The 275,903-nt window shown below is 45.5% G+C and overlaps 6 protein-coding genes and 1 pseudogene across 21 annotated transcripts in view; 3 read left to right on the forward strand and 4 right to left on the reverse strand.

The window, feature by feature from the left end:
- Positions 1-32,026: 32,026 nt before the first annotated feature.
- On the reverse strand, positions 32,027-32,531 carry LOC110303630 (large ribosomal subunit protein uL14 pseudogene; annotated as a pseudogene).
- A 27,966-nt stretch (positions 32,532-60,497) lies between these two features.
- Positions 60,498-149,862, forward strand: Akap12 (A-kinase anchoring protein 12). 4 transcript variants are annotated; one of them, XM_029482721.2, is made up of 4 exons: positions 60,498-60,839; positions 105,847-105,961; positions 143,993-148,811; positions 149,518-149,862. In XM_029482721.2, the coding sequence occupies exons 1-3, from the start codon at positions 60,690-60,692 to the stop codon at positions 148,801-148,803; spliced, it is 5,076 nt and encodes a 1,691-aa protein (XP_029338581.1). In that variant the 5' UTR covers positions 60,498-60,689; the 3' UTR covers positions 148,804-148,811; positions 149,518-149,862. The 4 variants fall into 4 exon arrangements, with proteins under 4 accessions (XP_029338581.1, XP_021029775.1, XP_021029774.1 ...); XM_021174116.3 differs by lacking the exons at positions 60,498-60,839; positions 105,847-105,961 and adding an exon at positions 126,683-126,853; XM_021174115.2 differs by lacking the exons at positions 60,498-60,839; positions 105,847-105,961 and adding an exon at positions 137,459-137,557.
- An 8,430-nt stretch (positions 149,863-158,292) lies between these two features.
- On the reverse strand, positions 158,293-178,190 carry Zbtb2 (zinc finger and BTB domain containing 2). 2 transcript variants are annotated; one of them, XM_021174608.3, is made up of 3 exons: positions 178,031-178,190; positions 165,680-165,864; positions 158,293-161,073 (listed from the first exon to the last, which is right to left on the reverse strand). In XM_021174608.3, exons 2-3 carry the CDS (start codon positions 165,850-165,852, stop codon positions 159,702-159,704), a joined length of 1,545 nt encoding a protein of 514 aa, XP_021030267.1. In that variant the 5' UTR covers positions 165,853-165,864; positions 178,031-178,190; the 3' UTR covers positions 158,293-159,701. The 2 variants fall into 2 exon arrangements, with proteins under 2 accessions (XP_021030267.1, XP_021030266.1); XM_021174607.3 differs by lacking the exon at positions 178,031-178,190 and adding an exon at positions 177,538-177,622.
- Positions 178,191-188,834: 10,644 nt separating this feature from the next.
- LOC147002557 (uncharacterized) lies at positions 188,835-192,456 on the reverse strand. The gene is made up of 3 exons (XM_085843315.1): positions 192,008-192,456; positions 189,990-190,047; positions 188,835-189,687 (listed from the first exon to the last, which is right to left on the reverse strand). Exons 1-3 carry the CDS (start codon positions 192,454-192,456, stop codon positions 189,553-189,555), a joined length of 642 nt encoding a protein of 213 aa, XP_085699441.1. The 3' UTR covers positions 188,835-189,552.
- Positions 192,457-192,998: 542 nt separating this feature from the next.
- On the reverse strand, positions 192,999-223,561 carry Rmnd1 (required for meiotic nuclear division 1 homolog). 8 transcript variants are annotated; one of them, XM_085842595.1, is made up of 14 exons: positions 222,333-222,433; positions 219,242-219,323; positions 218,521-218,606; positions 217,280-217,800; positions 212,412-212,520; positions 208,854-208,929; positions 207,406-207,445; positions 204,731-204,831; positions 203,495-203,601; positions 202,212-202,276; positions 200,849-200,925; positions 197,437-197,557; positions 193,701-193,817; positions 192,999-193,331 (listed from the first exon to the last, which is right to left on the reverse strand). In XM_085842595.1, the coding sequence occupies exons 4-14, from the start codon at positions 217,784-217,786 to the stop codon at positions 193,299-193,301; spliced, it is 1,353 nt and encodes a 450-aa protein (XP_085698721.1). In that variant the 5' UTR covers positions 217,787-217,800; positions 218,521-218,606; positions 219,242-219,323; positions 222,333-222,433; the 3' UTR covers positions 192,999-193,298. The 8 variants fall into 8 exon arrangements, with proteins under 8 accessions (XP_085698721.1, XP_085698720.1, XP_029338335.1 ...); XM_085842594.1 differs by having other exon boundaries at positions 218,521-218,641; XM_029482475.2 differs by lacking the exon at positions 218,521-218,606.
- Dcph1 (damage control phosphatase 1) lies at positions 219,452-243,504 on the forward strand. 2 transcript variants are annotated; one of them, XM_085842598.1, is made up of 5 exons: positions 219,452-219,510; positions 225,330-225,435; positions 228,348-228,592; positions 239,068-239,230; positions 241,842-243,504. In XM_085842598.1, the coding sequence occupies exons 3-5, from the start codon at positions 228,558-228,560 to the stop codon at positions 242,604-242,606; spliced, it is 963 nt and encodes a 320-aa protein (XP_085698724.1). In that variant the 5' UTR covers positions 219,452-219,510; positions 225,330-225,435; positions 228,348-228,557; the 3' UTR covers positions 242,607-243,504. The 2 variants fall into 2 exon arrangements, with proteins under 2 accessions (XP_085698724.1, XP_021029434.1); XM_021173775.3 differs by lacking the exon at positions 219,452-219,510 and adding an exon at positions 222,645-222,768.
- A 28,752-nt stretch (positions 243,505-272,256) lies between these two features.
- The window catches only part of Ccdc170 (coiled-coil domain containing 170), an 82,571-nt gene continuing 78,924 nt past the window's right edge, over positions 272,257-275,903 (forward strand). For all 4 annotated transcript variants that reach the window (XM_029482616.2, XM_085842599.1, XM_085842601.1 and 1 more), the window contains exon 1: positions 272,257-272,400. In XM_029482616.2, the coding sequence (XP_029338476.1) occupies positions 272,335-272,400 (66 nt within the window). In that variant the 5' untranslated portion in view covers positions 272,257-272,334. The remainder of the gene's footprint in view (positions 272,401-275,903) is intronic.

Below are 275,903 nucleotides of genomic sequence, written 5' to 3' on the forward strand. Positions count from 1 at the left end.
CTTCTCCGGGGTGTGGGTGCCTGAGTGCAACTTAATTTCTTCTCATTCTCTTCTTCCTGTCGACCAAAATTAATCATAAAGTTGTTATTCACGTTAGTGTATATACTAAAAATAAAACGTATAAAGTCACAGGTATAATGAAATCAAAACTCCTGTACCACAATTACTGTACAGATGCGCTGCTAAATCCATGATTTGGATCCGACCTTTTAGTTGGGCCAATAAAAACAGACTTCAGGCTCTGGGGAAAGGAAAGGACAATGGTATATTTTGAATGACAGCTCTGGGTCCAGCCTATTGTTCCAAGGTTCATTTCTTGGCGCACTGTGGAGTGTGTGTCCAGGTTGCCACACAGGACAGTGAACACTAGAACTTCCTGGACTCCTCGGGACTCTGGCTATGCTTGGGGATTGTGAATGGGCATGTGCTAGGAGCCCCTTGCATTTCTGTGGCAGAGCACTCTTGCTTCTTTGGGGGCTGGCACCAAAAGATGACCTGGGAAGGTCTTACTACTCCCACTAAAGAAAGAGAGGTGGACCCTATAGGTGGAACAACAATATGAAGTAACCAGTACCCCCAGAGCTCGTGTCTCTAGCTGCATATGTAGCAGAAGATGGCCTAGTCGACCATCACTGGGAAGAGAGGCCCCTTGGTATTGCAAACTTTATATGCTCCAGTACAGGGGAACGCCAGGGCCAAGAATTGGGAGTGGGTAGATAGGGGAGTGGAGGGGGGGGGACTTTTGGGATAGCATTGGAAATGTAAATGAAGAAAATACCTAATTTAAAAAAAAAAAGGAAAAAGAAAAAAAGAGAGGTGGACTCCTTCCCTAGAAGGCCCAGAATAAAAAAAAAAAAAAAAGAAAGAAAGAAAGAAAGAAAGAGAAAAAGTACTTTTCATCTTGGCACCTGTACTTCTGAAATCCACTCCTTGGAGTCATCTCCACAGGCCAATGGGACAGTTCAGTGTGAAGCCTAGCCAAGCAACTGCTTGGCGGCAAAGCCACTTCTCCAAGGTAGAACACCTACTTTACAGACCGAGGGGCTTTATTCAGTTTGGGCAGAGGGGTTGAGGGTATATCTCAGTTATAGAGCATTTGTTTAGCATGCTTAAAGTCCTAGGTTCAATCCACAGTACTGGAAAAAAAAAAATCTTGTAAGGTTCAGGGCATAGTGGTGCATCCATGAAACCCAGCATTTGTGGGGGAAGAGACAGGAAAATCAGGAGTTCGAGGATAGCATCAACAATGTATTTTGAAGCTGGGTGGTATTGGCTCTTATCTTTAATTCCAGCACTTAGGAGCAAGGGGTAGGCAGATCTCTGTGAGTTCAAAGCCAGCCTGATCTACAGTGTAAGTTCCAGGGCAGTCAAGGCAACACAGAGTAAAATAAAACAGCTGGGCGGTGGTGGTGCACTCCTTTGATCCCAGCACTCAGAGGGTAGAGGCAGGCGAATCTTTATTAATTTGAGGCCAGCTTGGTCTACAGAGAGAGTTCCAGAACAGCCAGAGGTGCTACACAGAGAAACTGAATCTCGAAAAACTAAAATAAATAAAATGTAAACATTTTAGCTTACAAAGAGCTAAGCATGGTGGCATACTCCTGTAAACCCTTGGGAGACGAAGATAAGTGGGCTATATTATAAGACCCTATCTCAAAAGAAATGAAAACAGGCAGAAAAGAATGTACAAGATGTACAAAGAGTACTGCCAGGCGTTGTGCCTCAGAGCTCTTATCCCAGCACTAGGTAGGCTGAGGTTAAATGACTGCCAGGAATTCCCAGCCAGCTTGAGCTGCAAAGTGAGACCCTCACCTCAAAACCCCAAAGAAGAAGAAAAAAAAGGAAAAGAAAGCGACGGGGTCAGGGAGCCCTGTGCAACTTTTTCTTGCTTTCAGGACCAGTCTGCTCTGGCGTGGCCAGGACACATGGTTTCTGCCCTGAGCGCTCACTTGTAAGGAGTTCTTGTTCCGAGTAACTTTAGACGCGGTTTCAAAACAGAATCCGCCCAACACTGCCAGGTCGGCAGCAGGAGGTGGGCTGTCTTCTAAGTAGATGGAAGGAAGGATAGGGTTCCCAAGTTCCTACCGTCAAACAAAAGGGCAAGATGTCACCCCGGGACCACCCAGGGAAAATTAAATACAGATCAACCCTTGATGGCTTATGTTAACGGAGGGAGATGAGAGTTTTGATCTCTGCAAAAACAAACAGCAAACTTTCCCCCATAAACCACTGTTTCTCACACCCTACCCGAGGGTAGCAGGGTAGAGGGAGTTGCTAAGGAACTTCTGTTCTTCCCATCCCTTAGTCTGTCTTCCTGGACTGGAGAGCAGCACGCACTGCCAAGAGAGCAGCCTCAGGGTTCCCAGCCATTGAGCATAGATGAGGACGGAGGTGGGGGGTGGGGGGAGGGGTGTCTTCCATGGGTCAGCTCTCTTTCCCAACTCCGGAGCCCAGATCAGAGGCCACCCTGGCTGAGCCAGGATTGGGAGGCAGCCCACCCACCTCCACCACCCACACTGTGGCAGAGAGGTCACTAACAAGCTCTTACCCACCTGAGGATTACAGGTGGAGTGGGATTTCCTAACTTTAGCATCAGCTGTTAACTTTCTAAACATTTTTATGAGAAAAACGTCACGCATACTCACAAGTAGAGAATGTATTGGAGTGGACCCCACAGGCAACAATAGTTCTCCATCTCTCTTATTTCCTCTTTTTCTCTACCTAGTTTCTGACACAGTGTAACTTTATCCCTTCATCCTGCAGAATGTTTCTCTAAAACCACAGGTTTCTTCCAAAGACATGAGGCCACCAGTCTGTTTAAAACACTGGTAGCTGTTTTCAGATATTGTCTAAATCACAATCCACATCAGAGTTCCTCTCACCTAAATTGTTTTCAGTTGGTTTCTGTGAGTCAGTGAGTCTTAACAGTCTGTTAAGACTTTTAAGATATACAAGTTTCCTCGGGTGGTTAAGCCTCTTACAGAACTTAACACATAGCAGTTAGAGGCAAGGGGAAAAGTTCAGCTGGTAAGCTGCTTGCTCTCTTTGAAAGCAGGGGGATTTAGATTCGATTCCTAGAACTCAAGAGAAGCCCAGGGTGGTAACAGGTTTGTAATTTCCAGAACACACGTATGTAAATGTAACTTTTAATCACCTGTTGTAACTGGCATCTCTGAGGCTTACTGCCTCTGTCTGCTAACCTAGCCCTAGTCCTGGAAGCTTCTAGTCTTACCTCGGCCTAGAATGCTGTCAGCTTCTGAGACTTATGCTGAATAAGTCACCCTTTCTTATTTCTTCTGGTCTCTGGCTGGCTGATTCAACTCAGCTGTTCTAACCCAAATTTCTCTCCTAACTGACTGATTCAATCTGGCTTCTCTCGGCTTCTTACTGAATTGCTCTGCTTGGCCTCATACTAACTTTGGCAATATGTTCTACTGGCTTCTCCTTACTCTGGCTTGTTCTGTCTTTGCCTATGTTTAGCTTGTTCTCTCTGCAACCTGTCTCTGTAGAACTGCCTCCTCCCCTCTTTCTCTGCACTGCTCTCTCTTAAGTCACCTCTCTTCCCTCGCTGTTCTCTGGAGAGCTGGGCAGATCCTGTTCTGTCTAATCTTTCTCTGATTCATCACTTTGTCTGCCTCTCAATTACACATCTGTTTGCAGGTGCTTCCTTCTACAAACAAACTTTACCTTCCACTATGTGGGTCCTTGTTTGGGATTAGCGGTGTGTGCTAAGGGCTGAGCCACCACACAACTAGGAACAGGTTTTTTCTTTCAGTATGTAACACAATCTTGGGGTTCACAGTGTGATCAAATATCCTGCAACACGTGTAACCTATTTGGGGAGTTCCAGGCTACTGAGAGGCCCTGTTTCAAAAACAAACAAACAACAAACCAACAACAACAACAACAAAAAAAAAAAAAAAAATCCAAGGTGGGCCTCACCTGAGGAAAGGCAGCCAACATTGTCCTTTTGCTTTCACACCCAGAAACATGTTATCAGGTCATTCTTCACTGTTAAAAATTGCATTATTACATTATTATTTATTTTGTGCATGTATGTGTGTGAGTGTGAGAGAAAGTGTGTTTGTGTGTGTGTGTGTGTGTGTGTGTGTGTGTAAGCACCACCTGTGGTCATCAGAGGATAAGTTCTCTCCTTCTACTGAATGAAAGGACAGTCTCCTTCAGCCTTTGTCTTTTCCTCTACCTCAGAGATCCCCAGCTTTACCTCCTATACTCTGACAGGAATGGACTTGACCAAGAAGGCATCAACTGTGAAAACCCCTAATCCAGGAGAGAGAAACTTACCACCATGTTGTCCCAGTTTGCCCTTTCTCAAATAGGACCCACAATAATCCACCCAAAGGCTTCCACTTAAGGCTAACCTGGAACTCACTATGTAGACCAGGCTGGACTCCAGCTCTGAAAGATCTCCCTGCCTCTGTCTCAAGTGCTGGGGCTAAGGGTGTATATCACCACACCTGGCCTTAACATAGGTCTTCAGCACAGAGGAGACTATAAAGAGATGAGACATTCATGGGAGAAATAAGATTTACTTTGTGGGTAAGGGAGAGCCACACCTTAACTGTCTCCACAATGGCTCAATCTATGATCTTGTGCATTCTAAGTTTTTGTTTTGTTTTATTTTGTTTTGTTTTTTCATTCAGAGAGTATAATTTACAAGGCTTATAGGTTAAAGAATGTTCTTTTGTAAACAAAGTTGTAAGATGGATTTATGAGGGGTCTTGTCCAGATTTAGGAGTTAGAGGGAGGTGTAAGAAACTCGAGGTTATAGGTCTAATTTTGAGCCCAAGGTAAACACAGTTGATTTATTATCTTTGACGTCTTTGTTTGAAGTGTCTTTAGAAAACCATGTGTTGTGTCTATGAGGCAGTTTCGGCCTTTTCAGTAATGTCTAAAGCTCCCTGCCTCTGTGAGACCCCCAACTTAAAGCGTTTCTCCCTGAAAAGTAAAGCCCCTGGACGTTCCCCAAGCTTGTTTTCCCTGATCTCTAAAAATACAGCCAGAAAGAAGCTCTTTGTTCTCTATAGCCAGCAAAAAGCCCCCTACTGTTACCGCTCAGGGTCGAACTCCCCTGCCCTGCACTGCAAAAGGAATTCGTCCTCAGCTAGCTGACAATAAAGCCTCTTGCAGTTTGTATCAGGTGTGGTTTTCTCTCGAGTTATTGGGGTGCTGGCCAGCTCATCCCGGGACTTCAGCGGAGGTCTCCCCAGTTTCGGGGGTCTTACACCTCTAACAGCAGCAACATAGACCAGATCCTGGGATGTGGTTTCTTTCCTATGCTTCCTTCCCACAGCATCTTAACTTTCCCTGTCTCTTTGTCTTGCCTCATCTCCAGTTGTCAGTAATGCTTGTCTTCAAAGCCAGGCGTGATGGTGTAAGCCAGTAATATCAGCACTCAGGAAGGGGAAGGCTGAAAAGTGGCAAGTTCAAAGCTGGCCTAAGCCACATGTGGATTCAAATCTCAAAACCACAAGAGCTTGAGGATGGAACTCAGTGGCAAATGCTTGTGTGTGAAAAGTTTGAGTTCCATTGCCACTACTGGAATGAAAAATAATCTGGGGTAATTAAGGTGCCAACAATCAAATTATATAGACAAACACTCAAACCACAGAACTCCCTTCTGTAAGTGCCGAAGGTGATTTAGATCACTTAAGAGGAAGCCAGGCATAGTGGCACATGCCGGTAATCCCAACAGTCAGGAGGTAGAGGCAGGAGCATGAGTTCAAGGCCAGTTTTGTTACATAGTAAATTAAGGGCAAACAATAAGCTACATTTTTAGGCTGGGAGCCCTGCTCGCCCCTGCACAAGCTGGGAAACCCTGTCTGCTCTTCTTCTTCCCTCAACTCTGCCCACAAGGGAGAAAACTCTCCTGCCCACAGAAAAACTCCAGCTAACGCAGCATCCTCCACTCCAGCTAACGCAGCATCACTCCTCGCCTCTGCATTTCCGGCAACCCACCCGAGAGTGCCTGCCAAGGGGCTCAGTTTTTGATGATATATTGACACAATCCCAGCTCCTAGCTAAGGGGTTATCACTCCTCACCTAAGCTATATAAGACCCCCTTGCTTTATCCTGTGTATGTAACTCCATTGACCTTCTCCTCCTCCTGTGAGATTAGTGAACCCAACAAGAGCTGGCTTCTAATAAACCCGCCTTTGTATTCTTGATTCAGTTTGAATTGGCTTATTTGGTGGAGAAAACCTATTATCTATGAGACCCTGTCTCAAAACAAACAAACAAACAAAACAAGCAACAGGGGTTGGAGAGATAACACAGCATTTAAGAGTTCTGTCTGAGAATTCTCACCTGAGGAATACCGAATGGCTGAGAAGCACCTGAAAAAATGTTCAGCATCCTTAATCATCAGGGAAATGCAAATCAAAACAACCCTGAGATTCCACCTCATACGACTTGTACTGGCTAGTTTTGTGTCAACTTGACACAGCTGGAGTTATCACAGAGAAAGGAGCTTCATTTGAGGAAATGCCTCCATGAGCTCCAACTGTAAGGCATTTTCTCAATTAGTGATCAAGGGGGAAAGGCCCCTTGTGGTTGGGATCATCCCTGGGCTGGTAGTCTTGGTTCTATAAGAGAGAAGGCTGAGCAAGCCAGGGGAAGCAAGTCAGTAAAGAACATCCCTCCATGGCCTCTGCATCAGCTCCTGCTTCCTGACCTGCTTGAGTTCCAGTCCTGACTTCCTTGATGATGAACAGCAGTATGGAATTGTAAGCCGAATAAACCCTTTCCTCCCCAACTTGCTTCTTGGTCATGATGTTTGTGCAGGAATAGAAACCCTGACTAAGACACCAGTCAGAATGGCTAAGATCATTGCCACAAGTTGCAAAACACATGAAACTCAAGAAGAATGAAGACCAAAGTATGGACACTTTGCCCCTTCTTAGAATTGGGAACAAAACACCCATGGAAGTTGTTGCAGAGACAAAGTTTGGAGCTGAGACAAAAGGATGGACCATCTAGAGACTGCCACACCCGGGAATCCACCCCATAATCACCCTCCAAATGCAGACACCATTGCATACACTAGCAAGAGTTTGCTGAAAGGACCCTGATATAGCTGTCTCTTGTGAGACTATGCCAGGGCCTAGCAAACACAGAAGTGGATGCTCACAGTCAGCTATTGGATGGACCACAGGGATCCCAATGGAGGAGCTAAAGAAAGTACCCAAGGAGCTAAAGGGGTCTGCAACCCTATAGGTGGAACAACAATATGAACTAACCAGTACCCCCAGAGCTCATGTCTCTAGCTGCATGTGTAGCAGAAGATGGCCTAGTCGGCCATCATTGGGAAGAGAGGCCCCTTGGTCTTGCAAACTTTATATGCTTCAGTACAGGGGAACACCAGGGCCAAGAAGTGGGAGTGGGTGGGTAGGGGCGTGGGGTAGGGAGGGTATGGGGGACTTTTGGGATAGCATTTGAAATGTAAATGAAGAAAATACTTAATTTTTAAAAAAAAAAAAAAATAGGAAAAAAAAAAGAGTTCTGTCTGCTCTCCCAGAGAATTTGGATTTGATTCTCAGCTTGTGTATGGTGGCTCATGACAGTAACTCTAGTTTAAGCGAATCTGACACCTCTTCTAGTTTCCTTGGGCACTGTACATACATGATGCATAGACATATCAACAGACAAAAATATCCATATATGTAAAATAAAAGCTACAATAATACCACAAACAACAAAAACCAAACAGAAAGTACAGAAAAGAATGTAGTAGTTAGATGCTAATATAGCCCCTTCCCCATATAAGACTTGAGCATCTACAGATATTAGCATCCGACATGGTCCAGGACCAAAGACTCAGAAAGGTACCAAGAGCAACTGAATTAAGATGGATAAAATAGACCCAGGTGGCTGGAAAGATGGCTCAGCAGTGATAAGCCCTTGCTACTCCTTCAGAGGATTCATGCACCCATGCAGTTCCCAGTACCCACAGTGGTTAGCTTATAACTGCCTGAACTCCAGCTTCAGGGAATCTAACACCCTCCTCTGGCCTCTGAGTGCATCTATGGACATGTGGCATACACTCATAAAAAATGTTCTAAAAAAAAAATGTTTTTAACAGAGCCAAACATGGTAGCTCATATGAAGCTACACAATGAGTTTCAGGCCAGCCTGGACCCAGCATGAGACACTGACTCAAAAAAGAAAACACAAAGAAAGATGGGTCCAGTATAGTAAGAGCATGTTTGGGATGGGAATGGCTGAGGCTGGATAGAACTTTTATGTTAGACTTAAGTTTGAAGAACCCATCCAACAGCCTTGGCAATGTCTATCAATGTGTCTGGAAAGTTCTCGGTCAGTCTTCAAATGGCATTCACAGCCAAAGACAGCTTCTTGAGATCACTAGGCAGAGCTATAGAGGAGAAACAGAACTCAGGCTGTAAATACAGGGAGGAACTAGCCAGGACCCTGAGAAGAACAACTGAAAGCCAAAAGAAAGACACGCCAAAAGAGCCAAGACTGACCAGTCGATGGTGGCACAGGCCTTTAATCCCAGTACTCTTGAGGCAGAGGCAGGCAGATTTCTGAGTTCAAGGCCAGCTTGGTTCAAGATAACTAGAGCTACATAGAGAAACCTTGCCTGGGGGATGAGGGGAGGTGGGAGCCAAGACCTGGCTGCAGAGGGCTCTTTTTTTTTTTTTCTCTTCTCTTCTTTCCTTTTCTTTTCTCTTCTTTTCTTTTCTCTTCTAAGATTTATTTTATGTGAGTACAAGGTCGCTGTTTTCAGACACACCAGAAGAGGGCACTGGATCCCATTGCAGATGGTTGTGAGTCACCATGTGGTTCCTGGGAATTGAACTCAGGATCTCTGGAAGAGCAGTGCTCTTAACCTCTGAGCCACCCACCCCTCCATCCCCCAGAGGGTTCTTTTGTACAAAGAGACCACTCAGCCGACTGACCTCAGGTTTGGGCAAACAAGGAACTTTGACGATGCCTGAAAAGTGCTAGATTGCTCGAATATGCCATATTTTACTTACCCATTAATTTGGGGGGAGGCTATGTTTGTGTGAGACAGGTCACAGGTAGCCCAGGATGACCTCAAATTCTCACTCTGAAGTTACTGAGGATAACCTTAAACCCTTGACTCCCGACCCCAGTGCTGAGGTTACAGGCATGCACAGCAGCATGGCCTTGGCCTTCACCTTTTATTTATTTGTTTGTTTGTTTGTTTATTATATGTGTGTACACTGTAGCTGTCTTCAGACACTCCAGAAGAGACCATCAGATTTTTGTTAGGGATGGTTGTGAGCTACCATGTGGTTGCTGGGATTTGAACTCAGGACCTTTGGAAGAGCAGTCGGTGCTCTTAAGCGCTGAGCCATCTCACCAGCCCCGGCCTTCACCTTTTAATGAACATTTGGATTGTCTCTGTTTTGGGCTCTTATGAATACCTGTCTGAATTACTATTTCAGAAAATGTGATACATTTGTCTAAAAGTGATAGCGTTGAGAGCCTGATTAGTTGGTTGACTGACTACTTGATTGGTCCTGAGTTCAAGGCCAGCCTGATCTTTTAGACAGGGTCTTACTATGAAGCCTAAGCTGGCTCTAAATGGCCATGAACTCAGGATCCCCCTGCCTCTGCCTCCTGTATGCTGAAATTACAGGCAGGAGCTACCCTGCCCAGCAGAAAGCCTCTAGTTTTTCTCTTTTTCTTTTTCTTTCTTTCTTTTTTCTTTTCTTTTCTTTTTTTTTTCTTTTTTTTTTGGTTTTTCAAGACAGGGTTTCTCTGTATAGCCCTGGCTGTCCTGGAACTCACTCTGTAGACCAGGCTGGCCTCAAACTCAGAAATCCGCCTGCCTCTGCCTCCCAAGTGATGGGATTAAAGGTGTGCACCACCCCCAGCCAGCTAATTTTTCTTTAATACCATGCCCCACAGACACACAGTCTTCAGGCTGGCCCTTGTTCCCTTCCCTTTTCCCTCTGTGTAAATTTGTATGCTCTCAGCTTTAAGACAGTCCTCCAGCCTGACAGCTTTTGCTGTCATTAGGGTTGGTCTTCTACATTAGTGCCTCAGTGTCAGGTTCCAGGCCTTCTCTACTATGATTTCTATAGAAGAAAATCCCTGGCAGGTGCCTTTGGAGACGGCTGACTTCAGTGTAGCACTCCATGTACATGCCCCTATGGAAACTTTCTCTTTTTAAAGACAGGGTCCTATGTCACTCAGACTTGATTTGGAAACAAATCTAGTCTTCAGGTTTTTGTTACTGTTGTCCTCTGCTTGTTTGTTTTTTGAGACAGGGTTTCAATATGTAATCTTCCCTGGCTGGTCTGGAAGCTCTCTTTGTAAACCAGGGTGGTCTCAAACTCAGAGATCCACCGGCCTCTGACCCTGAGTTCTGGGATTAAAGGTGGGTGCAACTATTGCCTGGCTAACAAAGATGGTCTTGAACTCAAAAGCTATCCTCCTGCCTCAGCCTCCCAAATGGTATGATGACTCGGAACCTACATTTGTCTCCTGAAGTTGTGCGGTGTCGGGAGAGAGATAACCCCAGATGTTTCCAGATCAAACCCTGGCAGCAGTGCAGACCGTGTGGACCTTAGGCTACTTTGAACTCACCAAAACGTAACACTTTAAGGGAGACTGTTGGGATATCTTTTTTTTTTTTTTTTTTTTTTTTTTTTTTTCTGAGACAGGGTTTCTCTATGTAGTCCTGGCTGTCCTGGAACTCACTCTGTAGACCAGGCTGGCCTCGAACTCAGAAATCCGCCTGCCTCTGCCTCCAGGAGTGCTGGGATTAAAGGCGTGTGCCACCACGCCCCGAGAAAACAATGTTTTAGTGAGTCAAATTTCCTGCCTGCCATTCTGGTCCCAGGACAGCCCCTTTAAGATAGAAAACTATCTCCCAAGTCCCAAAATAGCTGATCTGAGCATTGTTTCCATAATGTTTGCCTTAAAATAGAATCTCACTGTCCTTGTACGATGTGCTCTGCGTGCTTCTTCAGGCTTTACTTCTATTGACTGTTCCTCTCTGGAACGAGGAATGACTAATGACCCTAACGGGGCGGGGGGGGGGGTGGGGGGGTGGGTTAAAATAAAATAAAATAAAATAAAGGCTCAGTGGGTAAGAGCCCTTACTGCTCTTCCAGGGGACCTGAGTTTGTTCCCAGGACCCACATTAGGTGGCTCACAAATCCCTGTAACTCTAGCCCCAGGGGAGCTGACACTTTCTTTTGACCTCTTTGGATACTTGCACTGAATGCATACACTCACACAGGCAAGCACATATACATACACATACACATACACATATACATATACCCTACACATACACACACACATACACACATCCATACACATACACATACACACATCCATACACCTACACATACACCTACACCTACACATACACATATACATACACATATACATATACATATACCTACACATACACACATCTATACAACTTTTTAAAAGTAATTAAAATAAAAACTAAATTATTTTGGTTTTGTTTTTTTGTTTTGTTGTTTTTGTATTTTTGTTTGGTTTGGTTTGTTTTATTTGAGACAAGTCTCACTCTGTATCTTTGGCTGTCTTCCTTCCACCTTGTATGTCCCATGTCATCAGCCTTGATTATCAGCCTTGGGGACCAGTACCTGTACCTGCTAAGCCACCCAGCTGGGCTCAACCTTACTTTTGACAGGGTTTCCCATTGGCCATGAACTCTCTGAGTAGCCTCCCTGGCTGGCTGGAGAGCCCCAGGGACACGCCTGTCCCCACTCCTCCTCCCAGTATTGGCATTCTAAGTAGATGCTCACCAACCTGGCCTGTCGATCAAACTCCACTCCTCAGATTACAATGCAAACATTGTAGCGACTATACCTTCTCCCCACTCCTTCTTCGTTTCTTCTCTGAGCCTTGTTGGCTTTTACTTCATTGCTGGGGATTAAGCCCCGGGCCTTGCACATACAAGGCATGTGCTCTACTCCTGAGCTATGTGCCCTGGGCCCCTCCCATTCCTCTGAGATAAATATCATCATTTTAGTTTTCAGGTTATATTTTCTTGAACTTTCTCTATAAAACTCAGTCTTCAAAAATCTAGTCAAATAGAGGATGAACCATTGTTGGGTTTCCAAACACTTGCATTGGCTTTGTGTTTCCATTCTCAGTTCTCTGGCTTCCAGTCGGTCAGTGGCAAATATTGCAGGTGGCATACCTTCCTTCTACTACATGCTTGCACTGAAAGACTCTTCAGTTACCCCAGCGAAGGACCCTCTATGGTATTGTATCAGTTATTTTCTCATCACTGTGACAAAATACTGACAAAAGGTTTTGTTTTGTTTTTTTTTAATTTACTTGTTTATTTTATGTATATGAGTACATTGTAGCTGTCTTCAGACACACCGGAAGAGAGCATCAGATCCCATTACAGATGGTTGTGAGCCATCATGTGGTTTCTGGGAAATGAACTCAGGACCTCTGGAAGAGCAGTCAGTGCTCTTAACTGCTGAGCCATCTCTCTAGCCCTGACAAAAGTATTTTTAAATTAAGTTTTAAGTTATAAAAGTAACTTAAGAAAGGAGGTGTCTTCAGGTTTCATTGCTGTGAAGAGACACTGTGACCACAGCCACTCTTATAAAGGTGAACATTTAAACGGGGCTGGCTTACAATGTCGGGGGTGGGGGCGTTAATCTTTTCTTGTCATGGTGGGAAGCATAGCAGCTTGCAGGCAGACATGGTGCTAGAGGAGCCTAGAATTCTACACTGTGATCTGGAGGCAGCCAGGAGGAGACTGTTCCCCTCTGGGAGGAGCTTGAGTACTAGGAGACCTCAAAGCCCACCTACACAGTGACACACTTCCTCCAACAAGGCCACACCCCCTAATTAGTGCCACTCCCTATGGGCTAAACGTTCAAACACATGAAGTCTATGGGGGTCATGCCTATTCAAACCACCACAGGAAGGGTTTATTTCAGCTCAAAGGTTGAGGGTACAGACCAGCATAGTAGGGATGTCACTGTGGCAAGTGGTCATATGGCCTCTATAGTCAGGAAGCAGAGAGCCGGATGCTGGTGCTCACTTTCTCTCCAATGTTTGGTCCAAAGGCTGAGGTGGTTTGACAGGGATGTATCCCATAATTCAGGCATTGAATCCTTGGTTCCTAGTTGGTGATTTGTGAGAATACAGTCTAAGATCAGAGTCATGGTCCAAGAATGGCATTATGAGAGGAGAATTCTGAATGCTTGTGAGAAAATGTCAAGAAAACAAGGCAAGAGTCTTGGGAACCCCGTTTCTTCAGATCACAAAGTCATTCTTAGAGTGTGCTTCCATGCCCCTCTCAGGTATAGCTGATAGGAGGGAGTTCACTTCATATATTTATTATAACTGGCTATTGTTATTTGTTTATAAACCTCTACAGAAAACATGTTTTCCCTGTTTGTGGCTCTCGCCTGTCACATGCTGCTTACCCTTGTGATTGTATACTTTATTCATATGACTCTCTCTTAACCATCAGAGTATAAATTATCATATGCTCTGAATAAAAGTGGGTTATTGCATGAGACCTTTGTTGGCCTCGTTTTTAGGCTCAATTCTCTCGGGTCTTAGTTTGGGTTTACTGCTGTGAACAGACACCATGACCAAGGCAACTCTTATAAATGACAACATTTAATAGGGATTGGCTTACAGGTTCAGAGGTTGAGTCCATTATCATCAAGGCAGGAGCATGGCAGCATCCAGGCAGGCATTGTGCAGGCAGAGCTGAGAATTCTACATCTTCATCTGAAGGCTGCTAGTGGAAGACTCGCTTCTAGGCAGCTAGGATGAGGGTCTTAAACCCATGCCCACAGTGACACACCTACTCCAACAGGGCCACACCTAATAGTGCCACTCCCTGGGCCAAACATATTCAAACCATCACACTCAGGTTCCACCATCTTTAAACTGGTAAACAGTGGTAATTGGGAAGGCCTCGAAAGTGTGGCCTTCCTGGAGGAAGTATGTTATTGCCCGCGCTTTTGTTCCCCTGGTAAGAACACGCTCAGGGCAACCGGAATCTTCTGCAGCACAAACTTTATTGCTTACCCCATCAGGAGCCAGTGGAGAAAGGAGCCAGAGAGAGTCAGAGAGAGAGCCAGAGAGAGAGAGAGATGGCGGAGCCCCCTCCCTTTTATGGAGGACTGTCCTCTGCCTCGGACGTGTCACTCCCTGATTGGCTGCAGCCCATCAGCCGGAGTTGTCGTCACGGGAAAGGCAGAGCACATGGGGTGGAAAGCTACCCCGGCACATGCGCAGCTTGCTTGTTTACTACTTAGAACACGGGTGTCAGTGCCGGGTGTCAGTGCCATCAGCACCATCTTGTAATGGCAAATGTGAAGGCGGCTCCTTACAGTATGTCACTCTGAGGTAGGCTTTGAGATTTCAAAAAACTCTCATTATTGAGTTCTCTTTCTGTTTCTGGCCAGCTTGAGGTTTGAAATGTGAGCCCCCATGTGTCCATGTGGCCATGCCTGGTGCCTGCTGTCATGCTTCCCCCAGTGATGGTGATAGGTTACTATCCCCCTGGAGCTAACACACACACACACACACACACATGCACACAACCTTCCTCTTATAACTTGAGTTGGCCATGGGGTTTTATCATAGCAATGGAAAAGTAAGACTGGACTTCACGCCATGGAATGTGGCTATCCACATTTAGGGTGGATTTTCCCACTTCAGTTAACAAAATCTAGGACCCTACCACACACACACACACACACGTCATCCCCAGAGTTTTGTTTCCATGGTGACTTTAAGTTCTACTGAGTTGACAATATTAGCCACCATAGGTTTAAATTATAATTATGGAAGCCTTTAAAATAACACTTGTTTAGCTGGGAAGGTGGAGCAGGCTACTTGGGAAGATGAGGCAGGAGGATTGTGAGTTCAAAAATAACCTGGGCCAGGCGTTGTGTCGCAGGCCTTTAATCCCAGCACTCGGGAGGCAGAGGCAGGCGGATTTCTGAGTTTGAGGCCAGCCTGGTCTACAAAGTGAGTTCCAGGACAGCCAGGGCTATACAAAGAAACCCTGTCTCGAAAAACCAAAAAAAAAAAAAAAAAAAAAAAAAAAAAAAAAAGCCTGGACTACATGAGTCAGCTCCAGGCTAGCCTTGGCAACTGAGAAAGATTGCTTCTAAATACAATGTGTCTAGAGTTCTTAGTGGTAAGATGTTTGCCTAATATGGAGCAAGCCCTGGTTTTAATTCTCAATACTGAGAAATAACAACAACAACAACAATGCTTATAAGTTATGAATGCTTCTATAATGTGCTCTTTTCTGCTGAAGTCGGGAATAAGGTAAGAATGGACCTGTACCAAGCAACACACGGCTGCCAATTATGGGGAGGGGAGGGGAGGGGAGGGGAGGGGAGGGGAGGGGAGGGGAGGGGAGGGGAGGGGAGGGGAGAGGAGGGGAGGGGAGGAGAGGAGAGGAGAGGGGAGGGGAGGGGAGGGGAGGAGAGGCAGATAGCATCATGCGGGGTTGTACCACCCTGGCAATATGTGCATAGTATACACAGACCTTGGGCTCCATACCTGGCAACAAGCAACTAGTCCATCAATAAGGATAAGTTTGGTCTGATGTGGCACCTTTAATCCAGCACTGGAAAGATAGAGGCAGTAGATCACTGGGAGTCTGAGGCTAGCCTGGTCTACATATTGAATTCCAGGCTACAGGGGCTACAGACTGAGGACCCCAACCCAACCCCCACTAATCCCAGATAATTCAGGAGAAGGACTTTATTGAGAGAGAGGGAGAAGGAGAGGGACAGGGAGAGGGACAGGGAGAGGGAGAGGGGAAGAGGGGGAGGGAGAGGGGGAGGGGAGGGGAAGCGAGAGGGGGAGGGGAAGGGGAGGGAGAGGGAGAGGGGAAGAGGAGGAGGGGAAGGGGAAGGGGGAGAGGGAGAGCAGTTAAGAAGGTCAAGTGTGGTGGTACACAGCTTGAAGGCCAGCACTCAGGAGGCAGAGGCAGATGGATCTCCATGAGTTCAAGACCAGCCTAGTCTACATAGTGAAGTGCAGGACAACTAGACCTACAAAAAGTGATACTATCTAAGGAAAAATAAATGAGCCGGGCGTGGTGGCACATGCCTGTAATCCCAGCACTCAGGAGGCAGAAGCAGGCAGATTTCTGAGTTCAAGGCCAGCCTGGTCTACAGAGTGAGTTCCAGGATAGCCAGGTCTACACAGAGAAACTATATCTTGAAAAACCAAAAAAAAAAAAAAAAAAGTGTACTTCTCAAGTACAGGACCCAAACTGTCCCAGCACCCACACTGGACAGCTCAGTCATTGCTAACCCCAGCTCCAGGGGCCAAACACCTCTGGCCACTGAGAGCCCAGCATATGCATGCAGAAAGATACCCACACATATAGACACATGATTTTTTTAATTTTTTTTAAAGATTTATTTATTTGTTTATTTATTATATGTAAGTACACTGTAGCTGTCTTCAAATGCACCAGAAGAGGGCATCAGATCTCATTACAGATGGTTGTGAGCCACCATGTGGTTGCTGGGATTTGAACTCTGGACCTTCGAAAGAGCAGTCGGGTGCTCTTACCCACTGAGCCATCTCACCAGCCCTTTTTTAATTTTTTAAGTGCAGATACAAATAACAAAGAACATGAAATTTTTCTCTAGCCAGGGGCCAGTGGTTACAATGGGTCATTGGACTTATTGTCACAGTTTTCTACATAGGTGTTTATTTTACATACACGATCTATGTTTCCCCGGGACCTCATATCTTTCTGTGCTGCCATTGAACTTCAGATGAACTTATGCAGAGGCTGAATCTGCCCTGTGGCCTCATCTGCAAAGGGGTTCTCTTAAGACAAGGATAATTAGACACGCTGTCCCTTTTGTGTTATTATGCGTCCTCCCTGACACTCTGGTTTTTGGAACCATCCTTCCAAACAGAACTTGTTTATCTCATTACGCTGGGCTGTTTTTCAATGGCCACGATTCAGGTCATTTTCATACAAGCATATACTGGTTTTGAGCATATTTTTCCCACCCCACTCCTCACTCTTCACAACCCTCTCTTCTCTTGTTAGCCTCATTTGTTCCCCTAGACAATTTTACTTTAATTCATACGCATCTGTACCTCAGTGATCTTGTGCACCTATATAAAATGTTTCAAATAAGGGAAAACACGATATTTGTTTTCCTCTGACTTAATTCACTTAATATGATTATGTTCAGTTGTATCCATTTTCAGGTAATTTCATTATTTATGGTTAAGGAAAGGTTTTTGTTGTTGTTTGTTTGTTTGTTTGTTTGTTTTTGAGACAGGGTTTCTCTGTGTAGCCCTGGCTATCCTGGAACTCACTCTGTAGACCAGGCTGGCCTCGAACTCAGAAATATGCCTGCCTCTGCCTCCCAAATGCTGGGATTAAAGGCGTGCACCACCACGCCCAGCCAGCTAAGGAAAGTTTTATCACCACAGAGAGAGTATGGTGAGGAAAAGGTATTTTTCTCTGAAGCAGAGAGAGGACAGAGACACCAAACCTGACTATAATTCTAAGGCCCAAAAATCCACAGTGATGTTTAAGACTCACATGGTAGGTACTCCTTGATCTAAAAGACTACAAGGAAGCTTGTCTACCTTTAATTCCCTACCGTATGAGTGTTTCTACTGTCCTAGCGATAAACACGATAACTGTCTTAGTCAGGGGTTCTATTCCTGCACAAACATCATGGCCAAGAAGCAAGTTGAGGAGGAAAGGGTTTATTCGACTTACACTTCCATACGGCTGTTCATCACCAAAGGAAGTCAGGACTGGAACTCAAGCAGGTCAGGGAGCAGGAGCTGATGCAGAGGCCATGGAGGGATGTTCCTTACTGGCTTGCTCAGCTTTCTTTCTTTCTTTTTTCTTTTCTTTTTTTTTTTTTTTTTTTTTTTTTTTGGTTTTTCGAGAGAGGGTTTCTCTGTGTAGCCCTGGCTGTCCTGGCACTCACTTTGTAGACCAGGCTGGCCTCGAACTCAGAAATCCACCTGCCTCTGCCTCCCAAATCATGGGATTAAAGGCCTGCGCCACCACGCCAGGCTCAGCTTGCTTTCTTATAGAACTCAAGACTACCAGCCCAGGGATGGTACCACCCACAAGGGGCCCTCCCCTCTTGATCACTAATTGAGAAAATGCCTTTCAACTGGATCTCATGGAGGCATTTCCTTAAGGGAGGTTCCTTTGTGATAATTCCAGCTTGTGTCAAGTTGACACACAAAAGCAGCCAGTACAATGACTAACAGTAATGTTAGGAGAAAAGGGTTTACTTGGCTAACACACTCCTATCACAGTCATGAAGAGAAGTCAGGGCAGGAACATGGAGGCAGGAACTGAAGCAGACACTGCAGAGGAATGCTGCTTCCTGGCCTGTTCCTCCTGACTTGCTCATTTGGCTTTATTATACAACGCAGCACCTCCTTCATAAGGGTGGCACCACCTACAGTGGGCTGGGCTTACCCACATCTATCCTGAATCAAGAAAATTTCCTACAGACTTGCCTACAGGCCAGTATAATGGATAACCCTCTTCCCAGATAACTCTAGTTGTATCAAGTGGACAAAAAAGAACCAACAAGGTAAAGATCATAAGAAAATAACACACCAGTTTTACCACAGAAAACCTCCAGTGGCCTTCCTGCTTCCTCTGTTTGTGGCTTTCTGGATGGTGCTGGGTGGAAGCCTGGGTGCTAGGCAAACTCTACAACACTAAGTTGTGCCACAGCCCTCTACTGGGGGGATTTATGGTCTGTGCTGCCTTTCTAAAAAAAATCTCACATACTCTGAATCCTGAAACACAAAAGGTCCCAGGATTTTGACATTTGGCTTTGGAATTATGTATCTGTAACACACACACACACACACACACACACACGGAGGACGGAGGGACAAAAGGTAGGAATACGAACTCTACAACACTTGAGCCCCCAGCCCAAATGAAGCTGACAAGGGATGTGCAAGAAACACTTGAAAGCTTTCAATTTAGCCTTTAAGCAAACATATCGTCTCGGTTTGCATTGGCAGGAACAGATACACAGTGTCAGCTCCCAGATCCTACAGGGTTCTGTGAGAGAGAGAGTCTGACCTAAGACACAGAAGATATGTGAGTGACAAGGAGGAGGGAAGATTCTTTCTGATCTGTTTATTAGACTCTCAATTGTATGAATCAGCAACTGCACACTTAGAAGGAGCCTCTTGGCCCCTAAGAAAAGGGCAGACATGGCAAACCCCCCAGTGCTGGGCTTCCAACCCTCCCAGTCCAGATTCTGCCTGGGTTTCTCTCTCAGACAGGTTCTTTCTGCAGAAAGCCATCGGGAATGCCCAGTTTAATCCCTGGGTGCTGCCATCCCATGTTGGAAGAGAACATCAGCCATGCATCCATTTTCATCTCAGGCTCTGGGTGTGACCCAGTCTGCCCATGCTGAAATGGTGGCCCTGAGCTGCAAGGATGCATGAGCAGGTCTTGAGGGAGACTCACTCACACAGCTCACATGTTAATGATGAGGATACAAGGTTTCATCATTGACAGTCAACGTCACAGTCACATGGGATAGAAGAGGAATTCTAAAATCAGACTGCATTAGGGCAGGTTGATTTTAACAGGGGGCAGATGTTCCTAATGTCTCTCTAACACTTTCCTCTTAAAGGGGACGGACCCTCTTTCTAGACATGGTCACAGGACAAAATCAGAGGCTGTAGGAAATCTGAAGAAATTATCACTCTGTATTTACAGTGATGAATTTTCTGAATATGAAATGGATATGTGATCCACAGGTAGACACAAAAGAAAAGGCATTGGGTGTGGATCGCTCTGCAAGCACCTTTCCTAAATGAGACTGGTCTTAAAATACTGAAAGATGCTGGATGGTGGTGGCGGCTGCATATTCCTTCAGTCCCAACCATCATGAGGAATAGGCAGGTGGATCTCTGTGAGTTTGAGGTATGTCTGGTCTACAGAGTAAGTTCCAGGACAGCCAGACCTATACACAGAGAAATGCTGTCTTAAAAAAAAAAAAAAAGCCGGGCGTGGTGGCGCACGCCTTTAATCCCAGCACTCGGGAGGCAGAGGCAGGCGGATTTCTGAGTTCAAGGCCAGCCTGGTCTACAAAGTGAGCTCCAGGACAGCCAGGGCTATACAGAGAAACCCTGTCTCGAAAAACCAAAAAAAAAAAAAAAAAAAAAAAGACAAAGGTACTGAAAGGCTGCCTGAGGATGTGGCTTGGTGGTAAGAGGTTTGCTTAGCACACAGAAGGCACTGGCTCAACCTCCAGTGAGACAAAGGAAGAAATAAAGAAGGAGAGGGGAGGGGCAGGGATTGTAGGCAACAGATGTTTAAGCAAGTCCACACTTGACCACATCAGTTGCAAAAACCTTAGGTGTAGCTCCTTGTTCTAAGAAACTTCTGACTCTATTGTGAATGGTAACAAAGCTGTCACAGATAGACATAGCCCTGACTGACCTAAACTATAGAAAGGACTCTTTGGCAAGGGAAAAAAAAAATCACAGGATCATTTATACTCCACATGTGTTAGATGCTTCTCGATGCTCCAATAATAGTTAAGAATATCTAAGGAAAAAAATCAACTATTGTCCACCAGGGTTTTTTGTTGTTGTTGTTTGTTTGTTTTAAAGATTTATTTATTTGTTTTATGTAAGTACACTGTCACTGTCTTCATCTTCACACACCAGAGCAGGGCATCAAATTTCATTAAAGATGATTGTGAGCCACCATGTGGTTGCTGGGACTTGAACTCAGGATCTCTGAAGGAGCAGTCAGTGCTCTTAACCACTGAGCCATTTCTCCAGCCCCCTGTCTGCCAGGTTTTGTGGTGAATGTCTATTCTCTTGCACTTGAGCAGCAGAAGATGGGAGTTTCAATATTCAAGGTCATCTTCAGCCACACAGTGACTCTGAGGCCGGCCTAAGATACACAGGCCTTGACTCAAAATAACTGTAACAGGGATAGAGAGATGGCTTAGAGTTAAGAGCATTTGAAGCAGAAGACCAGGTTCAGTTCTTAGAACCCGCGTGGCGGCTCACAACCAGCTATAACTTGAGTTCCAGGAGATCTGAGGCCCTTCTTACGACTTCCAAGCGCACAGTGTGTACAAGGTACACGGACATATATGAAAGCAAAATGCTAAGTACGCAAAATAAAAATCTGAAAAGATAACCTATTGTCTCAAAGAAACAGTAAAAGAGGCAGTTAGAATTCCCGGTTTCTCCCATTACAATTGTGATGTCTTGGTTACAGCTTTCCATATTCACATGGTAATAACTCTTGAAAAAACTTCTTGAAAGTCTCCGAGAAAATGATCTGTGATGCTTCAGAAAAGGGAGGTGCACAGGCACAGAGACAGTTCCTGGAATGTGCCTGAATAGTGAAGCTATTGCTGCTGTTTGTAAGCCACCGTGCAGGGAAAGGGTCCAAGAGATACAGCTTCCCAGTCCCCTGCGTGAAGCAAACTGCTTCTTGCTTAATGTTGTGACTCTATTTGGAACCATGCTTTGTTTTCCTCCTAAAGGACAAAGACTGAGTCTTAAAGGCCAACGTTATAGCAAGCAAGACACGGAGTAACCTCCATCTGCTGAGCTGGACACACAAGGAGTCTGGCATGGGAGAGATGGAGAAATGGCTCAGAAGTCAAAAGCACTAATCACTCTGCCAGGGACCCAGGTTCAAGTTCTACCACCCACATGGTGGCTCACATTCATCTATAACTCCCATTCCAGGGAATCTGATATCCTCTTCTGACCTCTGTAGGCTCCAGAAACGCATATAATACACATACATATATGTTGGGCAAAATACACATACTCCAGGACTGGAGACCTGGCTTCCTGAGAACTTGGGTTCAATTCTCAGCATCTGTATAGAGGCTTACAACTGTGTGTACCTCCAGTTCCAAAGGAGCTGCGCTCTCTTCTGGTCTCTGGGGGCACTGTACACACATGGTATATATGCACACATGAAGACAAAACATTCATACACATAAAATACTCTGGGTTTCTTTCCTCTCCTCTCCTCTCCTCTCCTCTCCTCTTCTTTCCGTTCCTTTTCTCTTCTTTTAAAGAAAATAGACTCCAAAAGCTGAGACTTGGTTTTCTATATCCATCAATTTCTGAAAGGCAAATTTAGGATTCTAGAACTGAACTAACTTCCGAGCCTTCTATCTGCCTCAGAACATGACCAAGCAGCTGAAAGTACAGCTCAGGGGCATTGAGTTATAACATGTACACATTGAGTTATAACATGTACACATTGAGTTATAACATGTACACATTGAGTTATAACATGTACACATTGAGTTATAACATGTACACATTGAGTTGTAACATGTACACATTGAGTTATAACATGTACACATTGAGTTGTAACATGTACACATTGAGTTGTAACATGTACACATTGAGTTGTAACATGTACACATTGAGTTGTAACATGTACACATTGAGTTATAACATGTACACATTGAGTTATAACATGTACACATTGAGTTATAACATGTACACATTGAGTTATAACATGTACACATTGAGTTGTAACATGTACACATTGAGTTGTAACATGTACACATTGAGTTATAACATGTACACATTGAGTTGTAACATGTACACATTGAGTTATAACATGTACACATTGAGTTATAACATGTACACATTGAGTTATAACATGTACACATTGAGTTATAACATGTACACATTGAGTTGTAATGTGTATTGAACTATAACATGTACAAGGTCTTGGATTTGATCCCCAACACCAAAATATAAAGTAAAATAAAGTAGTTGGATAGAAAAACAGACCGGGGGTTAAGAGCACATACTGCTCTTACAAAAGGCCCAAGTTTGGTTCCCAGCACCCATGTCAGGCAGCTCAGAACTGTAACTCCTGTAACTCCAGCTTCAGGAGAATGACCCTGGCCTCTGAGAGCACTGACACACACACACACACACACACACACACACACAAAACACACATGCACACGCACACACACATAATTAAAAATAAAGTAAACCTTTAAAATGAAATGGCAGGCAGCAGAGGCCATCACAGAGTGAGACAGCCAGCAGGCTAGCTCAGATTTCTCTTCTTATGAAGCCACGAACGCCATCACCGGAGTCCCATTTTGATGACCTCATCTAATCCTGATGAGAAAGGAGGAACGATGGTGACCAACAAATGAAATCTGCAGCCGGCTTTGAAAGAAGTCAGCCTCAGACAGGGACTCCAATGGGGAAAGAACAGTTTCTTTCTTCCCTCTCTCTTGCCTGCTAGCACTCACTCGCTCTGCATGAGATATGTTTGGAAGCGAGTCACCCTCTGTGTGGCATTCTAAGAAGGAAGAAGCCCTGGGGGCATCTATGTCCCCAGGTCACACCTTTGCCATCTGGCTGCCACCTTCTATTCTGGGTGAAGGAAAGGTAAACGACTCCCTAGCTGAGGCCACTGTGCTTTGGGAGGTACCCCCATGGGTTTGCTTTTTATTCCTGTGTCTGTGTGTGAGAGAGCAGGAGACAACCCTTGGGAGTTGAGTTTTGCCCCCCACCTTACTGAGGTGGGCCTCTTGTTTCTGCCATTGCATGGCTTGTACCCCAGGTTCTGGAGATTGAACTCAGGTTGTCAGGATTTTCGTGCCCAGTGCTTTCTCAGACACTGAGCTGCCCCCCAGTCAAGGCTCAGTTCTATGGGCTATTTTCCCTCCCAATCCAGCCATGTGACTGTCAATAAGTGACTTACTGTTTCCCAGACTGGCAGATAGAACCTTGTGAGATAAGAAGAGAGGCCTGGAGAAAACACGTGAACCTTTGGGCCATAATGCCAAGCACCGCTGGGAGTGATGAACTTAGAGTCTCTGTGGGTCTTACAGTGTAGCATTTATGGGACAACTAAAACTCTGTGTCCCAGATAATCAGTTCTCTGACAACTCAGAGGCCAGAAAGCCTTGTGCTCAAACAAACGGTAAAGGGTACAGATACGTGATGCACAATGGAGACCTTGAGGAGTAAACTCAATCAAGTATTAAGTCGACATCTTTCACCTGCAGGTTATGGCTTAAGGTAAAATGAGCTTAACCCTGCTCCAGAAAGGAAGAAGAGGTGAAGAAAGGAGAGGGCAGGGAGAGGGTTGGTGGTTGTATTGTGTGGCTAAAAGAACTAAAGGTAAAATCGGGAAAAGCTGGCCAGCACCATATGCCGTGCCACGAGGGTATAGCTTTGGCTCTGCTTTCCCGAGCTCCATGCATTTCATAAGCTGAGAATAACAGCTAGTGCTGTGGATGCGAATCCCATCAGCTTGGTTAGCAGCCCAGCAGAGAAGGCCCCCTCCACAGGGATAGAGCATGCATTAGCCCCTGAGCCTGCGTGCACTCCTTCTGCTCAGATAAATGGAGTAGTATCGGGAAGGATCATCTTTAAAGGTTTTCTGCATTCTCTGCAGTGCTAAGAGTATCATGAGCTCCTAAGTGCTGTACAAAGCTTTCGGCGAGTATATCCAGTAACTATGGCTTTACTTCGTCTGTTCTGAGGCTTTGATACAGAGAGGAGTCTTGCTCACCCGCTGCTTCTCCCAGGGTTAGGCAACTCCTAGAAATAATGACTCATCAGTGAGACAATGAAACAACCTAGGGTCGACATTCTACCCCCCAACACACACACATTAAAACATACACCACACAGACACAAAGACACACACACACGCACACACCATGCACACAGACACACACATACTCCAGCCATTATTCATGTGCTCAGGTACAGACAACAGGTAACAGTTCCTGGTTCCCCAAAACTGCTGAAGCTACTCAGAGCAGCTAATTCTAAACTGCTAATGTGGCCTCATGTGGGTCTTTTTCCCCCCTCAGAAACCACGTAAGAAACCACAGCTCCAGCCCGGCAGTGGTGGCGCACACCTTTAATCCCAGCACTTGGGAGGCAGAGGCAGGCAGATTTCTGAGTTCAAGGCCAGCTTGGTCTACAGAGTGAGTTCTAGGACCACAAGGGCTACACAGAGAAACCCTGTCTCAGAAAGAAAGAAAGAAAGAAAGAAAGAAAGAAAGAAAGAAAGAAAGAAAGAAAGAAAGAAAGAAAGAAAGAAAGAAAGAAAAGAAACCACAGCTCTACCTCAGCCTCCAACAGCTCAGGTGCATCTTCACACTCACCCTCCCACCACATGGCATGATATAACCTGCCACTTGGATCTGTGAGGACCATTTTAATAACACCCACATTATAATCTTTTCACCTTCATGTAGCTCAAACATTCCAGCAAAACACTGCACACACAAGCACACACATACACACACACACAAACACACACGGAGACACACAGAGACACACACACAGAGAAACACAGACACAGAGACATATACACACACTCACACACACACACATACACACACACACACAAACACACACGGAGACACACAGAGACACACACACAGAGAAACACAGACACAGAGACATATACACACACTCACACACACACACACACACACACACACACACACACACTTGCACAAAATCATAGGGCTCTTGTACACTTGATGTTTTCTTCCTAACCTACACGGCAACTTCCAGAAGGCTATGTGCCTTTCCCTATCAGGAGAGAGTTTGTTGGACATACCACAAGCATGTATTATATTTATCTCCAGACTGGAGGCAATTATGAAGACAGGAGAAAAACTGTCAAGCTCACAACGAATGCTGCTTAGCCCAAGCACAATCGTCTTTTCATAAACAGATTTTACATGGAGCTCTGTGTCTGTTGGAGATGACACGTGCTAAGGCAACAGGGCCAGCCAGCAACAGTTTGTCCTTCCTTCTCACAAAGGCAAATGAAGCTGGGTGTGCTAGATATCTGTGACCCCAGCTCTTGGGAGGTGACCAAGGGTTCAAGTCTTAGCCTTGTTTACATAGCAAGTTTGAGGTTTTCCCAAGTGTGTTTGTGTGCATGTCTTAACACAGAATCTCACTGTGTAGCCAGGTTGGTCTTGAACTCCTGGGTTCAAATGATTCTCTGCAGGTGTGTATTACTAGACCCAGTTATATACTTAATATATCTATCAAGAAACATCGCATTGTTTAAATAACAGAAAACCTAATTCCCATCACCTCCACCAAAAAGGAGGCAGGTTGTGAGCTGAGAGTCAGGGCAGGGCTGGTAAAATCCTGATGACCCAGTGTCTCCATCTCTCCTCCTCTGTGACTTAGCACTCACTCCCAAGACCCAAGCTTCCTCCATCCAAGCATAGAGAAAGAGACCATGCACGGCTCAACCCGAGGCTGTAAAGAGGAATTGGCAGCCTTACCCCAGGAGCTCAAGCAGGCCTCTTTGCACGTGGCCACCCTTGATTAAGAAATATGTTATGTCAGTGAATCTGGACGTGAGCCAAATGACTTCTCTGGATTCACCAGGCAGCCGGCTTCCAAGATAGCACGTGGGCAGGGAGGAGCAGGTGTGGGTGCCTGAGTGGATCTCTGTGAACACAGCAAGAAGGAAGGGGTGGAACGTGTGTGTTGAAGAGCAAGGTAATTCCACTGTCCTCACAGAACAGCAAGGACTTAGGAGAAATAAAGACACAGAAGGAGGCAGGACCGAGTGGAAGTAAATGGTGGTCATGATTTCAAAAGAGAGGAAGCTGGAGAGATGGCTGAATCCAGAGATCTTGGATTTTATTCTCAGCATCCACATGAAGGCTCACAACTGTCTGTCCCAGGAAACCCCTCAGTCTCTTCCGGTTCAAACACAGACACAGTGCACGGAAAAATGCAGGCAAAATGCTCATACGCATAAAATAAAAAGTAAGAATTGTTAGAAAAGGGAGAAGCACAAAGAAACAGAGACAGGAGAAATACCACAAACCCAGGCCAGGCTGAGCTGCAGTAAAATCTTGTCAACAACAATAAACAATGAAAGGAGAGAGGTGACCAATCTGAATTGCCGGCAAAAGATTCCCTATTTGCAAGTAAAATCACCTGGCTTTCATGGGTTTAACTATAAAACTTGAATTTTGAGGTGGCCATATAAAGGAAGGTCACCACGTTTATTCTTTTCCATTTCTGTCTTACATTTCACTGTCTTGTCTTTGACGATTGGAAAATTGATGAGCAAAGAGGTTATGTGTTTTTATAGCATAATGGTATTTAAAATGTCAGGAAGAAAAAGGGGGGCACGTAGCCTGACATTCAGATCCCATGGTTTGTCTTCAGCAGCTCCTTGTACTGCACACACGCATACAGATACTTCTTCACACACGTGTGCACGGTTCAGCCCAGCATCAAACCAGAAGCACTGGATGCGGGAAAGGCTAATTTAATTGCTGTCTAGTCTGGCAGTAATGACAAAACAGACGGAAGTTATTTATAGTCTGTGTTTTGAACAGAAAAACCCTCTTTTCCTCTTCCTTCCTTCTTCCTTCTTCCTCCTCGTTCTTCTTCTTCCTGGAACTCATTCTGTAATCCAGGCTGGCCTAGAACTGAGAGCACCTAGTCCTGGCACTAAAGACCTGCTCTGCCCCACTACCCAGCTCAGAAGAACCCTCTTGATTTGCATCTCCCCATGTTCTATGAGACAGAGATTACCCTCCCTTGTGGAGCTACACGCAGTCACTGGGCTCTTGTACACACCACACTCCCTTCCTGATCTACACAGCAACTCCCGGAAGGCTGTGTGCCTTTCAACGTCAGGAGAGAGTTTCTTGAACATTCCACAAGCATGGAAATAAATGTGATTATTTCTTTCCAAACTAGAGATAATCGTAAACACAGAAGGGAATTTATCAAATTCATAAAATATGTTGAATAGCCCAAGCACAGTCATCTTTAATATATGGATTTGCCTGTAATTTTTCTTTTGTTTGTTGGGGCTAACTTCCCATGACAACAGAGCTAGCAAACAATATCTCATCATTACTGCTCAGAGAAAGAATGAAGTTGGGTGTGGTACATATCTGTGAACCTAGCTCTTAGGAGCTGGAGACAGAAAGATTGGGAGTGGGATGAGGTTCCAGATCTAGCCTTGGCTACATAGCAAGTTTGAGTGGGATGAGGTTCCAGATCTAGCCTTGGCTACATAGCAAGTTTGAGCCCTGCTTGAGCTCCATGAGATCCTGACTCAGAACAAAACAAGAGAACATGAATCTAACAGCACATTCAAAATCCTAGCACAGTATATAGATGTGTTTCGTTCTCTTTTTTAAAAGATTTATTTATTATTATATGTAAGTACACTGTAGCTGTCTTCACATACACCAGAAAAGGGTGTCAGATCTCATTACAGATGGTTGTGAGCCACAGCGTGGTTGCTGGGATTTGAACTCAGGACCTTTGTAAGAGCAGGCAGTGCTCTTAAGCGCTGAACCATCTCTCCAGTCTGATGTGCTTCTTTCTGACATCATTGTTTGCACGTTGTTTAAAAGGTAAAAAGGATCTGAGCCCAGTGGGGCACACCTGTAATCCCAGCATTTGTGGGCAGAAGCAATTGGACCAGAAGATAAAGGCTGTTCCTAGCTACATTCTGTATTCAAGGCCATGCTAGGCTACATGAACCCTGATTCAAAATTCAAGCAGAAAGAAAGAAGAAGAAAAGAAAAAAGAAAATAAAATAACCTCATTTAAAAATGAGGCTCAGAGCTAAACAAAGAATTCTCACCTGAGGAATACCAAATGGCTGAGAAGCACCTGAAAAAATGTTCAGCATCCTTAATCATCAGGGAAATGCAAATCAAAACAACCCTGAGATTCCACCTCAAGATATAAGATACAATTTGCAAAACACATGAAGCTTAGGAAGAACAAAGACCAAGATGTGGATACTTTGCCCCTTCTTGGAATTGGGAGCAAGGCACCCATAGAAGGAGTTACAGAGACAAAGTTTGGAGCTGAGACAAAAGGATGGACCATCTAGAGACTGCCATACCCCGGGGATCCATCCCATAATCAGCCTCCAAACGCAGACACCATTCCATACACTAGCAAGATTTTGCTGAAAGGACCCTGATATAGCTGTCTCTTCTGAGACTATGACGGGGCCTAGCAAACACAGAAGTGGATGCTCACAGTCAGCTATTGGATGGATCACAGGGCCCCCAATGGAGGAGCTAGAGAAAGTACCCAGGGAGCTGGGGGGATCTGCAACCCTATAGGTGGAACAACAGTATGAACTAACCAGTACCCCCAGAGCTCGTGTCTCTAGCTGCACATGTATCAGAAGATGGCCTAGTCGGCCATCAGTGGAAAGAGAGGCCCATTGGTCGTGCAGACCGTATATGCCTCAGTACAGGGGAACGCCAAGGCCAAGAGGTGGGACTGGGTAAGGAGGGTGTGGGAGACTTTTAGGATAGCATTGGAAATGTAAATGAAATAAATACCTAATAATTTAAAAAAAATGTCCAAAAACAAGTGTTATGACATCATAAAGTATTGGAAAGGTCTCTTTGTTTCTAGGTATTCTAACACATTCAGGAGGAAAAAAATCTCACCTTCATGAGTGTTTCCACTGTCCAAAAGTCAGTCTACTTTCAATTCAATTTTTAAATACAATTTAATTAGTGTGTGTGTGTGTGTGTGTGTGTGTGTGTGTGTACATGCACATGTGAACTTGCCCTTGGAAGCAGAGAGACTTCTAGTCTGACCTGGGCTTCACAGGGAATCTTTTAATCTTAGATTAAATCTTAAATCTTTTTCAATTTGGCTATGTGAGTGAACCTTGCATCTCTGGGTTAAAACCAATGTGGTCATTTGTATGTTCTTAAACTCAGCTTGCTAATATCTGTTTTGTTTTGTTTTTGAGACAGGGTCTCTCTACATAGCCCTAGATATCATGTAACTCACTCTGTATACCAGGCTAGACTCACACTCTGAGATCTAGCCTGTGCTTCCAGCATACCCTATTACAGGTGTGCACTACCATACCTGGCTCTGACTAGTATCCTGTTGAGTGTATATGCATCTATGTTCATCAGCAAGATTGGCTTGTGCTTTTGTTTTATTGTAACGTCCTATCTGATGTCAGCATAATGTTAACAATGGTCATAGAATAAGTTTAGTTTTGTTCAATCCCTTTCTATTTCGTGAAACAATTTGATCTGTAGTAGTGTGTGATCATACTTTTGGTAGAATTCAGCAGTGAATCCATCTGACCTAGACTTTTCAAGAGGGAGACTTTCAATTCCACATTAATCTCATTGCCTGCCGTGGATCTCTATAAATTGTCTAATTTCCTAGGTTTAAATTTGAAAAGTCTTGTGTGAAAGACTAAGCAGTTCTTTTAGCTTTTCCAGCTTGTTGGAATATAAGTATCCAAATATTCTCTAATGGTTCATTGGTTTCTGTTGTAACAATTCCCTTCCGTCTCTATCTTTATTAATATTCTTCTCTCTCTTTCTTTTGGCCAGTTGGCTAGAGACTGATTTTTTAGTCCTTCCAAAGAGATTGCTATTTGCTTCTCTGTACTGTTTCCCCAGCCTCCAGTTCATTCATCTCCGTCCTGAGCTTTATTATCTCTTGTCGTCTGGTATTCAAGATTCTTGATGAGCGGTGTTTGCTTCTCCATATCATTGAGGAGGCAACTGCTTGAACTGGTTGAATTCTTAGCAGTTCTGTTCATCCTCCCTTGCCCATATTAGGAGTTTGCTGGTTTACTGTGTTGGATGTGATTAATATCTTCCCAGTTCTTATGTTCATTGGCTCCTCTCATGAGCAGTATTCTTTCCTGTGATGTCATAGATAAGCCTATCTCTCTTCTTTTCTTCTTCTTCTTCTTCTTCTTCTTCTTCTTCTTCTTTTTCTCCTCTTCCTCCTCCTCCTCCTCTTTCTCTTTCTCCTTCTCCTCCTCCTCCTCCTACTTCTCTTTCTCCTTCTCCTTCTCCTCCTCCTCCTTCTCTTTCTCCTTCTCCTCCTCCTTCTTCTGTGTAGAATACACCTTCAGTGCTGACATGGTTATTGTAATTTGCCTTGATTTGGGCTACACGCACACACATACACACTACACACACTCACATGTACACACACATAGTAAGACAAGGTATCTTAGTCACTGTTCCATTGCTGTGTAGAGACACCATGACCAAGGCAACTTACAGACGAAACATTTAACTGGAGACTTGCTCACAGTTTCAGAGGGTGAATCCATTATCATCACAACAGCTTTGTGGTTAACAGCACTTGTAGGAAATCTTGCACAGGACCCAGGTTCAGTTCCCAGCACCCATATATAACTCTAGTTCCAGGGATCCAATGCCTACTTCTGGTCTCTGTCGGCACTGCACACACACACACACACAGAGACAGAGACAGAGAGAGAGAGATTGATACACATACATACATTCAGGCAAATATTTAAATAAATAAATAAAATTCTATTAAAACCCACTCTTTTTTTTTTTTTTTTTTTTGGTTTTTTCGAGACAGGGTTTCTCTGTATAGCCCTGGCTGTACTGGAATTCACTTTGTAGACCAGGCTGGCCTTGAACTCAGAAATCTGCCTGCCTCTGCCTCCGGAGTGCTGGGATTAAAGGCGTGCGCCACCACGCCCGGCTCTAAAACTCACTCTTAAAAAAAAAAAAAAAAAGCAAAAACTGATTTCAAGGGCTGGTGAGATGGCTCAGTGGTTAAGAGCACTGGCTAATCTTCCAGAGGTCCTGAGCTCAATTCCCAGCAACCACATGACATAGCACAACCATCTATCCCTATAGATCTCCCTAGATCTGATGCCCTCTTCTGACATTCAGACATATAGGCAGCAGAGCATTCATACATTTAAAAAATTTAAAAATTTAAAAAAAGTTTTTTAAATCTATTTTCATTCTTTTTTTTTTTTTCAGAGCAAAGACTTTTTTTTTTTTTTTTTTTTTTTTTTTTGGTTTTTTGAGACAGGTTTCTCTGTATAGCCCTGGCTGTCCTGGAACTCACTTTGTAGACCAGGCTGGCCTCGAACTCAGAAATCCGCCTGCCTCTGCCTCCCGAGTGCTGGGATTAAAGGCATGCGCCACCATGCCCGGCTGAGCAAAGACTTTTTAATGAACATTATTTTACAAACACACTGGAGAATCATGCAATGCTGCCTGCGTTGGATGCAATCCTGGGCCACAAGTCTGCACACTCCTTTGCCACTGGACCTGTGATAGCAGAACCTTTCATCTCTCCTTTATTGTTTACTATGACCCCTGCATTATCTTCAAAGTAAAGAAACAACCCATCTTTTCTTCGATATGACTTTCGTTGTCGAATTACCACTGCTGGATGTACCTTTTTCCTTAGTTCTGGTTTGCCTTTCTTAACTGTGGCCATCACCATGTCCCCCACACCAGCAGCAGGAAGTCTGTTCAGCCGTCCCTTGATTCCCTTCACAGAGATGATATACAAGTTTTTGGCTCCTGTGTTGTCCGCACAGTTGATCACAGCTCCGACCGGAAGACCCAGGGAAATCCGGAATTTCACTCCGGAGGACCCACCGCGTCCTCGATTCGACATCTTGAGCGCCCGGAAAGAGTCAGAAAGGAAGTTGGTACAGGGGACACTGGGATATGAACCCTATTTTCATTCTTAAAATGTCATAATAAAGCCGGGCAGTGGTGGTACACGCCTTTAATCCCAGCACCTGGGAGGCAGAGGCAGGTGGATTTCTCAGTTCGAGGCCAGCCTGGTCTACAGAGTGAGTTCCAGGACAGCCAGGGCTATACAGAGAAACCCTGAAGTCATAATAAAACAAAACTTTTTTTAAAAAAAAACAGATCAAATTGAATAGAATCTATAAACTAAATATGTACATTTACTTTTAGTAGCCTTTGTAACATTTTTAAAGGTTAAATTTTTTAAATGATGTAGTAAGCATCCGCTGCTGACTAAGAACACTTGCTGAAGCTGTCCAATGCCCTTGAGCCACAGTTACAGGTGATTGTGAGTTAGCTGATGTGATTACTGGGAGCTGAACTCATATCCTCTGAAAGAACAGGAACCATCTAACTGCTGAGCCACCTCTCCAGGCCAAGAGATAAGAATTCTAAAGCCAGTACATGCAGAAACTTAGATAATAACTTAGACACCCATCAAGGGTGGCATTTTTATGGCAGATCATGGTGGTAGAGAGCCTTCATGTGCAGTAGAGGTGGCTTGGGCAGACAGAGCAAGACATAGCTTATCACTTTTGTGCAACTGGGAAAAGTCATTTAGCTTCTCTCAGACAGTTCTCCTCTGGAGACATTAATCCTTCTAAGGGTGTTCTGAGTAGACAGATAAACAGGTAGATAGGTTAGATAGGTAGGTAGTTAGGTAGGTAGATACATAGATGCATAGATAGATACATAGCTGCATAGGTAGATAGATAGATAGATAGATAGATAGATAGATAGATACATACATACATACATACATACATACATGCATAGATAGATAGATACATACATACATACATACATACATACATACATACATAGACAGAACCAACAGGTCTATATGGATTTGCAGTGTGAGGTAGACTAGTGTAATGGCTTGAGTCTCAGATGTCCTCTACTGGCTCACATTTTGAATGCACTGTCACTGATAAGACTGACACTCTTAAGGTCAATGTGAAAGGTCACTGTGAGCAGTGTTGTTCCTAGGCAGGTGGTCCAGGTGTGTTTAAGAAAGCAAACTGAGCAAGCCATGGGAGAAAACTAATAAATGGCACAGACATACACACACACTCACTCCCCACACAGACACAGGATTCAAAATAACAAATCTATGTACAAGTTAAAAGAGTTGGCAAGCTGGGCAGTGGTGTCGCACGCTTGTAATCCCAGCACTTGGGAGGCAGAGGCAGGTGGATTTCTGAGTTTGAGGCCAGCCTGGTCTACAGAGTGAGTTCCAGGACAGCCAGGGCTACACAGAGAAACCCTGTCTCAGAAAACCAAAAAAAAAAAAAAAGAGTAGGTGTTATCTAGATACGATGATATGCCCAGTAGAGGAGCATTTGGAGAACCAGGGAAGGAGGATTATCATGAGCTAGAGGCCAGTTTGTTCTACTTATGCGTTCTAACCAAGCCTGAGCTACAGAGAGATGCTGTCTCAAAAAACAAGGAACAACCAACTAAAACTCTTGTCTTCTCATCACACATACACACACACAACTATGTGAGACTATTAGCTGTATCATGATGGTCAGTTCACCATGTATAGCAAACATGTAGCTGTGTGTGTGTGTGTATATATATATATATTGAGATAGGGTCTTGTATATATATATATTGAGATAGGGTCTTACTGTGTAGCCAAGGCTGGCTTCGAACACACAGAGATCTACCTATCTCCATCTCCTGAGTGTGAGATTAAAGGCATGCACCACCACATCCAGCTACATATAGGACTTCCATAAATTAACTATAGGAAGAGGAGACAACAAAGACGCTCACTGTTTTGATGCTGGCTCAGTCAGGACTCTGTAGAGGGAGGAGGGGGTGGGGGTGGGGGCAACATCTGAACTTGAACTAACTAAGGCCAAACATGGAATTTGTTTGCTCCCAGATGGCAAAGTGGGGTTGAGCAACAAAGCTATAGAGGAGAAGGCACACAGCTGGCCCGCTGTGAAGGGAGCAAGTTTCAACATCTCAGGAGGCTCCTTCCATCCTGCGGCTGTCCGGTCATCTCAGTCCTGGTCACCGCAATGGGTTGTTTTTTTAATTTTGCAAGAATAAAACAGAATCTTTTCATGTTACCCTGCCCAAAGTCTGCTTCTGAAGACGAAGGGGGTCCCAAAATGTCTAGTCCCAAATAAGGGTGCAGTGCTGACTGGTGGGTGAGAGGCTCCTTGCTTTTGTGGCTACTGAATCTTTTCCTGGAAGGAGGCTCCTTTGAACGAAGCTCTTGGCACTATGTTCCATAAATCGACCACACACACAGGAGGCCAAGTCATTTGGGTGAGGGACAGCAAGGCAGCCCTCCAGGGTGGTCAGCTTAAAGTGCCGGGAGAGGCTCCTGACAAGAGATTGGTGCATGCCCCAAGTGCCTACTCTGACCGTATTAAGGATTTTGATTTCCAAAGTTTTAAATATTGCTAGTCATTGATAATTAATGCCTAATTAATGTCAGTACTTGGGAGCTGGAGTAGGGGGGTTGCTTGGAGTTCAAGGCCAGCCTGAGCGGCATAAAAGACACTGTGTCAAAAGAGGTTTTTAAAAATTGTAAGGGCTGGAAAGATGGCTCAGTGGTTAGGGACACTTACTGCTCCTGCAGAGGACCTGGGTTGCCCAGCACCCATATATGGTGGCTCACAGTCTTTGTTACTCCAATTCCACAGGATCCAATCAAAAAATTTCTGGCCCCTGAGGGCACCAGGCATGCATGTGATGTATGCACATACATGCAGGCCAAAAACGCAAACACATAATATAAAACTAAAAAAAAAAAAATTGAGAATATAATTTTTAAAAAGAGTTCTTTCCTGCTATTAAAAAAGAATCGCCCCACCCACACCACCAGTTCTACTTATACTCTTCCAGAGAATGCAGCATTTCTGTCTATGTTGAGGCTGTAAGTTCAAGGCTAACCTGGGCTACATAGTGGATTCCAGGCCAACCCAAGCTCCAGTGTGAGACCCTATCTCAAAAGATTAAAAAAATAATAAAATAGGAAGCCAAGCAGCTCACATCTGCCTGAAGTCTCAGGGCTAGGAGCTTCTGACACCTCTGGCCTCTAAAGGCACACACAAATGCCCACACATTGATGCGCAGACATAAAATTAAGAATAATAATAAATCTTAGAAAACAGACGAACAAAAAACAGGCTCATGGGGGAGATAGCTCAGTGGCTTAATGCTTTCTGAGCAAGTCTAAGGACCTGAGTTCAAGCATCCATTTAAAACTCTGTGCCTGTGGTCCAGGAGTGAGCCCAGTCTATGAAGGTGGGTCCCCGGGGCTTCTGTGGCCAGCCAGTCTAGCCTAATTGGTGAGTTCCAGACCAGTGAGAGATAAACAAGGTGGACAACTCCTGAAGAACACACACACACACACACACACACGCGCGCGCGAGAACAAGGCTCCTGATTTTACCTTCAGCCCAGGCTGTTTGTGCAACAAAATTATTCATTCATTTCTTCTGAGAACAGGTTTTTTTTCTTTGTGTTTTATATATCCAATTTTTTCAGCATTTAATTCCAAAGTTCCTTTAGGGACTAACCAGAAAGAGAGAAAGAAAAATCTTTTTCTTTTTTTTTTTTTTCCTCTATTTTGCTGTATAGTCTCACTTAGAATCCTCATCTTTTCCCTCTGTGACTGTGGAGAATTTTTTTTAAGCCATTTGCATAGAAATGCAAATAGTCTTCCTCCAGGTTTCTCTTGCAGCTGTAGAAAAGATCTTGGGAATGTCTTTTGTAATGTAAACCCAGAGGCACCCACCTGCAATCCTTCCACTCGGAGACACAGGCAAGCAAGACAGCCAGCAGGTCCAAGTCATCCCTGGCTGCACAGCGTCGGAGGCCATCGTGGGGTTCCTGAAACTGTCTCCCACAAAATCCAATTCTCCGGCCAGAAGGACAGTTCCGTTGGGAAGGTAGCTGCCTGACATACATGTGCCCTGGATCCCATCCTCTGAGGGCAGAGACTTACAGGCTTGTGCTGCCAACACTCCTGGTTTTATATGGTGCAGAGGATTGTCCCAAATTCAAGGTCAGCTTGGACTACAGAATATGACGATGTCAAACGAACCAGCAAACAAACCAAAATCTCATCGTTGTTGTTTTTTAGTATATTTAGTTTGTGAGTATATGTGTGAGCATGAGTGTGTGTGTGTGTGTGTGAATGTGTGTGTGGGGTGTGTGTGACTCTGTGTATGTGTATGTGTGTCTTCAAGCACATTTTTGCTACCGTGTTCCTGTGGATGGAGATCAGTTCTCTCCTTTTACTATGTGAGAGCCTAGGACTGGATTCAGGTGGTCAGGCTTTGTAGCAACCACCTTTACCTACTGAGCCATCTTGCCAGCCCAGTGGTGTTCGGATTTCACATGGGTTTGGTTTTGAAACAGGGTCTCACTATTTAACCAACCTAACCCAAACCTCAAACCCGAGAACCCCCTGCTTCCTTATCTCCAGCCCTAGGATTAAGGTTCTGCCCACCATACTCAGAATTTTTCTAGTGTTAAATAATAGCTGCTTTAACAAACAATCAAGCTAAGAATCAAAACTTACAGGGGAGTGGGGTGGGGGAAGGCTTGGGGGACTTTTGGGATAGCATTTGAAATGTAAATGAAGAAAATACCTAATTTTTAAAAATGTGAAAAAAAAAGCATCAAAACTTACAAATCAGGAGACTGGAGGGATAGCCCAGTGGTTAAGAGCACTTAGTGCTCTGAAGGAGCACCTGTGTTGTGGCTCACGACCCGTGTAACTCCAACTCTAGGGGATTGTTTTCTTCTGGCCACCGTGAATGCCTAGCACACACATGGTACACATACATGCATCTAAGCAGCACACTTTAAAAAAAAATTTTTGGGGGGGCTCGAAGTGGGAAAGGTTGTCGAGACTGGGTCTATTAGTGTAGTTCTCGCACTCTCTATGTAGACCAGGCTGGGCTTGAACTCACAGAGATCCTCCGGCCTCTGCCTCTTGAGTGTAGGAACTAAAAGTGCACACCACCACCACACCCAGCTTCTTTTGAATTTAGAAACCATATATAGCCAAGAAGCTCTGTGGGTGGAGCGCTCTTCCTGCTCGCCCGAGGCAGGACTCTAGGTTAGGATTGTTTTGAAGTGTTAGTTTTCCTTCTAGGCTCCGCCCAGCAGTTACCTGGCAACAGTCAGGTAGACCTGGCTTTCTAGAAAAGGGACTGTTTGGCCCTTCCTTGCTCTCTCTGCCCCTTTTCTTTCTCTGACCCCTTTCTCCCTCTCTCCCATCGCTCACCCCCACCCCCACCCCCCATCTCCACACACACAAGCCTGCTGGCATGGTGATGAGCAGCTCAAGCCAGAAAAATAAAAACAAAACATTTCTAGCCCAGCTGCAGATCAAGAAGCAAAAGGAACAGCTGGGGAGGCCTGGCCTCTTGGCCTCCCTTTTAGCTGGCAAAACAAATTCCCTTTCCGAAATGGTTCCCACCCAGCTTAAGTTCCTTTACATTTATTCCCCTCCCTTTCTCTGTCCCCGTTCTTCCATTTTTAAAGGTTGTTCCTCTCTCTTCACAGGGTATGTCGTTCTTTTCATCAATGTAACAAATATTCGCTCTATACATGGATCAGGTGGGAAGTACTTTGGTAGGCAGTGTGGGGCTGTGTTTAAATAAATAAATTAAATAATAAACAACCCCACCATCACTTAGGAGGCTGAGGCAGGAGGAATGCATGAGTTCTAGGCCAGTCTGTGATGCAGGGTGGGATCCTATCTCAGAAATCCAAGTCGAGTTGGGGGGTGGGGCACGGTTGGACGGGGGCGGGGCGGGCAGGCTAAGAGGATGGCCTGGCAGTGAGGAGCACGGGCTACTCTAACAAAGAACCCAGGTTCGGTCCCCAGCACCACATGTTGACTCACAACCCATAACTCCAGTGCCAGGGGATCTTATGACTTCTTTTGTCTTTCTTGGGCACCAGGGATGCACATGATACAGACACATACAAGAAAGCAAAACACTCATACCTATAAAAATAGGTAAATCTGTCTTCAGTATTACTTGTTAAAAAAAAAAAAAATCCAAAAAAGAGAAGCCAGTTAAGATCCTGTGCCTTGTAGTCTTCAGTTGCCCTGGGATCCTGAACAGCTCAATCTGTGGCTCACTCTGAAGAAGCAGGAGAGCAGAGAGAACCACCCTCCTTCCAAGCTCACAGGCAGGAGGGAAGAAGGCCCCTTTAACCCCTGCACTCAGGAGGCAGAGGCAAGTAGATCTCTGAGTTCCAGTCCAGCCTAGTCTAGGGTGTTTTTTGAGATAGTCAGGGCTACAAAGAGAATCCCTGTCTTGAAAAACCCAAAAGGAAGAGAGAAAGGAGGAGGAAGAGGAGGAGGAGGAGGAGGAGGGGGAAGAAGAGGAGGGTCAGATTCTGGGCACAGCAGGTAGCCCACATGATGGGAGGTAAGCTTGGGAAGGTTTCTGGAGGGAGACCACAGAGTTCCAGAGGGGATGAGGCCGGCAGCCTAGGGCTGGATAGCTGCCCCCCCCCCCTTCCTCTGCCTGTCTTCTTTGCTGCTGGATTCATCTTGTGATATCCAGATGGACTGGTGGACTCCAGCCAGTTCAAGGCTCCTGGAGTAGGGAGTGGGGCTGGATTCCTGCCGGTAAGGATTTACTCTGTCCCTTCCAGGCAAATAAACAGAAATTAAAGAAGAATACTGACATTAAAAACCTTTCTTGTCCTAGCTGGGCATAGGCATGGTGGTATATGTCTTCTATCCTAAAGTAGAGGATCCTGAAGTCCTGAGTTCAAGGGTATCCTGGCAACTCCTGAGACTCCATCTCGATGGTTTTTTACATTTACTGTTGGAGTATGAGACTCTGTGTGTGTGTGTGTGTGTGTGTGCAGAGGCACAAGCTCTTGTGTGTGCACCTGCATGGGTGTCACAGAGCTTATGTGGAGATCAGAAGGCATCTTACAAGCGCTCCTTTTCTTCTTACACACGTGTGAGTTCTTCTCCAGGATGTACACTGAGTCTCTGGGGACAGAACTCCGACCTCATATCTTCATGGTTGGCAGCCACTATCTCTTCCTGCTGAGTCATCTTGCCAGCCCTCAATTTCTTTTCAAGGTTTTTCTTTATTTTTGCGCATGAGTGTGCATATTTCTACTCCTGTTGGTGCCCAAGGGGTCTAAAAGAGGGTGGCAAATCCTGTGGAGCTGGAGCTGCTGACAGTGGTGTGCTGCTCTATGTGGGTGCTGGGAACCAAGCTTGGGTCCTTGGCCACAGCAATATGAACTCTTATCAAACATCTCTCCAGCTCTAGCTGCTGAGATTTGGTCTGTTGGTATGTATTATAATGCTTAATACCAGCCCCCAAGGTCTGGTAACCTCCAGGGACCAGGAAATCCTCACATACCCCAAATGATGCTCTGTAATCGTGTCCCCAAGTTATCTCTGATTGGTCAATAAAGATGCCTATAGCCTGTAGCTAGGCAGAAGAGAAGTAGGCAGGTCTTCATTTTCCTTGATTGGGGTCTGAGGAGAGATCACATGGGGAGAGGAGAGAGGAGAAGATGCCAGGGGATAGGTAGGTGAATCATAAAATCATGGCCACGAGGGCTGATTGGAGTAAGAGCAGCCCAGATGGAACACGGGAAGTTATAACTCTGGGTTATTCACAGGGAAGCAGGCAAAATAACATAAAATGTTGATATCTACTGATCTCTACAAAAGGAGAGAGAGAAAGAGAGAGAGAGAGAGAGAAGGCTGAACTAAAACCAGCCCAGTGGGGACACAGAGAACCCCTTTCTCGGAAAAATAAAATAAAATAAAAAATGAAATACTTTTGTGTCTGTGAATGTATGTATATGTGTGTGTGTGTGAGTGAGTGAGTGAGTGTGTGTGTTGTGAGTGTGTGTGTGAATACAGGTGCTCACTGACCCCAGAAGGGGATGTCAGATCTCCAGGAGCTGGTGATACAGTTGTTACAGGTGCTTGTGACAATCCCAGTTGGTCTGGGCTCTTAACTACTGAGTCATCTTTCCAACCTCTGGCTATTATCATCATCATCATCATTACTGTGGGAGTGCAGTCACTTCTGTATGGCCACACCCTTTGTATAGTGTGTGCACATACAGAGGTCCGAGGACAATCTTTGGGACTCTCTCCTCCTACCATGCCAGGCTCTGCTGTAAGCACTTCTATACACTGAACCACCTCAGCAACCTGCAAATTGACTCTTTACTCCTGATATACAAGTGTAACCAGTAAATGAAGCCTTGGAGACATGAAGTGATTCAGCCAAGGTCACAGTGCTGGAGCCTGCCTGAGAGTGGAGGCTGGCTTTCTTTGTAACAATGGGACTCCTACTCAACTCTCCCTGAAAAACTGGTCCATAAACTTCCCTGATATTGTCCTGACAGAACAGGTCTCTCTATCTACTTCAACCCATGAAACAAGGATAACCTGACAAGGGGATCTAAAAAATCTCACTAAATCGCAGTATATGTGTGTATGAGGGCCGAGGAGGCTGCTTGGACCTGCATAACCCAGCCAATGTGTGTGTTAGGGGCAGGGCTTGTACCATAATCCAGTCAGGGTGTGTGTGTGTGTGTGTGTGTGTGTGTGAGAGAGAGAGAGAGAGAGAGAGAGTGTGTGTGAGGGGGGACGACTTGTATCTGCATAAGCTTCTGGGAAAGAAAGTGTCTCTTCCACAAGCAAGAGCACAAGCCAGCCTGCGGAAGCTGTCATTGTTTTATAGAAGAATGAACATTCCTATGGGTTTCTATAATTTTGATTTAGAAAAGTCACTGATATAACAGGAGCCCTTATACTCACTCAGTTAAAGAGCACACTAGGAAGAAACAATGCTTCACCCAGCTTTTACTCCAGCAAAAAAAAAAAAAAAAAAAAAAAAAAAGCTTAGTTAGGATAATTGCCTTTAAGCAATGACACTAAGGTATTCTGGAACCAGAAAAGGCGATTTCAACCTCCTGTCCCCCTCCACTTGTAGCCTTGTTAATCAGGATGGTTCCAAGCTCCACTACAAGCTTGTGAATTAATTGGCCATATTTTATGACATCCACAGAGGCTGGGAGACAAAAGAGAAAATTTGAGAAACAAAGGCCAAAGGTATGCAGCTGAGCAAGGTGGCTCTCGCCTGAGACACACACACACACACACACACACACACACACACACACACACACGAGGGGGGAGAGAGGGGGGTGAGGAGGAGAGAGAGAGAGAGAGAGAGAAGAATAATCGCAAGTTTAAGGCCAGCCTGAAGCCTGAAAAGAAAAAGGAAAAAATTTGGGAGAGGGGCAGAGTGGCCTCTGACCCTTGAGGATTCAATGCTCTGAAGGTTGAGCAGGAGAATGAAAGTCTGAGGCTAGCCTATGTTACATAGTAAGACAGAGAATTTTCTAAATGGACATAGAGGAAGGAGGAGAATTAGGAAGGAAGGAAGGAAAGAAAGAAGGAAGGAAGGAAGGAAGGAAGGCAGGCAAGCAAGCAGGCAGGCTAGTTCACTCTGTCCTAGGGTCTGTATAGGAGCAGCAAGTGTTCTTAACCACTGGGCCATCTCTCTTGCCCTCTGGAAGATGTTTTTTTTTTTTTTTTTTTTTAAAGATTTATTTATTTATTATATATAAGTACACTGTAGCTGTCTTCAGACACTCCAGAAGAGGGCGCCAGATCTCGTTACGGATGGTTGTGAGCCACCATGTGGTTGCTGGGATTTGAACTCCGGACCTTCGGAAGAGCAGTCGGGTGCTCTTACCCACTGAGCCATCTCACCAGCCCTGGAAGATGTTTTTAACAATGCCTTTCAACTATCAAAATCTTGTCTTGATGGCCACTTGAGCAAGGCACAAGTCAAATTACCTAATTTGACTTTAAGATGCTAGGTTGTGGGCTGGTGAGATGGCTCAGTGGGTAAGAGCACCTGATTGCTCTTCTGAAGGTCCAGAGTTCAAATCCCAGCAACCACATGGTGGCTCACAACCATCTGTAATGAGATCTGACTCCCTCTTCTGGAGTGTCTGAAGACAGCTACAGTGTACTTACATATAATAAATCAATCTTTTAAAAAAAAAAAAAAAAAAAAAGATGCTAGGTTGCTAAAAACCAGTTCTTCCAAAAGTAGAGGGATCAGATCAGGTTGCCCCAAGACCCGCTGGGAAGAGCTTGAGGTAAAAGTCAATCATAGCTCTGGCTTCCATTGTACCACCATCCATTGTCCTAATGACCTGGGACTGGCCTCAGCTCTGGTACAGAGATTCTACAAATCTGCCAGCCAGGTCAAGACTCAACAGGAAGGCTTTCCAGCCAGTCCCAGCAAGAGGCCCCTTCAAGCTTCTTAGAAGGAAAGGGAGCCCGGTGTGAGGCTATTTGAGGAACAAAAGCCACTGCCCTCTGGTTTCTTTTTCTCTCTCTCTGGGAGCAGCCTGTCTCCATTCCTTTCCCTTGTGTCTTAAGTGTCTTTCTTTTTTTGTCAAATGGATGCTTTCATCGATGCTGAAAGGAGAGTGATGCTGAAAGGAGAGGGTACCAGAAGACCAAATTCCAGGCCCAGGTGCTCTCCTGGTAGGGGAGGACCTGGCATCCTGCCCCCTGAGCAGAAGTCTGTGAGTCAGAGGAGGAAGAGTCAGAGACAGGACTGACTGCATGTGCAGATGAGGAGGTGGGAAAACCGTGCATAGGTCCACGGGTTGTCCTTCCTTCCCTTTCCTTCCTTCCTTCCTTCCTTCCTTCCTTCCTTCCTTTCTTTTTCTTTTCTTTTTTCTTTTTCCTTTTTTTTTTTTTTTTCGAGACAGGGTTTCTCTGTGTAGCCCTGGCTGTCCTGGAACTTACTCTGTAGACCAGGCTGGCCTCGAACTCAGAAATCCTCGATCCTCAGAAAGCCTGCCTCTGCCTCCCAAGTGCTGAGATTAAAGGCATGTGCCACCACTGCCCGGCAAGGGTTGTCCTATTGGCTCTGACGTTTGATCCTCTAGCCTCCAGGGATAAGGTGAGACAGAGACCAGAGAGAGGACAGAAGAAGCCTAGTGCAGATGCCAAAAGGCTTGGCTGCGTGGCTAAGGGTTAGGACTGTTCTCTGAAAGGAAAGTGCACTAAAGAATTCCAGTTGAGCCGGGCGTGGTGGCTCATGCCTTTAATCCCAGCACTCGGGAGGCAGAGGCAGGCGGATTTCTGAGTTCGAGGCCAGCCTGGTCTACAAAGTGAGTGCCAGGACAGCCAGGGCTACACAGAGAAACCCTGTCTCGAAAAACCAAAAAAAAAAAACCAAAAAAAAAAAAAAAAGAATTCCAGTTGAGCCGGGCAGTGGTGGCACACGCCTTTAATCCCAGCATTTAGGAGGCAGAGGCAGGTGGATTTCTGAGTTTGAGGCCAGCCTGGTCTACAGAGTGAGTTCCAGGACAGGAAGGGCTACACAGAGAAACCCTGTCTCAAAAACAGAACAAAACAAAACAAAACAAAACAAAACAACAAATTCCAGTTGAGAAACTGGCAGGACCTAATTTGTGTTGCAGGTATATAGCTGTCCAGGAATAAGGGCACCAAAAACATTAGGTCTTCCCTTCCTGCCTGCCTGCCTTCCTTCCTTCCTTCCTTCCTTCCTTCCTTCCTTCCTTCCTTCCTTCCTTCCTTCCTTTTTCTTTGTTTTCTGAGACAGAGTTTTTCTGTGTAGCCCTGGCTGTCCTGGAACTCTGTAGACCAGGCTAGCCTCAAACTTAGAGACCTGCCTGCTTCTGCCTCCTGAGTGCTGGGATTAAACGCATGCACCTCAACACTTGGCTGAGCATTAGATCTTATCAGGCTGGCTTCCTGAGAGCCATGGCCAGGTCCCCAGCCAGGTACAAAGCCACACTCAGCCAAGCAGTTGCTGTATCTGCTCCTAAAAAGATCACAGTGATTCTGCCTCAGGGCCCTTGGCAGGGCTGGGCAGGGCTAGGCTGGGCTGGGGTGTTGTAGCAGTCTTAGTGACTACTACCACTTGAAGGAAGCCATTTTTTTTCTGAGGTCTTAATTCAGCCTTCTCAGGGGAAAGCCGCAGAGCTCCCCCCCCCCGCCCCCCTTCCTGGAAGAGCCTTCCCCAAACTGTAACCCTGGGAACAGCCATAGTCCTGAAACCACCGGCTTTCACAACTTGCTGAAAATCACCAAGTTCTTTTTGTTTGATTTTGTTTCTTTTTTTGTTTGTTTGTTTGTTTGTTTTGAGACATGGTTTCATGTATCCCTAAGTGACCTCAGTGTTTCTAAGTAGCCAAGGCTGACCTTGAACCTCTGATCCTCCAGCCCACACTTCTCAAACGCTAGGATTATAGGCAAGCAGAACTCTGTCTACAAGGTCCACTTTTTTAAGCACCAGAAACTCACCTTGAAGATGTTAGGTCTCAAATCCAAGACAAAAGGCCTCTTTAACACATCAAAGCAGACTTTACCTCCAGGTTCTCCCAGCAAACCCTCAGTTTCTATCTGTTATTGTGTGATGGCTCCCATATTCTACTCCCTACTCTAAAGCCTAAACTTCTCCAGCCCAGAGACTAGGCTGTCCTTCCCTACATCATCAAGCCATTTTGGTTATCTGGCCTTCGGACCTATCCCATACTCTCTTGGTCCTTACTTTTGGCCCGTGGCTCCTCTTCCCCTTCTTTTCCCTATCTCCTCACATGGCCCAGCTCAGCTGGTTCATGGCCACTCTAAATTTTCCCAGGCCTCCCTGCCTCAGACAATGCTCGCCCTCAAATCTACAATTAACTCTGTCTTCCACCGTACCCAGGGAAAGTCATGTCCTTTACTTTAAAAAAAAAAAAATTCTTTTTCATTCTGAATTATTTGTTCTGGACACACAAGCACACAGCATTTAAAAAGAAACAACAAGAAGAGAATTTCTGAGGACCAGGAACCAGGAAATGGCTTGTTTGAGCTGTCCCTGTTTTGGGTCCCTGGAGGTTGCATTTAAGCTGTGAGCCAGGCTGTGAGTTTTTAGAAACACTGGGAATATCTCAGTCTTAGGATGCTAGTGTTAGTGGGAAGTTAGGACAGGCCCAGAGCTCGGCAAGCAGTAATCACATGTAAAGATAGCTCTTGAGATAAGTAGCTTTCCTGGGGGTAGTGGCTCATACCTCTACTTTTGGAACTTGGGAAGCAGAGGCAGGCTGCTCTTACATAGTAAGGCCCTGACTCAGAAGAGGAGGAAGAGGAGGAGGAAGAGGAGGAGGAAACAGAGGGAGGGGGAGGCTCTCAGGCCTAGGGTTGAGTCCAGCACAAAAGAAAGGGAAGAAAAGAAAACACCATCGCACATAATCTCTTAATTTTCTAGATTGTAAAAATAAATTAAATAAGTGTGATTTCTGGGGTTTGGGTTTTGGTTTTTGGTTTCACCTTTAGCAATGCTTTCTCTAAAAACAAACAAACAAACAAAAATAAAACAAACAAAAAACAAAAACAACAAAACAAAACAGAAAAAACATACCCAGATACCCAGAGGGCATGGTGGAGGGTGACCTTACTCTCAACACTCTAGAGACAGAGATAGAAGTATTTCTGTAAATTTGAGGCAAGCCTGGGCTATATCATTCTGGTCTAGCTTGAGCTCTATACCTAGTGAGTTCCAGGACAGCCAGGGCTACACAGAGAAACCCTGTCTAAAAAACAAAACAAAAAACCAAAAACTTCACCTTCAATGATAAAAGGTTTTTTTTAGACAAGTTTTTGTTTTGTTTTGTTTTGTTTTTCCTTTCTTTCTTGTGTAGCCCTGGCTGTCTTGGAACTCATTCTGTAGACCAGGTTGGCCTTGAACTCAGAAGTTGGCCTGCCTCTGTCTCCTGAGAGTTTTGATTAAGGGTGCCACCAAGGCGTTGTCTTTAAGTGCACTTTTACTTATTTATTCTGAAGGGACCATGAGCATGGTGTGGCAAGGTGTTCCACAGAGGTCAGAGGATAATCTCTGTAAGTTGATGTTCACTTCTTTTTTTTTTTTTAATTTATTTATTATATGTAAGTACAATGTAGCTGTCTTCAGACACTCCAGAATAGGGCATCAGATTTCGTTATGGATGGTTGTGAGCCACCATGTGGTTGCTGGGATTTGAACTCTCAACCTTTGGAAGAGCAGTCAGCGCTCTTAACCACTGAGCCATCTCGCCAGCCCCTGTTCTCAGCCTTCTTAATGCAGCAACCTTCTAATACAGTTCCTGTTGTGGTGACACAACCGTAAAAGTTATTTCATTTCTAGTTCATAGCTGTAATTTTGCCACTGTTATGAATCATATTGTAAAATTATCTGAAAGTCAACCTCCAAAGGGGTCGTGACCCACAGGTTGAGAACCATTGGTAACCTGTGCCGCTCTAACTGGGGACCTCTGGCTTCACACAGCGCCTTCCTTCACTTGCTGAGTTTTATGGCTAGCCCTAAGACACGTACGTAGGTATATACATACATACAATATACATACACATGTATATCATGTGTGTGAGTATATATATATATATATATATATATATATATATTTGAGACAGGGTCTCACTATGTAGCCCTGCCTTAATACCTTTTTTTTTTTTATTATTATTCCAGTTGCCAGTGAAATCATAGTGTTTAGTTTCCCTATTATGTAGCTATAACAAATTTTTTTTTTTTTTTTTTTTTTTTTTTTTTTTTTTTTTTGGTTTTTCGAGACAGGGTTTCTCTGTGTAGCCCTGGCTGTCCTGGAACTCACTTTGTAGACCAGGCTGGCCTCGAACTCAGAAATCCGCCTGCCTCTGCCTCCCGAGCGCTGGGATTAAAGGCGTGCGCCACCACGCCCGGCTCACTTTTTTTCTTTCTTTCTTTTTTTTTTTTTTTTGGACAAATTTTTTTAAAAAGCAAAAGATTTGAGTCACTCCAACACGTGGTCTGGATGTGGCTCAGGCTCTGGCGAGCACTCATCTCACTGCTGCTTTTGTGGACTTAGCATACACTAAGGGTTGTCCGGGAGGAGGGCATGCCTATGGGGCATTTTCTAACTTGCTAATTGATGTGGGAGGGCCCAGTCCAGTGCAGGCGGTGTCATAGGAGGGCCCAGCCCACCGAAAGTGGTGCCATCCCCAGGCAGGTGGGCTTGGGCTGAATAAGGTAGCTGAGCAAGCCAGAGGTGAGATGGAGTGGGGTGGGGATTGGGGGTGCAGCTGGGGGTGGGAGTGGAGGCAGGGGTGGTGTAAACCAATAACCAATATTCTTCCATGGTCTCTGCTTTTCCTGCCTCAGCTTCTGTCAGTGATGGAGTAGTGTACAAGCACCAAACCAGATAAACCTTTCCTTTTCCCAAGCTGAACTGGGTCTCTGTGTGTGTGTGTTTTAATATTATTTATTATATGTATATACACACACTGTAGCTGTCTTCAGACACACCAGAAGAGAGCATCAGATCCCATTACAGATGGTTGTGAGCCACTATGTGGTTGCTGGGAATTGAACTCAGGTCCTCTGAAAGAGCAGTCAGCACTCTTAATCCCTGAGCCATCTCTCCAGCCTGGGTCTGTGTTTTATCATAGCAAAAGGAAGTAGCCTTGACCAGCTGGCATGTGCTAGGTCCTGGGTTTAGTTCTCTGTACCATGCGTGGGGGAGGTGTGAGTCCAGGACCCTCTGCTCAAGCTACCAGGGACCCAGAGAGTTCAAGAAAGGCCTGAGTTTCTGAAAAGGGTCTGCTTTTTCAGGTCAGCCCCCAGGGTAGATCTGGTGTTTGCCCTGGAGTCTCTCAGGTCCCAGAGGAATGGTACAAAACCAAGAGGGAAAGGAAGCCCAAAACGGTATAGAGTTGGGGTGGATGGCTTAAACAGCTTCCAACTGGAGCATCAGTTCTCCCAGTGAACCTGGAATGAGGTGGGGGTAGGGTGGGAACATGCAAACTGAAATGTTACAACTTCAGAAAGAACCGAGGTGCCACCTTAGCACAGTAGATAGGGAGTTAGTCTTATAGAAAGAACTAAAAGAAACTGTTCTGGGCATGGAATGTCAGCTGATTTCAAAGAGGCGGCCCATGGTTTCTTGACTTCCAGATTTTTTTTTTTTTTTAAAGACAGGCTCTCAGAATGTAGCCCAGGCTGTCCTGAAACTCTCTACCTAAACCAGGCTGCCCTCCAACTAGTAGTGATCCTCCTGCCTCAGATGCCTCTAAGTTGACTACAGGCACTTGCATGGCCACAGCTGCCTTCGCTTTTGATTTTGTCTCATCCCTTTGAGGCCTTTCCGGGCAGGAGAATGTGGAAATAGTGACCAGGGAAATTGCAGGTGTGTGACTTGGTGGCTATTGTAACTCCAAGCCTGGGAGTAACAACGGGCAGGAAAACCATTGTTTTTGTGTTGGATGGAATCTGTTTGTTTCAGAGATAACAGTTTATAAGCAAAACAAACACCAACCTATTAATACTCTGCTGACACCCATCTTGGTTCACATCCCAGCTCAGGGTTGGGTATGGAGAGCAATACTCTGTAACCCTGACCTACAACCCCAGTCAGTGTATTTGCAGGAATTCACACACACACACACACACACACACACACACACGCACACGCATGAGTACGCACATGCTCACACAGGGCAATGTACATATAGATAAAATACATATGGGCAGTTTTTCCATCTTGTGTTCATTGCAACTGGGGGAAACAGCTCTGAGAGCTCTAACTCACCCTTTCCTTCTATCAATGGCAACATTTTACAAAAACCCGGCAACACTGCAGCCAGCGCCTTTACTTTGATACAATCATGGAACTAAATGTTCCCAACCCAAGGAGACCATCCTGCTGTTATCATAGAGCCACACCTACATCCCCTAGCCCTACCCTCTCAGACACCACCAATCTTGTAGTTTCTATAATTTGTCATTTTAAGGTTGTCATAGAACAAATAGAACTTTGGAGTATTGGTGGGTTTATTTTAGCAAATTCTCTGGTTATTGCATATAAAAAACACTTGTTTCCTCTTGTTGTTGACTATACAGAATACGGTCCCCCACCTCCTTCTATAGACCAGATTGCATTTGTGATATTCCTTACGCCTCTGCTTCATAAATGCTAGAATTATAATCCCGAGCAACCAAGCTCCAATGTGGCCCCTGCAATGTGTTAAAAGGTAGCATTTCTTCCTCAACGGAATTGATATTTCTCTGTAAAAAAGCATATTTTAGCCGGGCGTGGTGTCGCACGCCTTTAATCCCAGCGCTCGGGAGGCAGAGGCAGGCGGATTTCTGAGTTCAAGGCCAGCCTGGTCTACAAAGTGAGTTCCAGGACAGCCAGAGCTATACAGAGAAACCCTGTCTCGAAAAACAAAAAAAAAAAAAAAAGCATATTTTAATGGTTTGCTGTCCCTCCGCCAAAGTGTTTTATATTTACTTTTTAAGTGTTTACAAATCAATTTAAAGACATACCCAAGAAATGGGTCTTTGGGACTTGGTGACATGTGACTGTCCTCCTAGTATTTGGGAGGTAGACTCAAAAGGGTCAAAGTTCAGGGACATATTTAACTATACAATGAGATCCAGTCAAACTTGAGACCCAAAACAACACTGCTCACCACCGGATGTGGAGACACAGACCTTTGATCCTACCACTGGTGAGGCATAGACAGATGGATCTGAGTTTGAGACACAATCTCAAAAGAAAAAAAAGTTGGTCAAGTCATAGACTAATTACAAATGATTAAAGGCAAATGGACTTTAATTAATCACATTTCCCTTTTCTTTTAAAAAAAAAATTTCTGGGGGCTGGAGAGATGGCTCAGTGGTTAAGAGCACTGGCTGCTTTTCCAGAGGTCCTGAGTTCAATTCCCAGCAACCACATGGTGCTCACAACCATCTGTGATGAGATTTGGTGCCCTTTTCTGGTGTGTCCAAAGACAGCTACAGTGTACTTATATACAATAAATAAATCTTTAAAAAAATTTTCTATTAGATTTTACTCATGAAGATCAGAGGACATGTGGGCGTAGGTCCTTTTCCATTATGTGGCTGTCAGGGAGAGCACTCAGCCGGACAGTCTTGATGGCAATTCCTTTTTTGGAAGCTATTTTTTAAAGATTTATTTTGCCAGGCAGTGGGGACACACGTCTTTAATCCCAGCACTCGGGAGGCAGAGACAGGTGGATTTCTGAGTTTGAGGCCAGCCTGGTCTACAGAGTGAGTTCCAGGACAGCCGGGGTTACACAGAAAAACCCTGTCTCAAAAAAATTATTTATTTTATGTATATGAGTAATCTGTCTTCATGCACATCAGAAGAGGGCATAAGATCCCATTACAGATGGTGTGAGCCACATGTGAGTACTGGGAATTGAACTGAGGACATCTGAAAGAGCAATCAGTGTTCTTAACAGCCAAACCATTTCTTCGGCCCTAATAGAAATATTTATTTATTTAAAAATTTCCACCAAACCATTTTACTGTCTCTGCATATGTTTCTGATAATTTTTCCTCACTGAAGAACAGATATTCAGCTGGGCACTTGGGAGGCAGAGGCAGGTGGATCTCTGTGAGTTAGAGGTCAGCGTGGTCTACAAAGAGAGTATTTCACAGTTACATTTTCTTCAGTACTGGGAATTGATCCTGGAGCAAGCTACGCAAGCACTCTACCAGTGAGGGTGAGCGATGTAGCACCTTAATCTAGGCCCAAAGCAAGTCATCAGCTACTTGACAGGAAGTGAGATTTCAGGGAGCAAAGACCTGGGCTTCAAGGCACACAGTGATTGGAGGGCAGAGAGATCAATGGTAAGGGTCACCATTCTCTGTTTCTAGATAAGGTCTTGCTGGTTATCCCAGACTGGCCCCAAACTTGAACTCAAGATACTCCTGGATACTGGAATTACAGGTGAGAACCACCACACCTTTGTATAATTTGGGAGTTTTGTTGTTATTGGTTTTGTTCTGTTTTGAGATAGGGTGTTAACATGTAGCCCTAGCTGGCTTGGACTTTATGTGTGGACCAGGGTGGCCTTGAACTCACAGAGATCTACCTCAGCCTCTTGAGTGCCAGAATAGCAAGAGTGCACCATTCCAGCCGAGTGCAGTTCCTACTATGTTAATTCTGCATTTACAGTGTAGCACTAACACAGTAGTGAGGCACTGCCAGCCACCAAACGTGTCCAGTACTGTGGTTATTGTAACCATGCTAGGTACTACTGTCAGCAATGAGCTGTTTGCTCTTGGAAAGAAGCCCATTAAGTTCCCAGGATAAAATAATTGGCGTTTCAAGTTCTGCTACAGAAAGTAAAATTCAAACTGGGCCCAGAGGTTCTCACCTACAATTCTAATGAAAGGCTGAAAAGCTGAGGCAGGAGGATCACTGGGAGTTTGAGGTCAGCCTTCCCCTGAGCGAGATCTCGTTTCACAAACAAACACCTGAATAACAGGGCCAGCAACGTGGTGGCTCTCTGGGTAGAGGTTGGAGTTTGCTCCTCAAGTCTGACAGCACAAGTTAAAGTCCTAGAACCCATAAAAAGGGAAGGAGAGAATGGAGCCCACAGCGTTGTCCTCTGAGCTCCACCCTGAACATGATGGCACGCCAACTAATAAACTCAAAATTTAAAATGACACAGCAAAGGAGAAGCAGGAGAAGCAGGAGAAGGAGAAGAAGGAGAAGGAGAAGGAGAAGGAGAAGGAGAAGGAGAAGAAGAAGAAGAAGAAGAAGAAGAAGAAGAAGAAGAAGAAGAAGAAGAAGAAGGAGAAGAAAGAAAGAAGAAGAAAAGGAGGAAGGGGGAGGGGAAGGGGAGGAAGAGGAGGAGGAGGAGGAGGAGGAGGAGGAGGAAGAAGAAGAAGAAGAAGAAGAAGAAGAAGAAGAAGAAGAAGAAGAAGAAGAAGAAGAAGAAGAAGAAGTCGTCTGCGGGTTTCGTTCTCAGGGATAGAGTTCTTACCTAGTATTTGTGAAGTCCTGAATTCATTCCCCCTGCGCATAAAATTAAATAAAATAAAATGAAAGTGAAATTCAAATACTTTCTTTCACACAACTCTCACGAACACAGTAGCATTGAAAAGATGCGTATTTTGGAGGGTTTTTTTTGGGGGGGGGTCATGTAACTGGGCTCCCAGGGATATTGTGAAGAAGTCCAAAATGGGGAGAAAGGAGGCCAGGGGAGAATCTAGTTTTATTACTGATTTTGTTTTGTTTTGTTTTGCTTTTTTTTTGAGACATTCTCACTGTGCAGTCTTGGCTAGCTTGGAACTTAGTATGTAGATCAGGCTGGCCTTGAACTCACAAAGTTCTGCCTATCTTTGCCTCCCACTGGGATTAATGGTATGTGCTACCATAAAAACCTGATTGTTTTGTTTTGTTTTGTATTTTGTTTTTTGTTTTTTTGGTTTTTCGAGACAGGGTTTCTCTGTATAGCACTGGCTGTCCTGGAACTCACTCTGTAGACCAGGCTGGCCTCGAACTCAGAAATCCGCCTGCCTCTGCCTCCCAAGTGCTGGGATTACAGGCGTGCGCCACCACCGCCCGGCTAAAAACCTGATTTTTTAAAAGAATATTTTATTTATTTTTAGAGTCTGGGTGTCTTGTCATACTAGTTGACTTTGAACTTGGCTTGTAGCTGATGGTTTCTCAATTCTTTTCTTTTTTTTTTTTAAGATTTACTTATTTATTTATTATATGTGTGTACACTGTGACTGTCTTCAGACACTCCAGAAGAGGGCATCAGATTTTTGTTACGGATGGTTGTGAGCCACCATGTTGTTTCTGGGATTTGAACTCAGGACCTTTGGAAGAGCTGAGCCATCTCACCAGCCTGGTTTCTCAATTCTGATCCTCCTGCCTCTCCGTCTCCGGTGCTAGGATAAGAGGTGAGCAATCCCACACCGGGGGATGTGGTGTTCAGGATGAAACCCCAGTTTGAATATGCTAAGCACGACCCATCACACCCAATTATTTAATTTTTTTTTTTTTACTTTAGTGTAGTTTATAGTTACATTAAAAAAAATTATTAGCCGGGAGGTAGTGGCATACGCCTGTAATCCCAGCACTTGGGAGGCAGAGGCAGGCAGATTTCTGAGTTCGAGGCCAGCCTGATCTACAAAAGTGAGTTCCAGGACAGCCAGGGCTACACAGAGAAACCCTGTCTCAAAAAAAATATATATATCAGCTGAATGTAATGATGTGTCCCTTAAATCAGAGCACTTGGTGGTAAGTGGATCTCTGTAAATTCTAGGCCAGGCTGGTCGACACATGAGTTCTAGGCCAGCCAGAGTAATGTAATGAAACCTGTCTGGAAAGAATATTAACTATGTGTACATGTCTGTGGGTGTATATGCATGGAAAGCGCAGGAGCCGGGTTCTGGGTGGGTGGCTTTGAGGTGCTCTTGGTGAACTGAACTCAGGACTTGTGGAAGGACAGGGAGTGCTCTTAAGCAGCCAAGCCACTTCTCCAGTCCTAGTTCAGTGTTTTGAGACAAAGATCTTGCTTTTTGGTCCTTGCTGGCCCGGAAGCCATGATCCTCCTGCCTCATTCTCTCCAGGGCTAGGGTTTCTGGCTGTGGTACACACCCTGATCTCTTTTACTCTTGTGAGAGTGATAAGAAGTCATTGAAGAAAAACAACAAAGACCACAGCAACAACAAAAGCAGAATTAAAACTAGTTGGTAAAAATGAGATCAGCCCACAGGAATGCATCTTTATCAGGGCACAGATTGGATGGGAAAGCAAACAGGGAGGACAAAAGAGTCACATGAGCTGTTATAGGTAAAAGTAATTCTCCCTTACTGTGAATAGCTACTGGGTTTGTTTTGCTTTTAAATTTCTTAAAGCATTCTATTTTGAATCACCTATCACTTACTATGTGTGCACCCACTTGTGCGCATGCCTACATGTGTGTTACAGACAGCAGAGTCCCGGCTTGGATTCTGGGAACTCAACCCAGGTTCTCCACAAGAGCCAGAAGCGTTTGTTCTTAACCGGCTGAGACATCTCTCCGGTTCCTTGTTTCTTTCTTGAGATGGTCGGTCTCTCATATATTCACTCAGATTAGCTTTACAGCTCTGGGTATCTTCCTGCCTTAGCAGTCTAAGTGCTGAGGTGCCAGGCATGAGCCCCTACACCGCATTTATTTAATTTATTTCAGTTTAAACTCTCCTTGGACAAAGTAGTGGCAGTTAGATTGAATTAGTTCTCTGTAAATAATTGATCCTATGAAAGGTTGGAAACCATCTTGGGTTGGAAAAGGTGTGAAAAATATGTCTGTTTTCATATATACATATATATATATACTCATATTTACATACAATTTATTTTATATATTTGTGAAGTCGAATGTGATATTTTGATTTGTGAATACCTGTTCAAGTAACCAACTCAGGATAATTTGTATACACCTCACCTTAAACTTTCATCAGTTCTGGGCTGGAGAATGCTTATCTACACTATAGGAAAATCCTGGGCTTGACCGAGGCCCTGCATAAAACCAGGTATGATACAGCACACCTGTGTCACCAGCATTTGGGAGGTAGAAGCAGGAAGGTGAGACAGGGCCAGCCTTAGATATGGCGAGTTGGAGACCAGTGTAGGCTACAAGAGGCAATGCTCACTTCCTCCCTCCCTCTCTCTCCTTCCCCTCCCCCTCTGCTCCTTCAGCAGTCCTAAGAATTGAATTGTACAAGGTAAGTGCTGTTCTTCGGAGCTACAGCCCCAGTCTTGAGACCATGTTTAAAACTAAAATTTAAGTCTTATCATTTCTTTTTTTTTTTTTTTTTTTTTTTGGTTTTTCGAGACAGGGTTTCTCTGTGTAGCCTTGGCTGTCCTGGCACTCACTTTGTAGACCAGGCTGGCCTCGAACTCAGAAATCCGCCTGCCTCTGCCTCCCAAGTGCTGGGATTAAAGGCGTGCGCCGCCACGCCCGGCTTATCATTTCTTTATAGTGAGTGCATTCACATTTTCCTCTATTTTAAGCTATGTAATGTATTCTTGTTTACTGCGCTCAGCCTGCCACCCTATTGAATAGCGCCTCGGTGCTGAGTGCCTCAAGCTTCTTTGGCCTGTACCTCCTTTAAAATTGTGAGTGCACACACAAGGTGTTCAGGCAGCATTCAACATTGTCTTTTAAATGTCATGTGACCAGAATTTCTGAAGAAGTAAATTTAAGGACAAGTTCAGCCTGCTCTTCCTGCAACGTGCATTTGTTTTTGAGTGATCTCAAACTGTTTTTGATGAGAGAATTAACCCTCTCGGGGAAACATCTTAGTCTCTGACTGTCCCATGGGAGGGTGTCGGGGAGGACACCTGCGCTTTGTACCCTGTGCTGCCTGGGCCTGCTAGACAGAATCTGTGTAACTGACGCCTCTGAGGGAGGGGTGGAAAGCAGGGCCAGCTGCCTTACGGTTCCACCAGAGAGGACAAGACAGCAAATCTGTCCAAATATTAACAAAACCCAATACAAGAAGACCTTGTGGACCTGCATCTTCGTGTTGGGTGGGCAGCAGCATAGTAGTACCTCTGTTTTGCATAGGATAGGCACGTGATAAATGTGTATTGGGGGGACAGGGATGCTGCACACTTGTTAAGGGCCTGCCTAGCATGCATGAAGCCCTAAGATACGAGAGTATTCTACCTGCTGGGTGGTGGTGGCACAGGACTTTTACCCTTGCACCTAGGAGGTAGAGGCAGCCTGGTCTCCAGAGTTCCAGGAGAGACAGTGTGACACAAAGAAACTCTGTCTCGAAAAACAAAACAAAACAAAACAAAGAGTATTCTACTAGCACTGAATAAAAACCAAAAAACCAAACTGAGCATAGTGATTCATGCATGCCCTAAATAGGCAAGACCAACAGAAATTCTAGGTCGTGCCCCATAAAGGTCCCAGGCTAGCCTGAGCTACCTGGAAAAAAAACCAAAGCAACCAGTGAAGCCAAACTCTCTAACTGGGTAGTGGGGCTGTGTACCTTTAATCCCTGCACTCTGGGGACAGAGGCAGACAGACCCCTTTGAGTTCAAGGCCAGTCTGGTCTACAAGAGGGAGAGTTCCAGGACTACACAGAGAAACCCTGCCTTAAAACTAACAAACAAACAAAACCCCCCTAACTCTGAGGTTTTGTTATGTAACTCAAGCTAACCCCACACTTACTATGTGGCCCAGGCTAGCTAACCTTGGGTTTCTGGGAATCCTCCTGCTTCAGGCTGCCTGGTGCTAAAATTATAGGTATGTGCCACCAAGCCTGGCTGAGCCTGTTTACTGTACCAGTATCCTTGAAGGTATTTGGGAAGGGAGAGGAGAGGGAGTAAGAGAGAGAAATAAAAGTGTGGACTGGCCAGGCAGTGGTGGCACATGCCTTTAATACCAGCACTTGGGAGGCAGAGGCAGGCGGATTTCTGAGTTTGAGGCCAGCCTGGTCTACAAAGTGAGTTCCAGGATAACCAGGGCTACACAGAAAAACCCTGTCTCGAAAAACCAAAACCAAAAAGAACAACAACAAAAAAAAAACCCAAAGGAAAGAAAACAAAAAAAACAAAACAAAAATAGTGTGGACTGACTCAGGTGAGGGTAGAAGGGGGCATGAGAAGGGGAACTTTGGGAACAAAATGCCTGAATAATGTAGGGAGGAGCCTCTGGGGGAAGGGCAATCCAGCCCCTGGGCTGGAAAGTTCAGAGTTGGGGGCAGGGTATGCCAGGTAGGGATGCTGAGGGATGCTGGCAGAACCTGGAGGCCAGCTCTGCTTTGATAGGTAAAACATGCACCTCAGCCCCTGGTCCTGGGATCAGAAACCAAACACCTGGTCCTTTTTTTTTTTTTTTTAACATTTATTTTTATATGTAAGTACACTGTAGCTGTTTTCCAATGCATTAGAAGAGGGCATCAGATCTCGTTATGGGTGGTTGCTGGGATTTGAACTCAGGACCTTCGGAAGAGGAGTCAGTGCTCATACCCGCTGAGCCATCTCACCAGCCCACCTGGTCCCTTAAAATACAATTTTCCTTTTTAAGTTTTGTCTTGTTGGGTTGTTTTGTTTTGTTTTTTTCTTTAAACCAGGGATTCCCTATGTAGTTTATGCTGGCTTTGAACTCACAATCTGTCTCAGTCTCACAAGTGCTTGGATTATAGGGGTGTGCCACCTAATCTAGCTGTTTTGTGTTTTCCTTATTTTATTGAGTGTTGGGTGTGGTGTGTGTGTGTGTTCCAGGGTGAGAGTGCACATGCACATGGGGCCATGTGTGGCCATGTAGGGCCAGAGGTCTATGCAGGCGCCTTCCTCATTTGTCCACTGGTGTCTTGGATGCTTTTTCTTTCTTTCTTTCTTTTTGTTTTTGTTTGTTTGTTTTTTGTTTTTTTTTGTTTTTTGAGACAGGGTTTCTCTGTATAGCCCTGGCTATCGTGGAACTCACTCTGTAGACCAGGCTGGCCTGGAACTCAGAAATCCGAGAGTGCTGGGATTAAAGACGTGCGCCACCACACCTGGCTGTTTTTGTTTTAAACATGGTCTCTCACTGATTTGTCCAGGCTGGCCAAGGTGCTCCAAGGATCTTCCAGTTTCTCCATTCTCCTTGCTGGGACTGCGGGTCACAAGCCCACCTCACTAGATGTTATGATCTGGGCATCTGAATTCCTGTCCTCTGGACTCCTGCACCACCTGACTGGCCCATTTCTTCATCCCCTCGACTTTAATTTTCAAAAGTAAGAAAGCACACATTTTTATAGCCTGGACAATAAGCATAAGGGAAACAGCTTGTGCTCCAAGCGGGCCCAGGCAAGGTCTTCCTCAGCCCTAGACTGGATACTGCTAGCTGGAAATCTTTGACCTTGCAATCTTTCTGAACATTTCAAGGCTAGTGGATGTGAAAAGCTTTGTGGAGAATTTCCCAGGAACTTGAATAATACAATCTCACAAAATGGGGGAAGGTTGATACTATTTGTATCAAATCGGTGGGACAAACAGTGCCTCTCCTCCATTTTCAAATGTGCTGACTTTATTGTTCTCCCCTGCTTTTGCTGTGGGGATAGAACCCAATGCCCTTAATCCTAGGCTCTGCATCAAAGCCACACCCAGGCTGTTTCAGCAGCATTTTTAAGTTCCTACCATCCTGAGGAAGGATGAGGGTGGACCTTAAAGTCACATGCTCACTGGATCCCTCCCTCATATCCATCTACCGACTATGAATCGTTGGATACACAAAAATTTACCTTCTTTGGTTAATCCCTTTCCCTTTCTCTATTGGTAATCTGTATGCTGTTGGGTTGTTATAAGGATTACATACGATGATATACGCAATGTTTTTTTGTTTGTTTTTGTTTTTTGAATAGTACCTGATACAAAAATGAGAACGTTCAAGTTTGGGCCAGAGACATGGTTCAAAGCTAGAGTGTTTGTCTCAGAGTGCACAAGGCCTTGGGTTCCATCCCCCACCCCTCAGCACTGTAAGGGGTGGGAGAGGGGAGATGCTAATGTTCTCTAAACATTCAAACATTAAATTGAAGTAGGGTGTGGTCTCAGTCTCACAAGTCTGTACTGTCTTCCCTCCAGAGACAAGGCTATAACACTTATGGCTAGCCTGAACTAGATTGTGAGAAATTCTTTCTCAACAAACAAAACAAATTGAGATAGGTGACACACTTACAAATAACTAAAAGCAACTTGAAAGTCTGTTTCTAAATGAATGAACCCCAAAGAAACTGGCCTTCGGAAATAAGTGGAGAAACCAAATTTTATCTTGAAAAACCTGTGGTTCCCAATAAACACTTAAATGACCATGAATAAGGACCAAGTGTTATTAGCTAAATTAATGTTTTCATTGATACTCAAGTAACCTGTGTCAAATCTGGGGACAAGATATTTATCTGGCATCTAGGTTCAATGCTCTTACTGATTTTAAATCACTAATTCCTTCTCTCATCCACAGAGCCCCGTTGTGGCTCTCAGACTTGGCTGAAACTCACTACCTACCCCATGCAGGCCTCAGGCTCAAGCTGACCCTCCGGACTTCAGCCACTGAAGCATCCGGATTTCAGACACGAATCACAGCACCGGGCTCACCTGACATCATTTCATCTTTCCCCCTAGCATTTTCATGCTTAGTGATGGGTAACCTAACACAATTTCAATTTAAGACTTATTGGCTGCCATGTTAATACAATGAGTATTTAATCAAGTGGAGGAAGAAAACAGACAGGCCCTTTCTTTGCTAGTACGAGAAATCTTCGTGTTTTGATCATGCTGATGGCGACCAAGCAGACCTAAGCCAATGCGGTGTTTAAGCGTCGGGAGAGAGACGAATGGCCAGGATGTGTAACCTTCAGCATCAGACGCTCAAAGGACAGGCACATTTCCAGTAACAGCTTCATTCCCCCGCGTTCCCCGGGGAAAGAGGGCGGCGAGTTCTGTTGATGGCATCAGCTGACATCACTGGCTGGGATCATGGGGACGCTGGGCCCACCTCAGCGGTGGCCTGACTGCATCAACCTCTGGGTTTCCCAGCTCCTGCCACGTGAGCCGCCCTAATATGGCCAGGCTCAGGAGCAGCCCAGGAGTGCTTCCTTTCTCCTGCTGAAGGAGAGAAAGCTAGAAACAAATGCTTCAAGTCAAACCCAACCTGAAGAAAAGCAAATGGGGATTTGGGTTCCCGCCTGGTCAAATGTAAATCCTTAGTCTGCACAAGATCCAACCTTGGGTTATCAATCATTACATTAAAAAACAAAGCTTTTGCCCCCGCCCCCTTCTTTGCTGCTTCTGAACCTTCTGCAGCCCTGGGACAGACCCCAAACCCCTTGTCCCCCTTTAACGACCTGAGAAGCCCTGGAGGCGGAGTGGGCTGCTGGGGGCCTGTTGGCGGAGCCTCTGGTCCTAGCAGCCTAGGGGGAGATGCTGCAAGGCGTGTCTGGGCTGTGCTCATGTGATGAAGGGAGGGAAAAACAAGGAGGGGGGAGGAGGCTACGAGGTGGCTTTTTTTTTTTTCTTTTAAGGAGTTTGCCACGAGCGCGTCCCCTTCATTCTCAGTCGGGGTGCGTTCTCAGCAGGATCGTGGAGAGTGGGTGCTCCTCACCCTTAGTCCCTGTGGTCCTGGGCGCACATCTCCTCGCCCCTCTGCTTCTCCGCGGTCCCAGGAAGGCGGCTAGCCGGCGGGAGTAGGAAAGCCACTGAGCCATGGGCGCAGGCAGTTCCACCGAGCAGCGGAGCCCCGAGCAGCCGGCGGGGAGCGACACGCCGAGCGAGCTGGAGCTCAGTGGCCATGGGCCCGCAGCGGAAGCGTCGGGAGCAGCTGGAGACTCCGCTGACGCGGACCCCGCCACCAAGGTAAGCTGCAGCCACCTGCCCGGGTGGGGCGGGATGGAGATGGGGCGTCCCGGTGGTTTCCGCCTGCCACAAGTTCCCGCCGGTACAGCCCATCTGCAAACTCGAGCGCAGCCCTGTGCAGTCTCTAGGGTCTTTTGCACCGGGGCGGGGCTGGCATCTTTGTGGAGGGTCTCTAAGGGCGGCGACCTAGCCAGCCCTTCTGCAACCATCATATCTGCCCCTGACCGCCGTTCTCTAGTCTTTCTTCTCTCTTCCGGTGGGCTGGCAGCCTGGGGGATGGCCGGTGGGGTACCCGTAAGAATTGACCACGGCCAGGCTTCTTAAGCCACTTTACACACCCCTAGATGCCAGGTCCCAGAGTGGGAAAGTCGGGACCTGCTTTGAAGCAGGGCAAACCTAGGTTCTAGGTTCCCCGCCCAGTGTTGGCCTTGATACCAGCTTCCACCCGGGCCACCAGGTCTGGTACCCAGAGTCCTGCGGCAGCGCCTGGGACACCGCCTAGCTAATGCAGAGAGCCATGCGTGTAGCTCTCTTCTAGACAGAGAGAACCGGAGCAGAAGCACCAATGGAGGGATAGGCAAAGCTCCTGGAGTCCTGTCTCCCTTTCTCACAGTTTATTGCCTGTGGACTCAGTTGGATAAACAAACATTGGAGTTAGAAGTTCTGCACGGATGTAGGAAAAGGCTTAAGTAAGCGTTCCTTGCACTCTTTCTGTCGAGTCCACTGTAAAGCTCTAGATATACTGCATTTTATAGGGATGCTTAGTTTGAGACTGGAATATTTGATCCTGCCCATCACAGCCTTTACCTTTGTGTCTTGCTCTCATTATTGTATTTTACTTCTGTTCCTTTTATGTTGTTATTGTTTAGGGCTGTTAATTCATTAATTTGCTTACTTTTTTAAAGACTGGGTCTCACTCTGTAGCCCAGGGCTGGTTTGGAACTCACAAGCTAGCCCAACTAGTGGCAGTCCTCCTGCCTCAGCCTCTCAAATGACTTCGTAGCCACGCCCGCCCGGATGGTAACATTGCCTGTTGGCTGTTTTCCAGCACGTGTTTGTGAGCAAGAGTTCGCTCGGGTGGATTTAAGATATTCTTAGGGAAACATGTTGAACAACCAAACAACTTAAAGGAAAAGCCAACCAATTGCTGAATTTGGTGATAGAGAGCAGTGAGGACCTTTAGAAATGGGTCAGGAAGTGGAAACCTCTTTGTGTGAGAATAAAACACTGAGTTCCAGGTAAATCTTACAGAGGTGGGACCTGATGGCTTTGACCTCTTTATGTTGCCTAGTATAATGTAGGCTGGGTGGCCTTTCTTTAACAGTTCCTGCCTTACGGTTTTAAATCATCACCACTTATAAAATCCAAAGTCCTCACTGCCTCAGATGGGCAGGTTTTCTGAGAGACTTCTGCCATGCAGTCTCCATCTTTTGGATGCCTCATTTACATTTTAGTACTCGAATAACACTCTTTGGAGCCTTCTTTGAGTACACCTGCCCTTAGTGCTTAGTTTGTGGGTACAGTGGGCAGGTGGTGGTCAGGGCAACTGTGCCTTGGCGCGCATGCGTGGGGGTCAGAGGACAGCTCTGTGGGGTTAGTTTTCTCCCTCCGCCTTTATGTGGGTTGTGGGGCTGGCTTTGCACAGCAAGCACCTGTATCTGCTGACTCATCACCTCACTGACCCTCACCTTGCTTTGCTGGCAATCACCATCAACATAGCTCCAGTTTGTAAATATAGTCATTTTAAGATATAATTGCTAAAAATCTGCAGTCAGGAGACTTTTTTAAAAGATTTATTTATTTATTTATTTATTTATTTATTTATTTATTTATTATAAGTAGTACACTGTAGCTGTCTTCAGACACACCAGAAGAGGGCGTCAGATCTCATTACGGATGGTTGTGAGCCACCATGTGGTTGCTGGGATTTGAACTCTGGACCTTCGGAAGAGCAGTCGGGTGCTCTTACCCACTGAGCCATCTCACCAGCCCAGGAGACTTTTTTTTTTTAACTTTGGTTTTTATATGACGTCAAGGTTTATTATCTGTTTACAGTAAATTATGAACCTTTCTTTTCTTCCTTCCATGCCATCCCGTAGCCTGCATCCCCCCACCCCCCTCGCCATCAACCGCCATCTTGAAACATCCAAGCAGTCTCTTTTAAAAGATGACTTAGGTGATACCATTAATTTGTTGGCCCGCTTCCCAGTTATCAATTTGAAGATGGATCGATACACATGCACGTGCTTGCTGGAACACATACATGTACGTTACTTCCTTCCACCCACAGGTTACCTAGGCTTGAAGACCTAAGACTTTTTCAGTAGGATCTCAGAATTAAGAATGATTCGGCACCTCTAAGTCTTCCCTTGCTCTTTCCTATCTTAAGTTCCAATGCCTGACCTTCAAGGCTTCCATCACTCTCATCTCCTTAGCCCCTTGTCCCCTTCCCCGCAGTTTCTACCTTTGTGGGCTTAGGGGCCTTTTAACTACCATGCTCCACAAGGCAAAGGGCTTACCCGATTTCCTGACAAACTGTCCCCTGTGTGAGGCAAGGTGCCTGGCGCGAAGCATCAGGAACTTGGCAAGAGCTGATGGAAGGAAGTGGTGGTTCTGGCCCTTGGGATCTCATTGGTGAACGCAAGCTGTCCGCTTCTCCGGCTTCACTTTAAGCTTCTGAGGATTCGTTTGTGTATCAGACAGTGACTGAGACCAGTCTCTCAGTACTCAGTAGATGGAGCAAATGATTTAGGAAGAAAATCAGATCTGAAGACCTGTTTGCTCTTTAGAAAGGGAGAGGTCTGCCTGGGTGTGTAGACTTGCATTTGCAATCCCAGCATTCAGGAGTCTGAGGACCGCTGTGATTTTGAAGCCAGTCCAATCTAGGCTACATGAACACACGCCCCCTATTTGGGGGGCGGGGTCAGATGAAACATTCACAGAGTTACTTATGGATTACATCATGAATATATAATCTGGATGGATCTGTAGACATTTTGGGGAGGTTTGACATATAGTATATAGTTTTTCCCTTCTTTTTATATTTTTTTATTTTTTATTTTTGTTTTTTTCTTGAGACAGGGTTTCTTTGTGTAGCCCTGGCTGTCCTGGAACTCACTTTGTAGACCAGACTGGCCTCGAGCTCAGAAATTCGCCTGCCTCTGCTTCCCAAGTGCTGGGATTAAAGGCGTGTGCCACCATCGTCTGACAGTTTTTCCATCTTTAGATAGAATGATCTCCTTTTTTCCTTCTTATTATAGAATTGATCATTAAAGACTTTTATCCTTTTCTTGTTTTTTTTTTTTTTTTTTTTTTTTTTTTTTTTTTTGCTTTTTCGAGACAGGGTTTCTCTGTATAGCCCTGGCTGTCCTGGAACTCACTTTGTAGACCAGGCTGGCTTCGAACTCAGAAATCCACCTGCCTCTCTGCCTCCTGAGTGCTAGGATCCTTTTTTTTTTTTTTTTTTTTAATATAATGTCAAATATTTATATCAGATGCTACATATTTGGTACATCAGTTGGCTTGGGGTTTTTGCTGTTTTGGTTTTTTAGACAAGGAATCAACTCATTAGCCCAGGCTGGCCTTAAACTCACTATGAAGCCTAGGGTGGCCTCGAACACTTGGTGATATTCTGAAGACTGAAATTACAGTTAGGACCCACCATTCTATTCAGTTTAATTTTCTTTTTCTGAGATACATGTTATATGTATTAACATCATGGCATCTCTATACTGTCCAAATTTTTATTTACTTATTTTTTTGGATGCTAGAAAGTGAACCCAGAGTTTTGGGCAGGATGCTGGGCTACAGTCCCGAGCCCCTCGTTCTGCTGACTTTAGTTAGCAGGTATTTCTAAGAGTGCCCAAAAGCAACTCTTCAATTGAACTCTGCCATGAGGTCAAATAAGAGGTAAGCTTTTTTGTTTGTTTGTTTTTTTTTTTTTTTTTTTGGTTTTTCGAGACAGGGTTTCTCTGTGTAGCCCTGGCTGTCCTGGCACTCACTTTGTAGACCAGGCTGGCCTCGAACTCAGAAATCCGCCTGCCTCTGCCTCCCGAGTGCTGGGATTTTTTGTTTGTTTTAAATTAAAATTGTGTGTTCACCCTCCAGCATTCATGCCCATGGAAGCTAGAAGTGGGTTCCCTGCGCTGGGTTCTGGGATCCCTCTGGTCCTCTGCCAGTAAGTGCTCTTGCCACTGAGTCATCTGTCCAGCCTCTGGGAATTAAACCTGATCTTCTTTTTCTTCTTCTTCCTCCTCCTCTTCCTCTTGCCTAGGATTGGACCCAGGGCCTTGCCAGAGCAAGGCGAACTTGTGCAGACCCAGCCCAAGAGTTATAACATTTAAATGCCCCAGCCTAGGTTTTATCTATGTTGTACTTCAGTAAAACTAGAAGTCCTATAGTTATTCTTCATATGCAAATTGTAAAGGGAAATGGCTTCCTGTGTTATTTCCCTGGTTCCTGGTTTAAGACTTTTTGACTGCTCCTGGGGACAGTAAGATTGGCTTCTCTTTTTCTCAATTGTGTGTCTATAATCTCTGGTCTCTGCAGGTTTATTTTCATTCAGTTGCTGACAGACCATGGGTGACCAGTGACTAATAGAGTTCTGTTGCTCTGCTAAATCTTGGTTTCTGGAGCCAACATGCTGGCCAAGTTTAGCAATCAGAATGCCTCTGAATTAATTAATTAATTAATTATGCGTGCAGTGCTCTACCTGCATGTATGCCTGCATGCCAGAAGAAGGCATCAGATCTCATTACAGATGGGCCACCACATGGGTGCTGAGAATTGAACTCAGAACCTGGAGGAGCAACCAGCACTCTTAACTGCTGAGCCATCATCTCTCTAGTCCCCCAACCTTTATTTTTAAATAAATGATTACATATTTGTATGTGTGTATGTGTGTGTGTGTGTGCATGCGCACACATGCATATACATACATGGAGGTCAGAGAACAAGTATAGGAGTTGTCTCCTCTTACCATGTGAGGCCTGAACATTGAACTCATGTCATCAGGTTAGGCCACAAGCACCTTACATTCTGTGCCTTCTTGGCAGCCCTGAATTAACCTTTCTATGTTTTCTCCTCCTCAGTGAGTCCAAAGCTGAAAACAACAGGGCTAGTGAAAGCTGGGTGAGGCTAGTGTCCCCAGGAGGTAGGGAGCTGGAGACCCTTGTCAAGTCTTTCAGGCCGTGGTTCCATTTGACTGCAGGAGTTATGAGTCACTAACATATTATTCTAATGTACATATGGGCAAGCAGTTTGCCCATATATATGTCTATATATACCACATTCATATCTGGTGTCGCCAGAGGACAGAAGAGGGCATCAGATCTCTTGGCACTGGAATTACAAATGGCTGTGAACCACCAGATGGGTGTTGGGAACTGAACCCAGGTCCTCTGCAAGAGCAACACGTGCTCTTAGTCACTGAGCCATCTCTCCAGCTCCATGAGCCGGTGTTTTAAAGGATGTGTCTGTGGTGAGACAGATATTGTGGGTTCCATTATTCTAAAATGACTACCCGGAGCTACTGTGTCTGAGAAATTGAAGTAGAATAATAAAACAGGCTTTTAAGGCTCAAGCCATATACTTTACCCTGAATGGTCTAGAATTTAAAGTAATGAAAGTCATCTTTATTAATGACATGGTTTTGTTGTTGTTGTTGTTTGGTTGGTTGGTTTTGGTAAATGTGTGTCTCATGTAGTCCAGGCTGGCCCCAAACTCAATGTATAGAGGATACTGTCCTTGAACGTCAGATTCAACCTTCCTCTACTCCTGAGGAGTTTTGCCTGCGTGGTAACCTATATGCCAATAGATTGTCCCTATTATAGAAGGTGCTGTTCTTTTACTACATCAGAGACAAAACCCAACACCTCCCCTTGGGCTGCTAGGGCTGAGAGGCTACTCTAGGTCCCCAGCACCCGGCCCCCAGGGCTTCATTCCAGCAGTTGGAAGACTGAGTCTCCAGAATCCAGGACCTCTATAAAACAGAAAGGCTGAGCCTTGGGGACTATAAGTTGTTGTACTCTATGTTCCAGGCTGGTCTTGAACTTTTTCTCTTCTGGCTTTGCGCAGATCCACTTTTGAAATATACAAATGTATATTTATCTAGTTTAAGAGTTTAATCAGAGCTGGGCATGGTGGCACACGTCTTTAATCCCAGCACTTGGGAGGCAGAGGCAGGCGGATTTCCGAGTTCGAGGCCAGCCTGGTCTACAGAGTGAGTTCCAGGACAGCCAGGGATACACAGAGAAACCCTGTCTCGAAAAACCATCAGTCTTCCAGTGTCTGTGAAGCACAGTTCTCACTCTTGCCTGGACTGGAGTCACTCTCCTGTCTCAGCTCTCAGCAACTGGGGTTCCAGGCATGCAGGGCTGTGCTCTGCTCTCACAGGCCTCTACCTAGAACCAGGGACCCTTTTATAAAATGGAATAGCTGTCTGGATGAGATGACTTGAGGTTGACTTTGTAGCAAAGAGACGGCTAAGGAAACCAGAGACAAAAGTTACTCATCTCCTAAAGATTAATGCATAGGGAACTCACATATACAGCCCAAATTTATTCATTTGTTTGGTTTTTAGGCAGGGTCTCTTAATGTAACCCAGGCTCAAAACAGGCAATCCTCTTACCTCAGCCTCTTGCGTGATGACTCCAGTCACACATAGCTGGGCTTGGCCATTACCTAACTCTTCATCTTTTGATATCTGAAAGGTCAGATAAACAATTTGGTTCCAGCTTGGTGGCCTGGAACTTTAGCAAGAGTCACCCCACTTTGTTCTGATCCTTTGGGCCTGGTGGAGGAGCTCTGTAGAAACTCTTTCAATCCTGTGAATTTTTAGGACAATCAACACAAAGGAAGTAGTAGATTTTGTGTTGGGCCTGGGGTAGCTGAGGATGATAGGCCATTCTTTGTTTGTTTTTCGAGACAGGGTTTCTCTGTATAGCCCTGGCTGTCCTGGAACTCACTTTGTAGACCAGGCAGGCCTCGAACTCAGAAATCTGCCTGCCTTTGCCTCCCAAGTGCTGGGATTAAAGGTGTGTGCCACCCAGCTGATAGGCTGTTCTTAACAACTGGAGGGAAGACCTGGGTTTTATTTCCACCCACACAGCACACTCAAAGGTGTTTTGTTTTCAACACTATGGAACTGACTGTTTTCCTTGTCTTCTGTGAGTTTTAAAATATATTCAGGGCTTGGGGAGCAGAACACCTACCCGAGGAACCGGTCCTCAGGGCTTGTGCACCTCCATCCTTGACCTGTGCACCTCTATGCAGGTCATCCTGCTGATCAGAACCTGCTGGAGGACGCAAAGATAGGGCTTTGGGCTTCTTTATACATTGGTGCTTTGTTTGTCTTTGTATTTTTTAGAGATAGGATTTATCTTAATGACCAAGATTGTCCTTGAAATCATTGTATGCAAATTTGCTCTTGGTCTCCTGACCCTTCTCTGGTTCCCAAGTGCTGGAATGGTAGGTATGCATTAGCATGATATGAGGGAGGGGTGTGTGGCGTGCAGGCATGCATATGTGTTTGAGACTGAGTCACACTGTAGCCTAGAATGCCAGCACCACAGTCTGGATTCTTGAAAGGCCATTGTGTATTCTAATTGTTCAGTGTGTGCACTGTGCCTCAGAGGAAAGGAACTGGCACACAAGCCCCTCCTCCCCCTGGTGTTTAAGGCTTAGGTGACAACTTAAGAATCACTAAGGTTGGAGCTCGTGTGGGTGGAAGGGAAGGTGTAAGATGATAAAGGCATTTATTCCCTCTCACTGGTCTGGAGAAGAAAATAAAGGAACTATTCTCCTATGTAGCATGCTGTGGGGGTGGAAGCTGCTCTGCCTGGCCCGTGCTGGGGGAGGCTGGTGCACACAGGCCAGGTCAGGTGTTGGTGTGTACACATTATACACCCTGGTGGGGGAGGTTCTGGGGTAGAAGAAGTGTGCCTACCACACACAAAGTCCCAGGGGGGCAATTTGTTGTTGTTTATTTTATTGATTGATTGGTTGGTTGGTTTTTTGAGGCAGGGTTTCTCTGTGTAGATCTGGCTGTCCTGGAACTCACTTTGTAGAACAGGCTAGACTCGAACTCAAATCCGCCTGCTTCTGCCTCCCAAGTGCTGTACAGCACTTTAGGCTCAGTGCTAGGGACGCTTCCAGAGACTGAAGCCAGCTTGGGCTAACATGGAGAGGCCCTGTTTTCTAACAGCAAAGTGCATGCGTATTTTGTAAGCTAAGCTTGGATTAGAGCCCAGCAACAGTGCTTGTCTAGCTGTGCACCAGGCCCTGGGTTGGATACCCAGTATCACGAGTACATCAAACAGGTAATTCTTTTTTTTTTTTTTTTGGTTTTTTTTTTTGGTTTTTTCGAGACAGGGTTTCTCTGTGTAGCCCTGGCTGTCCTGGCACTCACTTTGTAGACCAGGCTGGCCTCGAACTCAGAAATCCGCCTGCCTCTGCCTCCCGAGTGCTGGGATTAAAGGCGTGTAAACAGGTAATTCTTAAGCATGGAGTGTTCACCGGTGAGGGTGTGATGGGAAAGTGCACAGCATTGCTCATCAACCTAGGAAGCCCTCCGCAGACCAGACGCAGTGTTCAATGCCAGACTCAGGTAAGTGAGAGAGAGGGTCGAAGACCTACCATCAGTTGGTCCAGATCCACGAAGACGATTTTCTAGATAAGTTCTTTGAAAAGCAAAGAATATTTTTGGAAAAGGATTCTAGTCACATCCAAGCCATTCATGGGGAGGCCGGAAGAGATGAGGCTTGTTAGGGAGATGGATGTTTAAGGGGATAATGGAAAAGGATGGTCAAGTCTCAGTTCACCCAATGGCGTAAGAGCCACACGGGAGGTGGAGCGGCTTTAAAGGTGCGCGGAAAGCTTCTGACACAGAACAAAGCCCAGACGTAGAAGATCTCTGCCTTCCATCCCGAGAAGGCCATCTCGATGGACACCCTAGATCTGTCCATCTAGGGGACAGTGTGGGCTGGAGACAGGTGGGTAGGGAGGCTGCCAGCGAGCATTTTCAAAGGACACTTTTGGCTCAGATCTCTGCTAGGTCAGTGAAATTTGAGCAGGATACAGGCTTGGCACGGGGCAGACAGGACCAGCGAGGGGACAGCAGGAAGGCTCAGCAGGTAACGGCACTTGCTTGATGCCACCCCAAGCTTAATGACTTAAGTTTGATCACAACAGAAGGAGAGAATAGACTCAAACTCATCCTCTGACTTCTATACACACGCCGTGGTATCTGTGTGCCCAGACTTAACACAGAAACAGCACATATCCCCTTACCCATTAATAATAAAGACCTGAAAGCTAGGACAACAAGAGAAAGCAACCAACTCTCCAAATTTAAAAATTACAGTTACAGCACATGCCTGTAATCCCAGCCCTGGAGAAGATCGACAGAGGAGAATAATGATTTGCTAGTCAGATTAGGTTACAAACCAAGTGAAGACAAACCCTCTCCCAACAGCCTGAGCTCCAGGACAGCCGGGGCTATACAGAGAAACCCTGCCTCGAAAAACCAACCAAAAAAAAGAAAAAACCCCCCAAAACCAAAAAACACACACACACAAAAACAAAAACAACAACAAAACCAAACCCTCTCCCCAAACCAGAACAGAACACTGCCTGTGTTTTCCAGGCTACCGAGGTTCAAGTGATGGTTCTGGCTCCGCCTCCCAGGCATTCAAGTGGAAGGAGTGGCTTCACCTGAAAGGAGAGTCACTTAGATGGGAGACTTTTTTGCTTATTTGTTTTTCTAGGCAGCTTTGGCTACACAGAACTCCTTCTGTAGACCAGACTGGTCTTGAACTCACAAGAGACCTGCGTGCCTTTGCCTCCCGAGTGCTGGGATTAGAAGCAAGCACTACCACTGCCCCACTGAAGGGAGACACTTGTAACTGTTGAGTTGATAGAACCTAAAATCAGCCGGAAAGAGTGTCCGTGAGGGGCTATCTAGAGCAGGCTGGTTTATGGGCATATCTGGGAGATTGTCTTGATTGATGGGGAGAGACCCAGCCTGAAGATGAGTGGTCCCATTCCCTGGATTGAAGCCCCAAACTCTAAGAACTAGCTGAGCTGTAATTATGCACGCAGTGATATCTCTTTATTCTTGACTGTGGATGTGGCTACTTCAAGCTCCCGCTGCCTTAACTTGCCCTCAGTGATGGACCTGGAACGGATCAAATAATCCATTCTCCGCTCAGCTCCTTTCTGTCGGGGTATTGTATCACAGCAACAGAAATGAAGCTAGGACATTACTTGTAAGTAATAATTTGGGGCTCGAGGGTTTACGGGAAGGTGCACCCTCGAGGATTTGAGTTTGAGGTCATCTATGTGGCCAGCGCCTGTCACAGGTATATAAATATGTAAGTGGGGGCTTCAGTAATGGCCCAGGCATCTTATACTTAGCTATATATCTCCAATAGTGCTTTTCCCTGAGAATACAGACTGGGTGTGGTGTGTCACTGAGGTCATCAATAGAAGTGGGTAATGCTGAGGAACCTGAAGGGAGGGGCAGAGCTCGGAAGTAGAAGATAAAATGGAAAGGCAGTGAGCTGGGCAGCTGCCAGAACAGCACTTACTCCAGCCAGCCAGACTTCTCCATCCGAGACAAGGTCCCGAGGGTTGACCACACCCCTTCTGTTTGCAGGCCGAAGACATGTCTTATGGATGAGTCGCTTTGGGGGAATGTTGTTGCCAGTCTTTGCTATTTTGTGGGTTCTTTTTCCCACCTTTTTCCCCCCCACCCACCACTAGATAGGAGAGAAATGACAGAGGGGGAGATAGGGGTCCGAGAGTCTAATTTCTTTCTTCTTGTTTCTTCTTTGCTTGTACTGGTCTTTGATACTTTGTGAGTTCTTCTTTTTCCCTCACTAGATAGGAAAGAAAGAAAGAAGGGGGGCAATCCTTAAATCTAATTTCTTTTGTCTTGTTTCTTCTCTGAGCATGACTGCTAACAAACTACAACCAACCCCCTTGAAGCAACACCACCTATCAGGGCTCTAGCATTTATAGACCCTCTGAAAAGTTCTCAGAATTCCAAACGTCACACAATCACAGAAAAAAAATCTGCTAGAGCATACGGCAACTCATAGTCAGCCGCTGCAGACAACCTAAGCAGCCCGTATCCCACACCTGGGATTAAAACAAAAAATAGTTTTCTTATAATATGTCTGTGTTTTTAAAGAAACCCAAATTCCAAAAATGTCTATAGTGTAATGTCCTGTCCCGTGTCTGCTTTTGGGCTTGTGCTGAGGACAAGGCCTTCAGTGGTTTGCTCTCTTTGTTGCGTGTCAGAGTCTGTGTTTGCTTATCAGTGGATCCAGTGCAAGCTTTTTCAAATGTCCTGATGAGCCAGGGGTGCTGGCACATGCCTTTAATCCCAGAGGCGGCCGGTCTCTGTGAGTTGGAGGCCAGCCTGGTCTGCAGAGTGAGTTTCAGAGACAGTCAGGGCTACACAGAGAGACCCTGTCTTTTTTTTTTTTCTTTTGGTTGGTTTTTCGAGACAGGGTTTCTCTGTGTGGCCCTGGCTGTCCTGGAACACACTTTGTAGACCAGGCTGGCCTTGAACTCAGAAATCCACCTGCCTCTGCCTCCCCAGGCTTGTGCCGCCACGCCCGGTGAGACCCTGTCTTAAAAAACAAAAACAAAACAAAACAAAGAACGTCCCAATTATTATTATTACTACTATTACTATTATTATTATTATCATTAGTGTGTGTGTGTGTGTATGTGTGTGTGTGTGTGTGTTAAGAGAGTCTGTCTTGTCTCTGTTGTGCTGCCCTCCAGGCCAGCTGCCACTGGAGCTTCCAAGCACTCCCTCTCCTCTCCTGTTTCTGCCTTCCAGCTCACAGGTTGTGTCGGGGTCCCAGATGTAATTAAAGTCTTTTTTAATTTAGGTTGCAGAGACCTAACCCAGGCTTGCTTTTCGTTAAAGCCATCTTGCAGCTCAGGTCACTTTTTCCTTCTCTTGTTTTTTAATTTTAAGCACAGTTTCATTCTGTAGATAAAGCTGTCCTGGAATTTACTATGTAGCCCAGGCTGCCTTTAGCATGTGATAATCTTCCTTGTTCAGCCTCGTAAGTATTAGGATTGGAGGTATGTGCCATCATACTGGCTAAATTCTCCTTGATACTGGCGATCCTCACTTAAAGTGTACTTTGACCCACACAGGATGGCACACACCTATAAATCCCAGCAGGAGAGCAACTCCAAGGCTAGCCTCGGCTACATAGTAAACCTGTCTCCTAAGGAGAGGGATGAGGGAAAAAGGAGGGCCAGGGAGATGGCTTAGTCAGCAGTGTGTTTCTCATATAAGCATGATGATCCGAGCCATGTCCTCAGCATCCAAGTGAGAAAGCCTGGCATGTACATTCGTCACTGGGGTTGAATGAACAGGATCGATCCTTAGGGCTTGCTAGCTAGCCGGTCCAGCCAGATTGGTAAGTTGCAGGTTTTATAAAAACTTAAATTGGGGCTGAACATGGTGGCACATGCCCTTAATCTCAGCAGAAGCCAAGATCTCTGAGTTAGCCTAGTCTACATAGCCAGTTCCAGGCCAGTCAGGGCTACTTAGTGAGACCCTGTCACAACAAACAAATAACAACAACAACAATAGATATAAGTTCAGGGCAGCAGGATTGCTTGATGTGTTAAGGCACTTGCACCCGGCCTGAGTTTGATCCCCAAAGCTCGCAGGGTAGCAGGAGATCACTTGCCCCTTGAAGTTGTCCTCTGACCTCGACACGTGCCCCATGCCATGGGTGGATGAGTGCACGCGATCTCGTACACACAAGAAATACACGTAATACAATTTGTAAAAGATGAGCAATTGGAGAAGACCTAGCTTCCATTCACACACTTGCACCTGCACCACCAGTTCACACACATACATGCACACACACATACAGGTGCTTCATTGTGACTTGGTAGTTTTCCTTCATGAAGGGTATGTTGTTGTGCGGTATGCCCTGGTGGTGTTTGTTTTGTAGTTCTTAACTTTTTAAAATGTAGTCATTTTTTCTCTCTCTCTTTCCTTCCCTCTTTCTTTTCTTTCTTCCTTCCTTCCTTCCTCTTTCTTTCTTTCTTTCTTTCTTTCTTTCTTTCTTTCTTTCTTTCTTTCTTTCTTTCTTTCTTTCTTTCTTTCTTTCTCCCTCTCTCCCTCCCTCTCTCTCTCTCTCTCTTTTTCTTTCTTTCAAGACAAGGTCTTACTATATCGTTCTGGCTCTCCTAGAACTCACTATGTAGACCAGGCTGACTTTGAACTCACAGAGAAATCTTCCTGCCTCTACCTCCCAAGTGCTGGGATTAGAGGCATGGGCCGCCATTCCTGGCTTAATTAATTTATTTAGATAGATTCTTGATCTCCCACCTTAGCTTCCTGATCCCGGGGTTCACAGGTACGTACCCTTATCCTTTGCTTTAATGATTGTTAGATTTTATACATTTGGTTCTTAGCAATCATTTAAGCTAAGTCCTAACAGACTTTTTGGAGAATGCCTTTTTGGAAGCTTTTGTTTGGAATTATTCTTCACTGGGGTGTGTGTGTGTGTGTGTGTGTGTGTGTGTGTGTGTGTGTGTGTGTGAGAGAGCACTAAATTCTGTAGACAGTTCCATGCTGTGCCATCTCTATCCTGGTTTGACAAATGACAGGTGAGGTGGAACAAGATGGTCTCTAGATCACTAACAATTGGCCACTTTGGTTTGTTTCAATTTTTGAAGCGAAGTCTCACTGTATATCCCAGGCAGGCCCTGAACTCAAGGCAGTTTTCCTGCTTCGGTCTCCCAAATGATGGGGATACAGGTGGGTACCGTTACACCAGATTATAATCATCCACTCTCCATGATCAATTTTTGGTTGGTTGGTTTGCTTATTTTGGTTTTTTTTTTTTTTTGAAACAGGGTTTCTCAGTGCAGCCCTGGCTTTCTGGAACTTGCTTTGTAGACCAGGATGGCCTCAAATTCAGAGATCTTCCTGACTTTGCCTCCTGGGTGCTGGGACTAAAAGTGTGTACCACCGCCTGGGTTATGAGAATTTTTTAATTGCTTCAGAAATGGCATATACAAGCAAATCAGTATTTAGAGTTGAGCTCCAAATTCTGTATTGTAACTGTGGACATTTAAATGGAAATTTGAAATCTCTCTGCTCTGTTTTGTATAAAATAAGTCACTCACACGGTAGGGAATGTTATAAATGTTGTCAAATTCTTCGTTATTATCACAGTTTCTCCCAGTCTTGGCACAAAATGGTAAATAAAAGCGAGCAGAGAATACTGGGCTGTAATGGAAGCAAAACCCAGGTTGGTTGAGTTTTATACACACATACTCTTGATTGCAAAGCCTCCAGGGCTAAAATTTCCTTGAAAGAAATTCAAGTAAGTAAGTCTTAAGTAATTCCCTTTTGTTTTGTTTATAATAAACTAAACTTGTTTGCTTTGATCCACATGAAAACCAGTACTTCTTTTAGTAGAAGCTGGAGTCTTTAGAATGTTTAAAAGATTTTTTTTTTTTTTAATTGCTGTTCTATGTGGAGATTTTTGTGGTGACAGACTGAGACCCAACAGTGCTATCTAGATTCTTGAAAACAGTGAGATTTCAAGTCAAGTCCCTTATGACATGGAGGAATGCGAGGAATGTGAGGAATCAGGGAAGTAGGTCACTGGCCAGAGAAAGCTTCTCCAGCAGTCTCTCTGAGCTCTAGAACCCAGCTGATTCCTCTCCCAGGATGCTGCCATCTTTTTTTTTTTTTTAAGATTTATTTATTATTACATCTAAGTACACTGTAGCTGTCTTCAGATGCACTAGAAGAGGGCGTCAGATCTCATTACGGATGGTTGTGAGCCACTATGTGGTTGGTGGGATTTGAACTCAGGACCTTGGAAAGAGCAGTCGGTGCTCTTAACCACTGAGCCATCTCTCCAGCCCGAATGCTGCCATCTTAAGCAAATTAGGCGGCAGGCAGGATGAAGTCTCCGCCTCTGGAGAGCTGGATTCAAAGTTCCAGATTCATTGTTAAAGCCTGTGTCTCCAAGAAAAGGAAAGTCATATGTGGAATTGATATATATTATATTCTTGTGGCTGTGTGAACCTGAAATAGATTTTATTTTAAAGACCGATAAGTAGGAGCTTCCCGCTCTTTCAGAGGTCCTGAGTTTGGTTCCCAGAACCCACGTCTGAGACTCAGAACTGCGTATAACTCCAGCTCCAGGAGATCTGATGGTCCCTTCTGGCCTCTTTGGGAGCCCACACACAGGTGACATACACTCTCATAGATGAGAAATACACATATTAAAATAAAGTAGTAATAGTTATAGGCAAGAGAAGAGGAGTAGGGGGAGAAAACAGGAGTTAAGAACCCTTAGCAAGAAAAGGAAGGAGAGTCCTTTAAAAAGAACTGGGGATCTGGGCTGCTGGGAATACAGTTCAGTTGGTACAACACTGGGGCATCACACATGGCCCTGGGTTTCATCTGTAGCAAACTCCTGTTGTCTCAGCACTTGGGCCAACTTACTCTGTACAGAATAAGAAGAGGCTATCCTGGGCTACAGGAGATCCTATATGCAAACATACACATAAACAAAGCGAACTGGGGCTCCTCTCTGGTGATGCTCGGCACTTCAGGGGGACTGAACTTGAGTCCCGGTAGAATTACAGATGACCACGGCACCTGCAGTCTATGGAGAACTTGTGCTTAGGGAAACTGTACTTTGCCTAGAATTGTAAATTAGTGCTACACCCTAAAGGCTAAACCGGCGAGTACAGCCAGTGAGAGAGGCCTGCAGTGAGGACGGACCACATGCAGGAAAGCGGACAGAGTGCTGTATTGGAAGAATGGTGGCCCCTGAGAGAAACAGCTGGGTCAAGAGGTCAAAAAGAGCCTGCCCGTGGGAACCTTGAGTGAGCAGTAGCCCAGGGAAAGTTGGGTTAGGGATGAAGGATATAGCTGAATGAATAGAATACCTCCCTAATACTCATAAAGCCCTGCCTATTCAAATTCAAAGATAAAGTCAATCTTTAAGGCCAAGTGTGGTGGTACACGCCTGTAATGACAGTGCCCAGAGGTACAGTCAGAATCAAAGCATCTTCAATCACATCTCCAGTTCCTGGGCCAGCACGTGACGGTGGATAAAAGTGAGTGTGTGTGTGTGTGTATGTGTGTAATGGGATAAAGCCCAGGACGGTTGATTTCCCCCCCTACCCCTCTACTGAAAAACCTCGAGGTTTTCAAAGGGGAAAGGCTCAGCCTGGTGACATGATTTTGGTCTTAAGGTCGCACATGGTGGAAGGGAAGAAGTAACAGCTACGATTTGTCTCCTGGCCCCTAAAGGAATTCTGCGGCATATGCATGCATGCCCACACACAAATGTAATAATGTGTGTTTAATTTGGGAGACAAGGTCTCTGAGGGTAGCTCACACTGACTCAAATTCATTTAATCTTGCTTCAGTCCTCCAGGCTCTCCCACCATGCTCACTCACAGCTAGAACTGAAATAATTTTGAAACGTTAAAGGAAAATCTCCCCGGGTGTGGTGGCGCAGGCCTTTAATCCCAGCACTTGAGAGGCAGAGGCAGGCGGATTTCTGAGTTCGAGGCCAGCCTGGTCTACAAAGTGAGTTCCAGGACAGCCAGGACTACACAGAGAAACCCTGTCTCGAAAAACAAAAAAACAAAAAACAAAAGAGAGAATCTCTTTGAGTAGAGGAAGGGAGGGCTGGTTTCATGTCATGTAAAAGTAAGTTTTCTGCAGGACTCATGGGGTAGCACACACCTGTAATTTGAACACTAAGGTCTCTGAGGCAGGGGAATTGAAAGAGGCTGGGGCTTGAGCAATGGCTCAGTGGTTAAGGGTGCCGACTGTTCTTCCAAAAGTCCTAAGTTCAAATCCCAGCAATGACATGGTAGCTCACAACCATCCTTAATGAGACCTGACTCCCTCTTCTGGTGTGTCTGAAGACAGCTACAGTGTACTCACAACAATAAACAAATCTTATAAAAAGAAAAGAAAGGCTAGCATGGGTGGCACTGTGAGACTTTACCCCCATATATTACTACGTTTAAATTCTTGTTTATTGCCAGGCATTGTGTAAACCTTTAATCCCAACACTTGGGGAGGAAGAGGTGGGAAGATCTTCAAGGCCAACCTGGTCTAGAAAGCAGGTCTACAAAGTCAGAGCTGTACAGTGAGACCCTATTTAAGTGGGAGGTGCTCTATTGTACAGAAGATGGGAGAAAAGGAAGAGGAAGCCCAGTCCCCAGGAGGGAGAACTTTAGGGTAAGGAGCCACAAGCACAAAGTGTTATTGGGAGAAGTGGGAGGAGCCACAAGCACTGGGTTTTGGGGGAACTGGCTGAGATCTGCTCTGATGTTAATAGGAACCTTGCAGTTCCTCCCAGGTTTCTTTGAGACCTAACAAAGTCTGTTCTTTCCTTTTGACTTCCCATGGCCTCTAGGGACTGAATTCAGACTTTCAAGCTTGCATGGCAAGCCCTTTAATGATTCAGCCACCTCGCCCCTCCACCATGATTTGATTTTTGGTTTTTCGAGACAGGGTTTCTCTGTGTAGCCCTGGCTGTCCTGGAATTCACTTTGTAGACCAGGCTGGCCTCGAACTCAGAAATTCGCCTGCCTCTGCCTCCCAAGTGCTGGGATTAAAGGTGTGCGCCACCACACCCGGCTTTTAAGTTTATTTTTTATGGCACTGGGGAATCAAACCTATGTCCTGTGCCTCTTTTGAGACAGGCTATCCCTGCTGGGTAGGAGTTCTTGATCCTCCTGCTTCAGCCTCCCAAGGGCTGAGGTTAGGAGCCCAGAGCCACCCTACCTACCTATCCCTTTAAAAAAATCTTATCTTCTTATTTAATTGCAGCCAGATGTGGAGATAGTCAACATGGTGAGGCGCATAGGAGATGAAGCAGAAAATGGGGCAACAATAGGGATGGTTTAGAAAATTTAGTTTCCAGAACTCTTAGAGTTGACCTTATTGTTCAAAGAATCCAGATAACCTGCTTCGGATTTTGTTCGACTTTCTGACTGCAATAATAACTGTTTACAGGTTTAATTTCAAGCCCCGCATTGAGCCTTGGCACTCTCCCTCACCCCGTTTTCTAGGCCTGGAGACAATTGGACTACTGTGGAGTTTAAAGCTATAAATTACTATGTTCCCCAAGCCCTTGCCCGATCCTGCAGAGTGAATACTAGATCTGTGCCTGTGTGTGAACTTGAAGGAAGAGCAGGGGAGGGTCAGACAGCCTGCTTGAATGGGGTTGCAAATTCCTCTGCTGGCAAACTCCAGTGCAGGGAAATGTCACCCGCTTGTTGCTTTTTATGGTCATGAAGAAGGAAAACCTCCAAGGCTTTCGATCCCTTTGCTGGGAGTTGACCAGCTGCTTTATTTCAGCCTCAGATAAGAAGTCAGAGCTTCAGAAGGCCCTGATTTATTTTTGCCTTGAGTCTGATCCCCCTAAAGCTTTATAGTTTGATTACTAGAGAAGAAAAATAACCGTACCTCGGGAATTATAACAACCCCAACTTTTTGGTTTCTTGAGACTGGGTTTCTCTGTATAGCCTTAGCCGTCCTGGAACATGCCCTGTAGACCAGGCTGGACTCAAAGATCTGTCTTTGCCTCCCAAGTGCTAGAATTAAAGGCATGTACCACCACCATCAAGAACTCTTTTATAACTTGTATCCAGGTTCTTTGAAGAGGTGCAGCCTCATTAAGGAATGGAGAGCGTCTGAGGAGGCTATCTAACATCCACCTCTAGCTTCGACATGTATGTGCATGTGTGAATATGCAAACATATACACAAGGAAAAGAAAATCTCTAACCTGCTGAAACACTTGGGCGTTGGCCAGAGGGTTCAGCAAACCTTATCCCAACCTTCCTCCTCTCCCTGAGACCTACTACCCAGTGGAAAGAGAGAAGCAATTCCACTTCTACAAGTCATCCTCAGAACTTTGCATGTACACCCCCCCCACACACACACAGAAATTAAAATTATAAGGTTTTTTTTTTTAATCAGAATATTTTTTATATATTATATTGACTTGGGAACATTAAATTTGAGAAATATTTTTGTTTGTTTTGTTTTTTCAAGACAGGGTTTCTCTGTGTAGACCTGGCTGTCCTGGAACTCACTCTGTAGACCAGGCTGGCCTTGAACTCAGAAATTCGCCTGCCTCTGCCTCCCGAGTGGTGGGATTAAAGGCGTGCACCACCATGCCTGGCAAATCTGAGAAATCTTATTTATGGCATGCTGGCAAGGCAGACTTCCAGGGTTATTTTCTTTTCATCTGTTCTGGGCTGGGACCACCTGCACACACATCATTTCTTGCTGAAGATGGATAAGTGCAGGCTGTGTATATTCCTCTCCAGTGAGGGGTGCAGAGAGGGTGGTTTTAATTTTTTTTAAATGTCTTTATATAGATGAAATCAACAGAATTCCTTGTTGTCCTGAAAAATTATTTGTTATTTTCTGCTCATTTTGACTGGTTTTAATTGTTTAGCATTTGTGTGTGAAGGGAGTCTGCTGCTTTAAGTAAACATTACTGTGAGTAAAAATTACTTGGTGACACCACTAAGTATTTGCCTGATCCCAATAGTTCTTGATTAATAAATTGGCTAGAGTGAAATTTTATATGTAAGTATGATTTTGGTAATGTTCAGCATAGAGAACTTGAAATGTAATTTTCAATGTACAACAATAAATGTTATTTTTTTTTACAAATCTTTTTTTTTTTTTTTTTTTTGAGTGATGGGGCTGGAAAGATGGCTCAGTGATTAAGAGTACTGGCTGCTCTTTCAGAGGACCTGGCTTACATTCTCAGCACCCATTATGTCCATGGCTCATACATAACTGCCTGTAATTCCAGCTTCCTGCGCTCTGATGTCTCTTGCCTTCTCTAGAAGCCTGCACATAGGTACAGTACAGCTCATTCACGCACATACAAGTAAAAAATAGATAACAAAAAACAAACCGAAACAAAAGCTTTTAATCCCAGCATTTAGGAGGCAGAAGCAGGAAGATCTTGAGTTTGAGGCCAGCCTGAGTTCCAGGGAATCTCTTCTCTTCTCTTCTCTTCTCTTCTCTTCTCTTCTCTTCTCTTCTCTTCTCTTCTCTTCTCTTCTCTTCTCTTCTCTTCTCTTCCTTCCTCTCTCTCTCTCTTTCTCTTTCTTTTTTCTTTTAAGGATTTATTTATTTATTATATGTAAGTACACTGTAGCTGTCTTCAGACACTCCAGAAGAGGGAGTCAGGTCTCATAATGGATGGTTGTGAGGCACCATGTGGTTGCTGGGATTTAAACTCAGGACCTTTGGAAGAGCATCGGTAGCCCCTCTTTTTCTTTTTCTGTTCCTTTTCTTTTCTTTTTTTAAAGATTTGTTTATTTATTATATATAAGTGCACTGTAGCTGTCTTCAGACACACCAGAAGAGGGCATTAGATCTCATTACATGGTTGTGAGTCACCATGTGGTTGCTGGGATTTGAACTCATGATCTCTGGAAAAGTAGTCAGTGCTCTTAACGGCTGAGCCATCTGTCCAGCCTCAGGGCATCATTTTAAACATCAACCTTTAGCCTCTACATGCATGTGCCTGTGCCTGTATGCAAACATACACATATACACACCGTGCACATGGAAAAGGAAAACACGGGAATAGACCTGCTGAAAACTGAACTTTGAAAACCAAAACTGGTGATACAGAGCTATAGAGAGAAACCCTGTCTTAGAAGGGAAAAAAAGGCAAACAAAACCAAAACTTGTTGAATGAAAGTTAGATGTAATACAAAAAACTATAGGAATTAGTTTTTGTGTGTGTGTGTGACAGAGGGTGGTGCTTGCATGTGCGTGGGCGTGGTTATCCATGCATGTGCGTGTCTGCTGATATTGGGTGTCCTTGGTCTCTCTTGTCCTTGATTGGGTTTTGATTTTTTTCAAATGTTTTTTACCTTTATCTTTTTATTGTATGTGTTTCACGGTGCTTATGTGGAGGGCAGAAGAAAACCTGTAGGAGCTGCTTCTCTCTGCCATGTGGATTTAGGGTCGGTCTTTAGGTTGTCAGTCTTGACCGCAAGCCCCTCTACCTGCTGAGCCATGTTGTTGGCCGCTCCATTTTAGTTTTGAGAGTCTCACAGGTCAGCTACACTGACTGGCTAGCAATCAGCTGGGATCTTCCAGCCTCCATCCCTCCCAGGGTTGGACTTACCAATACTCACCACTCAGCTTTTCTGTGGTGTTCCAGTCTTTGTAGTTAAAAATTAATAAATCCTGGCGTGGGGCTACTGCCCACCGAATGAAAGACACACACAGCCTTTATATTTTAATATGCCTTAAGTAGCTCAATAGCTGGGCAACTGCCTCCCCTCCATGCTGTTAAGAGTCCACTTTCCCATCAATAACTCCAAGTGACTACTTACTAATTTCTATGTTTCATCCTGGCTGCTCTTAACTCCAATTAGTCAGCTCTCTGGGCCATATTCTCTTGGCCCAGAGCCCAGGGAGCTCTCCTTGCTTCTCTACTCCACGGTGGCCCATCTCTCTCCTGCCTGTTGGAAGCTGACCTGTGGCTCACAAGAAACTGGGTACACCTGGGAGGCAAGCAGGGGCTGGAAAGAGAGGGGAACTAGGCGGTCGAGAGAAAAATGGAGCTAAGTCAAGATTCCTGATCAAATGTTTAATGGCAAATGCGCTTATAAGGGGGGGGGGGAGGCCCATTCCCACCAATTCATTCTTGGAGCCTGGAACCAGCTGCAGGTGACAACATGCAGGATAGGGTGTAGTCTCCGGAATAGAGGCCTCCCAGCAGGTAGGAGTATATTAAAGGGTTACAGAGGCAGTGGCTGAACAATAGAGTGATCTATGGAGGAAGGCTCCACCCTAGGTAATCTCCTTAGTGGCAGCAAGGTCAAGGTCTGGCTCAGCCTGCTTCAGGCTAGGGGAGGTTACACCTGCACACTCTTCTAAGACAGTGTCTCCCCCCTTCTGCTTCTTTCCTCCGAAGTCCAGGAAAACTAAACCCCGCCTATGTCTCTTCTCCCATTTACCATTCAGAATTAGCTGGGGGCTGGTCCCTCAGTTTCTCAAGTGTGGACACTCTCCTGCAAACAGTTTTGGGGGGCCCAAATTAACATTAAAATACAAGCAGAATTAACTCAAACCCACTACAGGTCTTTATGATTACAGAGCAAGCACAGTACCTCTGGAGTCTTCGCAGCCTCTGAGGGAATTCTATAGCTCACAGTGCTGCTGCGAAGTATCATTGTTGCTATGTCTTGTTGGATCCAGGAATAAGTTAAGATTTTGCAATTCTTTCTCTAAGAATTTGCCTCATACTTGTAAGCAATTAAGTTGTTGCTAATATTTGAGTGCACGCTTACAGTTGTGCTTAGGGCTTTAGTGGACCAGGAAAGCAGGGCTCAGTAAACCTCCTGCCGAGTCAGCCAGCCCCACCCAGTGGAAGGGAGGCATTTACTCTAGTTCTGGAGGGGTGCAGCTCCCCTAGTTTTGGGTGCATCTCTCAGTGACTGCAGCATCACTTTAAAGGTATTTGGGGCCCTGTGAGACAACTCAGCTAGAAAAGGTACCCATCACCAAACTTGACACTGACCTGAATTCAGTTCCCCAACCCCACAGGGTGGGAGGAGGGGACCTGTGTTTGCTAATTGTTCTCTGACCTTGCCACCTTGACCCATGCGCTCGAATAAGCACACACACACACACACGCACACGCACACGCACACACACACCCACGCACAAATTAAGATAGGTCCATTGCTACTGATCTCCAGATACAACAGAGGGAGATATGGAGCCCTTGATGGATGGAACTGAAAGAAATGGTTGTCACTTACAAATGAGGCTCAGGCTGGACTGTTTAGTAAGCAATACGTTCGTTTCTCATCTCACATAAAGCCTGCATGGCACTGACCAGAATCCCAGAACTTAGCAGATGAAAGGGGGAGGCGTGGGAGCCTGAAGCCCACCTGGAGTTGATGAGCTTTTTGTCAAAAAATTGACCGAGTATGTGTGTATGTGTGTGTGTGTGTGTATGTGTGTGTGTGTGTGTGTATGTGTGTGTGTTTTATATACACACACATACACACACACAAAACTGCCTCTTATTTAACCTTTTTTTTGTCATGGCATGCTATATTTTTAATGGGACTTTACATTCTTCTGGGGTTCTTTTTTGTTGTTGTTGTTTGTGGGTGTTTGTTTGTTTGTTTGTTTTTGGTTTGTATCTTTTTTAAAGGTTTATTTATATATACAGTGAAGACACTGTAGCTCTCTTCAGACACACCAGAAGAGGACATCAGATCTCATTACAGATGGTTGTGAGCCACCAGATGGTTGCTGGGATTTGAACTCTGGACCTTTGGAAGAGCAGTCAGTGCTCTTAATCGCTGAGCCATCTCTCCAGCCCCTTATTTGTCTTTATGTTTGTCTTAGAGTTTCACTGCTGTGAACAATGACCAAGTCAAATCTTTTTTTTTTTTAAGATTTATTTATTTATTTTATATGTAAATACATCATACCTGTCTTCAGACATTCCAGAAGAGGGTGTCTAATCTCATTACAGATGGTTGTGAGCCACCATGTGGTTGTTGGGATTTGAACTCAGGACCTTCGGAAGAGCTCTTAACCGCTGAGCCATCTCTCCAGCCCCCCAAGTCAACTCTTATAAGGACAACATTTAATTGGGGCTGGTTTACAGGCTCAGAGGTTCAGTCCATTATCATCAAGGCAGAAGCATGGCAGCATCCAGGCAGGCATGGGGCAGGGGGAGCTGAGAGTTCTACATCTTCATCTGAAGGCTGCTGGCAGAATACTGGCTTCCAGGCAGCTAGCATGAGGGTCTTAAAGCCCACACCCACAGTGACACATCTACTCCAAGGCCACCCCTACTCCAACAGGGCCACTCCTAATAGTGCTACTCCCTAAACTGAGCATATGGAAACCATCACAATGTGTATGAGTGTTTTGCTTGTGTGTACCATATGCATGCATGGTGCCCACAGGCCAGAAGAGGACCCCAGACATCCCGAGACAAGAGTTACTCGTGGTTGTAAGCTGGGAATCAAACGCAGCTCTTCTGGAAGAGCAGCCACCAATATAAACAGTGAGGCATCTCCAGCCCCTTTTTATTTTTTGAGACAAGGTCTTTATGTAGGTCAGGCTGCCCTCAAACTCAGTCAGACTCCTTCCACTTTAACCTTTTTTTTTTTTTTTAAAGATGTATTTACTTATTATATGTAAGCATATTGTAGCTATCTTCTGACACTCCAGAAGAGGGCATCAGAATGGCTGTGAGCCACCATGTGGTGGCTGGGATTTGAACTCAAGACCTTCGGAAGAGCAGTCAATGCTCTTAACTGCTGAGCCATCTCTCCAGCCCTCTACTTTCATCCTTTATGATAAGATTAACATCCTCCTGGCTTGTTGTTTAGTGAGATAAAGTGTAATAGTATAGCCTAGTCTTAATTGGAACCCAAGACCTTCCTACCTCAGCCTCTGAAGGCTGGAGTCATAGGTGATAATAAACAACAATAAAATGATTAATCATATTCATATTAGCCACTCAGGCATGTGTGTGGGTACATGCTGGAAAGAAAGAGACATTATTTCTCTTTGGTAGATGAACACAATTGAATTTGTCTTCATCTTCTTTGTGGTGTATTAAAGTATTCAGAGAGGAAAATGTATTACCAAATAGTTCTTCCATTTTTCCTGGCTTAGGTGGGTGGTGGTAGCACACACCTTTAATCCCAGCACTGGGGAGGTAGAGTCAGGTAGATCTCTGAGTTTGAGGCTAGCAGAGTGAGTTCCAGGACAACCAGGGCTACCCAGAGAAGCTATCTCCAGAAAACAAAATTTTAAAAGAAGCTTAAAGTTTCATGGCTTTATTTCACATTCTGCTTTTGAGCTCCTTGTAGCTATGTGGAAACTTTCAATGAAAGAGAAGCCAAGAGTAGCTTACTGTTATCAAAGAGTCAGCACATCTGAATATGAGCAGAGAATGGCTTCTGGGAAGCCTGGGGTTTGAATGTCCACCATGTGCTGGGTTATGCTCTCTACAGTGATGGCACTATTGTTAGCAGGAGTAAGTGATTGGTGGCTAAGATAGGAATGACCAGCTCAAAAACATCCTCCAGGCTAGGCACATGCCTGGGATCCCAGCACTCAGAGGTAGAGGCATCTACCTCTACCTCTTGGATTTTAGATCAGCCTGTGCTACCTAGTGAATTCTAGATTAGCCTGAGCACAGGGTACAAAATCAAAGCAAAAGCATTCTTTGTTAGGATGTACTTCATCTTGGAGCTGAACTGATGGAGAGCTTGACTGGCATTGGTGAAGTGCTGACTTTCATCCTTTGTATCTCACATCCATAAGGGAGTTCAAGGTCACCCGCAGCTACACTATGAGTTCTGGGCCAGCCTGGGCTACAAGAGGCCCTGTCTCAAAAATAAACAACAGAAAAACTTACCTTACCCCTCTGGATCATTTGCATAAAGATTTCAGTAGTTAGCTGCAGACCTGCGCATGCACAAATGTCTCACCAATGCTGCCTTGGTGGCTTCCCAAGTCCTACCCTGACCCTCCTGTTGGGCAGACAGTCTTGTTTTAGGTAGGGTTTCCATTGTTGAGAAGTGACACGATGACCAAAGTCAAACTCTTATAAGTGACAACATTTAATTGGAGCTGCCTACAGTTCATTATCATCCTAGCAGGAAGCATGGCAGTAGCTGGGCAGACAAAGTGCTAGAAAAGGAGCCAAGAGTTCTACATCTTTATCCGAAGGCAGCCATGAGAGGCTGCCTCTTCCACAATGGGAGAGCTTGAGCATATAGGCCCCCAAAGCCCACCCCCACAGTGACACACTTTCTCCAACAAGGACAGACTTTTTCCAACAAGGTTACACCTTATTCGAACACATGAGTCTATGAGGGCCAAACCTATTCAGACCACCATCTCCTATTCCCCTTCTCTTTCCTATTTCTGTCAAGTGTGTGTGTGTATATATAAACAAACATCCAGCTCAAAGCTTTAATGGCTACTTGTTTAGTGATATAAATATCCTTTATTACTATATGTGCTGATTGACATTTAGGGCAATGCCCTTGTTTTGCTATTACAAATGCTAAAATGGGCATATAGGCACCCGTGCAATAGGAAAACAACTTTTGTATACAAAATTCGAGTTGCACCATCCCAGTTTTTCATACAGTAAATCTCTTCCAAATTTACTTGTTAAACAAGGAACAAGTCAGGTCTCTGAATACACTCAACCCCTTCAGCTTCCAGTATCTCTTTAGCATAGACTCTATCTAGAAATGTGGAACGCTTTGCAAATTTCTGTGTCCTTCCTGCATAGGACCCATGCTAATCTCAGCATCATTCTGTCCTTAGCAGTTTGCTGCCAGAAAAATAAATATGGTTAACAGCCATGCTTTCTTTATTAGATAATAGCCAGCCCCACCCATGCTGGCGTCCATTAATGAGCATGAGGTTTCTCTAGGCTGTAGTCAGCTTGGAAAAGTCTCACTTTGCTTGCATCTGTAGAACACTCATTCCTTATATTTCTGTGTACTGTAACAAGCACTTTACAGCTAAGCAGGCTGTCGTTTGTATTTGCGAGCGAGCACATTGACAGTAGAGTGAGCACACTGACAGCAGCTTGCCATTCTGCAGGAAATGGCTTTGTCTCTGTTCCTTCCTCCTGAGGGTTCCTTCACCTAAGCTGCTGGGCCTCGCTGCTCAGTGGGAAGGGTCTATATACTGGGGAAATGAAGGTGTGGACTGAGTCTTTAATGCTGCCATTTCCTAGGGTGTGTGGCTGAACTTGTGTGTGCCTCGCTGCAGGCTGGATGGAAGGTTTTCAGGGTACGTCCTGGGTTCCGTCCTGATGCATGACTACGCATTCAGCATGAACTCCAGTGTCACACGTGTTTTGATTGCCTTGATAGGTGAAGGGTGATGCCTTTGCATTGGCTTGGTTTCAGCATTTCCTTAGGCTATGGAACATATATAAAAATAATTCCATATGCCAGCCAGTAATTTTAGGCTATGAGCCATATTTATTGGCCACTTGGCTCTTGCTATGTAATTATCTACTTTGAAATTGGTGGTTCAAGATGCGCATGGTGTTGTTGCACACTTATTATCCCAGCATTTGGGAAATAAAGTCAGGAGAATCCAGAGTTCAAGGTTATTTCAGTTATATAACAAGTTCAAGGCCAGCATGAGAGATACAGAACCCTGTCCAAATGAAACAAGAAACCTCTCATGCTTTTGTTTTTAGTATAGAATAGAGTTTATTCAGAGCATGGGGAGGGGGTTAAGAGGGTAGCAGAGGCAGAGAGAAAGGCAGAGAAGAAAGAGTAGATCTGTGGAGGCCGGCCATGACCATGTGGAGGTGGGGGAAGGGAATGGGGAGGGGGAGCAAGGGGGCAAGAGAGGTCAGAGCATAAACTAAAAAAAATTATTATTATTAACTGCTGGAAAGTGGTGGCACACACCTTTATTCCCAGCTCAGAAGGCAGAGAGATAAATGGATCTGTGAGTTTGAGGCCAGGCTGATCTCCAAAGAGAGTTCCAGGTCAGCCAGGGCTACACACCAAAACCCTGTCTTGAAAAACCCAAACAAAGAAAACAAAACAACCTTGTGTATGTGTGTGTAAGTATGTGTGCCTGTGTAGGTATGTGCACATAAATTCAAATGCCCTTGGGGGCCAAAAATATCAGATCTCTGTGGAGCTAGAACTATAAATGGGATTGTGAGCTGCTTGATATGGGTGCTGGGGCCAGCAATTGGGTCCTCTGAAAATGCCAAGTCTTCCAGTTCCTTTCTCCCTCCCAGGAAGTCTTGCCATCCATTTCCTGCCCAGCTAATTGACTATCAGATTTATTAAACCAATCAGAGAATGCCTTAGGGCGGTGAGGAGGTACAACCTCAGACAGTATACCCTGTTTGTAAGTCGGCTCTTTGTATTGGTCACTTTTCTGTTGCTGGGGTAAAATCCCATGGTCCCAGGTAACTTATGAATATTTGGGCTTACAGTTTCAGAGTGGAAGGCCACAAAGTCAAGGTAGGCACAGCAGCCAGTGGCTGGACAAGGAGCTGAGAGATCACATCCTCCGCACAAGCGCTTAGTGCGAGAACAAACTGGACATGGGGCAAGACTAAGCTTCCAAAGTGATGTATTGAGTGATGGACACCTTCCAGCAAGGCTACCCCTTCCCACGACCTCCCCAGACAGCACTACCCACGGGACAGCACTACCCACTGGACACAAAATGTCCAAGTGCATGAACCTATGGTGGACATTTCTCATTAATCCAGCACAACATGGGCTAGCAGGTTTGTTTGTTGTTTTGTTTGTTCCCAAAATTTGCTCCCAGTTTGTTGAGGATCTGAAAACATCTTCCCATAGACATTCTCTGTGTGTGAGGATTAGCTTGCTACGCTCAGCCCCAAGTCTTAACTCAACCCACTGTTACCCTTTGTTGTCCGTGGTGCTGGGGGGAGGAATTCTGAGCCTTGCATATAGGATCAGAGGCTCTCTACTGAGGACTTGTGTGTGGTCCATTGTGTCTAGATCAGGGGTTCTCAACCTGTGGGTCTCGACCCCCGTGAAAGAGTTAGAGTCCGTCAGGAAACACAGATGTTTACAAAATTACAGTTATGAAGTAGCAACAAAATAATTATGGTTGAGGAGGGGGGTCACCACAACATGAGGACATGTATTAAATAGTCGCAGCTTTAGGAGGGTTGAGAACCACTGCTGAAGTTGATATTGAAGGAGTGTAAGCCTTGCCTTGGGGGCCATCTATGAAGTTGAGACCCAGTGTGATGGTTTGTATATATGCTCAGCACAGAGAATGGCACCATTAGAAGGTGTGGCCCTGTTGGAGTAGGTGTGGCCTTACTGGAGTAGGTGTGTCACTGGGTGTGAGCTTTAAGACCCTCACCCTAGCTGCCTGGAAGCCAGTATTCTGCCAGCAGCCTTCAGATGAAGATGTAGAACTCTCAGCTTCTCCTGTACCATGCCTACCTGGATGCTGACAGGCTCCTGCTTTGATGATAATGGACTGAACCTCTGAACCTGTAAGCCAGCCCCAGTTAAATGTTGTCCTTATGAGAGTTGCCTTGGTCATGGTGTCTGTTCGCAGCAATGGAGACCCGAAGGCACTCAGTGTCTCTGATTTTCATTTGTTTTTTACACTCCTTCCGCCCCACCTTTGTTGTTTGTTTGTTTGTTCTCCAGGATTTGCTTCCCTTTCTTTCCCTCACTATGCCATGCATTCCTCTAACAAACTTTTTGTTGTCTGGACACATTTATTCCCATTTTACAGCAAGGAGGCTGAGGTACAGCCTGGCTAGGGAAGTGGCTTGTGCAAGGTTGTAAGGTCTAGATTTGAACCCAGCCTGCCCAGTGCCTCTTCCCCTCTGGGCTTAGTGCTTGACAGTGAAGAACAGGAAGTCTCTCAGCTCCATTCTGCTAGCCCAGGCTCCTCCCTCATGCCTCCTTACTTGTGAACCTCCTGCAGGCCCTCTGGGCTCCCTGCAGTTCCCTCCATCTCGATTTGGCCAGGCGGGTCTGTAGACTTTTAGAGTGTGTTGATTGTTGGATGTTACCTAGGAAAGCTGTAATAGTTCCTGCATCTCCGTATCCTCAGGCAGGCTGTAGGCCACAAATATCTCCCTTCTGCTTCTTCTCTTTGCACCTCCCAAGCTGACTTCTGCCTGAGCAGCTTGGCTCCTTAGGTCAGCTTTGTGTGGCTGTGGGGACCGAGCAAAGCAGTAAATCATGTGTCTAATAATAGCCAGAGACTTGAAGAGTTGGAGGCTTGGGGAAAATGATGGTTTGAGTTGCAAAGTTAGTCCTGAGACTTTAGTCTGCCTGCTGTTACTGTAACAAAATGCCCAGTGGCACTCTCGTTACTGCCCTGCCCAGTGTCCTTTGCAGCACATGCAATAAACCCGATCTCTTTCTAAAAACTACGAGGGGTAGGGATAAAGGTGATTACAGGGTTCATAATTCTGGTTGCTAGAGAACCCCAGCAACATGGAGATGACTTCTTCAGCTCAGGCTACTTTGCAATGTGTTGGAGAAACAAAGGCAGAGTGGGGTCAAGCATAAGGGAGGGTCTTGCTCTGCTCATTCAAGGAAGCACGCATGAATCACTTCCTGAGGTGTAACTCCTAAAACCTGACTACCTCCTTCTAGTCTCGACTTCTCCAAAGTTCCATCTACGGAACATGGCTACACCGGGTACCAAGTTTCTAGAATGTACTCAAGTCTTATCTGTACCATAGCGAGAATAGTTCAGAAGAGATCATGGTCCAGGAATCAACAGAGTGGGGGATGTTATCAAATTCATGGTCCATCCTAAAACCTTGCCTGTCCATGCAAGCTTGCCTGCTTTCTAACAGCAGAACTCCTCTCTTTATGACGCAGACGGATACTGTGATGGGCAGCTTTAGTTGTCCACACAGCCTAGGGCCCCCTTGCAAGTGTCTCAAAGAGTGTCGTCTATGGTGGGTGGTGCTGTGGGCAAGTCTGTTGGGATCTTTTTTTTTTTTTTTTTTTTGTGGTTTTTCGAGACAGGGTTTCTCTGTGTAGCTCTGGCTGTCCTGGAACTCACTTTGTAGACCAAGCTGGCCTCGAACTCAGAAATCCGCCTGCCTCTGCCTCCCGAGTGCTGGGATTAAAGGCGTGCGCCACCACGGATCTTAACTAATGTGGGAAGACCCAACTCACTGGGAGTGGAAACATTCCCTGAGTACAGTTCCTGAGCTATAAAAGAGCAAAATTGAGAGCATGCAATACAGGCTCTCACTATGTAGCCCTCGTGTCGTTGGAACTCACAGAGATCCACCTGCCTCTGCCTCCCATGTGCTGGGATTAGCATGCCTCAATCTTGCTCATAACTGTATGTGGTGTGATTTACTCTTTGTAGTTTCTGCCTTGACTTCCCCACAGTGGTGGCTTTAACTGAAATAAACCCTTCCTCCCCTAGGCTGCTTTTTGCCAGGGTCTTTTATCATGGCAACAAAAGTGAAACTCAGACAGGCGACAGTGATTCCTATCAAATGGTTTGTCATTTTGGCCTTGCCTGGGGGCACACGCGGAGAACTGTGTTTGATCTCATGTATCTTTCACAAAACACTACTTATCAAACCTAGAATTCGCAAGGGAAAGAGGAGTTTGTCTTAGGAGAGTGACAGGCAAGCTCAAGATGAGAAAAATGCATCTTGTATTTGTTTTATTGCACCTGCTTCTTCAGATGTCTCAGGGAAAATTGCTCTCACCGAGTGTGGTACTCAGGCTCTTTCTGAGTTCAAGACCAGCCTGGTATATATGGTGAGACCATGAAGTCAAAGATTTTCCAACAATGAAAGAGTGAAGGATTATGTAAGAACAAGAGTATTGCCCAAGTATGCTAGTCTGTCATTTGGATGAGCTGTCTGGAGAAAAAGGAGTTTGCATGAACTGTGGGATGAGGAAAACCAAAAGTTTCCCAGTTTCTATTATATGCTGTAGATTCAGAGCAAGTTACTTTCTGTAATCCAGTATTTGTCTAGAAAAAGCAAAGGCTCCACGACTCCCATCTACAGTACGACCATCTTCTGAAGCTGTGTGTGTGTGTGTGTGTGTGTGTGTGTGTGCGTGTGTGTGTATATGTGTGTGTGTGTGTGTTTTGTTTCAAGACAGGGTTCCTCTGTGTATCTCTAGTTGTCCTGGAATCCAGACCAGGCTGGCCTTAAACTCAGATATCCACCTGCCTCTGCCTCCTGAGTGGTTCGGATTAAAGATGTGGACCACCCCTGCCTGTCCTGAGAATATGTATATTTTTAAAGTAAAGAGAGCAACACTTTTTAAAACTCTGTATATGTGTATTTGCATGTTTGTAAGATACAGGTGCCCTGGTACCTATGGAAGCCAGGAGAAAGGGTATAGGATGTAGGATGCCCGGGAGCTGGAGTTACAGGTGGTTGTTAGCACCACAGGGTGAATGCTGAGAGCCAAACTCAGGTCCTCTGAAAGAGCAGCAAGCACTCTTAACCATTGAGTGATCTCTCCAGACCCTATATGCTTCTTTAATGGTGCCTTCAGCAAGGCATGGTGTAGCAGGCCTACAATCTCAGCACCCTGGTTTGTATAGCAAAACCAAACAATGGCTGGCAGGATGGCTTAGTGGCTCCTGGTAGAAGGAGTGAACAGACTCCAGATGTTGACTTTCTGTGTTCATGGCCCATCCCCTCTCCAACTCACTCTGTCTCTCTCTGACTCCTTCTCTGTCTCTCTCTCTCTGTCTCTCTCTCTCTCTGTCTCTCTGTCTCTGTCTCTCTCTCTCTCTCTCTCTCTCTCTCTCACACACACACACACACACACACACACACACACAAAACTTAAAAGATTAACAAAACCACCAAGTCAAATGTTATTTTGGCCTCCTGTTCTGTGCAGTGCTGATCTCCAACTTTCTAGATTTGTGTGGGTCTGTTTTGTAACCTGCCTCCAACCCTCCCCCATCTCTGCCCCCACAATCCAGCAGGTAAGCCTCCTGCTTCTCTTCTCAGATACTTTAGGCCCCTCCTATAAACTTGGGGGTACCTGCATTCTGATTTTCCTGACCAAGAAAATCTGGGAGCAGTGTTAACAGAGAACAGTGTTAGATGATTTATGGAAGGAACCACTGTCAACATCTCTAAGAGCCAGTGGGTTGACGTATAAAAGCCTTCTCTCCCACTGCCCAGTCTAGTAAATCTTGATGGTGCCGAAGGCTGCAAGATAGGGTGCTGGCCACTTTTATTTTGATTTGCAGTGGCCTGGATTCTATGAAGTACAAACCTAAGAATATATGTCAGCGGATCCAATTCCAATTTATCATTTTAATTTTGCTAATAACCATTGAAGTGTATTCACCAAGATGGCATCCCTCTGGTCCATTATCAGACCTAAATATATAATGACTTCATTAAAGAATCTGTGTGATGGTGTGTGGGGCACTTTGCTTCTTCTTTTCCCGCAAAAGGAACCTTTTTTTGATGTTCTTGGGCCACCTGGCCACCTGGCCATCTTGCTCCACAGCATTCTTCCCTGTGCCTTCTAACTTACCTTCAGGGAGCCGTCTGCCCATGGGCCTCCTCCTTAGCAGACTTTGGAAGGAATAAAAGTCAGAGATGCTTAAATCAGTTGCGAAGTGGTTTAGAACCCAGCATGGATGCTTTTGGCAATCCTTGCACAGCTCTTGGTGAGTTAGCAATTTGTTGTTTTCTTTGTGCCAGACCGGTTCTGTGCATTGGATGATGGCATAGCTCTTGTTGGCTCCTGGGAAAATCACATTTTCCTGGACTGCTGGAATGCTTTTGCATTAGATGCAGTCTGCAGAAAACAAGACAAGCAGCTTCGCTTGTTATTTCCTTCTCAACAGAAACGTGGCACACGGAAGAGAATTGAAAAGCGCAAAGGGACGGTCAATACATTCTGAGTGGGTTAAAAAGAAAAGACAGCAATCCCTCTATGAGGATGTCTCAGAGCCACTGAATTTTCTTAGGGTGGATGGCTTTTATGTTTTTTACATGTTGCCTGTATTGAGCTAAATTAGGAGTAAACGTCTGTCCCCCTTTCTGTATATCCCAACCACCGGCATGACGAAGAACTGCCAAGAAATGCTGCTACCTGCTGCCTTTTGCAGAGTAGGGAAAACTTTAGTATGGAGACCTCAGTGTGTTCCTCCTGGCCAGCTCCGCCTTCTGCCCTAGATATTAACGGGGATCCTGCAAAGTTGGAACTCTGTGTATTCCACACTCTCCATCTCTCCATGGGGTCGTTTTTATCTTTTAAGAGCTATAAACATTTTTAGTAATTCTTTGAAAATTCCATCCATACATACAATGTTGTTTGATCATGTTCACATGGTGAAGTTACTGGTACCTATGTTAGGGATGTCTACCTCTTTCAGACAGGATCTTGTGTAATACCTCATCAGTTCTCAATCCATGGGTCTCCACCCCTGGTAGGTGTTGAACAACCTTTGCATAGGGGTATCCTAAGACCATTGGAAATACCAGGTATTTAAATTATGATTCATAACAGTAGGAAAATTAAAGGCAGGGATCACCACTGACTTGATGGTGCACAACTTTAATCCCAGCATTTGAGAGACAGAGGTAGGTAGATCTTTGTGAGTTCAAAGCCAGCCTGGGGTTACATAGTGAGACCCTGTCTCAAAAACTTTTTGGTTTTTTTTTTTCAAACTTTAAAATTTAAACTTCAGGTTCTGGAGAGATGGCTCAACAGTTAAGAGCACTGACTGTTCTTCAGAAGGTCATGAGTTCAATTCCTAGCAACCACATGGTGGCTCACAACCATCTGTAGTTAGATCTGATGCCTTCTTCTGGTGTCAAGGACAGCGTGCTCACACACATAAAATAAATAAATAAATCTTTTTAAAAAAAAAAACCTTCACTGGGGATGCCACTGGCTTTTGGGTGTGTGTGGGGTTTGTTTGTTTGCTTTCTGGTTGAAATTTTATGTCATCCCATGGCTGTAGGTTTTCCATGGCACACAGTGAATTTCAAAACAATTTCTTTGTTTTGTTTTGTTTTTTTTCCAAGGCACCACGCCCAGCTCAAAACAAATTTTATAATCAAATTTACTAGGCAGCAACATAATGTAATTATTTTACTCTGAAATGGCAGATTCCTCTGGGAGAAGCCATCGCTGAAGTCCTTGGATATGTGGTGCATGTAGCAGTTAAGTGAGGATTTACGTCCTTAAACTGACGTCTGCTCCAAATACATCCTGTTAGGAACTCCTGGGTACAGAGCTTAAAAGAAACCCAGGATGCATGTTACCAGAATTGTGTGAAATGTTTCTGCATCCAAATTTGTGTCTTGGGACTATTTGATGCTTACATTTTACCTACTTTGTGTGTGTTTGGAGTCGAGCACAGATGTCACAACATACATTGTTGAAATCAGAGGACAACTTTTTGGCATTGGTTTTCTCCTCTCACATTGTTGATCTTGGCAACCGAACTTATCAGTTTTCAGGCTTGGTGTGAGCTAAACCACTTTGCCACCCGATTTTATATTATTGGTAGAGTCTCATCATGTATATCCATACTAGCCACGAATTCACATATAGTTTGTTTGCTTTGATCTCAACAATCTACCTGCCTCGGCGTCCGGTGCTAGGATTACAGGTGCATACCCCTGTATCAGCTCACAGCCGCCATTTTCATTTTTCTGTCACTTCGGAGTACGACTTTGCTGCCTTTGTGTTTAGGACGGATGATGGCCCTCGATTTGTCCTGGATAGCTTGTATTTATGCTCTGCAGCTCTGAACTCACCCATGACCTCACCGTAGAGGTCAAAGCTCTAGCTATGTCTTACTTCCTGTTCTGCTGCTGTGAAGAGACACCATGATCATGGCGACATGTAATAGAATGCATTTAATTGGGGGATTGATTACAGTTTCAGAGGGTGAGCCCGTGACCAATATAGTAAGGAGCATGACAGCAGGCAGGCAGGCAGGCAGGCATGTCACTGGAGCAGTGGCTGAGAGCTTCCATACTAATAATCTACAGACAGCAGGCAGAGGGCAGGGGTTGGGGGAGGGAGGCAGAGGCGAAGGCAAAGAGAGGGGGGCACAGGAGAAGCCTGAGAGAGGAGGCAGAGAGTGGGGCGCCTTTTTATCCTCAGCATACCCCTAGTGCCCTTGGATGTGGCAGATAATGACTGCTAGGACCCTGAGAGCAGGCCGGTAGGATCGCCTGTATCTTAACAACGTCCATGCAGAGGAAGATGCTAGAAGCATCAGGGATGTAGTTTTAGATTCACACACCTTTTTACAGTTGTGTTCCCTGAGCGTCTGTATAACACTGACTGAGGTTATGGGGTTTTCCAAACATTTCAAGGGAGAAGCTGCCCTAAGGACGGTCTTCTCAGTGGGTTGCTGTTGCTGGTAGATGGTAGTTTTTATGTCCCTCGTCTCAAGCAGACGTCTTATAAATTCCCTTTGCCTGAAGTCAGAATGGTTGATCTCCCACCTAACCAGATTTAGAACTCTGTGTTTTCTTTTACATACTTTCCCAGAGAACCCAGAAGTTTTAATATTTTTTAAAACACTTCTATCATTTAAAGTGTGTGTGTATGGGGCGGGGGGGATATACTTGACTGAGCCGTGTGTTGACACACTTGAGTGTGTCCGCGGTCTCTTACTTAGGGATGGTGCTGCTAGCTGTAACTCACAGGGGTGCTTTGGACAAATCCTCTCAGAAAATGCTACAGTGATTTTTCTCCACAGAGGCTCAGAATGCACATTAAGGGCCCTTTTAAATTTAAGTCAACAAGCTCAATTCTGAGAAAGCTCACTTTTCAAGCAGAGCGGAGTGCAGAAAAAGGCGGGTGCCTGCTGTGCCGGTGATGGTTTTAGATCCCGATCCCAGTTTGAAAAAGGGCTGGTTTTTAACAGGTCTAATTTGTAGACAATGCTCCTAATTAAATGAGTCCACCTCAGGGTCTGTTTTCATGAACAATATTATGTTAATTACTCTCTAGGACTTTCAAAAGTTGGAATATTTGAAGTGTTTGGCTGAAGAGAAAGAGAATTGTGCCCGCTAAAAGCAAACTGGTCATTTTAGTGGCTATCTTGGAGCACTTTTTCTCGTGATAAAGATAAAGCTGAGGTCTTCCTCCTGAAATTATGTTAAGAGATTTTCATGAATTTTACTTAAAATTAGAAGAACACGAAGGTCTGAGCATCCATAGAGAGTTGCCATAGAGACTTGCCAAAGAAGGTAGCTGCATCAAGGGGCACTGACTGACAGAATACAAGGGGCTTGTATTCTGGGCAGATAGCATCCCAGATCCTTCCTCAGATAATAAATGTGACTCTGGTCAAAAGCATCAGAGAAGTTTCTTTCTTCTATGAAAATCATAATTTTCACCTTTTTTTTCTTTTAGAATTTTCACTTTTCAGAAAGTTTTTTTTTTTTAAAGATTTATTTATTTATTATATGTAAGTACACTGTAGCTGTCTTCAGACACTCCAGAAGAGGGCGCCAGATCTCGTTACGGATGGTTGTGAGCCACCATGTGGTTGCTGGGATTCGAACTCTGGACCTTTGGAAGAGCAGTCGGGTGTTCTTACCCACTGAGCCATCTCACCAGCCCCAGAAAGTTTTTTTTGTTTTGTTTTGTTTTGTTTTGTTTTGTTTTGTTTTTTTAATTTTGTGGTGGTGGTGATGGTGGTGGTGTGTGTACTAACATGTGTGGGTGCCAATGGAGAGTAGATCCTTTGAGGCTGGGAGTGCTAAGTGATTGTGAGTCACCCAACTAGGGGCTGGGACTAGACTAGTCCTTTGAAAAAAAAGCACAGGTAGTCTTAACTGCTGAGCCATCTCTGCAGCTCCCTGAAAATCAGAATTTCATACTGAGATTAAATTTACATCTGTTTCCTATGCCAATCAAGCATTTAAACGGCTAAGTGGTGATTTGTGTACGCTTGTACTCTGGTGGTCGTTTGGGTGATGACGGACAATACCACTGGTTCTAAGTGAGATCCTAGAACTGGAGGCTCTGAAATGGGAGGTGTGCCAGGGTGAAGACCAGGATGTTCCTGTGCAATGATGGGGTTGTAAGTATCCTGTCTTCTGAACTCTTCAAATTAAAGCCAGTCACTAAGGAGGCTTTCTGTTGCTTCTGGTTCTGCTGTCTGGGAGGGGAAGGAAACAACCTGATTATATAGAAAGCTCAGAATTGGAGGCATCTTCTGTACCCTGATGAGTGTGTGTGTGGGTGGAGTGGCTGTTTTATCTCAGTTGCCTGAGATACGGACTTCCCAGATCTCTCTGGAGGTCACTGGAGTCTCCTCATGGATTCTTCTCAGTTTCATGTGGTTGGAGAGAGCTTTTGGCTCAGCAGCCCCGTAATCCCCTGAAACCTAATAAGCAGTCCGTTTGTTGTCTTTGAAAGCTCTTGCTAGTTAGGAGCGCTCCTCACAGCCTTTCTGATTGCCTGAAGGTTAGTTTTCTTTAAATTTACTGAAGAGAAATACATGTCTCTTACTTTAAGAATTGCACCACGAGTTCGAGGACAGCCAGGACTACACAGAGAAACCCTATCTCTAAGTAAGTAAGTAAATAAATAAATAGAATTGCACCATAACCAAGGGCTTGACCACTCACTGCACTATATTTTTTAACTGCTTCTTTGTATTTTAAATCTTATTCTTGGCTCGCTTAGTGTCAAGTGCCATTGCCCAATGAGATACATTAGTGTGTGTGTGTGTGTGTGTGTGTGTGTAGTACATGCTCTTTTTGCTTTGAGACAGTGTCTCTCCCTCCCTCCCTCTCTCTCCTTGGCATGGAGCTCACCAGTTAGGTATGACTGACTGCAGAAATCCACCTACTGTGCCTCCCAACACCACCACCAACTCAGCTATCTCCTTAGTTCTTCTGCTCTCTTCTCTCTCTCTCTATCTCTCCCCCCGCCCCAAGTTTATTTATTTTATGTATATGAGTGCACTGTCGCTGTCTTCAGACACACCAGAAGAGAGCCATCAGATCCCACTACAGATGGTTGTGAGGCACCATGTGGTTGCTGGGGATTGAACTCAGGACCTTCAGAAGAGCAGGAGCCATCGCTCCAGCCCCTCTTCTGTTTAAAATAGAAAAAAAAACCTGAAAATTTATTATCTATACTGAAGGATTGTTTTCTAAGATTTGTGTGTGTGTGTGTGTGTGTGTGTGTGTGTGTATGTGCGCGCGCGTGCACGTGTGCGTGCCACATGTGTATGAAGCCCGTAGAAGTTATAAGTCAGATCCTTTAGAGCTGGAGATATAGGAGGTACCTAAAGAAGGTGCTGAGAACCAAACTAGGGTCCTCTGGAAGAATTCTTAATCTGAATCTTTCCAATCCCCTGTATTGACATTTGATTAACTAGAAAGATGTTTAGACTTAAAAAGTTTATTTGTATGAGTGTTTTGCTTGTATGTGTCTATATGTCTATGTAAAGCATGTGCACGACTGGTGACTGCAGAGGTGAAGGGATCGTTGAATCTCTTGGAGCTGCAGTTATGGATGGTTGTGAGCTGCCATGTGGGTGCCAGTAATCAAACTCGGTCCTCTGCAAGAACAGCTTAACCACTCACTAGGCCATCTTTTCAGCCCCCAAGTTATTATTATTATTTTTTAAAGAAATTCTTGCTATACTAGCTCAGCTTGGCCTCAAACTTTAATCCACCTGCCTCTGCCTCCCAAGTGCTGGGACTAAGGGCGTGCGCCACCACGCCCGGCTCAGTGTGTGCTTTTGTGGCTTAGAGAATGTCCCAGATACTACTCGTTGCAATTCCAGACAGTCTAAAAACAGAAAAGTGTATTAGCTCTTGATTTATAATTGGGAAAATGAGCTGAGGTGAGGTTTCAGAGCCTGGGGGGATGAGAACTTGACCTCAGAACTTACTTACCCCATACAGTCTGATTGAAAACCTCCTGCAGTGGTTTGAATGGGAAATGTCCCCCATTGGCTCAGGCATCTGAATGCTTGGTCTCCAGTTGTTACATTTTGGGTAGGTTTAGGAGGTGTGGCCTTGCAGGAAGAAGTGCATCACTAGGAGGGGCCTCGAGAGGAGACAGCTTTACTCCCAGAGATCTTTCTCTTAATGTTTGAGGTCAAAGATGGGAACCCTTAGCTTCTTGCCTGCTGCTTGAAACCATGTGGAAGGAACCATATGGCAAAATAAACTCTTCCTCAAGTTGTTTCTGGTCATGCTATTTTATAGAACAACGGATAGGTCATATGTCCCCCTCCCAAACAACCAAGTGATAGAAACAAAACTTCAGGCCGTTCTCCTCCTTAACATCAACCTCTGTGGCTCTTCCTTGCTTTCTTTCCCAGATCAGCAAAGAAAGAAAGAAAGAAAGAAAGAAAGAAAGAAAGAAAGAAAGAAAGAAAGAAAGAAAGAAAGAAAGAAGAAAGAGGCTGTGGTTTTTCCTCATTGCCAGATTCCTCCGTGGATCCAAAACACGAATAACCCAGCCCGAGTCCCCGAGTGCTCTGTCCACAGAACAGACACTTGACCATCCCGAGTCCCCGAGTGCTCTATCCACAGAACATACGCTTGAGGGGAACTGTCAGGAGACCCCATTTGTTGACAACACATAACGTATCAAGGATTTTATAGTTGACTTATTAGGATCTTAATATGTGTCAGGTGGTATTCTAGGGGTGCATTGTTGCTGATGATCAAACATGGGAGTATCCTATAAGAGATTGCTTTGTCCATGGGCCTATATCCCAGCCTTGGTTGGTATTTTGATAATGGCTTGATTGAGGGCATTAATATGCTAAGGATAATGAAGACAATAAAGACTGGCATTTCAGACTCAACTATTATGGTTGAGATAATCTTTTCCTCTAAGACATAGTTTCTCTTTAGCCCTGGCTGATCTTAAACTGACTCTGTAGTTCACTCTAGATCAGGCTGGCTTCCAAATCAGAGGTCCTCCTGTCTTTGCCTTCTGAATGCTGGGATTAAAGGTGTATGCCACCAAGCCTGGCTGACCCCCTCCCCTGCCCCCCAATTCTGATTATTTGTACACATGATTTCTGGTATCATAGGTAGGGCAAGTTACAGGAGTTGGAGCTGCCTCCTCTATATGTTACAGATGCTGGGTCATCCCCAGCTGTGTGGGCCAGTCAGGAAGAACATAAGATAGGAAGATGGCTCCTGCAGAGGAAGTGGCTCTTCTACCAGCCTCTCCTCCATCCTCAGCATCCTGAGAGATGGCAGGACATCATGGATTTTGTTCATTGTTTAAGAAATTCATACTCCACACAGAGAATTCAGGGCAAGCTCTAGACAGTTTTGTAATGAACGAAGGGAACGGAGAGATGCCCGGTCTCCACTCTCAGACGTCTTACAACTGCCTTGAATATCCCCGGGTGTTCCTAGAGGAAGGCTGTTGCTGGAAACATTTGAGAGGTTTGATTATTTTAGTGTTGCTTTGTTGTAACATGGTAATACTTTACTGGGATAAACTCTGGCTGACCTGCCCAGAGGATATGAGCTCCAAAACACTTAGGGTTTTGATTTGGTCAGAGGAGGCGTCTTCACATTTTGAATCCCAAATCCAGTGGGGAGATTGGGTTTCTGGTACTCATTGTGCTTATGGGGTGAGGGCTGTGTCTCAATTCCAATTTTTGTCTCAAAAGAAATAAATGTATCCCTAATACTTAAGTCCAAAATGTGTGGGTAAAGCTGAGTGAGAAAGCTCCAGAGAGAAAAATAGCTGGATCACCTTCTTTCTCCGTTGAAAACCTTGAATTTCAAAATTACCTTTCTCCCTGAACTGGACACCAGCTGACGTCATGTGGGTCCATTCACCCCTTCTCATCCTGCCCTGAGTGGAGTGTAAATCCTGTCTCCAGTGGTCCTGGGAGAGTCCCAGGGAAAAGAGAACCCGACTAAGGATGATGGATAGGAAGAGTTAGTGAGGGGCTCTTCTCAGTACGGGGACCAGTGCAGATGCTCCAGGGGACCAGTGCAGATGCTCCAGGGGACCAGTGCAGATGCTCCAGGGGATCAGTGCAGATGCTCTAGTTTTGTGGTTGGGGGAAAAAAAAAAGCACATGCTGGTATTGGTTTTGGAGGGGTAGTTGAGTGGCTAAGAGAATACACTGCTTTTGCAAAAGAGCCAAGTTTGGCTTCAAGCACCCATACAGGGGGCTGCTCAGAACCACCTGGAACTCCAGCTTCAGGGGATCTGAAGCCTCGGGGGACCTGAAGGCACCTACACTCATACATATATTATACCCAGACACATATGTGTGATTTTGAGAAAAAGCTAAGGCACATGCTAATAAATAAATGTATGAGCTAGGCATAGTGGTCTATGTCTTTAATTCTAGTACTTGGGCAGGTAGATGGATCTCTTGCATTTGAGGCCAGCCTGGTCTATCTATTAGAGCATTCCAAGCCAGCCAGGGCTACATAAAAACAAAAACAAACCAAAAAATTAAAGAAGGAGGAGGAAGAAGAAGATGAGATCCGTTGTTTGTTTAGAGTTCACAATTAACCTATTGTTTACAGCATTAAAAGTGGGTTTTACTAAGCACGTGTGGACAGCAAAGACAGGTGATCTCTGGGTTTAGTACAAGACCTTACTAAACTGGAGAGCATTTGGGGAAGATATGCCCTAGTAAACCCAGCCTCCACGGACTCGTGTGTGTGTGTGTGTGTGTGTGTGTGTGTGTGTGTGTGTGTGTGTGTTCACACATACATCTTTCACTGCATCCTTCTTCCTGAGATTTCTGTCTCATTTCTTTTGGTGCTTACAATGTCTCATGGAGCCTAGGCTGGTTTTGAACCCCTAATTCTCCTGCCTCATCCCCCACTCCCAAGTATCCTAGATTACAGATTCGTACCATCACCACTAGCACATCAAAACAGAGCCAAAGATTCTTTCAATTACCACACATTCACCATAACATGTGATTCTGCCTCCCCGTCCCCCTGCCCTTCAGACTGCTAACTCAATCCGATCCAACCCCGGCCCAGCCCTGCACTATCCAGTTTAAAATGTGCTGGTGTTTTTTGTTTTTTTTCCCTGATGAGCCTGTGGAGACACCACCTCTCCTCTAACTTTATGTTTCATTTAAAATTCCCATCTTTCATATTTTGGTAAGTGAACCCTTGAAGCAGAACTGTAATCCGAGCATCTCGTCTAATAACTGGACTCAGCATGGGCATTTTGAAGCCGACTGCTCTGTCTGCAGTGTCGGTGTGTGGTGCTACTTCAGAGGAAATGCAAGAGGGGGAAGGGCTTTGCTGGGAATAGAGAATAGCACGGTAAGATCTGTACACTCGTCTAAAGGCCACAGAACTTTCCAGAATGAGCAGTACCTCTGTCTGGAGCTATCCATTGTCCCATGAGCAGTGACAGCATGCATGGGGTTAGCTGAGTTTTGTGATTAGCCCCTCTTCTCTCTTTTCTGTGTGTGTGTGTGTGCACATGCACATGTACATGGCGGATATGTGGAACAGCCTCAGTCACCTTTCACCTTCTGTCTGAGTCAGGGCCTCTCATTGTCCTGGAATGTCACCAAGTGACCAGGCTAGCTGGCCCATGAACTCCAAGAATCTCTGTGTCTCCATTTCCCCTCTTGACATCTCTGGGTTTACAGACACATGTCACCACACCTGACCTTTCACATAGGGTCTGGGGATCCAAACAAATTCAGGTCTTGGGTTAAAAGGCAAGTTCTTTATGGACTGAACATCTCCCTTCCCTGTGTCCTTTGTTCTCACACAGTCCTTTCTAGGAGAACCCTCAGCTCTATCTACCTCCTTGATAAAGCCCTGGACACCCCAAGCACAGCTTGGAGCTATCTACTGCTATCACTTGCTCTGCATAATTGCTTCATGGCACTTTTTAAAAATTATTTATTATTTATTTTATGTATATGAGTGGTGTAGCTGCCCTCAGACACACCAGAAGAGGGCATCAGATCTTATTACAGATGGTCATGAGCCACCATGTGATTGCTGGGAATTGAACTCAGGGGGACCTGAAGAGCAGTCAGTTCGTGGCACTCTTTATAGCTGCCACTTAGTAATTTTGTTTGATCATCAGATTTGAAGGATGGAGAGATATTAAGAGCATGCACTGGCTGTTCTTCCAGAGGACCCAGGTTTGATTCCCAGCACCCATCTCTGCCTCCAGTTCCAGGGGATCTGATGTCCTCTTCTGTCCTTCTTGGGCACTCCATGTATATATACATGGCGTAGACATGTACATATACATAGATGCGGGGCAAAACACCCATATACATACAAGTTTGAAGCTCTAACTTAAGGACACCTTACTTATAAAGCTCAGTTATTTTTCCTAACCTGTATCTGGTCACAAAGAAATGTGGTTTTACTTGTTTAGTTTTAAATGTTTTTTAAAAAGCTGAGTTGGATCTTATAATTTTTAAAATAAATGTCCTTACTTTAGGTAAGTGAATGTTCTGCCTGCATGTATTTATGTGCACCGTGTGTGCCTTGTACCCTCCTGGAAGAGGGTACACATTCTGGATGGCTGTGAGTCCCCCATGTGGTTGCTGTGAAGCAAACATGGGCCTTTGTAAGAGCAGCCAGTGTTCTTAACCCTAAGTCATCTCCATCCCTTCCTTCTTTTAAATTTTAACATTTATTGGTGTGTGCTGGCACATGTATATGCATGAGTGCTGTGGTGCACACACGGGGGTCAAAGGATAGTTTGTGGGGAATTGAGTCTCCTACCAGAGATCAAACTCAGGCTGTCCGACTTGGCAGCAAGAGCTATGTTTTCTACAGAGCCAACTTTCCAGCCCAAGGGTTGGGCCTTACTAAAAGGCATTTTTAACAGATTTAGGAATAGCTGTTAGTAGAGAGATGCTCAAGGAATACATCCAAGAGTGGGTGTGGGCTATTAAAAACCAGAGTCATTGAGATACTATTTTATAGTAACACAACACACACATACACACACACACACACACACACCACACTTCTAGGACCTCAGATGATAGATTTCTTCCCTAGCGTATCAAGGTCCTGGATCTCCAGCCCCCAGCATCACAAGAATAAAATGGAAGGGACAAGGTAAGTTTAGCTTCTGTGCTCTGCTAGGATGTAAGCTCAGTGGCTGAGACTCGCCCAAATGCGGCATTGCAGTTTCTGAAACAGGCTCTTAAGTAGCTAATGGACAGATGAATGAGTGCATGGACTTGTGCACACACTTCACATGCAAGGCTCAATCTTTTGGTGACAGAACATCAGGCATTCTATACGGTTACTGAATCTTCTAGAATTTTCATCTGCATGGAACCCCCCCCCCCCCCCCATTTCATAGTTTATAAACCGGAAGTCTAGGCATCGCTTTTAACTTGCACTGGGGGTGGGGTGGGGGCAGTATGTGACTGATCTCATGTTTACGTAGCTTTGTCTCCCACCTCCCCCCAGCTCCCACAGAAGAATGGTCAGCTGTCTGCCGTCAATGGTGTAGCTGAACAAGAAGATGTCCACGTCCAAGAGGAAAGCCAGGATGGGCAAGAGGAAGAAGTCACTGTTGAAGATGGTAAGCCGTCCTTGCAGGCCAGACTGGCTTTGGCAGGACATTGGGAGCTGGAGGGAGACTGCACTTGCAGTGAACCAGGTTGTCACATGCTGTCAACAGAAAACCCTGTCGTACTGTACTGACTCACAGTGCGTGATACCAATGACACAGTCAACTGGTCTCAAAAGGAGATGTTTAACATGCAGTCTGGGTAGCCCCTGTACTCAGGGGTTAGCATCACACTCTCTTCAATGTTCTTCTCTTGGAGTTTTTTGTTTTTTAAATCATTGTCCCTCATTCTTTTTTTTTTTTTTTTTTTTTTTTTGGTTTTTCGAGACAGGGTTTCTTTGTGTAGCCCTGGCTGTCCTGGAACTCACTTTGTAGACCAGGCTGGCCTTGAACTCAGAAATCTGCCTGCCTCTGTCTCCCAAGTGCTGGGATTAAAGTAGACCTGGCTGGCCTTGAACTCAGAAATCCACCTGCCTCTGTCTCCCAAGTGCTGGGATTAAAGGTGCAAGCCACCACCGCCCAGCCCCTCATTCTTGAGTGATGATGTTAGGTATAAATTCTCATTAGAAGGATGCTTGCTTTATAAAAGTGAGGGTCCAACACCTGATCCAACTAAAAATGAAAGCGACAGTTTAGCATCATTCCAAAGATGCCTGTGTCACATGCACAGATCTCCTGGCATGTACATATATCTCCTTCCCTCAGCTGTGATCGGGGAAATCACATCTAGATCTTGTGGCATCTAGCTCTTAAGTGCAGTGGGGAAGAAGGGACAATGGGCTGGTGCATCTTTAGCCAAAGTGTTACTTCCATGTTTGTTCATGGGGCAGTAGTGCTGGGGTCATTTGCCATTCAATTCAAGATATAGAGGAGCCATTGAGATACTCAGCAGGTACAGGTGATTGCCACTGAGGCTTCCTGTTTTCAGGACTTGCATGATAGAAGGAAAGAAGTGGTTCCTGAAAGTTGTCCTCTCTGCCCTATACACTCTACACACACACACACACACACACACACACACACTTAAAAATACATACATACACACACACACACTTAAAACATACACACACACACATACACACACAGATATATACATACATAAGTGTAGTTTTAAAGGGTATATTCCATGTAGTAACTTGGCTCTTCTATGTAATATAGATAAGGCACAGATGAAAGCACTGGGCATTGCCTCGTTGGATAAGATCCTCTGAACACATGGAACCCGTTTCTCCCCTCCTATACCCCCACAGTGCTGCATCAAGCCAGGAGCTGCTTTGAAGTTGGTGGGAAGAACTGATCTTTATATATCACCACAGGCACCATATAAAGTTAGAAATGCATACATAGTCTCACAGACGAAGTATTTCCCCGACTGAGTGTGAGACTTTCAAATAATCCCCACCAGACAGCTGGCGTGGACCCAAATCAAATTCCCAAGGAGAACCCTTTGTCGTCTCCATGTTCATTTCTGAGTTGAGCCAGACAGTGGCTGGTGTGTCTGTGTGTGTAAGTTTGTGTGTACAGGTGCGTGTGTGCATGAGGAAGCCAGAGGGCAAGCTCGGGTGTCATTACTCAGGGGCCATCTACTTTGGTTTTTTGAGACAGAATCTCTCAATGGCCGAAGCTTTTCCAAAAGGCTTGGCTGTTGGAACAGCATCTACAGGGATCTGCCTCTCTAGCCCTGAGAGACCACGCTCATGCCACCGTGGCCTGGCTCTCTCTTCATGGGCTCTGGGGATCAAATTCTGGAACTTTACTGCCTGAGCCATCTCTACAGCTCTCCAATGAATTATTTTTATTTTTCATCCCATTGAAGTCACTGTGGCTCAGGTACTTCAGAGACCATTTATTTCGGTTTTCTACTTCTGATTCTTCCCAACAGGGGACTTGAGAAGGCAGTCAGTAGAAGATAAATTAAGTAAAAAACCATAAGACTAAGAAGAGGCTGCTTGCTGATTGCCTAAGAATTTTGCAAGAGATGGGAGCTGCTAGAGTTCGGGTGGAGCATCTCCCTGAGTTCAAGGGTACCACTAACACCTGAGAAAGCTGGAATCAGATATGTCACCATAAGGCCTAGGGGACGAAGCCCATTGTTCGTAGCACTTTTTATCCCTAGTGTGTGTGCAAGGCCCAGGTTTTATGCACAGTACTGTAAGAGATGAGATGGATTTTTAGCAGAACTGAGACCATCCAGAGCCAACACTTGATGTCTGTCCACTTCCCTGTGGTGTTAGGGTTAGATAGAAGTCAGGGTCCTGTAAATTCTAGACAAGTGCCAGTGTCTACCTTTGTCTTAGTGAGAGTCTCCATTGCTGTGAAGAGACACTTTGACCAAGGCAACTCTTATAAATGAGAACATTTAAATGGGGCTCTCTTACAGTTTTAGAAGTCTAGTCCATTATCATCATGGTAGGAAGCATGGCGGTGTGCAGGCAGACGTGGTGCTGGAGAAGGAGCTGAGAGTTCTATATCTTGATTCGAAGACAAACAGAAGGAAACTTTGTCTTCCTCAGACAGCCATGAAGCTGCTCTCTTCTACACTGTGCAGAGTTTGAGTATAGAACTTAAAGCCCATCCCCACAGTGACACACTTCCACCAGCAAGGCCACACCCACTCTCACAAGGCTATACCTACTTTAATAAGACCACACCTCCAAATAGTGCCACTTCCCATGGGCCAAGCATATTCAAACCATCCTCATTGGCAGTAGCTATGGCAACGTCTGTGGGTTAGGCACTCTTCTAGGACTCAAACCTAGGTTATTAGTATTGTAAATTGACTATTAACCACTGCACTGTCCCCATGTGGGGCACATAGGCACATATAGAAGCTGCCTGGAGAAAGTGTGGCACCAGAGGTTTCCTTTGAGCTTCATCTGCTGATCACTTGGCTGCATAGCCCAGCGTAGCTGAGAATGTGACTCAGCACGAAATCAATAGCTTACTTAAAACATCATGAGGGATTTGTGTGTGTGTGTGTGTGTGTGAGTGAGACTTGATTTCATGTTTCTCAAGTGTGAATTTCATAGATGACAACATTGGGTTGTAGTGTCAAAGCCTGAATGCAAACCCAGACAGAAAACACTGGGGCTGGTTAAAAGGGAGCCAAATCACTGGTTTGTGGAGGATTTTGTGGACAATTTGAGATCTTTGAAATGTGTCAGAAAAAGACAGTCTGAGTGAGGTGTTTTGTCTTTTTTTTTTAAGTCTACTATATTTTAATTTCTTTGCTGTGAGTGTGTGTGGATGTGTGTTCACATACTCACATATCTGTGAGTGTTCAGAGGTCTGAGTGTGCTTGTAGTGGTCAGGGGACAACTTGGCAGGAATTGGCTCTCTTTCTACCATGTTGGTTCTGGGGATTGAACTCAGGTTATCAGATTTGGTGAGAGGAACCAGGGGCGAGCCATCTTGCCACCCACCCTGACTCTGACTGTTCTTATTTTTAATTATTTAGTGTGTGTGTGTGTGTGTGGTGCACACACAAGTCAGTTTTCACCTTCTATTGTATGAAACCCAATGATTGACTTCAAGTCTTTACCACTGTGCAGTATTGCAAGTCCATGAGTGATTTTCGTACGATGTGTAGGCTAGATATTTGGGATCCGGGCCAGGCACACATCCTATGAGATCCTGGAAAGCATGGTGTCCCTTGTCATCTGTGACTTGTCTCGTGGAGGCTTGTCTTCTTCTCCCCAGATGTGGTTTCTCAGACATTTCAGCACATGGCTAAACACCAGCTTCTATGAAAAGCCATCCTGTCCCTACCTGTGACTGCATTGCATGACTTCCCTGAGCAGACCCAGGCAGTTAACCATGGCTGGCCCGGGACGCCTGGGCACACACCAAATGCCAAGTACTGGGAGAGCGGAGAGGAACAGACTCTGTCCTTCAGAAGACCCTGAGAAAAGCCCAACTGCTGGGAATGGTAGCCATCCTCTGAGAGGACTGGAGAGGCCACTGTACTGACTGGTTTTGTGTGTCAACTTGACACAGGCCGGAGTTATCACAGAGAAAGGAGCCTCCCTTGAGGAAATGCCTCCATGAGATCCAGCTGTAAGGCATTTTCTCAATCAGTGATCAAGGGGGGAGGGCCCATTGTGGGTGATGCCTTCCCTGGACTGTAGTCCTGGGTTCTATAAGAAAGCAAGCTGAAGCCGGGAGTAGTGGCGCACGCCTTTAATCCCAGCACTCGGGAGGCAAAGGCAGGAGGATTTCTGAGTTCAAGGCCAGCCTGGTCTACAAAGTGAGTTCCAGGACAGCCAGGGCTACACAGAGAAACCCTGTCTCGAAAGAATAAAAAAAAAAGAAAGAAGGCAAGCTAAGCAAGCCAGTAAGGAACATCCCTCCATGGCCTCTGCATCAGCTCCTGTTTTCTGACCTGCTTCAGTTTCAGTCCTGACTTTCTTTGGTGATCAACAGCAATGTGTAAGTGTAAGCTGAATAAACCCTGTCCTTCCCAACTTGCTTCTTGCTCATGTTTGTGCAGGAATAGAAACCCTGACTAAGACAGCCATTATGAGCCTGTTTCTTCGTCCGGAGGCCCATCCTATAGGCAGAAACGCTATTCCCTTGCTTGCTTTTATCTTTATCTTATCTGCCTGGCCATCAGAATTCCCAGTCTGGCTGTGTTAATGCAGATGGAATCCTCATGTTAAATTCTTCATCAGCATTTTTTCATCAGATATTGATATTAGTGTTAAGCCTGTGGAGTGTGTGTGTGTGTGTGCGCGTGTGTAGAAGTCAAAAGACAACTTATGGGAGTTGCTTCTGCCTTAGGAATTTTAGTGATTAAACGTGGGTCATCAGGCTTCACGACAGGGGCCTTGACCCCTGAGGCATCTCACTGGCCTGCTAGACGCCTTTAGGAAAATTACATACATGTGCTCAAGCACATACATGCATGTGGAGGCCAGGCGAGAGTGCCTTGCCCCCTCCTCACACCTTGGTTTTAGAACAGCAGAAACTCATGGTTTTCAGCAGCCAGCTTCTGTCTGGAGACAGGGGGTCTGTTTTCCGATCCTCACCTCCGATGCCGGGGTTACATGACCTCACAGCTGAGCCTGGCTTTCACGTGGGTCCTGGGGATTCAAATTCCCATCCTCTTGCTTCCACAGCAAGTGTTTTTACCTACCCTCTGATTCAAGGAGCATTCTTGCCAAATGGTTACTTTAAAACAGCAGGTGCTATTTATGAGGCTATGGACGTGGCTCAGTGATAGAATATTTGTATGGCATGCTCGGGGCTCTGGGATTGACTCTCAGCACCACCAAAAGGCAGAAGAGAAATGACCTGTGGTTATGGTAATTTATACCTGCCTATAATGCCAAAATTTGGGAGGCTGAGGCAGAAGGATTGCTTCAAAGTTCAAGGCCAGCCTGGGCTACATAGAAAGTCCCAGGGCACTTCTGATACCAATTTTCTATAGTTGATCTCACTGTTGTGCTAAAATACTCTGACGAGCAGTTTAAGACAGGGTTTACTGTTGTGTCCAGCCAGCAGATCACAGCCTGGGTTCTAGCCTGGAAAGGCATTTTGGAAACCTGGAAGAGAAGAGGGGCTAGGCGACGAGAGAAAGAACGGAGCCAAGTCAAAAGCAACTATGATCAAAGCTCAATTTTACTATTATCAGCACGCGGTTATAAAGGGGGGGGGGGGGGCGATTCCCGCCAAATAATTCCCGGGGACCAATAGCAAGGCGGCAGGTTCCAGCAGTGGGCGTGGCAGAACGATTGAGCCAGCAAGCTCCATCCAGGTGTAAACAGTGGAACCTTAAGGCTGGGGGAGGGGAGGCTACAGTTTACTGTGGCTTACAGTTCAAGGTACAGTCCCCCCGACGGCAGACAGACAGGTCCCCCCACAGCAGACAGGTTATGTGAGCTTGCCGTGGCTGTTCACATAGCGTCTGCAGTCAGGAAGCAGGGAGCAATGAACACATTGCTCAGCTCTTTCTTTTATTGCAGACCAGGATTCAAGCACAGGGAATGGCGCCCACTTTGAGGGTGGGTCTTGCATCTCACTTAACCTACTGAAGATAACCCTTCTTAGGAAAGGTCAGCGGCTTAGATTAGGCTGACCTAATCTAGAAAAATCTTTCTAGGGGTGCCTGGAGGCTTGTCTCCTAGGTAATTCTAGCTCCTGCAGACTTACCAACTCAAGAAGTCGCTGACAACATTTTTGGACAGTCAGAAGTGAACATTTTCCCATTATAACTTGTTTGCCTTTTCTGAAATTAAGAAATATCAATAAGGCCGGGCAGTGGTGGTGCATGCCTGTAATCCCAGCACTTGGGAGGCAAAGGCAGGATGATTTCTGAGTTCGAGTCTAGCCTGGTCTATAGAGTGAGTTCCAGGACAGCCAAGACTGCACAGAGAAACCCTGCCTCAAAAAACAAAATATATATCAATAATTCAGATATATTGGAATCTTTCTCCCCATGGGTGCTTTCTGCCCTCACTCTCTCCTTCCCAGCTTAGAGACTTTTTTGGTTTGGGTTTTTTTGGTTTTTCGAGACAGGGTTTCTCTTTATTGCCCAGGCTGTCCTGGAACTCACTCTGTAGACCAGGCTGGCCTCGAACTCAGAAATCTGCCTGCCTCTGCCTCCCAAGTGCTGGGATTAAAGGTGTGCACCACCACACCCAGCTTTTTTTTTTTTTTTTTTTTTTTTTAAGAAGACAATTTTTTGAGTCAGCTCTTATTTGAGGCTTTGGCTACTGTACTGCATCCTCCAGGCTACCTGGCTCACATCCATCTGGGTGCATCTTCTACCTCTGCCTCTCATTGCATCTTTAGGAATGCTGGGATCACCAATGGCCACCACCACGTCTACCTTTCTTTCTCATGGCTTCCAGAGGTAAATCTTAGGGCCCTCAGGCTTGCATGGTGAACTCTTTTACCCATTTTACACATTGCCTGCCAGCCCCGTGGACAACTTCAGGCCATACATGTTTAGGGTTTGAATGCAAATGTTTATGTACGATGAAAAAAAATCATCGCAATCCCCTTTCCTTCCAGAGTCAGTCTGTGCATCCTCTTCCGGGGATTTGTCAATTTGATTAAAACTGCTTGGCTTTCTCTCTGAGCATCTTTTACTACTGTTCCTCAAACAGATAAGGAAATCTTAACATCCTATTTCTGTGGATGCTACTATAACCTGTTGCTAAACAAAATGTCTAAGGAACCTCACACAAGTCGTCCAGCACTGCCTCAGATCTCAGGATATTTGGGTGTTTCCTTCACAAGGCAGGGATTTCTGGGTGTTTCTGTGGGTTGCAGAGTCTATGTAACAAAAAACGACATTTCAATCTTTCCAGTCACATTTGTGTAAGTGAAAGAACAGTGGTGCTCTGTCCTTGTTTTTAGTTATTGTCTTCATGTAGGTGTTACAGCGTTTGCGCACCCTGACCTGAGGGACTTTGCACTGGTATTTGTCCTTCCCTGCTTTGTGGTTGGTACTTGTTCCTGTGGAACTCATCCACTCTGAAAGTATTAGCCAGGTAAACCAGTGAGTGTCACGTTCACCAGAGAACAGTAAAGAGGCTGCGTGCAAGGAATGAGTCCCTGTTACATGGCCTGAGCTTGTCACTCACCCCTTCCCATCCCTAAGGGCGCTGGTTAAAGCAGAGTTGTCTAGAGCGTCTAGTTCTCAATTTCCCAAGAATCCACTTTTCTATACCTCCGTGCTGTCCCTCAGGTATAAACATAAGTGGAGGACTGCTAACTCAATTATTTAATGGCTGAGTTTGCTGCGTTGTGGAGAATACATTTCGCTAATGGTGCTTTTATTGACACTTGTTTTATTGAATCTGAGCTTTCCCGTTCCTAATGCTGAGCACCTTTGGGATATGGAAAAACCAAAGGTGACCTGAATAATTACCATTCTCCCTGTGAGTCTGTTCCCTTACAGATCATCTACTCTAGAATCAAAAGTGATCCTTCTTCCTTGTTTGAGGTGCATACTAACTTGATCTGGAGAGTAGGGACGCTAAGACCTGCCCTAGCTCCTAGTAAACAAAGACCCACACACACACTTGCTTTTCTGATAACGGTGGTTTCCCTACTCAGAAGAAATATTTTATGATTTTTGCCTCCTTTCCCATTTTAATATCTGATATAATCTTGTATGTTTTTAGGAAGACCTGCCTGCCACCCCATTGTTATTCTTCCTTCTGTGTCTCTTGGTTTCAGTTGTTAACACCTGGCATCTGATGTCTCTCTTACCACCTCCTTGATAGCGAACAGAGCCAGGGAATAGGGACCTGGTGAAGGGAGAGTTCATGACAGCTCCATTCCTTTGGTTCAGTATGTCAATCTGTTTTGCTTTATTTTTGTTAGAGTCTCCCTATATAGCCCAGGATGGCCTCAAGCTCCCGGTAGTCTTCATGTCGTTTCCTGGTAATGCTGGTCTTACAAGTGCATGCACCATGCCTGTGAGTCTTGGCCATACTCCCTTTAGTTGCATAGGTGTTAACAAAGCTGGATCCCTTTCAGAGTGTGCAGCTGGCCCTCGGGTGTCTACTGCTGGCTGGTATCTTGCCTGGAGGCCTGCAATACCATCCTGACCTATCCATAAGTGAACAAGGATTCCTAGAAATGTCCTGTAGACCCAGGAGCGCCTCCTCCCCACAGCACACACGGTGTGTTTCAGATACAATAATGTTGTGTGGCGTTTTCTCAAGCTCTGTCCTGTCTCGTTGATGTTTTGAAAACTGTAGTGAGGGCTGGTGAGATGGCTCAGTGGGTAAGAGCACCCGACTGCTCTTCCGAAGGTCAGGAGTTCAAGTCCCAGCAACCACATGGTGGCTCACAACCATCCGTAACGAGATCTTATTCCCTCTTCTGGAGTGTCTGAGAACAGCTTATGTGTACTTACATATAATAAATAAATAAACAAATAAATAAATCTTTAAAAAAAAAAAAGAAAACTGTAGTGAACTAAGCTTTGAACTCAGGGGAAAGTCTTTAGGTGTGCCATCCTGAGAACTCATTTAGATTCACTCCTGCTGGTGTTAAAATAGTCCAGGCAATCCTCCTGCCTCAGCTTCCTAAGTGCTGAGATTACAGGTGCATGTCACTGTACTCTGCTTCTACTTTCTCTTAATCACACACACATGCACACACACACACATGCACACACGCACATATGTACACAGGCATGCAGACGGCCTTCATTTAGATACATCTCCATATATCTGTGGAGTCCATTTCTGTCTGTAAAATGAGTAACCTCTGAAGGCTGACTCATCAGGGTCACTCCTTTGGGCCTTAGAACGACAGAGGATTAGCTCATGCAGATACCTGAGCCTTGGACAGGTGCTTAAATGTCATTATGCCTATTTATAAATTATCTCAGTGGCTTTTCTTAATCTGATACTAAAAGTCATTTTGCTGGATGTGAAGTTTTAATCGTAATTGGATAAAAGGTTCATGAGGGGGCATTTTATTCAATACTATCTCGCCTCAGAGGCATTTGCGTATGAGGAGCAAGGTTAATGGCTTTATAAACGAATGTCGCCACAAGGTGTCACGTGAATCTCTAGTATGTTAGTGCTGCTGAGTTCCTGGAAGGCTAGGACTGGGAAAGAAGAGTGGATGGAAATGATGTTGACAAAAGCCATTGCTTCCTGTCAGCTAGCTAATTCTAGCGGTGCCGAGTACAGATGGCTATGGTTTTATGCAGCTCGGTTCACCACTCCATTTAGAGTTATGTTCTTTGTGAGGATGGTGTAGGGGTCCGTACAGCAAGCGTCCGAGTGACTTTCTGACACAGTGAAGAAATACCTAAGGATGTTAAATGGCCAAGAGAAAGAAACCTTGGCTTACTGCTTTAGAGGCCTCAGTCCAAGCCTGGGCCATCCACTGCTTTGGTCTCAGGTAGGTGGGTGTGCCAAATAGCCAGGACCAGAGCATGTAATGGGACGAGATGCTCATCTCCTGCTGGGAAGCAAAAGGAGCAGGAAGGGGGTTGTCCTATAATCCATTCTAGGAGTATGTCCCCAATAACTTAAGGTCCTCCCAGTACAGTCCTACTCCTGAAGGCCTGTGGTATCCTCCAATCACACCACCCTGTGATGTCTTCAGCAACCAAGGCACAGCAGTTAGGCAGAGAAATGCATTCTCTTGGCTTAGCACGCAGCCTCGGGGCAAGCGAGATGGTTGAGCAGGTAACTGCAATTGTCGGACAAGCCTGGCGCCCTGCCTTCGATTCCCTGGAGCTGGCAGAGAAGTCAAGGGAGAGAACTGACTCTACAATGTTGTCCTCCACATGCACACCCACACAGACACATAGGAAACCTGCAGACATGTGCAATCAATACGTGATGACTGAAAATTGTTTTCCATCTGAGGCCAGCTTGGTAGTGAGCTTCAGGCCAACCAGGTCTCAAAAACAAACAAGCAAACAAACAAACATCCCCCTTCCCCGTGTGTGCTTATACTTTGAGTTTTTTTCTGACTGCTATTGCTACTCAAATGTCTGTATAGAATATATATGTTATTCAAAACATAGTGAGTGCTGGGATTAAAGACAGGGATCACCGTGCATGGCTGCTTTAATGTATCTTTAACATTTTTAAATGACCTCTCTTTCTGTCTGTCTCTCTGTCTCTCTCTGTCTCTGTCTCTGTCTCTGTCTCTCTGTCTCTCTCTGTGTTTATGTGCTCATAGAGTTCACTGCAGTTGATATTCTTTTTTTCACTCTGTGAGTCCGAGGGATCGAACTTAGGTCACCAGGCTTGAGAGCAAGCATTTTGGGGGTTTTTTTTTTGGGGGGGGGTTCTTTGTTTTGGCTGAGCTGTCTTGCCTTCCAGCTTTGCTGTATCATAACACAGGTGTGTCATGTTTAGAAAAGTGCCAAGTGTGTGGCCATTGCCTCACTGTACGAGTCCGCCGGGGCCGCTAGAATAAAACTCTAGAGCAGATGATGTAACGACTAAAGACGACATTTTTCCTTCCCATAGTCTGAATGGTTTCAACACCTCCTGAGGTCTCTCCTTGGCTTGTAGATGATTGCTTTCTTGCTATCCTTCCCTACATTGTCTTTCCTTTCTACATTCCTGGGTGTCTTTAATTGTCCAAATTTCTTCTCGTGAGGATACCAGATGGTTTGGGTTAGAGCCCACCTTAAGTGACCTCATTTTTAAACCCTTTGTTTGTTTAATCATTTTATGTTATATTTTATTTTTAAAGATTCCCTGAGTTGCCCATGCTAGCCTTGAACTTGTTCTATAGCCCAGGCTATTCTCAGACTCTCTAGGTAGAGCCACCATATTTGGCTTAATTGGCTATTTAAAGGCCTTTTCTCTTCAGAGCCTAGGGCTGTGGCTCAGTTGTAATGTTTACTTAGCATGCACTCTGGGTTCTCTCCCTGGAACTACATTAAATTGAGGTATGGTGGCACAGGAGATAATGAAAAGGGGGTCAGATGTTCAAGGTCACCCTCAGCCACATTAGCCCATTCAGGGCCAACTCACACTTTGTGAGTCCTTATTTCTAAAACTGGGGGTGGAGGGGAAGGGGGCAGTTAGCTTAACATCCTATGATTGTCAAATTTGGGACCAAGAGGCCTAAGGAGAAGAGAGAAGAGAGTCACAGGGCTGGTGTGTCAGGTCCTACCCGCTGTGTCTGCTGCTTCTGGGGAGTTTTGTGTGTGTGTGTGTGTGTGTGTGTGTGTGTGTGTGTGTGTGTTTTGTTTTGTTTTGTTTTGTTTTGTTTTGTTTTGTTTTGTTTTTTCCATAAAAGGAGGCCTGAAAATCTGCCTGTCTCCAGGGAGTCACAGGGCTGGTGTGTCAGGTCCTACCCGCTGTGTCTGCTGCTTCTGGGGAGTTTTGTGTGTGTGTGTTTTGTTTTGTTTTGTTTTGTTTTGTTTTGTTTTTTCCATAAAAGGAGGCCTGAAAATCTGCCTGTCTCCAGGGCTAACTTCTAAGCTCCGCAGAGCAAACTCCACCTCCCTTTCCGAAGGCAGTCCTCTAAGTATTTGCAAACATCAATCACGGTCCGCTTTCATCTTCCCTAATATCTCCAGAGAAAAGAAGCTGCCTTGCATTAAAAGAAAAGACGCCAGGACTTACGTATGTTTCCAAGAGGAATGTGCCTGGTGGAAGCTTGCCAAAACTAACTGGACCTCACTATTACTAGTTCTCATTTTTAAGCTTATCTCTCACTCTCTTTAAAATGTAAGAGTAAAGCCAGGCATGGGACTGCAGGCCTGCAACCCCCAGCACTTGAGAGGTAAAATCAGGAACACGAGTTCAAGATCCTGTTCTACTATATATTGAGTTCAAGGCTAGCCTGGGATACAGTTTGTAACAGTTTGAATATGCTTGGCCTAGGAAGTGACACTATTAGATGTGGCCTTGTTGGAGAAGGTGCGTTACTGTGGGCGTGGGTTTTAAAACCCTCATCCTAGCTGCCTGGAAGCCAGTTTTCTCCTAGCAGCCTTCAGATGAAGATATCGAACTCTCAGCTCCTACACCATGCCTGCCTAGATGCTGCCATGCTCCCACCTTGATGGTAATGGACTGAACCTCTGAACTTGTAAGCCAGCCCCACATATATGTTGTCCTTTATAGGAGTTGCCTTGGTCATGGTGTCTCTTCACAGCAGTAAAACCCTAACTAAGACACTATTAAAAAACTAAACCAACAAAAGGGCTGGGGAGATAGTTCAGTTGGTAAACATGCCTGTGGACTTCAGTACAATCCCCCAGAACCTATATTTAAAAAGCCAAGTGTGGTATGGAGCGTGCTTGAAATCCTGATGCCAGGGAGGCCAAGGTAAGAGCGTCCCTGGGACTTGGTGGCTAGTCAGTCTACTCTACTTGGTGTGTTCTAGGCCAGTGAGAGACCCTGCCTTTTTGTTTGTTTGTTTGTTTGTTGTTTTTCGAGACAGGGTTTCTCTGTGTAGTCTTGGCTGTCTTGGAACTCACTTTGTAGACCAGGCTGGCCTCGAACTCAGAAATCCTCCTGCCTCCCGAGTGCTGGGATTAAAGGCGTGTGCCACCATGCCCGGCAAGAGACCCTGCCTTTTAAATTAAAAAATATATATAATTTTATTTTATTTTAGGTGTACAGGTATTTTGCCTACATGTCTGTTTACCATGTGGGTGCTGGGAACCTAACCCAGGTTCTCTGCAAGAGCAGCGAATGCTCTTAACTGCTGAGCCGTCCTTCCGGCCCCAGTGAGATGGCTCAGTGGGTAAGAGCACCCGACTGCTCTTCCGAGGGTACAGAGTTCAAATCCCAGCAACCACATGGTGGCTCACAACCATCCGCAACGAGATCTGGCGCCCTCTTCTGGAGTGTCTGAAGACAGCTACAGTGTACTTACATATAATAAATAAATAAATCTTTAAAAAAAAAAAACTGTTATTGTTATTACATTTAGCCCCTCTCCCCTCTCTCCCTCCACCCCCTGCCTCTCTCTCTGGAGCAATTTATAGCAGTCAGGTCTCTCCACCAAGTGGGGTACAGGGATCTAACTGAAGTCATCAGCCTTGGCAGGGAGTTCCTTTTCTACCCTCTGAGCCATCTTGCCTAGAGGTCACTTTTCAGGACACTTGGCTAGAATGCACGAGGCCCTAAGCAATCCCTAGTAGAAACACAAACAAAATATCCCAAAAATCAGTCAAGAGTGTCCAACCTCACCAGGTCCTCACCATGACAGAATGCTAACTGCAGACCTCTGGCCTTCAGAGTGATGGGAAATGAGCCCTGGGTGTCCGTCCGGGAGCTGTGTGCCAGGTTTATGGTGCTTTGTGTCACTGCCCAAGCCAACTGAGATAGTCAGTGAATGAACTTTTAAAGAAGTGTATCGTTTCATCGTGACTCTCAAATCTTGGCTCCGAGTTTTCCCCTCGCTGAGTTAATTTCCGTTCAGTGTGTTCAGACACATTGGGATTCCATCAGGGTCAGCATGATGGATACGCTGCTGTCCAACCTGCCCTTGTCCAGACATCCCCTGTGTGCTTCCTGGAGACTTCAGCCTCCTGAAGCTCACAGAAAACAATCTCCAGGATCCATTTCCACTTGATAAGCTGTCAGCTAGAAATGCAGACAGCTCACCTGGGGGAGGTTCATTTTCCCCTTGTCTCAGTCACTGCTCTATTGGTGTGCAGAGACAGCATGCTCAACCAACTATTATAAAAGAAATCATTTAACTGGGCGCTCGCTTACAGGGTTAGAGGGTTTGTCCTTTATTGGCATGGCAGGGGCATGGAGGGGCCATGGTGGCACACCTGGTGCTGGAGCAGTAGCTTATAGTTACATCCTGATCTGAAGACAGAGAGGGGGAGGGAGAGAAATACTGGGCAGGATGTGTGAAACTATCCAGGCTTTTGAAACCACCAAGCCCACTCCTACTGTCACATTTGCTCTAGCAAGGCCATGCCCACTGCAGTAAAGCCACACCTCCTAATCCTTCTCAAACAGTACTACTCCCTGACGACTAAGCATGCACGCATGTGTGTGTGTGTGTGTGTATTGTATATATATAATTATATATATATGGCAAATCCTCAGCTTTTTCCTTTGTGTTTTCCAACGTGGTTACTTGAAGGTTTGAGGCTGGCTATTGTGTGGTTTGGGGCTCTCATTCTTATTGACATAGATCCTGCTGTCACAGAGAATCAGTGAGTGCCATGTATGTAATCACTATTATTTCTTCTGAGTCTGTAGCTTCAAATTACCCTTCTCCCCACTCCTCTTGACTAAGACAAGCTACAGGTGTCTAGTTAGCTGTCTGATGTGGGAGCTGGGAGTGAAGCCTGGGTCCTCGGAGGGAGCAGCAGGCACTCTCAGCTGCCGGTCCATCCTCCAGCCCTCCTTCAGATTGGGTTTTTTCATTTTCCTCTATGCTTTTGAAGTGTTTTAAAATTTCATGCTCTCCAGATTATTTATTTGGATTTTTAAAACTTAAATAACCATATCTGTGTTAACATATCCAATGCATCTGGACCATAAAATTCAATTAGCTAGTGCTCTTGCTGCTTAGGGCAGAGACTCAGAGCCCAGTAGAACCAGCTATCCTGTCGATAACTTGTCAGTATCCCTTCAGATATTCAGTATAGCCTTTAATCCTTGCACTTTAGAAGTAAAGACGGGCAGATCTCTGAGTTCAGGACAGTCAGGGCTACCCAGAGAGATCCAGTCTAATATTAGGTATACATAGTACATCCTCTGGAACTGCAGATTCCACACTTAATCAGTCAACCATAGGATCAGCTAGCCTCCGAACAATCGTGTGCGTGTGTGTCTGTGTGTCTGTGTGTGCGTGTGTCTGTGTGTCTGTGTGTGTGTGTCTGTGTGTGTGTGTCTGTCTGTCTGTGTGTGTGTGTGTGTGTGTGTGTCTGTGTGTGTCTGTCCGTCCTTGCACACGTGCTTGGCTGGGATGCTCTGAAGGTGCAGACATCTTCGGTTATTATTGCTAAGTAATCCAGAATGGCTACTGTTACCCTGGGATGGTTTGCAGTCCATTGGGTGTTGTAAGTAATCCAGGAGTGATTTAAAGTTTACTGTTGAGAGCAGGGCATGGGGACTCCCATATCTGTAATCTCAGCATGGGGGGAGCCAAAACAGGAAAGTTGAGATTTGAGGCTAACCTGGGCTATACAAACAGTAAGACCCTGTCTCAAAACAAAACAAAAACATACAGACAGCCAGATGTAGTTGTGCATGTGTGTTCATTTCTGCACTTGGGAGATGGGAAAATAAGGAATTCAAGGCCAGCCTGGTATGTCAGAACAGACAAGCAGGAAACCAGCAAACCCAAAGCGGTAGGAAGTCAGTTGTTGGTGGTCTCTTGCAGTATGCATTGTGCAAGACTGTGCGGCACATTACGCATGGAGGTCACAGATGCTCAGCCACCAGGTAATAATAGCCCTGTACCCCAAAGGATCTTGGTAACCCTTTTCTGCTCCCAAACAGCAGTGTGCCCTAGACCATAGCGTCCACAGTTGATACTAGCAGGGACTGACTGCTCCCAGAACTCGATCTCTGAGTGAGTCACAGGCTTAGGGGAAGCCTTTCCCTTTCCATGTGTGATCCGCCTCCCCTCTTTCTGGTTTTCTTTAGCTGTGTAATGTCTGTGTGTCATTTTTCCCCATTGTGACAAAATGTTATTATCTTAGCTTTTTGTGGATTGGGGTTCAGATTTGGTTTTGTTAGATAGTCTTGGTTGGGCTAGTGTTTGATATGTAGCCTAGGTTGGCCTCAAAGATGGCAATCCTCTTGCCTCAGTCCTCTGGGTCCTGGGATTTACAGGTGTAAGCCACAAGTGCTGACTGCCTTCACCACTTTTAAGTTTTTAAGTTTTCTTCTATGTGTATGGGTGTTTGGTCTGCATATATACCTCTGTGTGTGTGTGTGTGTGTGTGTGTGTGTGTGTGTGTATGATGTCTTCAGAGGACATCTATCGGGTCCTCTGGAACTGAAGTTATAGACAGTTGTGCACAGCCTCATAGGGTGTGAGAACTGAACCTGGGTCCAGCCCCCACAAACTCCATTTTTAATCACTACTATTTCCTTACACAGACCCACTATAGTGTAAGATCCACTGTACTTGTTTCAGCCTGTTGTTAGTTGGTGGGCACACTAAAGTTGTTTTTAAAGACACAGCTTTACACTTTGTTCCTAACGTCAGTACAAATGGTCCAGATTCTCCTCTGATTGTGCATTCTCATGCTCTTGGGTGCATATTTGTTGCTGGGTCATCCGGCAGCTGTGTTAGGCTTTGGGGAAGTCCCAGGCACTTTCCACATCAGTTTCCCTTGCTGCCAGCAACAGCTTCTTCATGGTTATTGTCGTCATTTGGCTATTAGCATCCTGGGGGGTGTGAAGTGGTTTTAATTTACATATTTATAATGGATAATGATGTTGAACATCTTCTCATCGGTTTATTAACATTTATCTTAAAGATTTATTTTAATTAAACAACAACTTTTCTTTTGCCCAGCCATGCTTTAATTCCAGCACTCAGGAGGCAAAGACATGTGGATCTCTGAGTTTAAGGCCAGCTGGTCTATAGAGCAAGTTCCAGGACAGTTAAGGCTACACAGAAGAAACCCTGTCTCAACAAAAGAAAAGAAATGAACAAAAACCTTTTCTTCTGAGATTTGTTTGTTTGTTTGTTTGTTTGTTTGTTTGTTTGTTTTTCGAGACAGGGTTTCTCTGTGTAGCCCTGGCTGTCCTGGAACTCACTCTGTAGACCAGGCTGGCCTCGAACTGCCTGCCTCTGCCCCTCCAAGAGCTGGGATTAAAGGTATGTGCCACCACTGCTTGTTGAGATTTTCTTGACTTTCATTTTATGTGTGTGTTTATCTTAATGTATATCTGTGGCTGTATTGCCAGAGGAGGCTCTAAGATGAGTCTGGAGTTATAGGTGGTCATGAGCCACCATCTAGGTTCTGGAATTGAACCTTGGTCCTTCCAAAGAACAGCCAGTATTCTTAACCCTTGAGCTATCTCAACAACCCCTTCTTTTCAAACTATGTGGATATTTGTGGATATCTGTGTATATTTGTGGATATCTGTGTATATTTGTGGATATTTGTGTATATCTGTGGATATGTGCATATGTAAGTGTGGGTTTCCTCCGGAGTACAGAAGAGGATATCAGATCCCCTGGAACTGGAGTTACGGTTGTTAATAGTTATGGTTGTTGTAAGCCACCTAAGATGGGTACTGGAAGGCAGATCTCTGAGTTCGAGGCTAGCCTGGTCTACAGAATGAGTTCCAGGACAACCAGGGCTACACAGAGAAACGCTATCTTGAAAAACCAAAAATAAAATAAATAAATAAATAAAATAAAATAGAGTTACTTTTTGCCGGGTGGTGGTGGCACATGCCTTTAATCCCAGCACTTGGGAGGCAGAGGCAGGTGGATCTCTGAGTTAGAGGCCAGCCTGGTCTACAAAGTGAGTTCCAGGACAGCCAGGGCTAGACAGAGAAACCCTGGGGGGGGGGGGGAGAAAAAAGATGGGTGCTGGATGCAAGAACAACATCCTCTTTTAATGACTCAGCTACCATCCCGCTAGCCCCACATTTGTATCTCGTCTGTTTCTTTCTTTCTTTGCTTATTTGAAACATGGTCCAATAGTTTAGCTGGCCTGAGGGTAGCCTTGAACTCCTGATCTTCCTCTACTACCTAAGTGCTGCTATTACCGATGTGTGCTGTTATGTGCATCTCTGTATATCTTAAAGAAGTTATATGCTGTACTCAGATTGTTTGTCCTGTTACTTTATTTTTTATTTTTTGGGAGAGTCTCATGTGGCCCAGGCTGGCCTCAAAGTCATTATGTAGCTGAGGCTAGCCTTCTGTCCACAGTGATGGAATTACACATGTACACCATCCCTGGCTGCCCCCTTTCCTTGCTGAGACTGTGTTATTACAAAGTTCTTAAAATGTCCATAGAAATCTTTCCTTGTGTGTAATCTCTTTACTAGCATTTCTGGTTAGCATCTCTAGCTCTCCTTTGCTGTCCTGGGCCTCTGAACATGAACTGTAAGTAACAGTAGCTATGAGGAGCCCCCCATGAGTTCCCAAATCACTCTTTCCAGACATTGCCCCAGGATGCTGCTTCTTTGTGTTCAACATTGGGGAGTCCCCATTCTTCTCACAGGCCAGCTCTATCCTTGTACCCCCCAGGGGTTGCCACTCTCAACTAAGTATCCTAAGGTCATAATATCTGATTAGCCCCCAGTGGATTTCAGCACAACAAAAGTGGAACATGACCTTGGCAAATATTTGTTGACTGAATCATGCAGATTTAAGAAACCCCCAGCAAGCACATCTTCCACCAAGTGATGGGCATATATTCTGTCATCTTTGCTTTGGGTGGTGATGCCTGGCTCTAAATTGTCTCGTTTCACATGAGTGGAAAGGAGTAGATGTCAAGGGAAAGGTGCCTGCCCTTGTCGTGACCCCTCTGTCTGACCTTTCCTTCTGCCTTTGTCCTGATTGATGGTTTTCCATTTTAAGGCTAGCCCCAGAGGAACTTGCTGACGGTCACGGCCATATATACTCCCTGTCCTTCATTACACAGGGAGGTAGTGATTCCAGATAACTGTGTTGGGAGAGTCAGCCTCTAGCACAGCGTCCATTGCGCTGCCTTTGAGCCTTAGCTGCCTCTCTTTGAACCTCATTTGAGGAGTGTATTGTCACCTGCGTTATGAAAGCAAAGATCTCGCCTTACTTAGCCTGTTCTTAAAAGAGTGTTTTGTCTGAATTTTGTATCTGGTGAATTTTCCCCTTAGCTATCAAAGTGGCATCGCTGTTGTTAGAATTTGGGGTCAGAAGGGAAGGTGTTGGTGATGCAGTTATGTAAACCCGAATCCACAGAGGAGTGGAGTGACTGCCTTGTGCTGTCTACAACTGAATGCTGTGAACTGGTTCTGTATTCTTAGTTCCCTGGGGCTTCGGGGATCCTGGGATACTGTGGGGGAAGTGCCTAGTTTAATGTGGACCACTGACCCTGCATGTCGGGCTTCTTATCCATAAGCTACACAGCGGGAATAGATGGTGGGAAGAGATGTCTGGGTTGTCTTAAACCCCACCTATTGGAATGCAGAGGGCTAATGTCTGCTCCCAGATCTTAACCAACCAGGATAAGACCCATTGCCTGGCTTGCCTAGACTCACTGCCAGGTTGGGCGTTGGCTGGGAAGCCATCTGGATCTTTGTAATGCTGATATGTGTAACATTTTCTCATTGCCCAGGAGTTGTCCCTTTCTCGCTCTTTCTGGGCTGGAATGTGGTGCATTGTGCCTCCTGGTGGCAAGAAGCAGCAACCATCGTGGACGTCTGACAAATCTTTCTTTGAAAAAAAAATTTTTTTAATCCCCTTTTTATGTTGCTTGTCTCTGTCTACTCTTTTCCCGCACCGATCTCCCCGCTCCAGTCCCCTAAGTAGTCATGAACAGGGCCTTCGTGTCTGAAGAGAAGAGCAATAATATAACCTTTTATTTTGGGGTGGGGAGAGGTGGTTCGCTCCAACAGGCCAGTTGGACCTATCCTAACTGAAGATCCAGCTCATTTATTACTTGTGTTTTTGTAGAGAAACAATCTCAAGATTAACAGAAAAGAAATACCGGGCTGCCTGGATTTTTAATGCAGTTGTTTTATTTGCTATAGGCTTGTAAGTTAGAGGCAGGAGGACAGTGTTGGTGAAGTTTCAACCCAATGTTTAGCTCATTTCTACCACGAAAAGTAGAGAGACCCAAAGGTCCGATATTTCTGCTTTTTAGAAAGTTGTCTCGGTTAAATGCTGAAGACAGTTCGCTTTGTGACAACCCCTTGCAAAAGGCCTGAGATCGCAGAGAGTTGTGGGTCTTTACGCTGACCGGTGTGTAGGAAACGGTTGGCAACATACTATGGGCTTTAAAAAGGAAATGCCGCTTTGCACCTCATCCACCCTTAGAAATGGCGTTAAAAATTGGAGAATTTAATATCTGTGCAGTTATTGCCTTTACATAATTTTAAAAGTTTGAGATGCAGGAGTCGGTGCCAGGGATGAAGTCACCGCTTGGATCAAGTATTGATGCTCGGGGTCTGGCTCACCCCAGAGACCTAAAACTTCCTCCCGGGTCGCGACCGACCAGGCACAGAGACCAGCCTGTAAAATGGGGCACGTGACTTCCCCGGGTGGTGCAGCCAAGTCCCGACAGAGGAGTGGGCTGGCTGGCCGTGGGCGGGGCCTACGGCGTGGGCGGGGCCGTCCTATAATTAGCCGGAGAAGCGCTTCTCCAGTGCGCATTGCTGCACCTCCAGGGCTGGAGAGCCTCCTTGATGCTCTGAGGACTGCATTCCTTCTCATCTCACTGGTTAGCCGGGAGGAGACAGAGGAGAAGGAGACTTCCTGCCGTAAGAGGCCGGAAACTGTCACTAAATATGCTGGGGACTATTACCATCACAGGTAAGACTTCGGTGACTTTTCTTCCTGCTGATGTGACTCTGGAAGAAGAGTCTCTAGAGGTGAGCCGTGTGGCTGGAATTTTATTGGCTTTCAATTATCTCTCCCTACACTTTCACCGGGAGAGCATTCCATAGCCCCCCGGAAACCAATGAACCGCACATTTTATTTTTATTTAAACCAAAATCTTCCTGGAAGCGCTCACGGGACAATGCATCTGGTTGGGAGCTATATCCGTTCCCCTTAGAGTAGTGGGGGCTGTGCTGTTGAGAGAAGCCACAGCAGCTAGACGAGTTGAATCAGCGTCAGATTCGCTGTGGATAACCTGCCCTAGTCTTAATTTTAAAAGTTCCTATGTCTGAGAAATTGCAAGCGTTCAGTGCTTCCTAGAGCTCATTAAATAAGAACGTTGAGTGAAGTCGTGTATAAAAGTAGTGAAAATAATTATTTTTCCCATGCTTGTTTTCTAGGACTCTACTTGTGTGAGTTGTAATGTTATGCCAACTTCTAGAAGTGGGCAGTCTATGCCAGGCGTTCAGAATGCATTTGCAAATCCACTAACTTGGTGTTTGATAGTCTCAGCCTGCTCTATCTACTGAGACTGGGCTATATAGGAGAGTGTGTGTGTACGCCCACTTTCCCTTTTACACTCTTAGAAAATTAAACTCCACTTGCTAACTTACATTTACAAAAATGGCTCTGATTTAAATATTTAAGATGAATGCTGCTAAATCTGTTGTCTCAAAGTGGGGCGTAGACTTTCCAGGGCTTCCATATTTTTTCTCTGTGTGACTCTTCCCCCCAAAGCCGTGTCTCCCTGTGGAATTTTAAATGACTTCGAAAGTTTAGCAGAGCTAAAAATATCTCTCACTTCCTATAGTTTAGCTTGTTTATGCCGAGGGCTCTTTCATAGTCTGTCCCATCTGTAATGTCTCTAGTCTTTCTATTGCTGGCCAGGGTGGAAATTTATGAAACCTAGACATTAAAGATGTTTTTAAAAAAATGAATAGCATTCTTCTTCCAAGTTCATTAGGTGTTTTGTTTAAGATTAGTTTGTGATAATCTGTATATGTATGTGCCCGTCAGTCCGTGTATGAATACAGGTGCCCTCCAAAGTCAGAGATGTTGGATTCTCCTAGAGCCTATAGTTACAGGCACTTGGATATTGGGAACTGAATTTCTGGCCTCTTAAAGTGTTGTCTATTCTCTTATTCTCTTAACTGCTGCACCCTCTGTCCAGCCCGAGTCAGGGTGTCTGCATGGATGGATGGATGAACAACACTTTGAATGGGTCCTCTGAGATCTCCCTCTCTCCTGGCATTTTTTTTTGTGTATAAGGTGTTGTGTATTCCATGTTTTATTAATTTGTCTCGTGCTCAGTTTCTTGTGGGGAGGAGGGGGTTCCAGCGGGGAATCCCAGTGGAGCCACAGGCAGAATATTTAGAAGAACAGTTCAGTTTTTAAGGTAGTATTAAGTGGTTGGATCAATGGCTTTCTAGATTATACTTCACACTGTGCATATGGACAGTGCTGCCTGGTTTTATACTGTGCTTGGCCAGTAATCAGAAACTGCACAAGAGACTAAGCGTGGTGGTGCAGGATTCGCTTCCAGCACTCGGTGACGAGGCTAGCTGTGCTCCGTGCGTTCAAGACCAGTCTGGTCGATAATAGAGAGGTGCAGGAAGGCTGGTGTGACATGGAATAATTCTGCCTCAAAAGAAAGGAGGAAATAATGAAAGAATAACGAAAAAAAGAAAGAGCACAAATCTTTAATGGCAAGGGGTTGGAGATATAGCTCAGTTGGTAAAATGTTTGCTCTCATGCCTGAATCTGGAAGGAGAATCAGGAATTCAAAGCCCGGCTGGGATTCATGATACCTCATCTCAAAAACAAAAAAGATAAACTAGGGAGAAACAGAAAAGAACTGGGCAAGCAGCTACGGGGCAAGCAGCTTCTTCAAAGAGAATCTCAGTGTCTTTGTGTTTATGCTTTTGAGTTTGGGGGTTTTTGTTTTTTGGTAAGTTAACTGATTGAGGAAGATGTAGAAGATGAAGAAGATTTCTTTGTAGCCATTAAGAAGTTGGTCAGAGACGGGTGTGGTGGCGCACTCCTTTAGTCCCAGCACTTGGGAGGCAGAGGCAGGTGGATTTCTGAGTTCAAGGCCAGCCTGGTCTACAAAGTGAGTTCCAGGACAGCCAGAGCTACACAGAGAAACCCTGTCTTGGGAAAAAAAAAAAAGTAGGTCAGAGCTGGGCATGGTGATGTGAGCCTTCCATCCCAGCACTCAGGAGGCCAAGGCAGGCAGATCTCTGAGTTTGAGGCCAGCCTGATGTATAAAGCTAATTCTAGAACCACTTAGCCAAGGCTACACAGACTAACCCTGACTCAGAATGACAGACAGTTGTTCAGAATCTTAAAAGTAGTGAAGGCTTCTAAACTGCTTGTTTAAATAAAAGGGAAGAGAGTTTCTGTAGCATTGGAGAAGGAGCCTGGTGCTTTCGCTTTAAATGCAGGCAAGATGATGGAGTGTGTATAGCGACTACTTGGAACTCTGATTTCTTTGTTCCTTTCTTTCTTCCCTTTTTAAACATTTCTTTATTTATTTTATGTATGTGGGTACACTGTCACACCAGAAGGGGGCATTGGATCCCATTGCAGATGGTTGTGGTTTCTGGGAATTGAACTCAGGACCTCTGGAAGAGCAGTCAGTGCTCTTAGCCACTGAGCCCTTTCTCCAGCCCCGTGTTTTTAGTTCTAGAAGCAGGAGAAATCTTAGACATTTTCTATGGCCTCTCTTCCAGCTCACACAGACACCTGGGGTCCAGGCAGTACACGCTGAGTTAGGACCTGAGGGATTGCCCCACAGCACATGGCAACGTCATTCTGGGCTCCCAGTAGCATTAACTGGGCATAGAAACTAGAAAATAGTTGTTGGCGACATGATCGTGAGAAAGTGGCCCCTTCCCTGATGCACAGTGGTGCTGTGACAGCAAGGGACAGGGTCTCACCTAGCCTAAGCTGCTTCGAACTCCCTACTTAGCCAAGGATCACCCTTTCTGTGCCTTCCATTTCTGGCCCTCCTGTGTCTCCTTCCCAGTGAGGACTTACAGGACACTGCTACCACATCCAGTTTGTGCAGTGCTAGGAATGGCACCAGGGCTTTCATGCACACCAGGCAGGGGCACTCTCCCATCTGTGCCAACCCAAAGTTACTGCTTGCATTTTATTTATTACTAGGGTGTGTTCCTGCATGCGTACATGCGTGTGTGCACGAGAGAGATTATGCATACTTGCCAGAACTGCTTTCTGAGTTAAGAGAAAGTATCTTTCAGAGCTGGAGAGATGGTTCAGCGGTTATGAGCAGGACCTGAGGTGTGATCCCAGCACCCACATCAGGTGGCTCACGGTTGACTTTAACTTAACCTCAGCTCCAGGGAATGTGATACTCCTCCGTTCAGGTCCTTGTGGGACACCTGCATTCATGTGCACTCCTATACACTAACATCCACATATAAATAACATAATTAAAAATAAAATTTTAAGGCTTTTTTTTTTCTATTTTCATTCATTCACGCACATTTTTTTTAAGTTAACTGATAGTATCTTTACTTGATAAATTGAGCAAAAACATCATTCTTTTTTTTTTTTTAAGATTTATTTATTTATCATATGTAAGTACACTGTAGCTGACTTCAGACACACCAGAAAAGGGAGTCAGATCTCATTACGGATGGTTGTGAGCCACCATGTGGTTGCTGGGATTTGAACTCAGGACCTTTGGAAGACCAGTCAGTGCTCTTACCCGCTGAGCCATCTCGCCAGCCCCAACATTATTCTTTATCTTGCAAAGTAAATGGGGGATACAAGTGTGGAGGCTCACTCCTATACATCCAGCAGCACTTGGGAAACAGAGGCAGAGGATTAACTCTGGTTTGAGGCTAGCCTGGGCTACAAAGTGTGTCTTTTTTTGAAAAAATGGAGAGAGAGGGGAAGAGCCAGTGATGTCTTTGAAGGGGGGTGGGGTGGGCAAGAGCCAGTGAGATGTACATTTTTTTAATTAAACAAAACAAAACCTAAGCCACAGAAGCATTTGTGCATGCTGCAGAGAACTTACAATGCAGTCTTCTATGCACATTGTTGGTGGGGAGCACAGGTATGCTGCACAGGGCTGGGGCAGTGTCAGTGCTGGTTCTGCTCTGTGATGAGCACAGAACAGTAGTCCAGAGAGTTGAGGCACTGCACTGGCCTCTGCTGCCGTTAACTCTGTATTTTTGGTGCTTGGTGGGCTCCACTGTTTGTTTCCAACAATTGGGAAAACCCTGAGTGGTGAGCTTCCTCGTGTCATAAAAGGAAGTTACCCACGCCTAGCTTCAGAGTACCTCATAGAGGATCTCTTTCCGAAGGCATAGATGATGCTGTCAGGGCAGCCTTGCATCAAGGTGGCCAAAGAGCCGCATAGTAATGGTGTCACCTGGATGGTTCTTTTACATTTCGGTGTTAAGCTCCGATAAGCAGCTTTTCTGCCTGGTGGCTTCGTGGCTGATGAGCGCCAGGACGAGCAGAGTTGAGCTGGGCGTGTTTTGATATAAGGGGTGGGTTCAGAATGCAGAGAATTCCTGGAAAGACTCCAGGAGCTCGTGGGGGGAGAGTTAAACAGTTCCAGATGTCCCACACAGTAAGTTGTGCCTGGGGACAGACAGCACTGGCTATTCTAAACCTGGATATTGAATATTATAGTTTTTGTGGTGTTGCACCTTTTGTTTGTTTGTTTTTAAAAAGTGGTGTCACCTAAACTCTTAACCGCTGATTAAAATATTTAACGTTTCTGTGAAATACAGGAGAAAAGTTTTTTTTTTTTTCTTTTAAGCTTCCAAATTGTGTGTGTGTGTGTGTGTGTGTGTGTGTGTGTGTGTGTGTGTGTATCTCCATCTCCTAAGTGTGGTTGTCTCTTGACATCTGTGGGGAATTAGTTCCAAGACTCCCTTAAAATGTGTCCATTAGAGAAAAAGTGATTTTATTCAACTAGCCCATGCCATTTGTGCTTTTAAACACTCCTAGAGTCCTTGCACCACCTGTAAATCGTTGTTCCACTGCTGTACTGTCCTTCAGGAGAGGTGATGAAGAAAAGGGGTTGCTGCAAGTTCAGTTTAGATGAAGCTTTTCTCCCAAAATGTTTCTTTTTGCTCTAAGTCTGGTTGAATACTCATCCCATCCTCGGGACAGGAGAAGATGGGTTGTTGGCGGGGTGCGGGGAGGGCGATATGAAGGTGCCCATTGCTATTGACTTGGACCTTTCGAGTTTGTGCCCTCATCTGGATCCTGGTGAGTCTGAGCCCCAGTTTTGCTGCGTGAATAGCAGTTGTCTTCACAGTGGTAGGACTGCTGAGAGCTGTACTGAGTGGTTACTGTACACAGAGAGAGAAAGATCTCTTCTACAACTGCTTGTATTGTTGATGCATAGACTTTTTTTTGTTCATTTGTTTGTTTTGGTTTTTTGAGACAGGGTTTCTCTGTGTAGCCCTGGCTGTCCTGGAACTCACTCTGTAGATCAGGCTGGCCTCGAACTCAGAAATCTACCTGCCTCTGCCTCCCAAGTGCTGGGATTAAAGGTGTGTGCCACCACCGCCTGGCTAGATGCATAGACTTTTAAGGGGACAAGGAAATGTACCCCGAGTCAGTGTTGCTTCCAGGGACCTTTAAGCTTTTCCACTTTCTGGCTAGTGGGGCAAATCTAAGGCAGGTAATTGTGCAGGAGCTGGAAGCCCTACAGACTCAACCCCTTGCCCTAACTCCAAGGGCTCCACAGTTCAGCTGTAACCTGTGCTTAATCCCCGGAGCCCGTGTAAACAGTGGAAGGAAGGTGCCACTGCACATGCGTGGTGCCGCTCATGCATCCATCCACACATAGCTGGTGGGAACACCAGCCTCTTGCTGCCCATAGGGACTCTACCAGTGAGTGTGTGCGCGCGCGCGCATGTGTGTGTGTGTGTGTGTGTGTGTGTGTCTGTGTGTCTGTGTGTGTGTGTCTGTGTGTGTGAGACAGACAGACATGAACCAGATCTCACCATGTAGTCCAGGCTGACCTTAAATTCTCATAGATTCATCTGCTTCTGCCTGGAGAGTGCTGGGATTAAAGGCCTATGGCACCTTCCCTCCCTTTAGAAGCCTGGTGGTTTAGGTCTTCTTAACCCCCACCCCCATCTTTGGGTCTTTTTATGTTTTTTTGTTTGTTGTTTTCAAGCATTCAACAACTTCTCAAGCTCTTGATTGAGAAGATTCTCTTGGATTTCATGGCAAGAGAATCGGTAGTTCAAGGCTAATCTCAGCTATATGAGGAGTTGTATACATGCAGCCCTGCCAAAAACAAGCCTCTCTGTGTGCTAAGTGATGTCTGTGAATGCACCCTGTCTGTCAGAGAGGTTCAGGCAGCCCATAGGTGGATGGGAACGATGTCTGGTCTGGGGATATCTGCTGCCAGCTAGAACTCGGGGAATGTAAGTAACTTGAATGTTTCAAGTAGAGGTGGGCCAGTGAGAGCTAAAAGCAGGGGATGGGGAATAAAGAGTGGAATAAAAACACAGACCATGAGGCCACAGCAGGCTCACACGGGTCAGAATGGGGTGAGGGGTCTGCAGCTTTGCATGGTACAGAGAAAAGGGTAAGAGAGTCAACTTGAGAGAGACAGAGGCTTTCCTTAACGCCCTGGAAAGGTTTATATTAAAAATCTGTTGTTGTTGTTTCTTATTTAAAGGCACCAGTGGAACTCGCAACTTGGCTGAGTTTGAAGGTGCACCAGACCACCCTTCTGGGTTCTGCTCTTGCACTTTATTGGTCCACAGCAGCCAGCTGGGCAACACTGCTCTCTTCTGCTCAAACTCCGTAATGACACTCCTTGTGAGCCTGGCAGTGTGACCATGAAAGCTAGGATAAACGAAGGGGGGGGAGGGGAGCATATAAGCATGAATCATGTAACCATTATGCTATAGTTTGGCAAACCATTGAACAACTTATCAAAAACAACAACAACAACAAAAAGCCCATAAATATTAATAGTGATCATCTCTGCATATTGTCTTAACAGAAATCCTTGTTTCTATAGATTACTGATAGATGGTGTTAAGAACTCAGAGAAATGAGCTAAGTGCTTGGGCATAGTGTGCCTGCCTATGGATCTGGCACTAAGGAAGTGGAGGCAGGGGTATTACAAATGCAAGGCCAGCTTCAACTAGATAGCTAGTTCATATTGACCTCAAGATATCTGAGGCCCTGTTTAAAAAAACAAAAACAGGGCTGGAGAGAGTGCTCAGCGGTTAAGAGCACTGACTGCTCTTCCGAAGGTCAGCAACCACATTGGCTCACAACCACCCATAATGAAATCTGACTCCCTCTTCTGGAGTGTCTGAAGACAGCTACAGTATGCTTACATATTACATATTTATTAATAAATAAATCTTAAAAAAAAAACAAAGCCAACACAAAACAATAAGCACATTTGTTTTTGAAAAACAAAACAAAGCCATTTGAGTTTTGGATGAGCATAACCAGCCAGCTTACTAATTAGCTGGCTGTGTGTTTAATAGTGTTTTTAGTCAAAATGTAAAGACACCAGTCCGCAGGCTGGGGATCTGGCTCACTGGAACAATACAGCGGCAGGGGGGTGGGATGGGATAGCTTGACTGTCTAGGACTGTCTCTGTGTAGCCCTGGATGTCCTGGAACTCACTCTGTAGACCAGACTGGCCTCGAAATCAAGAGATCCCCCTGCCTCTGCCTCGTGCTGATTAAAGGTTCGAGCCACCACTACCTGGTTTCTTTCTCCTTTGGGAGAAGGGAAAGCTATACTTTCCATTTTACCCACCTGTAAACCCAGCCCTCGGGACCCTCAGGGTGTAGGGAGGGCTAAGGGACAGGAGAGAGAAGGGTTGGGAGAGAGGAATAGATAGACATGAAACTCATTATGGAGGCAAGGCTGGCCTAGAACTCTCAGAGATCCTATCTGCCTCCGCCTCCCAAATTCTGGGATTAAAGGCAAGTACCACCACACCTAGCAATTTAAAAATTACATTTTATGCACACATAAATACATGTGAATGCCGAAATACTTTAATGGAAGTCGGAGGACAGCTTGTGTGAACTGGTTCTCTCCTGCCCCGTGGGTCCCCAGGATAAAATTCAGGTCAGCGGGGTTGGTGCCGGGCATCTTCACTCGCTGAGCCGTCTCACTGGCCCCTAAGGAAAGACTTTGTTCTAGGACAGTTTCCTCCATGGATGTGATGTTTCCTGAAACCTCACCCCGACACATCCCCTTTCTTATGTCCCTCCCAGCCTTCTCCTTCCCTGATCTCTCTCTACCTTTTCCAGATCCAGGGCTTAGTTTTGTGACCGTTCAGTTTAACCAGGGCCACCTGTGTTGTGTGAGCACTGGATTGGAAGTATCCACTGAAGTCTGGTGGAGTCATCAGTAACTGAGGCAGTGACTCCCTATCTCCCTGACTGTATACATAACATTTATACAGCCATTTAGCAGTGAGAAATAGCCCCGCCCCCACCCACTCCCAAGCCCTTCCCTCACCACGCCACCGATTAGCTCAGGTCACCTAGCTGGTCTTTTGCAAACCAAGTGCACGTGTCTACAGCAGCTGAGACCTGTGATTTTAGTGGCTGCATCTTGCACAAAGAACAGCATTTCACAGCCCCTGTCTAGGATATTTTTGGTTGCTTTTATTTTATGCTGTCCTTACGTCCCCTTTGGTTCAATATTTAGGTAATGTAGCCAGAATGCTATGCTGGGACCTTCTCAGGACACTGGGCAGAGTGACATTTGTCCCTTATAGGTTACTGAGCCTCCCCCCCCCCCCCCCCACTTCCTCACTGTATTTGTTCTTTCTGGTTTCTCGCTTGACAAACACATTCTGATTTAGCACTGTAGATACTTCTTGTCCTAGCTAGTTGTCCCCTTGTTTCAAAATGATGGCCAGGTGGTCTTTGAAGTCGCTACCAGTGGATGGACAAGTGTGTGTGTGTGTGTGTGCTCTTTTGTTTGGTTTCAATATAACTGTAAGTAAGCATGAATAAATGCCACTTTCCACACCAAACAATCATTGTCTGCTTTACACATACAGTAATTTTCCTGTCCAGATGGGAGAGGTGACATGTCCCAACACTTATTCTTGTCTTGTGGCACTTACAGGTTTCATATTTTACAAGGACTTAATGGGATGGGGAGTAGGGGGTGTTTGTGTTTTGAAAGGGTATAGAGGGCTGGGGAGATGGCTCAGTGGGTAAGAGCGCCGACTGCTCTTCCAAAGGTCCCGAGTTCAAATCCCAGCAACTACATGGTGGCTCACAACCATCCATAACCAAATCTGATGCCCTCTTCTGGAGTATCTGAGGACAGCTACAGTGTACTTACATATAATAAATAAATAAACCTTAAAAAAAAAAGGGTATAGAATCAAAAAGACAAACTTTATGCTTCTCCCATTGCAGCCCTGACTCAAACCAGCCTTGTTATCTCCAAGTACCATACACTTATAATTATATGCTATATATTAGTTTTATATATATTATATTTTATTTATATTGTGTGTGTGTGTGTGTATGCAGTTTGGGTTCATAGAAAAATTAGCCATAATCCAAAGTTTCTGTGTTTGGTCTTTATTGTCAAAATCCTTTCCCAAAGTGGTGCCTTTGTTATGGACGTATGAAGCAGCCTCACTGCACAGCAACAGTCAGAGCATCAAGTGTGTAATTTTGTCCTGGTGGTGTACATTCGATGGATTTTGACAAATGTCAAGGGCGTGTATACTTTCAATATAATTATTACCAGAAAGTATAGTAGCCCTGCCTAGCACATCCCTTATTACCTGTTCATTCTTCCTTCTCTAATCCCCTGTCAACCCATGATCTTTTTACCTAACTGCCTACTGAATTCTATATTGGCTACTCTTGTTTGATTAGTTATGAAGCTGAAATCAGTGCCCAAGTACAAGTGTGTCAAGTGTGTGTGTGTGTGTGTGTGTGTGTGTGTGTGTGTGTGTATACTATAGCTCTTAACTCATTGTGAGAGCCAAGGATCTTGATTGCAGTCTCGCTGGATAAAAAATGTGTTTAATATTGTAGTAAACTGCCGAGTTGTCCCCCCAAGTCGCTGTAGGGGCCTTCTCCCAATGTGGCCAGAAGTTCCTGTGTCTTCTGATCTAGTTGGAGGCTCTGCCTTCAAGCACTAAGACTGTCTATGGCAATAGGAAAGAATTTAGACCTGGAACATACCACACCACAGTTGGGTTTTATCCATTTAAAGTGCTTACACCCAAGCCAAACCCACGCAGAAATGTGTCCTGAGAGCCTGTGGCCATTACTTTGAGGGTTAACTAGGTAGTCAGATATAGGTGGTACACAGAGTGGGGACTGCCAGAAAGCCCTCATGTATTCCTGTGCTAGAGCTAGGGGGGTGAGGCCCCCACACGTGATTCTAGATCCTTCTAGATTAGGGGGGTGGGCTTGCCTTGGTTACCTGGCCGACAATGCCCGGCCTCTGTGACGTATGTAGCCGTCCCCAAGGGTACCCCTCTCCAACTGGGCGGCCGGCGCCTGCCCCGCGGCCGGTTGGTGCCCCGCGATGGGGCAGCCGGGAGCGGCTGGCCAGGCCTCGCGGGCCGCTGTTCCGGGCCACCAGCCACCATGCCCTGGTGGAGTAATTTATGCTGTGAGTAGTGCGCCCCCTGGCGGCCGTAGCGTGGCGGTGGCTGGGAATGGTGATTCTTCTAGATGGGGGGTGTGGTTTCTAGCCTTTCAGTCTTCCTGAGAGTCGCAGCAGGCCAGGACAGAGGGCATTGCTTTCCAACCCTAAGCTTTGCACTCCAAAGTCAACTTAGCCTTGGAGAGCAGGGCCAAGCCTCCATGAAGGTCATGTGCTTGCTACACGTGCCAGTCTAACCTGGAGATGAGCACAATAGAGGCTTTTCCACTGATTTATTTATTTATTTATTTATTTATTTATTTATTTAACGTTTTGATCTCAGCAGCCTCCTCCTCATGTCCCCCTCCCGGACAGCCCCACTCCCTTCCGCTTTTCCTCTGAGAAGAGGGAGGGCGCCCAGGGTATTTCCTGACACTTCAAGTCACTACAGGACTGGGCACATCCTCTCCCACTGAGGCAAGCCAGAGCAGCTCAGGGAACAGGATCCACAGGCAGGGAACAGATTCAGAGACAGCCCCTGCTCCAGTTCTTGGGGGGGAGGGGGCGGCAGCGGAGCATAATAGATTTTCACACAGGGTCAATACACAGGCTACCCCAAGAGTAAAATATCACTTCTTGCCAGACAGAGGGCACAGCCTCCAGTACCATAGCTTGGAGAAGGAACAGAGGTGGTTGATGGAAGGGAGCCAGAAAATGATCCAAGACTAAAGAGGTCATTTTACCCCCTCCCCAGCCTGGAGAGAGCAACCATGGAGCAGAGGTGGACCGCGTCTCTCTGCGTGGGCTGACGCATCACAGTGTGTCCTGCGTGTGGGCATCGCTGTGGGTTCAAACACATGATGCAGGCTTTGCAAATGCGCATGTGGGCCACGCCGCAGGGGTGCGCGAGGACATTTCTGTATCCTGTTGGAACCTGATTTAAACGGCCTTGGCCACCAGGCTTGGTAGTTGCGAAGGCTAAGCTCAAGGCTTGGGCCATCGGATGTTTGATAGCTTGGCTATGCAGTAGAGGCCGAATTTTTGGAAGTGAACTTCCCAGTAAGTTCTGTACAAATTGGGGTCAGGGATTGAGGCAAGAAGAGGCCGACAAAACCGCAGAGTAGTCTAATCCTATAGGCAAATCAGAAAGGATGCTATGTTCATAATTTGGGGTTGTATCTGGAAGACTGGTTTTTTTTTTTTTTTTTTTTAAGATTTATTTATTTAATGTAAGTACACTGTAGCTGTCTTCAGACACTCCAGAAGAGGGCGCCAGATCTCGTTGTGGATGGTTGTGAGCCACCATGTGGTCGCTGGGATTTGAACTCTGGACCTTCGGAAGAGCAGTCGGGTGCTCTTACCCACTGAGCCATCTCACCAGCCCTGGAAGACTGTTCTTAAATAAGAAATTTACTTACAATTTACTACAGGACTAGTAAGCCACTTAAGACTTCCTAAGCATTTTTGTTATTATTATTTTTTTAATTTTGTCTGTGCATTGGTGAGAGGGTATCAGAGCCCCTGGAACCATAGTTACAGACAGCTGTGAGCTACCCTGTGGGTACTGAACCTGGGTCCTCTGCAAGAGCAGCCAGTGCTCTTAACTACTGAGCCGTCTCTCCATCCCCCACTCCCATCCCCCACCCCCGAACATTTTTTTTAGAAAAAGAGTACATAAAGCAGTTCCTTGAGTATTGCTTCGCCATTCTTACCTGTTTTGTCCTGCTAGTTGGCTGGCACCTGCTTGTTTTGTGTCCTGTAGCTCAACTCTAAGCATCCCAGTGTAGAATTTAAAGGGAAAAAGGGTGGACTTGGAAAAATGGCTCAGTGATTAAAAACAGTTTGTTCTTGAGGAAGGCCTGCCTGTGTTTGGTTCTCTGTAACCACCTGGTGGCTCACAACCATCCTCCTGACCTCTGAGAGTGGTGCGTCTATATTTATAATATGCAGGCAGAATATACACATAAAAATAAACTAGGTTTTTTGTTTTGTTTTAATTTCTTTTCCACCGGGTGGAGATGGTGCATGCCTTTAATCCCAGCACTTGGGAGGCAGAGGAAGGCAGATTTCTGAGTTCGAGGCCAGCCTGGTCTACAAAGTGAGTTCCAGGACAGCAGGGCTATACATAGAAACCTTGTCCCGAAAAACCAAAAAAGATTTATTTGTAGGGAAAATAAGTCTCTTTTTAATTGTTATGGAGACTAGAGAGATTGTTCTATTGAGCACTTGCTTTCTCAAGAGGACTTGGGGGCGGGGGGGGGGGGAGCTGGGGCTGGAGAGATGGCTCACCAGTTAAGAGCACTGACTGTTCTTCCAGAGGTCCTGAGTTCAGATCTCAGCAACCACATGATGGTTCACAACCATCCGTAATGAGATCTGATGCCCTCTTCTGGGGTGTCTGAAGACAGTTACAGTGTACTTACATATAATAAATCTTTGGGCTGGAGCTAGCGGGCCAGAGAGAGAAGGAAAAAAAAAATAGATAAAAAAGAGGACTTAGCAGGCTCCCCAGTTCCAAGGGATCTGACTCCCTCTTTTGGCTTTTGTGTTAATTTCACACACGAGGCCTTCACTCACACAGACACACATAAGATAAATAAATATTTAAAAATGAATGTAAAAGTCTTTCCTATTAACTTGTAGAGGCAATGGTGTGGAACACTGCTCTTTATTACCCTGTTCAAGAAAATTCCTGCCTTTCCTAGCACCAGAGAAGGCAAGGGGGTATTTTAGTCTTGGGCTTGTAGTAAGACAATCCTTTATACTTTTCCCAGTTATTAGTAAAATTTAATGAGTTTGTCAGTGACTGATTTTATTTCTCCACCTTGTAGCACAAGCCCACAATAACTTACCTTCCAAGAAGCAAATAAGAGATCAGATCTCTTGTTGCATTAGAGTTTCTTTCTTTCTTCCCCCCCTTTTTTTTTCTCGAGGGGGGGGGTCTCTGTGTAGTCCTGGCTGTCCTGGAACTCACTCTATAGACCAGGCTGGCCTTGAACTCAGAGATCTGCCTACCTCTGACTCTTGGCTAACTTTAGATTCTCAATAGAGAAATAATAATTGTGTATATTTTCTGGAGTAAAATTGCTGTTTTCATCAAAGTATGATTTTGTTTTCCTCTTCCTTTTCTCCACGTTTTAAGTGGTAAACAAATATATTTTGCACACGGTTCTGAAGGCTAACAAGTCAAAAATCATGGAGCCATGCACAGACTATAGATCCATTCAAACTAATTAACGTAGCCATATGTGACCATGTTATTTTATTGTAGTAACAACACCAAAAATTTTATTTTAGCAGTTTTGAAATATGCATGTATTAGCTATATTGCTTCCTTATATGAGTGGACCACTCGAGTTTGTGATAGATAGATAGGTGGATGGATGGATGAGATCATAGGAGTTCCCCAGCATTCTCCTTGTTGTTGGTGATGGGTGTGGAACGCAGGACCTTGAGCACACTAGGCAGACACTCCACCACTGAACCACAGCCCAGCTTATGTTTTATCTTGAGACAGGATCTTTGTGAGTGCCCCAAGCTGGCCCTGGACTGCCAATCTGCCTACCCTTCCTGCAGTCAAACGCTCTGCTAGTTTGAATGGACCTTTTCGTCTGTTACGTAAAGAAGTACATACCCTGTGCTGCTTTGGAAGTGCATGAAATTGAACTCAGACTAGCAAAATGATTAAAACATATCACATACTAAATCCCTCCCTATGATAATTGATAATAATTTGTGAAAGATAGGAAGAGAATTTAGGCTAAAATGAAGTTACTTGTTGGTCTTTCAAAGCCTGCACTCCCTCATTTTACAGAAATAAACCTCACCTAATTTTAAATCATTCTCACAAACATCCCCCCCCCCACCCCTCCATCACCAAGTATGCTTTCAGTGGTGGTTTTCCCCAGTGAGCTGCTGTGTGATTCAGTGCTGGGGGAGGGGTCTGGCTATGTCCCTGATGTCCCCGGTTACTGCAGTTCCCTGTGCCCCATGAGCTTCATTAAATCATGTTTGACTTTTTACACCTAATTTTTTTTTTTAAGATTTATTATTTATTTTATGTGTGTGGGTACACTGTTGCTGTCCTCAGACACACCAGAAGAGGGCATCAGATTCCTTTACAGATGGTTGTGAGTCACCATGTGGTTGCTGGGAATTGAACTCAGGACCTCTGGAAGAGCAGTCTTAACTCTTAACCGCTCTTAACCGCTCTCTCCAGCCCCTGCCCAATGTTTTTTCTTTGTTTGTTTGTTTGTTTGTTTTTAATTTGCTTAAATGCAGACATAACAGAAAACCACGGCATCATCAATAGCCTCCCACATTCTTTCTCCCTCCTCTCCAGCCTTTGAAGTTTCTTGCAAACAAACCTTCCTGCTTAACCTTGGCCTTTTGTGTCGCTGGTTCAGCAGACCAGGCTGAGCACACTGCGCCTTTGGCCTATCATTTTCTCACAACTAGGTTCCATTTAGGTTCCATTCGTTGGGAATCTGACGTGTGCTTTCTCAGTGATTCCCACAGGCTCTCAGGCCTGATCACTTGGTTGTGGTGGCACCTGTTGGATTTTTTCCATTGTAAAGGGGCTTTTTTTTTTTTAATTGTCACTTGTGTGTCCATTGTTGGGGTCCAAGAGTTGCCCCACAAACCACAGGAATACCAATCTCAGTCAGACAGGGATCATGTATTGAACATCTGAAGACTGATTGATCAGGGCAGTGGCTCAGAATTCAGCATATAAAGGGCTAAAACCACGAAAGCCACAATGAGCTCATATGCAGGTGCTGGAAGTGCTGCCCAGTGGTCAGCCCTGACTGAAGCCATTTTAGACATAACAGTTCATATTGACCTTTAACTTGATGGGTCCTAAGTGAAGCTTATGGTTGTAGAATTTCTTAAGATTAATAAACCTTATAGCACATAGAACATAACAGGGTATGTGGTCAGCATGACCCTGCTCTGAGTCAAGTTATTTTTCTCCGTCAGTGACTGTTAGGCATGTTATAGCAACAATATGAAATAGCTGGCAGGCATGGAACAAAATGGCTCCAGCTATCCTATGGGGGCAGACTTCAACACTCGGAAACTTTATGCTTCCTGAAAACCTTTCTCCCAGTGAATTTAGCAGCGTTTGATCCTTGACTGTATGTACTATTCCGAGCATCATATTTTTTATTATTTTAGTTTATTTATTTGAGGCAGATTATTTAATTGAGACATATTATGTCATCCGGGAACTCACAGAAATCTACCTCCTCTGCCTCTCAAACTCTCTGGGATTAAAGACATAGATCACCATGCCCGGCTTTATTTTTATTTCTGAGATGAGGTCTCACTTTGCCCAGGATGGTCCTCAAGCTTGCAGTACTCCCTGCCCCTGTTCACTAAGTAACAAACCTCCTCTTCCCGACCTCCCCACCCCCACCCCACCCCCACCTTCATATTTGGTTTGGCACTGAAACTCAGAGCTGTGAGCACGTTAGGAAAGGGAGATAGAGTCTCTCTGTTTAGTTCTCTAGCTGTCTCCCAGCCAAGCTGGCATGTAAATCATAGGTACCTGAGTGCTGGAGTTAAAGTCATGTGATTTTAATCCTGATTGATTTCCCCACCCCCACCCAACCCCCCAAGGACAGGGTTTCTCTTTGTACCCCTGGCTGTCCTGGAACTCACTCTGTAGACCAGGCTGGCCTCAAACCGCCAGCCTGAATCCACCTGCCTCTGCCTCCCAAGTGCTGGGATCAAAGGTGTGTGCCACCAAGGCCCGGTCTGATTTTGTTTTTTAAATAGTACTCCTCGGGCTGGAGAGATGGCTCAGTGGTTAAGAGCCCTAACTGCTCTTCCAGAGGTCCTGAGTTCAAATCCCAGCAACCACATGGTGGCTCACAACCATCTGTAATGAGATCTGACTCCCTCTTCTGGGGTGTCTGAAGACAGCTACAGTGAACTTACATATAATAAATAAATAAATCTTTTAAAAATAATAGTACTCCTCAATCCTCATTTACTGGATTTTGTTTTTTTATCCCTACTCATGTATTCATGAGGATTTCTTTTTAAAAAGATATCCTTTCCTTGTATACATTTTGCTTGCATATATACACACCTGTGTACTGTGTGTGTTCAGTGCCCATAGAGGCCAGGATAGGATGTTGGATCCAGCCACCATGTAGGTGTTTGGAATTGAGCGTCCAGGTCCTCTACAAAACCAGAATGTGCTATTAAGCACTGAGGCATCTATGTCTGCAGTCCAAGTAACTAACATCTCAACAGCCGAGGAAGGAGAGGTGAGGAGCCAAGCGTGTAGCGCCTTTGAAGAGGTTTGAGATGCTCCTTGGAAAGGAGTAGCCATGGTCCAATATATGAAACATTTACAAATACTTCCACAATCTACCACACTGTACTGCTAAGGAGAGTGTTACGCTTGTTGAACAAAGTCATTTTTCCCTTTTTCTTTCCCCTTGTTAATAGTTGGACAGAGAGAGTCAGAAGATGTGAAAGAAAAAGACCGAGCTAAAGAAATGGCAGCCAGCTCCACAGTTGTTGAAGATATCACAAAGGACGAGCAGGAGGAAACACCGGAAATAATCGAACAGATCCCTGCTTCAGAGAGCAATGTGGAAGAAATGGCGCAGGCTGCCGAGTCCCAAGCTAATGACGTCGGCTTCAAGAAGGTATTTAAATTTGTTGGTTTTAAATTCACGGTGAAGAAGGATAAAAACGAAAAGTCAGATACCGTCCAGCTACTCACTGTCAAAAAGGATGAAGGTGAAGGGGCAGAAGCCTCCGTTGGAGCAGGAGACCACCAAGAGCCCGGAGTGGAGACCATCGGCGAATCAGCATCCAAAGAAAGTGAGCTGAAGCAATCCACGGAGAAGCAAGAAGGCACCCTGAAGCAAGCACAGAGCAGCACAGAAATTCCCCTTCAAGTCGAATCTGGTCAAGGGACCGAGGAAGAAGCAGCCAAAGATGGAGAAGAAAACCGAGAGAAAGAACCTACCAAGCCCCTAGAATCTCCGACCAGCCCTGTCAGCAATGAGACAACATCTTCCTTCAAGAAATTCTTCACTCACGGTTGGGCCGGCTGGCGCAAGAAGACCAGCTTCAAGAAACCCAAGGAAGATGATCCGGAAACTTCCGAGAAGAGAAAGGAGCAAGAGGCTGAAAAAGTAGACGAGGAAGAAGGGGAAAAGACAGAGGCAGCCCCAGCCGAGGAGCAGCGGGAGCCTGCAGAAGGCACAGACCAGGCCAGGTTGTCAGCCGACTATGAGAAGGTGGAGTTGCCTTTGGAAGACCAGGCCGGTGACCTGGAGGCATTGTCGGAGAAGTGTGCTCCTTTGGCAACGGAAGTGTTTGACGAGAAGACGGAAGCCCACCAAGAAGTTGTTGCAGAGGTCCACGTGAGTACCATGGAGAAGACAACGAAAGGGCAAGGAGGAGCAGAGGTGGAAGGGGATGTGGTGGTAGAAGGATCAGGAGAGTCCTTGCCCCCTGAGAAACTGGCTGAGACCCAGGAGGTCCCCCAGGAAGCTGAGCCTGTGGAGGAGCTGATGAAGACCAAAGAAGTATGCGTCTCTGGGGGTGACCATACTCAGTTGACAGATCTAAGTCCTGAAGAGAAGATGCTACCCAAACACCCTGAAGGCATTGTCAGTGAGGTGGAGATGCTTTCCTCTCAGGAGAGAATCAAGGTACAGGGAAGTCCCCTGAAGAAACTCTTCAGCAGTTCAGGCTTAAAGAAGCTCTCCGGGAAGAAGCAGAAGGGGAAGAGAGGAGGAGGCGGGGGAGATGAAGAGCCAGGAGAATACCAACACATTCAAACAGAGTCCCCAGAGAGTGCTGATGAGCAGAAGGGAGAGAGCTCTGCCTCTTCCCCTGAAGAGCCCGAGGAGATCACGTGTCTGGAGAAGGGGCCATCGGAAGCACCCCAGGAAGGGGAAGCTGAGGAAGGAGCAACTTCCGATGGAGAGAAGAAAAGGGAAGGGATCACCCCCTGGGCATCCTTCAAAAAGATGGTGACACCCAAGAAACGGGTCCGAAGACCTTCTGAGAGCGACAAGGAAGAAGAGCTGGACAAGGTCAAGAGTGCCACCTTGTCCTCCACGGAGAGCACGGTGTCTGGAATGCAGGATGAGGTCAGAGCGGTTGGCGAGGAGCAAAGGTCAGAGGAGCCAAAGCGCAGGGTGGATACTTCAGTGTCTTGGGAGGCATTGATTTGTGTCGGATCGTCCAAGAAGAGAGCGAGGAAGGCATCCTCTTCAGATGATGAAGGAGGGCCAAGAACACTGGGAGGGGATGGTCACAGAGCGGAGGAGGCTAGCAAAGACAAAGAAGCTGCAGCAGATGCTCTTCCTGCCAGCACCCAGGAACAAGACCAAGCGCAAGGAAGCTCCTCGCCCGAGCCAGCTGGAAGCCCTTCTGAAGGGGAGGGCGTCTCCACCTGGGAGTCATTTAAGAGATTAGTCACTCCACGAAAAAAATCCAAGTCAAAACTGGAAGAGAGAGCCGAAGACTCCGGTGCAGAGCAGTTGGCCTCCGAGACCGAACCAAGTAGAGAGGAATCTTGGGTTTCCATTAAGAAATTTATTCCTGGACGGCGGAAGAAAAGGGCAGATGGGAAGCAAGAACAGGCCGCTGTTGAAGACTTGGGGCCAGGAGAAATCAATGAGGACGACCCCGATGTCCCAGCTGTTGTGCCTCTGTCTGAGTACGATGCGGTAGAGAGAGAGAAGCTGGAAGCGCAGCAAGCTCAGGAGAATGTGGAGCTGCCCCAGCTGAAGGGGGCTGTGTATGTGTCTGAGGAGCTTAGTAAGACTCTGGTTCACACTGTGAGTGTCGCCGTCATTGATGGGACCAGGGCAGTCACCAGTGCCGAAGAGCGGTCCCCTTCGTGGATATCTGCTTCCATGACAGAACCTCTTGAACACGCAGAGGGAGTAGCCACACCGACTGTTGGAGAGGTCACTGAAAAAGACATCATTGCAGAAGAAACTCCTGCACTCACCCAGACTTTACCAGGGGGCAAAGATGCCCATGACGACATAGTCACCAGTGAAGTGGATTTCACCTCAGAAGCTGTGACAGCCGCAGAAACCACAGAGGCGCTCCGCGCTGAAGAAGTTACCGAAGCATCAGGGGCAGAAGAGACCACAGACATGGTGTCTGCAGTTTCCCAGCTGTCCGACTCCCCGGACACCACAGAGGAAGCCACCCCAGTTCAGGAGGTAGAGGGCGGCATGCTAGATAAGGAAGAACAGGAGCGCCAGACGCAGGCCGTCCTCCAAGCCGTTGCAGACAAAGTGAAAGAGGAGTCCCAGGTGCCTGCAACCCAGAGTGTGCAGAGAGCAGGGCCAAAAGCGCTGGAGAAGGTGGAGGAGGTAGAGGAGGACTCCGAGGTGCTGGCTGCCGAGAAAGAGAAGGATGTTGTGCTGAAAGGACCCGTGCAGGAAGCTGAAGCTGAGCCTCTTGCACAGGGCTCTGAGACTGTACAGGCTACCCCAGAGAGCCTTGAAGTTCCTGAAGTCACAGCGGATGTAGACCGTGTCGCCACATGCCAGGCTATCAAGCACCAGCAGCTGATGGAACAGGCTGTGGCCCCTGAGTCATCTGAAACCTTGACAGACAGTGAGACAAATGGAAGTACTCCCCTAGCAGATTCAGACACTCCAAACGGGACACAGCAAGACGAGACCGTTGACAGCCAGGACAGTAATGCCATTGCCACCGTCAGTCAGTCACAGGTCACCGAAGAGGAGGCAGCTGCTGCTCAGACGGAGGGGCCTTCAACACCACCTAGTTTTTCAGCCCAGGAAGAACCCAGGGAAAAACCAGGAAGAGATGTTCTAGAACCCACACAAGTGCTTGCTGCCGGGGCAGTGCCTGTTCCGGCAAAGGCTGAGGTGGGTCAAGAGGGTGAGGCTGGCCAGTTTGATGAAGAAAAAGTCAAAGACAGACAGCATGTTAAAGAACTGGAGGTGTCTGTACACACTGGACCCAATAGTCAAAAGACTGCTGACTTGACACGTGACAGTGACGTAATGGAAGTGGCCAGATGTCAGGAAACCGAGAGTAATGGAGAACAGAGTATTAGCCCGGAGAAAAGAGAGATGGGAACCGACGTTGAAAAGGAGAAAACAGAGACCAAGACAGAGCAAGCCAGTGAAGAACATGAGCAGGAAACAGCTGCTCCTGAGCACGAAGGAGCCCACCCTAAGCCAGTCCTGACAGTTGACATGCCCCACTCAGAGAGGGGAAAGGCACTGGGCAGCCTTGAAGGAAGCCCTTCTCTCCCAGACCAAGACAAAGCAGATTGCATAGAGGTTCAAGTTCAAAGCTCAGACACACCAGTCACTCAAACAACCGAAGCTGTGAAAAAGGTCGAAGAAACTGTGGCAACTTCAGAGATGGATGAAAGTTTGGAGTTTACAGGTGCACACTCATTACCAGCTGAGAAGCTCTCCGAAACGGGTGGCTACGGGACTCTTCAGCATGGAGAGGACACCGTGCCCCAGGGGCCTGAGTCTCAGGCAGAGTCCATCCCTATAATAGTAACTCCTGCTCCTGAAAGCACCCTACATTCTGACCTTCAAAGAGAAGTGAGCGCATCCCAGAAACAGAGATCAGATGAAGATGACAAGCCAGATGCTGGTCCTGATGCTGCCTGCAAGGAGAGTGCAGCAAGAGAGAAAGTCCTCAGGGCTGAACCTGAGATCTTGGAACTTGAGAGTAAGAGCAATAAGATTGTCCAGAGTGTCATCCAGACAGCCGTCAACCAGTTTGCACGTACAGAAACTGCCCCCGAAACCCACGCTTCTGATTTACAGAATCAGGTTCCTGTGGCGCAGGCTGACAGCCAGGGAGCACAACAGATGCTGGACAAAGATGAAAGCGACCTTCAAGTCTTCCCCCAAGATGGAACACTTAGTGCCGTAGCCCAGGAAGGACTTGCGGTTTCTGATAGTTCTGAAGGCCTGAGCAAGGCTTCAGAAATGATCACCATGCTTGCAGTTGAAAGTGCCAGTGTCAAAGAAAGTGTTGAGAAGCTGCCTCTTCAGTCCAAAGATCAAAAGGAGCACGCTGCTGACGGCCCCCAGCACCAAAGCTTAGGCAAGGCAGAGGCAGATGCCTCTGGAAACCTAACCAAAGAGTCCCCAGACAACAACGGACCAAAGCTAACCGAGGAAGGAGATGCCCTGAAAGTAGAGGTCCTGGAAGAAGAAATGAACAAGGCCCAGACAGAAGAGGACCTACAGGAGCCAAAGGGAGACCTGGCAGAATCCTAAGATGTTAGGTAGGTAAACTTCCTTCTGGGTGGCTGGTCCTCCTCCACCCGTTTCCCTGCCTCATCTATGCAATTACACAGACAACTGATTTTATACAGAACCAACCTTCAGTTGGAAATAATTATCAACCACAGTTGGGTCTAGGGTGTGGATATTTGAATTTTTTGTTTTGTTTGGTTTGGTTTTTTAGTTTGTTTGGTTGGTTTTTTACATCACCAGAATCCCAAGTCTTGCTGATATAATGAAAATAATGACTTAATTTTGCTGCTGCTGTTGTTGTTTTGAGCCCAGGTCTCACTATGTAGTCCTGGCTGTCCTGGAACTCACCTTGCAGACCAGGCTAGCCCCTCTGCCTCTCTCCTTCCCCCACTGAGATTAAAGGTGCGCACCATCACTCCGAGCTCAGCCAAAACTTGTAACATTTTAACTTAGGGCCTGGAGCTCCCCAGACCCAGAGCTCCCCATTCCTGTGGCTCTTGTCCATACAATGAAGAAGGAAAGGGGATTTTTTTTTTTTTTTTTTTTTTTGGTTTTTCGAGACAAGGTTTCTCTGTGTAGCCCTGGCTGTCCTGGCACTCACTTTGTAGACCAGGCTGGCCTCGAACTCAGAAATCCGCCTGCCTCTGCCTCCCGGAGAGTGCTGGGATTAAAGGCGTGCGCCACCACGCCCGGCGGAAAGGGGAATTTTATCTCTTCTCTCTCTTCCTTCTCCAGTTGCTCATTGTACATATGTAAGACCAGAATGTGAAGTCAAGTCATGGAACAAGATGCTGCTGTTGGGACCTTGAGACCAAGATTTCAGAGCCCTTGAGGTGCAGAGAGCAGAGCCATCCAATGATTTCAACCCTGCAGAGCACCCCGACAATCCTGAGGCTGCATCGGGAGCTAGAGCCAGCTAACATTTCCTCTTTTCAAGACTGCCCTTGATTTGGTGCCGTGTATTTCAGAGTTAAGGTCCTGTCTTCTCCACCTAGAACCAATGTCGGCGATACCTAGTCCCACTTCTCAAACTGGAGCCTCCTCCTTTTTGTGTTTATATGTATGTTTTATGTAGTCCTCCTCCTGTACCTATTGTATATTTTTTTCTAATGTTTAAGCACATGCCTTTTGTATTATGCAGTATATAATGGGTGTGCAGCCATAGCAAAGCTTTGAGAAGCCCCAAGCCTCAACTGTAACCTGCAGCAAACAGAGAAATAACATTCCTGGCAGGAAGATACAAGTCTTTTTAAAGTTTACTGATGCTTAACTCTGTGGGCTCGTAGTCCTCTGAAAGTGGTTGTTTTCCTATGCACAGCGAGCTCAGAAATAAAAACTCCATTTTGAGACATTCAGAATGTCCCAACATTACGACATTTTTTTTTTCTAATCCAGTCCAGGTTGGAAAGAAGTCTCCTTAGTGTCAGATTAAGCCCCATCTCTTAACAATACGGACAGATGAGTGTGCCATGGCCATGAGATATTTCCTAATGCAGAAGGAATTTGTTGTTACTTTTGGATTGTACTCTTCTAGGCTGGACCGAATTCATATGCAGATTGAAGTAAGACCTGTTCTTTACAGATGGTATTTTGATAGATACTGGAGTTTGTCTGTATTATATCTGTGCCCCTTCTTTTAAGAACAATGTTACATTATGTTCCTTTGGATAAATTGTGATTTGACAACTGATTTCAATAAAAATATTTGCTTCACTTATATTCACTGTTTTTATTAAATCCTGAGGGGCCTGGATCACATACTTACTATAAGATACTGGCAAGGAGAAGACAATGAGAGAAACTGGAACTTTCTTACTAGTCACCCCATGAAGACATTACTTTGTACTGGTTTGTTACAGAATTAGAAGTCATGACGGGGTGGGTTTTCTTGAAGGAAACCAGTATAACCTGGAGGTGGGGTACAAACCTGTAATCCCAGCCCTTGGAAGGCAGAGGCAAGAGAATTGCTGGAAGTTTCAGACTAGCTAAAAATGACTGAGGCTTTATTTTAAAAGCAAAAAGACAAAACAAAACAAAAAAACAACCTGCTGGATATGGTGGAGAAGAGGTGGATCTCTGAGTCTGAGGCCAGCTTGGTCTACAAAGAGAGTTCCAGGACAGCTAGAGCTGTTACATACAGAAAATCTGTCTTGAAAAACCTTAAAACAAACACAAACAAACATAACTATTTCCTAAAAAAAGAAGTTGCCTTTTTTTTCCCCCCCTAAACAAAAATAAGGGTTGGCACAATGGCTCAAATAATAAAGGTACTTGCAGCTCTGGTAAATGGAGGTCTATCTACAGAACGCATGCAAATACAGTTTCAGGTAATTTCTGAATAGTCAGTATGAACCCCCCCTAACACACCAACTATAATGTTTCAGATGAGAATGGCCACATAGGCTCCTATGTTTGAATGCTTAGTCCCTGGTTGAAGAACTGTTGGGGAAGGATCAGGACGTGTGTCACTAAGCAGGTGGACTTGTAGGTTCCAGAAACCCATACCATATTCCCAGTTGGCTGCTCTCCACCTTGTGGTTATGGCTCAAGATGTAAGTAAGCTATTAGCTTCGGCACCAGCACCATGCCTGCCATGCTCCCCTCCTTGATGGCCATGAACTCACCCTGTGAAACTTAAGCATCAATAAATCTCTAAGTTGCCCTTGGTGCCTCTTCACCGTAATAGAAAAGTAAGACATCAACTAATAACCAGATAGGAACCCCTGTCTTCAGTTCCCCCGAAAGGGCCCACGGGGATACCTCTCACTGACCCTAGCTTTGGGGAAGCAGGGCAGGAATAATACTGACAGGACAGGTTGGTATATACAGTCTAGTGAGAGCATTTTGCCTCTCGAGCCTCATTTGATCCTGGAAATTCATGCATGTATTTTAATTATGCCTACCCACCATCCCCCCATCTACAATCAACACATCCCTCTCCCAACTTTGTTATCTACCCTTCTCTACTGTGCCCTTTTTGTATCTCATTAATTAGTACTACCAGTGAGCATGGGTGTGGGGCTGTCCGCTGGAACTTTTTTTTTTTTAGATTATTATACATAAGTACACTGTAGCTGTCTTCAAACGCACCAGAAGGGGGCATCAGATCTCATTACAAGTGGCTGTGAGCCACCATGTGGTTACTGGGATTTGAACTCAGGACCTTCGGAAGAGCAGTCAGTGGCAAGTGGCTAAGCCATCTTGCCAGCCTCCACTGGAGTTTGAGCAATGTCTCAGTGGCCACACTTAAGAAGAAAAATGAGTTTTTGCCGGGCGGCAGTGGCGCACGCCTTTAGTCCCAGCACTCGGGAGGCAGAGGCAGGTGGATTGGATTTCTGAGTTCAAGGCCAGCCTGGTCTACAGAGTGAGTTCCAGGACAGCCAGGGCTATACAGAGAAACCCTGTCTCAAAAAACAAACAAAACAAAACAAAACAAAAACAGAAAAAAAAAAAGAAAGAAAGAAAAATGAAAAATGACTTTTTAAGATTTTTAAGATCTCTTCTGGGACTGGAGAGATGGCTCAGTGGTTAAGAGCACTTCCTGTTCTCTCATTACTTGGGTTTGGTTCCCAGCACCTACACTAGACAATTCACAGTTAATCAAAACTCCAGTTGCAACAGATCAAATGTTCTATTCTAGACTCTGGGCATGGCATGCAAATGGTGCACACATAGACATATAGGTGAACATCTATATACATAAAAAACAAAAAATATATCAAAAGGAAAATCAGGAGATGGAGAAATGGCTCAGCGGTTAAAAGCACTTGATGCTCTCCAGTTCTCATTACCCACACTGGGTGTCAACCATCTGTAACTGCAACTTAAGCTATCTGACACCGCCTTCTGGCATCTACAGGTACTTGCACACACATGTGCTTATGTACACAGACGTAACACATGCACATAAATAATTTTATTGTCTTAGAGAACCATCAAAGTCCTGATTGTGTTACGGGAATTGAGAGGGCAAAGAATGAAGTTCTACATTACTAACCTGGACACAGAGGCAGTGTGGATGTGGAGTGTGAAGCAGTTATCTAGGAACGGCCCAATCTGAGATGCCCATGAAATTTTCTCAATTAGTTGTCTCATGACTGAGCAGATATGACACTGAGGAACTTAAGGGAGGAAGGATTGTTTCTGTCCTGGGGTGGAGTGGGGGGAACAGCTAGTTACTCTGTGGCCGTAAGGAATCAGCAGTTGGCAGCTGGTTACATTGTGGGCATTGGAAGCTAACTAGTGCTTAGCTGGCTTCTCTTTCTTCTTTCTTGTTACAATCCCAATCAATGAGATTGTGAGACCCTGACTTACAGAGTGTTTCTCCCTGGAAGGTAAAGCCCCTGGATGTTCCCCAAGCTTGTTTTCCCTGATCTCTAAAAATACAGCCAGAAAGAAGCTCTTTGTTCTCTATAGCCAGCAAAAAGCCTTTTTGTTTCTGAGCCCTACAGCCAGAGATGCGATAATTGTAATTTTACCAAGGACATCCGGGCAGAGAAGAACACTCCTCCCAACTCCTCCCAACTCTTCCCAACTCCTCCCAATTCCTCAGCTAGCTGTTAAAAGCCCCCTACTGTCACAGCTCAGGGTTGAACTCCCCTGCCCTGCAGGGCGCAAGGAGTTTGTCCTCAGCTAGCTGATAATAAAATCTCTTGCAGTTTGCATCAGGTGTGGTTTTCATTGGGGCGCTGGCCAGCTCATCTCAGGACTTGAGTGGAGGCCCAGCTTCGGGGTCTTACAAGATGATCCTGCCCACACTCAGGGTTGGTCATCCATTTTCCAGCAAGCCTAGAAACTTTCTCAAATACAAACCCAAGGTTGTGTCTCCTAGGTAATTTCAAATCCAGTCAAACTGCCAGTATTTGTCTTTACAATATCCAAGAGTAACCAGCAGCAGAATATATGGGTCTCATAAACAGAAGAGGATCTGGAGTAGAGGAACACTAAGAGCTTTGTTGTTGGAGAAAATGACAGCTTACAAAAATTTCTGCAGCTTTTCAAAAAAAAAAAAAGGTAAAATGATTAGCGAAATTCAAGGTCTTGTACATGCTACAAAAACACTGGGGCCTGGCGTGGTGGTGCACGCCTTTAATCCCAGCGCTCAGGAGGCAGAGGCAGGCGGATTTCTGAGTTCTAGGCCAGCCTGGTCTATAAAGTGAGTTCCAGGACAGCCAGAGCTATACAGAGAAACCCTATCCTGAAAATCCAAAAAAACCAAACCAAAACAAACCAAAACAAACAAACAAAAAAACCAAAAAACCCCACAAAAAACACTGTACCACTGAGATGGTAACTATAATACCAGCTCATTTTACCAATATTTTTATTTTGAGCAGCTGAGATACAGAGGCGTGAGCCACCATATTATACCCAGTTCCTTAAAAAATTTCCTTAAGCTTATCATAGAAATTTGGGCTTGGTGCCACCCTGCCCCCTTCCTTTGCATTCTTTCTCCATTCCTTTCTTCTCTCTCTTGTGGAACTGTAGCTGGTTTTGTGTAGCAATTTCCTCAAAAGAAGCAGTCTACCTTGGAAGCTCAGAAAGTAAACAACTCGGGAGTTTCAGGATGTTCCTGAAACTGACCACACTTAATAGGCCCCTCCCTCCCCAGGCTTATTTAAACACTAACAGCTGCTGGGTGACTCTCAGAGCAGCCAAACTTCCTGGAAGAGGCCCAGACCAACTGAGCTACCTAGAAGAGATACTCTGGGACCCATGGAGCTGCCTGCAAGTCATGCACTCAGTTCCAGGGTTTACTCATGCTGGGGAAAGCTTCAGTGATAGAGTTGTCTTTGGGACCTTTCTGCTCCTATAAATAACCCCTCACACTATACTTTTGTAAGTAACCTTAATTTGATCTCTTGTTGCTTACCTATCTGGAGTGAGTAGATGTTTATATTTCCCCAGGAACAGTGTCAAATAACAGCTGACCTCAAAGTCAACAAGATCTCTATGCCCTAGTATGGAGGGTCTGGTTGTCATACAGGAATAGAGCACCCAACAGAGGCAAGACAGACCATACTTAGAACTTACTGGTACTGTTTTGTAAAGAGTGACTGGAGAGATAGCTAGCTCAGCATTCAGAGTTCTCTTCTTTCAGTTAACTGGACCTGAGTCCAGTTCCCAGCACTCATGTGGGAGGAGGAAGAGAGAATTTATAACAGCGGTAACTCCAGCTGCAAGGGACAGAATGTCTTTCTCTGGCCTCCATGGGTACCACTCATGTGCTCTCTCTCTCTCTCTCTCTCTCTCTCTCTCTCTCTCTCTCTCTCTCTTCCCAAAACAGGGTTTCTCTGTGTCTCTGTGTAGCCCTGGCTATCCTGGAACTGACTCTGTAGACCAGGTTTGCCTTGAACTCAGAAATTCGCCTGCCTCTGCCTCCCGAGTGCTGGGATTAAAGGAGAAACATTTTTTAAATCTACCCATTTAAATATTTATAGAAAAATGGTGAAGAATGAAGTATTGGGAAGATGGTGGTGGTGATGGTGGGGAGACCTGAACTTTGGGCAGAGCCTCTGAGGCTATGCTTTGTCTGTTTTTAGACCGGGCTTGCTGTGTGTACCAGACTGTCCTCTTAACTCCAAGGGTCACCTGGTTGTCGGGACTGTTGGCATTCATGGCCTGTGCTACTACGCCTGGCTCTCATGCTATCTCACCCCCAAACCCTTGTGAAGGGTAAGACCAGGCTGTTTCTTGGAAAATTTAGTGATGTGTTACCTTGCTTTCTCTCTTCTTCCTCCTACCCCATCCCTCGCTCCTTAAGCAAAGGCTCAGTTTACCCCAGGCTAACCCTGAACTCACTCTGCAGTCCAAGGTCAGTTGGAACACCTAATGAAACTCCTACCCCACCCTCCAAGGTGTCTTGGCTTTTGTTTGTTTGTGTTTCCTGGCGGTTTTATTAGTAGTTCTGTCTGGCCTGTAATACATGGTAATCCTCCTGCCTCTGCTTTCCAAGTGTTGGCATCCTAGGCAAGTGCCACTTGGACTACATTCTTATTAAGAGCTCAAAGATTACGAGTGCATCTAGATTGAGAACAGAAAGTTTTGAACAAGCCGCAGAGCCTTCAAACTCCTACAATTCTGAGAACCTCATGGAAGAGAAGAAAGGACAGTTATTCTACAGCAAAGATGACCAGGAATCCTGTGCTGCTCATAGTATTGTTACCAGCATCAGCATTATCTGGGAATGTCTGAGCAATGATTGGGCTCCAGACTCAGCTAGTAGGACATTCGCCCAGTATCTGGGTTCTATCTGTAGCACCGTTGTAAGCTAGGTGTGGTGGCTTTTGCCTGAAATTCCAGCACTCAGGAGGGGTAGGATGGAGGAATCTGGAGTTCAAGGTCATCCTGAGCTACTTAAGGAGTTTGAGGCCTGCCTAGATTAAGTGAGATCCCCCTCCCCAACAACAACAAAAGAAAGGGTTTCACCCTGCAGACAGTGACCCATATCCTTTCAGGAGTAGGGCCAACAATCTTTCTGCTCAAGCCTTCCAGACAATTCTGTGGCACAGAAACTTGAGGGCCTTTGTGGTAATGTGAGGCTTTAAAATATTTCGAAGGTCAGGGCATGGTGGAGCTAGCTGCATGCCTTTAATCCCAGTACTTGGGACCCAGAGGCAAGACAATCTCTGTGAATTCAAGGTCTACATAGAGTTCCAGTATAGTCAGGGCTATGTAGAAAAACCCCGTCTCAAAAAAAATGTGTTTTTTTTTTTTTTTTTTATAAGAGAATTGCTTTAATTGCATGGTTAAGTAGGTGAACAATTTAAATGATCTTTTAGGAATGAACTTTATGAGGAGAGAGAATATTACCACATTGGAGCCCTGACTGGGCCATGAGGTGGGACAGCATTAAAAAGGGACAGTCCAGGAGCTGGAGAGATGGCTCAGCGGTTAAGGGCACAGGTTGCTCTTCCAGAGGTCCTGAGTTCAATTCCTGGCAACCACATGGTGGCTCACAACCATCTGTAATGTGATTCTGACATGCAGGTGTACATGAAGATGCAACATTCATGTACATTAAATAGATTTTAAAAAGGGACAGTCTGCTATATCAGAAACAACATGCACGGGCTCTTAAAGGGAAAGGAAAAATCCAATGTGAAACCCAAAGAGACACTTAAGAGAGATGAATTAAGCCGGGCGTGGATTGTGCACGCCTTTAATCCCAGCACTCGGGAGGCAGAGGCAGGTGGATTTCTGAGTTCGAGGCCAGCCTGGTCTACAAAGTGAGTTCCAGGACAGCCAGAGCTATACAGAGAAACCCTGTCTCGAAAAAACAAAACAAAACAAAACAAAAAACAAAAAGAGAGATGGGTTAAAAGACTAAAAGAACTGTCATAGGCAAGGGGATGGGGGAGCACTTTTAGAGCAGTCCTCAACCCGTGGGCCACGACCCCTTGGACAAACCAGTGTATCCAAAAACATTTACATTATGATTCATAACAGTAGTACAATTGCAGTTGTGAAGTAGCGATGAAAATAATTTTATGGCTGCGGGGGTCACCACAAAAGAGGGACTATATTAAAGGGTCGCAGCATTGGGAAGGTTGAGGACCACTGCTTTAGAGAAATGCCAAAGAAAGTATCTATCTGTGGTCTCCCTTCCCCCACCCTGGAACCTGCTTGTTCAAGGGTGGAGTTTCCTGCTCATTCGTTATGCCACGCCCACTGCTGGACCCTGTCGCTTTGCTGCTTGGAGGCACACACGTGTTCGTCCTGCTACCGGACCCCGAGTTACTTGGCGGGAAATCAGGTTCCCTCCCCCTTCCTTTATAACTGAATGTTGAAATTAGTAAAGGGGGGCCTTGAACATGAAATCGTCTTGGCCTCATTCTTTCTCCCGCCCCGTCTAGCTTCCTCTCTTTTCAGCTCGAACTGCCACATCTATCTTTTCTATCTCTTCAGGGGAGGGTAGGCCGAAGTTGGACACCAAGCAATTTAGTTTAGTATAACCTATGTGACAAGGAACATGGAGGAGCCAGGCACTGGGAGGTAAATAAAAGGGTGTAAATAATACACAACACAGTTTTAACTCCCCATACTTCCTTAAATGTGTATTTACATAAACATTTGAATATAAAAAGGATGAAATGGACCCCTTAATGTTTAATTATCTAGGTTCGTATTATGCCTTGTGTTATTGTTGGCAGCACCCCGTGTCTTTGTAAAGACAGTTGCTCTGATGAACTATGTGGTCCTGTGAGTCTGTTCTAATGTCTTGTGGAGTCTGGAGTTCTAGAGTCTCACAACTTCATGACCCAGTGCGATTATAACCCTTTCTCTCTCAAAAGATTATTTATTTAATGTCAGACTGTAGCTGTCTAAAGACACACCAGAAGAAAGCATCATGTGGTTGCTGGGAATTGAACTCAGGACCTCTGGAAGAGCAGTCAGTGCTCTTAACTGCTGAGCCATCTCTCCAGCCCCCAGAATGACTCTTGATAGAGGGCTTCCATATTCCTGTGTTCTTAAGTTAGACAGATAAGCAAGAAAACGATCACATGCCCATTTAATTAAATGTTTATTCAATGAAAGGATGTATAAAAACTTACAAATCTTAGAACTCAACTATACATATAAGAGGATGGTGGGATATTCAGTTTCTAACATACACGTAGGGTATAGCTATGCACTACCCTCACCCTGCCCCTTAGTCCTCACTTCTGGCTCCGTTGCATCCTGGGAGACCACTTTCTTATTGGCCCAAGGGAAGATTAATGGACAGCTTTTCATGCTGTTAGGCCACTGGGGAAAATTTCAGGTGTTAACAAAAACTGGAGGATATACAACAAAATCAATTGTGGTTTTTTTTCCTCCAAAAAGATTTTGTGTCCTGATTTGTTATTTTTGATGCTTTAGTAGATGTCACCAGTGAACTATGGGCATTGCATTTTTTTTATTTTTTATTTTTTGGACAAGGTCTTGGCCCAGGCTGGCCTCAAACTCCTAATCCTCCTGCTCCCATCCCAACTGGCGCCCAGGCAGCATCAACTTTAACCCTCATTAAAGTTATACTTTCGGCTCACAACTTGCATTGTGTGGTGCGTCACTGCAGGGCACACAACTGATTTACAGGCAGTTGGCTAGCTGGCTCACACACAAGCTCACCATTGGCCATTGCTGTTCAGAAAGACATTTACAGGATCACGTTTTCAAATCTCATTTTAAAACAAGTGTGTCAGGAACCGAAACACAGCATCTTCTTGTTCATCTTGGAAAGAGGCCAGCCATGGGGTAAGGCATGCGCACCAATCCCTTTGCCTGTAGCAAGTATCCATATGCGTTTGCTCACATACAAATTCATAGCCCATCAGGTTTTATCCAAAAATGAAGATTGCCATCACATTATTACTCTTTTGCATGTGTTAAAGCAGTTCTCTTAACTAGTGATTTTCCTTAGCTGGACATAATCTCAAAGGATAGATACATTCTGAAATCAGACACCTAGAGGACAAATATGAAAAACATTCTCTCGGGTTTAAAGTTTCCCCACACCTTCTAGATTTGCATAGCAGTGCCCAGCTTTATCTCTAAGAAGCATGCTGTATTTTCTGACTTTGTTTCTTTGAGAAGGAAGACTTATTACCCAGGGACAGTCATAATTTTAGCTTACCAAATTATATTCTAGTTGTTTTATTATATACTCTTAATTAATTCCAAGTAGGTTTTTAAAATAATCTAAAACTTCTCAAAACCTATTTCTTTATAAGTACTACTGACCATTATCCTTCCAATATCCCCTGAATTAAAGTAAATATAGTCCAGGATTATAATGCACAAAGCCTTACAGAGATGGGGCTGGGAGAAGGGGGCGGGAAAGAGCTGGGGCCCATTTGTATCATGCCATGGAGAAACTGTCCCGAATAGAGGAGAAGATTCTTTGTAAAAATGACAGTTTTTAAAAACACAAGTAACATTCAGTCTAGTAACACAGTTTCCTGTTCCTTTTTAATGGACGCTAACACGGGGTGGTCAGGTTCAGTTACTTCTGAGTCCCCACTGCCAAGCAGGACTGACCGTCCCTCGTCCAGGGCGAACACGTCTGAGTTCTGGTTCTGGCAGGAGTGTTTGACCACCTCATTGGGTGTGGAGAACGTCTTGTCACACAGGTTGCACTTGTAGGGCTTGTTGGCCTGCACCAGCATATTGTCCATCTGGCTGCCTTCCTCGAACGTGCAGAGCTCCAGTGTCTGCTTGTCCACCATGGTATAGGTGTCAATGCTCTGGTTGAGGCACACGTGGCGTGCGGCCTGGTTGGCCCTACAGAAGCTCTTGTCACAGGTGCTGCACTTGAAGGGTTTGCCCGTGTGAATGTACATGTGCTCACGCCAGTGGCTTTTCTGGATGAACTTGCGGCCGCAGATCGTACACTCATACTTGCGCCTCTTCACTTCCCTCTCTTGGTCTGCCTGCTCCAGGTTGTCGATGTCTGCAATGTCTGAGGGCGGTGGTGTCTCCGACTGTTGCTGCCCATCGATGATGGGGGAGTCGGAGATGTGCTGCAGCTCGCTGTCGCTGATCATCCCCGCCTCCGGTACTTCCAGAGCATCCTTGCCCAGGTCGGCCGCATTGCTGCAGAGCGACAGGGGCCCACGGCCTTCCCCTGGTGGGCCCGCAGTGAAGGGCACCCCGGTGTGGATCTGCAGGTGCTCCCGCAGGCTGCTGCGCAGCGTGAAGCGACGGCCGCACAGGTGGCAGGCGTAGTACTTGGGGAAGCTTCCATTCCTCTTCATGATGCTTGGCTTCACGTGGGCGATCGTGAGGGATGATGGCTGCTCGTCAGAGGAAGAGGCCTCTAGGTTGGTCTCCTCCCCAGGAGGAGGGGGAGGCACAGGTGTGGAGACAAGTTCAGGTGACAGCGAGGTCTGCAGGGGGTCTGCGGGAGTTATATTTGTCCGATTCACCTGGGCTAGGTTTGAAGTCAGCTGGGACAGCTGCGAGGTCTCTGGTATAGGCTCCTGGTTCATCCTGGATGCCTGTGGCCTAGGCTCCCGCCCAAGTTTCTCAGGCCCTAAATTCATCTTGGTGGCTTGTCTCAGCTGATGGTCTGCAATCTGAATGCCGTACAAGGATGAGGCCAGAGGGAAGACTTGCTCGGGGTGGGAAAAGCTGCCTTGGCTGGCAAGGCTGGCTTCCTGGATGAGGGGGTATGCGTGAAGGAATTTGATCCCTTGCTCCAGCCTCACAGGGTCGATGAGCTGTGGGGCCATCTTCCCGGTGTACATCAGGTGGAGCAGATAGCTGAATATGTCAGGCTGGATGTCAGTGGGCTTCAGGCGGACGCATTCACTGAAAGAAAGTAGAGATCCATGAGGAAACAGCAGCCTCTGACTGAACTGAAGCCTGGAGAACAGCTCAGACCCTCGAAAACAAATGACCACGCTGACTGAGCTTAGTCACAGACCCAGTTCAGAGCTCAGCAGAACAAGTAAGGTAAGGAAAAGAACTACTGTGATTCGAAGCCTTTAAAGCTGTGACACGTGACACGGGACACGGGAGGGGTTGGTAGCACAGCAGTGCAGATGAGCAGGGCCTCTCTGAGTTACGACACCTTCCCACCACCTTGAGGGAGGCCTCGCCAAGCGTCCTGTGTCCTGCCGTGGGCTTTATAGCCTTTCCAGTAACCACCGGTAATGCTTCCTTTACAGGCGGTAGGGCTCACGGTGCACTTTAGGGTTGGAGAGTGGTGGGGCTAGGCCTGCTTAATTCCAAAGCCACACGGAGGTCCCCCAGAGCAGCTGTGGGGCACATGCTGTGCCTGATCAGCCTCCTCTGATAAGCAGTAAAGCACCTGCAGGCATGGTGGCTCAGCCAGCTGTCTACCTTTTAGACTAAGGTCACTTCAGAAGCGGTGTCCCCTATAGGATGCTTCAGAGCTTAGAGTGAAAGAAGAAGTGGGGACCCTCCTCAGACCATCACAACTGAGAACTTCTCACATCTCCAGAGGCCAAGGAGATACATATCTCTGAACAGGAGGAGGCATACAAGATCACCCACGAAGTATATATATTCTAAGCATTTTGGAAACAGTTCCCTTGAATGTCCTTAGAATTTATAATAATTTTCATTATATAACTTCTTGTCATTAAAGTATTTTTGGCAGGTTTAGCAATTATGTTCACTGTTTAAATCAATTATCTCTCACCATGCTAAAATATTAATGGCATACCCCATCTTCTAAATTTAACATTTTATTTTACTAAAATAAAAATAGATGAGCTAGGCATGATATATAATCTCAGCACTCAGAGGGATGAGGCAGGAGGATTGTCTGAACTTCAAGGCCAGCCTAGCTACAGTGCAAGACAAAGGAAAAGAAAAAAGAAAAACAGAGAAAAGGCTAACGTGATGTTAAGATCGACTTCTAGGCTTCTGGTGGGATAGCTCTATCACTCGATGGGCAGCACAGTGTGTATTCTGTGAAGACTTAAGACTCCACACACTTAACTACAAAATGTCAGAGTCAAGCATAAAACCCAGCACCCAGGTATGGGAAATGCAAGCCTAATGCGGTTTCTTAAAATAAAAAAAAAGACAAAGATTGTTAGTTCCTATCTTTACTTCGTCTTTTCTCTCTCACGCTGACTGACACAAGGTTTCCAGGTATGGATCTGGCTGGCCTGGAACTCACAGAGACCCACCTCCTGCTTCCCAGCACTGGAACTAAAGATTCGAGGTGCCACTGGCATCATCAGGCAGAGGCCCAGGAACTCAGAGACCAAGGCCAGAGATGCGCATTTCTTCAGGAGACAGATGTGGTCCTCAAGGGAAGGGAAGTCCAGCCGGGGCTCCCTTCCAGCGTTCCCGGTCCTGCCCAGCTGAGCCCCTGTATCCCCGTCCTACCCAGCTGAGCCCCTTTCTGCAGGCTTTGCAGTTGCTCACTGTGGTCAGATGGCCCAGTCTGTTGATTGCCTGGAAGTCGTTACTGACAGTAAGCCTCTACAACTTAAACAAGTGTTTATAGTTCCTGATGATGCAAGGACAGACCTGGGAAGCCATCACTACATACACCGCAGTAAGAGCTGAGCTCCTGGGCTTGGCAACACTGGCAGAATACTATGGGCAGGAAGCTGGGAGTCTCCAGGGTAGCCCAGCCAGCACATGTGCACACACATATATGTAGTTTCTTCTGTACTGTTTCAGCTACTGGAATCCTGGGCTCCTTTTCCTGGGGGACTGGTTGGACTGTTCTTTCTTCCTATCCACTCAACATGATGGGGCCTGACTGTCACTTTTCCTCTACAACACACACAAGTAGTCCCACCTAAGCTTCGAGGCGCACACATCTGCCAGGTGGGAGAAGGGCAAAGGGAGTGCTAGCACAACACAAACAGTAATCCCACTGTCAGGAATTCTAGTTTTAAAGTGGGAGACAGGGTCTCAATATGAACACGAGGCCAGTCTTGAACTCACAGTGACCCACCTGCCACTGCCCTTGGATCTCTAGATTAAAGAAAGGCACAGGCCACCACACTCGGCAGTAAATTTGAATTTTCAGCGTTTATTCTACAGAGAAAAGATAGAGACACCTAGTGGTGACTGAAGGACAGCACCTTTCCATCTTTGCCTAGAGATAGATCAGGCGGGCGCCTCTGCCAGGAGGCTGGAAGAGCTGCTTAAAAGCATGCTGCTCAGCCGGGCGTGGTGGTGCACGCCTTTAATCCCAGCACTCGGGAGGCAGAGGCAGGCGGATTTCTGAGTTTGAGGCCAGCCTGGTCTACAGAGTGAGTTCCAGGACAGCCAGGACTACACAGAGAAACCCTGTCTCGAATAAATAAAAAAAAAAAAAAAAAAAAAAAACCAACCAAACAAAAAAACCCCAACCCATTACATTGTCTTTTACATTTCCAAATTAAAGGCATTTCTTTTTCAACATCAATTAGTTTACTGGGTTGAGATTAGATGCAGCATATAACATTTTTGGTGAATATAATTATGAATTTCTTTTGAGATAGGGTCTTCGCTAGTCTGGACCTGACAATTTTCCTGCCTCAGCCTCCCATGTCCCCTCCCACATGTCATGTGACCTCTCAAGGACTCATTCCCAGTGCTCTGGGACAGTGTGTTGATGGATGTTTACCATTTGATGCCTCAGCCATCCTCAGTGGTGGTGTAGTAGATCTGTAAACCTCTCTGCTTTGCCACTGTAAGCAGGAAGGGGCAAGTCTACAGATGGCGATTTTCAAGAGAGCGGAGGGGGAGTGCACAGAGAGCAATTTAGGTGAACGCAGAGCTCCTGAGGAGGCACGACAGTCATCCTTGAGGATTTTGTCCACTTGACTAGGATGAGGGCAAGGACAGAGAAAGTCAGGGGTGGACCGTGGATAGTGCGCCACTGTGGGAAGTTATGGACAAAGGCTCACCTCATTCCAAGTACTCTTTAGGGATACTAACCCGACAGTGATGTGGGCAATGGATGCTTACAAATGGGAGTGAGCAAGCAACGACAGGGCACCGGGACATGTGTTGAAGAGCTATGGCCTAGGATCGGTGAGATAGGATCTGAAATAGATCTGAAGCCTGGGTTACTCGAAGATGAAAATGGGCAAGCCAAGAGTCTTTTTGGAGAGAGCCTTTTAGTTCAGTTTTATTCATGCACAATGAGAAAAACAGAGTGAGGGCACTCAGGTCTAAATGACCATCAGGCAGCCAGGGCGGGCTCCTGTAGCTAGGAAGATGGAGGCTAGACCTGAGACTAACAAGCTTCTACCAGCCAAGGAAAGGGAGAAGATGACCTGGCCACCACAGACAATGTGCAAAGACAGCAGGGGCTCAGGAGGCCCCAGGCCGGTGCCCCCAGACCCCAGAAAGAACAAAGGACATTAGGTCACAGTGAGGGCTGAGGAGAACAGGAGCATGGCCTGCCTGCCTGCCTGCAGGAGGGCAGTGTTCTGGTGGAGAGGAGTCCTTTGGAACTTGACTGCAGTGGAAGAGAGGAAACCAAAGCGCAGTGGACAGGAAGAGTGTGGGATGAGCAGAGCTGTTAGAGGCACAGATGCCCTTTAAAGAAGGTTCAAGGAGAACAGAGAGTCAGCCAGTATTCCCTGCTGGTCAGGTCAAGGGCAGTCTTCCGCCCAAACTGGGCAGGCAGTGGGGGTGGGGTGAGGGATGAGGCTGGTGAAGAGCAGAGTAAGATGGAGAGGTGGAAGGAAGGGGATAAGGGAGAGGGGAGATTTATTTTCCTCATGTACCTAGAGATTCTTTTCCCTAAAATAGTTAGGAGAAATAAAAACAAAACAAAAACAACCAAAAAAAAACCCAGCAAAGACAGAAATTCTGCATTAGAAAAGAGGGAACAGGGGCTGGAGACATGGCTCAGTGGTTAAGAGTGCTGACTACTCTTCTGAAGGTCGTGAGTTCAAATCCCAGCAACCACATGATGGCTCACAACCATCCATGATGAGATGTGATGCCCTCTTCTGGAGTGTCTGAAGACAGCTACAGTGCATTTACATATAATAAATAAATAAATCTTAAAAAAAAAGGAAAGGAAAGGAAAGAAAAGAAAAGAGGGAACAGGAAGTTTGTACTTTTCAGCTCCTCATTTGAAACTAAGTAAAGGGGAACCAGGAGATTGGGCCTGAAAGAGCAGGAGGGCTCACTGACAGGGTTCACTGAGATCTCCTGGCCAATCATGGGTGAGACTCAGGAAGGCAGTTTGGAGGGCAAGGGGCTTCGTGGGGCCAGGTTAAGGTAGGTGGTTCTCAAGTGCTAATGAAAGTATTAGTAACCAAGAAAGGCAGGGGACAGTGGGGTAACAAGGGCGTGGGGGGGGGGGTGCCTACATCCTGGAGAGGCAGAGAGACCCACGGTCTGAATGAAGCAGACAGTGGGAAGAGGGGCCCAGCATCAGGAGGTCGACAGCCCTTAGATTATTATCAAGCACTTTAGTTACCTGGTCTGATGGACAAACAACATCTTAAAGTAATTGGAGAATGAAGCGAGAACTGATTTGTGTGCCTTGAAGTACACATCGCCGATTGCAACCGTGCAGTCACACAGGAAACCAAACTCTCGCTGAGCGTTTAACTGCTGCAGTAGAATAAGTCCATGGTTGGTCAAATCCATTTTTAAAAAAATCTGCAAAGTAAACAATTTTATTTTTAAGAAAGGTGTTCCACAAATAAGAATGTGTCTCTAATGTTACAGTAATGTTCACAGCTAACATGTCGGGCCCCGTTAAACATGATGAACATACATCAATTCATTTCATTAGCTCAACAGTCCCTGGAACAGGACCCGCTACTGTCAGGCGATGTCATCTTGGGCAAGTCAGGAGGAGGAACCTGCTGAGGCTGGAAATAAACCCAGGCAGAACACCACCAAGTTTCAGTTCTTAAAGGATCCCCAAGGCAAACACTAATGATTCTCTCTCTCTCTTTTTTCTTTTTTTTTCCTGTGTAGCCCTGGCTGTCCTTGGAAAGGAAAGCCACCTGCCTCTGCCTCCCAAGAGCTGGGATTAAAGGCCTGCACCACCACTGCCGGCTAACACTAATGATTCTGCCCAGTCTTTCACCAAGACTCCTCCTCTACTACAGGAGCCCCACAAAGCCTTGCATATCCATTAGCAATGGAGCTGCCTTCCTTTTGTGGAAGAGGAAATGGATTTTGAGACTTGTAAGTAAGCTGCCCCAGGCCTCCTGGGAAGGCAAAGGAGTTCAAATTTAAATTTGAATGCTTCTACTTCAGATTCTCCTCTTTACAGCAGTCAGTCACCCTACCAAAGTCCTGAGGACTGCAGTGTTTACTGTGAGTGGCAGGCTCAGGGATCCATCCCTCCCTCACACACCAGGAGAGCCCACGGCAGGGGTGAGCATCCATCTCCCCAAGAGGCAGAGCAAGGCTTAGAGTGCGTGGTCCTCACCAGCAGCACCTAGAGTGCCAGGTAGAAAGCAAGACAGAAATCAAAGTCTATAGCCAGAAAGAGAAGAAGCAAGCCTGCAATGTACAGAGCCCAAGGAATCTATACAAAAGTCTCCATAACTAATACATTCATCTGGTAAGGTGTAAAATGCATCAAAAACCAAAGCTCCCAAACCTAATGGTGAGTCCATATACTAGCATTGAACATGGAAATGAGAAACACCACCACCACAATCCAAATAATGGAGTACACGGGTAAACTACCAGTTGCTGGATAGGAGTTCTGTGTGAAAAATACAAAGTGCTAAATCTCAAATCTTCTGTAAGACTTCTTTCTGTAGACAGACAAGATTGTTGGAAAAGATGTGGAGAGGCTAACAGAGGAAGTACAGTGCCTTCAGATAAGAACCAACAGGTGGGAAAATCAGGCCTCTTCCCTCAACCCAAGATGTGGCAGCAGCAGAACTCCAGGAAGAGACCCTGAGATGGGGCTGGCCCACAGGAGGATGCAGGATGGATCCTTTGACAAGGGCTGCATACTTAACTCTCATACACAGTGCTGGACCAGCTGAACCTCCGAAGGCAAGAAAGAGCCTTGAATAAGTCTCACACTTTCACACAAACACACTAAAAATGATTCCTGGCCTTAAGCATAAGGCACACAACAAAAGGATTTTAGAAAAAAAAAAAAAAAAAAACAAACAAACCTTAGGGATCTACAGAAGGGGGAAGAGGTACAATTACAAGTGTCTCTGGGAAGTGTTCTGCTAAGGATGGACAGATAGCTAAGGACTAGGAGAAAACATCTGGAACTTTGCAACTCCTCAGAGGGTCAGTGCTCGGAAAGTAAGGAAAAAACTCTGAAACTCAATACACAAAAACAAACTGGGAAGTAAGCATGATGGATGGGCCTAAAGTGGTCACCAAAGGGGAAGGAGGGGTAAGAGGCTACAGTGCTCAGGGCATGCTGTTGAGGACACAGAGGAACTGGCTCTCCCTGTTGCTGGGATTGTGGGATGTCACACAGCCTGGGGACTAAATACAGCTCAGTGGCTATTCTGATATATGTATTCCAAGAAATGAAATGTACTTCTATACAAAACTGACGGCTGTAGTGATTTTACCAGAAACAAGCCAGCTGCGGCATGAACCACTTAAGTCATTGGAAGAGATGAACCATAGCTGGCCTTGGTGGCCAGCACACTGATTCCAGCATTCAGAAGGCTGAGGACTGGGGCTGTGAGGCCAGCCTGGGCTACACTGAGACACTGTTTCCAGAACAAAACAAAACCAAAACGAATCAGCTATTGCAGACAAATGATACAAGAGTGAATTATGCTCACCAAAAACCGACTAAGCACAAAACTCACTGATGCGTTCTTTGATAGAATAGCCAGGGAATTCAGAGAAATGGAGAACAGACTTGCATTAGTGAGGGGGAAGCAGGTAGGTATTGCTACAAAGGGAACAAGGACACCTGTGGTAACAGAGACGTCCACAGATGACAAGTGTCAATGTCACAATGACAAGTATTTGAGTGGGATATGGTACAGCCTGGCCCATACAGTGTCTCCTAACTGAATGTGTAGGACATGAAAAACTGCCAAGAGCAGAGTGTTTCTCAACGCAGCAGCCAATTGTGTGACATTAGCCATGTGGTAGATCTGAAGTGTCGCATGCCAGCGCTTCACCGCAACCCTGCTTGGGATGTATTGCAGGAGTGCTTCCTGTAGCAAAGGTAATGCCCAAAGCGCCTCAGCTCAGGTGTGTGGCCACTTCAAGTTATAAGCTGCAGCGTCTGCTTCTTATAGAAATGTGCAGTTTAATCCAGACCCGTGATTTAGTGTTTGCGCCATACTGCCTCAGCATCTCAGTAGCAGGTTACTCTCTCTCTAGGTTGTCAGTACACTTCAGAATGCAAGACTGTAAAAACAAAACAAAACAAAAAAACACTCTGCTGTTTGGCTGACTTAAGTTTCATTAAAAAACAAAACAAAAACCCAAACCATAAGTTTACCCTGAGATTATGACATGAGTTCCTATGATTTCTGAAATGGCCCTGGGATTAAAGGAATGCGCTACCACTGCCCAGCCTGACAAAAACTCTTTTTTTTGGGGGGGGGGGGGTTTAAGACAGGGTTTCTCTGTGTAGCTCTGGCTGTCCTGGAACTCAGAAATCCACCTGCCTCTGCCTTCCGAGTGCTGGGATTAAAGGCGTGCGCCACCACCGCCTGGCTTCCCTCAGTCTCTTAAGGATTGGCATTGCTATTTGGTTTAAATTAAGAGATACTATTTTTTAAAAATAATTTTAAGTATGTATACTTGTTATAAAAGATTGAAATAGTATGTAACAGTAAAATTGTATGGACATACAAATATACAAGCTGCCCCCCTGCATATATACTATATATATTAGCACACTCCCCCACCTCAGTTCTGGGGAGAAAGTTAGGACTCTGCACATGTTAGTAAGTGAGCATGCTCCAACTAAGCCACACCACCCAAGAGTTACAATACTGCTTTGTTTTTTGTTTTGTTTTTCGAGACAGGCTTCTCTGTATGGCCCTGGCTGTCCTGGAACTCATTTTGTAGACCAGGCTGGCCTCGAACTCAGAAATCCGCCTGCCTCTGCCTCCAGTGCTGGGATTAAAGGTGTGTGCCCCCACGCCCGGCTTTTTTTTTTTTTTTTTTTTACACAGTACTACTTTTTGAGGAATCCTTCCAAAAATTTGCTAATTTTACTTCCTGTGATATGAATATTTAATGACATGATGCATATATTAACTCTATTTCTGTTTACTCTAGTGTCTTCACAAACTTTATCCATTTAATTCCTGTAAAAAATTGTAGACCAAGTTGGCCTTGAACTGACAGAGCTCTCCTGCCGTGTGCCTCTGCTTCTCAAGAGTTGAGTTTAAAGGTATGAGCCCCCATGCCTTCTATTTTCTTCTGATCTTATTTAGTGTGTATATGTATGTGTGTGTGTGCGCGCACACAACACAGCACTGTGTGCAGGGAACAGGACAACTTTGGAGAGTAAGTTCTTTCCATGTGGGGGATTCAACTCAGGTCACCTGCCTTGGTAGCAAGTGCCTTTGCCCACTGAGCCATCTTGTGCCCCTTAGGTCACACACAGCATTAGGAAGGTTGAGAACTGCACCACTAGATAGGAAGAGATCTTTCTTTCTTTCTTTTTTTTTTTTTTTTGGTTTCTTTGAGACAGGGTTTCTCTGTGTAGCCCCGGTTGTCCTGGAACTCACTCTGTAGACCAGGCTGGCCTTGAACTCAGAAATTCGGCTGCCTCTGCCTCCCAACCACCCAAGTGCTGGGATTAAAGGTGTGCGCCATCATGACCCGCTACATAATTTTATAGTTTGATTTATTTCTCAGACAGGTTCTTATGTAGCCCACACAGCTCTTGAAGCTGTGATTTTTCTTATCTGGGCGTGAGACTGGCACTCGCTACACAAGATATAAGACAGTCGGCTTGGTGATCTTTACAAAGTGTCTAGCGTATTCTAAAATCCAAGCATCATCAGAGATTCTATCACAAACCTGTCACCCTCACATCTGGGATGCTGAATCAGCAGTGTTTGGTAATCAAGGACCAATCAGACAGAACCATCTGTTTTCAGCTAAGGACGCTGCTCAGGGAGACAAGATGGTCATTCAGAAATTTCTGGACGAGTGGCTGAGGAATGGAAGAGCCTTCATTTCCCTAGGTATTTGGTGCTGGTGTCATTACGGACTCTTGAGGGAACACAGGGCTGCCTGCCATGGCCTTATTCTACAAGCTCCACACAGGGCCCGCCTCATTTCTGGTCACCAAGGTGAGGTGGGCCTGTGGATGTAGAGCCTGGGACCTTTCCTTGCTAACGCTGCTTTCACAGCAGTCTACTGAAGTGTGCACTCAATCCACACTGGTGTGCACTCAAACTCGTGTGCTCATACAGTGGGCCCTGACTCAAGCTCTGCTGGTTCTGAGCCCTCCTGATGCTCGCTGAGAGCAGAGTCTATCACTGCTAGGTGCCTAAGAGGTTGTCCAGCATGGTGTTTACCATCTGCTAAACTAAAACTACTAACTGGGTGTTAAGGGAAGAGGGTTCAGCTCCAGCCATGGTTCCTTCTGCTCTGACCTAGCCTGGCAAATTAGGAGAAAAGTATAGCATATAGCATATATATATATATATATATATATATTCCCATCACATTTAATGTGTGCTATAGGTTGGAAACTCTTCTCAATTTAAAAATGTCTGGTGATGTTTCCCTACATGTTAAGTTGTTGCCAATGCTTTAGAGTTTCCTAAGAGCCCAGAGGAATGGTAGGCAGAGAGGCAAGATGCAAGTGGGTAAGGTTGCAGACTGAGGTGGAGGACCTCAGCTCTAATCTTTACAGCAATGAGAAGGGGTCACAGTGGGAAAGACCAAGGTGAGGGAGTCCTTCCCAGCTCTGGACAAGAGAGGGTCCCAGCTCTGGACAAGAGAGGGGCTGAGGGTTGGGACAGAAAGAGAGAGAGAGAGAGAGAGAGAGAGAGAGAGAGAGAGAGAGAGGTGGGGGGAGGGCGGAGAACAGAATGGATTAGAAAGACATCTGGTAGATTCCAGTCTGCATCATTGCCTAGGGGGAAGGAGGGTGGAGAAGTCAAATCCCTGGAGGCTTTTTTCTGGAATGGCTGGGTAGGTTTTAGGTGGGAGATAAGGCCAGCCGCGTAGTTTGGTGGGAAAGAACATGTTGCATTTGCAAGACCTCTCCGTTCTCTAGGATGACGCGGACAGGATGCCGAGCTCTGGCCGGCCTGCTCTGGGGCTGGAAGTCTGGTGATTGATGTTTGAAGGTCTTCAGAGAAGTCAGACTACTTGACTCAGGAGCTGGCGCCTTAATTGTCAGCTTGCCGTCACGGGATTGTATGGAGTGGTCCAGAGGGGCGTGGCGTAAGTCAGGGCGCAAGATTGTTGCCTTCTGTGTAGTGGTGTTTGGTCTGTGTGCAGCCCTGCCTCGCTCTACAGGACATTTCTAGAAGATTTTACCAATGCTTGTCACAAAGCCAGCGATGAGCTTGTACATTTAGACCTATACAGAGAATCCTCAAGCAGCCTTGGGTTAGCACTCAGTTGGCAGAGTTCTTGCCTAGAATGTACAAAGCTTTGGGTTTGACCCCCCAATAAAAACCTGTGTGGGTAGTACATGCCTGTAACTCCAGCACCGGGGAAGTAACAGAGGCCTTGTCATTCTCCAACCCAGGTCAAGGCCCTGCTTTGATAATGGAGACTTTCTCCACAACAAAAAATAAAATCCCCACCCACTTAACACAACAAAATAGAACTTAAAAAAGAAGAAAGAAAAGCTGTTTATGAAAAGTCACACGAGGCTGCTGAGCGGTGTCTTAAGAGCACTGCAGCACTTGCAGAGGAACTGGGTACGGGTCTCACGGCAGCTCAAAGCCATTTGTAACTACAGTTCCTGGGGGATCTAATACCTCTTTCTGGGCTTTGCAGGCACTGCTGTACTTGTACACACGAAGTTATGTACGTGCACAACATGGTAAAAAAAAAAAAGGTAACGTGTCTTTCCTAAATTAGAATAGTGACTGGTAAGGAACTGGAGACAAAGAGCATCTCTTTTCTTCCTTCCTTTCTTTCCAGACAGGGTCTCTATGGAGTGCTTGCTGGTCCCAAATGAATTCACTGTGTTGACCAGGTAGCTCTCAAACTCAGAGATCTACTGTCTCCACCTCCTTCTCGGTGGGTGCTGGGATGAAAGGTGTGCACATCACATTTGGTGGAGAGAGCATTTCTCTCTCTCTCTCTCTCTCTCTCTCTCTCTTTTCCCAAGACAGGGTTTCTCTGTGTAGCCCTGGCTGTACTGGAACTCACTCTGTAAACCAGGCTGGCCTAGAACTCAAAAATCTGCCTGCCTCTGCCTCCCAAGTTATGGGATTAAAGGTGTGCGCCACCATGCCCGTCGAGAGAACATTTCTTAAGAAGGCGTTTATAGAATGTCTCCTTTCTCTACTTTGTATGTGTATAGTGAATCCAGAGATCATGTCAAAAGTAAAACTACAAACATTTTCCAGAGCCAGTTAAATGGTTGTTTAGAATATTCAATGATTTAGTTTTTATCTTTGCCCTCTCTCCTACTTTGACACACTGAAGACCTAGCTGTCAAGTGCTCTCAGAGTCCCCAGACAACATTGTCTTTGAAGGGACACATGAGCAAGCAGTGTGTATAATTGTGGTCTATTTGCCAACCTAAGCTCCTCCTTCAGTTTGAGTATGGAAACTGAAAAAGGACCAGCAGTGTTTGGGATTAGACGACTCCCTTTCGGCAGATAATAGCTCTCAGGACACACTAAACACGACTTAGACTTCATTTCCAGATCACTGACAGGGTCCCCGATTTTACACTTGATTTTATTTACACCAAGAAGAACGAACGAACCCTCTAATGCATGGGGTACGTCAGGAGCTGAAGAAGCACCATTCCAAATAAGATGGTTTCGGTCACGTCGTTTAGCCCACTTACCAGGATAAAAGCTGTCTTTTCAGTTAGTACTCATAAAAGTTAACGTGGGAGAGTGAGTGGGGCAGTAACTAAACCCGAGCGAGCGATGCTGGTCTCTGGATTTCAATATATTTTGGAAACTGAGGTCAGAGGTAGGAAATACATCTCTTTTCCTTTCCCATCTCCTCTTCCGTAGTACTTACAGAAGGAGAGGTGAGAACAATGCAGCAGCACTTACTGCACTACTGGGACACGCTGCATTTCAGAGAAGTCAAGCTTGAGACACTAGTGACAATTCTAAAAGCTATGCAGTGCTCAACTGAAACAAAACCAACAAAGGATTACACCAGCAGAAGTGACAACACAACCTCCCCTTTGACACCACCTCCAGGTCTCAATTCAGACTCCTGTACTTTAACTGGAATGAGTTTCTAAAGACTAACAGGTTCCATGACATTTTCACAGCTATGTCACCGACCACCTTGTGCTAATAATGTTTGCTCCCTTACCACCTTCATCCGCCTTCCTCCTCCCTCTTTGATGGCTCTTTATCACCTAAATAGCTTGCCTCTTGCTTTAAAATCACATGCCCTGTGTGTGTGCAAAAGCAAGTCAGCCTGCCTGCGTCTCTTTGTGAGTATTTGGAGGTTAGATGACAGTGCAGGCTTCCCCCTCCCCCATTCGTGAGTTCTAGGGTGGGACTCAGGTTACAGACCTGGCAGAATGTACCCTCTACCTGCTAAGCCATGCCCTCATGCCTTTTTTTTTTTTTAATAATTATCTAGTGGTCATTTGGAAAATATCAGCTCAATGAACTATGAAAGTTTCCCAATGCTAACACACTGGAAAAATAAGATCAGCATCAGTAGTGAAATTGTTTCAACCATGGGCTTCACGAGGACTGGAGATACTTACATTTTGGGGATTGAGAAATCAAAATAATCAGCTAGACTGGGTCAGCATACTCACACATTTTAAAATTATTTTGAAATTATTCTACACTTTCCCTGGTGCAGGACCTATAATGTACACACAATTTTAAAGGAACAGGACATAAACATTTTGGGTTTGGTTTGTTTTTTTTGAGTTTTCTTGAAGAGTTACAAGTGCATCCCTCGTGCACTGGTCGAGGGCTTGTGTTTGAATGTAACACCAGCATCGAACTGGGCCTCTGAACCAGGAAAAAATAATTTTGCCTGTCAACCTGGGCTGCTGTTCCTTAGTGAGGGCCCTGTGGCTGATACTTGCTCTTCTGTTCTGTACCCCATAACCCTTGTCTCTCTCTCTCCTTCCTCCCCCATTTCTGTCTCTCTCCTTCCCTCTTTTTCTGGGGTCTCATGTAGACCTCATATTCTCTGTGTTCATGATGGCAGACTTGAAATCCTGACTCTCAAACCTCCAATTTGGGAGTGTTGGGATTTCAGGCATGTGCCTGGCTAGATCCCACATCTTTATGACCATCTTACCACTGAGACTCATGGAGTCTCATTTAGTATCATTCCGAAATCCCCTGATAGGGTCTTAGTGTCCTGTTAGGAGGCCCAAGGAGTGCCATTGGCCACAGGCCAGCGAATCTTCAGTTTCCCTCTCCTACCTCATCCTGCACCATCTACAGGGGAAGGGCATTGGGGGTAGGGATGGAAGACCCGGGGACACTTCAATCAAAGTCTCCACTCTAAAGCTGATGCTAAGCTGTTTTCTTCATTGTCTACCTGTTCTAGGAATTCTCAGGCAGGTGGGGGGCAAGTCAGTAGGTACTTCAAATCATGGGTTGATGGTGCCAGGCGTGGTGGCGCACGCCTTTAATCCCAGCACTTGGGAGGCAGAGGCAGGTGGATTTCTGAGTTCAAGGCCAGCCTGGTCTACAGAGTGAGTTCTAGGACAGCCAGGGCTATACAGAGAAACCCTGTCTCAAAAACTAACAAAACCAAAACCAAACCAAAACAAAACAAAAATCATGGGTTGAAAAGGCACAGCTCCTGAGGGTGTGTTGTGATAAAGAGTTTTGTAGGGTTTTGTTGGTCCCTGTTCAGTTATTGTGAAGAGGCACCATGACCAAGGCAGGCAACTCTCACAAAGGAAAGCATTTAATTGTGGGCTTGCTTACAGTTTCAGGTCTAGTCCATTATCATTAAGGCAGGCAGATGTGGTACTAGAGGAGCAGAGAGTTACATCCTGATCTGCAGGCAGAGACAGCCTGAGCCTGGCATGAACTTTTGAAACCTCAAAGCCCCATCTCTGGTGGCAGATTTACTCCAGCAAGGCCACACCTCTCAGTCCTAATTCTCACAGATAGTGTCACTGCCTGGTGACTAAGCATTCAAATAGACACTCTATCAAGACCATTCTATTCAAGCCGCCACAAAGGTCTTGGGAAATTTAAAATCTGGAAGTCACTGTACAGTTTATATAATTTTACATAAAAAACCTCTACCAGCCCTTGTTCTATGATTAAGACATGTTGGAGTACTTCGGTGGGAGTTTTGCCCCCATTTATAGACACATTCTTACAAGTGAGCAAGGAGGCAGGAACCAGGGGACAAAGGTCTCTAAGGCCCACTAGTGCTTCTTTCTGTCACACTTTCCACCTGTTTTTTAAAAAAATACGATGTTTTCAACAATTGGCCAGTTCCTTGGCTAGGAAAAAACAAACAAACAAACAAACAAAAAACATGGAATCCCAAGTTTACTAAATGAGAAACAATGTCATGCTTAAAAGAATTTACATTCTTAAAAATTATCAAGGTCTCAAATATCCCAAGCAAACTAAAGCTGTTACTATGAATGTCCCCACCCCCAAACTTGATTTTTTTCTGTTTGTAAGAAACCATAATAATGAGAATTAAAATGTCCTAGGGTTTTTTCCTTCTTTGAACAGGGTTTGTAGTCCTGAAACTCATTCTGTAGACAAAGCTGGCCTGGAACTCAGAGATCTGCCTGCCTCTAGGACTAACACACTTGCAAAATGTATTCTAATTTCATGACTCTCAGAATAAAATGTTAGTTGTACAAGTGCCTTGGTCTGGTGGTCAGGGTCTATACAGACAGTGTCAACCACGAAGGACACACAGACCATTTAGACACATTGAGTCCATCTCTTCCGCTAGCCCCAAATCCATTCTCTCTCTCTCTCTCTCTTTTTTTTTTTTTTTTTTTTTTTTTGGTTTGTTTTTTTGAGACAGGGTTTCTCTGTGTAGCCCTGGCTGTCCTGGAACTCACTTTGTACACCAGGCTGGCTTCGAACTCAGAAATTCGCCTGCCTCTGCCTCCCAGCCTCCCGAGTGCTGGGATCAAAGGCGTGCGCCATCACACCCGGCAAATCCATTCTCTTTATGCCATATTTTATTAAAACAATACACCCTGAAGATGAATAGAATCTAGGCGCTCGTGCTAAGTAGGCCAAAGGTATTGTATGATGATGGTGGGAAAGAACAATTACTGACTGGGAGAGAGGAGACTCCCCGAGGTGTAATCAAGTTGTTCGAGAAGTTGGGTGGGAAGTTCTCGCAGCAAATAGCCTGTCAGGCACAAGATTTTTTCCTCTTCCTGCTCGGCTACGCGATCTCGTTTGCAGAAGAGTCTTTATAACCCACTACCAGCTAAAAGCAACAGAAAGCTTGCACCCTACACAGCTTCTAATTGTGCATGCAGTCTGATCTGCGAACGAACGGTCTGGGAGCTTGTGCTTAACGCCCGCAGCAGGCCAAATCCCTAACTCCCCGGCTCAGACTCCCCCAGCCTGGCCCAGCAGGCAGAGGAGGGCGCGGCCGCTCCGATTGCAGCCCTAGGCGGCGAAGACCCGCCCAGGAGGCCTTGACCCCGCCCCGCAAGGGAGGGGGCGGAGCGGGAGGACCGGCGTCCGGGTCCCGCCCCAGGGGCCCAGGGGAGGGGGAGCAACGCGCTCGGGTCGCGCCGCTCGCTCGCTCCTCCCTTAGGCTCCGCGCGCTCGCGCCCGCGCGCCCGCGCCCCGAGTCCCGCGGCGCCCAACACAATGCCGACGCCTACGCCTCGCGCGCGCACCGCCCCGGCCGGCGCCACGGCCCCGGCGCCAGGGGCGTGGTGGAGGGGCGGGAGGGGGGAGGGGAGGGGAGGGGAGCAGCGCGCGCGAGAGCCGCAGACAGCGCGAGACCCGAGGCCGGAAGCGCGCGTGCGCGCCCCCGCCCGCGAGCGGGAGGCGGAGCCGTAGCAGTAGCGACAGCAGCTGTAGGAGCCGCTGCAGCTGGGAGACGCGCCAGAGAGGCCGGGCCTGCTCCGGTCCGACCGGATCCCTCCCCTCCCCCTCCCTGCTGCCTCCCCTCCCCCAAACCCACTTCCGCAGCTCGCGGCCTGGCCGCCGAGGCGGCGAAGACAACAACCCCGGCGGGAGGCGACGGCCGAGTACGCACCTGATGGGCCCACCTGGCGGGGCTCCGGCGCGGGACCGCTCACCGGCAGCCGCCCGCTCCGGACGCCCTTGGCCGCGGCGGGCAGCAGACACCGGCGACTAGGACCGGAACGCGGAGCGCCCCCTCCCCTTGCGCCCGCCCTCTCGGCTTCCGTCCCCTCCCCCTCCTGCGAAGCCCCGGATGGAGCGGCCGCGACTCGCCGCCGCCCGGCTGCCGGGATGGTTTTGTCAGGCGGCTAGGGCCCCGGCGCCAGGCGTCGTCGCCGCCCCCGCCCCGTGGGGGCCGCCCCCGCCCCGGCGCCCCGCGCGCTCGGGCCCGCCGCCTGCCTTCGCCGGGAGCCCCGGGACCGGGAGTCATTCGTCGCCTTTGTTGCCACGGCCGCTGCCGGAACCGTTTGCGAGCTCCGGCGGCTCCCGCCCCTCCCTGCTGCTTCCCGGAGCCCGGGCCGGGGGCGGCACGTGGGCCCCGGGACGCGGTGGCGGTGCGCGCTTACCTGTCGCCGGTGCGGGCGGCCGCGGCGGGGCGTGAGGGGGGAGGCAGAGCCGGGCGGCCTGGCCTAACTGTCCCCGCCGCCGCCTCTGCCCCGCGTTGCTGCTGCTGCTGCTGCTTGCTGCTGCCGCCGCGGTCGGTGTCTCCGGCGCGGCGGCGGGCGGCGGCGGCGGGGCTTTTCCTGTCCGGTTACGTTAAGGTCACATGACCGAGAGAGCGGAGCGACTAGTGCAAAGCGGCTGAGAGCGGCTCCCGCCGGGGGGGAGAGGCGGCGAGAGAGCAGTGGCGGCAAGAGCCCCTCCGCCCCCCCAGCCGCTCCCCTCCCCCCTGCCCGCCCGCCTCCGCCTCCTGCTGCTCTGCCGCCGTCGCCGTCGCCGCTGCTGCCGCCGCCTGCAGCTCGGCGCTGCGGCTCCCACCCAGCCTGGGCTCGCGGCCCCAGCCAAAGTTCTGCAAGCCATGTGCAGCTGAGGCGAGGAAACTTCTCCTCGGCGGCCGGGCCCGGAGGCTGGCGGCCCGGCCCCCTTGTTTACAGAGTGTTTAGGGAGGACCAGTCCTGCCGCTGCAGACGGTCTTTTCAGGGGTGCAGAGGGAGACGCATGCCCGTTCTCCTGTCAAGAGATGCTTGGCATCTCTTGGCTCTCTCTCTCTGCCTTTGTCCTCGGACTGCTCCGGGTTAGCTTTTCGTCCAAAGATACGGAGTTGGGCGGTTGTTGATCACCGATGGCGTTGCCATCGGTGCTGGCTGAAAGTCATACAGAAGTAGCCGTCGCTGCATGTCTTGTGTTGCGAGATCGAGGTGCTTGCTGCGTTGCATAGGCGACTTGTAGGCTAAGATGTTTCCGTTAGGATTGAGTGGGATACTTCCCTGCTGTTAAGCTTTGTGGTGCTTTGCGCTGTGTGTGCATTTGGACAGGACGATACTCTGGTTGACTTTTGGCCTCTTGAGGATCTGGTGAAGTAGAGTCAAGAGTTGCCATCCTGTGGGGTGTGTTAAAGGGAGATCCTGAAACAGGTAATATGGCGGGGGAATTGGAATGCCCTGATTGAACCTTCTTAAGGGTTTAAAGTTGACTTTTTATGTTTCCGTTTTGCTAGAAGTTGTGTTTCAGGTAGTACAGTTTTATCCCTTTTGCATGCTTGAGTTAGTGGTTTACTTTACATAGCTTAGATTTTTACGCTTGTTTGTAAATAAGTGCTGGCAGCTAACACTTGGCTTGCCAGCACAGAAGTCTGTAAGGACCTTGATGCCAAACCCGTTTGGTTTTGAAAGTCAGACTCCTAGCACAAAGCTGTACACTGACTCTGCGTCCTAGAAACCTTGAGTGAATGTGCTTAGCAATCCAGTTGTATGTACACCTACTGGTGACTAATTTCTTCGAGGATGTAAACATCTGTGTAACTGTAGTGTTGCCCAGTGTGAGTAACAGATCCAGTGGATACCTGCCTTGAACTTTCCTAGCTTTTGATCGGCTAGATGAATGACTTGTAGAGTGCTTAAATGTCTGCGTCCACAAGTCCACGAACGAGTCCTGACCGTGACCTGCGAGTTCTAGGACATTATCAGTAAAACAGCAGTGCTGTCCTTCACACTGGCACGCTATTTCCTTTAGAAAGAGACCAAAATGAATGTGATTTGTTGTGTAGAGAGAGTCATGATTAAGGTTTTTAGGTCCTTCATTCTTTCAAGTTGAGATTGTGGAGTTCTTTGTGAGGTGGTTTGATGGAAGAACGTCTTTGAGGCTGCTTTGGAACTTGTCACAATTCTATTTCCTTTGAGGTGCTGGGATTGGATTATAAGGGTGTACCACATACCATCTCTCTTGAGTCTTAAAGAATAGTTTGTCAGCACTTTGTAACAGTTTCACAGAACAACCTTGTGGTAAGCTCTTACTCTGGTTCTAAAGACTTGTGCTAAGAGCACATCCCTGTTCCCTCAGGACCTGCTGGAGCAATATGTTGTCTAGAGCATCTTGGTCTCCATAGGAGCTGCTGCTCAGATCGGAACTGGGCTGTTTTGCTGCTAGCTAGTTCTCAAGTCATAGCCAGCCTGCTTGACTTGCACCAAATATGCAGGGTGTTTTGGTTTTTAGTTCCCATTGTGGCTTAGTAGCTTAAGGGGACTGTGTGGGCTCCGTGTGTTTTCTCCTAGCGTGTCTAAGTGGAAGCATTCACATAGCAAGGCTGGGGAAGAGCAGCCCTTGCAGAGAAGGACCAGTTAGTGCAGCCCAGGACAATGCCAAGGGCACTCCTTCCCTCTCTAGGAAGTCTGCTTGACACAAGAGGCACGCCTGCCCCAAGTTGAATAGAAACTTGTCAGTTTATTGCTGATTTGGTATTTTGAAAATACATCTAGTAAATTGGGAGCTCAAGCTAGTTTAATTTGAAACAATACTAACAATCTGAGTGTATTTATCAGGAAAAAAAGTTATGAGTATTCTGTGGAGTCTTGTAGATTAAAGATTTGGTTTGTGTTGTGCAGAAATACTGCCATAAAACCAGGCATTTATTTGCATGTTTGGAAGAGAATAGTTCCAGTGTGACAGGGACAGTGGACAAAAAAATTAGTAGTTCAGTACTTACCCTTTAAACCCATGGTTTTGGTGAAAACTTGGTGAATTGTGTGTGCTAAGGTTGGAGGTAGGATTTCCTTTAGACATTGGTAAGAAAAGTTAACAGGAAGAGCTCGGCCATAAAGGTGACCAGAATCCAGTGCTGCCTTCCATTAGATGTTATGAAGGGTGTCCTGTTGAGTAACCTCTTAAATTAGGACAATGGTATGCTTTTGCATGTTGGACTTCAGAGTGTATGTGGCATGCCATGCCCGTTAGTGCTTTGAGATGGGGTCTTTCTGTATGGTCCTGAACGGCCTGGAATGCACTGTGTAGACCCAGCTGGCCTTGAACTTAGAGATCTGCTTCTGCTTCCTGAGTGCAGGGATCAAAAGGCTAGCATGCCTGTCTCATGCCCTCTGTTATATAATAAACATATGTTGGGAAAGATACATTAGCCAAATATGGCACATACCTGTAATCAGCTGTCAGGTTGAGGCAGCAGCATTGCTGTGGGTTTGAGGCCAGCCAGGGTTACAGAACAAGATCCAGTCTTAAAACAAAAAACAATAAACCCCACAAACAGAGCAGACACAAAACCAAGTAGTTTTAAGACTGCTATACTTATTTCATTGGCTGTATCATAGAAGTGTTAGGAACTACCAGTTAGGGGTTGGTTGTTGCTTACATCACTGTCCTTCGAGATGAATTGCCTATGCTTCAGAGAGCTGCAGTAGTTAAGGGCATGCAAGTCTGTGAGAACTCACTGTAATGCTAAGGAATGAAAATACTGTGCGGCGTGCATGGGGGTATGCTGCAGCCCATGTTTGGGAAGCAGAGGAATGCTTTGGGTCCATCCACATTTAGGGTTCTGTAGGGTTGTGAGGATCAAACTCAGGTCATTAGGCTTGCACAGGCGACTCTGCCCTGCTGAGCCACATCTTAAATTCTCTGTGTTTGTTTATTGTGCGCTCACTGAAGTCCGAGGTGTCAAATCTCTGGAGCTTAAGTTAGGGAATAGTAGTTAGCTACTTGCTGTGGGTGCTGGGAACTGAGTTGTTCTTTGCAAGAGGAGTCTGTACTCCTAACCTGAGCTGTCTTTCCAGCCCTTTTTATTATTTTTTGAGAAGGGTCTCATATAGCCCAGGTGGGCCTGGAACTTGCCATGTTCTCTGGATTGTTGGGTCCTTTGGCTTTTCTTCCCTGGTGCCAGAATGAAAGATGCATGTTATCTGTAAAATTGATGGAACTGTCTTGCATTTACTTCATGACCCCAAATGAAATAGGGATCCCAGTCTGAGGAAACATTCATTTTTGCTGCTGTAAACCAGGCCAACATAATTAAGATAATAGTAAGGCATATGTTTTTCACACAGTTTTTGTGGTCAGGTATCGGAGTAGTGAGCTGAGAGAGAGGCTCTGTGACAGGGTCTTTCAGTCAGGTTATTGTGGCTGCTGAATCTGCTTCCATGGTGCTTCGCTGTGTCTAGCTAGTTGGTTGGCAGGCCCCAGTTCTTCTTGGATTGCTAAATGTCCTGGTGTGGTTGGTGTTCCCCAAGAACTAGACTTTTAAGCCCCAGTGAAGAAACAGCCATACACTGGTAGAGTCTGTCAGTGCCGTCTAGTGGCAGTGCAGAGCACAAGCCTGGCCTGACAGTAGGCGGGAAATAAGTCTCTCCATGGAGTAGTTTAATAGCTGGCTCAGTTCTAGGTTACTCCAGTTCCTAGATGGATTAGGATGGGATCAGATACCTAGCTGAAGTCATTCAGTGAGTAATTAATTAGTTGATTAAGTCAGTTTTTCTTTTCCTTTAAGGGCTCAACCTTAACTGTAAAAGGAAACTCAAAGAAGCTAATTACTTCCCCTAAGGTCTGATTCAGTCTTTGAAAAGTAAACTGTTCTGACCTTTATCATGAATAATCTGATTGTGATGAGAGAGTTGGCTGGCAATTGTTTTTTAATCGTTACTAAACAAGGTACAGTGAAGATCACTTACCTAGTCTACAAGTCTGCAGGCTTCTGATGTTCAGCTTTGAGTGAGTGTGTGTATCTGTGTGTCTGTAGAATATAAATACATATGTATATGTATGTACACATATAATTTAAATATGTTTAAAGGACTTCTGCATACTTATGTGCTTGGGCATCTGTTGCCTCTGTAGTCCACAAGAGGGCATTGGATTCCTTGGAATTTGCATCACTGAATCATCTCTGCTCTGTGGATTTTTTTTTTTTTTAAGATTTATTTATTTATTATATGTAAGTACACTGTAGCTGTCTTCAGACACTCCAGAAGAGGGAGTCAGATCTCATTATGGATGGTTGTGAGCCACCATGTGGTTGCTGGGATTTGAACTCCGGAACTTCGGAAGAGCAGTCGGGTGCTCTTAACCACTGAGCCATCTCGCCAGCCCCTGGTCTGTGGATTTTAAAGAAGGATTTATTTTTATTTATTTATTTTTTTTTTAAAGATTTTATTTATTATATGTAAGTACACTGTAGCTGTCTTCAGACACTCCAGAAGAGGGCGCCAGATCTCGTTGCGGATGGTTGTGAGCCACCATGTGGTTGCTGGGATTTGAACTCTGGACCTTCGGAAGAGCAGTCGGGTGCTCTTACCCACTGAGCCATCTCACCAGCCCAGGATTTATTTTTAATTATGTATATGTATATATATGTCTGTTACTTTCCTGTTGCTGTGATAAGATATCATGACCAGAACTAAAGGAAGAAAATTTATTTTGGCTTAGGGCTCCAGAGGTAGAGTTTACAGCAGCAGGGGAGGCATATCAGGGAATCAGGCAGCTGAATGCCAGAACAGGAAGCTGACAGATCACATCTCAGTCACACACAGAAAGCAGAGAAAGTAAGCTGGAGGTGAGGGGGAAACTCGAAGCTTGCCCCCAACACATGTTTCATTTAGTAAGACTCTAACCCAGAAGGATTCGGAACTTTCTCAGACAGCACCACCAGTGTGAGCACTGTTGCACTACATGTCCTGTGGGGACAGCACCACAGTGTGTGTTTGTATGTGAACATGTGTAAGTGCAGGTGCCGTCAGAGTCCAGAGGAATGGGGGGTGAAAAAAGCTATGGCCTGCCTTTTACACTGAGATGACTGGTACTGGGGATTGAACATAGCCCCTGTGTGTACTAGGCTAGTGTGTGTTACTGAGATAAATCCTAGTTCTTTTACCTTTTATTTTGAGATAGGGTCTTGCTAGATTTCTCCTACAGGTAGCTAACAGTACATGGTTTAGGTTACCACCCAGCTTTAAGTGGTGTGAAATTTTCATAGAAATGTTTTATTTATTCATTCATTCATTGACAAATTCTCATTACATATCTGCGACAGTCTCTGCCTCCCATGTGCCTGGGATTATAGCAGTAGACCACCATGTCCATTGTAAACTTTTAACTATAGAATTATTTCTAGGACTGGTTTTTTGCTTACTGATATAAAGAAAAGATAGAGACTCTGCTGTTAGTAATGTAGGTGAATCTTAGTCTCTCTTCCCAGTTCTCTTTGACCTTTCTAAGTAATACATGAGAAACCATAGATTATTTTGTATTTGTTTGCTTTTGGTTTTTAGAGATCAGGTTTCTCTGTGTAACAACCCTGACTGTTCTGGAGTTTGCTGTGTAGACCAGGCTGGACTTGAACTCAGAAAGATCCGCTTGCCTCTGCCTCCTAAGTGCTGGGATTAAAGATGTGTGCTGGTATCACCGGCTTATTTTGTATTATTACATGACAGGCTCTTTGCCACTGGGAACCTTGTTCTTCTTTTCTTCTTTTGTTTTCTCTTTGTTTTTTGCATGTGCCACCATGCCCAGTGCCTTTTTTAAAAAAAATTGTGAGATGGTTTTGCCTGGGACTTCATGTATGGGCCTGTCCTTGCCTGGGAGTGTTGGGATCGCTCTCACCGTCTGCCACACTTTGTAAACTTTGTGATACCTGTTCCCTCTTAACCCTTTTGCCGCCCTCCCTCCCACTGAACGGGCTTTGAAACTCTGTTGCCAAAGATGACCTTGAACTTTGAAGCTTCAGGATCCTGCTTCCACCTCCCAAGTGCTTGGATTACAGGTGTACATTGCCACTACCCCCAGTTTATAGGGTGCTGGAGATCTAATCCAGGGTGTCCTCCCCTGCTAGACAATCACTCCACCTATCAATGAAAATAAGACTCTACCCCTAAATGTAGGTTACTCTGTTTTGTATTTTGTAACCCTTAACCTCTGTAAGCTTGAGTGAGCTTTTGTAAACTGCTGGTACTTGAAAGGCTTAACAGCTTGTAGTTGAAGAGTTAAGGCTGGGACACCTAAGATTTTTCTCACTAGAGCTGAATGGGAAAGTGAATCTAGGTATAGGTTATAGGTTGTGTGTGTGCTTGCTTGCGTGTTAATGTGTGCACACATTTGTGTATGCATGTGTTTAGCCTTGCTCTTTTGTTTGTTTGTTTGTTTGTTCCAAGACAGGGTTTCTCTGTATAGCTCTGGCTGTCCTGGAACTCACTTTGTAGACCAGACTGGCCTCGAACTCAGAAATCTGCCTGCCTCAGCCTTCCCAGAGCTGGGATTAAAGGCATGCGCCACCACGCCCGGCTTAGGCTTGCTCTTAAAGATGCACTGGGGAGAGACAGTGAGAATGTAGTGCATAGTTTCTAGTCTACAGATGTGCTGTGGTACACTAGATAAAGCTGGTATGGAAACAGACTCCTGAAGAGGAGGTGTGCAAATGGAATTTTAGTTGGGTGACACCTACATTGAGTTGTTACTTTTATTGGTAAGTTGCCATCATAAGCTACTTGGTCCTGGAATGTCTATTTCTGTGATTTCTCTTAGATCTGTGTGGTCCACTCCAGTAGCCAAATCACACAGGTACAAATGGCAGGACGGATACCACAGAGCATTTCTACCACAGCAGAATCCCCCTTGAATGGAGCTGCTGTGAAGTCATGTTTGACTCACCTATGTTTTGGTGTGGGCCGTTCTGGGAGTGGTAGTGGTTGGTATTTATGAACAGTGGAGTCAGTATTTTATATTGTAGTTAAGGCTTTGTGGGCTGGGGAGATGACTCAGCGTTTGCTTTGCGAGCTTGAGGACTTGTAGCTCTGCAACACCCACCTAAAAGTTGTATGCCTCACTGCTAGTGTTTGGCTGGCCAGCCGCTGGAGCCCAGATAAAGTGACCATTTCAGGAAACAAGGTGAAGTGCTGCTCAGATGGCTCATCATGTAAAAGAGCTTGCTTTTAGCAAGCCTGGTAAACTGAGTTCAATTCCTGGAGCCATGTGAGATGGTTTGTCTATGCTTGGCCCAGGGAGTGGCACTATTAGGAGGTATGGCCTTACTGGAGTAGGTGTGTCACTGGGCATGGGCTTTAAGACCTTCACCCTAGCTGCCAGACCTTCACCCTAGCTGCCTGGAAGCCAGTATTATGCTAGCAGCCTTCATTCACATGAAGATGAAGAACTCTCAGCTGCACCATGCCTACCTGGATGCTGCCAGGCTCCTGTTTTGATGATAATGGACTGAACCTCTGAACCTGTAAGCCAGCCCCAATTAAATGTTGTCCTTCGAAGAATTGCCTTGGTCATGGTGTCTGTTTGCCACAGTAAAGCCCATGGAAAGGTGGAAGGAAATAACTGACCCTACAAAGTTGTTCTCTAACTCCTGAATGTTTGCTGTGATGCACAGGCACCAGGCACAGGAAACAAGAAGGAAAAGGCTTTGCATTTGCATCTGGTCTGGAATTGTGCTATATTTTATACATTGTTTAATCTCTTAAACTTCATTTTTTTTTTATTTCCAACAGGGATAAATTTATCAAGATTGTGTGAAGTAAGTCAGTACAATTTGGGGGGTGATTATCTAGCACAGTACCTCAATAAATGATAGTGTTCATTAATAAACTTCTGAAATAAGTGACTTTCTATATAAACAACTTCATATTGTATATACAATAAAGTTGATTTTTCTTTCCATGTGCAGTCTTGTTAATTTCAACTCCGTGTGTGTGTGTGTACATGAGAGAGAGAGAGAGACACTAATCCAGCTAAATAGGATGAGTGATATATCCAAATTAGAACAAAATTTTGTAGGTTGTCCCATATACCTTAGGCTAGTCTCAAACTTACTATATACCCTAGTCTAGTCTTTATGTTTAAAACAAAGACATTTTTTAGCCCGTGTGTATCAGTATTCTCCCTCTCTCTCTCTCTTTTTTTTTTTTTTTTGAGACAGGGTTTCTCTGTGTAGCCCTGGCTGTCCTAGAACTCACTCTGTAGACCAGGCTGGACTCGAATTCAGAAATCCTCCTGAGTGCTGGGACTAAAGGCATGCGCCACCATGCCCGGCTATATCAGTATTCTCTTACAAGTATTTCTGTACACTCTTTATGTACTTGGTGCCCAGAGGCCAGATGAGGGTGTCCTATCCTCTGGAACTGGAGTTCAAGATTGTTGTGAGCTGCTGTGTGGGTGCTGGGAACTGAGTCTGGTCCTCAAAGCAGCAAGTGCTCTTACCCTGATCTTCTCCTGCCTCATTGACTTCTGGTCACCCTGTTGTACTTTCCAAGTGTTAGAGGATTTCAGGTTCATAAAGCCTTTGCCTGGCACATGTTCAGTAGTTCAAGATTGGTTTTATTTTCTTCCTGTGCTGGAGATTGAGCCCTGGGCCTTGTGGAAAAGTGCTGTATCACTAAGCTACACTCTAGACCACAAGTGGTTTAAGAAGTGAAATTTTTAGATTAAAAATATATAAGGTTTATTATTTATGTGTATGAATATCTTACCTGTGTGTATGCATGTGCATGATGGGTGTGTCTGGTGCCCTTTGGGCAGAAAAGCATTGGGTGTTTGCACCTGAACTTGGGTCCTCTGCAAGAGCAACAAGTGCTTTCAACTTCTGGCCCTATCGATTTTTAAGGGTATCAATTTTATGAGGGAATTACCTACATGTGTGCACGTGTACCACATGTGTGCCTGGTGCTCCAGGTCAGCCTCGGAATGCTCTGGTACAGGAGTTACAGATGGTTGTGAGTTGACTTGTGGGTGCTGCAAACTGACCTGAAGTCCTTACCTGAGGTAAGAGTTCTCTTAGCTGCTGAGCCATCTCTCAGTCCCCTGCATGCCCTCCCCACCCTGTTGAGGCAGGGTCTAGTAGCCCAGGTTGTCCCGAAATTTACTTTGTAGTCTAGGATACTGTTGAACTCTCCTACCTTGACTTGCCAAGTGCTTGGATCACAGCTCCAGTGCCCTGCTGAAGTACTAATGTAGTTATTAAATAGTACATTTGTTTTTATTTTATTTTTGAGACAGGGTCTCACTGGTATCCCTTGCTGTTCTGGAACTCACTATGTAGACCAGTCTGGCCTCAAATTCAGAGATCCACTGAGTTTAATCCCTCCAGAGCACAGGGATTAAAAGATGTGTTCCACTAAAAAAAAATGCGTTACACTAAGCCCTGGCTGTGACTAGAATTTGTAAATGAAAATCACAAGATTGTAAGATTGCTACACATTTTCAACCAATTGATTATTTTTTTTTCTAAGCCTCCTGTAGCTCCAGCTGGTCTAGAGCTCACCTATGTAGGCAGGAATGACCTGAGCTGTGCTGCTCCTGCTCCATCCTTCTAAGTGCTGACATTCTAGGTGTTGCCGCCAGGGCTGTTTGATGTGGTACTGAGAGTGAAGGCAGAGCTTTGCGTTAGTAGGCAAACACTGCGCTGGTGTTTCCTTAGTCCCACCAGTGTTTTGGTTTGAGGGTGCAGGTGTGCTCTAGCAGGAATCTCCTGAGTGAGCTACAGCTCCCTGTTGGTGATCCCATCTGGTAACTGGCATTCTGTTCCTGTTGGCAGTAAGGTAAGGTAAGTCCATTTCATTTATATTTTCCACCTGTGGGTTTTTTGGAGGGTGTGTGTGTGAGTCCCACAGTAAATGAGACACATCTGTACATCCTCTGATGATAATTTTGTTTGTGACAGTAGCTGTTGTTTGGTAGAAGAGTATAGAAGTAATTTTATGGGGAGGTTTCTCCCCTCTCCATCCAGCCCATAGAGTTCCTCAATAAAAAAGACAGAAACCTGGTATTTTTACTAACAAGCTATAAGCCTAAATGGGCAGGCTCCTAAGGTATTTATAACACAGCCCAGCCATAGGCCCTGTGGACATTGCCAACTGAGTCTTGCTGAGTTTGCTCTTGATCGTCCATCCTGCCTCATGGTCGTCATCTTCCCTGCCTTTTCCCCTAGTGATTCCTACTGAGGTCCCCTGCTCCATCTCAAGTCCTGCCTTCCTCTCCTGCCCAGTCACAGCTTCTAGCCTTTTATTATCCAGGCAGAGATTATGGGAGAGCATTCTTGACAGCACATTGGCCAATGCAGCACCCATGTCTGCAACCTGAACTTGGCCACAACTCAGCATTTGGATTCACAGCACACAAGACCAGCCCCAGGAGAGGCTGGTGTGCCTGTAGCCATTGAGGCAGGGGCTAAGAGGAGGGGTCTGAAGATTGGTGGGCTTGTTCTTGCAGGATTTTCACATTTCTGAGGCAAGAGAGCTGCTGCATCCTGGGAAAACCCAGGGACACACTGAGGAGAGAGGATCACAAAATTAGAGGACATAATTGCCATGTGGTGCCCAGAAGGAAAACTGAGTGATCAGAACTCAGTCCTCGTGCCTTTATATGAAGATCAGTCCTGAGCTAGGGATGGTTTAGATTTGAATGGAAGCACATTGCTCTTCTTAGTTTGCTGCCCTCTGTAAGACTTCAGCTGATACCAGCCAGCATCCCCTCAGCCTACTCTCTTCAATAGCAATATTTAAAGATGGTCACTGTTATAAGCAGATTCTAGTTTTGTATGGGAGCAAAGTTAGAAATTTAAAAGCTATGTGTTTGTAGTTTTAAAATTCAAATGGTGATATCTGTTTAGTCAGCTTAGTCCCTGTCCCCTAAAGCTCATTGCTTAGTGGTTTCCTCTTCATTGTCTGTAAGCTTTGCGAGGCAGTGGGGCACCTGTCTCGGCTTTCCCATGACTTCTTGGAGTTGAGAGTAATATATACAGATTTGTAGCCAGGGGGTGGTGGCACATGCCTTTAATCCCTGCACTTGAGAGGCAGAGGGCAGCCTGGTCTACAGAATGTGTTCTAGGACAGCCAGGGCTACAGAAGAGAAACCCTGTCCTGATCTCGTCCTCCCCCCCCCCCCCCATACAAAGTACACCAAGAAAGCACTGTAATTAACTCCCGTGCATAAGATTGATGGGGGCCTCATGTAGAGATGCCCTAAAAACTTTTTTTTGAGCTTACTCTGAAGAGGTAGTCTGTTTTATATTTGAGTGTTTTTTGATAATTGCACAAGAACAGAACCATCAGTTAAGCATCACCAATCGGATTAAAAGACTCAGTGTTAGAGCACTGCTTTAAAAGTTTCAACGGGGCTGCTGGTCTCTAGCTCTGATCTCAACATGGCTGTCCTGTGGGTTTAGAGATGAAGCTCAGCTGGCAGGAGTACCTGCTTAGCATGTATGAAGTTCCGGGTTCTGATAGCCAGCACTGCACATGGTGATGGTAATGAGCTTGAAAACAACCTGCAATCTCTGGCACCACGTTGAGGAAAAGTGGGAGGAGATCTTGAAAATTTGGTTTCTTTTTAACCTTGGAATTAGAATGCTTTTAAAAAAGTATTGTATGTGTATTAAGCATTTTGACTACATGTATGTATATACCCTGCATGCCTGCCTGGTTCCTGTAGAGGCTAGTGGTGTAGCGTCTCTTGGAACTGGAATTGAGCCATCTTTCTGGCCCCAGAATCACAGACTTCGGTCCTTGGATTATATTCATAGTTAACTTGATCATAGCTTAATATTATACTAACCACTGACCTCCCAGCAGCGTTTTTTTGAAGCAAGATCCCAGGTAGGTGGCCATCAATGTTCAAATATGCTGGTCTTACCTGGCCAAAATTACTGACTTAGGGATTTACGTATGCTAGAACGCACACAATCACTGAACTACATCCCCAATGAGCTAGATCATTAGCAAATCTCTTCAGGGCTGGAGAGATGGCTCAGAAGTTAAGAGCACTGGCTGCTCTCTTCCAGAGGTCCTGAGTTCAATTCCCAGCAGCCACATGGTAGCTTATAACCATCTATAATCAGGTCTGGCGCTCCCTTCTGGCCTGTAGGCATACAATATATTCATAAATAAGTTTTTAAAAGATTTTATTTAGCCGGGCATGGTGGTACACGCCTTTAATCCTAGCACTCTGGAGGCAGAGGCAGGCGGATTTCTGTTCAGACCAGAAGAGGGCATCAGATCTCATTACAGGTGGTTGTGAGGCACCATGTGGTTGCTGGGATTTGAACTCGGAACCTTTGGAAGAGCAGTTGGTGCTCTTACTCACTGAGCCATCTCACCAGCCCATAAATAATCTTAAAAACATATATACATATATGTACATATACATCACTTTCTAGATGAGAACACAGGGTGCAGAGAGGGGTCTTGACCTGCCCCAGTAGATGGAAACACCACAGCAAATGTGATTCTGTTTGGTGTTAACCCTTGACTTCTCACAGTGATACAAATGTGATAAGAGTCCAGTCCCAGAAAGGCTTGAGTTTTTGGTTTTGTTCTTGAGGTACTAAGTCTAAAGTTGCTTGCCTGCGTTTCAGTTTCTCAAGACAGGGTTTCTCTGCCTTGGGTGTTCTAGAACTTACTCTGTAGACCAGGCTGGCCTCAAATTCAGAGATCCCATCTGCCTCGACCTCCCCAGTGCTTCGATTAAAGGCGTGTGCCACACTCCCCCCCCCCCCCCCAACCAGGCTAAAGTAGTTTTTCTTTATGAGCATATGTTAGATGTCATGATGGGTTGCACTGTGACAGTTACACTAGCTAAAAAATTTGTTTTGCTTGTGTATAACTAAAAATTTTAAATGCTTAGTTGAAAAGATACTGATTTTTGCTATCACACTGAAAGTCTATCATTACTGCTTTTATAGTGCCACCTTTAAGCTGTAAAGTGGGATGCAATACCTTAAAACTTTGTCTATCATGGTTCGTTGAAATACAGAACCATTCTCATTCTGCATTATTTATTTCTTTTGCTACTGCTTTTGTATTTTTCCCCATAAAACTTTATCCAAATAAATGTTTATGAAAATCTGCTTTTTTTTTTTTTTTTGCAACATTTAAAAATGTTAACTTTTGCTGGGCAGTGGTGGTGCACACCTTTAATCCCAGCACTCAGGAGGCAGAGGCAGGTGGATTTCTGAGCCTGGTCTACAGAGTGAGTTCCAGGACAGCCAGGGCTACACAGAGAAACCCTGTCTCAGAAAAAAAAAAAAAAAAAAGTTGTCAGACCTTCCGGTACCATAGTTTTTCTGCCTTACTAAAATTGTTACCATTTCTGTTTAAATAGCACCTGTCATTTACTGGAATTTGAAGTCAACGTTTTTGGTAATGCACCTCTTAACAGATTTTCTGGTCTTGTTCAAAAAGGCTATACTCACCAATTTGTCCTTTTCCTCAGCCCGTTTGAAGCCTAGCAGCAGACCCATGTAGGGTAGCTGAGAGATGCTGCTGTTTTTACACTCACGGCAGGCTTGTGACAGCTGGCTCATGATGCTACTACTACACCTTGGGAAACTTGGGTTCCCTTGGGTTATAGGGATTGCAGTGGGGTCCCCAGCATCTCTACAGAGCTGGAAAGAAAGGCCACACACTCGCCTTGGCAGCACTAGCAAGTACAACATCAGCAAGATGTCACCGAATGTGTATTCTCCGGTGTAGTCAGCCAAGGCACAACATGAATGCTCCATTGTAGTGTATGCAAAGTAGTACTGGATGAGTGTACACACACACACACACACACACACACACATACACACATGAACGGTGGGATCTTGGCAGAGTCGGGATGGGGGGCAGAGCTATGACTAAAAATAAGACCATGAAGGTCATTATGTCCTTAATTTTATGTGTTTGTGATATGAGTGATACATGAGACATGCACATAATATAGTGTGTGTGTAGGGAGACCGACTTTGTCAATGTTACAGATAGAAAATGTATTACTGCCAAAACAACATACATCTCGTAACACAAGTGTTTGTATGGCTTGTAAGCCAGGGCCATGATTCCAGAGTTTTAAGAATGGTATCAAGTGGCGCACGCCTTTAATCCCAGCACTTGGGAGGCAGAGGCAGGCGAATTTCTGAGTTCAAGGCCAGCCTGGTCTACAAAGTGAGTTCCAGGACAGCCAGGACTACACAGAGAAACTCTGAAAACCAAAAAAAAAAAAAAGAATGGTATCGAAAGTTGGCCTAGTCACTCTTTTTCCTTTAGAACTTTGAGTATATTGACCCAAACACCATACTCTGAACTTTTATTCAGGTAGCAACATAATTAAGAGCTGAAAGGATCATTATGTCATTTGTGTGTTTTATTTTGAGACAGTCCTGCTGTGTTATTGTTGGCCTCAAACTGGGCAGTCTGCCTCTGCTTTTTCAGTGCAGAGATGAGTGGGTTTCCCTGTGCAGTCCAGGGCTGTTCTGGAACTCTGGATCTTCCTGCTTCAGCTTGCTGAGATCCTAGGTGTGTCCGCTGCGCACTGGCAGTCCCTGACTTAGAGGGTAGAGGAAGAGTGAGCAGTAGTGAACGCTGGCTTTGCTGGCTCAGAGCTTGGCTTCTCTCTCACCAGAGCGGTGCTGTCATGATGACAAGGTCAGAAGAAGACCCTCCCCAGCTCAAACATCACCTTAGGGAAACACAGAGTGAGAGTTACTGCTTCTTGTGGTGGAACTGAATTTCATGTTCTAAGAAAAAGGGGTTTTCCTCGGCCCACAAACCCCTGGTGATTCTTCACTGTGTCAGGTTGACATAAGTAATAGCACAGCAGTGAAGCCATTGACTGAAGGCTGCGGTTAGTGATGTGGCCCTGCCTTCTCACAAGACTGCAGGGCTGAGGCGCAGGTAGGCGAGTAGGTGTTAGGCTCCACATGGCAAACTTACAATGAAAAGGAGCCAATGCCGTCTTTAAAATTCGGGACCTCACTTAATGCGTTTGCACACTAGTGTAGTCATCCGATGCAAGCACTAGGGAGGAGAGCCCGGGGCTGCTGCTGACCTCAATGGTGATGAGGATGACGATCATCCACTCCAAGCGGAGTGCTCGCTTCTCATTGAGGTGATTCCGCATTAGGTCTGTAAGTTCCATGCAGTGCTGAAGTTTTTCGTTCATGACCTGCACGAAAGAGAAAACAGGTAAGATATGCTAGGTCATCAAGTCCTCTAAGATGACCAGCGGTTAGCAAAGGGTGTTTAATGACTCCATCTAGAAACATTTTTGTAATGTCATTTTGTTTTATTGTGTATGTTTATGAATGTACATGTGCATAGATGCCTGTGGGGGCCAGTTTGTACTAAGCTTTTGTGAGCTAGCTATATGGGTGCTAGGATCTGTTTTTTTTTTTTTTTTTTTTTTTTTTGATTTTTCGAGACAGTGTTTCTCTGTGTAGCCCTGGCTGTCCTGGAACTCACTCTGTAGACCAGGCTGGCCTTGAACTCAGAAATCTGCCTGCCTCTGCCTCTTGAGTGCTGGGATTAAAGGCGTGCGCCACCACACCTGGCCCCCATCTGTTTGTTCTTTTGAGAGAGTTTCTCTGTGTAGCCCTGGCTTCCCTGGAGCTCCCTCTGTATACCAGGCTGGACTCAAACTCTGCCTGCCTCCTGACTGCTGGGATTAAAGGCATGCAGCACCACTGCCCGGCAGATGCTGGGATCTTAACTCTGTACAGGAAACACTCCTAATCAAGCCATCTCCAGCACTCACTTATTTTGAGATGGGGGTCTCATGTAACCTAGGGTGGCCTTAAGTCTTCTTGCTACCACCTCCAGGAATGCTGGTATTCCATGGACCACCACATGTAAACAGTGCTGGTGACTGAACTTGAGGCTTCACGCTTGATGGGCAAACTAAACTACCAAGTCAGTTATATTTCTTGGTCCCTTTGTATTGCAGTTTAAAAAGAAACCCTGCATACTAATCCATGACTGATGGATGTTTAAGAAATGTTATTTTGTTACGGGAACAAGAAACTTTATTAAGCATGACAAAGACTGATTCTGCACAGGAGCTAAGCTAAGGCTTTTTACTCAAACATGTAGTACCTGTAACAGCAGAAACTCACCACTAGATGGCACCCCCACTAGCTGAACTGACAAAGGTTCTGGGTTATGACGCCTTGGATAGGCTGGTTGGAGTGGGACGTGGATGGGAGTTGCACCAATAGCATCTGACTTTACCCTGGATATGAGCTTAGCTATCTACCTACTGAGAACCTGTGCACTTCTGAAAGCTGTAAAGTCGGAACAGTTATACTTAGTGCAGGTTTGGCCAATATGAGCAGCAGTCTAGGCAGGGACTGTAGCATCATAGCAGGTCATATTCAGGGTTTGGCACAGAGCATTTAACTGCTTTACCAATTAGGGTTGTTCAACACACAGAACCCAGCGGTTGATAGAATCACATTGTAGCTTCTAACCTATAAATGTCAGGGTGGCACTGCCGTCCTTTTTTGTCTTTGTCTACTGCTTAGTCTTGGCCTCTTTTAAGATCCTCTCTCCATTTCAACTGTGACCACAGCACAGAGAACATGTTCCTTCCCAACTTTATTGCTTTAACAACAATCTGTGCAGTGTTCCTATAACAACTTTAAAGACTCCTGGGGCCTGGAAGAAGCTCAGCAGTAGGAGTGTGACTGCTCCTGCAGAGGACACCCTAGGCTGTTCCCCAGAACTCCTATCAGCAGTTCACAGCTGCCTGTAACTCCTCACAGACCTACATAAGACAAGGAGCTTTCCTGTAGGTCAATATTGTGAAATCTCAGTCCCTGGAGCAAAGGCAGGCAGCAGATTTCAGAATCTAGAGCCAGCATGATCTACACAGCAAGTTCTTGGCCAGCCAAAGCTACACTGACTCCATCTTGAAACAAGAAGTCCCTTGATGATTAAACTTAAGTCTTCTTTAGTTCAAAGCTGGATTAGCCAAAGCCGAAGCCATTTCAGACTCTGGAGACTAACTGCTAGTTTAGTGGATACCTACGAATGTCAGTACGGAGAGCCTGAGATCACTTGGAGACCCAGGAAGGGAAATGCAGCTCTATGAATCCGGTAAGAATTTCCAAGGAAAGGGGGAGCAGAGGTCAGGAAACGTGGTGGTGGTGCAGGCAGCAGTATACAGCCCTGAGCTCACGGCTAGAGCCTGACCAATTCCTTAAGCTTATGTGGGAACAGGCCTACATCCTGGTGGCAGTCATACTACATCTCATGGTAATGACGATTACAACAAAGCACACCAAGAGACATCAAAGGGGAAACTAGAATACTTTAGTATGGCTGCACCTAAAAGCTTGTCACAAGAGGCTTTATTTTCAGAAGTGGAGAGAGCATTTGCATCGCATGCGCCCATTCCAAGCATCCTCGTCTGAGAAACCTCATGCACCCACTTCTTCCCCTACAGCTCACTGATCCCTCGCCTGCCAGCCTCGCTCCATTGGGAATCAATGTCCTTTTGAGACCGGGTCTCATGGAACCCAGGCTGGCTTCTAACTCACTCTGTAGCCAGGGTCTTATGTGGATATGTAGGTCAGTGTTTATGAAGTAGGCTGCTAAAAAGTCAGCAGGCCTCCCGACTTGTTTTAAACAGAACACAGCAAAAGGATGAGTTGCCTGGGCCTGTAATTCGGCAGTTCAACACTGCCTCATGTGTTCTCTAGCACTGTCTTACCGTGTACACAGCGGTTAGTAGGTGCCCTGTGCAGAAGCGTCTGTGGTAAGGAGCTGAAGCCTTACTGTATCAGCCGCCATGTGAAAAGGCAGGAAGTGGGTTCTTCCCAGGCAGGCAGGCCGCAATTGCTTGCAGCCTTATGAGAGGCCCTGGCCCAGGAACTAGGACAAAGCTGCTGTCAGCTGCTAGTTTTAGGGAAAATGTAGCGCGGTTAGCTGATGCCAAGTGCTGGAGAGGCCTCATTGACTCACAACTTTGGTCTCTCCCTCACATCTTCATCTTCAGCCTGTGTATTCTCCAATCAGGAAAGCCATACTTGTTTCATCTGTCCAGACAGCCTGGATTAGCAAATGTCTCAGACATCTGGAATATGGAACTACTACAGAGGAAGACTGAAGTTACCCTCTAGTGTCTAATGCATGTGCACATCTACATGTAGATATACAGTGAACACAAGGAAATATCACACCACACGTAACATGCAAAGGAAAAATCATGGTTAGCTACTTGGGAGGCTGAGGCAGGATTCCCAAGTCCAAGGCCAGCCTGGCAATATAGTGAGACTTCTACTCTCCAAACAAACAAGGAAACAAGCATTAAAAACAACAGGGAAATCTCGGGAGTGAATCTTAGGCACAGAAAGCTGAGAAGTGGAGCCAAATGTGACTCATGTTTGTAACCCAAGAACTAGGGCTAGGACAAGAGGAGCATGGGGCTTGAGGCCAGCCTGGGCTACAGCGTGATATTTTGTATCTAAAATTCCTCTTGTAACCATTATGTTTTATACCTTCCTTCAGGTGGTCAAGGCTGTCAGGTTATCTCTAGACCAGCTTGGTCCTGAGAGCAACTGTCCTGTCTGTCTCCCGAGAAAGAGAGACTGGAAAGTGACAGCAGAGGGGACACGAGGAACTGGGAATCCAAAGAGTATTTCTCCAAATGCTGAAAAATTCAGTCATACTAATTGTAGCAGAGAATGTATTTCCCCACAAACCCTGCCCAAGTGTAGCCCTGGCTGTCCTGGAACTCTCGGCCTGCTTCTGCCTTCGAGTGCTGGAAATACAGGCATGCACCACACCTTAACTCTTCGAGTGATGCTAAGGAACTGGCAGGTCTTGTCATAAAGCTCTTCCAGGTTCGCTCTGTCCCAGTAGAAGTCAGGGGTGATCAAGAAATCTGAGCTCAGGTTTATTCGGTGCCTAAATTAAAAAAAGGACAGCTTAGCTTACTTATGGTGAATTAAAAATCATCCACTATTTAGCCCATATTTTCATTGTGTCATGTGAGCACACTCTTAAAAGTAACTTCAAAAAATATTGGGGAAGTGTAGTCACCTGTGCACCCTAAAACAACACCAGGAAGAAATAAGGTGACACAATAAGCCTCACTTTTCTTACCTGCAGCTTTCCTATCTCACTCACTGACCACCTTTAAGGTCCCTCTATATCCTTTCGGTCATTATGCAAACACAAGACAGACAAAAATACCCTAGGTTCCTTTCTGCTAGCTTTGTAGGTTAGCCTGGCCTGGAACTTCCTATGTAGCTCAGGCTAGCTTGGCACTGGCAGCTTCAGTCTCTAGTGTATTAGGAACATTACGGTTTGTGTGTGCTACCACACTGGCTGACTTAATTCTTACCTATCCCTTTGTGTTAGATGTCTGAGCTTACTTTAAAATTGATGCTGTTGTGAGACTATGCCGGGGCCTAGCAAACACAGAAGTGGATGCTCACAGTCAGCTATTGGATGTATCACAGGGCTCCCAATGGAGAAGCTAGAGAAAGTACCCAAAGAGCTAAAGGGATCTGCAACCCTATAGTTGGAACAACATGATGAACTAACCAGTACCCCGGAGCTCTTGTCTCTAGCTGCATATGTATTGAAAGATGGCCTAGTCGGCCATCACTGGAAAGAGAGACCCATTGGACTTGCAAACTTTATATGCCTCAATAGAGGGGAATGCCAGGGCCAAAAGAATGGGAATGGGTGGGTAGGGAAGTGGGGGGGGGTATGGGGGACTTTTGGGATAGCATTGGAAATGTAATTGAGGAAAATATGTAATAAAAATATTAAAAATTAAAAAAAAATAAAATTGATGCTGCACAGTGCACTTGCTGGTTTTGTGTGTCAACTTGACATACGCTAAAGAGAGGAAAGAGCCTCGGTAGAGAAAATGCTCATGAGATCCAGCTGGAAGGCATTTTCTCAACTAGTGATCAAGCAGGGTGGGTCTAGCCCATGGTGGGTGATGCCATCCCTGGACTGGTGTACTGAGTTCTATAAGAAAGCAGGCTGAGTAAATCAGGGGAAGCAAGCCAGTAAGCAGCACCCCTCCACAGCCTCTACATCAGCTCCTGCCTCCAGGTTCCAGCCCTGCTTGAGTTTCTGTCCCGACTTCCTCCAACGATGAGCTATATGATATGGAAGTGTAAGCCGAATAAATCCTTTTCTCTCCAGCTTGCTTTTCGATCATGGTGTTTTGTAGTAACAATGGAAACCCTAACTAAGACACATAGTAAAATAAATACAAGTAGCTGTTCATTCTTTAAAATATGTTGGATACAGTGGTGAGTCTGTTTAACCTACCAAACAATTCCAAACCCTCTACTCTCTAAGGATGGCTGTATATTTCTCCATGTACAGGTTCGATTATGTTTATATTAAGAGAAATAAAAATATTTTTGCTATGCAAATGGAATAATGCCATATAATAATTTGCAACTTTATTTTGTTTGTTTGTTTGTTTGTTTTTATTTTGAGACTGTAACCTTGGCTGACCTGGAACTTACTGTAGCATATACAGACTGGCCTTTGCTTCCTCCCACCACATGCACCACCGTATCTGGTAATTTTTAACTTTTTAAAAACAAGGTCTCAGCCAGGCATACTGGTGCATGCCTATAATTCCAGTACTTGGAAGGCAGAGACTGGAAGATTTCTGAGCTCAAACAAGGCTGACTGAGAAGAAAAAGAAATAGAAATAGAAAGGGAAAAAGAAAGAGTGTGTCTCTTGTAATCTACCCTGGCCTCAAACTTTCTTACTAGCTTGAGAATCATCTTGAACTTCTGATCATGAAGTGCTGGGGATCCAAGCCAGGACTCTGTGCATGCTAGACAGACTTGCTACCAACTGAGCTGCACTGGAGGACCGAGACCTAACTTTTTACCTAAGAGATTTAGCTTTGTTTCTTTTCACAGATCATTACATCTCTTTTTTAAAAGGGGTTTATTTTTATTTATGTGTGTGTAGATGTGTGTGTGTGTAGGTGTGTGTGCAGATGTGTGTGTCTGTGCAGATGTGTGTGCATGTGTGTATGTGCAGATGTGTGTGTGCGTGTGTATGTGCAGATGTGTGTGTGCAGATGTGTGTGCGTGCGTGTGTGTGTGTGTGTGTGCAGATGTCCTTAGAGGCCAGAAGAAGGTGTCAGACTTAGAGTTGGAGGTACAGGTGGTTGGGAACTGATGTGTTGGTAACCAGACTCACGTCCTCTGGGAGAGCAACAAGACTCTTAATTGCTTTCTAGTCCTATTCTTTTTCTTTTAAAAAAGAATTATTAATGTGTTTGTGTATGGTGTGTGTATGTGTGTATGGTGTGTATGTGTATGTGTGTGTGTATGGTGTGTGTGTGGGAATGGAAACATGTAGAGATTAGAGGACAGCTTTGTGGATTGCCTCTGTGTTTCCAAGCTTTTCCTTGGGTTCCTGAGATCAAACTCTGGTTGTCAAGTTTGGTGGCAAGTGCCTCACCAGTGAGCCACCTGCTGGCCTGTCACACTCTCTGTAATAATACACAAGCACTTGCACTGTAAAGATTAAAAACACAGGGTAAGGAAAGTTAGGCTTTGTAGAAACTATTCAATTTGAGAATTAAATCTATTTAGACCTAACTTTTGAGTTTGGGAATTATAATTTGCTTACAGATTATGTTTGTGTTAGAGAACAGGGGAACACAATCTCTCTTACTTCTCACAGAACACAAAGTCTGTGTGGCTCTACTGTTGGATGTTCTTGATGAATGCCCTATGGTAAGAAGCACAGATGCTGAAATGCTGGGCCCCTCCTGTGGTGGGCATGTGGGATGACAGTTCTCAGGAAAACATCTACAACGAGCTTTGAGCACTTCACTCAGAAGGAAACTGGATGACACTGTCCAGGGAGACCTCCGCAACCAGGATGCATCCCTCCACAAAGACAGGAACTCAGCACAGTTGAGTGACAAGCTCATCTCAGCTGCCTACTGTGCAGCGTCAGCCTCAGTAAAGGGGTAAAGCTTCCTGCAGCCATTGTCCTGCTTTCTTGGGGGGTCTTGTGCTGAGTGACAGGCTTAATGTAGATGAGTTCTGCTCTTGTGAACCCATCAGATTTCCCGACGGTCCTAACAGAGCCTGGCTGCTCCTCATGGGGGTGGGAGCTCGGGGGTGGGGAATGGTTTTCCTGCTTATTTCCTTTTGTCTTAAAGGAAATCTTTCATTTACAAGAGAACATTTTACCTGAGGGCAAAGAGCTCACCCATTTTCTGCATAACTTCTTTATGAGACAGTTTGACTTTCTTCCCAGCTTTTAATGCCTGTTTGGGAATAAAACAAAACAAAAACCCAAAACCACATACACAATGGTCCTTTGTGGGTGCCATGAGCTGCAGTCAGAAAGTATTAAACCCTGCACCCCTTCCAGCAGGCACAGTTTCCGTTATCCTACAGACATCACAGCAAACACTGACACTTTTTTTTCTTTTTTCTTTTTTTGGTTTTTCGAGACAGGGTTTCTCTGTGTAGCCCTGGCTGTCCTGGAACTCAGAAATCCACCTGCCTCTGCCTCCTGAGTGCTGGGATTAAAGGCCTGTGCCTTTCACCTGGTCAGGTGAAATGTCTTAACTCATCTCAAGAGTTCTGAATTTTATCACCCTCAGGCTTCTCATTCTTTCTGCTACTGCCCAGACTCTGAGTGGTCCCCAGAGACCATCTGTCCAAGGCTTTATGCACAACTTGTGTCACTGGAAAATGGTTATGGAGCCATAGGCCACCGGCTCCACAGCTTTGAAGGGCTGCTGGGATCCTTGTCCCCCTTCTCACTGCGCGCTGGCCGCTATGAAGTGAGCACTCGTCCTAGCAGATGCTCCTGGCCACACGGTGCTGCCTTGCCAAGGCCTAAGCTAGTGCACCTGCTTCACGACAGAATGAACCTACCAAAGTGTGAACCAAAGTAACTCTTTCCTACTAAAATGTTGGTAGAGAAAGCTAATATATCCTTTTTAGTTTTTCAATGGTAAACAATCCTCGTCTCTCATTTTAGACTTATTTTTATTTTATCTGAGTATTTGCTTGCACGTATATCTGTGCGTCACATGAGTGCTTGGTTCCAGTGAACACCAGAATCAGGTACTGGATACCCTGGAACCGGGGTGACAAGCAGGTGTGAGCCCCCATATGGGTGCTGGGAACTCAGGTTCCCTGCAAGAGCAGCAAGTGCTCTCAATTGCATATCCGTCTCTGTAGCCCCACTCCTTATCTCTTAACTGTAAAGTGGGTTCTCCTTCCCAAGAATGACTGATCGTATTATTCCGTTCTGGTAAAAACCTGGAACTCTGTGAGTGCAGGACAAGCATGTCCCCACTGGGCTCCACCCAGCAGTGCTGTCCCTTCCCTGAATCACACTGAGAGCACTGCAGTCATCTCAAGTCACAGCCAATGTGGGATTCCTGGTCCTTAGTTCATCGCTTCTTGTGTAACTGAAAGTGTCTTACTATGGTCTAGTTACTATTTATATTCAAATATGCATATTATTACGCTGAGCAATTAGTCCTTTCCCCAAAGAACCCAAGTCTTGATAAAAGCAGAGAGCTGATATAATTACCTCTGGAATGGACTGGATCGACTCAATGAATTTGTCCAGGGTTGCCTCCCAAATAGCCAGCTTCACTGGGGAAGAGGAAGAGGGGAGTTCCTTACCGTCATGCTCACGTGCTCAGAGTGCACAGGGCCTCTGCTGCCCTCACTAACAGGCAAATACACAGCTGGGCATGGAGCTCATACCCGCAACCTGAGTCCTGATGACTTCGAGCCTCACCCCGGCCCTCTAAGTATGGCTCAGACACGAGAAGGCAATGAAATGTCACATGATATTCCATATAGTCAATAATTTTAGTTATTTACTTACTTGTTTTTTGGTTTTTTTCCTGGGGTATTTTTTTTTTTTTTAGATTTATTTATTTTTTATATGAGTACATTGTAGCTGTCTTCAGACACACCAAAAGAGGGCATCAGATCCTATCACAGATAGTTGTGAGCCACCATGTGGTTGCTGGGATTTGAACTCAGGACCTTTGGAAGAGCAGTCAGTGCTCTTAACCGTTGAGCCATCTCTCCAGCCCCTTTTTTTGTTTTTTTCTAGACAGCATTTCTCTGTATAGTCCTGGCTGTCCTGGAACTCACTTTGTAGACCAGGCTAGCCTTGAACCCAGAAATCTGCCTGTCTCTGCCCCACAAGTGCAGGGATTAAAGGCGTGCACCACCCCAGCCCAACAATGACATTTTTAGTAATTTTAATACAAAACCAAAAAAAAAAAAAAAATGCCAAAGAACTAAAACTTCAAAGGCAAAGATAAAAGAAGTTAAAGAAAGAAAAGGAGGGCGTGGACTGTAGATTTCTAAGTCTGCTGGAAGAACACTGGTCTATCTCCTAGAATTCCATATTTTTTCATGTCTCTGAAACTCAGAGGGCACAAGTCACACCTAGCCTTACAGGTAGTGCTGTGCGTGAGGCAGGGGGTTAGAGTTTCATGGCCTTTCTTATATTCCTCAGGGCTGTGAGCGAATCCCAGCACAGAGGAGGCTGCACAGTGGAGGCCTTATACAGCACCCATGGTTTCCAGCTCTCAGCACACGAGCTGGGCTATCTCTGAATTAGAGCACCGAGTAGAGCAGCCGTGGAGAGGAGAGAACAAAGGCAGTGCCGGGAATAGGAACTAAGCAACTCACTGTGGAGAAGTGGGGCTTTAACAGTACAGTAACAACGGCACTATAAATTCATACATTTCTAAGGAGAAACGGAATATCAGGGGTGTCCTGAGACTGAAATCATCATCTAGTGCTTAAGAACATGATATCTGGGTCATCCACAAAGCAGGGACGTTTTACCTGAGAGGCAGAGAGCGTTGGAGAACGCAAACTTCTCTAGAATGGCGTCATCCAAGTCCAGCTCAGAGTTTAGCTTGATTTCCCCTCTGTGCAGTTTTGATTGTCCCCTATGAAAAGAAAAGAAAAATCAGCTTTGAAATCTTAAAAGCAGCTGCTCTTCTGAAAAACACCTCACACCTTCTAGAAGCCACTTTGACAATTTTTTTTTGTTTGTTTGAGACAAGGCTTCTCTGTGCAGACCTGGCTCTCCTGCAACTTGCTCTATAAGACTAGGCTGGCCTAGAACTCACAGAGACCCACCTGCCTCTGCTTCCGGAGTGCTGAGATTAAAGGTGGGAGTCGCTAGCCTGGCAACAATTTGTTATTACATTTTATAAATGTCCTCCTACCCTTTGATCCACATAATTCTATTCCTAGGAATTAACCCACAAAAATGTCGGGTAAAACTTGTGAACTTTTTTACTATATTTTGACAGTGTCACACTGTAGCCTAGGCCAGCTCAAACTCATGGGAATTCTCCAGCCTCAGCTTCTGAGTGCTGGGGTTACGGGTCTGAGCTACTCTGCCTAGCCAATACATGCTGTTGAGCTGGTGCTGGGGGCTGAACTGGGTCCTCTTGACCACTGAGTCATCTTTTCAACTCTACAATAAACTTTATTGTCAAATGTTCATCAGTAAAAAAACATCAGGGAAAAAAATGACTCAATAGAAAGATCTAGTAGATTAGTAATTCCACAGAACAAACAGGCTAGACCTAAGGCTTAAGCCTGTAGTCAGAGCACTGAGGAGGCTGAGTAGGGTTTAAATTATAGTTAGAAACTCAGGTAGGTTGTTGCCTGGCCGCGTGCACCTCCTCACCCGAGAATGCTGTCAGGCCTCACCATTCTCAAAGTGGTTCTCCTGTATCTGCTCACTGTAGTTCTGTCGCAAAGTCAACTGGGAAAACATGGATTTACTTAACAGTAAATCCTTCCCGGAACAATCTGATAAGCCCACCTGATAAAGCCGTGCTATGTTAATTTAGGTTGCTCACCAAGAATACGATTTTAATTTTGGAGTAAGACTTGTATTTGTTTGACTGAGCTGATTCCGTGAGAAGTTAAACACCAATCCTGTTCTCTGGTGTGGGTGCTGGGTGTGTACCAGTAGCTTAAAGGCTCTCCATCGATTTGCAGTAATCTCTGCTTGGCCTCACCGCTCTCCCCTCGTCATGCATGTGCAGAGAAACTGCTTACTCTGTCTTTATGTAGTTGAGTTCTTCGTTCTCCCAGTGAACGAGAGCCACTTCATAGGGCTGGGTTTCGTGTCTCTCTAGAACTTGCATCACGTGCTTCATCTAGGAGAGAAGGGCATTCGCTTGCGTTACACCGACTTCTTCATAAATGGCTCCCACTAGTTCAACAGCATGTTTTCTGAATCTTAGCTTTTAAAGAAAAGACAAGTTCACCCTGACAAGTAAACTAACCAATGGGCTGTAGTAAACTAACCAATGGGCATAAAAAAGAAAATAAAAATCACCATTATCCAGCAATTGAAAGAAAATCACTCCTAACATTATAGTTTATTTGTTAAGTCTCTTAAAAAAAAACCTGAACAAATTACTTGTAAAAACTAAAGCAACCGGGACTGGCGAGATGGCCCAGTGGTTAATTGGATTTGTTGCAGAAGACCTGGGTTCAGTTCTCAGCACCCACAGAGTATGTAACTGTAATTCATTCCCCAGGACCTGATGTCATCTCCTGAGCCCCTAGAGCATCCAGCATTCACATGGTGCATATACAAACATGCAGACAAAATGCTCAAACGTAAGCTAAATTTAACAAAAGCTAAAGCAACAGGAAGGTCTAGAAAATGGTCCCCAGGGGGATAACGTTTGAAATGTAAATAAAGTATCCGGAGCTGGAGAGATGGCTCAGCGGTTAAGAGCACTGACAGCTCTTCTGAAGGTCCTGAGTTCAAATCCCAGCAACCACAACGTGGCTCACAACCATCTGTAATAAGATCTGACACCGTCCTCTTCTGGTGTGTGAAGACAGCTACAGTGTACTTAGATATAATAATAAATAAATCTTTAAAAGAAAGGAAGGAAGGAAGGAAGAAAAGAAAAGAAAGGAAAAGAAAAGAAAAGGGAAGGAAAAGGGTTCCCAGTCCTGCTGCTGTGGTGAAAGAAAGAAAGAAAGAAAGAAAGAAAGAAAGAAAGAAAGAAAGAAAGAAAGAAAGGAAAAGAAAAGAAAAGGGAAGGAAAAGGAGGGAAAAGAAAAGGGAAGGAAAAGGAGGGAAAAGGAAAGGAAAGGAAAGGGTCCCCAGTCCTGCTGCTGAGGTGGCTGTGGTTGTACTTAGTGAATATCCTTCCACATGTTTGTTTATGCAGGGCTAAGGACAGACCCACATGCATCCACATGTTTTCTATGAGCATATGTGTCATTTTTTATATGAATGGGGTTATATTATGTATTTGGTTTATTGCTTGTATTATGTTAACTGGGTTCCCAAATGAAATGGAAACTTGCATGTCAGCGTGTGAGACGTTGATGGTCTTTGACACAGCTGGATCTAATTGGTAAACAAAGTTGTTAGCAGCCAATAGCTGAGCAGGGAGACAGAGGCAGGACTTTGAGGTTGGGTGTCAGGGGGGACTCAAGGGAAGAGGAGAATCACTGTCGCCCACAAAGGAGAAGGTCCTGGCCTGAGACCTGTAGAACAGAGAGACCAAAACACTGCCAACATATAAGAGTCGGGGATTGTGCCCCATGCGGGCTACCAGCCTCAGTCCGTGGCGACCAGGATAGAATAAAGGTTTTAATAAGTGATAATTCAGGAATATCGGAGGGGGGAGTGTATTAGCCGCAGGGAGGTTTGGGAGTGCCCAGCCATTGTGGTGGCTCAGCATATCAGGAAGTTTAGCGGTAACAATGTTACCACTTCAATGCTGTACATATCGACATCTTCACTGCTACTCTCTTTAAAGGAAGATGTGCAATTTCTTTATACACCCCGAATCTTTATTCTGTGGGATGATTTCCATGCTCTTCCACCTCAGGGCATCAATTCTGCTGCCTATGTCTTCCTGCTGTGAGGTATTTCTTGAAGAACTGCTAAGAGCTATGGCTACAGCCCTATGACAGAGGTCCAACATCCTGGAAGTGTGACTACTGTTAGTACTGAAAAGAAGGGGACAAGGGGAAGGGGAGGGAACACAGAGGGGTGGGAAACAGACATACATGCTTAGAATTCTGGTAACTATTCCCAATCGCTCTCCAAAATAGCTCTACCTCCTAGAATCTTAATTATTCATGAGCACCCATAAGGCAGGGCCTGTTATTGGCCTCTTCTGTCTCTGTAGTGCCAGGCAGCCACTTGGTCCCATCCACTTCGTTATCCCCACCTGCCCTCCCCCATGGTGTGTGTATCTCCCTCCTTTTAGTGACCCTGAGAACACAGAGAAGGATCTCTCTGAGATTATTCATGGCTCCCTCTGAGAATCAGGATTTCAGAGAGGCAGAGAAGAGGTTCCTCTCCCATTACCCCAGAGACTGGCCTCACAGTGTAGCCGATCCCGAGATTCCACTGCCCAGGCACCATGATTACAGGCACGGATTGCCATGTCCAGTCAGCCTTCTTCTCTTCTTTTTAGAGGCAGATTTTCTAACTCAGGAACTAGCTTCTATCTCATAATCCTCCTGCCTCCACCTACTGAGTTCTGGATGACAAATAGTATATTGGTTGCACTTATGAGTGTCTCATTTATTCAGCTGTATCATAAATCAGAATATTGTGTAAGGTGAGGGAAATGGGATAAGTACTGTCAACTGTGCATTGTGTGATGTCCCCGTACTCCAGGCTTCAGACTGCTGGGTGCTAGTGACAAGTTATTCTTAGAATACTATCGTTTATACTTTATTATACTTACAGTTTTTTCTTTCACATTCCAGAACACAGCAGCTCCTTCCCTGATTCAAGAATAGGAGAGTCAACCTCGGCAGAGGGAGAACACATTCTTTTTAGATTATTTATTTTGCTTCCAAGTATATATGTGCACTGTGTATGTATGTGACTGGTACCCACGAAGGGTCAGCTGAGAGTGACAGATCCCTGGAACTAGAGTTACAGTTGGTTGTGAACCACCAATATATGTGGTGAGAATTGAATGTGCTGGGCCCTCTCTCAAGAATAAATAGCAAGGGCTTTTAACTGCTGAGCCCTCTCTCTAGCCCCCAGAAGACACTCCTCAGAGTCAACTGAAAGCTGGTAAGGTAGCCTTTGTCACAGTGCTTCTCAATCTCCCTAAGCTGTGACACTTTAATACCATGTTGTGATAACTCCTGAACATAAAGTTATTTCTGCTGCTACTTTATAACTATAATTTTGCTATGATTATGAATCATAATATACATCTGTGTTTTCTGATGGTTGTAGGTGACCCTCGTGAAAGGGTCTCACCAGTTGAGAGTACACTGAGAATACAAGGGAGTAAAGTCACTCGATGGATCACTAAGCCTGGCTTGCTGGAGTATACGGCTGTGCGTTACTATATCGGGCTTACGGTGTACACTCTTTTGGATGTCCATCTTTCTGTTCTGATAGTTACTTGTCCCCTGACTATAGGTTACTCCCCAAATGCAGCTGATCCTTCCTTTTGTCAGTTACAAAATGAGACAGCATGTGTTTTATGTGGCTGCTACTGCCACTGTCACTCATTCAAATCTCAAAAAGGAAGACTATGTGAGCCGGCGTCCCTCTCTTACGGATCTGACAGGCAACTTAAAATCTTACTTGAAATGCTGCAGAAGTTAAGGAAGGACACCAGGCATGGAGCCTCAAAAGGACAATGACAAGGCTGCTTTGCCCTATTTGCATATTCAGTGAAAGAAATACCAGGCAAAGATGATTTGTTTTATTAAAGTTTGTTAAAATTTATTAAAAAAACCTTTCATCTTGTAAGATGACATCTACGGGGGGGGCTGGGGATGGCTCAGAGGTTAAGAGAACCTGTTGCTCTCTCAGCACTTGTTTGAACAGTTGGTTCAGTTCCCAGCACCCACGTATCTCCTTACAACAATCTGGCACGGGAAGATCCCAGGAGAGGCGCACCCCACCCTAGGGACCACAAGCATCTATCTGCTCATGCGCTGGCACGGGAAGATCCCAGGAGAGGCACACCCCACCCTAGGGACGACAAGCATCTGCTCATGCGCTGGCTCGGGAAGATCCCAGGAGAGGCACACCCCACCCGAGGGACGACAAGCATCTGCTCATGCACTGGCACGGGAAGATCCCAGGAGAGGCGCACCCCACCCGAGGGACGACAAGCATCTGGGTACAAACCATCCTCCCAAAGCCATTCCATTCCTGTCTTACCTGAACAAGAATATTGTTCCGGGATCACCTTCTTTTGCAGAATTTTCCACACCCATCACCAAAATATTTGCTGCATCTGTGATGTAAAACACCAGTCAAAGCTCTGTCCCAGCCAAGCGTGGTGGCGCACACCTTTAATCCCAGCACTCGGGAGGCAGAGGCAGGCAGATTTCTGAGTTCGAGGCCAGCCTGGTCTACAGAGTGAGTTCCAGGACAGCCAGAGCTATACAGAGAAACCCTGTCTCAAAAAACCAAAAAAAAAATAAATAAATAATAATAATAATAAATAAAAAATAAAAATAAATCTTCCAAGGCTGGAGAGATGGCTCAGGGTTAAGAGTACTGCCTAGGTTCAGCTGTGTGCACCCACACAGTGGCTCACAACCATCTATAGCTTCAGTTCCAGGGGATCTAACACCTTCTTCTTCTGGACTCTGGAGGGCACCAAGCGTGAGCATGACGTACAGCCAGAAATATAAGCAGAACACCTACACAAATAATAAAATGCTGTTCAAAAAAGAAAAGTCTTGGAAAATGAAAGTAAGAAACTACTTCCCTACAACATTCTCCAACCTACGGTACTAGAGGTGTTGTCTACAGCTACTCATTCATGCTGATGTTGACTCTGTAACCAGTCGTCCAGTTAATAAATACTACAATTTATGTTCAATACAACTATAGGTCAGGAATTAAATACCTTTCTACAAAATTAAAATAAAATACATAGAATTACTACATATTTTCTTTAAATGACTTAAAGTTCTCCTATTGTTTTAGACAAGGCACCATGTGCTTCAGGTTGGCCTCCAACACAGCATGTAACCAACGATGACTGTGAACTTCTGGTCCCTCTGCCGGGGTGGGACTGCAGGTGTTCACCACCATGCTTGCTTTTAGAGATGGAGATGAAATCCAGGGCTGTGTGCATAACAGGCCAATACTATCAACTGGTCTCCAGGCCTATTAACTTTAAATTGTATTAAGTTTAGATGAAAGGAAACACACAGAGAACACAAGAGTGACAATGTAAAAACCTAGCTAACATCAAGGTTAGTCACAAAAATTGGAAGTATAGTCACCTGTAGCCATATATAATTTTTAGTCTTTTAAATGTTGTAGAATGTATCGATATTCATCTTACCTTTTATATTGGTGTAGCTAATAGTTCTTATAAGCATATGTTCTATAATATAAATTATAAATAATATAACCCAATTAAGACATTGTTATAAATTTATACAGTTATGTACAAGTTCTGTTTTCTTAGTCTTTGTGTTTGAGACCATGTCTAGCCATACCCGAGCCTGGCCCGTCCCTGGGCTCCTCTTCAGTCCCTCTAGTGCAGGCATTACACCCGGCCGGCCTCTCACATCAGGATGCTCAAAGCCACAGGCTTCCTGGCAGGGTTTTGACAGGACAAAACTCTAACAACCTTTCGGAGCACACGCCCAACTCCCTCAACACTTCATGCTAACAAGACAGTTTACTTGCATAGCCCCAAGTATATAAGCCCCAGGGCCACACTAGTGGCAGCCTCTGCTGTCAGTCATGACTGTCCCTGACCAATTTTTCATCTCAGCTTTTCTGCAGAGCTTTGTTCTAAGTGAACTTGTTTTGTCATCAAATATTGTCTGTTCATACAATTAGCAATGAAAATGTATGTCATTTCAATCCATTGTGGGTTAAAAGAATAATGAGTCTTTTTTGGGTTTGTTTTCTGAGTCAGGGCCTCTATGTAGCCTTGGCTGCTCTAGAACTGACTACATAGACAAGGCTGCCTTTAAACTCCCAGAGATCTGACCTCCTCTGCCTCTTGAGTTTTAGGATTGAAAGCGTACACCACCACCCAGCTGGATCAGTCTCCAAGAGTCCTTCAAACTTCCCTAAAATACTAAGCTAGTTTTCTTTCTTATATTCATGTGTTTAACTTTTCTTTAATTTTGCTTCCTTAAAAGTATTTGGTTAAGGCTGGAGAGATGGCTCAGCAGTTAAGAGCACTAACTGCTCTTCAAGAGGTCCTAAGTTCAATTCCCAGCAACCACATGATGGCTCACAACCATCTGTAATGGAATCCGAAGCCTCTTTTGGTGTGTTTGAAGATAGCTACAGTATACTCATATAGATAAAATAAATCTTTTTTAAAAAAGTATTAGTCTAATAAATTCTTTTAAAGCCTCTCTCAGGTCCTGTCACTATCATGGCTTTTAAAATAGCTTTTAAAAATGTTTATTGGGCTGGAGAGATGGCTCAGTGAGTAAGAGCACTGACTGCTCTTCTGAAGGTCCTGAGTTCAAATCCCAGCAACCACATGGTAGTTCACAACCACCTGTAATGAGATCTGATGCCCTCTTTTGGTGCATCTGAAGACAGCTACTGTATACTTATGTATAATAATAAATAAATCTTTGGGCAGGAGTAAGCAGGTACTAAGCGAGGGGAGTTGACCAGAGTGAGCAGAGGTCCTAAAAAAATTCAATTCTCAACAACCACATGAAGGCTCACAACCATCTGCACAGCTACAATGTACTCACATACATAAAAATAAAAAATGGATAAATCTAAAAAAATGTTTATCAGTTATTATCATTGTTATTTGTGAGGGCTGTGTACGTGTATGAGTTGTGTATATGTTCATACACACATGTGTGCATGCACACATGTGCAAAATAGTTTTTTGCTTTGGAAGCAGGTTTCTCTGTGTAGCTCTGGCTGTCCTAGAACTTGCACTGCAGACCAGGCTGGCCTTAAGAAATCCAACTGCCCCTGCCTCCCAAGTGCTGCAATCAAAGGTGCACCACCACTGCTGGCTGCCCAGTAGCTTTTTAATGTTATAGGAAAGCAGCAATATGGAGCAGTGGTTTGGCCTGTGTGTTAAAGGACTGGACCTAGTTCACTATGCTGAGAAGTGCTGCAGTTTTTAAGAGGTGAGGCCTACTGGAAGGAAGAGAGGTGACTGGATGTACACCTTTGAAAAGGACCCCAGCATCGTGTCATGAGCACCTTCCCCTGCCACAGTTCTTCACCAGGATATGCTCCTTAACACAGACCCCCAAACAACGGGGAACTGTCCATGGACTGAAATCTCCAAACTGTGAGCTAAGATCAACCTGTTTACATTTACTGTAGGTATTTAATTCCACTACAGGAAGCTAGCCCACGTGTTCTTTGATCTTCTCAAGTGACAGTGATCCTATAAAAATTAAAACAGCATATTTGTCTTAATCCAAAAATTCTCTACAGATATATTTAATCATGTCATTTGAATAAAGACCTTTGAGACTATTTTCTTTTTTTCTGAGATAAGGTCTCACTATATAGCTCTGGCTGTCTTGAAACTTGCTGTGTACACCAGGCTGGCTTTGAACTCATAGAGACCTGATTGCCTCTGCCTTCTGAGTGCTGAGCTTAAAGGCATGTACCACTATGCCTGGCTGGGACTGTTTTCATAATACAAATCAGTGGAAAATGAAATGGGAAAAAATGTCCACCAGAAACGTCATCACAGGAAAGTCATTTTCTAACACAAGTGTACTTGGCCCTGGGTTCAGGCAGCAGTACCTCTAGGCAGGCTTGTCACTTCCACATAGCCACAGGAGACCAGCTCTTGAGACAGACTTCCCAGGTGATACTCATCTGCGGTTGCAAATGCTGTGCACTGCATCAGGTCCTGTTTGGGGGATGACCATAGGGCTGAGGTTAGCGAAGGGCTCAAGCACCTCCAATGGTAGCTGGACCCCACTAGGGAACTCTACTCTGCAAAGCCGGCACTGCAAAGTGTGTGAGAACCTCAGAGGTGTACATAAAGAGTTGAACAAGGATGAAGGGGATGAGTTACATGGAGGCAAATCTCACCTCCAGTTAGAAAAGAACCCAGGTCTGCCAGCCGAAAAGGTGGACTAGGAAGCCCTGAAGGAGAAGCCACATTACACAAGTGGTAGGATCAAGCATACACTGAAAAAGGGAAAGCCAGTTGAAAAATATTTCAGTTCTCCAGTTCAGGAAGTCTGTGGCTCCATTCACATCAGCATAAGCAGCTAATGTCACTAGCCTTGCAGGAGCAGAGATTCCCTCAATCCACAAAGGATCCCGTGTTTTCTCTGGTATGTAGTAACTAGTGGTCTGCATATCTGAGGGCGTGCCCTGACTCGTAGTACAGGACAGAGCAGAGTACAAGCTATGCAGACAATCACATCGTGTGGAAGCAATGCTCAGAGCTTCTCCAGACAGCAAATGGCACAGCAGCCCATCTGGAAGTTCACATATCATTTTAGTTGGCTCAAACCACCTTTTTAGATTTATGATTAATTTATGTGTCCCTGTGTGTGCCTGTGTTGAGTGTTTTGTGCACTGCGTTTGTGCAGATTCCCACCACGGAAGCTAGATGGTGTAGGATGATCCCCTGGGGCTGTAGTCACAGGCAGCTATGAGCCACCAGATGCTAGCTAGGGGCTGAGCCTGGGTCCTCAGCTATAGCAGGAAGCACTCTTAACTAAGGAGCCATCTCTTCAGCACCCAAACCAGCTTTTCAGATAAATGAGAGGGAGGATGGGCATGCCTGGCATAGATGCTGGTCTGACCCCCAGCACTGAAAAACAAAACTAACAGTCAGGAAGTACCGCAGAACATTATTCCCAGGAGCAGATATCACACCGCTTCCTGACATGCACATCTGTTTACGTATGCACTGGGTATCACTCACTAGGCATGTAAAATTATTTTCTTTCTCTTTCTTTTTTGTGAAACAGGGTTTCTCTGTGTTCTGGAACTCAGTCTACAGACTAGACTGGCCTTAAACTTAGGGATCCGCCTACCTCTGCCTCCCAAGTGCTAGGATGAAAGGAATATGCCACTACCACCCAGCTGTAAAATAATTTATTAGAAATATGGTCAAAAGTTTGAAAGCCATCAGCATCAGAGCTGATGTCACAGAAAACCAAAAATATGGATTTCAGACAAAAAGTTTGGGAGAAAATGTATTTCATTAATAAAATGCTTACTTCATGGGGTTGTTGATAAACTGCTCAGAACTGTTCAGTATTTACTGTCTCCTCGGCCACATCAGATGCCAGCCTCCCCCACCATGCTCTGTCATTCCCGTAAGGAACCCAGCAGGAGTTTTCTTTTTGGTTCTTCCCACTCCCCTGGCCTAACTCTCAACTTCCCAAAGGATGGATTCAGCCAGCCTAGCCTCTTCTGGGTCAGTTACACTTTCTGCCCTATTTCATAAGCAGCACAGGAGTAAATGGAAGGAGACTTCAGTGTCCACGCAGAATGTCACACCAAGGAGATACCCACTCAGAAGTGCAGGGAGTAGCCCAGTGGAAGCAACTGAGCAAGGGCTAGAGACGGATCAGCAGTCGAGAGCACTGGCTGCTCTCCCAGAGGACCCAGGGTGGACTGCTTCGCACGCACACAGAGCTTGCAACTTTGTAACTCCAGAAGAAACCAAGTCAGATGAGCTGCAACTAGTGAAGAACGTGAGGGTCAGAAGCACCCTCCTCCTGCAGACAACTGACAGGGAAACCATGAAAACGCTACCATCCAAGGGTCAAGACAGCCAAAGGTGGAGCTGACTCAAGTTTAGCATGTCTTTCTTTTCCTTCTCTTTCTCTCACCCCCTCCCACTTTCTGTTTTTTGTTTTGTTTTGTTTTGTTTTTTGTTTTGAGATGAGATCTCTCTATGAAACCCTGGCCATCTGGGAACTCGCTATGTAGACCAGGCTGGCCTCAAACTCCAAGATCTTCCTGCCTCTGCTTCCCGAGTGCAGGGAGTTAAAGACATGCCCCAGCACGCCCCACTTAGTGTAGCATTTCCAACACGTGACCTGTGAAGACGGACGGAGGGATTCCACATAGATCCTCAGGATCTCTGACTAAGTGCAGGATCTGAACCTCCCCAACTAGGATGGAGGTCTCTGGGTGAGGCAGCCCCTACTTCACTGAATCTTAGTCACAAGGCTGAGAAGTCCTGTTTATGTTGCTGGCCTGTCCCTCTGTGACAGAATGCAAGTTTGGACTCTCAAAGGAAAATTACTCAGTCACCGATGAGAAAATGTATTCTAAGCTGATGAAGAATACATCTTCAAACAGAATGCTTTACTGAAGCCTACGTCTTTGGTGTAAGCTTCCCTGTCCCCCATGGCTGATGGCCTGTTCTGAGGACTTACCTGTGCTTCCTCAGGACAGATGCAGTTAGCTCAGGTGACTTGCCTGTGCTCTGTATGTATGGCTGTGGGCTGTTTCTACTAAACACATCACAAGGTTTAGTAAGTGACTTTCTGACATCGTATTTGGGAATTGTTTCACGGAAGCCCACATGGGAAGGGGAGAAATTCCTGCAGTAGGCTGTTTTTGTTTAATGGTAGCACCATGGTCATGGTAGCACCATGGTCATGGTAGCACCATGGTCATGATAACACCATGGTCATGGTAACACCATGTTCATGGTAACATCGTGGTCATGGTAACACTACTTTGCAAGCAGCTTTCATTTCATTGTCTTTTCTAGTTTTTACACACGTTGAAGTGTACTTCAGGTTTGGGGAAGGGAACTTGTTCCTAAATAGATGACTAAAGCCTTATAAAACAGATATTGGATTAGGCCTTAGATTTACACCTTTCTATTTTAAAATGTAAAACAAAACAAATCCACTGTTTCGACTTGTGTGTTCCTTTGGCCACAGAAGACTTGGTCCAGCAGATGGGGCTAGCAATCTATTCCTGACTTTTGGTTTGAGACCATCACTCCTGCAGCATTCTCTGTGTGCAGTGGCAGGGTAGCCTCTGTTTTACTGACACTGGGACAGAAGAGACTTGTGTCTGGCCTTTATCCATAGATAAGCTCCCAGTAGAACTGAAGCTGGTATAATTCCTTAGTGACATGGGACACTGAAGCATCACTTGGGGATCTGCGTTCCTGTTCCTGCACACAGCCTATATGCCCTGGGATTCCTAGTCTGACAGGAGTGCTGTTTATTCTACTGAGGTAACTCTTGGCTCTGGGTGGATTCAGACAGGATCTGGATGCTGGGGATACAAGCTCTGACTCGGAGCTTGCAGCCTTCTGCCCCATCTCTCCAGAGCTAGGAAGGCTGGCTGGGGGGTGAGTTAACTCGAAGACCACAGCACAGCTCTGAGAGGAGGCCCTGTCTGCAAACACTTTCATCTGTTAGTGTTTGTGTAGAGGCAGTGCAAAGAGTGAGGCCACACCCGGACCGAAACCCACACCGTTCATTTACCCCTCTTCCATGCCCCAGGACCAGGCTGTGTGTCCTTGGCACTGTTTTGTTTTTTAGACACAAGGTCTTGCTATTCAGCCTTGGCTGGGCAGGAACCTGCTATATACACGAGGTTGGACTTGAACTCAGTGTGTTGGGATTAAAGGCATGAGCTCAATACTTTTTTATTTTGAAACTGGGTATCACTATATAGCCCAGGTTGGCCTCAAATTTGATCCTCTTATCTATCTTTCTGAGCCATGGACTGTTATCATGCCTGACAAAGTTTACCTTCTTAAAATCTGTCAGCAGTTCAGTAAAAGTAAGACCCATTAAAATTAAACCTCTTAGGTTTGAAGACAGACCTCCTAACTGTTCTGATACATCCAGGAGGCCTAACACAGGTTTAAACATGTTCACTTTCTTCTTCATTCAGGCTAGCCTCTGACTCCTAGGCTCAGATGATGCAGCTCTTTTGGCCTCCTCAGGACAGGATGCTGGGAACACAAGCTCTGACTCAGAGCTTGCAACTTTCTGCTCCTCCACCTCTCCAGAGGTAGGAAGGCTGGCATCCCACCCTCAACCGTACAGATGGAAAAGATCTTTGCCTCTTTTCCAATTTAGTACATTAAGTACAAGGTATGGCTTGAAGATACCACTCAAGATTCAAAGTCAACAGAAGCAGCCTTGACTCTGACTCTAAGCTGTTCATAGGACAGATGCAAACTGCACCTGAAAGATCTCCAGAAACCCTGTAACCGTAGTAATCAAAACAAGAAATGCCTTGTACTTGCAGTAAACAGCCAAGTCCCCCCTGCCTCACACCTCACTTCTTTACCCTGTGCAGTCACCACAGGCTAGCAACAAGCACCCGTGGGTTGGCAGTTAAATCTCTTTAAACACATTTCTGGCTCAGTTCTTAGAAACACAGGTGTTTCCCGAAGCTGCATCCCTGGCTGGACTGAACGGCAGCCCCTCATCTAGCCCTTCCTTGGCCTAACTAACCCTCCTGAGTAATGAAGAGGCCTCTCTCCGCCACACTTCTCACAGGGACGACCGACTCCAGCAAGCTAAGCTTTCTGTAGGTTTGGCTATGTTAGGCTTCAAAAGTTTTGTACCGAGTTCTGAGCTGGTTGCCCAGTTCTCTTGCATCAGCAGCGAGGCCACAGTGAAACACTCACCGGTTTAGAGGGCACATAGGGGCTTTACCTCATTCACAGACAGATCTGGAAGGTTGGTCCTGGACGGCTGCCGGGTCCGGGATGCTTTCAGCGGCCTCTTGATCTGCAGAAGGTCTTGTTTGGGAACAACTGCTTCATTTGATACAGATGAGTGATGCCTCTTTACTGCTTTTATAAACCACTTAGAACACAAGAGATTTGGTTTGTGGGTCATGTTCCTGTGAGTCCCGAAGGGGTGTATGCTTGGCCAGTGTCCTTTGCCGTCCAACCAATGGACAGCATTTAACGGAAAGAGTCTGCTTGTGTCTGGTGTTATCCAGTTCATTTCCAGGATCTCTGGCTTGTTCACACTGTCAGCTGTTATACTTGGAAAGACTGAGTGTAAATGTTGCTGCACTGTCAGGCCACTGTGGCATGTTGTACTTTCAGACTTCCTAAGTGGTCTTAATGTAAGCCGAGTAAGTCTTTGGCACTGATGAGCCTTTGCCGATATGCTGTGTAAACTTGCCAGGGTGTGGAGAAGCCTGGCTGGCATGATCGCATCTTAGGCTGAAAGCAGAAGAATTAAGAAGTCAGGTTGGATTTAAATATATGTTTCAAGTACACATATATTTCCTAAGGAAATATATTTTCTATTAAAAATTTGTCCCACATGAGCTGGAGATGGCTCAGCAGTTAAGAGTGCTTGCTCTTTTCTGTTGGTGTCTGAGATGCAGTCTCACACTATGCAGCCTTACCTGGCCTGGAATGCAAACTCACTATGTAGAGCAGAATGGCTTCAAATTTATGAAGATCTGCTTGTTTCTGCCTCCTGAGTGCTAGGACTAAAGTCTTGTGCTACCCACATAGGCCCAGCACCTGTTCTTGTAGAAGACCCAGGTTCAATTTCCAGGACCTACATGATAGCTCATGACTGCTTAACTCAGTTCTAGGCAATCTGATGCCTTCTTTTGACACACACATGGTGTATAAACATAAAAACAAAACACTCACAAAAATTGTAAAACAGAAACATCATAACCTAATCCTAACTAGCGAACCCCCCTCCTCTCTCTCTTTCTCATTACTATCGGGATGTCATGGTGTACATCTTTAGTCCCAGAGCTCAGGAGGCAGAGGCAGGTGAGTTCAAGGGTAGCTGCTCTGCAGAGTGAGTTCCAAGCCAGTAAGAGATACAGAGGGAGCCTCTCAAAAACAACCAACCAAAGAACCAGTAAATATGCATATGCACACACATGCACACACATACACACACCAACCTGTACTTACACATTCCTTAGTCAACCTTTATAATTAAATCATCAACTACCATCATATCTTAGATCCTTTGGAGAAGACAGGCATTTTCTCCTCTTCTTTGAAAAGCCATGGAAGAGACCAAACCACAGAGCTGAGTACAAGATACAGAGCAAACAGAAAGAGCCCACTCAGTTCTACTGGAAAGGCTCTCAGAAAGACTGAAATGGCTTTTGTCTTTCAAGGGGGAAGGTGTTTTCAGGTGGGGACTGGGCATCAGAGTAGGGTATATTAGACATATTATATAAATTAGACAGGCATATTAGATAGGCAAGCACACACAGAGCCTGAAGGAAATGGGCTGTTATATGTAATTTCCCTCCTCTCCTTACAATATAAAATAGCACTTTTTGAAAAGCAAGCCTACAGTAAGCGGTACTAACAATTCTTTAAAAATTAGGTGCCAAAGACTCAAGCATTGCTCAGACTTCATGATTCACAGAAAACCCGAAGAGAGTACAACACACAAATACTATGCAGTCTTGATAAGGGAGCACCTGGGGTGAGGAGCGTGGCACATTCAGGGATACATTTGCAATGGTTCATGAAAGGGCAGAGGGATCAGCAAAGCAAACAGGCCAGGTACACCATATTACTTATCTAACAACTGGGCTGCAACTTCAGCAGAGGGAGAAGCGAGCTGCAGGAGATAAGGGTAAAAAAGTATACAAAAAGACACACTAAATGATCCTACATGTTCCACAGGTGGAGAAGTCAGGGCTGTGGAATCAGAGTGTCACATAGTTGGGTGTCTCAGAAACATGTCTCTGCTAACGCTGTGAAGAAAGAGCAGAGAAAGACTCAGATGTGATGTTCCAGTATCTTCTACATTCTAAATGCTGTTTTACCTCACAATAGTCCAGAGGAGAAGACTAGAGGCTAGTTGTTCACGGTTAGGCTCAGTGGGTAAACATGCCTGCTGCTACACCTGATGGCCTAAGTTCAGTGCTCCAAACCCACATGGTAAGAGAGAATTGGTTCCTGTGGTCGCCCTCTGATTGACCTCCATATGCTGTGGTGTGTTACCATTCTCTTAGTCACCTGTAAAGCCCCGTCAGAAGTGGTTAAAGGATATTAATGTAAAATTTACCCAGTTTTTTCTGTCAGTGCAGCATCCACAAAGCTACAATCTCCCGGACTCCTCCCACATTCCCGATTTTAGCCATTACTCTCCAGACTCTGCCTATCTTCCCTGTCCATTCCTTCTACTACCCAAAGTCAACAGTTGTCCCCCGCCTCAGCAGGACCTACAATTTCCAGTCTTTCTTCCCCAGTGTCCACTTCCTTCACACCCAGCTAATGTCCCGTGTCTACTATAACCCTCCCATTCACTGAGAACCCCTGCATCCTTCCGTACTCCATGGGGCATAACGTCAGTCCTAAGTGAACAGGATTCAGCTGATTTAATTTGTGCCTACACTCTTGCAGCTCACTGGAGACAGCCAACTAACCTCCTCCTAGCTCCCTCTCCAGCCAGGGCCACTCTGGGGCGTCTACACTGCTCAGGACCATATCTCCGGCACAGTCTGCTGCCCAACCCCTCACACTTTCAGGCCGCCTCCTAGTTTCTCACTCTCAATAATGACCTCAATTCCTCCTCCACTAACAAAACAGAAAGTTCTACAAAATGACTCCTCCGCCACCATCAGCCTGCACTCACTGCTCCTGTGCCCGGTGATCAATCCACCCTCTTTAAAATTGTTATTATTTAACCGGCATATGTGTTTGTCTGTATGTATCTGTGCATTACAAGAATGCCTGGTGCTACAAAGGTCAGAAGAGGGCATTGGATGCCCATCAACTCACTGCCCACTCCCTGAAGCAGCTTTTTATTTGGCTTCTAGAATACCACATTGGCCATTTTCCTTCTGTCTTTTTTTTGCTGGTTCCTCATCTATTCAAGAATGTGATAGATCAGGACTCAGACTCTGGGCCACTTCTCTTCCCAATCAGTCTCTCGGTGACTTTACCCGACCCCGTGTTTTATACGTCATCAGGATGAGTAGCACATATTTATCTCTAAATCCCTCTGCGCACCAACAATGTAACAAGCTCAAAACTGGGCATCCTAAGGCTTCCACAAACCACAGTTTCCCTATTCAGTGCCAGTCACATGCTCATATTTGCCTAAGCCCTAAACCTGGAGTTTGCTTCCACTTTTCTCTTCAGTCTCTATTACTCCGTCTGTCAGTAAATCCCACTGGCCTTTTCTGACCAGTACCCACCACAAACACTTTTACCACCTGCCCCGAGTTTCTGGTTTTTCCAATGATGATTATAATAGCCATTTCCCTGTGTATGATGGTTGACCTTTATCCGACTAGCCTTAGAACCACCATGGAGACTCAACGCTGTCTGTGACAGACTTTCTAGGATAGGTTAACAGGAGGGAAGACCCCCTGAAATATGGATAGGACTATCCCATGGGGATGGGTTGCCGGCTTTCACCACTGGACTTTCTAGTGGAGCAATGCATGGCCCCTGCCTGTTCCCGCCTCCATGCCTAATCTGCCGTGCAGGACTCTAGCTGAGTATCAAATCCTTCCTCCCTTCAGCTGCTTCTCCTCAGGCAGCTTGTCACATGGAAGGCAACTGGCACACTGGCTCCCCGCCACTGTTTTCCGCCTCCTACAGGTCATTCACAATGGACTACAGCAAAAAGTCTGAGACCTTAACTAGAATCCTGTCCTTTTCTAGAGTCAAATTAGATGATGGCTTTACATTTACAACAAAAGCCGATGCCCCTAAGACGCCCTTCCGAGCCTTCTGCACCACTGCAGCATTCCCTATAGAATGCCTTTGTTCCAGGCCCCCTGGGCCTTTCCACTCACCTGTCCACAAGCTCTCCTCCCAAGGACTTGACTCCCTCAATGACGCGGTATAATACATATAACCAACACACATCCATCACACCCACTTTGGATTTTCAAGACTGGATTTCTCTGTATAACAGCCTTGACCCTCCTGGAACTTGCTTTGTAGACCAGGCTGGCCTCTGCCTCCGGAGTGACGGGATTAATACTTGTAACCAACACTCATCCATTCTCTTGCTATTTTTTACTTTGTCCTCATATTTAGCACCACTTACATACCTTGTATTTTTAGCTTATTAATTCATGCAATGACTACTCCTTACCGTGTGCATTATGCTAGCTCTGGAAATGGGCAAATAAGGGATAATATATATTAGTTAGCGACAATTATATCAGAAAGCAATAAAGGAGATTTTTGTCTCTCCTCAAAAACCGGTTTCTGTGTTTGTCCCCCTATGCTCAGTGACAGCAGTGTCCTTGGACACAGAGGCGTCAAGTAAATTTTTAAAATGAAACACAAGGGAGCTGCAGTTTTTGAGCATTATCCTTAAGCATAATATGTCCATGTGCCTAAGGATAGCACTAATTGCACTTAGTGTTTTAAGTTGGGAGTGGGACATGGGTAGACCTAGGCGTTTGACGGGAGGGCTGGGATGGGGGTGGTGGTGGTGGTGGACATAACCAAAATATATTGTACATGCGATGCAGAATACCATCAATGAAAAAAGCGGCTGCATCCAGGTTAGATTCAGCGGGCAAGTGGAGCTGACCTTTGGGAGCACTTCTTCCAGTTCCTAAGTTCAAGGTGATTTCATGCACCTTGGCAGCTACTACTATGCCCTGCTTCCAACGCGGCGGGGTCGGGAGTGTTTGGCTTGAGGTGCTTCGGATTCCCGGCTAAATCCCCTGGCCCTGGCCGAAGCCCACACCTCCTCACCAGCTTCTCCGGCTGGGGAAGCGCGAAGCACTGACCTGTGCGCGGAAAGGACGACCGCGACGCCCACGCGCACGCTCCCGCCGCAGGAACCTCTGCGGAAACACACCCCGGCCCGCCCCGCTGCGGCGCAGGCGCACTGCAAGCCCCAGGCCGGCCAGCTGGGACACGTGACCGTCCGAACACGTGACCGCTCCGCGCCCCCCTTTCCGCTCGGCGGGCTACCGCCTCCGGTCCTCCAGGGCTTCCGCTCGCGTAGCCGGAAGGCCCTTGCGCCCCATGTTCTGACCCTGGCCAGGCCACCAAATAAAGTTTCTGAGTTCAAAAGCGCTTAAAAAAAAAAAAAAAAAAAAAAAAGCTCCAACGCTTCCTTTCTGGAACCGCGGCCGTTGAACCCGGGCGACGCCAGTGAGTGGCTTGTGGCGCCGGTGTGATGGCCGAGTCCCCAGCGTTTCTTTCCGCTAAGGACGAGGGGTGCGTCTCGCTTTTTTTTCTTGCGCTCTTGGGAGAAAAAAAACCCATCTTGGGTGAGGAAGCTGTGGGCGGTCGGGAGCGCTGGATCCTCAAGCTGAGAGTTCGAGTCCCGCCTCGGTGGGAGAGAGCGGGCTCCTGTGCTGGCCGGCGTCAGGACCTAGCTAGATCCGCTGTGTACCTTCTTCCTTTCTGTCCCGTATTCCCAGCTCTTGAGAAGCTGGGGCAGGAGTATTGCTGCGAGTTAAAGCCAGCTTGAGCTCGTAGTGAGTTCGAGCTCACTGTGGGATACATTAGGAAAAAGCTTGTCTCTAACAAGTGAGAAGGAAAGGCGCAGCGGGGGCCAACAATTAGGACTCATACCTACTGCGGTGTGTATTAATGGTATGGGTCAAACTAATAACTCTTACAATATTTAAAAACGTCTTAATTTTGTGTGTGCGCGCACATGCCATTATTCGCGTTAGAGGTCAGAGGACAGCTCTGGAGCCGATTTTGTTCTTCACCTCTCAGGAGTTCAACGAGAACTCGGGGGCGGGTGGCAGATTTATCATGTGCCTTTACCCACTGAGCCATCTCACTGCCCCCCAAAATAAACATCATTAGAAGTAATTTTTGCAATTTTCATCTTTAGAGGTTTTCCCCCTTTACACACTTCTCAATGAAATTTATGTTAGGCACAATCGATTCACCAAAACAGCTAATAGTAAAATGGAACAATTAATGGGACGTTAGTTTACTTTAAATTTAATTAAAGTTATTTAAAACTTACAGATCGTTGACTGCTGGAATTTTCCACTTGCAATGTTGTTAAACTGGTTGAGTGCCCCTGGGAAGGCAAACCTGTGGACAAAGGGGGAATTACAGTATGCTACAACGCTGAGGGCAAAGTTATAAGTAAGAGCAGAAATAAGCATTGGCTAAGTAGCCAATCTTCTTGTTTGGTTGGATGGTTGGTTTTCTTTTGACACGGAGCTATTGAATTATGTAGTGGAGGATGACCTGGAACCTCCAATACTCCTGCCATTATACTCTATGTCATTATAGAGGGAGCCACCACTAGGCTCCAAATTCATATTTCAGATACTTTATTTTAGATGATTTAATTAGTTTTTATGTGTTGGAGGAGTGTGGCACTCACCTGTGACATCACCCAGGAATGGACGTCAGAGGACGACTTGTGTAGGGAGTCCCCTTTGTCCTTCTACCATGTGGGTTCCAGGGATGGAACTCAGGAGGTTGTACTTGGTAGCAGGTGCCCTTTCCCTGCTGAGGCCTGTCCCCAGCCCCTGGAATAGTTCCTAGGTGCTTAGGTGTGACCTACCCTGCCCACGAGTACAGAGTCTGTGCTTTTTCCTAACCTGAGGATCTCGTGGGGGGTGGGTAATAGAACAATAGGGCTTTGCAGTCACCTCAGGTTTTGTTTCTGGTGTCATAGAAAACTCAAGTGTTGATCTGCTTGCTCTCCCTCTCAGATTTGGCACTATCACAAATTCTAGGAGTTAAAAAGCAGGTTTGAAGTGCTCAAAACCTCACAGTCCAAATGTGGGGTTTTTTTTGTTTGTTTGTTTGTTTTTTAGTTTTTTTATAGCTCCCGTTCAAGGAAACCTTCTGAAGAAATGCTCAGAACAAAAAAGTCAGAACAAGGCACTTGAGTTTGTAGACATGTAATCCATTCAACAGATGATTTAGGCAGAAAAAACGGATAAGCTAAGCACTGTACACTACTATCCGTTAAAGGTTAGTGTTCCAGGAACCAGACAGAGGGCTCAGTCTTCAAGAGAGAGTCCCGCTCTTGCACTGGACCCAAGTTTCATTCCCATAATCCAGGTCTGGTGGCTCACAGCCACCTGTAACTCTAGCTCTAGGGGATCCAGAGCCTCTGGCCCCAGCAGGCACCCACACATACCCTACCCAGGGAAATGCAAATCAAAACCACTTTGAGATTTCCCTTTAATCTTTCTAAGCCATTGACCTAGGACCAGAGCCTGTTGAATTGCAAGACCTGTCCTCTTTTTAACTTAACCACATTGCTGAAGTAGTTTCTGATTTAGAAAAAGAAATTGAGTAGATGGAAAAGAAAATGATTCAGTCAAGTTCTGGGGCAGAACCCAGTACTACAGTTTGTGCAGTGGCCATGACAGTAGAGCTCCACGTTTTCTCGGGTCTTCTGCCTTCTTACCTCCCATCCTTCATCCAGCCCTCCCTCCCTCCCTTTCTCCCTCCCTCCCTCTCTCCTCCCTTCCTCCCTTCCTTCCAGATGAATCTTATCTATCTATCCCAGGATGGCCTTGAACTCCTGCTCCTCCTCCTGCTGTCCTCCTGAGCAGGGGTTCCAGCTGTGTGCCGCTGTGTTTTCTCCTGTTCTGGAGCTTCATTCGTACAAGACAAGTGAGCAGTCTAGGAGTTCAGTCTCATATCTATAAAGCAGATAAAACTGGTGTATTAAAATAGTCATATGGAAAGGAATTTGGACCCAAATGAGGTGTTCAAGAAACTAAAATTGGGCATGCCTTCTAGTGTCAAAGCTACTGAGTAATGCATGATATTGGACTCTATCCTAGGTCCTTTGCATATCTTACGATTAAGGACAGAACACCGCAGATCTTAACCAAGGTTATTGATACATTGCATCGACATAAAAGTGAATTTTTTGAAAAACATGGAGAGGTAAGAACTATATTTCAGCTTTAATTTTGTGCTAGTTCTTCACAAGAATAACAGTATTTATAGAAGGTTTCCGCTCTCATGTAAAGACTGTTTCTGGCACAAATACTTACCTGCTTTTCTGAGTGTTGAGGTAGCCTCTGGTTGACCTGTGTACTAATAGCTTAGTCTCCCTAGACCTTAATGGTCATAAATGATGGCCTTGACTTCTCTGAAGAGCTTTTGAGGTTCCACAGCTACCTGTCTTACAGCATCTGTATTACTAATTGGAGACCTTGAGTCGCAGAAGTGCCAACCTCGGGGTGAAGGGCAGTGGGAATTACAGTTGCTTGACAACACAATGTGATTAGACACAGGAAAGACTTTGTGCTTGGGGTAGAGGACGACTTTAAAATTCACCGTGCCTGTTTAATCAGCAGGTGAGGAAACAACAACTAAGTAATTACGTTAATGTGGATAAAGCCTTTAAAGCTATGGGACCAGTTATCTCTGGGTTGTGCCTTCTCCCCTTCCTGTCCTCTTCATTTAAGACAAGGTTTTGAGTATCTAAAGATCTTGAACACTTGGATTACAGTTGTGAGCTACCACATGCAGATTATACACTGCTGGAGAATGATCACAAGAGTCTGCACCTCCCCTCCCCTCCCCTCCCCTCCCCTCCCCTCCCCTCCCCTCCCCTCCCCTCCCCTCCCCTCCCCTCCCCTCCCCTCCCCTCCCCTCTCCCCTCCCCTCCTCTTTCCCTTCCTCTCCCCTCCAAACCCACCCAGGGGTTTGGGGGGTAGACATGCACGTCACCCACTGAGCTGCATGCCAGGTTCTTTGTATTTCTTGAACATGTTGCAGCAAACATTTCGAGTGCTGATTAGTGGTTGGTTTGTATTTTTTGGTTTTTTGAGACATTTTGGTTTCTAGCATTTTGGTTTCCCTGTGTAGCTATGGCTGTCCTGGAACTCACTCTGTAGACCATACTGGCCTTGAACTCACAGAGATCCACCTGCCTCTGCCTCCTGAGTACTGGAACTAAAGGCATGCGCCCCTACCACTAAGCTGTACTGATACTTTATTGGCCTGATTGAAATGGAACAAGGGTGCACACAGGTAGTTTGAGTGTATAGAGTTCTTTCATTTATTTATTTATTGTGTGTGTTTATGTGTGTGGTGTTTGATCTCTGTGTATGTCTGTGTCCCACACACAGCATGCAGTGGCGGTGGAGGTCAGAAGAGGACATCAGACCCCAGGAACTGTAGTTACAGATGGGGTTCATGTGAATGAGGGAAACAAGCCCAGGTCTTTAGCAATTTCTTTTTAAATAAATTCTGGTATAATACAGGACCATCTTTTGCTTTTGTCTCACCCCTTGAGACTATTCCATTTGGGCTGGCCTTGAACTCAGAGCCATTGCCTGGGCTTCCTGGCTAGGGTCAGAGGCTCATGCCTCCCACCCCCCACTCCCTGTTATTTTTCATTGCTGATGTCTAGCTCATCTTGGACACTGACATGTGGGCTGCTGGATGTCCCAGTGTTTTATACATACCTGCAACTTCATCTGGATGGATGTGTATATTTTCTTAAGTATAAATGAGCCAAATCTAGTTGCTTCGCTTAAATAATTGCCTCCTTTACTTAAACACAAATATGTAAAATTAACTTTTATTCTTCTGTTCTAATTTTTCTCTGGGAGGCTTACTGTCTCCAGCTGCTAACCTATGCCTAGTCCTGGAAGCTTCTAGCCTCCAGTCTAATCTAGGCCTAGAATGTTTTCAGCCTCTGGGACTTGCTGCTAAATAAGCTCACCCTTTCTAGTTCTTTCTGAACTCTGGCTGGCTGATTCATCTCAGCTGTTCTTGCTCAAACTCCCTCTCTGCCCGTGATTTGGCGTCAGACTGACTCTGGCAGTCTTCTAATCTTTCTGTGTCTAGCTTGTTCTCTCTTCAATCTGTCTGTAAAACTCTCCCAGCAACACTGCCTCCTTCTGTGCTGCTCCACCCTCCTTCTCAACTCTACTGCACTGCTTTCCATGAACGCGACTGTATTCCTGCACTGTACTCTCCTCTCCTGTCCTGTCTGTCTCTACCGTAAGTAGCTTCCCTTTGTTCTTTCTTCTCATGAGAACTGGGCAGATTCTGTTGTCAAGTCGTTCTCTAATTTGTCACCTGGCCACTCAATTAGACTTCACTTTCAAATGTGGACTTTTCCTTCCACAAACTAACTTTACTGTGCCCTTCCCCCAGCCTTGAGCAGGCTAAATAGACCTTGTCTTCTGCCATCTGAGTGGAGTCTTCCTCCTTGCCTCACCTGCAATTTTGCACAGGAGCAGACTGCCCACTGAGCTTGCTTTGCCCATCTGTGACTCCTCTCTGATGTGTCAAAGGGATGGGATATCTGTCTGTCACTGACCTGGGAGCAAGGCTATAGACTGGAGAGTGCCAGGAGGAACCCAGGAGTCCAGCTTTCTTCCTAGGCATGGCACTTGAAGGATGTGCAAGTGAGAAAGGTGCGGAGGGGATGCTAGTGTGCTTCTTCCCTCTGCCCTGAAAGTAGAAAGGCCAGCCGGGCGTGGTGGCCACGCCTTTAATCCCAGCACTTGGGAGGCAGAGGCAGGTGGATTTCTGAGTTCCAGGCCAGCATGGTCTACAGAGTGAGTTCCAGGACAGCCAGGGCTATACAGAGAAACCCTGTCTCTAAAAACCAAAAAGAAAAAAGAAAACAGGAAAGAACGGTTGTTAAGATCTATGTGCTGTCTGTAAGATCATATAAAAGCCAGAGTGTGGGTTTAGAACACTATGTTTTTCCTTCTTCAGTTTAGGTCTATAAAGCTACGAAGCCCTGAAGGAATGTGCATGTGTGTGTGTGTGTGTGTGTGTGCGCACCCACAAACAGCAAAGCTTTTTCTTTTCCTTTTGTACTTTCACAGGAAGGCATTGAAGCTGAAAAGAAAGCCATCTCTCTTCTTTCTAAATTACGGAATGAACTGCAGACAGACAAACCAATCACCCCCTTGGTGGACAAGTGTGTTGACACCCACCTATGGAATCAATACCTGGAGTATCAGCGGAGCCTTTTAAATGAAGGTGACGGGGAGCCACGCTGGTTCTTCTCGCCCTGGTTGTTTGTAGAGTGCTACATGTATCGGAGAATTCATGAAGCCATCATGCAGAGGCAAGTGCACAGCCAGTAGATAACAAGTGTTTATGTAATTGACAGCTATTTTTGATTAGTTTATCGGGGGCCAGCAAGATGGCTCAGTAGGTTAGGGGCTTGCTGCCAAAATGGAAGGACCCACATAGTGGAAGGAGAGCACGGAATCCCCAAAGTTGTCCTTTGATCTGACTTCTGTAGGCATACCACGTCACGTGAGCACCCTCAATAAATAAATAAATGTAATTAGAGAAAAGAATAATTCAGCAAATAGAAATAATACTGTTGGACATTTCCACAAATGACTGAATGATATACCTTCCTAAAGACTCTGTGTGTGCATGTGGAGGTCAGAGAACAGCTTATGGACATCAGTTCTTAAACCTTCACTCTCAGCCTTAAAAATGCTTTCCAAAAAGTTTTCTACAGTAAAGACAAATAGTGCTTACTGAATAAAAAGCGTTAATTTGAAATTTAAGATGGAGCTGAGGTTTGTGGTGGCCACTTTTTTTTTTTTTTTTTTTTTTTTTTGGTTTTTCGAGACAGGGTTTCTCTGTGTAGCCTTGGCTGTCCTGGAACTCACTCTGTAGACCAGGCTGGCCTCGAACTCAGAAATCCGCCTGCCTCTGCTGGGATTAAAGGCGTGCGCCACCACGCCCGGCTGTGGTGGCCACTTTTAACCACAGCACTTGAAGGGCAGAAGCAGGTAGATCTCTGAGTTCAAGACCAGCCAGAACTACATAGTGGGGCCTTATATTTTTCTTTTAAACTTAAGGTAGATGCTGGATGGTAATAGTTCAGACCTCTAATCCCAGCACTTGGAAGGCAGAGGGAGGTGGGTCGCTGTGAGTTTGAGGCCAGCCTGGTTCACAGAGGGAGTTCCAGCTCAGCTAAAGCCGCACAGTGAGAACTTGTCTCTCTAAAAGAAACAAAACAAAACAAAACAAAAACAGTTAACAAAGGAGCAAAGCAAGCAAATCTTTTTATAGCGAACAGGGAATGTGCTTGGTTGCCTTTCTTGTTGTGCTGAGCACTTGGCTGAAGGCAGCGTAGGAGGGAGGCTGTGGCTAGGGACAAGAGTGTGTTCCATGGTGGCAGAGGAGGCATGTGGCAATGAATGGGAGGGCAGGCAGCCTGTCAGGTCACATCTGCAGTCAGGAACAGAGAGTAAGGAGGGCTGGGGCTCAGCTCGCTCTCCTTGTGCGGCCCAGGGAATGGTGCTGCCCACACTAGGATGGGTCCTGACTTGATCTAGATATTCTCTTCTCACCGGCTTGTTCAGGGATTGACTCCAAGGGCTTAGCTCCTTAAGCTGACAGTCAGTGTACACCATTAGAATCAGATATCAGAGTTCATTCTGTAAGGGATAATCAGAGAAGGGACTCTGGTCACATATTCTTCATCTTTCTTCTGCTTTTCTTTTAGTTTTAAAGATTTATTTGTGTTTATATGCACTGTTTGTGTATGTATGCAGTACTTGCTTGTGTGTATGTGTATGCACTATCTGCATGTATGTTTATATATATGCATTAGGGGTGTGTGTGTGTGTGTGTGTGTGCGCGCGTGTGTGCGTGCACGCACTAGAGTGTGCATGCATACGTGGGTGTCAGCAGAAGCTGGAGGCCTCTGGATCCCCTAGAATTGGAGTTACAAGATGTTGTAAGTTAATTTACTTGAGTGCTGGGAACAAAGCCTGGGTCCTGGGAGAACAAGAAGTGCTCTTAACCACTGTATTTCTCCAGCCTGGTGTTTTGTTTTTAATGGCTAAGTTAAAAAACAAAACAAAACAAAAAATCCAAAAAAACTAAATGTCATATATTACAAAAACTTTTTTTTTAATTGGATATTTTCTTTATTTACATTTCAAATGTTATCTACTTCTATGGTTCCCTGCCTCCCAGAAGCCCCCATCCCATCCTCCCTCCCCTTGCTTCCACCTACCCACTCCCACCTCCTTGCCCTCCATTCCCCTACACTGGGGCATCTCTCAAGTCTTCACAGGACCAAGGGCCTCTCCTCCCATTGATGTTCCACAAGGCCATCCTCTGCTACATTTGCAGCTGGAGCCATGGGTCCCTCCATGTGTACTCATTGGCTGGAGATTTAGTCCCTGGGAGCTCTGGGGGATCTGGTTGGTTGATATTGTTGTTCTTCCTATGGGGTTGCAAACCCCTTCAGCTCCTTCAGTCCTTTCTCTAACTCCTCTATTGGGGATGCTGTGCTCAGACCAATGGTTGGCTGTGAACATCTGCCTCTGTATTTATCAGGCTCTGGCAGGGCCTCTCAGGAGACAGCTATATCAGCCTCCTATCAGCAAGCACTTGTTGGCATCCACAGTAGTGTCTGGGTTTGGTAACTGTATATGGGATGAATCTCCAGGTGGACAGTTTCTAGATGGCCTTTTCTTCAGTCTCTGCTCTACACTTTATCTCTATATTTGCTCCTGTGAGTATTTTGTTTTCCTTCTAAGAAGGACTGAAGCACCCACACTTCGGTCTTCCTTCTTCTTGAGCTTCATGCGGTCTGTGAATTGTATCTTGAGTATTTGGAGCTTTGGGGCTAATATCAGTGAGTGCATACCATGTGTGTTCTTTTGTGATTGGGTTACCTCACTCAGGATGATATGTTCTAGATCCATCCATTTGTCTAGGAATTTCATAAATTCATTGTTTTTAATAGCGGAGTAGTACTCCATTGTGTAAATGTACCACATTTTCTGTATCCATTCTTCTGTTAAGGGACATCTGGGTTTTTTTTTTCCCCCCAGCTTCTGGATATTCAAATAAGGCTGCTATGAACAGAGTGGAGCTTGTGTCTTTATTACAAGTTGGAGCATCTTCTGGATATATGCCCAGGAGAGGTATAGCTGGGTCCTCAGATAGTACTATGTCCAGTTTTTGAGGAACCGCTAAACTGATTTCCAGAGTGGTTGTACCAGCTTGCAATCCCACCAACAATGGAGGAGTGTCCCTCTTTCTCCACATCCTCACCAGCATCTGCTGTCGCCTGAGTTTTTGATTTTAGCCGCTCTGACTGGTGTTGATTCACATTTCTCTGATGACTAAGGATGTTGAACATTTCTTTAGGTGCTTCTTGACCATTCGATCGATATTCCTCAGTTGAAAATTTTTTGTTTAGCTCTGTACCCCATTTTTAATAGGGTTATTTGATTCTCTGGAGTCTTGAATTCTTTGTATATATTGAATATTAGCCCTCTATCTGATATAGGGTTGGTAAAGATCTTTTCCCAATCTGTTGGTCCATTGCTGAGAGTGGGATATTGAAGTCTCCCATTATTATTGTATGGGGTATGATGGATGCTTTGAGTTTTTTTTTTTTATGAAATGTGGATGCCCTTGAATTTGGAGCATAGATGTTCAGAATTGAGAGTTCATCTTGGTAGATTTTTCCTTTGACCAATTGAAGTGTCCTTCCTTATCTTTTTTTGATAACTTTGGGTTGAAAGTCGATTTTATTCCATATTAGAATGGCTACTCCAGCTTGTTTCTTGGGACTATTTGCTTGGAAAATTGTTTTCCAGCCTTTTACTCTGAGGTAGCGTCTGTCTTTGTCACTGAGGTGCATTTCCTGTATACAGCAAAATGCTGGGTCCTGTTTACATACCCAGTCTGTTAATCTATATCTTTTTATTGGGGAATTGAGTCCATTGATGTTAAGAGATATTAAGGAAATGTGATTGTTACTTCCTGTTATTTTTGTTGTTACAGGTGGAATTATGTTTGTGTGGCTATCTTCTTTGAAGTTTATTGAAAGATTACTTTCTTGCTTTTTCTAGGGTGTAGTTTCCCTCCTTGTGTTGGTGTTTTCCATCTATTATCTTTAGTAGGGCTTCGTTTCTGGAAAGATATTGTGTAAATTTGGTTTTGTCATGGAATACCTCGTTTTCTCCGTCTATAGTAATTGACAGTTTTGCTGGGTATAGTAGCCTGGGCTAGCATTTGTGTTCTGTTAGGGGTCTGTATGACATCTTCCAGGATCTTCTGGCTTTCATAGTCTCTGGTGAGAAGTCTGGTGTAATTCTGATAGGTCTACCTTTATATGTTACTTGACATTTTTCCCTTACTGCTTTTAATATTCTTTTTTTGTTTAGTGCATTTGGTGTTTTGATTATTATGCAATGGGAGGAATGTCTTTTCTGGTCCAGTCTATTTGGAGTTCTCTAGGTTTCTTGTATGTTCTTTCGTTAGGTTAGGGAAGTTTTCTTTCTTTTTTTTTTTAATTTTTTTTAAGAGATTTCTTTCCTTTCTGAGAGAGCTTTTTTTTTTTAAAGAATTTATTTACTATATGTAAGTACATTGTAGCTGTCTTTAGACTCCAGAAGAGGGTGTCATATGTATTGATGGTTGTGAACCACCATGTGGTTGCTGGGATTTGAACTTAGGTCCTCCTAAAGAGCAGTTAGTGCTCTTACTCGCTGAGCCCTCTCTCTAGCCCGGGGAAGTTTTCTTCTATAATTTTGTTGAAGATATTTACTGGCCCTTTAAGTTGGAAATCTTTGCTCTCTTCTATACCTATTATCCTTAGGTTTGGTCTTCTCATTGTGTCGTGGATTTCTTGGATGTTTTGAGTTAGAAGCTTTTTCCTTTTTGCATTTTCTTTGACCGTATCTTTGTATCTGAGATTCTCTGTTCTATCTCCTGTATTCTGTTGGTGATACTTGCGTCTATACTCCTGATCTTTTTCCTAGGTTTTCTAACTCTGGGATTTTCTCCTTTTGTGATTTCTTTTTTTAAAAAAAAATATTTATTATATGTAAACACACTGTAGCTGTCTTCAGACACTCCAGAAGAGGGCATCAGATTTCGTTATGGATGGCTGTGAGCCACCATGTGATTGCTGGGAGTTGAACTCAGGACCTTAGGAAGAGCAGTCAGCACTCTTAACGGCTGAGCCATCTCACTAGCCCCTGTGATTTCTTTATTGTTTCTATTTCCATGTTTAGATCTTGAATGGTTTTATCCATTTCCTTTGCCTGTTTGATTGTGTTTTCCTATAATTCTTTAACAGATTTTTGTGTTTCCTCTTTAAGGGCTTCTAGCTGTTTACCTCTGTTCACCTGTATTTCTTTCTTCCTTCCTTCCTTCCTTCCTTCCTTTCTTTCTTTCTTTTTTCTTTTTTCTTTTTTTTTTTTTTTACTTTTTTAAAGATTTATTTATTATTATATCTAAGTCCACTGTAGCTGTCTTCAGATGCACCAGAAGAGGACGTCAGATCTCATTATGGATGGTTGTAAGCCACCATGTGGTTGCTGGGATTTGAACTCAGGACCTTCGGAAGAGCCATCTCTCCAGCCCTCTCCTTTATTTCTTTAAGAGAGTTATTTATGTCCTTCTTAAAGTCCTCTATCATCATCATGAGCAGTGATTTTAGATCCGAGTCTTGCTTTTACGGTGTGATGGTGTATCTGGGAATTGCTATAGTGGGAGAATTGGGTTCTGATGATGCCAAGTAACCTTGGTTTCTGTTGCTTATGTTCTTATGCTTGGCGGGCCAGTGGTGGCACATGCTTCTAATCCCAGCACTTGGGAAGGCAGAGGAAGAAGCCAGCCTGGGCTACAGAGTGAATTCCAGGACAGTCAGGACTACACAGAGAAACCCTGTCTCAAAAAACAAACAAACAAAAAGTTCTTATGCTTGCCTCCAACCATATGATTATCTCTAGAGCTAACTGCCCTCACTATATCTGACTGGAGCGCTGTTCTTCCTGTGATCCTGCATGTGTTAGAACTCCTTGGAGTCCCCCTGTCTCCAGGATCCTGTGATCCAATGATCCTGACTATGTCAGAGTTTCTGGGGGTCAAGTTGCCTCTGGGACCCTGAGATCCTGTTGTGACCATGCTCTTGAGATCCTGTGATCCTGTGATTCTGTGATTCTGGGCATGTTAGAGTCCCTGGTAGTGGAGCTTCCTCTGGCTGTTGTGGGACTGTCTGTGGAGTTTGCGCCTAAGGTAAACCGGCATAGACTGAAAGGAACCCAAGCCATTGGTTGGGCGGGGTTCCTGTGTCCCTGGATCCCGCTGGTTCCAGTTGCTCCTAGTGGTGTGGGGACAGATGTGTCCTCCTCATGTGGATGCTATGATCTTGGGCGTGTTAGAGTGCCTGGGAGTGGAGCTTCTTCTGGATGCTGTGGGCTCCAAAAACTTTTTATAGATCATTTATTCTGTTTACCTTTTCTTAAGAAATTCTGATGTGGGGGCTGGAAAGATGGCTCAGAGGTTAAGAGCACTGACTGTTCTTCTAGAGGTCCTAAGTTCAATTCCCAGCAACCACATGGTGGCTCACAACCATTTGTAATGAGATCTGACGCCCTCTTCTGGAATGTCTGAAGACAGCTACAGTGTACTTACATATAATAAATAAATATTAAAAAAAAAAATCTGATGTGCATCTATTTTATGGTGGTGATGGTAACTGTTCTTTTAGTTTATAGGTTCCAAGTTTGATGTAGGAGCAATCCTTTTGTACTTGTTTCTAAACACCATAGTTCAGGTCAGACTCCACGGCCAGCCTGCAACCCTGTAGTTGCTATCACAGCTGGGGAAGGAAGGCAGGAATGGCTGGGGATAGAGACATCAGGCAGCCAGTGAGCATGGTTGAGAAGACTCTCCCAAGACTGGCTTCAGGGAGACAGCATATTTAATTGGGAGAACAGAGGCTATTTAAACCTTTAGGGAGTGGGTAGGGGTCTTCGGGAAGAGTGTACATCATTGGCAGGGGCCAGGGCAGTGAGGATGCCTCATATGCATGGAGAGGATTTTCAGATACTGCTGGACATAGCCTTATGAGGAGAGGAAGCTCACCCTGGCTGCCAGGTTATGTGACCTCTCTGAGGGGCAAGGGTAGGGGTGCAGGGCTGTGTGAGCCAGGATATACAGGCCTGGGACAGGTGGGAAGCTATCCTGCCCCCATCTCAGAACAAGATTTCTGGGTTTGAACGCATCTCAACCCCACTCTTGCTCCTGACCAGCTCCTCTAGTCCCATGGCTCCCTGGCCCCACAATCATAGGATTATTTAAAATCAAAGAGTATATGTTAGAGGGCAACCTGAGTTGTATAGCAAGTTTCAGGTTGCCCTTGACGTGAGACCTGGTGAAAGAAAGAAAAGAAGGAAGTAAGCAATGAATCAGTCACCAATCAAACCAATACTAATCACAAAACAAAATCATTTTAGGAAATAATAGAACTTTTGGGTCTAGTTTTTGCTGAATAGGTACATCCTAGAACTTTGATTCATCTTTGGGAACAACTACTTGACCTGGGTCAAGTTTGTTGTTGTTTGTTTTGTTTTTTTTCCTGCTTTTAAGCTATGTATTGATTTATGATTATATATGTCTTAGGGTTTAACTGCTGTGACCAGACACCAAGACCAAAGCAACGCTTATAAAAAACATTTATAAATGTCTTTTCTTCCTGAGACATGGTCTTGGTGTCTTTGAACTCCCATATCCCAGGCTGAGAGTTCTGTCTGTCTCAGCCCCCTAAGTGCTGAGATTGCAGGTGAGTGCCACCACCTCATGGAGGCTTCTTCCACTGACTGGTGGGCTCATCAATATTGATGCACAGCATTCTCAGTTGTCCACATTGCTGAGGAGGACTGCACATTGTGAGCCTTCAGTCCTGTACTCCGGGGTACTGATAGCATAATTGTTCCAGTTTGGGATTTTTATAAAGAATGAAGCTACAAACATTGTAATATGGGTTTTTTGGGTTAGAATTATTTTATTTGTGTGTATGTATGTGTTGTCTGCATGTATGTCTATGCACCATGCATGGCTAGTGCCTGCAGATGTCAGAAAAGGGCATCAAATCCCCTTGAACTGGAGTTACAGATGGTTGGAGCTTCCATGTGGGTACTGAGAATTGTACCTGGGTCCTCTGGAGGAGTAACCAGTGCTCTTACCACTGAGCCCCATTTCCTCTGCCCGGTTGTAAACATGTTTTTGATGATGATGTATGTGTGTTTCTGTTGGGAATAGTTTTATGCGTAGTGTTTGCTCAGGGCCTATGGCCACACACGGCCTCATTAGATTCTGAAGTAGTGAATGTTCTAAAATGAGAAACTTCACATAGCTATGTGATATTTGCTCCCTTAATCATGAACAAAATTCATGTTCATACCAGGGCTATGACTTTAATCAATAACTATTAGTTAAAGAACATGAGTTAGCAGACTTTTCTGTAGAGAGCTAGAGTATTTTAGCTTTCTAGGCCAATGGTCTTTGTCATAGAAACACAGTTTTGCCACCATGGTGTGATAGACACCCTCTTCCTTCCCTCTCTTCCTCCTTCCTTTGCTGGCCTAGAATTCACTATGAAGCCCAGGTTGGCTCTAAATTCCAGAAAATCCTCCTGCCTCAGCCTTCTCCAGGCATAGACCATCATGCCTGACTGAATTTCTCTTCTACTTAACTGCTAACCATTCTTGGTTTTTGGGTCACATAGAGCAGGCCTCACTGGGTCTGTGGGAATTGTTTGCCATCCCCCACATTTGAACTTGTGCGTCCAAATGGCCTCCTGCCCTTTTAAATTACCTTGAGGGACTCATTGACTTTAATAACGCTGTCATTGCTAAAAACACCTTTTAATTCTTTGGAATTTATTTCCAAGCCCATTTCTAGTCCTCAAAAAGGAAAATTAGTTTCATTAATTTTGAGTCACTCTAAGTTTTTTAATCAAAATGTTTTTCCACAGCTTGATTGTGGTCTGTTGTACTGACATTTCTGAGTGACTCATTGCCAAGAGCGCTCCAGTCACTGACAGTGTTTAATAATATGCCACAGGTTCTGAAGGAAGCTCCCAAAGAGGAGCTGCAAAGTGCTTTGGCAATGACAGCACCCTTGGAGTAGAGGTGTGGCTTCCCAACTCACTGCTGGTCAGAAGGAGCAGCAGCACCTGGTATGTCATTTATAAGAACAGTCTTGCTGAAAGTTGAGGCAGGAGGACTGCGGTGAGGTCTAGGTCAGCGTGGACCACACCGAGAACCTGTCTGAAAACAAGATTGAACAAGCGAGCGTCGTTACATGAGGGCCTCCACTGTTTACATCCTAACGTGGACCCCCTGTATCAGTTGATCAGGATGTCGTTTCAGGTCCTTAACGGCCTTCATGTTAGTCCTTATCCCTTGTTAGTTTTTCACGTACCTTCTCATGAACACAAACATCTCCGTAGGTCAGAAGGGACCTGGGAGTAGAGTTTGATACTGTCTAAATCTCTGCACAAGTGATCCGTTCGTTATTCCACTATTATTTACAGAGTATTCAGTTTTCCTCAGGGGCTCTCTGGTGATGACTGTGGCATTCATGCTGTGGGTTTACTCTCCATTCTTGTCATTAGGAGCCTCCACATAGGGGATGAAAGGATGTCTAGCTAACGTAGTTAGGTACCTTGAATCTCCTTTCCCGTTCCCATTCCTCGCTGGTGGGAAATGGCCATGGACACAGTCTGTATAATTCCGAGCTAGTTTTAGTAAAGTGACTTTACTTTGAGTTTCAGTTTTGCCTTGTTACTTTCTTTGAGATAGTGTAAGACCCCCGAGGCTGGGCTTCCGCTCAAGTCCGGGGATGAGCTGGCCAGCTCCCCAGTGAGAGAAAAACCACATCTGATGCAAACTGCAAGAGGTTTTATTATCAGATAGCTGAGGGCAGGGGAGTTCTACCCTGAGCGGTGACAGTAGGGGGCTTTTAACAGCTAGCTGAGGAACTGGGAGGAGCTGGGAGGAGAGTTGGGAGGAGAGTTGGCTACAGCTCCTTTCTGGCGAGGGGGCGGGGGGGGGGGGGGGGGGGGGGGGAGTGAGCTGCAGCCTCTATCTCCATGTCCTTGTAGGTCTTCTACAATTATCGTATCTCTCGTTGTAGCACACAGAAACAAAAAGGCTTTTTGCTGGCTATAGAGAACAAAGAGCTTCTTTCTGGCTGCATTTTTAGAGATCAGGGAAAGCAAGCTTGGGGACCGTCCAGGGGCTTTACCTTCCAGAGAAACGCTCTAAGTCGGGGTCTCACACTGGGATCTCACTGTGTAGCCTTGGCTGCCTGGAATGCACACCAGGCTTGCCTGGGCTGCAGCAGGTTTAAAGGTGTGCACCACCAGCCGTTCCGGGCCCAGAGATTGGGGGTTTTCTTGTTTCCTTTGTTTTGTTTTGTTTTAAGATTTATTTATTTTATGTAAGTATACTGTAGCTGTCTCCATACACCCCAGAAGAGGGCATCAGATCTCATTACAGATGGTTGTGAGCTACTGTGTGGTTGATAGGATTTGAACTTATGATCTTCAAAAGAGCACTCAGAGCCCTTAACCACTGAGCCATCTCTCCAGCCCCTGGCCCAGAGATTTGTTTTTGTGTGACTGAGTGGTTGGTGCTGTGTCTCGGATCTGTCCGTTACTAAGATGGCAGTGCTGTCTTCCCGAGCGGTTCTTGTTGTTGGTTTAAAGGCTAAGGACTCACAGAAATGCCTCACCGTGCTTTTCTCCTGCCACAGTCCGCCAATCCATGACTTCGATGTGTTTAAGGAAAGCAAAGATGAGAACTTCTTCGAGTCGCAGGACTCCATCGCTGCTCTGTGTACACACTTGCTGCAGCTGAAACCCGTCAAAGACCTCAGGGAAGAGCAGATCCAGGATGAGTTCTTTAAACTCCTGCAGGTATACAAAGAATACTCCACGCAGGCAGGACCGTATACAAACGGGCTGGGTTATGCAGACAGTCACACTTCAGTAACACTGTATTATGTGTGATTCTCTTTTGGCTACTTCTGTTTTTTTCCTTTGGTGTTTTCTTTTGCTGAACTGAACGGTCATCATGGTAGCCTGAGATTTCAAAAGAAAGAGAACTTTACCTGCCAGCTCATTGCTCCTGACAGTTCACTCTTTCAGGAAGTTCCTTTTAAACCTGTGTCCTTTGTCCCATACATATTCTAAAGGGAGGGGTCGGCCGGTGTCTCCTGTCTTTGATCTTCCTGCTGTCCATACTATTTCTGCTCCCTCGTAGATAAGGCCAGAGTTGTCCTCTTGTCCTAAGAGAAGCCTGAAGTTCTTTCAGCTCATAGGGAACAGTGATCTGTTTTCAAGCCTTATAGGTCTGTGACTGTACATGTAAATAATTTTGGACCTACTATGCTAAACACTTTTGTAGACATAGGGTAACAGAAAACAAAATGGCTACCTTTGCTGCTCTAGTACCCCTTTTATGTTTTGAGACAGTCTTACCCTACCTTGACTGACCTGTAATTCATATAGTGCAGGCTAACCTCAAACTCAACAGCAGTCCTCCTGCCTCAGCCTCTCAAGTGCTAGGATTACAAGTGTGAGACACCACGCCCAGCTTAGTACTTGTGATACTGAGGGCATATGGATGACCTGAGATGGTTTGAAGGGACCAGAAGGCACCACTTCAGCTGGACACTGTCAGCTCTGCCGTGTGCACATGGTCCCTGCAGGCTGGGGAAAGGGTGGCTTGGATGGGTCTTTTGCTTTTGCTTTTTTTCTTTTTCCTTCTGGTTTTCCGAGACAGGGTTTCTCTGTGTAGCCCTGGCTGTCCTGGAACTCACTCTGTAAACCAGGCTGGCCTCAAACTCAGAAATCCGCCTGCCTCTGCCTCCCGAGTTCTGAGATTAAAGGCCCGGCTGCTTTTGATTTTTACAGTGATTTATAGGGCACACTCTTGCCATAGTGTACATGTGGCGGTCAGAAAACAAATTGCAGGGGTTGTCTCTCCTTCCACCATATGGGATGCAAGGACTGAATCCAGGTCTTCAGGTTTGGTGGCAGATTGTGTTACCTGCTGAGCCACCTTACCAGCCCCACTTTGTTTTATTTATGCCTTATGTCTTAAAAAAAAAAATCCATTAGTTGATCTTAATGATACTCCTGGTTGAAGATGTATCATCCTGATTTTAGTTTTTTGTTTGTTTGGTTTGTTTTGAGCCAGGGCATTCCATGCTATGCAGGCTGGCCCTACACCCCATGGAACAGCAGGTGGTCCTTTTGTTTGAGCCTTCTCACAAGTAGCTGGGAATGTAGCCACGTGCCATAGTACCTAGGCATTTTTCTAACTTTAAAAGTGATAGCTGGGTATGGTGGTGCACACCTTTAATCCCAGCATTTGAAGGCAGATGCAGGAAGATCTCTGTGAATTCAAGGCCATTCAGGAATGGATAGTGAAAACCTATTTCAGAAAAAGTGCATATAAAAGAGAGTAGAATTTCTCTCGACAGTGTGTGGTGTGTATGTGTGTGTGTGTGTACACAAATGAGTGTATATGTGTGTGCTTGGAAGCCAGGAAGGGTGCTAGATTACTCAGAGCTGGAGGAGTCAGGGGTCTGGGACTCTGGGTGTGATATGTGGGTGCTGGTATCAAACTTGGGTCCCCATGATTACACAGCCAGTGCTCTTAGCTGCTGAACCATCCCTGCAGCCCCTTGGGTGAATTTTTAAAAGGAAGTGTTATTGGAAGACAGTTGTCCATTTCCACGTTGTCTGCAGTGACTTCCCTTCTAACCCCTAGAGCTGACGGGCATTATAGAGACTGTGTGGTTCATGCTTTTTTGTGGTGATGCTGGGGTTGAACTCAGGCATTCCAGGCAAGTGCTGAAAGCCTGAGCTTCATGCCAGCTGCTGTGCCAAATGCTTCCATAGCCAAGACTGGTGTGCCGTGACATGTGTTATGTCAGTCATCAGGTGGGCAGGACTCTGTTCTGGTTTGGGTTGCAGAACCTGAGCCTTAGGGACCTTAACTGCTGCTGATCTGTAACAGACAATGTTTAAACACAGGTCCGGCTCCACGCCTGGCCTTAAGGATTAGGTCTTGAGATGTCTGTGTGTCCAATGGCCATTAGCAAGCAAACAAGCTAGGTCTGAGGCTGCCATGCCCTCCTAAGTTTGTATGGTTAGTACAAAGAAATGCAACAGTTTGGGGATGTGGAGAGTAAAGGAGCTTGGCTTCTTCTCTTGATTTCTACTTCTAAAATAAGTTGTGATCCTCTCTCTCAGAGCTGCTGATGGTCCTGTAACATCTGTGTCTCTAAATTAGTAATGTAGGTGCTAATGCAACTTACAGTTTTTACATATTCACCAAACTATCATTGTCTTACTCGACTAAATACAGTATCATGTAATACATTCTGTGTTAGATAAACTATAGGTTTAGTGGCCATTTTAAGACTTTTATAGAAATAGGAGTATTTGGGGTGCCTTTCTGTACAGTGGAGTTGTTGGATATATAAAAGAGTAACGACTTGTTTTCATTTCATTTCAGATTTCCCTCTGGGGGAACAGGTGTGACCTGTCTCTCTCAGGCGGAGAAAGCAGTTCTCAGAAGGCCGATATAATACATTGTTTGCAAGACCTAACACCATTCATTTTGATAAATGACACAGAATCTCTCTGGGCATTGCTCAGTAAGTTAAAGAAAACAGTAGAAACGCCCGTAGTTAGAGTCGACATTGTTCTGGATAATTCTGGCTTTGAACTGATTACGGATTTAGTATTTGCGGACTTTTTATTTTCCTCGGAGTTAGCTACTGAGATTCATTTCCATGGGAAAAGCATCCCATGGTTTGTGTCTGACGTTACTGTGCGTGACTTTAATTGGATAGTTGAGCGCATGAAGAGCAGTAATCTGGAGTCCATGTCCACCTGTGGGGCCTGCTGGGAGGCCTATGCTAGGATGGGGAGGTGGGTTTACCACGACCATGCATTTTGGACTCTGCCTCATCCATATTGTGTGATGCCCCAGGTCGCCCCTGACTTATACGCTGAACTGCAAAAGGCACATCTTGTTTTATTCAAGGGAGATTTGAATTATAGGAAGCTGATGGGTGACAGAAAATGGAAGTTCACCTTTCCATTCCATCAGGCCCTGAGTGGCTTCCACCCTGCACCTCTCTGTAGCATAAGAACATTGAAGTGCGAGCTTCAGGTTGGTCTGCAGCCTGGGCAGGCAGAGCAGCTCACGGCCTCTGATCCCCAATGGCTGACCACTGGCAGGTATGGAATATTGCAGTTTGATGGGCCACTTTGATGCCACTCAGGAATTCCTGGTTGCAGAGAACATTCTGAGAATCTCCCTTCAGCCTCTGCATGGATTTAGGCCTGGCTTCTCCTCAGTGTGGGCAGCCCCTTTCCTCAGCTCCTGTGCTATCTTGCGTACGGTAGACGAGGCTTCCTTGGAATGGTTTCTTCCACTGCAGTTTTTGGGTTTAAGCTAGTTATACTTCTGTCACTATTCTAAGTTAAATGCAAAACTTTCAAGTAGTTTTAATGAACTAATTTTTAATTTCAAAGAATGTAAAAAATGTAAGGGAATTTTCCTTTAAAAATTAATTTAAATGTTAGTTAATCCTGTTTGCGTAAAGCGAATGATTGTTTACTAGCTAGGAACCTTAAGTGTTATTGCACTTGGTTTGGCTCTTGAGTTAGTGGCCCAGTGAACACATGCCTTGTACGAGCTCTCCCGGGAGGCGTGTGCATGATGCTTGAACACACAGAATTACCTCAGACCTGAACTACAGCCTGCTCTCTTGCATGCTTACGTTTTCAAAGCCCATTTTCTTGCATAGATTTGTATTTTGATTGGCCTGTGGAATGGGTCAATGCACAAACTAGACAAGAGTGACTGACGAAGTACGAGTACAGTAATGTTTCATTGTCCCTATGGCTGCCATGCTGAAGTCACCACCACAGTGATGTCCAGATGAACCCAGCGTCAGTTTGTAGCAGCAGACTGTTGAGTGGAGACGACTGTTAGGCGTTGTTTTAGACACTGCCAGGCTGAGCTCAGTCTCCATCTCACACTGTGTGTTCCTCACCTCAGATGTTGTCACAGTCTGTAAATTCAGGGTACTTTGTTTCAAAACAAATTGGAAATAAAATTGGAAATGCTTTCTTATACTGGAATAATAAAATGGATTTTTCAGAGAGCTCTCTCTGGTTTTATTTGCTTTTGGGATAAGTGAAGACGAGTAGCTTAAACCTGAGATCTGCACAACACACTACTTTAGCTGTTACCTGCAGTCACTGTGCACTGGTGTGACAGTGGTGCTGCTCTTGTCAGGTTGGGTTCTTCAGGATACGTGAAGCCCTCCGTGATGTGCTGCTTCCTTGTTCACATGTCTGTTCTAAGCATCAAGTCAGCAAGCCGGAACTTCATGCAGAAGTTCCTGGCATTCAGAACATAAATGTGTGGATTGGCTTCGTGACAACCTGAGCTACCACACGCCACACTTTGCAAAGCGCTCTTCTGGCAACCCTGTTTTTGCTATGTGGCTTCTTAAGAACATGGTATTGTAATGTTTTTGAAAGTGGTTCAGGTCCACCCACAGCAAGGGAAAGCAAAGAAGCAAGTTAGAGCAAGAAAAAGGGCTGTCTGGGAGAGGTCATGGATGCTTAGCAGGGGCAGTGCCTTCCTGGGTTTTTACCAGTTTTTTCCACAGGCTTGAAAACTCTGTGATCCTCCTGCCTCAGCCTCCCAAATAGTGGTAAGATTACAGACATGAACTAATGACTGGCCCATTGCTCTTTGTCTGTCTGTCTGTCTGTCTGTCTGTCTGTCTGTCTGTCTGTCTGTCTGTCTCTGTGTTGAGGACATGGTCTCTCTGTATAGCCCTGGCTGTCTAGAACTTACTCTAGACTCGTCTGCCCCTTGAACTCAGGTCCACCTGCCTCTGCCTCCCGAGTGTTGGGATTAAAGGTATGTGCCACCATTCCTGGCTAGTTCTAGGACTTATGGCCTCAGCCTCATTGTCCTCTGCCTCAGCCTCTCACGTGCTGGCTTTGCAGAAGTGTGCTGCAGCCACTTGATTGTTCTTTTAAAACAGCTTTATTGACAAGCCAGTGCGACTCATTTGAGGTGCACAATATTTTGGTAGACTTACGCCTGGTGCAATCAATCATCTTTACCACCGACGGCAGAGCATGTGGTACCCCTAAAATAAACCGAGAACCACTGGTAACTGATCGTTTTGCTTCTGTATAGTTGTTTACATAGTCTAGGTGTTTAATATAAATAGAATAAAATGTGTGGCCTTTTGTGATTGGCCTCCTTTAAAGGAGCATATCACCTGCACTCTCCCTTTTGACAGCTGAATAGTACTCTGTTATAGAGATACACACCATTTTATTAGCTGGTCAGTGCTCTCTCTCTCTTCTCCCTTGTCTATTTTATTTTAATGTATTTGTTTTGAGATTGGGTCTTACATTGCCCAAGTTGTCCTTGAACTGTGTAGCCATACTAAGCTATGTAGCCAATGATGCAAAATAATGATCTCTGAGCCCTCACCTTCCCAGTGCTGGGATTACAGCTATGGGCTAGCCCAGAATTTCCACTTTCTCAGGCAGGAGTGCTGTTGCTATGACTACTGATGGACAGATGCTGCTGTTTCCTGTCTCCTGGGTGACACCCAGGAGTGAAAGTGCTGGGCCATTGAGCCATCTGAATGTTTTGATTGACAGGCAGAAGGTTCTCAGTGTTTTCCTCTCTCCTTGGGCAGTGCATTGGGCTCCGGGTACCCCACATCCTTGTTAGCCCACAGCTCTGTGGATGCTTTTGATTACACCGTGGTGCTGGACCCTGAGCAAATGGTCAGCTTACTGGCCATTTCTGTAATGTCTTTGGATCGTAAGTTTGAGGTGAGCTGGGACTAGAGGGAGTACCAGGCCAGCCTTTGCTACACAGACCCTGTCTCAAAAAAGAAAAAAAAAATCGGGCCAGAGAAGTCTTACCAGATAAAAGATAGGTGAATATTTTCTGCTATTCTCTGGGTTGTAGCTCTGACTGTAGCTCTGGCTTTAGCTCTGGCCATGGCCTCAAACTTGCAGTCCTCTTGCCTCATCATCTTGAGGGCTAAGATGTCTGTCTTTTCTCTGTTCTAGACCCACACATACCAGATTGACCTATAGATGGGGGCACACACATACATAAACACACACACACACAGAGACACACACACATACATAAACACACACACACATAGCGGAGGGAGGGTGAGGAAAGAAATCTGTAGTTGACCTGACTGGACAGAGATTGGTACCAGGAATGTGAGGAATTGTTGAAATAGACCTGCCTATGTTGGTCTGATGTAGGATGTATTGGTGAAGCTTTTGGAATTTTTGAGCTGGAAGTGTTCAGAGCTTACTGAGCTGTTGTGGGAACCATGAAGGTAAGAATTTTCAGAAGAAAAAAGATGAAGTGTTAGGATCACACTGGTATTTATTTGTGTGATTTTAAAATCTTTATTATAATTTTTTTTTTTTTTTTTTTTTTGAGACAGGATGTCACTGTGTAGCTCTGGGTGTCCTGGAACGAACTCTGTGGACCAGACTGGCCTCAAACTCAGAGATCCACTTGCCTCTACCTCCCAAGTGCTGGGATTAAAAGTGTGCCACAGCCTGTCTTGTGTGATATTTTTGAGATAAAGAGTCTGAGGAAATGAAACCTTTGCCTTACTGGGCTGAAAAGTCAGTTGTGACAAATAAGACACCAGCATCGTTGCAGTGAACGTTTCCGGGAAGTGGTTCTTCAGGGTCAGCTCACAGAAGCTGTGGTCCAGAAGGGGTCGAGGCTGTACCTTGTGCTGCCTGTCAAACTTGCTAATCTGTAAGACCCTCCCTGGGGTGCTAATTTTGAAGGCATGAAGGGGTCCCGGAGAGCAGCTGGAGCATGGCATTGAGGTGAAGGTGCAGCCTCAGAGGCAGTGGAAACCCCACAATGGGAGATGGTTATGGAGAGGTGATGAGGTTTGGCACAGCTGACATCAGCCATCAGCCCACAGTGTATCCTCAATGGCAGTGGAGATAACAGCACTTGGGAGACACCAGGACTTGGAATAACCTCCATAGACAATGGCAGGGGTGGCCTGGAGCTAGCTTGAGCTGATAAATAAGCTGAGTCCTGCAGATAGCAGAGGCAGAAATGCGGGGTTGCCCAAGTCCCCTAGAGCCTAGATCCTGAAGCCCAAGTATTAGACACCAAAGCACCTTTGTAAACACACTGCTGGTCTTTAGTTCTGTTTAAATGTGATTGTCAGGCTGGAGAGCCGGCTCAGAGGTTAAGAGCACTGACTGTTCTTCCAAACGTCCTGAGTTCAAATCCCAGCAACCACATGGTGGTTCACAACTACTTGTAATGAGATCTGATGCCTTCTTCTGGGGTGTCTGATCTTAAAAAGCAAAATAAATGTGATTGTCTTTATGCCCTGGATTTCCCTTTTGGAGTAAAAAGTTTTGTTTTTTTTATAAGAGCCCCCACACTAAGAGACTTTGTTTGGATTTTTAGAAAGAGACATTGGACTTTAAAAGCTAAAACAAACAGGCATAGTAGCACATGCCTTTAATTCTGACCCTTAGGAGGCAGAGACAGTTGGATTTCTGTGAGTTCAAGGCTGGTTATGTCTACATACTGAGTTTCAGTACAGCCAGGACTATGAGAGACAGACCCTGTCTCATAAAACAGAACAAACCAAAAAACTGAAAATAATTTTTAAAGATGTTGAGACTCAGCCAGGTGGTGGTGCACGCCTTTAATCCCAGAACTCGGGAGGCAGAGGCAGGCAGATTTCTGAGTTTGAGGCCAGCCTGGCCTACAGAGTGAGTTCCAGGACAGCCAGGGCTACACAGAGAAACCATGTCTCAAAAAAAAAAAAAAATGTTGGGACTTTTAAAAGTTGGACTGTATTTTATATTGTGATATTAACAGATATAGGGGACAAAGAAAGATTGTGACAACATTGATGTATTTGTGTGTCAAGTTGACAAGGGGTAGACTTGTGATGGCCAATCTTGGTTGTCAACTTGATGTACTTGGGAGGGAAGAGCCTCAGTGGAGAAATCACCTCCATCACATTGGCCTGTGGACATGTCTGTGAGTATTGTTTTGATTAATGATTGATAGGGGAGGGCTGGCCCACTGTAAGTGGTGCCATGCCTGGGCAGATAGTCCTCAGGCTATCAGAGGAACAAGCCAGAAAGCAGCATTCCTCGATGGCTTCTACTTCAGTGCCTGCTTCCAGGTTCCTGCCTAGGCTCTGCTTTGATGATGAGCTCTGCTTGCAAGCCAGACAAACGTTTTTCCTTCCATGCTGCTTTTGATCCGTGTTTTATCATAGACTCAGAGGAGGCCTTAGGAGCTGTAGACCCAGAGCTGTTCAGGTGCAGAGATGTGAGAGGCAGGTCCCAGGGACAGGCCACTTCATGGGCCACTTTGAAATAGGTTGAATGTTAAGGACAGGAGAAAGTGCACTTGAGCAGGAGTCTGGGGACAATGGCAGGAGTTTCTCACTGTGACAGTTTTTCCTGGTCACCGTCCTGGGACAGGTGCCTGGGTGACTAGCCAGTGTGCCTGCCATTTTTCACCCTCAGGGTACCCCTTATGTAGTCTCAGGCAGAGGGTTGTTCTGCCTATGAAATTGTGTCTGAACGGTTCCTGTAATCCATTGGTAGGTCATTTTTTTATTATCTGCATGTGCCTCCGGCACTGGCTAACAGTGATTATTGTGCCCCTGAACAAGATGTCCTATGACCATTCTTTCTTGGTGTTTAGGTTCAAGATGGTATGACTCAGGTCAAGACTTTATAAAATGGGGTAATTTCAATCAAGCTAAGCACAGCCGGAAAACTGGTACTACAGACAACAGAGACTAAGCCGGAGCATGCCCTCTTCGGTTTTCATATATGTAAAGATGTTAATGATAGCTGTCTTAGTTAGGGTTTTATGGCTATGAAGAGACACACACCATGACCAAGACAACTTTTATGAAGGACAGCATTTAACTGGGGCTCGGCTTACAGGTTCTGAGGCTCAGTCCATATTCATCATGGCAGGAAACATGGCAATGTCCAGACAGGCCTGGTACAGGAGGAGCTGAGTGTTCTACATCTTGTTCTGAAGGCTAACAGGAGACTGACTTCCTCAGGCAACTAGGAGGAGGCTCTCTTCTGCAGTGGGTGAAGCCTGAACATAGGAGGCAACCTCCAAAAGCCACACCCACAGTGACACACTCCATCAGGGCCACGCCTCCTAACAGTACCACTCCCTATAGGCCAAGCATAGTCAAACCACCACAGTATCACTATGGGAATTTTGAGTCAGGCTTCTTTGCCCAATATGATTATCTTTGACACCTTTTTTTTCTTTTTTCTTTTTTTTTTTTTTTTTTTTTTTCGAGAGAGGGTTTCCTGTATAGCCCTGGCTATCCTGGAACTCACTCTGTAGACCAGGCTGGCCTTAAACTCAGAAATCCGCCTGCCTCTGCCTTCCAAGTGCTGGGATTAAAGGCGTTGTACCACTATACCCAGCAGCTCTCAACTTCTAATGGCATCTTATCAGCCATTAATCAACACCTGAATTTTGAAGGGGACGAATTTAAATCATGGTCTCTTAACCTTATCACCCAAGTCATAACTTCAGGAAACCCTGTGGAGCTAGATGTTCTTGCTGGTCTAGTCAGGCTACATTAGGGAAGCTATGAACAAGGAAAAATGAACTAGCATTGTGGTATCCACTAATGGTCGCCGGAATATTCCATGAAGATTGATTTTTCCTGCCTTTGTAACCTACATAACAGGGAACCTTTATGGCCGTGGACCATCAGCCTACACTGAGAGGTCACAGCAGAGACTCCCATTCAGTTTGGTCTCTTCTCTCTGCATTTGCCTTTTGGGATCTATCACAGTTCCTTGCACAGTTTCTTGAACATTACCTCACTCTATTTTTAGACTTTTTACAAAATAAACTTCGTTCATACTGGATACTTCTAACAGGTTGATAAATACTCGCACATTTCCTGGGACAGCCACGGCCAGTGTCTTTGGTGATTTTAGCTCGGCTGGAATTCAATACAAAATTTAGGCACAAGGGGGAGATCCGTTAGCATGACAGAGTGAGTGGCTGGATTGCACACAGAGAGTTTAGCCAGAAAAGCTAGCAAAACATGATTTTCATTTTGACTGCAAGAATTCTTGTCTTCCACTTCAAAATGACTTGAGTGGCTCGAGGGATCTGCCACGGTGATCAGGTCACGTGCATAGAGGCGCATGTCCTCATCCACTGGGGGGCTTCATTCCAGCATAGATTGTTTGCAAAAACAGATTACCATGGTTTGTCATTAGGCTAACTGGGAAATAAAATTCAGGAAGAGGGGGAAAAATGAAGATTTCTTGTTGGTGAAAAAAAGAAAAAGAAAAGAAAAAAAGCACATTGTAGACAAACCTTTCTATGAAAACACCTCACTTCTCGTTCTGCCTGCCTTTGCTTGAGTGGTACACGTGGCAGATTAGAGGAAAGGAAGAAGACAGTAAATTTCCCCTAATTTATTAATTGTGGTGTAACACGTGACTTAAAAAAGAAATACAGTTGACTGGACTTAAATAACCTGAGCTGTCTTTATTAAACACACACACACACACACACACACACACACACACACACACACTGATATGGGCAGTGGTGGCGCATGATGGGAAACAGAGACAAAGTGGATCTTCTGAGTTCTGGGCCAGCTTGGTCTGCATAATGAGTTTCAGGACAGCCAGGTATATCCAGAGAAAAACTGGCTTGAAAAACCATTAAAAAAATAAAGAAGACCCAAATTGGGCTTGTACGTCTCTGAAGCTGAGACTCCTACACTGGTGTTTGAGTGTCAGTAGGGAGCATTCAAATGGGGTGGGTTCCAACTCAGGTGGGGGGATCGTCCACGTTTTCAGTGTCCTCTAATCAAGATGAGGGCACAGGTCTCAGCATCAGCCGAGCTCATGTCTCTTTAGATGACAGTCACCTTGCCCATCCTCCAAAGCGGAACTCGCCATGTCCCACTCAGAACCATAGGGCCATTTTTAAATTGGCGTACTTGGAGGAGTCCTAATTACTGTACAAAAAACAGCCAAGAGCACCCCGTTTTATTTTTCCCCTTTCTCTCCCCTCTTTCTTCTCTTTTCATGGAGTTGCTGAGAGGAACGGCTGGTTTTGTTTGAGTGTGTGTGTGTGTGTGTTTGCTGCTAGGATCTTTTTGCTCATACAAACACTTGAACCACATCCCTAACCACTCTCACTTTGAGGCATCATGGAGACACATTACAGTGTGATTTTTCTTTCTATCTTAAATCTCAGTAAATATAAATGCTTCCCTCTGTGCCCTCAAGTGAATCCTTAAAAGAAATAAAAGATTCTTATGTATGTATGAATGTAGACTAAGTCATTAGATTTTCTATTTTTTAATTTTTTGAGACAGGGTCTTTCTATGCAGCCTTGCATGGCCTGGAACTCTCTGTAGCTCAGGATGATTTTAAGATCACGGCAGTAATCCTGTTTCTGCCTCCCAAGAACTGGGATTTCATGTGGGAGCCACTAAACCTTGCATAAATTGTTGTTATTGTTGTTGTTAACTGAAAAGCCAGGCATGGTGGTACATTGTTGTGACATCATCATTTGGGAGGCTGAAGCAGAAGGATAGCCGTGAGTTCAAGATTAGTCTGGACCACATAGCAAGATCAAGATCTTGTCTCAAAAAAAAAAAAAAAAAAAAAGTTGAAAATGAACTCCTCCAAACAGGGCTGCGTCTAAAATCTGAGCAGTTCAAGGGCAAGCAGGACTTGCAGGAGTCCCAGTGAGTTCTAAGTCAGCCTGGGGCATATGAGACACTGTCTCACAGATGAAATAAAGTAGTAATAAATTTAAAAAGAACAAGAAAAAAGAAAAAAAAAGTATGGAAAAAAATCCCAAATGGAATGGTTTTCCTAGTTAGAATATTTAGAATCTAGAACTAAAATTCACAAAAATGTATGTTTATCTTTTGACTTTCCCGACTGGAGCCACATCAAATGCATTGTAATCCGTATGAGCACCATGGATGTGTGAAGTACCTCATTCCAGGATGATACTAAATGGCTTCCTCCCGACGTGGCACATACACTGTATGTACGAACACAGACATCACAGGTAAATACACTGCATTCTGCATACCACGTGGCAAGAGTGTTGTTGATCTGAGGCCAGGTCTTACACTGTAGCTCAGAGATGCTTGGGACTCATTGGACAGCCTAGGCTGACATCAAACTGGTGACAATCCTCCTGTCTCAGCCTCCAAGGGCTGGGATGATGGTCATGAGCCACCATGCGCAGCTGAGCACAGGATTTTGTTTCTGGCACAAGGTTATCCAGTTGATCAATGAATGAATCAGAATTTCAACTCCAATCTGTTGAAATCCAAAACCGTTTATACCTTTGTAAGTTATTTCATTTTAGCGTAATTTTTAGCAATGAGATTATTTTAAAAGAGTAAATATACTAACCGTGGCAGTGTGAGGCAGGGTTCTGGATGTAAACCGTACAGTTTGTTTCAAATATACCACAGCTACACACGTTCCACAATCGAGATCAGTCAGTGGTAGACGGGTGGTACCATTTTTTGGTGGCTTCACTTGGTACATATGCATTTGTGGATGAGCTGAGCACCACATAACATGAAAGTCCCTAAGATCTTCAGTGTAGAGAGCCCAGCAGGGTAACTCCCAGCATGAGAAGACCTGTCTCAAGCAGCTGGAAGCCCATGGGTAAGAAAAAGGAAATGATTGGGAGTGGGGGAGGGGACACAGATGGAAGTGATTTGACAAAGGGTGAGTTGGCTGACTCCTCTCACCAAAGGGATGCTAATGAAATCTGTTTTGCTTTCTTGGTGAAGTCCAAACGTTTGTTCATATAAATGATCCCAACCCTGGCTTTGCTTTGATAACATTACAGACAAATTACTTAAAACTCAATGAGGTAGGTCTTACCTTAGTCTGGGAGGGAGACTCTATTCTGTGTTTCTGTGTCTTTTATTTCTCAGGATCTTGGCTTGCGCTGCTGAAGATCCAGTTACTGTGGTTTTGGAAAATAAACTTGTTCGTTTGCAAGATGGGTTCTGACTCCGAGCTGAGAACTTGGGCAAGGGTTCAAGTCCCGGTCCACTCCTATGCCTTTTCAGATAGGTAACTCTCTGAGTGTTCAGTTGTGTTTGTACTTCGTGGTCTTTGTACAGAAACACTAAACTCATTTTTAGCTCTATCTATAATTTGAGGATCTAAGTGTTCACGTGTGTGTGTGTGTGTGTGTGGTTGCGGTGCCGGTTTGTAGAAATGCATCAGGACAATAGTGTTTATCACTCTGAGAGCCCATGAATGAAGCAGACTGAAGCCTCATGCAATAGCTCACTTTATTCAGAGCATCAGACAATTTATACTCTGAGGGTAAAGAGGAGTCACGTGGGGAATGGGGAGCCCAGTCAGCTGTTAAAACCATTGACTGTTCTTCCAGGGGTCCTGAGTTCAATTCCCAGCAACCACGTGGTGGCTCATGACCATCTGTAATGGGATCCGAGTCCCTCTTCTGGTATTCAGGAGCGCATGCAGACAGGCACTTATATACATAAAATAAATGAATAAATAAATCTTTAAAAAGAAAAGTGGTGCGGGGCGTGGTGGCGCACACCTTTAATCCCAGCACTCGGAGGTAGAGGCAGGTGGATTTCTGAGTTCGAGGCCAGCCTGGTCTACAAAGTGAGTTCCAGGACAGACAGGGCTACACAGAGAAACCCTGTCTCGAACTCCCTCCCCCCCTAAAAAAAAGAAAAGTGGTGTCATGTGAATAAAGTGTGCACTACAAGGACAAGCCACAGGCAGTAAAACCATGTGTTTCCTTTGAGGCATATAAACAAATAACAATAATCAGCTGTAAGGAAGATGCTGAAGTAAACTCACACTCATCTGCTACAACTGGGAGGGGTGAGAAAGCACAGCCCAAGAAGAGTTCTGCGTTTCTGAAGAAACTGAGGTCATGAGTCGCTTGTCTCGGTTTCTTCGAGTTTTCTCACTGCACTCAGAAATCTCCTCACAGGACTCTATACTTGGGCCGTGTTCTAACAGTGAACCAACCGTTCCCTAGGCAGGGGATCTTGGACGTGAGTAGAGAGGGAGGTAAGTGGCCTGCCTCATGCATGCTTTAGGTGCGGCTTCTGACTTTCAGATGTGCCTGAGATCAGCCGCTTTAAACTCCCTGAGCCTCCACCAACGACGAATTTAACAGAATGGTGAACTGTTGCACCTCTCTCCCTTAAGTTGTGCTCCGAATATTTTATTGTGGCAAAAGTAAAGTAAAATTAGACACATCTACCCTGGACAGAGTAGAAGGCCCTGGAGTGGTTCTGGAAACTTAGCAAATTGGGAAATTTAAAGTGGTTCCTATAAAATCAGGAGCTTGGGCATGGTGGTGAACATCTTTAACCTCAGCCCTGGGGGGGGGGGGGCGGCGCAGAGAGGGAGGGGAGAGCCAGGCAGAGGCAGTGTGTGTGTGTGTGGAGAGAGAGAGAGAGAGAGAGAGAGAGAGAGAGAGAGAGAGAGAGAGAGAGAGAGAGAGAGAGAGAGATGGTGGGGCGGGGCGGGGCAGGGAGAGACAGAGACAGAGAGAGATGGGCAGAGAGAGAGTGGTGGGCAGAGAGGCCAAGAGAGGCAGAGTAAGGGGCAAGTGGAGCTCTGTGAGTTCAAGAGAGCTCTCCTCTCCTCTCCCCTCCCCTCCCCTGCCCTCCCCTCCCCTGCCCTCCCCTGCCCTGCCCTCCCCTCCCCTCCCCTGCCCTGCCCTCCCCTGCCCTCCCCTCCCCTCCCCTCCCCTCCCCTCTCCTCCCCTCCCCTCCCCTCTCCTCTCCTCCCCTCCCCTCTCCTCCCCTCCCCTCCCCTCCCCTCCCCTCCCCTCCCCTCTCCTCCCCTCCCCTCCCCTCTCCTCCCCTCCCCTCCCCTCCCCTCCCCTCCCCTCCCCTCCCCTCCCCTCCCCTCCCCTCCCCTCCCCTCCCCTCCCCTCCCCTCCCCTCCCCTCCCCTCCCCTCCTCTCCTCTCCTCTCCTCTCCTCTCCTCAGCCTAATCTACAGAGCAAGTTTCAGGATAACAACGGGGTATACAGTGAAAACCCTGTCTCAAACAAATAAAATATAAATGAAAAAAAAGGGAACTCATAAGGGAATAATTAGAGATTTCTCTTTCCATCCTTTGAAGGTTTTCAGGCATGAAAATAATGTCGTTTTTCCCTCTATTTTACAAACAAGAGAACACACTTGGAGGATAGGAAACTTGTTTTCTAGGTGACATTTTAAATTGATGTCCTACCATCAGTTTGGATTTAGAGTACAGAGTTATACATTTCAGCATACAGATGTGCACACAGCACTGTAATTAAGATGTAAAGCAGTTGTGTTACCCCTAGGCCTACTGTGCACAAGCTTACAGTGCCCAGCTCCAACCTGTCTTCCTGGCCTGCCTTCCTACTGTCTCTCCTGGGTCTCAGATCCGTCCTTTCAAGTGGTCTCCTTTTGATTTTTTTTTTTTTTTTTTTGGCCAGGGTCTCACTTTGTAGCCCTGGCTGGCCTGGAACTCTCTATGTACACGAGGGTGGCTTTGAAGTCATGGTCTGTCCTCCTGGCAACCATCTCCCAAGTGCTGGGACTTCAGGCACAATGGTAGCATGCCTGGTATGCTTTTGTCCTTTTGAGACTGTCATATGAATGGAACCTGACACTACAGGCCTTCTTCAAATGGCTTCTTTCACTCAGCACACAATCTTTGCGAGTCATCCATGGGTATAATGATTGACAAGGCTCTGGGAAGGGTCATGAAGCTGTGTGAAGGAACTGTGGGTGATCCTGTGGGGCTCAGGTAGTTCTGAGGTAGAAAGAGAAGGAATCAGGTGCAGGTGCTGTAACTGCTCTGGGAAATCCATTGATTTATTCTTTTTGCTGCTGTTTGTTGAGCATCAGATAGATGCTAGCATCTGGTCTAGTGGATGAAAAGTATAGAAATGGGCCCTAAGCCCCATCCCTTGAGCTGGAAGTATAGGTCAGTCGGAAAGGTGCACGTGCAAGACCCTGGGTTTGGTCTCTAGCACTGGGGGGAAGTAAATCGTCTTCAAGGACCCTGATGGGAAGCCAACGTGCAAATCTTCCCAGGTTTAAATGCCAGGAGGGATGTGCTTTGGGCAGCAGGACAGACAGAAAAGAGGCTTAAACAGAGAGGTCAGGGAGTGAGTGTCTTAGAGTCTTGCTGCTGTGATGCCCGACCATGACCAAGGCGACTCTTATAAGGGAAAATATTTAACTGGGGCTGGCTTACAGAGGTTCAGTCCATTATCATCATGGTGGGAAGCATGGCATCAGGGTTAGGCAGACATGGTGCTGGAGGAGCTGAGAGTTCTATATTTTGATCTGCAGGCAGCAGAAGAGGATTGTCTCATACTGGTCAGACTTGAGAGCACGCGAGCACACGCCACATGTGTGTGTGTGTATGTGTGTGTGTGTGTGTGTGTGTGTGTGTATGACTTCAAAGCCCAGACTTCATAGTGACACACTTCTTCTAACAAGACCACTAATAGTGCCACTTCCCATGGGCCAAGCATATTCAAACCACCACAGGGAGCACTGGAGTAAATTGAATTGGACCAAAGATTAGAAAGAAATAAACAAGTGAGCTGCATCGCCATGTGGGAGCAGACGTGACCAGGCCTGGGGAAGTGGTCTCCATGTTTCAGGAGGTTAGACTGAGAGTCCAAGCTGGGGCACCAGTGGGCATGTCATCAGGCTTTGGGAGGCCTTGGGTACTACTGAAAGGCCTTTGGAGTTTGCTCACAGTGTAAGGTGTAGCTATGGCATGGCTTTGTGGAAAGGCCTAAGAGGGTGAGGTCTATGTTTGGTGAAGACCATTCAGGCTGCCTGGCTAGAGAACAATTTCTTAGAGAATGGATAGAAGATGAATTGGAAGTGGGGTGAAGGGGGTACTGAGGCAAAGGCAGTAATACAACCTTGGCCTGAACTGGGCAGTGGTAGGGAAAAATAGAGCAAGGATACACACACACACACACACACACACATACATTTTAAGGAAAAATGGCATTTGTTGCATAAGAAGTTATCCAGGTGGAAAATGTAAATAAATTCCAAAATACAAACTGGTAGGTAGTAGGGCTATTCTAAGTGTGCAGAGCTTGACTCTGCCTAATTATGGATTGATATAACGGTGGTGACCTTTAAACCCTGCTCCCAAGGGCTCCTGGGATTTCCTTTAAATGTCTAGGAGCTAGAAGCAGCACGAGGCCACATCCCCAAGTCCTGCTTCAACCAAGGCAGCAACATAGTGAGCTTTGGAAGTTTGTTTCCCTATAAAATTCTGTTCGGATAAAGTGTTGCAAAGTGAGAATGGTGTTACAAAACCAAATTCAACAGGTCTTAGACTCCCCCAATAGACAGAATCTACTGTGGCCTGGTAGCAAGTTGGGGAGAGGGCAATGCAGTAGTTTATGAGTGTAACTATCCTTTGAATTTTAATTATACTCATTGAAATGTTTCAGTTTAGCTTTTAGCAATGAGAGTGAATTCATGGTAATCTCCTGTCATAGAAAGTACATAACGTTCCTCCAAGAAAATTAAACATTGTTTCATTACCGCAGTCCCTGTTATCCATGGAGCACACCCTCCAAGACCTACACACACACACACACACACACACACACACACACACACACACACACCCCTCTCTGTTAAAGGTTTTGAAAGTCAGGAAAGGGCCACTGTTGCCCTTGTCATTATCTCCTTCCTCAAGAATTAATCCAGGTGGGCAGGTCAGCATCCTGGCCAAGAGACCACGCCTATGAAGGCGGGTTTGTCTATTGTTATGCTAAAGAGAGAAGCAGTGTATCTCTTTAAAGGGATAATGTACTTGTTTTGCCCAGAATTCCTGGCTCTTGTGTGATCTCTTTTGAAGCCTTTCTAAGTCAGCCTGCTTTTCTGAATGAGTCAGAAAAGTGTAACTTCCCCTTTTTCTCTGTCTTTTTTTTTTTCTTTTAAGATTATTTATTTTATGTGAGTACACGATCACTGCCTTCAGACACACCAGAAGAGGGCCTTGGATCCCATTACAGATGGTTGTGAGTCACCATGTGGTGGCTAGGAATTAAACTCAGGACCTCTGGAAGAAGAGTTGGTGCTCTTAACCGCGGAGGCAGCATCTCTCCAGCTCCCCTGTCTCTTGTCTAAGCATGTCTTATATAGTGAACACTCTGAGCACCCTCATGCTTTCCCTAAAGCCCATTCCTCCACATTTTAGCTGTGTGGCTTTACTTCCATGGCTGTACATGCCAGCTTAACCCAAACAGTATGACTCTCTCTTTTCTTCTTTACCATCTTCCCATCTTCCTTCTTGGGGTAGTTGCTAAGATTTATAGCTTGCATGCCCTGTTTTTTTTTTTTTAAACTGTAATAAAAATTTCCTTGAGCTTTCTTCTGAGTCTGTTCTTAATTTTATTTTATTTTTGTAATGAGTCTAAGAGCCCTCAAAGGAAACCTCAATTTCCCTGGTAACACGAAGCAACCGCACTGAGACTCTAAAAACATTTCTGGTAACAGGACGTTTGAAAGCCACTCTAAAGGCACTGCGTTTCATAGCTTGCCCATGATAAGATTTAGTTTATAATCTTATAGAGTTGATAGTTAGGAATTATTCCTACGGAGTCTGCTCATCTGGGTTATGTGCTTGGAAGCATCCAGATCTGTGAAGACAAGATGAAGGCTCTGGGGGGATCCTAAGCTATGAAGAGGACTGGGATGATCAAGCAGCCACAGCCACAGGGCTCGTTTTTCTGGGCTGAGCTCAGTAGTCGTGTAGTAGTATTTCACTTTAGCCACATCCCTAAGGTCAGATTTCCAAGTTCACACCTAACTACCTTTTGTGAACAGCAAACCAGCCACATTCTGGCTATGGTAGAAAAAGATGAGACTATAAATCTGGGGCCTGACTTATGTCTTTGCCTTGGGGCAACTTAAGCTGCTTTCCGTGGTTGAGACTGAGAGTGGGTACTTAGGTGAATAAGCACTGAGTCGATGGAGACCTGGGTGCTCATGGCCGGTCCAATTGGTTGTCCTGAGGCCCCAGCGTATAAGTGAGGGAAGTTCTTGTCTGTCTTTGACAGGGTATAATATCTGCTTCCCTGGGAAGTCATTTTCTAGCCTGTCATCAAACTATTACTGATAACATAACTATCAAAATGGCCGCAGAATGAGCAAAAGGAGCAGAAATCTCTTTCATGACAGTGGTTTTACCAACAGGGCTAAATTGCCACACAGAGATTATGCTGGAAACTGAGTTCACCAGAGGGAACAATTCTCCAGACTTGTGAAAATACCTTGGAAAGTTTGAGAAATTCCAGATTGACTGGTTTGCCTCTTGACCTGGCCGTTCCAGTGTGTTTGAGAGATTTATTACCACCCTCATCTGTGCTGGGTTTGCCTCAGTTCACTTTCCGCCTCTCAAAGAATTATAAAATGTTAGCTCCCACTTCTCAAAGTTCACCTTCCCTGTTCGAGAAACTAGGTGTGGGTTCTTTGAGCTGGGCTATTCTGCACTCCATTTTTTTTTTAAAGGCTTTGTTTAAAAATAAACAAGAGTGGAGGTGCACTCCGCACATCTTTAATTGGAAAGCAGAGGCAGGCAGATCTTTTGAGTTCGAGGGCAGCCTGGTCTACGAAGAGAGTTCAAGGACAGCCAGGGAACAGGGAAACTCTGTTTCTGAAAACAAAAACAAAAATAAATCCCTCCTCGAACATATTTTTAAATAAATTACTTTGAAGTATGCTTTATCATTCTTTTAGCCACCGTGCAAAAAGGGATTAGGTGTTTTTGCTTTCTGTATGTATCTCACTGTTTCAGTAATCTGAACTCAAGAGGGTAGTAACCTTAACTACCTCCCTGTGCGCTTTTTAACTCATTGGCTTTCTGATCAATGTGTGTACTGAGCAGGCTCATTTATCAAATGAAATTAAAGAAGTTGGTGCTCTGAATTCCTTGCTTTGTATCTATGAGGAGACTTGCAGAGCTATGTCAAGAAACCCTGGGAAGGCTCAAGGGCTAGCTTATTTTTAAAATGATTATTTGATTACCAAGCTTCCTGCGTCTTGCTTCCTTCTCTTTCTCTTTTATAAGAGTTTTATTGACAAAGTCACTTCATGACTGGCAATGCAAATGTATAAATAGATTTAATTGAGATCAGCCTATGAATCGTCAGAAGATAAGGATCTCTTACAAAAGTTTAGACCATTATGTTACTTGGATATTCTGGGAGGATAAGGGAGAGTCACTTTATAGATACAGGCATGTGGCTAACCCACAATTGCTTATGAAATCTGGCCTCATATGAAGTAGGAAAAATATCAAAAGGGTTCAGGATGCTTCTTTGAAACCCTTGGCAGGAGCCTAAAGTCAGCACAAGAAGCTAGGAGAGAAAGCAGTGCAGGTGAGAAACGCTTCCCTCTTGATTTTAAAAAGCAAGAACTGGGTTTTTTGCTTGAAAGTTGGCACAATTTTAAAAGAAACTCAGAACATGTCTAAAATGGGGTCAGGAATATCCCACACTCCTCTCAACTCCCCTCAGAGCTGTGAGATTTTCCGAAACGATAGAGACGTTTGAAAGGTCCAGAAATAGTTGGGGCTTCTACTTAATTTAGAAATCACGCTTGCTTCTGAAACCTGACTTTAGCCTAATGTTTGGTCTTCATGTTTATCTTCATGTTTTGAGGAACCGTTAACTTCCTTTCCTTTGAGAACTCCAGCTTTTTGCTGGCAAGTGGAATTCTGGGCGCAGGGGATGGCTCAGTGCGTAAGGATGTTCTACGCCAGTGTGGTGACCCAGGTTTGGTGCTGTGAACTCACATAAAAGTGGAGGAAGAGAGCAGGCTTCAGAGAGTTGTTCTCTGACCCTACATACGCAAGCCACACCCGCAATCCTAATGTTATTCCTGATAAACCGGTCTTAGTAAGGTTTCATTGTTTTGGAGTAATCTTGATCAACTTCAAGTAGGTTGCTCTAAGTCTGCTGCTAACCTCCTGTTCTTGGACAGAGACAAGAAAATGTCCAGAGACATTTTACAAATGCTCAAGGATCCTAGTGAGGACAAGTCTGTGGGCAAGGGAGTCACAGCATTGTCCGTGGGCCTCCACTGTGTACACAATGGCAAGCGTTCACCCGCCCACTTGCACATCGTCCACATACATAAACCAGGGCTCGCATAGATGGGGCTCCATGACATTGAAGAAATAATAGTAATAGTGATAAATCTGACACAAAGTGGAATATTTCTGTTAATGGTCATTAAAATTATCATTAGATAATGATAATTCTTTCTTTCTTTCTTTCTTTCTTTCTTTCTTTCTTTCTTTCTTTTTCTTTCTTTTTCTTTCTTGTTGTTTTGTTTTGAGACAGGGTTTCTCTGTATAGCCCTGGCTGTCCTGCAACTCACTCTGTAGACTAGGCTGGCATCAAACTCAGAGATCTGACTGCTTTTGGCTCTTGAGTGCTGGGATTAAAGGAGCACACTGCCATTACCCCCCTCCCCAACCCTCTCCTATCCCTCTGGATCTCTTCTTCCTAATGTTTTCCTCTTCTTTTCATATGTATGAATATATATGTGTATGTGTATGAATGAATGTATGTTTCTATGTATACATGTGTATATGTATATATGTATGTATATATCATTTTTATGATCCTCTGAGTTTAATTAAGGTTGCTTACATGAGTGTGGGCATGGTGTTATTGACTGGACCACTGGCATCTTACCACCCCTGAAAAATGACCCTTTCATCCCTCAGTAGCTCTAACTGCCAATAGCTCCTCAGCCAGGGGTGAAGCCTGGTGAGCCCCTTTCCCAGTCAGCCAGGCCAGAATGTTGACAGGCCTGATGTAGTGCAGGTCTGCTGCAGAGGACAGCTGCCGGCTGGCGCTTCATGAACGAGCGCAATGGACATGTCATGCCCAGACGTCAGCATTTCACTGAGTTCCTCTCCTCATCTGGCTCTTGCATTTTTTTTGGCCCTCTCTTCCAGATGTTCTCTGAGATGTAATGAGGATATGCCACAGCTGTCAGTTTAGAGCTGAACACTCAGCAGTCACCTCTGTTGCTCTCTATGAACTGCTGCCCACTGTAAAAAGCTTCTTAGACCAAGGCTGAGAGTGGCTCTAATCTAGGGCGTGCATCTGGGCATAGTTGTGCAGAAGAACGTGAAGTTCTTAGATCCCTCTGGCTCTAGCAGGCTCTGTTTGCTGCTGTGTTGAGAGCAGAGCCTTGATCTTTCAAAACAAAATGTCCACTTATTATTTTAGATGATAAACAAAGCCACCAAAGGGTCAAGGTGTTAGTGATTGAGATCTCTGGCGTCCACTGTGGAGCCACGTGGACCAGGTTGACCATATAGTTTCCTTAAATATGATGGTAGTTAATTAGGTTAAGGCCATCTTTTGGCTCAGGAGACACTGTTTTTAAAAGGCATTCTGCATATTTCTACTGTGGTTTAAGAAGAGGAGGTCTATAGGTTTGTGTTTTTAATTTAAAAAATTAGAAAAATTTAAATCACTTATTTTCTTGTGTGGTTGTATGTATGTGTGTGTGTATGTATGTATGTATACTTATGTGTAAATTCTGGGGATTGAACATGTGTCATCAGGTTAGTAGAGCAGCAAATGCTTTGTATAGCCCTCTATGATTGTGAGGTGTGTAGCCTAGTAACCATGGGTGGCCTTGATGTTCATGAGTCTACTTCTTAAATGCTGGTATTAAATGCATGTATCTCTACGGCCAGCTTGATGTCTGCTCTTAGAAGTCAGGTGTTTTCAGCTGGGCAGTGGTGGCACACACCATTAACCCCACCACTTGGGAGGCAGAAGTCGGTGGATCTGTGAGTTCAAGGACAGTCTGGTCTACAGAGCAAGTTCCAGGACAGACACACCCTGACTCAATATCTATCTATCTATCTATCTATCTATCTATCTATCTTCTGTTTCTCTCTGTCTCTCAGTCTCTCTCTCTCTCTCTCTCTCTCTCTCTATATATATATATATATATATATATATATACACACACACATATATATATATTCCATATATATATATATGAAATGTTTTCAACTCCTTTCTAAAGATTGTGTTCCCAAAGCAAAGAGGAGCCTTTTTTTTTTTTTTAAGATTTATATATTATTATAAATAAGTACACTGTAGCTGTTTTCAGATGCACCAGAAGAGGGCATCAGATCTCATTATGGGTGGTTGTGAACCACCATGTGGTTGCTGGGATTTGAACTCAGGTCCTTTGGAAGAGCAGTCAGTGACCCATTGAGCCATCTCACCAGCCCCTAGAGGAGCCTTTAAAACTATATTCATGCGCATTTAGTTAAAATAATTTAAGCCTGCGATCTTTCACAGTTTCTGGTCTAGTAGAATAAGAACAAATGCATTGCTTTTCTAGTCCTTATTGGAGGAATTCTCTATTCTGTACTCTAAGCCAAAAATGCTAACAACTAACACATGCTAACTTTGTCCCAAATACCTGGTACTTTGCACATGTTAAACGGTATCATCTTTATACCAACCTCACAGATTGTCATCAGTGCCTCTGTTGAGAACACAGATAACAAATGTGTTTAAAGAAGTTAAGGTATTTCCCCAAAACTCATAAGACTAGGAAATAGCAATATCAGAACTGGAATCCAGATAGCCTGGATCAAGAATTTGTCTTCTCTAGTGATCTGAGGGCCTCCAAGTCTAGGGATAAATTTAAGAACTTCATCTGTATTTTTTTTTTTAAAGGATAAGAAATTCTAACCTTATGGGCATTTTTCATATGTGTGAGAAAAGAACCAGATACCATTTATGACCTGACCTCAGTGAAGGCTTAGTGGCTGATTGCCAACTTAGTTATGGCGAGAGAGGGTTTTCTTTCTCATCATTTCATCATTGAGCCATCTATTATTTTTAGCCGTCAAGAAGAGCTGGGCTTTTTTCTGGCTAATTCCATAACCAGTCCAGACTCCTCCGTGACATAACTATTGAGGCCTTTTCCTCCTGGCTATCTTTCTCTATCATCATCCTTGATGACATCAACATCCCACGGGGTGACCTGTCCAAACCCTTAGCCATTCAGTCCTTTGATTACCTGCTTTGGGAGCAATGATTTTTTTTTTTCCATTTTTCAACCTAAGCTACCCATTTCCATGGTTACAGTCTACTCCAGGAGCTACAGCATCTCTAGTTTTGAGCATCTCACGCTGACCAGCACCTACTGTCCTCTATTATTTACGAGAATTGTCCATCACTGCTAGGTTCTGACCCCCTCATGCCTTTCATTCACCAACTCTGTCATTTTTACTCTTTAACTGTCGCATGCTTTCATTTTTCATCCACCTTCACTTCCTTTGCTACCCCACTTACATTCCATATCCGTTATTATGATGACTCCCTTGCAAAATAAGTTCCCTATTCTCCCGATCTTGCTGACCTGGTATAACCTTAACCTCCGTTGAAGGTAAATGTGTTCCATTTTCTCAAAGAATTGGAAGAGAGGAGAAAAATCATACAATAGAGATCACTGGTTTCATTTTAAAACCTCAGGCATTCTCACTATTTCCCTCTATTGTTTCCTAAATGCTAATCATTTCTCTGTCGCGGAGAGGATATTTTTGTGTCTGAGTACTTCCTATGCAATGATTACCACAGGACTGACCTTAAAGCTGGGTGTGGCGATCCTCACCTGGAATTTCCAAACCAAAGCAGGAGGATTACTGCAAGTCTGAGGGTTTCCTGGCCCCAGGGTGGGTTCCAGGCCAGCCAAGGATACATAGTGAGAGCTTGTCTCAAAATGGAAACTAACTAAATAAATAAAAAATGGAAATGTATCTATAACTCAAAACTGTTGTTCTAGACTGGAGGAGGTCTTTGTGTTCACAGATAAGCACTGAGGAAGTACGAAGTTTGAACCAAGCACTGGGAATGTTGAGCCCACAAGGTTGTCTCTTCTAAGGGAGAGATGTATAACTTGCTTTCCTCCCAGAAAGCTAGGAGTGGATGTGACTAATAGTCTAGTGACCTTTGTGCTACCTGTATATGGCCAGGCCACATCAGCTCCTTGCTTCTTATTGTGAGCTTGATTACTTTGAGCCTGTTTCTATAGAACTTGTCTTTATGGATGGCGTCACTTGTACTTTACAAGAGTTTCACGTAGTCATGTCTTAAACTGTGATGTGCATATAGTGTTGAGTTAATTATCACTAGGAAACCCCCCCCCAATTGTGCTGTGCTTAAAATATGCCTAAAATTAACTACTTGAGGTCAGACTCTCAATATTTGAACTAACATTAGCTACTGACTTTGTTTTTGTCTCCCTGGATTGATATTCTTTTGGGTACTGTACTGGCTGGGTTTGTGTCACCTTGATACAAGCTGGAGTTATCACAGAGAAAGGAGCTTCAGGTGAGGAAATGCCTCCATGAGATCCAGCTGTAAGGCATTTTCTCAATTAGTGATAAAGAGGGTAGGGCCCCTTTTGGGTGGTACCATCCCTAGGCTGGTAGTCTTGGGTTCTATAAGAAAGCAAGCTGAGCCAGGCGTGGTGGCACACGCCTTTAATTCCAGCACTTGGGAGGCAGAGGCAGGCGGATTTCTGAGTTCGAGGCCAGCCTGGTCTACAAAGTGAGTTCCAGGACAGCCAGAGCTATACAGAGAAACCCTGTCTCGAAAAACCAAAAAGAGAAAAAAAAAAAAAAAAAAAAAGAAAAAAAAAAGAAAGCAAGCTGAGCAAGCCAGGGGAAGAAAGCCAGTAAAGAACATCCCTCCATGGCCTCTGCATCAGCTCCTGCTTCCTGACCTGCTTGAGTTCCAGTCCTGACTTCCTTTGGTGATGAACAGCAGTATGGAAGTGTAAGCCGAATAAACCCTTTCCTCCCCAACTTGCTTCTTGGTCATGATGTTTTGTGCAGAAAGAGAAACCCTGACTAAGACAGGTACCGTGTTTGAAGAGACTCCCCCTCCTCTGCCTTCCGCTCCCCACCCCCCACTCCCCCATGCTCCTAGATCAGGGATTATGGGTTGAAAGCAGCATGGCCTATGGGCCAAATCCCACCAGCAAACAGTTCTGGGTATACATTAGTGTCTACCTGTATGTCTATGTTTGTGTATATGTGGGCCAGGTGACAGCTGCTATTATCTTTATTTCTCATTGACCTAGAACTTACCAACTAGGCTACAGTGACTGGACAGTGAGCCCCTGAGATCTGTCTATCTCTGCCTCACCAGAGCTGGGATTACAATTGAGTACCATACACCCATCTTTGTTTTTTGTGGGACCTGGGGGACAAAATTCAAATCCCTAAAGCTTGGAAAGTGAGCACTTTACCAACTTCAAAAAGGTTTATAATCTTTTAGATGCTTTCCTGAATCTTTTGCCCATAGCATTTGTCTAATTTTGTAAAGTTTATTTTATTTTGGCGTATATGTACATGTGTGTATATGTATGTGTTTGCTCTGCCTTGTTTGAGAAAGTGTCTCCCTCCTTGCTTGCTGCCATGCTGTAAATGCCAAGCTAACAGCCCCAGAAGCTTCCGCAGGGTTCTTCTGTCTCTACCTCCTGGCTTGTTGGAGGAGGGCTGAGTTAGAGACGTGGGACTGGGAGAGCCAATCCTCAGGCAGATGCTGTTACTTGATGAACCATCTTCCCAGCTTTGATTTTGTTTTAAATGCACATCAAAACAAGCCAGTATAAGCACACCTAGAAGTTATTACATTTAAAGCGATAGTGGCCTATTAAAATTTATTGGGGGCTGCATCTTCCAGTGTTATGCATTTGTGTGTGTGTGTGTGTGTGTATGCATGTTCTATGTATATATGCTGATTGCATGTATTTGGGGGCTATATCTTCCAGTGTATATGTATTTAGCGTGTGTATTTGGGAGTTGTGTCTGCCTGTGTGTGCATGTGTAGGCAGGGATAGATGTTGACTGTCTTATCTATTCTATTCTATTCTATTCTTTTGAGATAAGACCTTTTTTTTTTTTAAACACAAACGGGACAGAATTTTTTTTTTTTTTTTTAAGATTTATTTATTTATTATATGTAAGTACACTGTAGCTGTCTTCAGACACTCCAGAAGAGGGCGCCAGATCTTGTTACGGATGGTTGTGAGCCACCATGTGGTTGCTGGGATTTGAACTCCTGACCTTCGGAAGAGCAGTCGGGTGCTCTTACCCACTGAGCCATCTCACCAGCCCGAGATAAGACCTTTTATAGAACCCGAAGCTCCTACTATTTCACTAAGCTGCTGTTCAATGGGCCTGCTGAGATCTTCTTGTTTCCCACTCCCAGAGCTTTGATTACAGATGTCTGTTGCTATGCCCAGCTTTTTACTTGGGAACTGAACTCTGGTCTTCAAGCTTGCAAAGAAAGCACATTACCCACTGAGCCATTTTCCAGACCCCTACCTTTTAATGCCGTCACACTGAATAGAGTATTCCAACATAGGAGCTTGGAGAGATACCAATATAGGTTATAGCACTTTGCTTGGGGAACATTTAAAATTGACTGTATTCTTTGAAATAATCTTTAGATCATTCAAGTGTCATAGGAGCATTTTGAACATCACATTTTAAAACATAAATTAAAGCTCCTAAAGTTATCATAGTAAAATTTTTCTTTAAAATTTGTTTTTATTCTCTTTTATGTGTCTGAGTGTTTGACCGGCATTTGACTCTGTACCGTATCATATGCATGTATGCATGAAGGCCAGAAGGCAAAGGTATCAGATCCCCTGGGGCTGGAGTTACAGACGGTTGTGAGCTGCCATGTGGGTGCTGAGAACTGAACCCAGGTCCTCTCCAAGAGCAGCCAGAGCTCTTACCCACCCAGCCATCTCTCCAGGTCTAGGACAGACCCCCCAGCCATCTCTCCAGGTCTAGGACAGATCCCCCAGCCATCTCTCCAGGTCTAGGACAGACCCCCCAGCCATCTCTCCAGGTCTAGGACAGATCCCCCAGCCATCTCTCCAGGTGTAGGACAGACCCCCCAGCCATCTCTCCAGGTCTAGGACAGATCCCCCAGCCATCTCTCCAGGTCTAGGACAGATCCCCCAGCCATCTCTCCAGGTCTAAGACAGACCCCCCAGCCATCTCTCCAGGTCTAGGACAGACCCCCAGCCATCTCTCCAGGTCTAGGACAGACCCCCCAGCCATCTCTCCAGGTCTAGGACAGACCCCCCAGCCATCTCTCCAGGTCTAGGACAGATCCCCCAGCCATCTCTCCAGGTCTAGGACAGATCCCCCAGCCATCTCTCCAGGTCTAGGACAGACCCCCCAGCCATCTCTCCAGGTCTAGGACAGACCCCCCAGCCATCTCTCCAGGTCTAGGACAGACCCCCCAGCCATCTCTCCAGGTCTAGGACAGATCCCCCAGCCATCTCTCCAGGTCTAGGACAGATCCCCCAGCCATCTCTCCAGGTCTAGGACAGATCCCCCAGCCATCTCTCCAGGTCTAGGACAGATCCCCCAGCCATCTCTCCAGGTCTAGGACAGACCCCCCAGCCATCTCTCCAGGTCTAGGACAGACCCCCCAGCCATCTCTCCAGGTCTAGGACAGATCCCCCAGCCATCTCTCCAGGTCTAGGACAGATCCCCCAGCCATCTCTCCAGGTCTAGGACAGACCCCCCAGCCATCTCTCCAGGTCTAGGACAGATCCCCCAGCCATCTCTCCAGGTCTAGGACAGACCCCCCAGCCATCTCTCCAGGTCTAGGACAGACCCCCCAGCCATCTCTCCAGGTCTAGGACAGACCCCCCAGCCATCTCTCCAGGTCTAGGACAGACCCCCCAGCCATCTCTCCAGGTCTAGGACAGACCCCCCAGCCATCTCTCCAGGTCTAGGACAGACCCCCCAGCCATCTCTCCAGGTCTAGGACAGACCCCCAGCCATCTCTCCAGGTCTAGGACAGATCCCCCCAGCCATCTCTCCAGGTCTAGGACAGACCCCCCAGCCATCTCTCCAGGTCTAGGACAGACCCCCCCAGCCATCTCTCCAGGTGTAGGACAGACCCCCCAGCCATCTCTCCAGGTCTAGGGCAGACCCCCAGCCATCTCTCCAGGTCTAGGACAGACCCCCCAGCCATCTCTCCAGGTCTAGGACAGATCCCCCAGCCATCTCTCCAGGTCTAGGACAGACCCCCCATCCATCTCTCCAGGTCTAGGACAGACCCCCCAGCCATCTCTCCAGGTCTAGGACAGACCCCCAGCCATCTCTCCAGGTCTAGGACAGATCCCCCAGCCATCTCTCCAGGTCTAGGACAGACCCCCCAGCCATCTCTCCAGGTCTAGGACAGACCCCCCAGCCATCTCTCCAGGTCTAGGACAGACCCCCCAGCCATCTCTCCAGGTCTAGGACAGACCCCCCAGCCATCTCTCCAGGTCTAGGACAGACCCCCCAGCCATCTCTCCAGGTCTAGGACAGACCCCCAGCCATCTCTCCAGGTCTAGGACAGACCCCCCAGCCATCTCTCCAGGTCTAGGACAGACCCCCCAGCCATCTCTCCAGGTCTAGGACAGATCCCCCAGCCATCTCTCCAGGTCTAGGACAGACCCCCCAGCCATCTCTCCAGGTCTAGGACAGACCCCCAGCCATCTCTCCAGGTCTAGGACAGATCCCCAGCCATCTCTCCAGGTCTAGGACAGACCCCCCAGCCATCTCTCCAGGTCTAGGACAGACCCCCAGCCATCTCTCCAGGTCTAGGACAGACCCCCAGCCATCTCTCCAGGTCTAGGACAGATTTTCTTATGAGAAGCATGTGCATTTGTAAAACACATGAATAAACAAAAGTTACGATTTAGAATATAAGAAATGATGTCAGAACTGACACAACTTTCTGTCTTCCTCTCCAGGAGCTACTTCCAGGCTCAAAAAAAAAAAAAAAAAAAAAAAAAAATTTGTCTCAGATAGCGTGTTTCCTTAATGTGGATGTGGCATTCAAAGCTTGTCAGGCTGTTTCCCTAACGTGGATTTGGGTATGCGAGGCTTATCAGGGTGTTTCAGGACAGGGCTTACACCACTGGAGAATGAACTGAATTTTCTGCTTTAAGCTGAATGCACCCAAGAATTTCTGTTCCACACTACAAAATATCTGTCTTCTCCTCTCCATACCTCGGGCTAAATTTGTCCCTAGCGGAACTCCTTCTCTTCTTCCCTTGCTTTGTCTGCTTGGTTGTTAGGTCCCACTATGACGCTGTGTGTCCAGTGAGCTCAGCTGTGGGTGACTGCACACATGTCTCCCCTCTCCTCACCACACCCCTTCCCTCTATTGGATCTCACCTCTCACTTTCCCCATGGTGGTCTCCTCCCTGGGCCTCCTCTGTCCAGGTCACTGTGGTCCTGGTGCCTTTTTGAAGTTTAGCCTTCCCAAACAGACTAACTTTATACCTCTTGCACCACACAGTTCAAATTCAGCCTGAGCCCTAGTTAGGAGTAGTCCCGTTCTAGCAAATAGTTATATGATGTGTACAAGGTCACACAACTGGTAGCTCATGTCTCTGTTGTCCAGAGGGATACTGGCGGGCCACATGTATTGCTTACCCAGGGATTGCTCCTGCCCAGGGAGTTTTGTGAGAAGCTGGGATGGGAGTAGGCTTTATTTGTTTTACTTTCCAGTTTGTTAAAACTATCATCACAATGGAATGCTCCAAAGCCCAGCCCAAACTGCTAAAACACCAAAGGCCCCTCGGTTTACAGTGTAGCCCTCTCCAGGCCTTGGAATCCACTAGCCTAGCTCCCTACACATCATTCCATTTTAGCATCAGATGTAGCCATCAAGAGTCAGTGGATTCATGTTTTAACACCCCAGAAAGATCAAAGGTAACCGTTTCCTGCATCCATTACCATAAGAGTACACAGTGCCTTCACATGGGTGCAAACCTTTCACAACGAGTCTTGAGAACCTGTGAGAGCTGAGATCTGCTTTCACGGAAAAAAATCCCGGGTCACCCAAAGTGACCGCAAGTGGAATTCTGTAGCAATAAAATAGGGTAGAGAGGTATTGGAAAAGGGCCTTTTTCTAGGTGAGTTCTTCTAGATGCCTCCATTTTTCATCTGCTTTGAAGCTGCTCGGATAGAGTCAGCTCATTGAAAAGTCAGCAAGTCCACAATGGTTCTACTGTGAGGAGAACCTAACTGGGAGATGTGTGTTCTCAGAATCCCACTGTGAACAGGAGTTTCCACAAAAGCATAGTTTCTACCAAGAAAATTTACAAACTAATGGAGCTTCAAATGAAAATCCTGATGTGAGCTTAGACTGGATATATGGCTATATTACTGCAGCACTACAAGGCACTGTGGGTAGTGTACGGTGCCCCATAAATAAGCATGGCTCTAATGTGTCAAGTAAGACAGCACAGCTGTGTTTGCAGAACTAGTCACAGGGTTTAAATTATTAGGTATTCAATAACAGAGGGCTGATAAAGAATGTGTGGCATATATATCTATTTACACACACACACACACACGGATTTTTTCAGTTTTAATGAAAAAATGCAGAAAAATGGATGCAACTGAAGATAATTACAAGTGAATTAAGCCAGCTCCAGAAGGACACATTTTCTCTCATTTGTAGTTGCTAGACTTTATAGTGTGTGTGTGTGTGTGTGTGTGTGTGTAAATCATGTATATACGTGTGATGTAGAAGTAGAAGAAACTGTCTATAGGGCAAAGGGGCCTCATGGGGGACAGAAAAGATAGTGGGGTGTACTAGGAGAGGAATTATGCTAAGCATAAAATATATACTTGTACAAAACCCTCAAAAAGTTAAAAAAAACCAAGCAAAACAAAACACTGTCAAGGTCATGCAACCCGGAGAGACAGCACTGGATGCTTCTAGAATGGCTGGATGGAATCTAAGAAAGGCAGCCTCAGTCCTGATTTCTTGTGAGTTTCCAGCATTACAAATGTCCCAAGGGCTTTCAAGCAATGTGACTGCGGGGGGAACACTTTTAGTTTCTCTTACTAAGGCAAGCTCCTCCGCCCAACTTGATTTTCTGTTGTGGGATGTCTTCACTCCTCCATTTGGCAGCTGTGTGTCCTTGGCTTTTGTTTTATCCCACTGTGACCATTTGCTTATTTGGAAAATGGATGATTCTAATATTCACTTCCAAATCTCTGGGGGACCACTTGCAACTGTTGGTGAAAGGCCACCTACGAGGATGTCGATGTCGCAAGAAGCCACGGGGTTACCAGCAAGGCATTGCCACATCTGTGCTTCTAGGTGGACTTGTTGAGAAGGCGAGATGAGAAAAGAACGTTCACTCACCAGGGCAGGCCACATGCTTTGCAGATTCGGGTACAAAGTGCATGCACACTCTTGTGCAAAGCAAAGCAAAGCAAAGCAAAGCAAAGCAAAGCAAAGCAAAGCAAAGCAAAGCAAAGCAAAGCAAAGCAAAGCAAAGCAAAGCAAAGCAAAGCAAAGCAAAGCAAAGCAAAAAGCAAAGCAAAGCAAAGCAAAGCAAAGCAAAGCAAAGCAAAGCAAAAAGCAAAAAACCAAAAAGCTAAGATTGGATGGACCGTTGTTTGAGTGCTTGCCTAACATACCTGAGGCCCTGGATTCCGTCTCCAGCACCGTCTAAAACCTGCTGTTTGCATTCACAGTGGTAGTGTGTTCCCTTCCCCCTTAAGAGCGATCTTTCTCCCTAAGAGTCCTTGGTAGCTAGGAGGACTTGCCTCTAAGGGATAATTGCCTTGTGGCCTGCAGGTCTCAGAGGAGGCTTTGGCCACTGGCTAGTGCAGGCAATAGGCACCGCCTCCAGTTCTGTTTACTTGTTGCTCCAGGAGACGCACCCATGCCCTGAGATCTGTGAGCTCACAGTGCTCCTGCATCTTGGGTCCCAGCAGCATCTCCCGACCCAGCCAGCATGAGCCACAGCAGCTCCTTGGGCTCCAGGAGTCCAGAATGCCCCTGCAACTCCTCACCGCCAGAGGTAGAGTTCCCGCAGCTGCTGCCTGGGAGGGGCGCGGGCATCTTCTGTTTGCACAGTGTCCAGGGTGGGATTGGAGCAGCTCAGTTCCCACAGGGGCAGTGGTCAGAAATGGCAGGCCTTGAGGTGGTGCCACTCGGCCTCTCTGACCACTAAAATTGGCTAAATTCCACAGAGTAGCCTCTCCTGCGGTTCCTCCTCCGCCCTATCCCCAGGGAACAAAGGGATTGCTTCACTGAACTTAATTTTCGATTTAGAGCAGTGTCTTTCTAATTTAGAGGTGGCAGGATTAGCCCTGGGCCTCTCAAGGCCTGTAGACTGCTTAGAGTTCCCAAACAGCAAGCGTACTTATTACTCCTACACCATACTTGGCATTGGGGGACTTACAGGTGTCACACAGAAGTAGGCAAGTTCTGGACCTGCCTGGAGTCTTCTTCAGGGATCCTCGAACCCTTCCTCCCAACCCTTGCCCCTGTGTGTGTGTGTGTGTGTGTGTATGGTTACACGTACTGCCGCTCTAACCTGGGAAGGGTCTCAGGGCATATCCACCATATGTATCTTCTTAACAAAATTAGTTTTAAAACGCAGGTTGGATTCTCCACCATTCTATGAGAATTCAGTTTTTCAGCACACTTGGCTATCCCCTCCCTACACTTTTATGTTTCTCTGCTTCTTCACTTATTTGTGGGAAACCAGTAAGTACCGTGATATGTAAATAAAACTAGTTTTATGCCGGGAGTGGTGGCGCACGCCTTTACTCCGAGCACTCGGGAGGCAGAGGCAGGCGGATTTCTGAGTTCGAGGCCAGCCTGGTCTACAGAGTGAGTTCCAGGACAGCCAGGGCTACACAGAGAAACTCTGTCTCGAAAAACAAAAAACAAAAACAACAACAACAACAAAACCCAAACAAACCTAGTTTCATTCCCTGATAATTTTATATTTGATATTATATTTTATCCTAATGTAGTCTCTATTCTCTGTGAATTAAGATGGCTGGGTCATATATAAGCATGTGATTGTCATTTGCATATATATATATAATATATATATATATTTGGCGTCATTTGCATATTTTTAACGAACCCATTCAAGGTAAATCACAGACCCTGCCTCCAAATATATTCTTGGAAGAATAAGGGAATTCACCAAAGTGCAATATACCTGGTGTGGTGGTTTGAATAGGAATGCCCCACCCCACCAGACTCATGGGTTTGAAGCTTGGCTGGCAGAGAGTTGTTGGAATAGGTGTGGCCTTGCTGAAAGTGTGTCGCTGTGGTAGCAGGCTTTGAGGCTGTCTGTGCTCAAGCCACGCCCACTGTGGCTCATAGTCTCCTGTTGCCTGCTGATCCAGATGTGAAACTTTCAGCTCCTTCTCCAACACCATGTCTGCCTGCAGGCTGCCTGCCTCGATGAGAATGAATTACTTCTAAAGCCAGGCCCAACTAAATATTTCCCTTTAAAAGAGTTGCCATGGCGGGGGTGGGGGGGTGGGGTCGGGGGATGGGGTCGGGGGGTGGGGGGGTGGGGAGAATACCATGATCGTGAAGGTGGTTTTCCCAGGGCGAGGCTTATTCATTGCACCCCTGATTTCCCCAGACGCAGGAAACTCTACTGCATAATTTGTGGTAATGGGGGACTGAGTTCGAGCTTTCCCCTGGGGGGGAAAAAAAAAGAAAAAGAAAAAAGAGTTGCCATGGTCCTGGTGTCTCTTCAGGGCAAAAGAAACCCTAACTAAGACATCTTGCAAAACATTCATACCCATAGGATATTTGTTTAATAAATAATCGTAATAATTGTGAAATTATTTTTTAGGCTAAGCCTCTACCTATATAAAGGACAATTTCTGCCATATTTGATATTTGAGCTGGCTTGGAAGAAAGATTTTATTGAGAAGGATAGAAACAGAAAAGCCAGCATCTATTACCATTAGAATTTGTGTTTTAAAAAAAGCATTTCAACTGAGGTGATCTTAGGTAGATAATAAGGACGGTTCAAGTTATACAGTTGGGTTGCTCAGGTGACGAAAGATGCAAATGAGGCACAACTGTCTTCTGAAAGTTTTATGCTTTTCTTGCTATGCTGCGCTGAAAAACTGGATTAAAACCCAGAACGTGCATTGTAGGCACCTTCCTGATGGCACAGATAGATACCCAGGGGCCTAAGACACCAGGTGTGGAATAAAAGCAGGGCGAAAGCAATCCTGTTTACTCTACTTTTCCAGAACATTTGAACGTAAAGTGTTTTTATCAGAAATATGGTATATCAGTTACCTTTGTTGCTGTGGTAAATATCAGGACCAAAAAGGGCTAATGGAAGGAAGAGTTTACTTGGGCTTTCGGTCCCAGAGAGAGAGTCCATATTGTAGGGGAAGCATCGCATCTCTGTCTCTCTCCCCTCTCTCCCTCTCTCTCTCTCTGTCTCTCTGTCTCTCTCTCTCCCTCTCTCTAGCTTCAGTCTCACCCCTAGGTCCTCAAAAAAGGGGAGGAGTTCCTAGGAGCTTTTCCTGGAGGGTTTGAGTTTATGGTCAAAGGAACCAGGACCTTGTAAGAGGCTGCCTCTTCCTTGGTGTCTGGTCAGGAGGCAGATTTCAGGCTAAGATTTTCTCAGTTGAATTTACCAAAATCAAGTCATCGGAAGAGCTTCACGAAGTTAGAAGGGTTAGAAGATATGAGAGCCATGAGAGGTGTTATGGGAGTATGGGAGCCTGCACTGGCTCCTGGTCAGAAAAGAAACTATTAGCAACAAACAAACAAGCACACACAGCCCCTCCCCCCAAATCCAAACAAAAGCACCCCCCCCCCCAAACAAACCAAACCAAACAAAACAGGTGAAACTAGAACAGGGCCAATAGAGCAGTAACATTGTAACAATCTAAGTTCTTAGTTTTGATAACTGTGCTTAGGTTCACAGTACAACTTGTTCACAGGGGAGGCTGGGGAAGGTGACTTTGATCAGAGAGTCTTTGTTCAGATATTGCAACTTTTTAGCTACTGTAAGTCATTTTGGAATAAAATACCCAAAAGGGTATAGGAACAACTGGAGATAGGTTTATTCACTCACACATTTGACTTTGAGATTTCTGCTGTAATGATCATCTTCTCTTGGTACCTACCTATTCTCTGACCACCTGGCTTAAGAATGTAGTGCGAGGGGGGAGCGTATAGGAAACTTTCGGGATAGCATTTGAAATGTAAATAAAGAAAATATCTAATAAAAAAGAAAAGAATGTAGTGCGAGCTAACACCTTCAAAGAATGGGTAGGCCACTCTGAACAACAAAGAGAGAATCATCTTCATATTATACTGTAGAGACACCGTCTTTACTTAGTGTTAGCAAATAGAACGTGGAGGCTTTTGAACAGTACTGACTGCATCTTGGTTTGTACTTGATTTAAGTTGATGAATTTATAGGAACTTACTTGTTTCTGTGTTCAAGGACAATTTAATTTTTTAAAAAATTGCACAAGGGAGTAACCTGGCCACACAGGGATTATTTCTGCCATGTTC

This window comes from Mus caroli, unplaced genomic scaffold (genome assembly GCF_978045245.1).
Source record: "Mus caroli unplaced genomic scaffold, Mus_caroli_1 scaffold_9, whole genome shotgun sequence".
Taxonomy (NCBI): Eukaryota; Metazoa; Chordata; class Mammalia; order Rodentia; family Muridae; genus Mus; species Mus caroli.

Excerpts from the sequence above, each read along its gene's own strand:
- Dcph1 (XM_021173775.3), top strand. The coding sequence starts at position 222,728 with ATGGCCGAGTCCCCAGCGTTTCTTTCCGCTAAGGACGAGGG. Across the intron at positions 225,436-228,347 it reads TTTTTGAAAAACATGGAGAG|GAAGGCATTGAAGCTGAAAA; the intron begins GTAAGAACTATA and ends GTACTTTCACAG. Across the intron at positions 239,231-241,841 it reads AGTTCTTTAAACTCCTGCAG|ATTTCCCTCTGGGGGAACAG; the intron begins GTATACAAAGAA and ends ATTTCATTTCAG.
- LOC147002557 (XM_085843315.1), bottom strand. The coding sequence starts at position 192,456 with ATGTGTGTGTGTGTGTGTGTGTGTGTGTGTACACTCATCCAGTACTAC. Across the intron at positions 190,048-192,007 it reads AACGTTGACTTCAAATTCCA|GACAGCCATGTTGAGATCAG; the intron begins GTAAATGACAGG and ends CTAAACCCACAG. Across the intron at positions 189,688-189,989 it reads CCGTTGAAACTTTTAAAGCA|CTCTCAAGTGCAGGGATTAA; the intron begins GTGCTCTAACAC and ends GCTGCCCTCTGC.
- Zbtb2 (XM_021174608.3), bottom strand. The coding sequence starts at position 165,852 with ATGGATTTGACCAACCATGGACTTATTCTACTGCAGCAGTTAAACGCT. Across the intron at positions 161,074-165,679 it reads TTGTTTGTCCATCAGACCAG|TGAATGCGTCCGCCTGAAGC; the intron begins GTAACTAAAGTG and ends ACTTTCTTTCAG.
- Akap12 (XM_029482721.2), top strand. The coding sequence starts at position 60,690 with ATGGGCGCAGGCAGTTCCACCGAGCAGCGGAGCCCCGAGCAGCCGGCG. Across the intron at positions 60,840-105,846 it reads ACGCGGACCCCGCCACCAAG|CTCCCACAGAAGAATGGTCA; the intron begins GTAAGCTGCAGC and ends ACCTCCCCCCAG. Across the intron at positions 105,962-143,992 it reads AGAAGTCACTGTTGAAGATG|TTGGACAGAGAGAGTCAGAA; the intron begins GTAAGCCGTCCT and ends CCTTGTTAATAG.
- Rmnd1 (XM_029482477.2), bottom strand. The coding sequence starts at position 217,786 with ATGCCAGCCAGGCTTCTCCACACCCTGGCAAGTTTACACAGCATATCG. Across the intron at positions 212,521-217,279 it reads CAGATCTGTCTGTGAATGAG|GACCTGATGCAGTGCACAGC; the intron begins GTAAAGCCCCTA and ends TCCCCCAAACAG. Across the intron at positions 200,926-202,211 it reads CGATCCAGTCCATTCCAGAG|GCATTAAAAGCTGGGAAGAA; the intron begins GTAATTATATCA and ends ATTCCCAAACAG.